Source organism: Oreochromis aureus, linkage group 9 (assembly GCF_013358895.1).
Source record: "Oreochromis aureus strain Israel breed Guangdong linkage group 9, ZZ_aureus, whole genome shotgun sequence".
Classification (NCBI taxonomy): domain Eukaryota; kingdom Metazoa; phylum Chordata; class Actinopteri; order Cichliformes; family Cichlidae; genus Oreochromis; species Oreochromis aureus.
The window spans coordinates 12944596-13231827 of NC_052950.1; the positions used below are offsets into that span (position 1 = coordinate 12944596).

Consider the following 287232-nt stretch of genomic DNA (forward strand, 5'->3'; position numbering starts at 1 on the left):
TCATTGTTTTACTCTCATCCTCAATTTCGAACCCGTAACAACTTCTTTAAGTATTTACAACTTAGAAGTTTTATTCTGGCACACTTAAACAACTCAGTGCATCAACCCCCACTCTCCATCCTAGAAACTCATGTTACAAAAAACTATTTTGGTAAAAGACTGGTGTCCCAGTTTTATAGCATGTTAGTTGAAAACCATAAGGACAACTCTGATAGTAGAAGACGGGGTGGATTAGTGACTTACAAGAAGATATTTCATCTACTGAATGGAGTAAAATATGTTTAAAGCACACACTCAAACCATTAACACTCGTTTGAGAATGATACAATTTAACTGGATAATGCGAACATACATATCCCTGTGCAATTGAATAAATTTGATCCTAATATAATTGATCTATGCTATAAGTGTAATAGTCATCAGGGTACACTATTCCACTGCCTGTGGAAATGTGAAGAGATTCAAAAATTTTGGAGCTCAGTGTTACAATATATCTCTCAGATCACAACTTCCCCTGTACCGCTTTGCCCTAAGTTATGTATTTTAGGCTTGTACCCAGATGACTGTACTCTGTCGTGTGAGGAAAGAAAAATGGTCGATCTTTGTTTGCTACAGGCCAAACACTGTATTGCATTATGTTGGAAGAATGTTGGTTGCCCCTCTTTTAACCACTGGTTAAACAACTTAACATCAAGTTTAGCTCTTGAGAAACTGACCTATGTTGTTAGAAAGAAGGCTTCTGAATTTTACAACATTTGGAAGATATTTCTAGATCTACTGAGGAGTGGGGATTTGGGGGGGGGGCGGTGGGTGAATAAGATAACTAGATAATGATGAATAATGTCTGAATTGCTGTTGGGAATATACTGTGTAACCTACGTTATGATTTTTTTTTTTCCTTTGGGTTTTTTTTTTTTTTTTTTTTTTAAATTGTATTTATTTGCATTGTTTGCCATCTTAAATTATTTAATTATTCACTTATTTTGAATTTTTTTATGATTAACATTTCAATTATTATTACTATTACTATTATTATTATTATTATTATTATTACTACTACTATCATTATTATTATTATTTTAATACCTGCCATATGTTCATTATATTTTTGTGTTGGATACTGTTGAAAACAAAAAAAAACAAATAAACATATGTTTAAAAAAAAAAAAAAAAAAAAAAAAAAACACACAACACACCCTTAAAAACACACATGGGAAATATGTTATTGACAGCTAAAACTAGTAAAAATACAATTTTCTACATTTACTAAAATTCCCTGATGTCATGTCCCACAACCATGGATGTATTATGGGTCCACCAGCGGGCCAGAAATTCCTTTGCATGAGTTGGTTCCATGCCAGCCCTGTCTTAGGCCGACGGGGAGGAGCCTCCTATTCCCCTCTTGTCCTCTCACTGGGCCGCCCACATCCCAGCCCGGCTTCCATTTCACACCGGAATCCTCCGCGCAATGCCACCATGGATCCCCTCGTGTCAGCATCCTGCAAATACACAAATAGGGGCCAGGAAACACGTCCCGGAAGGGACCCTGGCTCATAGCCATGGCAACCCTTTCCCAGCTCAGCTGCACCCAGCATACGACAGTGGGAAAAGTGTTACTCACCTCTGCCCGGCGGTCGATAACAGGCAGCGTCTCCCACTGTCGCCCTTCACACTGTCCAACTGGGACGCTGTGTCCCGCTGGCCATCTAGCATTCCTCTTCCACTCTGGGCCTTCCTCCTTCAGTGCTCAGCTAGCCCTGCTTTTAAAAGGTCTTTACACAGCTGATAGGCCACCTCTGGACACACCCATGCCTCAGCAGGTGGTACCTATCAGCTAATTTGTCCCATGTGTAGCCAGTCCACAGTGGATTAAAACCATGTCATGTAAAACACTAAAAACCATGCAATAGAAACAGAATAAAACCATGCAAATAAAACGACACTCATAAATAAACACTAAAAATCAAAATAAAACAATATACAAGATAAATACAAATTTCCACTGTGTGACAATTTCATGATTGTGTTTGTCTGTGGCATGTTCACCGTGTGAATTGGGGGTTTTTATGCTGTAAATTTTTTTTGTTTGAGTTCTGCTCTGTAACATTTCACAGTCTCTCGTAGACCGGGACGAAACATTGTAGAGTCAGAGACAAGACAAGGTGGTAACTTGGAAAACATAGCATGTGTTTAGGAGCAGGTCAGTTGTATAATGTGTGAATGGATGAGCTAATGAATGAATGAAATCATGCTCTAACTGAAATGGTCAAAGTCTGGGAGCCAGTGTTAGTCAGTGCTTGTGTGGCCCAGATCACTGGGCACAGGTGTAGCTCACTGCAGAATACAGCACAAAAAACACAACAGCAACAACTAGCACCCAGGTGAATGCAGACTGATGGATGAGGATCTCTGGCTTATGTTTATGCTTCTGAAGATTGCTTGTAGATGAGGCCGGACGTCCTTTGTTTTGCTTGATTCAAAGGTTTCTGTGAGATTATCTTGACTTCGTGCACTTTTATTAAGCATATTTAGCATGTTCTTTACAAAACTGACAGTGGTCTACTTTGCTTTGTTTTGCTTAAGTGCTATCTTAATACAAGGAAAGCCCAAGAGCCTGAGCTAAACTGAACCATGAACCAACCACACAGTGGGTTGTTGGATTCAGGCTTCTCACCTAAACTAGACTACGCAAAACAAAGCCACAAATACTGCTGGTAACTCCCATCTCAACCTATACTTAATAAACAAAGCTCTAAAAGCAACATAGAGATAAAGTCAGTGGTGATGGAGTCAAGGTAGGAGGAGAGAGGGAGCAAGAAGCCAGCTGGTGACCATTAATGCTCTGCCATCTCTGGGTTTGTATTCATGCGGCGAGCCTTCATTAATCAATCACTGAGAATATATCTGAGATGTGAGAAAGAGGTTGGGGTGGGATGATGACTGGACCAGTGCATTGAGGTTGCATTTAATAGTGTTAAATAGAATGACACTCCTGCCTTTCTCAGTCCACCAGTCGTGTTTTAGTGTTGATCAGTGGAAGTTCTTTCTGACCTGTAAAATCTCTGTATCTGATATATCCTTGTTTCTCCATGGTGCAGTGGTTAACACATTCACACTAATCGAGCCATTGTACTCCTAGTGCTGTTCCCAAACCTCAATAAATGGGAAGGCTGTGTCAGTAAGAGCATGTGTCAAATTAAATGTGCAGATCCAAGGAAGCAGCCAAAATGGCTTTCGTCACTTCTGGCGGCGATTACAGGCAGTATACGTTAGTTATCCCTGGCCCAGGTCAGCTATGAGTTGACATATTTAATCTGCAGGATCCATTTGCTATATACAAATTTGACCTATTGCCTCTCTCAAGCTATCATCATTACATTACAAACTATAACTATGGACCTTTCCCTACCATAGAGCTGCCAAAATGACAAATGTGTGGATGTCCAGGCTGACATGAAGTATATACAGATACTCTGAACAACTACCAGGGCTCCTTATCTGTAAGCACTGACCATCTGTCTCATCCTGAAGTCAAATACAAAGTGATCGGAAAAATCCAAATATTGATGCAGATGATCAAAATTTCCTTTCTCTCTTCAAAGGCTTTTGTGACTGAAATGTTTCCACAGAGTGCTGTGATAGATTGGCCTTAATTACCAGCTTACTGTTTAAGTAAGAGTTGTTGTTTCCTTTTGTTACTATTTGCAGGATCCAATCTTGTTCTGTCAGCCCAGCTCAAAAAACACTCCATGATTATTCACAAGGAAAACAAAAAGCACTTTTTAGATGCAAATACATGTTAATAAAGAAATCTGATTCACTAAGCCTATTGTTTGGTTTCATCTTAATAAAGACGACTGGGGGAAAAATACACCCAGATTCTAAAGACATACAGAGCAACTTTAAAATGCACACAGGGATACGAGCAGAGTCTCTTAGAACCACCATCCACAGCTTATTTTTCCACAAGAAGTGAAGCAAAGAAAAGGTTATTGCATCTTAGCAAATCTCTTCATTCGACCTCAGATGCTTTGGGTCAGTGGTGGAAATTGTTTTTGTGGCCACAGAGAGACAGAAATAAAAACTGAGCTCAGAAGTTTGTAGAGAAGGTCTCTGCTTTACTATCAGGCACTAGTTGGTTTTGCTGCCTGAGGGGAGGGGCAAAGGGTCAGAGAGCTGGAGCCACGACCAAAGCTAGAGGTGATTGACAGCTCTGCAGCTTGGAGATTCATCTGCAGGATGGGTGTTGTGTCCAGATGGAAGATGAGTGAGAAATGTGTCCTGAATGATGGTACAACGTGCAACCGTTTAACAGTGTGTACAAAACTAATAATGTCCAGTGTGTGTTCTTCGGGAAAAACCAAGGTGATCCCATTCAATGTCTTTTTTGTAAAGAGGTGAAGATTAAGTCTCCACTGCTGTGAGGGGAGTATTATGGAAAACAGATGGAACTTATGACACTTTTAAAAAGATGACAGCCATACCGATAGGCTCACTATATGTTTGATATAGTGTGAATGAGCAGACCGTGAGCTGGCATTTGTCGTAGGAAACCACTAGAAACAAAACATGTCCACCTATCTTTGTGAGAAGCACTTTTAGACCATGAGAGGGATTTACATTTCTTTCACACCCCTTCAAAAGCCAGTTTTAGGTTTAAGACTTGACAGCTAGGTGAGGGCTTGGCATACAAACAGAGATGTGTAATTGTTAGTAGCATGTTGGCCGCAATCGGTGTACACTTCAGCACTGGATACAAAAACATGACCAGATAAACCTCGTCTGCAGTCACTGTTCAGTAAAACCGAGCAGGGCATGAAATGCAAGTTTTACAACCCATGAAATGAGATCAAGGCACTAACCCCAAAACCAGTGTTCAAAATCCCTGTTTCTGTACTCTTGCTTTGTTTGTACGCAGAAACTGAAGGTAAAAATGATGAGTTGTTGCTCACTGTAAAATTTAACAGTCGCAAAAAAAAAAAATGTTTTAAAAAAGAGGCATATTGGCATACTTACCCAAGAAATATCATCGCTTTCTGATAGAAACTGTTGAGGTTTCACAAACAATTGAAAATACATATTGATGTGCTTTCACTCTCTGCACCTTCACAGTTTGTTTCATTTGTATTGACATTATTATTATTATAATGATTTCTGTAGAATCATGTATTTACATTTATGAGCTGGTGCATTAAAAGTGCGAAGAAGCAGAAGTATTCATTTCTTGTAAAAAGACACTTTCTGGTTAAGCCGATAAGATATCTGAGGCTTTACTGACATCTTGTGGGTGATGTCCATGTCTGAAAAGCTTGGCTCCCCCTTCCTGTTATTTGGCTCATATGTCATGCTTTTGGCCCAACATTGCCTATAATGATAACAGAAGTTATACTGACCAAGAACACCACATAAGCACTGTGCTGCACAGGTTTCATAAAGACACATTTTATGAAGTTCCAAAGCCAAAATGCAATCTAAAGTGTATTTAAATTTAACACATCAAAGTGGGAAAGTCAAAGAATCACCCAAATGCTCTGTTATGAATGACGATGATAAAATGAAATGTTTAGAGATGTCATGTGATAGATGGCATTTGTAGATAAGATGGGAGCTGTAATTTCTGAATGCTGTTGTAACAGGCCCCTCACTATCCAAAGATTTTTTTTTAATCCAAATGAAAAATTAATAATAATCAGGCACTGTCTGATCTTAATAAACTTATAGTACAGAATCACCCCATTAGAGAACTTCACAATCAGACTGCGGGCTTACTTGTGTCCATATAAAAGTAGAATGGGAGGAGGAGCCTTCAGCCTACAGGCCTGTCTTCTGTGGAACCAGCTTCCAGTTTGGATTCAGGAGAGAGACACTATCTCTACTTTTAAAATTAGGCTTAGAACTTTGCTTTTTGATCAAGCATATAGTTAGGACTGGATCAGCTGAGCCTGAATCCTCCCTTAGTTACCCTGCAATAAGTCTAGGCTGCTGGGGTCTTCCCATGATGCATTGAGTGTTTCTTCTTCAGTCAGCTTTTTAACTCACTGAGTTTATAGACTTCTCTGCATTTAATTATTAGTTATTATTTATCTCTGACTCTCTTCCATAGCGTGTCTTTATCCTGTCTTCATCCGCTCATCCCCAACTGGTCGTGACAGATGTCCGCCACTCCCTGAGCCTGGTTCTGCTGGAGGGTTCTTCCTGTTAAAAGGGAATTTTTCCTTTCCACTGTCGCCAAAGCACTTGTTCATAGAGGGTCATATAATTGTTGGGGTTTTCTGTTTGTTTGTTTTTTTGTATCATTAGGGTCTTTACCTTACAATATAAAGCGCCTTGAGGTGACCATTGTTGTGATTTGGTGATATAAAAAGGAAATGAATTGAATTGAAAAAGCCAGTGCTGAGGTCCTGCAAACTGCAGCTCCTTAAATACTTCAGGCTCAGTGTAATTGTGATTCAGTTCCCATGAAGCCCCATGTTATCTTTACACATAAAGTCTGCTATAATAATGACATTTGGCATTTAAAGCAACTATTTAAAGCCTTCATTACAACTCTATGAAAGCTGATATTTATATTTATTTTTGTTTAAAAAACAAATGATTGTAATATGGATTATAAACACATTTATATGCCACATTTTCTAATTCAAACAATTAAATTAAGTTCAATTTTATTTGAAACTAGACACAAATGATATGACTAACGGCCTGGAAGAGCCATTTACCTTCCAGTTAGCTGACAACCTGTCATGTTCTGGCCCCAAGATGATAAGAGATCAAGTCAAGTCATGTGCCTTTATTGTCATTTCAACTATGTGCAGTACAGTACACAGTGAAGCGAGACAATGCTCCTCCAAGACCATGGTGCTACATATAACATATGTCAGTAACACAGGACTACATAAAGTGCAAGTGTGCAAAAATTGCAAAAAAAAAAAAAAAACCCAAAACAAAAACAGTGCAACACCAGACAGAGCAAATCAATAGAGACACAAGACAGTGAAGACACAACATTGCAATAGAAAGTGTAACAATGACAGTGGGTTGTGCCAAAAGACTGAGCATTGTGCAAGAAAAAAAAAAGATTAATGATAAACTAGTAGTTCACAAATGACGCATGCAAAAATATTAAATGGTGTGTAGTTATGATGCTGTTTTGATCTGCAGGTTGTAACCACTACATAATTTTGCATGCGCTAAGTGGCCACATGGTGGCGTTGTGGCTGTCAGCATCTAATGTGAAGAATGGACATCAGTGGGAGCCGGTGTGCGATTTGTCCCACGGGTGCTGCAATCACACAATTCATAAAAAGCCATAGAAGTTAAAAAAAGCGAGGAAGGACTGATAACCCTGCTGTGGTCACTAGTGCGGTGGAGGCTTAAAAAAGAAAAAGAAGCAGCAGCTGTTCCTATGATTCTCGTGGTCCCCGTCTCAATGTGTCCCCGTTGACTTCTTCAGCCACAAAATCATCATACACAAAATTTGTCTCGCCTGAGCAGTCCTGCCTGTGGCCTGCGTGCTGCTGACCCCGATGACTTCACTGTTGGTGTGCAAGCACAGGAGATCTGCGCTGATCAGCTGACACGGGTCACAGCAGGATCTCGAGTCTGTCAACAGCAGATTCTTGCAGTGCAGGAACACAAACACAAAGTCAACGATGATGCTATTTATGATGATGTGTGGGGTTTTTTTTTTACAGAAGTGAGTTTATATTGCTAAACTCCCATCAGATTTACAGATTACAGATGGCTGTAAATAATCCAGACTGTATATACACTGTACCGGTTTTTACAGTTTAAGTACTTCCCAAGCGTGTCTGAGGAGATTACTACTTGACTTGACAAAACCTAAAACCCCAATCAGAGATGATTGGTATCATGATGGTCTTGTATATATGGTGTATTCTGGCTTTAGGTAATTAAACACTGTAAATCTGCTCTGTGTACTGTGTATACAAAAGCCCAATTGGGGACCACAGTTGGAAAAAAAAGCAATACTTATAAAACTTATTCTTAATGGCAACTCTGGATTGTCTTTAGGTTTCACTGTTTTTACTTCCTGGTGCTGACATGTGCATTTCCTCCTGTAGAGGAATCGGGCCATTATGGCTAACGTAGACACAGTCACAAAGATCACCATGGCTATCACACCTGCAAAGCAAATAAATGGATAAAGTTATAACACTATGGCAGAGGCAATGTAAGTCTATGTTAAGGACATCAACCGTAGACTTCACATAAACAGTGGATGTAACTTCTCAGTCTGAAAAGCTGATACTGAAGTGCCTTAAAGCAGCCTATAGGAACGTCCCTCAGCTTAGGCCCCAGTTCTGTAGACCTAGAGAATTGTTGGAGACTTCCTGGCAACCACTCAGACTAGGAAAAAATTAGAATTTAGAATTAGAAAAAATAGAATTCTTCTTGTTGCTATGGGAAATTACCTGCAAAGAGACAGTGCAGCACTGAAAACCTCTTTGGCAGTTGCTGTAGTTGCTAGCAGATTGCTGTGGTCTCCAATAATTGATACAGAAGATGCCAACACTTGCCAGCTTCTCTCCAAGCCGTGGTAAAATTGTAAAGAGTGAGACACGGCCAAAAATGGAGACCATTCACCTTCAAAGTTACACCTTTTGAAACATGTTGATTTCAGTGATTAGGGTTAGACATTCACTGTCTTTGTTTGTGTTGGACTTTTTCAAATTTCACTATAGTAGCTGCAAACAAGTTGAAATCTTCTGTGCAAACTGTATACGATAACGGCATCCTTACTTAAAAAAGCAACTATGATATGAGGTGCAATCAAAAAGTTCTGACTCAGCTCATAAAAATAAAAAGTCCCACCTGAACAATGTTAAATGCTCAGAATGGAACAGAGTCAAAATTCAAGGCACATCTTTTTGCCTTTAATAAAAATGAAAACTCTTGTTCATGTTTTCTAGGTATCACACTAGATTAAGCCAACACTGACCTTCATTAGATCAGCATTTTTCCTAAAAGTCAGTGTTCGTAGAGACTGTTTGACTCTATGTTTCTGTTTTTTCTTCATGTCTAAAGCAAAACTTGTGAAATTGTCAAGCCAGCAATTTGTGGATTGGACTGTGAAAATTGAAATTGGCCTTATTTTACATTGTTTTAATTTTACTTATCAGTTTTTTTGTCTTTCACAAGACTTCCATAGAAAGCCACAGCACATATCACCCTGCTCTAAGGATGTCATAATTTTGTTTGCTTTGCGTGATTCATCAGTCTCAGTGCAGTGCTCCTGGAGGTTAGCTCAAACCTTAAAAAGTTAATAGTGTAAAACTGTGAAGCTTTAGGAACCACATGCTGTCAATAAAGAAAAGAGGAGAAAAAGGAGCAGCCTATAATGAAACACCCAGCCATGTGTGTAACACGGAGGTGAGATATTATTTTATAATACATCACTGAAAATATACCTGCAACAGTCTAAAATATTTCAGAACTACATGTAATCAAAAGAAAAAACATTTTATGCATCATAAGTTGTTAACACCTGTCAATTGTTAAAGTTGAAATGAAAAGTTTCTTCCAGTTTGCATCCATCTTTACATTTCTTCTTGCAAAAATAACTGTATAAAAACTGTATAATAACTGTATAATAACTATAATAACTCTCTCAGTCCTTTATGTATTGAAATAAAGCCAGTTAAAGCCTTATGGTGCGTCCCCACAGTCTGGACTACTTTATGCAAATCATAATGCAGGACACACACTACCTCTGGAAACTCCTGAAAAAGGCTGAAACTATTCATTGCTGTTCTAAAATGAAAGCAGATTGAGGAAGCTGGTTACACTTGAGTGCTTTTGTCTTATTTTCAATTGGGATAAATTATCACAGGAGAGCCGAACTGGAAACAAAACATTATGAAATAAAACTATCTAAAGGCGAGTGGTCAGTGGCCCAAAAGACACGGAAAACAAAATTACTTTGCTCCATCATTAGTACTGCAGGGTCCGCATTTTCTCCAGGGTCCCTGGGCAATTTGAGCAAATAGAAGGTATCTACACTGATGTTAGCAATAGCAAAAACTGACAGGAATTGTACTTGGAGTCGAACATAATTTTTATTCTAATTAGCCACATTTTCCTTTTTGTATTCAGTCACAGTCAAGCTGTTTGAGAGGCAGCTGTGGGCTTTCATTTGCACAACATGCAGTTCAGTTTTAATCATCATTTCACTGCCAGATCCTCTGCACTGAGGTGTAGCAAAAGAAAGGTATAAATGAACTCCAATAAAGGAAAAAAAGTTGTGACAGGAGAACAAGTTGGAAACTGTCTATTAACTGACTTGACATCATATTATCCCTGTTGGCTTTATACACAGTTTCTGTCTCATGATTGATGATAATGGCAGGGCCACACTGAAACAGGTTGCTGCCACAGTACCTCTGATGAGAGCTGAGTCACTCCCGATGGCATTCACTAAAGACCGACCTGTTCCCAGTTGTTTTGATCCAGACTGGCCTGCAGAACAGAGACATAGAAGAAAAGGTGAAGGGAAAACGAAAATATGAAAGAGAAACGAGGGAAATTGCAGCAAAAAGATCACAGGGGAACAGAAAAAAAGATGATGAAAGTACAGAGAATAGATAAGAGTAAAAGAAAAATGAGGAAGTAAAAGATGGTCATTAGTGAGGCGAAAAATAGATATTAAGACATGCTCAAAAGAGAGTGCAGAGAGGGGGAAACAGGAATCATCTACGGTGGGACTTTCACTCAGAGTGAATTAGATGAGTGATCACAGGGGAAGGATATGACAACGCAAACTCTCACCCCTGGTTCAAATTAACTGCCTCATTTTCTAGCCATTACTGAAGTGCACAGCAGCATCAGAGTCCCAAAGGTCTCACCAAGTTGTAGAGGTATCACCCACACAGAATTGCCTATGGTATGAATTTCAGTAATATTAATTATTTGAGTCTGACGGGAAACATAATCCCGAGGCTGAGCTATTTGGATGATGTTCTAATTCTGCAAACCACCAGAATAATGTCATTACAATTAATTCCTTTCCCTGACACATGCATTTGCAATTTGTAAAAGAATATCTGCAGAGGCTGACATAAAAAAAACCGATGTTTGACACTGTCCTGGTAGCAGGAATTATGCAGAAAAACCATCATCCAGCAGAAATTGCTCCATGAAATGTCGAGATTGTCTTCACCTAGTCGTTATGCGTGATTCCAGATCTGTATATAACACAGCTGAGGAAGTAACGGCTCATTAAATAGGATGTGCAGCTTTAAAAATTCAGATATCTTGGTCATTGGTAGAGGCACGATATTATATTTTGAAAATGTATTAATAGTCTTTTAAACACATATATTGGTCTAAAGTTAAAGTAAATCATATTTTTTCTGCTTGTGAGACACCAGTCCTTTCTAATTTTCATTCTCATGTAGCAAAACTGCTGCTGTCTCAGAGATATGCACAAGGTGTCCTTTGGCATTGGTCCTGTGGCAGTAGCAGTGGTGTCACTCTTAACTCGTCCCATATGGATGCTTTTAAAGGCTCTTCTGATGCTACATACACATGCACAAACTAAGTGACACTTTGCAACATGCAGGGTTAATGCAAAGGGGCCTGAATCAGATGCCTAAACTGAGGCGTCAGGTGTAAACGAAGAGACCATAAATCACCCACTGATTTCAAAGCAAACCCCTCAGGGTCACTTAAAATAGCACCAGCTCTATTTTTTTTTTATATAAACCCTTTCAAGCTGAACAAATCAGATTAGGAGAGCAGGAAGTCAGATACAGGATGACCCCATGCGGACAACATGCTCTGTTTCTGAAATGCTCTCTGCGTGATCTGAAGCCATGCGAGGGACAGAACAAAACTGTGTTGGGGAAACTCGGGTTTGACCATCATTGCCACCACTTCAATCTCCTAAGTCAAACCTTGTATTTAAAGAGGATCACTATCTCTCAGCACAAGGCCAAAGGATGCCTTCAACCGAGCCGTCTGCCAGCATCATCTGACAGAATGGCGGTATTTGATGGCTCTGGATGAGAATGCACTGGAGATGATGATGACAGTAGCAATACCAATGAAGAAAGAAGGAAATAACCCTCTTACTTGACAGATGGTGTGTAGTTTCTGTTGCACGAGAGAGGTTGGCTGAAGTGAAACCACAAATGGACTGGATCAGCGGACCAGTTATGGTAACGGGACTAGTTTTTGGGTGGAGCAGAGCAGCTTTCAGAGGGCTGATGGAGTTAAAGAGGACAGCAGATAGACAGCCAGTGAAACCCAGAGAAGCGACCCCTCAGAATCTATAGAGAAAAGACAGGCACACAGACTGATGTTTTATAAAATGTACAGTAAGGATGGTGATTACTTTACTTTTTAAAAAAAGGGATTTTGCTTTAGCAGTGCTACTGGAACTCTGCTAAAGAAAAAAAAAGGAAAAATAATACCTTGGTCATAACAAATTAAATTAATGTGCTGCCAGCAGATAACAAGAAAACAAGAGCTGCTGAAAGGATATTGCTTCAAAGTATTATTGACCAAATAATAAGCGTCTGGTTTTCTCTCTTCCAAATAGTCTGAGGTCTATTAACTCCACTGCAATGCACTCACAATTACTAAGAGATGACAATGATGAGGTTACTGATGCAGTGTCACCATGATGTGAAAAACTGGCATCAGTGAACCTTCCATTAAAGATGCTAATGTTGTACATTTAGCTGTTGGGAATGATCAAATGTTTTAATATAAAAACAACAAAAAAAGTACAAATAATGGTGACAAACAGCTGGGAGCAAAAATAAGGTCACTGGAGAATCCAACAAAACAACAACAACAAAAAAGGTCCAAAAATACTGCTTGAAGCATGAAGACACATATGAAGCTTTTCTGTCTCCTCTGCACTTTCTGCCTGTGACGTGACCCTGAAATGAATCTCAGTGCGTTTGATCACTGGTTTTGTTACTTATTGAAAGTAAAGCTTTAGCTGCTTGGCTGGAGTCGGGACAGACAGCTTTAACCCTTTAAAGACTGAACGATTAAATAGTTGCCAGAAAATTCAAATGTTTATGAAATGGAGATTATATTGAACCATCTGATGAATTTGTTTAAAAATTGTATTAATTTGCAATGTATTTTGCTGCATGTGGTATTTTTTTAAATTGTGGTCATAAATATTTTGTACATGTAACCTTGTAAACCAAAATATCGGAAAGTTTTATGTTTGTGCATCTACAGATCAGAATTTGTGTGTGTGTAAAAAAGATTTGTGTCTGCAAAAAATATTTACACGAGTTACACATTTTTTTGTTAAGGTCTGGTTACAGATACAAAGCAAAAAGGCTACGTGTAAAACTCTGCACTCAGGTTTCTTGGCTGCATGTGGATTTCAACTTACAAGTACAAATTTTGACCCGATTTTTCTTCCTTTCAGCTGATTGGTCAATGTCATGTCAATCACAATCACAACAATCCAATCAGAGAACAGATGGGTTCTTTAAAGAACCATTTTTAAAAAGGTTCTTTGAAAAACCATTAAAGGTGCCCCAAAGAACCATTTCTTGATGGTTCTTTGGGGCACCTCTAAAGGTTCTTCAATGAACCACTGAAAGAAATGGTTCTTCAAAGAACCATAGTTTGAAAGGTTCTTTGTGGCACCAAAAAAGGTTCTTCTATGGCACAGGTGTCGAAGTCCAGGCCTCGAGGGCCGGTGTCCTGCAGGTTTTGGATGTGACCTTGATCCAACACAGCTGATTCAAATGGCTAAATTACCTCCTCAACATGTCTTGTAGTTCTCCAGAGGCCTGGTAATGAACTACTCATTTGATTCAGGTGTGTTCACCCAGGGTGTTATCTAAAACCTGCAGGACACCGGCCCTCGAGGCCTGGACTTCGACACCCCTGTTCTATGGCATCAGTCTAAAGAACCACTTTTGGTTCCAGTTGGCACCTTTATTTTTCTGAGTGTAGGTTAGTTATTCTATAATTATTTTTGCTGTTTTGATGTGTTTGAGTAGGTAAAGTAACTATGACCTGTTTAAAAGTCAAATTAACAAAGATGTTAGTCCAGTTAAGGTTTGTGCAGGGCAAGCTGTGTTCTGTAGGATTCAATGACGTTTTTAGTTTCAGTTTAACTTTACACCTCATTATCTCTGACATCCATTCAAAGTACATTTCCATAAATCCTATTCAAAGAAATGAGAGAAAAATGAAGCATCTCAGCTGGACAGCTTCCTGACATGACTTTTTTTGTTTTTTGATGTTCTCCATTTTTAAAGTAATCTAATAAATCTAATAATAGTTAATCTGAGCACAGGTTAAAGTTTAACCCCCAGGGCAGATTTAATGCAAAGGAAACAGGAAGGAAAGGAGAGAAACATCACTGTGTTCCCTGAGTGGAATTTAGAGAAAAATCAAAGACTGATTTGGGACAGCCTTCTTCACCTGGCTGTGACGTAATCAGCCTTCAAATGTGGCCTCTCAAGGATGTGGCCTAGGTTTTGGGACAGACTTATAGTGTTGTATGTCCTCTTTAAAGCATGACCCTACATTGAAAACTGCAAAACACATAGAAATGTGGTGAGGGTACCGTTTGCTGAGGCCAGCACTACAAGCCAGGTTTTATGTCATTTGGGTAATCTTGTTGTTAACCCTGTGATTTCTGTACTACAAAAGCAAATTACCTCTCACCAGGCTATGTTGCCATGGTAACTTGTGCTGCAAATCTAATCTTCTCTGCTGTTGTTCCAGAATAGAGATCAAAAGCTATCAAATCTATATTTTTGAATAATTTTGAAAACTTTACTGAGATCAACAACTGCTAGTTACTATTTTTACAGTACACTTCCTCCCTGAGGTCAAAGGTTAACTCAACCTTTAGGTTTTTTGTTTTGTTTTGTTTTTAGCTCTCTTAGAGGATTCTCAGGATGCGTGTGAATAATGGCACAGTTCAGAAAAAACCCTCCCACTTCTCCTGTTACTGGCTGGTTGAGTCTCATACTGTCTGACCAGTCTGACCAATCAGACAATATATTTTCAAGTGAAGAGATGAAGGGAGTAGCCTAAGCACACAGTTTGTAGACAAACAGTAAAAACCTGTATTTAAATGAAATTAAAGGTTTTTAGTGAAACTCTTCATTTGATTTGTCTTCATTAACAGGAGGTTTTTCTTTTTCTTCAACTGTTTTATTGTGAATATTTAGTAACATGGAGGAAGTGGAAAGAAAGGCTCTTGGCTCTTTTAAAGAGAGAATACCTAGCCACCGGTACAGAAATGTAACGACACCTTTGTCAAAATCAAAACACAAGAAGTGGAATCCTATACTGCTCACATTAACGCTGTGGACAAAAACATCAAGTTCACCAGGGAAGACACGAAGGAAACAGGAAAGAAAGGAGAGAAACGTCACTGTGTTCCCTGAGTGGAATTTAGAGAAAAATCAAAGACTGAAAGGGAGAAAGAATACAAGAGAGAAGATTTACTAGTCTGCTGTACAGAAACTTGAAAGGCGTTATTAAATGAACTAGACTGCTGCTCCTGCTGAGTATTGATGTGTTGGTCGCGAACGAAACAGCTCTTAGAGCCGACTCTTTGAAGTGAACGACGGGTTTTTCTTTCTCTCACCCTCTCTCTCACACTTTTTTTCTGCTTCACTCCGCACGCCTTGTGCTTTGCGCTGGGAAGAGGGGGGAGGGGTGGTAGTTACACTTGCAGTAGCACAGGAACAGAGCCGGAGGGAAAGAGAGAGAAAGAGACCCAGGGACAACAACGTCACATTAGAAAGGTATAGTAATCATCCACAACTATTTTCAGTTGCGAATGATAAAGGATTCAGAAAGTTTATTCATGCAGGCCCATATGACAGAGAATGTGCTGTCATGGTCCTGGGTCTGTGACCCAGCGCTTTAAGTTTATTATTATCCTTTTTCTAGTTTATTCTGATTTTGTATTTGTTCTTAGGGTTTGAGTTGTGTGTTTCTTTCATTCCTACCTGTGCCTCTCCTTTTCGTGTCCCCTGTTGGTTGTGTAAAACAGTCTGTGAGTTTCCTGTTTTACTTTGTAGGTTTGTGTCTCGTTATGTCCATTAGTTCCAGCTGTGTCCCCTCCTGTGTGCCATTTCCTGATTACCTGATGTGTGTATTTATACTGCGTGTCTGCCTGTGCTCCTCGTCGCGTCGTCTGTGTTCATTCCCTATGTTTCTCTCCGTCTCCCTGTTCTGCCGTCCTCATCTGCCATCTCTGAGTTTCTCCTGCTGACCTTATGTCCAGGTTTGTTTGTTAGTTTCACCCAGTTTAGGTTTATGTTCAGTCCTGCCCTCACTTCTGTTATTTTCACTGTAAATAAACCTCCACTCGCATCTCCATCTCCGTCTGCATCTTGGGTCCTCATTTATTCATCACACGACTGCTGCCCCAGTTGTGACAGTACGACGTGACCACAAGATGGACCCAGCAGCAATTAACCCATCTAAGGAGCTACGTGAGACTCTTATCGATGCCACACAAGAACTCATCGATCTGTGGCTGGAAAGCCAGGATGACGAATCCCAGCGCGCTTTAGAGAGGCGGCTACAGCGTCTGGTGACCGGTCTCCCATGGCTTCTGGACTCGCTATGTCTGTGGGAGCAGGAATTTCTCCTTTTAGATTTAGGACTTCATCCCCCGTCTGCATGCACGTTCGAGCAGCCAGATGCGGTGAGTGAACGGGATACTGTGGTTTCCCCGGATTCCGGGACTTTGTTTTCTGGGGCGATTCAGAGTGGGATGAGAGACAGTATGTGTAGATTACCTACCTTTGTGGTAACGGACCCTTCCCAAGTGGGTGTCTATAAACCTTCTGTTAAACCTAAAGCCTGTGTCTCTGCCGCTCCTTCCGAGCCTGGACTTTATTGCCACTCTCCAGCTCAGTTTTGTCTTCAGCCGTTAGCTCCCCAGTCAGTAGCACAGCCATTTGCGTCCCATTCTGGAGCTCAACCGTTAGCCTCCCTAGGTGCACAATTTCCTGTTCTGCCTGCCACTCAGCTACCTTCACCACTAGCATCACTACAACCCACATTTCAGTCCATAACTCAGTCACGAGCTTCACTCGCCCCTCTACAGGAAGCTATGCCCATGCACCCCTTAAAGGACTGTTTTTCCACCGCTGTTTCTGAGCAGGGAGACTTACTGTTTCAAAATGGACCTGTTCCTCTAAAGCTGACAACATTAGAGACTGTTACTCGCTCCAGGGCTTCCCCAGAGGCTGGGTTACAACCCTCAGCTAACTCTGGACCCCTGGAGGCCAAGTTGCCAGCTGTGGACTGCACCCGGCTGTCACTGCCTGAGCAGGGTCAGGGCTCTGTGCAGCTACAGCCCTTCTCACGTGTACCAGAGGCCCACGAGCCTTCTGGTTTTGTTTTGTGTGTGCCAGGGGCTTCCATGCCTACTGGTTTTGAGCCTGTTTTCGCTGGGGGGACCGAGGAGCCCGTCCAGCCTTCACTGTCATCAGCAGCTTCAACTGAGGGGTCTCAGGGACCGCTTCAGCCTGCTGCTTTCGCTGGGGGGACCGAGGAGCCCATCCAGCTACCACCACCGCCTGCAGCTGCATCAGCGGCTGCATCAGCTGCATCACCAGCTGCACAAGCGGCTGCATCAGCTGCATCACCAGCTGCACAAGCGGCTGCATCAGCTCCATCACCGCCTGCACCAGTGGCTGCATCAGCGCCTGCACCAGTGGCTGCATCAGCTCCATCACCACCTGCAGCAGCAGCTCCATCACCACCTGCAGCAGCAGCTCCATCACCGCCTGCACCAGCAGCAGCAGCTGCGGCGGCTCCATCACCGCCTGCACCAGCAGCAGCTGCGGCGGCTCCATCGCCGCCTGCAGCGCCGCCGCCTGCAGCGCCACCATTTCCGGCTTCCACGCCGCCGCCTGCAGCGCCACCATCTGCAGCGCCACCGTTTCCGGCTTCCACGCCTCCGCCTGCAGCGCCACCGTTTCCGGCTTCCACGCCTCCGCCTGCAGCGCCACCGTTTCCGGCTTCCACGCCTCCGCCTGCAGCGCCGCCGCCTGCAGCGCCACCGTCTCCGGCTTCCACGCCGCCGCCTGCAGCGACATTCACGTCTGGTCCAGCGTCGGCATCAGCTTCATCCACTCCTGGTCCAGCGTCGGGATCAGCTTCATCCACTCCTGGTCCAGCGTCGGCATCAGCTTCATCTTCGCCAGCTGCAGCCTCTTCATCTTCGCCAGCTGCAGCCTCTTCATCTTCGCCAGCTGCAGCCTCTTCATCTTCGCCAGCTGCAGCCTCTTCATCTTCGCCAGCTGCAGCCTCTTCATCTTCGCCAGCTGCAGCCTCTTCATCTTCGCCAGCTGCAGCCTCTTCATCCTTGCCAGCTGCAGTTTTTGCTTCTGCCTCCGTGCCTTCGCCTGGGCCAGCTTCAGAGCCTTCAGCATCACCTGCTTCAGCTTCAGCCTCACCTGCATCCTCGTCTGGCCCAGCCTCCGTGTCTGCATCCTCGTCTGGCCCAGCCTCCTCATCGGCTTCAGCCTCCTCGTCTGCAGCAGCAGCTGCATCATTCTCATCATCGCCTGCTGCTTCTGCTTCAACTTTGCCTGGCCTGGCCTCTGCCTCGCCTGGTACTGCTGCTGGCACGCCGCCATCCGGTCCGCGTTGGGCGCCTCAACATCGCTGGCCATTTTCTAGGCCGCTGGCTGATTATCATCGCCATCGAGGACGCCCTCCTGAACAGGGTTGTCGCCGCCACTGGCTTCCGCGTGGCCGGCCTCCGGGCTTCTGTTGCCGCCACTGCCTTCTTCAAGGCCTTCCACCTGATCTCTGTTTTGGACTCTGCTCCCCTATGAATGTTTGTGAACCTTTTGTTTGGGACTCTGGGGGCCTCCGTTTTGTTCCTGGTCAGGACCCTCCGTCCTGGGCCTCCCACCGCCCGCCTGGGCTTGGTGGTTCCTTTTTGTTTTGGGGCTGTCGGGAGCCAGCCCTTGAGGGGGGGGGTACTGTCATGGTCCTGGGTCTGTGACCCAGCGCTTTAAGTTTATTATTATCCTTTTTCTAGTTTATTCTGATTTTGTATTTGTTCTTAGGGTTTGAGTTGTGTTTCTTTCATTCCTACCTGTGCCTCTCCTTTTCGTGTCCCCTGTTGGTTGTGTAAAACAGTCTGTGAGTTTCCTGTTTTACTTTGTAGGTTTGTGTCTCGTTATGTCCATTAGTTCCAGCTGTGTCCCCTCCTGTGTGCCATTTCCTGATTACCTGATGTGTGTATTTATACTGCGTGTCTGCCTGTGCTCCTCATCGCGTCGTCTGTGTTCATTCCCTATGTTTCTCTCCGTCTCCCTGTTCTGCCGTCCTCATCTGCCATCTCTGAGTTTCTCCTGCTGACCTTATGTCCAGGTTTGTTTGTTAGTTTCACCCAGTTTAGGTTTATGTTCAGTCCTGCCCTCACTTCTGTTATTTTCACTGTAAATAAACCTCCACTCGCATCTCCATCTTGGGTCCTCATTTATTCATCACACGACTGCTGCCCCAGTTGTGACATGTGCGTCTTCTTTTTGTTTTCATATTTTTTCATATTTATATTTAATTGTGTTTTGGTTTGTGTTGTTTCACTTTAAATTTGTTTAAAAGAAAAAAGGTGAAAATTTAAATGGTTAAAAGTTGAAATGTAAATAGTCGTTTTTTGTATTATATGATTTATTTATTACATTTTATGTGGAGTGAATAAATAAAAGTATATTTACAGTGACCGCTAGAGACGAAGCACGTACAAACTCCGAAGCACGTACAAACTCCGAAGCACGTACAAACTCCGAAGCACGTACAAACTCCGAAGCACGTACAAACTCCGAAGCACGTACAAACTCCGAAGCACGTACAAACTCCGAGCACGTACAAACTCCGGAAGCGCGTACAAACTCCGAAGCACGTACAAACTCCGAAGCACGTACAAACTCCGAAGCACGTACAAACTCCGAACGCGTACAAACTCCGAAGCACGTACAAACTCCGAAGCACGTACAAACTCCGAAGCACGTACAAACTCCGAAGCACGTACAAACTCCGAAGCACGTACAAACTCCGAAGCACGTACAAACTCCGAAGCACGTACAAACTCCGAAGCACGTACAAACTCCGAAGCACGTACAAACTCCGAAGCACGTACAAACTCCGAAGCACGTACAAACCACAGTAGAAGTGCTCCAGGACGCTAGGGGCAGTGTTGAGCTTTTGTTACCTAGTGGCTACACAAGCCAGGAAGTACCAACGACCGGATTCGGTTTGTGGTAGTAACAGGTAAATGAACATTTTTTTTTTTTTTTTAAATTATTTGAATATATATGAGTGCTTGTGTATAAATACACAAACAATACACATGTTTTCAATTGTGTAATTTAATTGATCTAGGTAGCTCTGTTTTTGAAGTTCAGTTAACGCTAGAAATGTGTTTTGGAGTTTGTACGTGCTTTGGAGTTTGTACGTGCTTTGTCTCTAGGGGCCACCGTATATATTTATATATAAACATATATAAATAAAACCACTTTTTTTACATTAGTAATTCCTTTTGTGCATAATTTTATATTGTTGTTAATAATAAATTAATTCAAGCAACAAAACAACCTGAAGAGTCGGTTGGGAGCCGAGAGAACCGACTCTTTTTAGTGAGACGAGCCGAAAGAGCCGGTTCTCTAAAAAGAGTCGGAAATCCCATGACTTCTGCTGAGCCCCTCCCACCTGGTTCACTTCAGGTGAAGCGCTGCCTCCTTCGAAGAAGCAGCTGAATTGTTTGTTCGTGTTTAGTGGCGAGTGGGACTTTTACTGTTTTGGCTCTGCTTCAAGAAACTGTAAGTTTGCTTTGTTTCCCCATTTAACCTCCTGAAACCCAGCCTGTTCTTTATGTTCTCTTTAGTGGACAAAAATAGTTAAACTGAGAGATATCTCTTCCCCCCCTCTGTTTTCAGGAGGTCTGTCTTTAGGACCTTTTACTTTTTATTTTTGTTCTGTTATGCGTTCTTTGTTTGAAGACAATATAGCATGAGTGGGATATAGATTAGTATGAGCTGTGTGCAGCTAAGTTCCAGCAAAAACTCTAAGTCAAGTTAAGAAGTCACAGCCTATGAAAGACGAACGATGTCCGCTATCTTCTGGATAAAATAGATGTAGAGTAGAACAGAGCAACCAAGCTAGTTGATGTTCGGTGTCTCGGATTAATTGGTGTTGAGCAAACAGATGTGTCGTAGATTTCCTCTTCAGGAGACGCAACCCACAAACCAGGAAATGAACGCGGTCAGTGCGCGATTTAACCTGCAGCCTCGAAACATATTCAACATGTAATCTCTGTTTTTAAAAAAACAAACAAAGAAACAAACACACACAAAAACTAGGTAACCTATGGTTGGCCCTTCTCCAACCGAAAGTAATGTTGACTGACAGAGGCGCAACTTAGACACAAGATTAAATTACACCGACCAAAAGTTATAGTAATCGTGCATCTTCATTATAATTACCCAAACCATTTGAAGAGGAATACCTATCAGTCACAGTTTTTATCTCATCACAACAGGAGTTTCTCTTTCACTCCATCTCTCCTGCTGAGCTTGAAGCAGCTGTCCCTCACTTCCTCATTCATAAAGTTGATGATAAATATCGTATCTCAGTGTATTAATCTACTTAAGTTTTTGTGAAATCCCAGTTAATTCACTCCTCAAAGACCGTTTTAGGATGAGCTCCATTCTGTTAAGACTAAAAAAAACAAAAAAACAATCTGTATCCGTGCAACTACCAAACATGAGAGAACTACTTACTGCTTAAGAGACACTGTGAAAGTGGACAGTGTTTGTTTTCTTTTCTTTTTGTTTTTTTTTCTAACATAAAACCCATTGTTGCAGCTAGGGGCAACATAAAAGTGACCCCTTAGACTGCTGTTTAGTTTTGGCGTCCTTGTTTTCCACTGAGTTATCGGTTCTGTCTCTAGGTAGCAAACATAAACTAATGTAAGTCTGTTAGCAGCAACTAACCAACACAGTGATGACATTCTAGCACAAGGGCCCTTTAAATTAAATTTTAAATTTAACTGGTATTACTTAAATCCAGCTACACAGACAATGCTAAATTAGACTGTTTTTAGAGCAGGGCTCTGTGATGTTAATTATTCTTTATACATATAAGGTCTGTCCCAAAACCTAGGCCACATCCTTCGGAGGACCTGGCCTTCGTGGTCGTCGTCTGCTCCTCGTTTGCTAATATATAACAGGACATCGGAGTAAATTCTTGACCATCTCACACTTCTGTTTAATCAGTTTTCTATTTGACGCTTATTTTGCTGTGTGAAAACTATAACTTTAATTTCAGCCAAACCAATTTACCCAGGAACAAGTAAAACACTGAAAAAAGAGAAACGATAACATTTTTACGTTATCTAAGTGACTTATATATCATTTTTAGCCAGAGTAGTGAAAGACCACAGGGATCTGAAAGCGATGTGCTCGGAGTCCGGTGTTCTCGCCAGCTCTAGTGGGCCTCAACCTCCCGGTCACCCTCGAGCTGGTGGGTAACAGACGTCTCCGAAAACGTCAGAGCACTTTTGCATATATGTGATGTCCTGATAAATTGAACAGATATTTGACACAGATTACATTCTCACCTAAAAATATGTTAAAAGTTTATTTTGTGACCAAGAAAGAGTAATAAGAGTAACATTAAAACTAAGTAGCTGCCTCCATTGTTGGAAACTGGAATTGGCTGGGCCGCGCTATGAATCTTGGGATAGGTTGGGCCATGAAGGATACACCCGACCCATCCTTCAAATTCGGAGAAATGAAGGACGCATTTGTTGGCCGCATTTGGAGCAGCCTTCGAATTGGTACAGCCTTCGTCGCCTGGCTGTGACGTAATCGGCCTTCAAATGTGGCCTCGGTTTTGGGACAGACTTATAGTGTTGTATGTCCTCTTTAAAGCATGACCCTACATTGAAAACTGCAAAACACATAGAAATGTGGTGAGGGTACCATTTGCTGAGGCCAGTACTACAAGCCAGGTTTTATGTCATTTGGGTAATTTTGTTGTTAACCCTGTGATTTCTGTACTACAAAAGCAAATTACCTCTCACCAGGCTATGTTGCCATGGTAACTTGTGCTGCAAATCTAATCTTCTCTGCTGTTGTTCCAGAATAGAGATCAAGAGCTATCGAATCTATATTTTTGAATAATTTTGAAAACTTTACTGAGATCAACAACTGCTAGTTACTATTTTTACAGTACACTTCCTCCCTGAGGTCAGAAAAAAACCCTCCCACTTCTCCTGTTACTGGCTGGTTGAGTCACTGTACTTTGTTTAATTATAGTCTCATACTGTCTGACCAGTCAGACAATATATTTTCAAGTGAAGAGATGAAGGGAGTGGCCTAAGCACACAGTTTGTACACAAACAGTTAAAACCTGTATTTAAATGAAATTAATGGTTTTTAGTGGAACTCTTCATTTGATTTGTCTTCATTAACAGGAGGTTTTTCTTTTTCTTGTGAATATTTAACTTTTTTTAAATCATGAGGGTGAGTGAATAAACATGTAGATTAACTGTTTCTAGTTTTTCTGTTTGTGTTTGAGCAGCAAAAGAAACTCTGAATTGTCTGAAAGTCAGACTAGTGCAAATGTCCTGATAATGTATATTCAGAAAACCTGAGTGCTGTAGGATTCATGTACATTCAGCAGAATGTCAGAAACCATCACTCAGATTCACGTTTAATCTAGACACTGAATCTGTGTTGTTTTTTGTTTCCCAGAAGAAAACTGTAGTCTCACCATTAAAGTCGAACACAACAGCGTGCTGCTGATTCTGTCATAAAATAAAATGGTTTGTTATAATTTCTGAGTTTATTCATCAAAGATTTAATCCATGTCCATTCTTCTTAAACTATACATGAAGTTATTGCTATTGTGCAGTGTTTAGTTAACATGATCAATGGTGTCAGTGTTTATGCGACGTCTGTGTGTTATCCATGCTGATATACATTGGAGGTAAATATGTATGAATGATACTGGAACACTTATCAGATGATTAATCAATAGTAAATTCTAACATTTTGAATAACTGATGATTTATTTTTAAGCAAATATCTGCTCTAAGGTTTCATATTTCTTTAAGAAACTATTAATGTAATATCATGAACAGTCTGAAACTCTATTTGGCTCCTAACTTCTGATATTTCATGAGAAGAGCTGAGTGAATTAAAAACACATTTAGAATTTTAATTGATAATGTAAAAATGCTTAGTAACACCCATGTTTGGCTGTCTACTTTAATCTTAGAAATTAGAAATGGAACACTACTAGATAGAAGCAACAGCAAATCAATCAGTACAAATTAATACAATTCTCTACACAGTAAGCAGTAAAAGGTATTGTGAAGCTTTCAACTCTGCTGATCGTCTTTGAATCATGGATCAGCTGAAATGTTTAAACATTGTGTCAGACATGTTAAATTGACTGAATATTAATGGACTGAAGCTTCCAGTCACAGTGAATCAGTGTGTATCAGTGAATGCATCGTGTGTGCTTCATGGCTCCATCTAGTGGACCGATAGTAGAAGTGGAGCAGCTGATGGGAGCTTCACACTGCTGTCTGTCTGCATTCAGCTGACACTGAGATGAAGCAGGAAAGATGCAGCTGATATTTGGACAGCACACATGATGGAAAGGAGGATTTCAGTTGATGTGCACATGAAGATTTGTGTTTCCTCTGCAGGTGAAGGTAGAAAGTGTGTGTGGGCTGATGTGGATGTGAGTTCAGCAGCATGGATCAGTGTGAGGACAGAAAGGAGGGAGTCCCTCCCTCTAAAAGCACTCTGTATGGGGAACATGAGAGCCAGACCAAAGCTCAGAGGTGAGATGACCATCTCTAACTGTCCATGACTCTTCTCCATGTGACAGCTCAGCACTCAGTATTATATTTCCCAGTTTAGGTTAAAATGCAAGCAGCCACATTTGGTACCATCTGTGAACCTCTTGTAAAGCTTTTCTTTGTTAACCCAGAAAAGAGATTATTTCAATACTCAATGCATGAAGCCACAAATTTATGGACAAAAACCCAATTTCAAGTGACAAAACTGATTTTAGCTATGTTCCTTAGGTGATAAAAGGTAGTCTTTGTTCTCTCTGTTACATGAGACTTGGAGAAAACTGTGTCAAACCACACGCCCAAGTTCTTGACCTTCTCCCTACAACTTGTGACATAGTCATCAATTTTCAAGGTGAAGTTTTGGGACAAGTAATGAAATTTGAGGTCCAGTGACCATCAAATCTGTCTCATCAGCAATAGGAAGCGGAAAATTATCAGGGAACCAGCCCCTAATTACAAATAGACAAGCTTTTCACACTAATGCGTTAAGATTAATAACTAATGATTATATGCAGAGTGATTTATAACCAGATACAGGGGGGAAAGAGGTCAGTAAAAAAGAAACACTTGAGCATCATGGGAAGCAACCAGCAGCCTAGGTCTATTTCTACATATCTAAGGAAGGATTCTAGTTCACCTGATCCAGACCCAACTCTAAGCTTTATCAAAAAGGAAAGTTTTAAGCCTAATCTTAAAGCAAAAAGGATGTCTGTCTCCTTTATCTAAACTGAGAACTGGTTCCACAGAAGTGGGGTCTAAAAGCTGAAGGTTCTGCCTCCCATTCTACTTTTAAGTCCTCTAGGAACCACAAGTAATCCCTCAGTCTGAGAAGAAGTAATTACTGAAGTTGACTGAGAATGAAGAATCAGAAAAAATAATAAATGTTAATATTTATTATTTATATCAATATTTAAAACATAGCTGTACATAATGATACTATTCGATGTTTTCAAATAATTTTCTTCTCTAATGGTTACAATTTTCTTTGAAGAAATTCATGAAGTCATTACTAGTTAGTAGATTAAAGGAATACTTGGCTCAACAGACCTCTTTTTTTGTCATCCTTGCTACAGGATTAAGAGAAACCTAGGGTTTTCTCATTTTCTTCAGTCACTGACTGAATAGTGAGATGTTCAAGGATTTATGGAGGGCTTTTTACAGAGCAACAAACTATTTTTCCACGCTAATTAAATATCTACTAAATTAGTCAATTTTAGACAATTTGGGAGACCCTACCAGGGGGCAAAAAGCCCCTAGACAACATAGCCCCTGGGATCCCTGGGACACACAAACCCCTCCACCACAATAAGGTAGCGATTCACAGAGGGGGTTGATTAACCTCATTAAAATCATTACTGATTTAATTTAATTAAAATATGCTATACAATAATATTGCCTGATTTGAGTTGTTTAGTTCATCATTTGTGCCATTTCTAAATTTTCATCCTTGCTTTATGAAAGTGTTGCATTTAGAAAATCAACATTTGTTTTCTTTTAGGATCCAGCAGAGACCTGAATCTTCTGGATTACCAACTAGCTGTGTGTCCTTAATGAGTGACCATTCAATGCAGATTATTACCGAGTTTAAAGAAGGATGGCCTTCTGCGGCAAATAGGTAATCTGTATCTAATCTACATAGATCATTCCTTTTTTCTGGATAAATTGTTCAACAATGCTTAATGTCAGCTCGGCTCTTTTCACGCACAAGGTGTGTGTGTGTGTGTGTGTGTGTGTTGGAGTTTATTTAAAAACACAAAGTGTAAAGAATGGATGTTGTTTAAGGCGTTTCTGTAGTGAAAAGACCGTCTGTCTGTGGGACTCCAGTTGTTTCAGCAGGTGTCTTCTTTGTACTTTTGTTCAAGCACAATGTATGTAGGGACTTCAATTTAAGATGCTACATAAGTAGCCCCTGTCAAAGACATCATAGAAAAATGTTGTGGAGTGGTGGAGGCATTGCATATCGAATGAAAGGAAGTAGCAGAAGTATTTGAGTTTATTTACTAGCAACTGTTTCACTGTTTTGAATCTGAGTAGACTGACTGACTTTGACTTTAGAATTCCTTTATGCTGTGGTGAGGTGTGAGTTTGAGACTGAGGGGGAGTAAAGGAAATGGACCAGCTAAAATGCTGTACATGCAAGAAGCAAGTACAGCAAGAAAGGGTGGGGAAAGAGCATTTCACAGTAGTGTGAGAAAATGTTTGCCCGCTTTGTAATTTTTTGTGTGTGTGTGTTTTGTCAGAAGAGTGTGAGAATCCCCGGCATGTTCGTCACAAATGGAAATAAGGGAAGTTGTTGTGTCTGTTAAAGCGTAGAATCAAATAAAAAGAGTTATGTATGCATTGCATTGCTAAAAGATTAATAATAAATCATAATGGGTGTGCATGAATTAAACGGTCCTTAAGACATTTAAAAAAAGGAGGAGTAATTTCTGTTTGTATGAAACTTAAGAGTTTTTAGGGAAGTTGAGCTGCAGCATTGTTGGGTGGAGTGGAAGAAAAGAAATGCACTAAAACTGCAAGTCATGCCAGTGCGTCAAAGAGCAAAGGGTGGACCTAAGGAGGAACGTGACATGTCCATAGATGGTGTTTCCGACCGGAAGATGTCTAGGCATGTCTAGATAGGTCTGTAAAGGTGTATAAAAATGAGAGGCAGAAGCAGAAAGGGGCTTTTTCCTCTAGTCCCGAGCCAGTGAGTAGGATGCCAGAAGACTGAAGATCTGCGGTGAAAAGACTTAGAGCGAGGGACGACAGAGGAGAAGTCATAGCCCTTCACTGTGTAATTCAGCCGCATTGGGCCAGCTTTTCAAGGTCATGTCACAGCATCTCAGTCAAAATCAGGTCAGAACTTTGACTAGGCCACTCCACAGGCTTCATTTGTTTTTCTTAAGCCATTCAGTGGTGGACTTGCTGATTTGTTTTGGATCATTGTCCTACTCCAGAAGAAGTGCACTTCAGCTTGAAGTCATGAACAGATGGCCTGACATTCTCTTTGAGGATGTTTTAGTAGGCAGAATTCATGCTTCTATTTACCACAGTAAGTCTTCCAGGTCCTGAGGCACCAAAACGGCTCCAGACCACCACACTACAACCCCCATATTTTATCGTTGGTATGATGTTCCTTTTCTGAAATGCTGTATTACTTTCACACCAGTTGTAATGGGAGCAGTCATACACTGTGCTGCTTCACACAGGGCCATGTAGGTTTGGCTTTTTTTGCCTTCAATAATAAACACCTTCATTTAGAAACTGAATTTGTTGTTTAACCATGTTATCTTTGTCTAATATTTAAATTTGTTTGATGATTTGAAACATTTATGTGGGCAACCATTTTTTCACACCACTGTATATGCAGTGCAGGCAGCTGGAAAGGGCAATGTCCATAGGGCAGAAGCAGGTGGAAGGGCAAATATGTAAATGTAATGCAAGGGGTTGAAAAGGAATTATTGAAGGAAAAAAGTAGTAGTCGAAACCCAGAAATTTAACACCCGACCCTCATCTCTCGTGGCCCAGTACCAAACGACTCATGAACCGGTACCGGTCCGTGGCCTGGGGGTTGGGGACCGCTGCTCTAGTCCAGTTTCATTGTGTTTTAAACCACTGCATCTTACAAATTCTCTGTGCAAATTCTGTGCTCTATGCACCTTAGCATCTGCGGATCTAGCTGTGTGATTTGCTGAGTTGCTGTGATTCCCAATTGATTCCACTTTGTTATAATACCACTAAGAGCTGACTGAGGAATAGTAGTGAGGAAATTTCACAACTGCACTTGGCATCCTATCCCTGTGCCATGCTGGAATTCACTGAGCTACCCAGCAAACACAATCTTGTATGCTCTCTCTCTCACTCCCTCTTGCTTTTTAATCAATAATATCAATTGCATTCAGCTTTTGATCAGCAGTGAACTGCAATCCACAGGCAGGTGGTGGTGGGGAATTAACACATTTATTTAAGCTTGTGATATAAATTCACATCAACTTTTTCAAGCAGACTACCACAAACCCAAAACAGATTTATACTCGCTAAATCCCCAAAAGTTGATTCTGTTCATTTGAACGTAGCATTTTCATTGGGAGAAACGTTTCGGCACTAATCCAAGTGACTTTTCGATGAGTGACGAAACATTTCTCCCACTAAAAACGCTACATCCAAATGAACGGAATCCAACTTTTTGGGATTTCCTTACCTGAATGTTTGAGCATGCATCGAGATATACTCTTGTAAAAAGTAACATAAAGACAAGCATAATGTCTACGGGTATGTAACAAAAGAGAGAGGCCCGTTAACCAAGTCCTCAGAAATGACTGGATGAGGTTGTATAACAAGCACACTTACAGAATTTTAGAATAGACCAGTGTGATACAAAGCACCCAGCACACACAGCCTTGCAATGTACGCGAGTTTATTTACAAGTGCTTTTAACTTTTAGATCATGCATTTTTCCACCCCTGCCTCTTCCAGCTTTACAAACCACAGCATCCTACTCAAATAGGGGAACTATGATTAGATGATGGAGATCAGCCGTTTTGGTCACCCTCCCTTGACACCGCAGTCTGAACCCACTGCTACACTCCTACCCTGCAGCTGAACCACAAGCCACAACTTCCACAAAGTGTCAAGATATTCATTTTACTCAAATTTGTATTTGGTATACTTTTACAGTGTCCTTCGATGTTTTGCCCCAAATCCCAATCTCACAATGAAAATTTTCCTAGGTAAGTCAGGGAAGTCGCGTATGGGGTGCAACGAATGAACATTTCCTCATTTTCTGGATTAGCTTCTCCTTTTAGAATGCAAATCTAATATGTAAAAGGGATTCTGTGTTTAGAAAGGCACATTTTTCTGTGCTTTTAAGAGCCTTTTAAGAAGCATTTGTGATTGGATAAGGAAAATTTGCCTTGGTAGTCACACACTTAAAGTGTCCTCCATAGATATAGAAAGAATGTGAAGGGATAGAGCAAAATAGACTAGAGATGATATTATTGATAAATATGTACATGTGTACGTGTAAGTGCACACATTCATTTGGGACTGAATATAGATGATCATCAGGGACCATCTGTGTATTTTTGTTTTTCTTTCATGATGCATACTTAATTACATAGTATGCAAGTTTTAGGTTAATATACAGCTGTTGTAAATTGTAGGAATCTAAGGTCTCCATTGCAGTGGAAGGTTATGGATCCAAATCCAGGGAAATCTTTATATCTAAAGCTGAGGGTTAATCAATACAATTGAGTCAGTGAGCTGAGATAGGACTGGGCGATATATCGAGTTTTTAAAAAATATCGATATATTTTTATACGAGATATAAGATGTGACAATATCGTTTATATCAATATAGTATATGTTACGTTATAATTATACTTGTGGAGCCGCAAGTTTGCTTCTCTTTCGTCCACTTTTGTCTCTATGCAACGTTACTCGGCCTCGCCTCTCCTTCACTGAACACAACTCCCTCTCCCCCATAGCGTCACCTGCAGGCAACGACAAGATAGACACGGCAAATCTCGGTTAACGAATTACCGCGGATTGCCCCGTGCGTGGGGCTGGACGGTGTCAACATGTTAGCGAGCTAACCACACTAACGAGCTAACCGTGCTAACGATATGCAGCCCACAGGGGCTGCACAGCCTAAAATCCTTTCATTTTCTCAAAAATCGACAGTGCGCCTTATGTATGAATTCTGGTTGTGCTTGATGACCGCGAACCGATTTTATGTGATACACAGCGCTCAGCAATCTGTCAAAAACTGTTTTAGTACGACTTTGGTAAGCTACGGAGCTGCACCGCTTGATGGATTGTCAGAGCATTACGGCTACCGTAGTCTGGAGCCTCGCAGAGTAATACGTACTGTGCTTCAACGTAATATCACCGTATTGTGTGTGTATAAGGACCATAAATGGCACCTGTTAAGTGACATGGTTACGAAGCGGATTTCAAACTCAAGGCTGTCAGTCACGCAGTAGAAGTTGGGAACAGAGCAGCTGTGAAATCTGTCTTTGTTATTATGCTCAGCGTCTTTTAGTTTACATTTTGACTGCACAATTGTGAGCTTTTTGTTATGCACAAAAACAACATTGTTTTCTTTTATTTATGGAGTATTATTATTTAATAAATGCTGATAATTTATTTTTGAGTAATTTCTTCATGTACATCTACGCTGTATGTTAATAAAAGTGCCTGTGTGACATCTGGGACACAGCTTTGACTAAGAACTCTTTTTGTTCTTACTTTATGGCTTAAAAAAAAAAATATCGAGATATATATCGTATATCGCCATCCAGCTAAAAAATATAGAGAGATGAATTTTGGGTCATATCGCCCAGTCCTAACCTGAGAAATGCAATTTGAGGATTTTGTTTAATTCAATTCAGTTCAATTCAATTTTATTTATATAGCGCCAAATCACAACAAAAGTCGCTTCAAGGCGCTTTATATTGTACAGTAGATCGCACAATGATAAATACAGAGAAAACCCAACAATCATATGACCCCTATGAGCAAGCACTTTGGCGACAGTGGGAAGGAAAAACTCCCTTTAACAGGAAGAAACCTCCGGCAGAACCAGGCTCAGGAGGCGGCCATCTGCTGCGACGGTTGGGGTGAGAGAAGGAAAACAGGATGAAAGACATGCTGTGGAAGAGAGACAGAGACTAATGACAGATATGATTCGATGCAGAGAGGTCTATTAACACATAGTGAGTGAGAAAGGTGACTGGAAAGGAAAAACTGAATGCATCATGGGAATCCCCGGCAGCCTACGTCTATTGCAGCATAACTAAGGGAGGATTCAGGGTCACCTGGTCCAGCCCTAACTATATGCTTTAGCAAAAAGGAAAGTTTTAAGCCTAATCTTGAAAGTAGAGATAGTGTCTCTCTCCTGAATCCAAACTGGAAGCTGGTTCCACAGAAGAGGGGCCTGAAAACTGAAGGCTCTCCCTCCCATTCTACTTTTAAATACTCTAGGAACAACAAGTAGGCCTGCAGAGCGAGAGCGAAGTGCTCTAATTGGGTGATATGGTACTACAAGGTCATTAAGATAAGATGGGGCCTGATTATTTAAGACTTTGTATGTGAGGAGCAGGATTTTGAATTCAATTCTGGATTTAACAGGAAGCCAATGAAGGGAAGCCAAAACAGGAGAAATATGCTCTCTCTTTCTAGTCCCTGTCAGTATTCTTGCTGCAGCATTTTGGATCAGCTGAAGGCTTTTCAGCAAGTTTTTAGGACATCCTGATAATAAAGAATTACAGTAGTCCAGCCTGGAAGTAAAAAATGCATGAACTAGTTTTTCAGCGTCACTCTGAGACAGGATATTTCTAATTTTAGAGATGTTGCGCAAATGGAAGAAAGCAGTCTTAAATAGTTGTTTAATATGTGCATTAAAGGACATGTCCTGGTCAAAAATGACTCCAAGGTTCCTCCAGTAAGGTAATGCCATCCAGAGTAAGAATCTGGTTAGATACCATATTTCTAAGATTTTCAGGGCCGAGTACAATAACCTCAATTTTATCTGAATTAAGAAGCAGAAAGTTAGCGGCCATTAAGACATTCCTGCAGTTTAACTAATTGGTGTGTGTTATCTGGCTTCATGGATAGATAGAGCTGCGTGTCATCTGCATAGCAGTGAAAATTTATGCTATGGCTTCTAATGATGCTGCCTAGGGGAAGCATGTATAATGCAAATAGAATTGGTCCTAGCACTGAACCCTGTGGAACACCATAATTGACCTTAGTGTGTGAAGAGGACTCTCCATTTACTTGAACAAATTGGAGTCTGTTAGATAGATATGATACAAACCACTGCAGCACAGTACCTGTGATGCCTACAGCGTGCTCTAATCCCTCTAATAGGATATTATGATCAACAGTATCGAACGCTGCACTAAGGTCTAGCAGGACAAGCACAGAGATGAGTCCACTGTCAGAGGCCATAAGAAGATCATTTGTAACCTTCACTAAAGCTGTTTCTGTGCTGTGATGAGCTCTGAAACCTGACTGAAACTCTTCAAATAAGCCATTCCTCTGCAGATGATCTGTTAGCTGTTTGACAACTACTCTTTCAAGGATTTTTGATATGAAAGGAAGGTTGGAGATTGGCCTATAATTAGCTAAGACTGCTGGGTCTAGAGATGGCTTTTTAAGTAAAGGTTTAACTACAGCCAGCTTGAAGGCCTGTGGTACATAGCCGATTATTAGAGATTGAAGAATTAATTAATGGCAGGACTTCTTTGAGCAGTTTTGTAGGAATGGGGTCTAAAAGACACGTTGATGGTTTGGAGGAATTAATTATTGAAGTTAACTCAGAAAGATCAATTGGAGAAAAAGAGTCTAACTTAACTCAATGGTACTAAAAGTAGCTCTAGATGATATTACATCTGTGGGATGATTATTGGTAATTTTTTCTCTAATGATAAAAATTTTATTTGTGAAGAAGTTCATGAAGTCATTACTAGTTAACGTTAAAGGGATTGTTGGCTCAGTAGAGCTCTGACTTTTTGTCAGCCTGGCTACAGTGCTGAAGAGAAACCTGGGGTTGTTCTTATTTTATTCAATCAGTGACGAATAGTAAGATGTTCTGGCTTTGTGGAGGGCTTTCTTATAAAGCAGCAAACTATTTCTCCAGGCTAAATGATCCTCTAAATTTGTGACACGCCATTTCCTCTCCAGCTTACGAGTTATCTGCTTTAGGCTACGTGTTTGAGAATTATACCACGGAGTCAGGTACTTCTGATTTGAGGCCTTAGTTTTCACAGGAGCTACAGTATCCAGAGTCGTCATGCGTGGTGAGGAGGTAAAATTATTAACAAGATAATCGACCTCTGTTGGAGTAGCGTTCAGATAGCTGCTCTGCTCTATGTTGGTACAGGGCATTGAAGATGATAACAGTGGGTGGATTATATTCTTAAACTTAGTTACAGCACTTTCAGAAAGACCTCTACTTTGATAAAGTCTACTCTCCACTGCTGTGTAATCAATTATTGTAAATGTGAATGTTATCAGGAAATGATCAGACAGCAGAGGGTTTTCAGGAAACACTGTTAAATGTTCAGTTTCTATGCCATATGTTAAAACAAGATCTAGAGTGTGATTAAAGTGGTGGGTGGGTTCTTTTACATTTTGAGAGAAGCCAATTGAGTCTAATAACAGATTAAATGCGATGTTGAGGCTGTCACTTTTAGCATCTACATGGATGTTAAAATCACCCACAATAATTATTTTATCTGAGCTGAGCACTAAATCAGATAAAAAGTCTGAGAAATCAGAGAGAAACTCTGTGTAAGGCCCAGGTGGACGATAGATGATAACAAGTAAGACTGGTTTCTGAGTTTTACAGCTGGGTTGGACAAGGCTAAGCATCAGGCTTTCAAATGAATTAAAAGTCTGTCTTGGTCTTTCGTTAATTAACAGGCTGGTGTGAAAAACTGCTGCCACACCGCCCCCTCGGCCTGTGCTTCCAGATTTCTGGTAGTTAGAATGACTCGGGGGTGTTGATTCATTTAAACTAACATACTCATCCTGCTGCAACCAGGTTTCTGTAAGGCAGAGTAAATCGATTTGTTGATCAATTATTAAGTCATGTACTAACAGAGACTTGGAGGAGAGAGACTAATATTTAATAATCCACATTTCACTGTTTTACTCTTTGGTTCAGATGTGGATACTGTATTGTTCTTTCTTTGTGATTTTTTATGTTTAAGTTGTTTATTGCTGGTTTTTGGTTTGTTTTTTGTCATTTTGGGAGCTGACACAGTCTCAATGGAGATGGGTTTTTGGGGGGGGTAGCAGGAGGAGAGAAGCTACAGAGAGGCGTGTAAGACTGCAACTCTGCTTCCTGGTCCCAACTCTGGATAGTCATATTTTGGGGGGTTTAATAAATTGGTCCATATTTCTAGAAATGAGAGCTGCTCCATCCAAAGTGGGATGGATGCCGTCTCTCCTAACAAGACCAGGTTTCCTCCAGAAGGTTTGCCAATTATCTATGAAGCCCACATCGTTTCTGGGACACCACTCAGACAGCCAGCAATTTAAGGAGAACATGCGGCTAAACATGTCACTCCTGGTCTGATTGGGGAGGGGACCAGAGAAAACTACAGACTCCGACATTGTTTTGGCAAAGTTGCACACTGATTCAATATTGATTTTAGTGACCTCCGATTGGCGTAACCGGGTGTCATTACTGCCGACGTGAATTATGATCTTACTGTATTTACGTTTACCCTTAGCCAGCAGTTTTAAATTTCCTTCAATGTCGCCTGCTCTGGCCCCTGGAAGACAATTGACTATGGTTGCCGGTGTCTCTAGCTTCACATGTCTGAGAACAGAATCACCAATTACCAGAGTTTGACCCCCGGCTGGTGTGTCGCCGAGTGGGGAAAAACGGTTAGACACATGAACAGGTTGGTGGTGTACCTGGGGCTTCTGTTTAAGACTAAGCTTCCTCCTCACCGTCACCCAGCCGCCCTCTTTCCCCAGCTGCTTGGGGTCTGCCGGGGAACAGCTAGCAGGGCCTATGCTATCTTCGGCTGCACCAGCTACAGGGGCCTGGCTAGCTACGGGTGAATGAAGGGTGCAAAGCAGAGTCTCCAATTCAGTAATCCTGGCCTCCAGAGCTGCAAATATGCTACATTTGTTACAGGTATCATTACTGCTAAAGGAGGCCGAGGAGTAACTAAACATCTGACACAATGAGCAGGAAAGTGCAGGAGGGACAGGTGAAGTAGCCATGGTGCTAACGAGTCGGCTACGAGCTAAGCTAAGCTAGCGAAACAGTAAAGAGACAGTGAGTAAATACTTTGGCTATAAATTAGGGTGAGTCTATGAATGCCTCCCCTGATCTTGGTCAATTTGAAGAAGGTTTTAAGTTTGTCTTATCGCTATTTGTTGACAGTTAAAGAGTCACCATGGACCAGTTCACCGCCAGGTGTGCTTTATTTTTCCCCCCGGCAGTTTATTGTCCCAATATAGCACTGCAGTTTGCACATGTAAGACTGAAGGCAGAGCCTCAGCTATCAGGTTCCGCTCCCGTGGAACCAACTTGGAGATTGGATTCAGGAGCCAGAGATCCTCTCTACCTTTAAGAATTTCAAACTTTCTATTTCAAAAAGCTTGTAGTTAAGGCTGGAACAACTGACCAATGTTCAACCTTTAGTTACTGTTTTAGGCTCAGGCTGCTGGGGGAGTTCCCATAATGATCACATCTGAGATCTGAACAACAGAACAACTATTCCAACCATTATAGATGAATACAAAGGACACACAGGGTCAGAAGTTATCAAAGAAAAAAACTGGAAGCACAATATAAGTAGATATAAATGACGGCAACAGTTATTATAAAATATCAGTCTTGATAAAGGTTACTTGGTGCTCAGTGTTGATGTCTTGGTAAGTATTGGTTCAATTTTGGTTCTTGTTTTTATTGAATAGATCTTCATTCTTGTGTTTTCATCCTGTGTTTCCCTTGATATTTTTTTTTTATCTTTTTTTCTCCTTTTTTTTTAACAACTGACAAGTGTCATCTATTTGATTCGAATTCCTTATGATTCCAACTCAGATTGGACCAGGGGAGCTCAGAGGTTTCCAGTGGTCAGTCTACCCAGCAGAATCAGACACACCTGGACTCCATATTTATGGTCTGTTTAGGGTGGAGGACTGCACTGACTTTCAAATGTATTTCCAAATATTTACTGCAGATAAAGATTTGCATTTCAGTTATAAGCTGTGATCATAAGGTGATTTTTGGTTCCAAAATTGTGTGACTCGTATAGTATTTTTCTTCAGGTACTGGAGGACAACATCATCACTTTTGTGAAGAATGAGCTGAAGATGATGAAGGTTACTCTGAACCGTGATTACCCAGAATGCTTGGTTAAACGGAGAGAGGATGAGGGAGTGTTGGAACGTGGGGATGAAGAGCAAGAGAGCTGCAGCAGGGAGGCAATTGTGAAGATCTCAGTCCACTTCTTGAGAAGAATGAAGCAGGAGAGACTGGCTGATTATCTGCAGAGCAGTAAGAAGTTTTCTTTAAAGATTTAAACTTCTGGACAAACAGGACATTTATATTTAATTTATAAGATTAACTTGATAACCTGGATTCAGTTACCTTTTCAATAAAAGGAAGAGGTTACATTTATAGTGAAGAATTTATGCATTGATCTTATTTAGAGTGTTGTTTCAGGAACAACTGCTGGAGCTTGTTGTGAATTTAAATCTCAGCTGAAGAAGAAGTTCCAGTGTGTGTTTGAGGGGATTGCTAAAGCAGGAAACCCAACTCCTCTGAATCAGATCTACACAGAGCTCTACATCACAGAGGGAGAGTCTGCAGAGGTCAATGATGAACATGAGGTCAGACAGATTGAAACAGCATCCAGGAAACCACACAGACCAGAAACAACAATCAGACAAGAAGACATCTTTAAAGGCTTGCCTGGAAGAGATGAACCAATCCGAACAGTGCTAACAAAAGGAGTGGCTGGCATTGGGAAGACAGTGTTGACACAGAAGTTCACTCTGGACTGGGCAGAAGGCAAAGCCAATCAGGTCATCCAGTTCATTTTTCCATTCACTTTCAGAGAGCTGAATGTGCTGAAAGAGGAAAAGCTCAGCTTGGTGGAACTTGTTCATCACTTCTTTACTGAAACCAAAGAAGCAAGAATCTGCACGTTTGAAGACTTCCAGGTTGTATTCATCTTTGATGGTCTGGATGAGTGTCGACTTCCTCTAAACTTCCGCAAAACTCCAATCCTAACTGACCCTAGAAAGTCCACTTCAGTGGATGTGCTGCTGACAAACCTCATCAGAGGGAACCTGCTTCCCTCTGCTCGCCTCTGGATAACCACACGACCTGCAGCAGCCAATCAGATCCCTCCTCAGTGTGTAGACATGGTGACAGAGGTCAGAGGGTTCACTGATCCACAGAAGGAGGAGTACTTCAGGAAGAGATCAAAAGATGAGAAAAAGGCCAATCGGATCATCTCCCACATCAAGACGTCACGGAGCCTCCACATCATGTGCCACATCCCAGTCTTCTGCTGGATCACTGCTACAGTTCTGGAGGATGTGCTGAAAGCCAGCATGAGGGAAGGGCTGCCCAAGACCCTGACTGAGTTGTACATCCACTTCCTGGTTGTTCAGGTCAAAGTGAAGAAGGTCAAGTATGATGGAGGAGCTGAGACAGATTCACCCTGGAGTCCAGAGAGCAGGACCATAATTGACTCTCTGGGAAAACTGGCTTTTGAGCAGCTGCAGAAAGGAAACCTGATCTTCTATGAATCTGACCTCAAAGAGTGTGGTATTGATATCAGAGCAGCCTCAGTGTACTCAGGAGTGTTCACACAGGTCTTTAAAGAAGAGAGGGGACTGTACCAGGACAAGGTGTTCTGTTTTGTCCATCTGAGTGTTCAAGAGTTTCTGGCTGCTCTTCATGTCCATCTGACATTTATCAACTCTGGAAACAATCTGCTAGAAGAACAACAAAAAACATCCAAGAAATTTGATACAAAAGAATCTGCAGAGAAACACTTCCACCAGAGTGCAGTGGAAAAGGCCTTAGAGAGTCTGAATGGACATCTGGACTTGTTCCTTCGCTTCCTTCTGGGTCTTTCACTGCAAACTAATCAGAATCTCCTACAAGGTCTGCTGACACAAACAGAAAGTAGTTCACAGTCCAATCTTGAAACCGTTAAGTACATCAAGTGGAAGCTCAGTCAGAATCTGGCTGCAGAGAAAACCATAAACCTGTTCCACTGTCTGAATGAACTGAATGATTGTTCTCTAGTGGAGGAGATCCAACACTCCCTTAGTTCAGGAAGTCTCTCTGCAGATAAACTGTCTCCTGCTCAGTGGTCAGCTCTGGTCTTCATCTTACTGTCATCAGAAAAAGATGTGGATGTGTTTGACCTGAAGAAATACTCTGCTTCAGAGGAGGCTCTTCTGAGGCTCCTGCCAGTGGTGAAAATCTCCAACAAAGCTCTGTAAGTATATAAAGATGTTTACTTTCATCATGTAAATAAATTGCTAACTTCTCAAGAGTAAATAAATGAATTGCCCTCATAATATTTGCTCTTTAGACTGAGTTCCTGTAACCTATCAGAAAGAAGCTGTGAAGCTCTGTCCTCCGTTCTAAACTCCCATTCAAGTCTGAGAGAGCTGGACCTGAGTAATAATGACCTGATGGACGCTGGAGTGAATGCACTGTCTGCTGGGTTGGAAAGTCCACACTGTAAACTTGAAACACTCAGGTAAGGATTCTTAAAATGTTCTCAGGTTAGGATGAATTAAACTCTTGATCTAAAATGTGGTTTATAGAAATGACAAACAGTATCCCTCATTTTGGAAGTTGACCTGGAAAATGTTTGTGATATTGGTAGTATCAAAAAGGGTAGAGGACAGTGTTGTAAACATTTGGATGTGACTTTTCTATAGGCTAGGGCTGTCACATCCAGTTTTGTGTAGCTGTGTTTTGTCCACCCACAGCCTTCATCCTTAGCTCAGTCAATGCAGCTGGCTTTGTAGGTGGTAGGGCACCATCTAATTTTGTAATGTTGCTTTCTGACATTAGTCAGGGCAACAAACAAAACCATTCAATTACTTACTGATATGTGCTATTGTAAAACTTGAGCCATATCTTACCCCCACCCACCCCCACCCCACCCTATTTTGTAATGTCACACTCGTTACAAAATGTCACACTCCCTCACAAACAGAAAGCTGAAGGTTGGATCTGCACAAGAGTATACACACACCTACCCACACACACGCAGAAAGAGGGCGTGTCTGGGATGAAGTTTTAAGTATTAGAATTATTTCATCGCAGTAATTGCATTCTTCAACTTTATTGAGCCTTGATTAGACGTTCTGATTACAGCAGGAATAACAATCAGCAAAAGCACATAAATAAAAATCTGTCACTCTGTGTAACATTATACGAGAGCCGCCACTATTGAATATATTTGAGTAATCTATTGATTAATCATCCGATAAGAAATACTTGCTCATCGTAATTATATGAAATAATAAATATTCAAAAGAGAAAAAATTTGCATGTTAGCAATTGGAATGTTATAAAATTTAGTTGCATACAACATCTGTCAAAAACATGTCTTTGTGTCTGCACGTTTAACAAAAGCAAATACATCAGCATTCTCAAGTTTATCCTGTGCTTTGATGCAAAGTTTTGTGCTGTTGAAAACAAAATGTTATGATGATGATGTAGGAGTTAATTAATATTAATAATTATTCATTGTCCAACCTAACAGCCCTCAGGTCAGTGACTCAGTTTTACTGTGAAAAAGCTTTAATTTTTATATTGCCACATCTTGTTAGATGCTGGGTAGTATGTTCCTTCACATACTCTCATAACCATCAGCTGACACTGGCATTCTGCTGAAATAGATCTCCCCACTGGTTTGACTGTGGATTTCAACTCCATGCACAGAGAAGGGTTACTGCCAGAAAAGCTGGGTATTCCTTATGGCATTCCTTATGGTATACCTTGTGTCAAGTTAATGGAGAAATGAACTTCATTCCTTTAATTTTGCAAACAGCATAAGCGAACAATCCATCTAGACCACTTAGTCTAGAGAGGTGGTTTGAGTATGCTTCTGAGCGTGTCTCTGGGAAATTGCTGCCAACCATGAAGAGGTAACATCTAGGTGGGGAGGTGTGCCCTTTTTTGGGAATGGCTGTGCCACATGCCATCAACCATCCAACCAGGACAGTTTGGCTTATCTCATAGAACAAGAGCAATACTGGAAACGTGGCCCAAGCCAACCCCCAGAGTTATGGCTCCATTTCTGCGCTAACTTCCTCTTTCGTCATGCAGGCTGTCAGGCTGTCAAATCACAGAACAAGGCTGTAAGGCTCTGGTGTCTGCTCTGAACTTAAAACCCTCTCATCTGAGAGAGCTGGACCTGAGCTACAATCATCCAGGGGATGCAGTTGTGAAGCTGCTTGCTGTGGGACAGGACCACCTAAACTGGAGGCTGGACATGCTCAGGTATGGAGACAGCTGCTGCAGCCTCAGACAATCTGGGATAGTGGCGAACGAGCAAGAAAAACATTTTCTTTTTCCTCCACTAAGCCTCTGGATGAGTATTTTCTGGCAGATATGAGTGTTATGTAAACAGTTACAAATCTAGGAACCTTTTTATTTTGCTAATTTAATACTGGTTCAACACGATCAGGAGATATTTGTGTTCAGGGTCTAGCAAGTGGCAACTTAGTCTCCCCCAGTCATGTGAAAAGAAAAAAATACATCATTTAGCTCATTCATTTCAATTCAGTTTTATTAATACAGTGCCAAATCACAACAACAGTCACCTCAAGGCACTTGATATTTTAGGGTAAAGACTATATTACCCTAAAATATAGATAATATTAGATGGAAAACCCCAACAATCAGAAAGCACTTGGTGACAGTGGGAAGGAAAAAGCCCCTTTTAACAGGAAGAAACCTCTGGCAGAACCAGGCTCAGGGAGGGGCTAAATGCTGCAACCGGTTCAAGGTGAGGAGAGGGAGATGGAAGAAAGACACGCTGCAGAAGAGAATGCAGGGCGGTGTATAATATACATAGTGAGTGAAGAAGAACTGCTGCATCATTGGAGGCCCCCAGCAGTTTAAACCTATTGTAGCATAACTAAGGGAGGATTGAGGGTCACCTAAACCAGCCCTAGTAGAGAAGGTGTCTGTCTCCCAAATCCAAACTGGGAGCTGGTTCCACAAAAGAGGGGCTTGAAAGCTGAAGGCTTTGCCTCCCATTCTACTTTTAAGTACCCTAGGAACCACAAGTAAGCCCACAGTCTGAGAATGAAGAACCCCTTTGGGAAATAATGGTAATATGAGGTCTTAATGATATGACATGACCTAATTATTCAAGACCTTGTATACTAATGATATAATGTATCATTAGTAAAGTTCAATAGTTAATACAAATGCATCTGCTGGAATGTGTCAGTCAAATGACATAAGTTGAGAGACATTCAAGTGTGTCCAAATGTTAGACTGGTCCTTTGTCAGTGTCTAAAAATGTGTGTAAAAGTTTGCATGCTGAGACTGTGATGGTCTAACCCCCCCGCCTTTCAGGGTGGAGCCTGCTGGAGTCCAGTGGTTGAGACCAGGTCTGAAGAAGTGTAAGTGTGTTTTTAATGTGATTTATAGAAACAAATCAGCACGCATTAAATCATCAAACTGTCACATCACTCAATCACATCTGTGATGTTAGGAGTCATCATCAAAGTGTCAATCCAATGAAAAGATGATGGATCAATAACTGCAGCTGGGTTGTGTTTCTTCTCTCCATCAGATTCCTGTCAACTCACAATCGACACAAACACAGTAAACGGAAAACTCAGACTGTCTGACAACAATAGGAAGGTGACACATGTGGAGGAGGATCAGTCATATCCTGATCACCCAGACAGATTTGATGACCTCTGTCCTCAGCTACTGTGCAGAAATGGTCTGACTGGTCGCTGTTACTGGGAGGTCGAGTTTAGTGGCCAGGCACTTCTGTCATTGAATTACCAAAGAATTACAAGGAAAGGAAACACTAGTGACTCTTTGTTTGGATGGAGTGATCACTCCTGGAGTGTGAGGTGCACTGAAAATGGTGTTGATTATATCCTTCACAATAAAACTGAAACATCCATCCCCTCCTCTTTTTCCTATTCCTCCTCCATTTCCACCGGAGTCTGTAACAGAATAGCAGTCTATTTGGACTGGCCTGGTGGCACTCTGTCCTTCTACAGAGTGTCCCCTGACACTCTGATCCACCTCCACACCTTCAGCACCACATTCACGGAACCTCTTTATCCTGGATTTGGGTTTGGGTTATCATCCTGGAACAGTCCTGGTTCCTGGTTATCTCTCTGTTAAGTTTAGTACCGGAGGCCTGCCCATGTTAAAGAAACTGTTTCATACTTGAGTGTCTCTGTCATTCAGATTTCAATTACATGTTGATTTTCATTTGTAGACTTATCTAAGCTAAATGTTTGTTTTACTCTTTTGAAGTTGTGCTTAAACTGATTTCTTATGTAGTTTACCAAGTTAATCAAAGTTATGAAAGACTAACTGTGACAGGGCTTGCAAAATTTCAAAATCCCTGGTAGCCCTTCGGGCAGGCACTCTTCAGTTTTTGGTAGCCCAAAATAAATTTAAGTAGCCCGAATAAAAAAGAGAGCAATTTTTTGATTTATGTTTTGTTTCCTGTTTTGTTTCCGTTACAATATTACACATTAAAGTATAATATTGTAACGGAAACAAAACATTAATCAAAAAATTGTTGAAACACAAATCATAACATTGTATAAAAATTACAATCATCAACTCAAATACTTGGTTCTAATTGAACAGAAATTTCTATGAACTTGTAAGAACTGTGTAGAACATGAATCAGTCTGTGTCAGATCCTGAATTTGAAATTTCCACTGAAGTCACGGGTAAGAGGTGAGTGGAACCAAGATCGAGGCCATTTGCTTTTTGAAGTTTGCAAAGACTGCTAAATTTTGCCAATGGTAGTTCACTCTTTGCAACATAGTACGCTGTTCTAAACAGATTTTTCAGGTTTATTTTTGGTATGTTCTTTGCAATTGGTGTTTGTTCTGGGAAAGATATTGCAAACTGAGCAATAATGCATTTCTTGCATTTCTCATGGGTTCTAATGGGGGTCTTTCTTAAAATTACTGGTCCCAGTAACAAAGGCGCTTGTCGACTCAGAAATCGAGGGAAAACCAACAACACACCCGGCAGAACATTGTTATTTACAGTGGTCCACATAAGTGGTTCGCAGGTGCGCATTCGCTGTCAAAATAAAAGACGCGCACCAGATAAGAAGTCGTGTTTGCGTACATATAAAAGGCACTGTTTTTGTCCGCTAGAGTGGGATTTTCACGGCATATTCTGCACCACATCTCTGTGCGTTCATCACTTATTTGAAGCCAGTTCACCTCCTGCAACCACTTTTCTGAGAATACGTGCTTCTTTTGCAGTTCGGACTCTGACATTTCTTTGGAGGTGGAGGAACACAAAAGTAATTGCTTAAAGGAGCTTGCTTCTTCGACATCTTTAAGAGTTCCAAACAAATGTCTGTCCTCCTCCAGAAAATCTTATGTACGCAAACGCGCGTTGCAACTTCTTATCTGGTGCGTGTCTTTTATTTTGACAGCGAATGCGCACCTGCGGACCACTTATGCGCACCCCTGGGTATTTAGCTTGTCATATTCCAGCCACAGAAATTCTTTTGTCCATGAAACCATAAAGCTGCACTTTCTTTTTGTCTCATAGTCTGATTTGTCATAACTTTTCCGTTTTGTGGTAAGCTTTTCTTTGGCTGTCACTTCTTCACCCTGACCTGTCTTATTTGGCTCAGCAGAACTAAAATATATATCCTGCTGCTTTTACACACGCACTCACATAACGGTCAGCGATTCTCTGTGCAATCAACCTCTCACATGTTTAAGCTTGCTGTGGGAGATTTCACTTGTCAGGTTTGAATAGTAAGCTAATGAATGATAAGACAATGTCAGAGGAATTGGTGCGCAATTAATCGTCACTCACCAATCAGTGCTGCCGCTCTCTATACACAGTTCGTGCGATCGCAAAGTGAAAGCAAAAAACAAGCGCAAATTCAAACGCGATTTCAATATGTCACATATTGATAGTGGCTCACCGATGCCAATGACATAATTACTCAGCTACTTTTCCGAAAGAATGCAAAAGCACTGACATATATTTTTTCTTCCTCTGATAGCCCAACGGGCAGGGCTGAGATAGATTTTGGTAGCCCGACTGGAAAAATCGCTAGCCCCGGGACGTCGGGCTAGCGATTTTGCGAGCCCTGTGTGAGAACACCTCTCTCAGGAGGTTGACAGCTTTGTCGAACCATGTGGATTTAATTGTTGTTTTGTTTTTAACTTTTACTTTCTTTTTACAGGTGACTAAAAATGGGTCATTCTATCACAAATCAACTTCTTTATGACTGTCTTCGAGTTGCACAAAATTTTTATCATACCAAGTTTGAACATATATAATGATTGTTTGGAAACTGTCAAAAGCTCAGAAAGCTCTTTGGTGCTTAACAGGTTTTAATCAAGTAGATAGGATTCACTTTGATTTAAAGTTATTGAATTTATTTTCACAGCTCCTTTATTATGCCATGGAACAGTTACCTTTAGAGTATAAATGAATCCAGTTTAATTAAATACATATCCATTTCATCCATTTTCATTGTCATTTAAAACATTTAATAAATTATTTACAATTTTAATTAATTACCGACATATTTAATTATTTAATGATGTATTTAATTCATTTTGGCATTCCCAGCCCCGTAGCTGTGTTCATGAATTAATTTTATCTGTCAGCCTCACCTGTCAAAGTCTAGGGGTGTGGTTAACATGGCCACTGCAGCTACTCTAACATCCGATTGGTTACCGATAATCGATTGCTATGAACTGGTGGTAGTGTGGACCTGTGACAGCCAGGTATCCCAGAAAGCAGTAGCGGTTTTTGATACGGGCGGTTGCCCGGGGTGGCGGCATCACGGGCATCGGCAAAAAAAAAAAAAATTGCTCGTACTCATGCTGCCCCGACGTCAGGCCAACGCAAATTGGGAATGGCATAGGCACCGATCGGTTTTCTATCGCCCATTTGCTGGGAGTAAGGCCGCCCTCAGTTTGCGAGGTGTGCCTGCTGCTTGCGGCACAGGGAGAAGAGGGCGGGGCGGCGGGGGATTCTCTGGCTGGCTGGAGCCGCATCTAATAACCAACTTGCAAAACAAAATAAAAACAAACCAACAAACACGAAAACACCAGACATAATGATACAGACTTATAATTTGCACCGATGGTTTTTCGAAATTCTATATGCGAAAAGTGAGCGCGAGAGCCCTCGGTGCACCTGCTTGTTGCTGAAGTCAAAGTAAACTTGATTGTCATCTCCGCTACATACAGTCCAGTATATAGAGAGACGAGACGACGAGGCTCCAGTTACAGCAGAGCAAGAAAAACAATAAATATAAGAAGAGTAAGAAAAGCCAGAGGGCGTGTTCGCCCGGGGCACCAAACAGGCTAGGACCGCCACTGTCCACACCACTGAATTTGCAGCATTTTTACAAACCAATTCTGGTTCATCCGTTTCATTTAACGATCCACTTTCGCTCTTCTCATTCTGCGTCGCCGCCATGTGCGTATGTAAACATAGGCACTGCGCATGCGCGTTTTACCCATATTCTATCGCGATATTTTCCTATCGTTGCCCAAAATTACACCTGTATTACCGTGAACGGTATGATATAGCCCAGCCCTACACTCAGCCATCAGACAGTCTGGACATCTGATGGTCGGGAATCAGTTTCAAATACAAAAATATCTTTCTGGAGCTGGTCAGGATTTCGTATCTTGATCAGTAAATTTGGATGCGAGTCGTCAGACTGACAGATCAGCTCGTTTCCAGTGTTTTGGGCTCAATACAGAAATTTCATGTCACCATTTTTGATCCCTGGCATTTCTGACAGTTCAGACAAAGCTGCAGTGTGATTTTACTGAGAGTTGCTCAGGTGCATCGCTTCTATTTAAAATAACCACACTACGGAGAGACAAGCGGCTGTTTACGCCTTGTCGTTAGCAACAACGACAGAAAACCCAGCGTGAATAAACCTTTCACCACATAAACCTTTCACAATAAAACGTCTTGATGCATTCTCAATCATCCAGGAAAGTAAATCTCCAAAAATTGAATCTGTTCATCTGGACGTAGCGTTTTGTGGGAGAAACGTTTCGTCTCTCATCCAAGTGACTTCTTCAGTCTCAGCTGACTGCAGGTTTCCCCAAACCTTATAAACAGTACATTTGCATAATGACTGAAACCAGCCCACTGAAGGAACAATGGGCTGTGAGGTCAGTTCCTTAATCATAATTATGCAAATTCCCATGACCATTGATCAACAATCACTGACCAAAACCCACTGATCAAAGAACACTGATCAATGGCCATGAGTACCATTCACAGAGAGTTGGGGAAGGGCTGCAATCACAGCATTGTAAGATGGCGAAAGATGTACCCTTAGGCCCCCTCCTCGATTCAGAGATGGTCTTTCCCTTTTCACGTAAATGGCCTCCTTGACTCTGCGCTCAAACCAGCGTTCTTCCCTGTCCAGGATGTGTACATCCTCATCGTTGAAAGAGTGTCCACTGGCCTGTAGGTGTAAATAAACTGCAGAGTCCTGGCCTGATGAGGTTGCTCTTCTGTGTTGTGCCATCCGCTTCGCTAGAGGTTGTTTGGTTTCCCCGATGTATAAATCCTGGCAATCCTCCTGGCACTTAACAGCGTACACTATGTTACTCCGTTTGTGTCGGGGGACCCGATCCTTGGGGTGGACCAGTTTTTGGCGCAGCGTATTTTGGGGTTTAAAAGCCACAGAGACCCGGTGTTTAGAAAAAATGCGTCTCAACTGTTCCGATACTCCTGACACATATGGGATCACTACAGGTTTTCGCCTGGGCAGCGGTTGTCCTTCTCTCCTGGATCGGCTGGAGCTTTCTTTAGGTGTCTTCCCAGCTTTGACAAAAGTCCAGCTGGGATAACGACATTTACTCAGGGCCTTCTTGATGTGCTGTTCTTCTGCCTCCCTGGCCGCTGTGTCAGTGGGGGTGGTGTTCGCTCTGTGTTGACTGCTGTCTGTGATCTGTGTTGATTTCGACTGTGTAATTATTGTTGGGGATTTTAACATCCATGTGGACAACCCTCAGGACAAAGGGACTAAAGACCTGAGTAACACTCTGGGCAACTTTGGGCTGACTCAGCATGTAACAGAGGCCACACATAATAGAGGACACACTCTTGACCTACTGATCTCCAAGGGCCTGAGCATTTCAAATGTTACTGTGTCTGATGTGGGCCTGTCTGATCATTACTGTGTTTTCTTTGAAAGTAAAATCTCAGCCCACACAAATACGTCAACAGCAGTGATCACAAAACGGTGTATAACTGAACACAGTAGTGAGATCTTTAACCAGGTCTTCCCATTAACACCTGACCTGTCCAGAGGTTCAGTCAATGAGCTCGTCAATAGCTTCAATGCTAAAATGTTAAATGTAATGGACACTATTGCTCCCATTAAGGTGAAGGTTATCTCTGGAAGGAAAAAGTCTCCATGGAGAAACTCCACACTGGTGAAAAATGAAAAAAAAAAAAAGAGTGTAGGAAAGCTGAGCGCAGATGGAGAAAAACAAACCTCCAGGTTCATTATGACATCTATAAAGAGAAACTTCACAATTATAACTTACAACTGAGGAGTGCAAGGAAGTCCTACTTCTCTGACATCATCACCAAAAACAGTCATAACGCTCGGGTCTTATTTTCTACAGTTGACAGGCTAACAAACCCTCCTGTGTCAGTGGCAACTGAACTTCATTCGACCATGGCCTGCAATGACTTTGCCAAATTCTTCACAGAAAAAATCCAAAAGATTAGACAAGCAATTAATACATCAACAGCTGATCCAGGAAATGTACGGTGTCCACCGAAAAACCGTTTAAACATCATCAAACAGTTTCACCCTATTAACAGCAAAGACCTGGAGGACATCTTAGGTCAACTGAACTCCTCCTCTTGCTGTTTAGATGTCCTGCCAACAGGTTTTTTCAAAAAGGTCTCAAAGACTTTGGAGTCAGACCTGTTACAGATCGTAAACTTTTCTTTAATATCAGGTGTGTTTCCAGAATCACTAAAAACTGCTGTAATTAAACCTATACTGAAAAAAGACAATCTTGACAAGACACAAATGAATAACTACAGGCCGATCTCAAATCTCCCATTTTTAAGTAAGATTATTGAAAAAGCAGTTTCTCAACAGCTCAATTACTTCCTAAAACAGAATAACTGCTATGCCTTCCAGTCAGGTTTTAGACAGAACCACAGCACTGAAACCGCTCTGACCAAAGTGTTTAATGACATATGTCTGAACACAGACAGTGGAAGAATGTCAGTCTTAGTTTTACTGGATCTCAGTGCAGCATTTGATACAGTTGACCACAACATATTACTCAAACGACTGGAGAACTGGGCAGGTCTTTCAGGAACTGTACTAAACTGGTTCAAAACATACTTAGAAAACAGGAAATACTTTGTATCAATAGGTAACTTCACATCTGAGCAGACAAGTATCACATGTGGAGTTCCCCAAGATTCCATCTTGGGACCCCTTCTGTTTAACATTTACATGCTCCCACTGGCACAGATTATAAAGAACAACAAAATAAACTATCATAGCTACGCAGATGACACACAAATATATATCACAATGTCACCAGGAGACCGAGGCCCTGTACAGGCTCTTGGTAAATGCATTGAGGAAATTAATGACTGGTTGTGCCACAATTTTCTCCAGCTAAACAAAAATAAAACTGAGGTAATAGTCTTTGGTGCAAAAGAAAAAAAGCGATTACAGGTCACCAGAGAACTTCAATCTATACACCTAAAACCACAAACCAGGCGAGAAATTTGGGTGTAGTGATGGATGCAGACCTAAACTTAGAAAACACATTAAGACAATAACAACATCAGCTTACTATCACCTCAAGAATATTTCAAGGATAAAAGATCTGATGTCTCAACAGGACCTGGAAAAACTAGTCCATGCATTCATCTTTAGTAGGCTTGATTACTGTAACAGCATCTTTACAGGTCTACCTAAAAAATCAGACAACTACAGCTCATTCAGAACTCTGCTGCTCGAGTCCTCACTAAGACCAAAAAAGTGGACCACATCAGTCCAGCTCTGAGGTCTTTACACTGGCTGCCTGTCCGTCAGAGGATAGACTTTAAAGTTCTGATGCTGGTCTATAAAGCTCTAAATGGTTTAGGACCGAAATACATCAGTGACCTCCTGACCCAGTATGAACCTTCCAGATCCCTCAGGTCATCTGGATCCAGTCTGTTATCAGTCCCCAGAGTCAGAACCAGACACGGAGAAGCTGCATTCAGCTTTTATGCTCCTTATATCTGGAACAAACTCCCAGAAAGCCTCAGATCAGCTGAAACACTCAGTTTATTTAAATCCAGGTTGAAGACTCACCTATTCTCAGCTGCATTTGAATAAAGCACCAAATCCACACTTAAGTTTAAATTTCAAAACCTACTTTTTAACTACTGATTTTATCTACTGTTTTGATATTTGATTTTATATACTGGTTTGTTTGTCTGTTTGTTTGTTTGTTTGTTTGCTTGTCTTAATCAAATTTAAATCATGCTTTTTATTTGTTTTTGTTTTTAATGTCTCTGTAAAGCACTTTGAATCACCTTGTTGTTGAATTGTGCTATATAAATAAACTTGCCTTGCCTTGCCTTGCCTTGGTTCAGATATGTGGATGACACCTGGGTGAAAATCAAATCTCAGGACGTACTACATTTCACAGATCACATTAACTCGGTGGACCAACACATCAAATTCACTAGGGAGGATATGAAAAGTGGCAGGTTAGCCTTCTTAGACTGTGAGATTTCCATCAGTAATGGGGGACATCTAAAAGCTGACGTGTACCGTAAACCTACGCATACGGATCAGTATCTAAGGTTTGACTCTCATCATCCACTGGAGCACAAACTGGGTGTCATCAGGACGCTACAACACAGAGCGAACACCACCCCCACTGACACAGCGGCCAGGGAGGCAGAAGAACAGCACATCAAGAAGGCCCTGAGTAAATGTGGTTATCCCAGCTGGACTTTTGTCAAAGCTGGAAAGACACCTAAAGAAAGCTCCAGCCAATCCAGGAGAGAAGGGCAACCGCTGCCCAGGCGAAAACCTGTAGTGATCCCATATGTGTCAGGAGTATCGGAACAGTTGAGACGCATTTTTTCTAAACACCGGGTCTCTGTGGCTTTTAAACCCCAAAATACGCTGCGCCAAAAACTGGTCCACCCCAAGGATCGGGTCCCCCGACACAAACGGAGTAACATAGTGTACGCTGTTAAGTGCCAGGAGGATTGCCAGGATTTATACATCGGGGAAACCAAACAACCTCTAGCGAAGCGGATGGCACAACACAGAAGAGCAACCTCATCAGGCCAGGACTCTGCAGTTTATTTACACCTACAGGCCAGTGGACACTCTTTCAACGATGAGGATGTACACATCCTGGACAGGGAAGAACGCTGGTTTGAGCACGGAGTCAAGGAGGCCATTTACGTGAAAAGGAAAGACCATCTCTGAATCGAGGAGGGGCCTAAGGGTACATCTTTCGCCATCTTACAATGCTGTGATTGCAGCCATTCCCCAACTCTCTGTGAATGGTACTCATGGCCATTGATCAGTGTTCTTTGATCAGTGGGTTTTGGTCAGTGATTGTTGATCAATGGTCATGGGAATTTGCATAATTATGATTAAGGAACTGACCTCACAGCCCATTGTTCCTTCAGTGGGCTGGTTTCAGTCATTATGCAAATGTACTGTTTATAAGGTTTGGGGAAACCTGCAGTCAGCTGAGACTGAAGAAGTCACTTGGATGAGTGACGAAACGTTTCTCCCACAAAACGCTACGTCCAGATGAACAGATTCAATTTTTGGAGCTTTCACAATAAAGCTGAAGATCCTGTTTAGGTCTTTCAAAATAAACTGAAATGACGACAAAAAACATTCGATTTCAGAATATGCATCAAACAAATTACCCCAAATAAGTCTGACACGGGCCAGAAAACTGTACTATGAAAATTAGGCAGGAGAAAAAAAAAACCCTAAGGAGTGCTGAATCATTCAATAACACAGACTATCCGGTTGTTCAGTCTGACGTCACTGGCCGTGTCTGGGCCTAAACTCCGCTGCAGGTCCATATATCAAACGATCACTGTGGCATTACTGAGAGTTGAAAAACTGTCTAAAGTCTTTCATCTTTAATAAAATGATCAGTGTTCTGCTCTACCAGGTGTAACAATTGAGTTTAACATCCAGGCATCCATGAAAATGGAATTTATGACATTTAACGGCATTAGAAGTTAGCAGGAAGTTAGCTCGCCAGCTTCTATCTAAATACAATATAGCATGTCCTGACTGCGGGGTTTTGGAAAAAAATTCAAACGTACAGCTCTGCTATAACTTCCAACATAAATGAAGACAGAAAACTAAACAGCAGTGACGTTTGTAGGGTTACTGAAGTTTGGCTAGCTGGTATATAATGATGTGCTACGTGACCGCTAGCGACACAGCTATGTTAGCATAACATAAACAAGCTAACTTTTTTTCCACTCGATAAAAGTTAACGTGAGTGTTCTCGGTGGTCAGGAACAAATGTAATCGCATGGCAGGATGCTGTAAAAGGACTAAACTTTAGCCAGGAGAACAAGTAAGATAATCCATCCACAATACGAGGTTAGTCATTCATATACTGCTGCATGGGCTGTGCTGTAGTTACATCGTAAGGTTTTAAAAACTGAGCTTAAATAAATGATTAGCGGTAATAAAAGCCGAGGGAGGTCAACAGTGATCACTGACTGTTTTAGGAGCTTTTTGAGATTAAATAGAAGAAAATACAAAACATTAAACATGTTAACAACACAAAAGCCATATTAAACGCAGACTACTTTAGGCCCGGAAGTAGGATTCGTCACGTCATCACTGAACAACCGGATTAGAGTAACAGGTGTGTAGCATTGCTAACTAGCTAGCAACAAGCCTCCAACACAGTGCGTATGCTAGCGGCTAATCTAGTTAACGAATTAACAACAGAGCGATTTTAGAACTATAGGATGATAAGCTGTGTGTCTTTTTTATAACAGTGACATGTTTGTATTTACCTTAATTAAACGAGTGGTCAGTCGCGGTAAACCAGCAAAAAACTCGAGCAGCCGGGCTACGTAAAAAGTGTAGGGGGGCGTGTTTGCGGTCACGTCCAGCGGGTTTGTGGGCAGGAGCATTACACAGTCGCTCCACCTCAAATCACTACTGACCAGACTCTGGCTCCAAAAATGCAAGATGGCAGCCTCGACAAGCGGGATATTTTGGCTTCATTTTTGCACAATGGGAGGAGGCGCTGTGGCGTCGTCCATGTTTTGTTTTCTACAGTCATTGCTCCGAACGGATTCAGCCAGAGGGGCGTGCACCGGTTGCTAAGCAACCCTCTCGTTTTACTCGAAGTGGGCGGAGCTAAGTTCAAAGACATCAAGTACGTCACAGACTTAAAAGGATTTCAGTTAAACACCGAGGGCTTAAATACCCCCCTGTAACAGCAGATTTTCGAAAGCCAGCTTTAACAAAGGGAGAACAAATTATCAGCAAACAAATACACATTAAACGTTCTACAATGAGCAGGAAACCATCTAAGGATAAACCAAAAGAACAAAACTGCACTAGCAAAAAAACAGAGGCCCCAGAGAAAAAGGAGGCAGCTCATGACCTTGAATGTTGGTCGCAGACTTCCAACAGAGTTGTCATGGAAGAAGTAAAGTGTGGGCCTAATTTTTTTTCACAGAAACAAACATTTTACAATAACTCTCAATGTCACATAACAATGAACAACGTGGGTAATTTAACACTCACTATCAGTAATGGTATGATTAATGTCAGGAATAATCAGTTTGACTTGAATAACAGGCAATTCCCTTTCATACGAAATCCGAGAGCAATAACTGACAAGCCCAGAACTGCAATAGACAATAAAGACTGTGACTCCACGCAAAGCACCTCTGAAAACTCAGAGGATAAGGAAAAACACGAGAAAGACTGTGACTGCACGCAAAGCACCTCTGAAAACTCAGAGAATGCGGAAGAATACAAGAAAGACTGTGACTGCACGCAAAGCACCTCTGAAAACTCAGAGGATAAGGAAAAACACGAGAAAGACTGTGACTGCACGCAAAGCACCTCTGAAAACTCAGAGGATAAGGAAAAACACGAGAAAGATTGTGACTGCACGCAAAGCACCTCTGAAAACTCAGAGGATAAGGAAAAACACGAGAAAGACTGTGACTGCACGCAAAGCACCTCTGAAAACTCAGAGGATAAGGAAAAACACGAGAAAGACTGTGACTGCATGCAAAGCACCTCTGAAAACTCAGAGAATGCGGAAGAATACGAGAAAGACTGTGACTGCACGCAAAGCACCTCTGAAAACTCAGAGGATAAGGAAAAATACAGATTTTCACTGGAAATCTGTTTGGAAAAGCTGGTGGAGCAGATTGTAAAAAAATTAGGCATAGTCATCAGTCCGGAAAGGGTTTTAGCCATTTACAACAGGCTTACCAACAAAATTTGGGCTGAAATACGGGATGACATTGATAAAATCCCCTTAAAGAAGTTTAACAACTTCCACAAGGTCATGTACAAAGCCCTGTGTAAAAAGTGGAAAGATCCAGAATTAATTCTGCAAATCATGGAATTAAATTACCCAACATTCGACGATAAAATTGTTAACATTTTCATGGAGGAGGCAGCCAAACTATCGAAGAAACCAGGTTGCATACGTCGTTTTTTCTCATTTATAGGCCGACTTTTTTGTTGCACCAGGAGACAAAATAAGGCTGATGTAATGTAGAAGAAACATCATGATATCGACTGAAAATGTTTCCAGAAAACAAATTGTAGACTTTAAATTGGCTAGTTTTAAAATTATAATGGCTCTTTTTAATTGATGGACTTACTTTTGGGAACCCATTCACCAGTCGCAGCAGATGGCTGTCCCCTCACTGAGCCTGGTTCTGCCGGAAGTTTCTCCCTCTTAAAAGGGAGTTTTTCTTCCCCACTGTCGCCTAGTGCTTGCTCAGAGGGGTTTGTCTGTTTGGGTTTCCTTTTTAATAACTTTTAAAAAAAAAAAGTTATCAATAAAAGTCTTAAAATTTTACACTCTGATTTCTGTTTGTTTTCATTGTAAGTTGAATAAATACATGTGTTATTTGTTATTTAGTTCAAACCGTGGGTAGAAAATGCAGAGACAATGCTGTGCCGTCATGTGACCACAACATAAAGATATACAGGGAGTGCAGAATTATTAGGCAAGTTGTATTTTTGAGGAATAATTTTATTATTGAACAACAACCATGTTCTCAATGAACCCAAAAACTCATTAATATCAAAGCTGAATGTTTTTGGAAGTAGTTTTTAGTTTGTTTTAGTTTTAGCTATTTTAGGGGATATCTGTGTGTGCAGGTGACTATTACTGTGCATAATTATTAGGCAACTTAACAAAAACAAATATATACCCATTTCAATTATTTATTTTTACCAGTGAAACCAATATAACATCTCCACATTCACAAATATACATTTCTGACATTCAAAAACAAAACAAAAACAAATCAGCGACCAATATAGCCACCTTTCTTTGCAAGGACACTCAAAAGCCTGCCATCCATGGATTCTGTCAGTGTTTTGATCTGTTCACCATCAACATTGCGTGCAGCAGCAACCACAGCCTCCCAGACACTGTTCAGAGAGGTGTACTGTTTTCCTCCCTTGTAAATCTCACATTTGATGATGGACCACAGGTTCTCAATGGGGTTCAGATCAGGTGAACAAGGAGGCCATGTCATTAGTTTTTCTTCTTTTATACCCTTTCTTGCCAGCCACGCTGTGGAGTACTTGGACGCCAGCGTGTGATGGAGCATTGTCCTGCATGAAAATCATGTTTTTCTTGAAGGATGCAGACTTCTTCCTGTACCACTGCTTGAAGAAGGTGTCTTCCAGAAACTGGGAGTAGGACTGGGAGTTGAGCTTGACTCCATCCTCAACCCGAAAAGGCCCCACAAGCTCACCTTTGATGATACCAGCCCAAACCAGTACTCCACCTCCACCTTGCTGGCGTCTGAGTCGGACTGGAGCTCTCTGCCCTTTACCAATCCAGCCACGGGCCCATCCATCTGGCCCATCAAGACTCACTCTCATTTCATCAGTCCATAAAACCTTAGAAAAATCAGTCTTGAGATATTTCTTGGCCCAGTCTTGACGTTTCAGCTTGTGTGTCTTGTTCAGTGGTGGTCGTCTTTCAGCCTTTCTTACCTTGGCCATGTCTCTGAGTATTGCACACCTTGTGCTTTTGGGCACTCAGTGATGTTGCAGCTCTGAAATATGGCCAAACTGGTGGCAAGTGGCATCTTGGCAGCTGCACGCTTGACTTTTCTCAGTTCATGGGCAGTTATTTTGCGCCTTGGTTTTTCCACACGCTTCTTGCGACCCTGTTGACTATTTTGAATGAAACGCTTGATTGTTCGATGATCACGCTTCAGAAGCTTTGCAATTTTAAGGCTGCTGCATCCCTCTGCAAGATATCTCACTATTTTTGACTTTTCTGAGCCTGTCAAGTCCTTCTTTTGACCCATTTTGCCAAAGGAAAGGAAGTTGCCTAATAATTATGCACACCTGATATAGGGTGTTGATGTCATTAGACCACACCCCTTCTCATTACAGAGATGCACATCACCTAATATGCTTAATTGGTAGTAGGCTTTCGAGCCTATACAGCTTGGAGTAAGACAACATGCATGAAGAGGATGATGTGGACAAAATACTCATTTGCCTAATAATTCTGCACTCCCTGTACTGTAATGGCATTACAAAGGTTGGAACTTTAAAGATACTATATAGGCTATAAAATTATTATTATTAAAACTACTGCATTCTGTCTGTCTCTTTCTGTATCCAGTGCACAGTGATACCAAGGAAACCCCTCTTCTTTCAGTCCAACCAAATGTCCACAGTGACTGAAACATGATCAGCCTCCCTCAACTGAGTTTTTAACAGGTTCTCTGTTTTTGATGTAATTGTTCTGAGACATACTGGGCTGTATTTGCTCTTGTTTTCCACAATAGACAGGAGCAGGTTGCAACCAATAATCAAGTCACTTAATAATGCATTTGTGATGGCTTTCTGCTGTGGACAATTCATGCTGTGCTGCCCGGCACAAGTGTCCAGAAACTGTGAAATGGAAGGCTGTTGGTATCTTCTGAATTAGTTAAATGTCACAATAAGGAGAGAGAGCACTGTCTATTTTTGAACACTTTCATCATATAGTATATATACACTAAGTTTATTCCATCTTTAATTAATAAGAAAACTCCAGATGATTCCATTCTGAGCTTAAGAAGCTTCTGATAGGTTAGTAGAGTCCATTTGAGTAAATTGGTGGCACACCTGTGGATGCATTTAAGGCACCCCCAAAATAACCTTAAAACGTATGAAAAAGCTTCTAGAAAACAAATTGTAGACTTTAAATTGGCTAGCTTTAAAATTAAAGAGACAGAGAGGATACAGCTGAAATTCAAACTGCTGGCCTTTGACCACTTCAAAGGATTACACACTGGTTACAGAATCTGTGAGAAAGCTGAAGCTATATGTGACGAATACAACATCAAAGATAAACTGGACTATATTATTAGCAACACTTCTGCCAATATGTGGAAAGCATTCAATGTCTGCTTCCCAACTGAGCAATGTGAGGAACATAAATGTTTTCTGTTATTTGCATTCCCATCAGCGTAAGAGACTCAGCAGCAGATTAGAATCAAGTATAATAGCATTTAGATATTTAATAATTCAAATTAAACAAAAGGTCCGTGTCAGATTTTTCAAAACGAAACCATGTCCATGCTACAAATGTAGCACCTCGTTTAGGTGGAGATTAATGAATAAATTATTAACTGAGTGAATGTGGATTGATATTGTACATTCAGCTATTAGGTGATGATAATATACCAGAGGTGGCCAACCCAATCTAACACTATATCTGAAACTATGACAGGCAGGAAGTCATTCATGCCTGCTTAAATCCTTTGAGTTTATCATCTAAATGTTACAGCAAAACTGTATGTTCAACTACAGTGCTGTCAAACTCTAAAGAAATCTGCTTGTAGCATGATGAGTTAGGACTGAATGTTTTGGGCTGCAGAACTATTTTCTCACGAAAGACTTCAAAGGATGAAGGTAAGGTTATTCTTTGAGTTTTTTCTAGGATTACCGTTGAGGGCTATTTGAAAAGGTCAGGTCCTTTAGATCAACCATTTCATACTATGACGACGACGCGGATCGCCCCCGGCGTTAACGCGTTGACGCCGTGCAGCCCCATGCACGGGGGTGATCTGCGTTAACTCGCTAACGGAGATTTGCTGCGTTAATGCAGTTATGGCGTTAACGTCATTTTAACGAGATTAACGCTGACAGCACTAGAAAAGTAAATAAATTAAACAAAACACATTTACATGACTTCAGTGTGATAGGTACCAATTACAAAGTTATTTTATTTTCTTAAAGTTTCTCTTAATATTATATCCAAAATGTGTGATGTGTTTTCATTTCCAAGCATGAGTTCTTAATAGAATCTAATTTACAGTATCTCCAGATTTGAATAAATTCTAATATTTCTAAAATCCACAGGTTTTAAGATTAAAGGCCTAAAATGGCTGCTGTTTGGTGGCATGGACCAGCCAAACATCTGGGGGGAGTTGGGGAATGTCAAATGTGATTTATGCAAATAGAGGGTCTGATTGTACATTTTCATAAAGTTTGTCTCCGCGTGCTATTTGTAGTGAGCTGGGGCTGTCCCTCTGCCTGAAACTTCATCACAGAAAGGTGGACTGTCAGTAAAACCACAATACAGAGTTCTTGTTTTAAATTATAGGCACTACATTTCATCAAATACAATCAACTGCCCAGATCAGATCAATTCTGTTTAATAATGGGAGATACTTGGACGTGGGACGCCCCTAATCACATGCTATGGATGCTGTCTCTTTTGAAAACAATCCTTTATCTAAATATGGGAGAAACTGGACAAAATTCAGTGAGTACAATGGACCCAAAACTGAACATGAATTTAATTTATGTTCTAGTAACCTTCCAAAACACTCACCTGTTTGTAGGTCAGTCCCATCATTCCTAAAAAAAGTCGTTTAAGACAAAAGTTTTCAGAATTTCAAGAATTTTCTGTGCTTTCATGAGCACAAGTCTATTTGGTCCACATTGGTCAGCATGGTTACTGATATGTGTTGGCATGAGTGAGGACAGAACAGAAAATGAAGGTAAACTGCTGAGCTTTAAAGGTTTTATTCTGGTGGCATTTTTTTCAGTTTGCCACCAGGTGTCGCCACAAGCAAACCAAGAAACAGTGGCGGGACATTTGGAAACGCCTTCCGAACAAGAATGGACCTGAGGTGGAGCTGACTCTATTCTCCAGCCTGGAGGTACAACTCTGGGCTTTTTATGTCGGGTCGAAAATGTAAGTACTGAAACATGGCCTTAAAACACACAGAGAAAGGGCATTTTTGAACCAGGAAAGAGGTTAGCTAACTTTGCCAATATTATCTTAAATGAAATACAACATGCATACATACCTGTTGAGTCACTCCCAGCCCGCTTGGCCTGCTTTTCCTCTGGGTCGATTCATCAGTGAGACGACTCCTGTGTGCTGTTTTGTTAATCTCGATCACTGAAAACAGCTTCTCACACAGATATGTGCTACCAAACATACAATAGGTTCGAGCCGTAGACGGAGCTGGGACGTTGCTTCAGGAGTGGAACGAATAAACTGTGCGGGCCATTCAGTGTCGAATTTTGCCTTGAGTGTCCCATTACACTGCAGCCAACACCTGAATCTGCACAGGTGCAGTTTCCACATCACCTGTAAATGGGTTGCGAAGCACCTCGAAATTCTATTTTTGAGCTTCAAAGTCACCAAAGCACCGTGCAAACTCAGTGCGCAGTGCGCTCAGTTTAACACCAAAGTGCGCATTTGGGAACAATGTTGCGCCGACTTGGTTCAACATTACTTGGCAACAGGGAAAGTGAGGCAAGTTGCATTGGTGCATTTGTGACTCCCATTCACTCGAAATGCCTTCACCGCATCATACATGCCATGTCCATGAACTGACAGATTTCCTTGCTGAGCTCAAAAACTTTGAGGACTTTTTCCCAACTCGGCCAACGGATCTCTGTATGATAAGGAATGTGGCAAACTCTAAATCCATTTCCCCATAAAACACCGAAATTGACGGTGATTTAAACCTTTAGCTCGGATAAAATTTACGGTTTGCGTTACGGTACTCATTACATGCTCCTTTTTTTAGGATTTTACCACACAGCGTTTCCTGGTGTATGATGCAGTGATATGCTGTTAACTCATCGGTACAGTTCTCCTCCTGCATCTTTACTCGCATCCTGCCGACTAGTCCACTTTTTTCACCACACATTGCCGACGCTCCATCTGTTTAAGTCCAACAAGTTTGTCCCAGGGCAGTTTCATGTCAGTTACACTTTGACATACGTTTAAAAAAAAAAGTCTTTTCCTGTCGTCTAAGGAGCTTGGAAAGAAAAGTGTCTGGATTTCTTTAAGTTGCTTGAAGACGTTTCACCTCTCATCTGAGAAGCTTCTTCAGTTCTACCCATATGGAAAAGATATATATAAATCTTATAAAGTTCGTATCTGTCTTGTGTGAAACTTGTATGAAAAGCATACAAGAGTGAAAACAGATATAAGATCCCTAGAAAAATTATATAAATGAAACTTGTATCTTTTGGATACTTACTAAAACAATATATGAAAGTGGCCACTTTCATGAGTAAATCACATAAGCCTTATATGATTTACTATATGAAGTAGGCCACATCTGATGCAAGCCTTTTATAAGTTTTTTCTATTTCTTTTCCATATGGGTAGGGTCAAATGGTGGAGAATCCCAGATTTAAGCTCTGTGGGAGTGTCCCCCTGTGAGGGACAAAGGACCCCCTAATGATCCTCTACCTAATCACATGAGCCAAGGTGTGAAAATGGGTGTAGTTCACAATCAGCCAAGGTTTTGGGTGAGCTCATTGTGATTTCCTGAGGTCAGATGGCCCAGGATGTGAATGGGCGTTAAGGCGTTTGGGAAGGAATCTCAAAACTGGATTATAGATGGCAGACAGTTGTTGTCGTAAACCACCGCCTCTGTTCAAAGATGGTCGCTCACAGTGGACATAAATGTCTTCTTTTACTCATCTTTCAAACCATCTGTCCTCTCTGTCCAAAATGTGAACATAGCATCCTCGAAAGAGTGACCTTTGTCCTTTAGATGCAGATGGATGCTGAGTCTTGTCCTGTGGAGGTGGCTCTTCTATGTTGTGCCATACGTTTATGAAGTGGCTGTTTGGTCTCTCCAATGTAGAGGTCTGGGCATTCCTCGCTGTACTGTACAGCATACACCACATTGTTAAGTTTGTGTTTAGGAGTTTTGTCTTTGGGATGAACCAGTTTCTGTCTGAGTGTGTCGCTGGGTCTGAAGTATACTGGGATGTTGTGGTTGGAGAAGACTCTCCTGAGTTTTTCTGATATACCAGCTACATAGGGGATGACAATGTTGTTGCGTTTGCCTTTCGTATCCTCCCTAGTTGGTGTCTGATCTTCTTTTCTGTACATCTTTGCTGACTTGATGAAAGCCCAATTAGGATTTTATGTTTTAAGTGCTTCCTTTACATGTGTGTGTTCCTTCTTTTTCCCTTCAGGCTTAGAGGGAACATGATCTGCCCAGTGGTGTAGGGTCCTAATTACTCCAAGTTTGTGTTCCAGAGGGTGATGGGAGTCAAAGAGGAGGTACTGGTCTGTGTGTGTGGGCTTCCGGTAAACTTCAGTGTTGAGGTTTCCATTCTCTTCAATGTGCACAGTGCAGTCCAGGAAAGGCAAACAGTTATCCTTTGTGTCTTCCCTGGTGAACTTGATCTTTTTATCCACAGCGTTAATGTGAGCAGTGAAGGATTCCACTTATTGTGTTTTGATTTTGACCCAGGTGTCGTCTACATATCTGTACCAGTGGCTGGGTACTCTCCCTTTAAAAGAGCCAAGAGCCTTTCTTTCCACTTCCTCCATGTAAAGGTTGGCTACAATAGGTGACACGGGGGAGCCCATGGCGCAGCCATGTTTTTGCCTGTAGAAATCCTCGTTGTATTTGAAATATGTGGTGTTAAGGCAGAGGTCTAACAGTGTGCAAATCTGATCGGGGGTGAAGTTTGTTCTGTCTTCCAAAGAGCTGTCTTCTTGTAGGCGTCTCCACTGCCTCTGTGGTAGGTATGCAAGTGAATAGAGAGACTACATTGAAGGACACCACGGTTTCATCTGGATCCAGGGTAAGTTTCTGGACCTTGTCGGTGAAGTCGGTGAAGTTCTTGATGTGATGTGGGGTGTTCCCCACAAGAGGTGCTAGGATGGTAGCAAGGTGTTTCGAGATGTTGTAAGTGGCTGAGTTTATGCTTCTAACAATGGGTCTGAGTGGGACACCTTCTTTGTGGATCTTAGGAAGTCTGTAAATGCAAGGTATGGCATCCCCTGGGTATAGGCGATGATATCTAGGGCGGTCAATGATTTTGTCCTTTTCAAGTGAGGCAAGCGATAACTTTCTTTTTGTAGCTGCTTGTGGGGTCTCGCTTTAAGGCTTCATAGGTATTGTTGTCACTGAGAAGAGTAGTAATCCGTTGTGTTTAGAACCACGTCTTCAAGCAACCTAAAGAAGTCCAGACGCTTTTCTTTCCAAGCTCCTTAGACTACGATGACCTGGATGACTGAGAACCTTCACAGACACGTCTTTTCCTGTCCTTGTCCTGTGCATCGATTTAATGTCCAATATTTCCTCTGTAACACACAAATTGGACTCCACACCACAGATAAAAATGGCCACCTGTGCAATGTCCATCATGTCTGTACTTTCATACACAGCAAGAGTATGCAATAAAGTCTTTGCTTCTTTCACACAACTGTGTTCTTAAATCAGTGCCCATCTCACAAACCCGATCAACAATCGTATTTCTGCTCAGGGTCACATTTGCCAAAATGTTTTGTCTGGACACAAGACATCCCACACCTTCAACATTCAGCTCTTCAGAAGCTCTCCATCGGTAAATATCCAGTGGGTCAGTGTCAGAAATATCAATAAAAAAGTCTTCAACTCATCTGGTCAAATTAGGGCGAGGATGCATTTTCAAAAATGCTCCCATGACATAACGTTCGAGTCATTCACAGGCCTATATACAGACTGTGCAGCTTCAAGATATAACTTTTTTTTTAATATAGGAAATGTGGGAAAAGCCAGTGCCCTCTGTCACACCCAATTTGGGATTAATCAGTGATGTACCATTTCCAATTCAGCTTGGCATTATTTTGCTATTTTTTTGTTTGTTTGATTTATTTCGTTGTTTTTACCCTTGCTTAAATAAAAACATTTCCTATATATATCTGATGCAGAAAAGACAAAACCACCTGAATCCAGGAACTGACAGAGTGCTTTGAAACACTGGATTTTCTGTTCCCAGAAAACAGAAAGTCATTTCATGCGTGGTGTCGAATTTAATGTAGTTGGGTTTTTCTTCCCCTATTCTTTTTCATCGAACTGCTAACAGGCCAGAAATTCCTGTTCAGTTTCTCAGATATAAGGATTTGAACGTGTTGCATTGGGCCTCCTAACCACCTGAAGGCGCTGTTTGTTTCAGTAAGACTGAAAAATCCTGAAATCTGCTGGTCCCTTTAACGCAACTCACATGGAACTCCTGGCCGGTTCTGCCTCGCGTGCTGGCATTTGGAGCGTTCGTGGACCGGACCGAGCTTAGATACTCGCATCTATCAGTCTTCATTTTTCGTTTCGCACTATTTAAAATCAAATTTGACCGAAAGGAAAATCTGTAGCTAACTTTTAGAACTACCAAGTGATATATTTGGCAGGTGTCGCATTGGGAAGAAGGCACACAACTCGTTTTATTTACGAGTCTGTCAACGTCAACTAACGGTAACGATCACAAAACGGTTATCTGAAAGCTGGTGGCGCTGAGGGGTGACAAAGATGACAGAAGAGCTCGAGCAGATTCTTTCGCAGCTCACACAGCCTGATAATGCAATTATTCAGCAGGTAACGTCACAAATAATTTTATTAAAGTTAACGTTAGCATTACTTTGCCCGGCTATAAGGGAACTTTTTGAAGTGGCTGCTGGAGATAAGCTAGCTAATGTTTGTTAAGGTTCGGTAAGCTAACTGTTAAACCACTGGTACTGATATTTAGAACCACTGGGTTCTTATATTAGCAGTTTACTGCCTGAATAGTTGGTACCTTAAATAAAAACCAGGCTTAGGTTGTGAGTCAGTTGGTGAGCTGTTATTTCTTTGTGGCACCCACCACAGACAATCTCTTTTGTCCTCTTTTAGGCCACAGCCCAGCTGAAACAGGCGTTCAAAGACCCAGCTATTATTCCAGGCTTGTGTGCGGTCATGAGTGGCTCCCAAAACCCTCAGGTACTATATACCTTTTATTATTTTATCCTCTGGTGTGTGTGTGAAAAGAATGCCAATCTTTGTAAACATTTGGCATCCAACATGCAGATCCGTCAGTCAGCTGCAGTGATGCTGAGGCTGAGGGTGAAGAAACACTGGAAGAAGATCAGCCCTAATGACAGAGAGAGGTTTGAGTTTTACTTGTCTTTCACACTACCAGCTTTTATAGTTTAAACACTGCTGTGATGTTTGCTTTTTATTCACACAGTCTGAAGGCAGTGGTGCTGCAGGCTTTCATGCAGGAAACAGAGTAAGAAAATGCTGCACTTACTGTTTTGCATTCTCTAGATACAGACCTACACGTTTGAGCTGTCATGAGCTGTTGCCTCTCTGTTTATTTTCTTTGCAGGCACACGGTGCAGCATTCACTCTCCCAGCTGTGCGCTGTAATGGTTAAACATGAGACACCAGACCATTGGCCTGCCCTGCTCCAGCTTCTCACTCAGTCCACCAAGAGCGGCAACCCTCATGACAGACAGGTAGCCTGATCAAGCACCAGCTACGAGTTCAGATTAGTTTAATGTATTTACAAGTGTAGATGATGATAGATGCACATGTCTGGACTAGTTCATAACCTGTGTTAGCTATAGCTTAAAGCAAGTATGTCAAACACATTTTGCATGGTGGGCCACATAAACCTGACTTTGATTTTAAGTGATACACACCAGTGAAAGTTTAACTACACAGTTAATCTGTAATATAGCTTAACATAAGAAAAAGAAGTGCAGATTTAACTGTTTGTCTCAGTTTTTCTACATGATAATAACAAATGCTGCTTTAGTTAATGAAAGACAATTGCCAGTATAGCTCATTGGGCTTAATTTGTAAGAAGTAAATGTGTAAAACATGGTAGCTCATTGCCCAGACTGTTCAGTAAGTTTTTGTTAATTCACAGAAAATATACTGTTTGTTTTTTGTTTTTCCCTGGTCTTTACCCTGTCTTTAAACAAACAAAAAACAGATTTCCAAACAGGTCAATTTCTGTCTTTTTTTTTCTTTGGTTTAGTATAAATGGGTGAAGTCTGTATCAGTTGTAAAGGTTAGAAAACTTACAAACATACAGCTAAAAGTGCAAAATATATACCCCCGTTTACATTTTTTCCATCTGATAGACTGAATTAGAGTCTTTGCTGGCCAATTCTGGTCCTCAGGCCTTATGTTTGAAACATTTGGATTAAAGTCTCATATTATATTGTAATTTGTGCATGGTTTAATCACTAGAAATATCATAATGTTTTTTTTGCCAGGTTGGTCTCCTGCTGCTGAACAAGGTGATCGAATCCAACCCTGAGCCTTTCAAGCCCCATTACTGCCAGCTGCTGCAGCTGCTTCGTAGTGTGCTGGAAGACCACAACAACCCTACAGCCCTGTACTATTGCATCCTCACCCTCACAGCCATAACAGCATTCACTGGCACAGAAGAGATGGTGAGGCAAAACAACATTTCAGGCAATGTGCAGACATTGAAACTATTCCAGAAGAGATTTGTTTATAATTGCACTGAATGTGATGCGTTACAACTTAAGTTGAAATAAGACCTGAATTATATTCTAAATCTTGTCATTTCTAAAAATCTAGAAGTATTTTGTCACAACTCAGTAACATCTTGCTGTCTTATAGCACCTGATGCGTTCCATCCTCCCAAATCTGATTGTTGCCCTGAAATGCCTCATCAAGGCAGATGAGGTAAATTCTGACATTTAGCAAATGCTTTTGTACCTAATGTGTTTATGAAACATACCTACTAAATTGTTACTTCTGTCTCTCCCTTCACAGAACCAAGCCAGTGAGGCCATGGAGGTGTTTAATGAGCTCATGGAGAGTGAGGTCTCCATTATCGTCCCACATGTTGCTGACATTGTCCGCTTCTTCTTGGAGGTACGACCTGAATGTGTGATTTCTGTTTGATATTCTAAATTTTATTCATTTTTCTGAGCTGACAAGTGATGTTTGCTACCTGAATGCTCAGAGGGTTTTTCAAGTGAATTTTAACAACATGTGCTTTATGCTTGTGTTAGGTCGGCAGCGACACCAATCTGAGTGACTCTCTGCGAGTGAAAGCACTCTCTTGCGTCACCTTCCTCATCAAGTTGAAGAGTAAGGTGAGTCATCCACCAGCTCTTTAAATATCTGCTTATGTGTGTCTATGTGGGGTTGTAGAGCATATGAGAGTCTTGTGGGTCTGTTATTGTTCAAAAGACATGACCGCTTGTCTTGTCTTTTCTTGACACCAAAATATCACTCTTGAACTTGGAGTATCCTCCAGAGCTGACCCTTTCAGCAACAGAACAAACAAACACAAATGTAGCTCTATAGAGTGCAGTCATCAAGTTGAAAAACCTTCAGTGTCCAGAATTCACTTAGTCTAGACGCAATTTTATTGGAGATTCTCCTAGCAGCATGTACTCCAAAACCACAATTTACATTGGAAACAGACAAACAGCTTGAATCCAGTGGATGTAAAAATGTTATATTTACCAGCGATAGCCATCCTAAAAAAACAGAGAAAACATTCAAAATTCACAAGTTAAAGTTAACACTTTTCTCACACATTTTATTATATGCAGTTCAGTCATTATAGTCTATAGAATTTAGAGGATGATTAAAAAGTAAAAATACTAAGCTGTGACTTGACAAAATTCTCTATGTCATAAGTATAGGTCATCTGCTTTTGGACTTTCTAGGAAGAGACAGTGTGTCTACAAGATTTCTTTTTTTTTTTTTTTTTTTTTTTTCTATTAGATTGAAATGAATAAATTAGTGTTTTCTGGGAATGTTTTTGGTGACTAACTATGCAAAATGAATTAAACTAACTGTAAAAACACAAAAGTGCAATCTCTTGTGACACTCGACTGAATGAAAGTGGATTTACATAATGGATACTCATTGTACTCCCAGCGGCTGGGAACTGGTTTGGTTTTCATTGGAGGAGTATCACATAGCTTAAAACTGTACAGAATATAAAAGTTTCATTTGAAACTTGAAATAATATATTTTTCTAATCTTTATAGACGGTGCTGAAGCAGAAGCTCCTGAACCCAATCCTGCAGGCCATTTTCCCTGTACTGACTGCAGCTCCAGCTCCTGGTGAGCAGGACCCAGAAGATGAAGAGGACAACAGCGGAGATGGAACAGATAATGAAAGTCCCAAACACTGTGCTGCTCAGGTGTTTAACTATTTTGATATAAAGTGTGCTTTTTTTGTTGTTTTTTTTATCAAAGAAGTTCACTTTGCAGAAACTTAAAGTAATTTTTGAATAAGGTTTGACTTGTTCTGTTGTCTGTTTTCAGATTATTGACACTATGGCTCTTCATATGCCTCCAGAGAAACTGTTCCAACAACTGGTAGGTCATATAGATTTGAAATAACTCTGATCCCTGGCTGTTGTATCTGCTTTCTGATAGTGTGTTAAATTGTTTTGTTGTTTGTAATAGATGCCCCTTACTCAGACCTGCCTTGCCAGTGAAAATCCATATCAGAGGAAGGGAGGACTCATGTGTCTTGCTGTGCTGGCTGAAGGGTGTGCAGACCACATACGCACTAAGTACGCCCCCTTGACTTGAAATAAGTGTATATATGTTGTTTTTAAATCTATACATGCAGTTTGATTTCGACAATGTGTAAAAATTCTTCGTGTATTTGTGTGGTAGGATGTTAAAATCAGTGCTGCAAACAGTATGCCAGAGTCTTTCAGACAGCAGTGAGGTGGTGCGCAGTGCGGGCCTTTTTGCCCTTGGACAATTCTCTGAACATTTACAGGTGAGTTAGGACACACCTCAGTGGGAAAAGCTGTTTTTCTGTTTGTTTTTCAAGCCTTTAATGTGTGGTTCTTAGGGATTTATACTTGGAATGAAGTGCTTGCAATTTTTATTCTATTTGTGACACAGTATGCTCATTTTAGACCTTATTTACAACGGGAACTGTGTGTGAAGGAATGGACTGAAGTTATTATAAGATGTTGCATGCTATTGGATTTACTTAAAGTGCCACTTATCTCAAACCTGATCTATATGCATGTGTATAGTTTTTTTCCACGATAAAACAAAGAACTATTCTCAGTTTCTTGTTATAAATTTTATTTTTCCTTCTTTGCTTTCCAGCCTGAAGTGAGCACGTACTGTTCAGAATTGATGCCTTTGTTGCTGGGATACCTTTCATCGTTGAACCAGGCCAAGATTGGCCACGTCACGAAAGCGTTTTACGCCCTGGAGAACTTCATGGAGAACCTAGGTAAACTGGAAAAGATCTCCCCAGAGACAAGCACAGTAAAACTCACACAACTTCCCTGCAAGGGGAGAAATTACCAAAATTTTCTGCAAACCAAAAACTCTATTGTTAAACAAAACAAAGTCACTTTCTTTTCATCATCTCTCATTTTGGTTTTACAAACAGGAGCTGATATTGAGCCCTACCTGCCCACTCTGATGGAGACGATGCTTTCTGCTCTGAACAACACAGATAACCTCAAGATAAAAGAACTGGCAGTGTCTGCTATCGGTGCCATAGGTAACAGGCTGTCAGGGTTTTATACATTAACCAGTAAAAAAAAAAAGAAAAGAGTTGTAGTTTTCTGGCTGACTGTGTAAGATACTAGTTCAATAAACATCCTTAATTATTTGTTCTTCCAGTGTCAAATTTCGAAAAATAGAAAGACAAGCTGGTATGACATTAAATCTTATCGCTTAAATGAAAACTAATCTCTCAACTACTTCAAATGACTTTAACAGCCAATGCTGCCAAGGAGCTGCTGGTTCCCTACTTCACCCCAGTTATTGAAAGTTTGAAGGGCTTCCTGACCACCACCACAGAGGAAATGAGGTCTCTACAAACTCAGTCTTTAGGTTGGTAAACTTCAAAATTGTCTCTAAACTAAAACGTTTTTTTTGAGACCAGGACACATTTTAACCACACGTCCCCTGGTGGTTTCTGTAGGCTTTATCTCACTGTTTTATTGTTGCTGTCAGATACTCTCTCTGTTCTCGCCCGCACCATTGGCAAAGATGTCTTCAGTCCTCTTGCTGCTGAGTGTGTTCAACTGGGCCTCAACCTCACCGACACCATTGATGACCCTGACCTAAGACGCTGCACGTATGTTACAATTCTTTATTGAACAAAGCAAACATTCAAGAATTCAACGTTGTGATTCAAAACACATTTTTAACTAGTCCTCATTTCATTCCCTGCTAAAAGATCTCTCCCTGCTGTCAGAGCTTTATTATTGTGTTGTTGTGATCTTCAGAAATAGTAGTACAGAAAGCTCCAGCTTACCTGTTGGTTGTCCTTCACCTCTCTGTCCCTCCCTCTTTCAGGTACAGCCTCTATTCTGCTGTATCCATAGTCAGCCCTGACTGCCTGACTCCTCACCTCACTGCCATAACAACTGTCATGCTGTATGCCCTGAAGTCCAGTGAAGGCGTCACGGTAGAAATTATCATTGTAGCACTTGTGTTTGAAATACTCCCAATTAAAACGAATATTTCAGTTTCCCACGTCCTATTTTATTGTTTTCAGGCACACCTTGAGGAGGACAAGACGTTTGTTCTGCTGGACGATGATGACGACGACAATGAGGAAAAAGATACAGAGGATTTTTTGGAAGATGACAAAGAGACAGATATCCAAGATGTGGCTGGGTAAGGCTCACATAAACACACACACACGTAGTTCATGTTCATCCAAATACTCACACCGAAACCCCAATGTGTCCGTCTCTTAGCTTCAGTGTGGAGAACGCCTACATTGACGAAAAGGAGGATGCCTGCGAGGCACTAGGAGAGATTGCCTTCAATGCTGGGTAAAACTTTGTAACTTCTTTTTGTTTTTTAAACCTCCAGTGATGGGAATTTTACAGAGATTAACATACATGGATAAATGTAGTTAATAAGAATAAAAAATTAGGAAGTGTTCTAAAACTTGTGTCCCATGTAAGACATTTTAGATGTGAACATGTGTGTAATTTTTGCTCTTGTTGCTGTGGTTTCCCCTGACAGTGTTGCCTTCCAGCCCTTCCTGGAGTCCAGCTTCCAGCAGGTTTATGAGATGAGAGATGTAAGTGGCTCCGGTTGGCTGGTTGACCAAATATCCCTCTCCGTTTAATGTGCTGTGAAGGGCACTTTGTGGTCTGTAATTGTGCATCTAGTTATAATTGACCGTCTGTAGGTTAATTGATAATGTTGATTTGAATCCTGCCTATTGTTTCCTTTGGTCAGTTTTAAAAGCTATTTTCACAGCTATAACATTTTTTACTATTTCCCTTCATAAGCTTTAACAAAGGTGAGGCAGCTAAAACAAGCTTCCAAGAGTATATAGACTACTGCTAAATACATCGTAAGAGACTGTAAGTTGTGGCTAATGAACATTAAAGACCCTTTCTTTAAAAACAAAACAAAACACATTTATGGCAAGGTGATCAAATGTTTTCCTGCTATGTGTTGTGCCTATATCATTTTATTAATACCTCACTTTTTCAGAAGATATGTCGGTACTGCTGTGGCAAAAATATCTTAGTTTAAAACACTTGTTCTTTTGTGATATGGAAGTGATATGGTAGTTCATTGGTCATAACAAGAAGTTTGTGACCTTAACCCCCACTAGAGGCCTTTTTTTGGTGTTTCCTCTAACCTCAGATGACCTGCTACTGACCAAGGCAATAATGGATAGCAGGAATAATTTACTAATTGGCCTGAAGGACTGGCATTACAGTATCCCGTTTTTTTTAGGGGTCAATCCTTGTTGGTTCTGCCATAATGCCAGGGTCCCTCATACTTTATCTTCCTTTAACTTCAGGAGGGTAATACTTGCAATGAACCTGTCACGTCTGTCTGGCAGCCCCACCCAGTAAGCTGTAGTATTCTCTCTTACTTTTCTCCCCAGTTTCCCCATGAGGATGTTCGCAGGGCAGCTTTTGGAGCCATGGGGCAGTTTTGTCGAGCTCAGCACAAAGTGTGGAAGGAGAATCCCACTGAGGCCAACCACCAGGGTAATACGGGATACCAGCATGCTGAATTAGGCAGTAGTATTGTCTGCTCTAGATTCAGTAACAAAACCAAGGCGGATCAGACAAGTTTTAAACAGAGATAGAAAGTTGCATATAGATTTTATATCTTTTATATTTATATCAACTCAGAAATGTGCCTTTTGTGTATAACAGGATTCAGCGCTATTGCTTTTCATACATTTTTAACTTTCTTCTTCGATGTTTCTGCACATCTTTTGTCCCACACTCAGCCCTGTTGAAGTTGTTGGATATAGTGGTTCCCTGCTTTTTGGAAACGGTGCGAACAGAGCCCGAGCGTCATGTTGTGATGGGTGTCTTGGAAAGCATGAATAGTGTCATCAAGTCCTGCAAAGAGGAGGTTTTCAAAAACCCTTCACGCCTGAAGGAGATCAGCCATGCCATCCGCGATGTGCTCAAGAAAAAGGTGAGGGTGTGGGTGATGGATGGGTTTATTTGCTAAAACTCATTTCTCACAGATTGTTTTGCTTAGAATGAATTGTGCTTTATAAGCCTTCCACATTTTCTCCCTTTGTTTTCTCTGCCTGCTCAGACCCCGTGTCAGGACAGTGGTGGTGATGAAGTTGATGATGAAGACCAACAGGTGCTGCAAATCAGACAGTAAACTGGATCAACAAAATGTTAAATTTTTACTGTGAAAATATCTGTCCTGATCCAAGAGCTTTAGTGTTTTCTGTGGCCCACTTTTAAATACAATGCAGTCAAAAGTAACAACACAAGTCTGTGAAGTTTTATCCTTTTTTTTCCCTCTCATTTTGTGTCCAATGTTTGCTTTCCGTATTGATTATTCCTGTTGATGTGCTGTGTGTTTCAGGCAGAGTATGATGCCATGCTCCAGGAGTTTGCAGGGGAGGGAATCCCCTTGGTGGCTGCCTCTGTTCCTGCAGACAACTTTTTCCCTTTCCTCAATGACCTGTTGCCTTTCATCATGAACAAAGCCGTGAGTCTGAATGCACTGACACATTTAGGCGTTTGACAGGAGCACTTTATACTCCAGCACCCTTTTCTTTTTTTCAGATAGCAGTTTATTACAAAGCAAGTAACAGAACTAGTACAATGGGTTATCCTCTGCCATCCGTAGATGTTACAGATCCCAACTTATAAATAAATAAGAAAAAATATTTAAAGAGAACATAAATAAAGTCACACTGTCATTTAATGAAGACTTCCAAAGATTCAATTTTATAGGTTTAACATATTTGACCTATCCCACGGTTTAAGATCAATAGAGAAAGAAATCCTTTCCATAGTGTAAATATCACTTAATATATCTGTTACTCTTGAACTGATTGATTTTTGCTAAGCACAGAGAAATATTTTTAATCTGGTTCGAAATCCTCTGGTAACAGTCACCCTAATAAATCATATTTATTTATTGAATTTCATAGAAATCCTCATGCACGGTGGCAGACCGGTCCTTCTCTGTGGGCACCATTGCAGAAATCCTCCATGCTCTCATGAGTGTGTCTGGGGGGCGGGGAGTGGCAGGCCGCCTGTCCAATCGCTTGCTTCCTGTACTGGTAGCTGGAGCGAAGGACAGTGACCCCGAGGTTCGGAACAACAGCGTGTTTGGACTGGGATGCCTGGCTCAGGCAGCTGGACCCATCGTTGTATCGTATCCTTCTTAACTGTGTGTGCTTCTGTTTGGAATAATTGTTGTGTTTGGCAGTACACATTTTATTTTGTTTTTTCAGACTATATTAAATGCACCGCAGTCCTTAGCAAAGTCTGTCTCAGAGACTATCCCATGATGCTGTCTGTGTTTTCCAACCTGCTGTCCAAGGAATCTGACCTCAGGGTAATTGATAACCTGTGTGCTGCCCTCTGCAGGATGATCATGAGCAATGTGGATGCTGTCCCTCTGGAACAGGTTTGTTATATTAAATATTTCAGCTGATTGTTCTTGCCTCTTCAGTTAAACTTAACTACAAAATATTTTCACAATCAGGAAGCTGACTGCAACAGTGCTGCAAAAATGTTTTCAGCATTTCAAGCAAATGACTCTGTGCTCACTGACAGGTGTTGCCAGCTTTGGTGGCTCGTCTCCCACTCAAAGAGGACCAAGATGAAAACAACACAGTGTTCAGCTGCCTGGCTATGCTTTACACTCACAGCCCTGCTCTGGTACAGTCAAAACCACATTTACATCTGTTTATATTTGAGGATGAGTTTAGATCACTGTGGTCCAAGCTCGTCGTCAATTGTAGAAACTGGATGTTGCACAGTAAAGTGTGTTTTCTTACATTTATGTTGTGTTGAAAGAAGTCTTTGATTTACATTGATTATTAAAGAGCAGCTGTTCACATGTTTAGAAAGATGCTTTGAAAGGAAAAACTTCCAACCAATCATTTCTTTTATTAAATGTTAAATCATTTATTCTTACAATCCAACACATGCAGAAAGTTTGACATGCTCTGATGTAAATCTTGAACTTCTTCAGACACATTGTGCATTTTGTCCCTAAATGTTAAAAAAATATTTGAATTAGACTTTTTTTTTCCTCAAGTTTATTTATTTATTTTTTTTTTATCTCTTTCAGATCGTCACTTTAATGAAACCAATAGTTGCTACTTCCAGTCATGTCCTAGGCAACAAGGAAGTTGATAAAGGTGAAGATTTCTATGGCGACATGGAGAATAGCGTATCAGATTGCATGTTAAAATTCCCTTGAATGAACCCTCATGACTCAGAGCCTCAAATCTGATGTCTCTTAGCGTCCTCTGTCCCTGCACAGCACTCTCATCAGTATTTGGTTCTTTTGTAGTGATCTGTCTCCAGTGTTGACCTCTAACTCTGTTTGTTTCTCCTCCACAGAAAGCCAGAACATTTCAGCAGCACTAATGCAAAAGTTTGCCCAGAACCATAGTGCTGACTTCCAAGCAGCTGTGACCGCACTTCCAGCAGAGCAGAGGGACAGTCTCAGCGCAGCCATCACTGCCTCATAGCCCACATACACACAGACATCCTTCCACTCAACAACCATAAAAATAATACTGTAGGTGGAAAATGGGACAGTTGTGTGTGATGTTTCCGATGAATGATCAAAGTGCAGCACTTCAGCCATTCTAGGAAAGTTATTATTACGTTCAGCAGCTCTTCTTTTTAATTTATTTGTTAAAGTGCATCCGTGCATGCAGTGATTCCTCACTGTTTGTACACATGCTGAGTTTTGAAAACAGTTACTTTACCTTTAGTACTCTGCTGATGTTCAGAAATGCAACCTGTGACGTTAGACAGCCCAAAAACCTATCCCAAAACACAAATTAACAAGGACAGAAGCTTTTTACAAATGCTTCAGCTGTGTAATTCTAACAAGTTATGCAATGTCAGTTCAGAAGTATGAAGTGATATAACACTTTGACATCACTAAATAAAAGCAGTCTTGTCATAATAAACTTTGCTGTGGACAGTTGGAGCATTCATGTTAAATTTTTCATACAAAAAAAAAGGTAATCAGATGTGGAGTTTGTTTGTTCATTTTTAGTTGTACTCATTGTGTTGCTCCTCAGATCTCCCGTTGTCCCTGAGCCTGAGTAAAGCCCGGCAGCTTGTTTTCAGTGTCCAGCGCCATAGTCATCTGCACGGGTGTCAGTCCATTTTCCCCTGATGCAAACACACAAAAACACACAGAAGAATCTTTTTGAGCCCATGTGGGATTTTAACTGGAAAACTCATGTCTTAGACACAAATTCCACATATCGTCAGAGGCTCTGAGGGCATTTAATTCTGCTCCTACAAGAGTAAATGAATAATTGTCATTTTGAAAAGTGGACCTGATTCCTGACAGCGCTGAGGAGTGAGGTTTTATTTGGACCCTGACGTAATGTTTGGTACAATTTTTATGTCATTGCCTCAGGCTGTGGCACACCACTGTGATCCACATGAGTCTGACAAGTCACCCGTTATCTGAGAGGTCGCTGTGCACTGCAGGGGGAGTGGCTTTTTTGGGGGGCATGGCAATGCAGATATGAGCTAACAGTGACACAGCAAAGAAAAATCAGAATCAAGAAATCCTGAGCCAACTTGAACGGCAGCAGAAGTGACATTAAGAGCCTCACAGATCAAAAGTGTGAGATTTAAACTGCTTCTAGACCTCCGCACGTCTGTTTCCAGGGCAGGATATCCATTCCAGTGCGGCAGAAGGAGCGGTCAGTGTGGGCCTCGGTGCTGTACAGGACCTCCTGGAGCTGTTTGTCTCCTGGTTTCTGGGCTTTCACTCGTACCTGAAGGACAAAACAGGAAAATCAAGTTGCTCTCACTGTCACCTGATTTCCACAGACTGCCATCACACCACACCCCTGCAGTTGGATCTCACAGCCGTACCTCTAGGATAGTGATCTCTTTCTCCTTCAGCTTCCCTGCTTTGTTCTTCACCTGGGTCTTCTTGGTGTCAACCCAAACAACCCTCTCCTTCACCTCTGACCTGAATATACACACACATTAATAAATATTCCTTAGATTACTTCTTTAAAAAAAAAAAAATAAATAAAAAAACTTCCTCACACAGAACGAGACTCACTCTTTGATGCCCAGATCAGCAAGTGTGGTGTCCAGGAAAGGGAAGGGTTGGTTTGCCGGGTCGGGCTGCACCTCGATGGGCAGTGTCACCGACATGGGGATATCCCGCTCCACTATGACGCGCAACATCTTGTTGTGGGACCCCGGGAGCTTCCTCTCTGCCGGTCCGTCAGCCTGCTCCACAGTCGCCGCCTCCTCCAGAGAGCGTTTTGTGTCGTCTGCTGCCAGCTTGACTTGCTGATCTGTATTTCAGGAGGCAGTGGGTTTTTTACCCTTTCCTACTTTGATCCTGTACGTTATCTTTTAAAACTCGCTATCTGCACCTTTTGGTTCCAGCACGTCTTTATTGTTAGAGATGTTGCTTGCTGTGTTGTTCTGCGGGGTGCTGATGATTCAGTGCTCTGCTTCTTCTGATGGTAAACGCCTCTGGAAAGCCTGAATATGTGAGCGCGTCTAATTCACACAGAGATCTGCTCTGCCCTCCAGGCTGATATATGCAGCCAGTGTGAATGTGTGTTATGTGTCACTCAGATGTTAGGTTCATTAGACTGTCACAAGGGTGATGGACGAATGGTGGTGTTGTTAGGGCCAGGTGTGAGCAGGCCAGCTTGTTTTTAAATCAGGTAGACTGTGACCTCATCCATGCACAGCATGTTATATATTTAATCTTTTTAACTGATTGGTGATTTCAGGCTAAATTAGTGAACTCGGTGGCAAGAAAGGAAGTGAAAAAGCTACAAGGTTACTTCAGGTTCAGTGTCAACAACACATTCATGACTGCTTAATGAGATAATCCATCCACCATATCTAGTCCTCCACTTATCATCGTCAGTCTTCCCCGTGTGCCCTCTGTCTCATTTCTCTGACAGCTGAGGTGAGCAGCAGTCTTTCACATCACAGCGTCACATTTTCAGCTGTAAAGAAGAAAATGCATTCCAACTGCAAGTTTCAATCCTGCTGCTGTAGGACACAAACACAGGACGTGTAGCATCACACCGGGCACACTGTGTGCGCTGTCCTGTACACTTACCTTCAGCTTTTCACATTCCTTTGGCCACACAGATTACAGCTTTTTATTGTGTACATATAAACTTTCGTCCTTGCAGTACCTTTGATGCTGCAGTAGTGGAGACTGTTGTTAGACAGGGAATCTCCAATGTTAATGGCCAGAGTGACTAACTATCAAAAACTACTGTTGAGTAAACTATTGAACCATAAATGTTTTTTACACAGTGGAAAACGGAGCAGTCATCCAGCTATTTTTGTACCAAAACATTATGTAGAACGGACACTTCTTAGCACGATGTCACCACCTGAATGCATATCAACAAAATTCCCATTCCAGTGTGCTGATGTGAATGAGGATTTCTGCCCTGACCTCAGCTTGGGCTTCTTGGCCACATCGAGGTATTTGACAAGCAAGCGCTCATATCGCTATTGAGCCATGAGGTCACAGAGGAGTTTTTCTGCCAGCGAGGCACCATCTGGTCCCGTCACAGGCAGGAGATAAAGCCTCTGTAACATTTCACATTTCATTAATTTCTATATGCAGCATGCTTCCACAGGATATGCAGAATCTGAAAGAGAGAGACTGATCTGTGGGCTGCTTTTTCTCAGAGACTCATTCATCATATGACAAGGAAGAGAAGTCCAGTCCTTTGAGATGCAAAGAACATTTTATTAAAGATTTTAGTGTTTAAAGAGCTAAAATTTAACACGGCAAATACAAACTGTATAAAAGTGGAGTTAAAAATATTAAAATGGATGAAATGTAACAGAGAAAATAAAAAATACAAAACAAAACAAAACAAAAAAAGCTATAATAATACACCACTCATTCCAAACTGCAACACTCTGTCTAAACACCTGAAAATATAACCATATAAGCAATAAATCTGAACCACATGAGCAGGATAACATTTTTAAAAATATCCTTAAAAATACTAAATTTCCAAGCATAAAAACATGAAAAGCTGATGTTTTTTTTAAAAAAAGACTCATGTTAATTAAAAGTCACTCATATAATAATATTCATATGTTATTGATTAAAAACTGGATTTAACAATGTGTTCAGATGAGCTGAATTTCTACTGGGTTTTAGCTGGCTGCCGCAGGTGTATTCAGGCAGCCATCATCAGCTTAGCAGAGCTTATGGTGATGCTAGTATAGGGCTCAGTCTGATGTACGTTCACCTGTCCAGCAGACAGGAGCTCTGTTGAAAGGAAGGATCACAGAATAGAACCATTAAACATGTTAAAGGTATCACGCTCTGCGGCAGCCTTTGTTACTGTACGATGCAGGGAAGTTTGTGAAAGGTCAGCTGTAATGACACATCAATCCACTACATTCTTCAAAGCTCTAAAAATCAATAAAATCTATTTCTGTCTTTCCCATACCCAGCAGTTTGTAGAATGTGTCAGTTGCAGTGGAGCGACTGGCCTCTGGGGGCAGCAGAGAGTCAAAGGTGACTTCACCAAACCTCTGCAGGCTGAAGGTGATCCAGCTGGAAAAGAAAAGCTTTTTTTATATCTCGAGGAACTAGTTTTTTTAAATGATGATTTCATTTATTAAGAAAAACCAAGTTACCCAAACCTCCCCTGTCCTGTGTGAAAAAGTGAGAAATCCCTTAAACCAACGTGTCTAACAAGGTAAAGTAGGCTAAAAGCACATCATTCCACAATCTAAAAAGAGAGCTAATAAACAAAGCCACTTGCATCAGTCAGTCTGGAAAAGGTTATAAAGTCAGTTCTAAAGTCTGGGGACTCCAGTGAACCACAGTGAGAGCCATTATCCACACATGGAGAACCTGTACCAATAGGGAACCATCCCAGGAGTGGCCAGTCTACAAAAATTACTTCAAGAGCGCAGCAATGATTCATCCAGGAGGTCACAAAAGAACCCAGAACATCTAATGAACTGCAGGCCTCACTTGTCTCTGTTAAGGTCAGAGTTAGTGATTCAATGATAAGAAAGAGACCGGGCAATAATGGCACCCATGGGAGAGTCCAAGGAGAAAACCACTGCTGAGCAAACAGAACACAAAGGCTCAACTCACATCTGTTAAAAAACATCTTGATGTTCCCCGAGACTTTTGGGAAAACACTCCAATAAAACAATTCTGAAAAGAAGAGTGGGCCAAAATTCCTCCACAGTGATGTGAATAATTCACTACCAGTTATCAATCATGTCTGATTGTAGTTCTTGCTGCCAAGGGTGGTGCAGCCAGTTGTTAAGCTTAGGCGGTTATTTCATTTTTACACAAGGCCCATGTAGTTTTGGATAGTTATTTTCATTTAATAAATGAAATCATTATTTCAACAAACTGGATTTTGTATTTACTTGCGTTGTATTTGTCTGATATTAAAATCTGAAATGTGAAAATTTACAAAAAACTATGAAATCATGAAGGGAGCAAATACTTTTTCACAGTATTTGACATTTAAACAAAATCAGTCAGGGTTACGTGTCAGACTCATCCCTCAGGTCTGCTGCTTCTTTTCTGTTTAGAATTACAAAGCAAATGTCCAACAACTTAGAAAGCAGGTCAACCTGTTATGCTGGAGGCAAAAAGTGTATATGCAACTATACATGTTACCGGACATGAATATAATTATAAATGCACTGTGATCAACAGTTTCACTGTCTGACGCATGACCTGAATTAAAAATAGAGTTTTGCAAGATATAAACCGGATCAAACCCACAGGGAGACTCCCGGTATGTAGATGACAGCTCAGTGCAACATCCCTGAAAACACTGAAGACAAGGGTGCATCAAAAGACGAGTGACCCCAACACTGTCACATAAGCAAGGATGTGAAAATGTCTCAGATGCTGTTTGTTGGCACACATTCGATAAAGATTGTGAGTGTTGTTAAGCGTTGTTTTGGCCTGCATTAGAAAAGGAAAGTCACTGTGTTTCTCTTTGTGCAATTCAACCAACAGAGCTGAAACTCTGAATAAAGAGACTAGTTGTCCTAGTTTTCAAACTGTAGCCATTAATGGTTCACCTTTAACAGTCTCCCACAGCCTACCTTCAAATACAAAGAGCAGTGTAGCATGCCGTGCCACAAAAACTAATCACCTTGGGGCGATTCTGGGAACAGAGCAGAGTCTGGACTCTTCAGATCTCAACACGAGTGGATATTAGAGCACTAACGCGCATGTGGAGGCTGGGCAGCATTAACAAAGAGCCTGCACTCAGGAGCCAGAAAGGATTAAAAAGTAAAGAAAGATCCTTCAGCATCCTGTATTATCACAGTGACTCTTACATGTTTACCTATGTTGCGACACGTGTCAAACTCCTTCAGCCGGGGCTGTGTAGGCACACCTCCATGACACCTTAAAGCTGACGAGCTAAAGGTGCCACTACACCCTCTGCAGTGGTCGCTTCTCTCGTCTTTATTCCCACTGTTAAGGTGCAAGAAGCCACTGCAACATCCCTCTGTGTGTTTGTGTCTCTGAGCTACTGTTCAGGACTATTAGTAAAATAATCGTAAAAACAGGCACGATCGTACACTCGTGTCTCACACGAGTGGCAGATGAGTCACAAAGTTCATGTCTCGCGACACAGGATGTAATGTAAAAATCATCCCATGGCACCCGCCACACAAGCGTCACGGCGAGCATAAAAACGGCCCGACACAGAGTGGGACAAAGCAAGCAGAGGTGGACAATTTCAAAAGATGTTCGCTGTTTTACAAAGAGTACAGAGACGCCTGCGCATTTAATCAGCAAGAGACGATCTGTTTTCAGGGAATATCATTTCTATTGATATACTGAATATACGAGGAAGAAACCCTCTGAGCTGATAAGAGCCAACCAGTGTCAGGTAGACCACTTAGATGAGGACAGATAAACTGCAAACTTAATTTACAATTCAAAACCTTTCCTTGTGCGCCCACTTTCATATGAGCTGCCTGGCTTGTGTTATATATGTAAACCACCTGATCAGAGGGGTTTTTTCCCTAATATTTCCCACACAGCCACTGACATGTTAAGACTTACAAATAAGCACTTTGATACTTGCTTTTACATAAGGACTGATTTTGCTTAATCAAATTCGTGCTACAAGCAACTGTCACACTCAGGCTGATGAGCAGGTTATTAGGAGCTGGCGGTGTGGGCGCCATAATGAGAACGTATAGTTCAGGATTCATGTGGACCAGATTGTAAAGACAGGCACGTCAAAAACATCTATAGGTCTGGTCCACAATGTAACTCTCATTTCAAACAGTGGGCATCAGTCAAACTGAGTTTGACACAGCTTCAAATGTCTTTCATGCATTTCTTAGAGTTACAAAGTGTGTCAGTGTGTGTGTTTGTGCATGTTTGCTAGCTTATGTTTAGAGTGTTTCTTGCAGCACAAAGCACCTCAGCATGTCCCTGCTGTCTGCGTCAGTCTGAGCCTCGGGCATCTCAATCCTTTCTTCTGCTATGGGCTCCATTGGTTGTTGGACTTCCTCCTGCAGAGACCTACACACACACACACACACACACACACACACACACACACACACACACACACACACACACACAGTGATCTGTTTCTTATGCACTGAGCTGTCCATCTTTCTATCCATCTGAGACTTACCATCTGCTGATGGGAGTAACGGCATCGCTTACTGATCGATCTTCTTTGGACATGTCCAGCATCATATCTGACACAGCTGCTTACACACACAAACACGCAGTGAGTGGCTTTGTGCTCCTAAAAAATCTAATCTGAAAAGTAATCTGTGTCTGAAGACGAGAGTTCTTCTTACATGAGCCCTCTGTGCTTTGCAGTCTTGACACACTGGGTATCTGAGAAAGAGAGAGAGGGAGTCAAGAAATAGAAATGAGGTTTATAATCTGATTTATTTCACCAATGAGCTGAACAGACTGAGCTGGCAGACTACCACTGCAGGCTAGCTGGATACCAGATAAGCCTTATTATTACAACTCTGGCTCCACAAACACCCTCTCAGAATTCAGGATGGCATTAAAGTGGAGTTTGGTAAGATTACCACTACTTTACATCAAAATCCTCCTCGTCGATGGTTAAATGTACGCAGACCCACCTCCTTCATGGACGAGTGCCTTCTCTTCCTCTCTGCCCTCATTATCTCTCTCTCTTGCTCTGACCCCAATCTCTCCTCCTCTTCTTCTTCCTCCTCCCCTTTCTCTTTTTCTTGTCTGGGCAGGACAGCAAGTGAGGCCTGCCGTTTCCATAGCGTCTGGAGGTCAGTGTGAAGGAGCGCTGTAGATGGGGCAAAAGGCAGACAGGGTGCCATGCAGACAGGTTATGGTACTGCTTTTTTTCTTCATTATAGCTGATGACTGCGTTGGAGATTAGCCCCACTTATTAACATGCTGCTATGAAGCGATGCATTCAGTACTAGCAAACACTGGCCCAGTGAGACTGAAGCTGATTAGAAACATGCACAACATTTATGTGGCGTACTGAGAAGTTGCAGCATTTCTCTCTCTTTATTTATTAGGCTTCCTTACATGATGCACAGGGGAACTAAGGGATTTTATACTGCTCAATCCGTCTGTGCTTTAATTACTTGAGAATAAAAGGCTTAGAAATAATGGTTCGTATTCAGTCAACAGTAACTGTGTAGCTCCTGGTACTTACATCCACAGGGGGTGCTGAAGAGCTGAGCAGGAGTGGCATGCGTGGTCACAGACAGGAAGTCCAGCAACACGTCTGACTGAGAGAAAAAACAAGATTTTAGAGTAAGGGTTCTGGTGCAGTGAGGGAGGGAGGGAGGGAGGGAGGGAGGGGGGGGCAGTCACAGCATATCAGAGGAATTTAAACATGGCAGGAAGGCAGGAGAGGAGCAACAAAGAAAGAAGGCAATGAAATCAATAAGCACTATTCCAGTGGGCTTAGAGAGAAGGAAGAGAAGTGGAGAGCAGGAGTTTAATTAACAGACACCCTGGTGAATAGCCACTTTGATGGCAAGACTTTGATTACAGAACAGCAGAGAGTGAAAATCGGTCAGTCAACCACTGATCCCCGTCAACTGAACCAGGAACATCCAGTGAAGATGGATTTTAGTATGGAGTCTTTGTGTCTATTGCCTCTTTTCCATTAGTACCTACTCTGCTCAACTCAACTCCAATTTGGTTGTTTTCCACTACAGTCGAGTACCACTTTGCTACATGTGGGTCGTTATAGTAACGCGGACAAAAGTCCTGTGATGTCATTTGCATGTGACACAAACACAATAACAGCGGACGACGATTATCTACCTGCTGCTCAGTGTATGTCTTTTTGTCAGACTCAGGGACCGCGCTGTTTTTTGTGTAGCTCTCATGACACCAATGACTGGCCAACTGTTGGCATGCAGTCTGTTGACGACACATTTTCGGATGGCCTCGGATCACCTGAAATCCAACAGGAGGTAACAAAAAGTCTAATGGAAAACCCTAAAACCCAAACTGAGTCAAGTCGAGTAGACACTCGTGGAAAAGGTCTATATGTGTCTGAGAAGAAAAGAAGCTGTTAAATGTATAAGAGTACTCCAGTAGTTATCTGAATTCATTCAGATAAATCTTTAAAAGTTCAGTGAATCTTATTCTAACTACCAGTCTGAGCGTCTCGGCCCTCGGGTTCCCGATCTGCTCCTCCATCACTCTTTCAGATATCTGGACCTGAGGGTCTGCAAAGACCAGCTGACGCCTGCGTCTTCCACCGCGCTTCCTTAGAGGAGGAGCAGCCACCTGGTGGCACAGCAACAATCATACGTTTACAGTGCAATGACTTAACACTCCGGGGCACGCATACTGGAAAATATGCAGCTCTGTGTTGACACACCCACACATGCTTTCTATTATTTGTTTCTAAAACAAAACAAGCTGCTCGTGAGTCACTGGGCTATACCGCTGTCATAAAAACAAGCTGTCATCACAGTGTTTCCTACACAATCATCGTTCAACAGCCTAAAAATAAAACATAGCTTTAATAGCTCTTTTTCCATCAACAAAAACCAGAGCCTTTCAGATACATCCTACACAGACACACCGGAAATCTTTCACTTTTTCATAAAACAGTAAAAGTGCGCAGTCCTCCTTATCCCACCTCATCACACGGCCTTTCTGTCGTTCTGTCCCCGTCTTTCCCAGATGCCCCAGAGGGTGGAGATGGCATGGCAACTTGTACAGGGGTCATCTCTAGGGCAATGGTTGCCAAAGGAACCGCCATAGGCTGACCTGTCTCCTCGTCCAGCAGCCACACACTGTCCCGGTCTGTCCCCAACACCGCCTCCTCCAGCCTGGAAACACACGTAGCACGACACTGAAAATGTTCATGAGACGAAAACTGTTATCACACCTTTGAGACACACATAAACATTCCTGTAAGTCTGGAGTCTATTTTCTGTGCACAGGCCGTAACAGCCAGTAGAAACACAAACCATGTTTGTCACTTTTGTTTCAAACTAGGACTCACTGATCAGCAGAAGACATGGCTCCTTTCCAGCTGCTCTCCTCTGTCTGCTCCTCTGCATCTGTTTAACACACATGTTGTACACGACGCTCAGATAAACCAGACACATACAAACTAATAGTTTCCACCAAATGACACAAACTCTAATAAGCTTACTAATGAATCAAATGGCTTAAATCTATTCTAATAAGACCCTAAAAAAATCCTCTTTTTACTGTCTCACTCGTGTTTTAACATAGAAAATTGGAACTAAATACAAGTTACTCACAAGTTGTCCTGTCTTTTATCATTTTTGTCAGAGCAGAAGAGGCAATCTAAAGTTTCTGCCTCTCTGCTCTCCAATGAAGCCAACCAGTTTTCAGAAAATAAATGTTTTCTTTCTGGTAGCAAAAGCACTCACATGGGGTCAGAGCGGCTCTGTTTCCAATTATAGCCGTGGCACAAAGAATTTGACCCGGCTGATGGGGGCAGTCACATTACAACAGGCTTTCTCCTGACTCAGAATGGGCTCTTGTTGTAGGTGACCACATGCTTACAGTAAAGTAAATAAGTTCCGGTTTTGACAGAAATCGATGCCTTTTCCTGTTATTTCTCAGGATTTCATAAACAAAAACGTCTTTAAGCCATAGAATTAATGAAGCTAGCCTCAAATGTGGGTGACCTGTCTTTGACACTCCTAAAATCTCTTAGAAGAGAGTGCCAGAAATTTCCTCTAAGCAGAGAAAATACCCTGTGCAAGAGAGGGACGTGTTGCAGAGCTGATAAGAATTACTGCAAAGCTAAAACATGATGTCAGGCTGAACACATAAAACCCTGTTATATGTGCACAGTGTTTATCACAGAGGACAATCAGTGAGTCTGACAGAAACACCTTTATGGAACTGGTCAGCTTGGTCCATCAATAAGTCGATCTCTCTGGCTGTGGCTTCAGGAAGATCAGCTCCCTCGAAATCCTGACACAAAAAATGTAAGACGAGTGAATAAAAGAACAAACAGAAATAAAAATACAGCAGCAACAGAGCAGAGTACAGATATCACCATGTTTCTGCCTGCATAGCAAAACTAAACTCATGGGACTGACAGTGCAACAGGGATGTGAGCAGCATGTCTCTGTGAGCAAACTGTGCACGCAGGCTGATGTAATTAAGTCCGATCTTATCGAGCCAAAATGAATATCATCAGCTGATGCAGTTCATGAGGGCCATTGGCAGTCCCTAAGTGACAGAGTGAGGAGGCTAATACTGTGTGATGGTTCTGCTTGACTTACAGTCGAGCCCTGTGGATATTCAGAAGTGATTTCAGGTCTGTCATTTTGATCCACATTCCCTCACACCACTCACTTCACTTTATACACATTGGATTGGTTTGAGCACTTCAAAATAGGAGTTCTTATAAATATCTGGCCTTGTTTAAGCAGTAAACATCTTTCTCACAAGAACATGTGACAGCATACTACATCTCCTGCCTTTGATGCTGCTCCCTCGTCACAAAGCATGAGGCACACGGGAAGCAGGCTTGTGACAAAGATGTTAACTGGAGATGTTGTGGGCACACGGTCCACATCCTGGCTCAGTGATTCACCAGGACGCCTGCTGTAGCTAAAAATGATGAGTGGGGTGTTTCTTGTCCCCGCACTATGACAGAGAGTTTACCTCAGCAGCGGTGATGATGAAGTGCTCCTTCTCAGTTAGAGTGATGGCAGCTGGAGGTGACCTGAAACCTGGTTTAACATTGCAGGAGGAATTAGGAGCACAAGAAGGATGGGAGAGTAGCTGAGATTCAAATGGGAAGCAGCTACAGCTTTTTAAAATGCCAGGATTTTCATCTCACCTCGTGTGGTGTGGGGACTGGGCACCAGGGAGTGCTGTGAACCAACATCTTCTATCACAAACCCTGTCTGGAAGCACACATCACAAACACGTAACAAACACTTATGATGCAGTGCAGCGATCCTTTAAATCCATATAACGTTGACTCATTCTACTCATTACAGATTATGAGAACAAAGTTCAAGCCCAGGTCTGCCAGATTTACAGCACCCACACTCAGCAAGGAGTTATTCACTGTGATTTAACTGACTCAACACTATGAAGTATTGTAAGCAGGGAGAAATATAGTGCACAACCTCATTGCCACACGACTCGGGGTGTAAATAAAACCAAAATGCAATGACTTGCAAATCTCACAAACCCATATTTTATTCACAGTAGCAGTAATATAGTAATATACCAAATATTTAAACTGAGAGAATGCAACAATTCAGGAAAAAAAATCATTTAATGCCAGCAACATGTTTCAAAAAAGTTGTTACAGGGCCACATTTACCACTGTGTCATCCCCTCATCTTTTAACAACAGTCTCTAAACATCTGGAAGCTGAGGAGAGCAGCTGCTGGACTTATGGAGAGGAATACAGTCCCGACAGTCCGGGGTCTTCTCTGTCGTATTTCTCGTGATGTGCCAAATGTTTCCATTTGCTCTAAAACCTGTTTACACCCTTCAACACTGATGGTGCCTTTATAGGTGTGCAAGCTGCCACTACCATAGGCACTAATGCCATCAGAGATGGCTTTTGAACCGAGCGTTGATAACAACCTGGATAATTCCTCTTCTCTTTAATCTGAATGATAAGGCATCTATAACAGAATAATTTCATTTTAAATGAGCTTTGGTCGAGAGAAGGGCAGGATCATGTTCATGTGGGGCTTCTTCTTGTCACGATAAGAACTTTAACCTGCATTTGTAAGGGGGGGGGGGTGAATTGTGCTCACAGACATGCCTGTTTTAATGCAGCCAGACCTGAGGCTCTGAAGATCATCTCATGGGCATCCCATACTAATTTTTGGCCTTGACCCTTGCACAAACAGATTTCTCCAGGTTCTCTTAATCTTTTGAGTATTATGATTATGTACTGTAGATGATGAAATATATGGTGAAAAGGTTTTTTTTTTTCTGAAGTTGTTCTTCAATTTGTATTTTTTTGCATTTTTTTCTGAGAAACCTCTTTAAGATGCTTATTATACCCAGTCACATTGCGCACTAGGTAACTTCTTAATTGCAAAATGTTCCTCCAGCTGTTTCTTTATTGTACCACTTACTTACTCAGTGCTTTTCCAGCCTTTTGTTGCCTCATGCCAACTTTTCTGAGACATGTCGCTGCCGTAAAAATTCAAAATGAGGTGTTATCCTTCACGAAATAGTAAAATCTCTTAGTTTAAACATTTGATATGTTTTCTTTGATCTATTGTGAATAAAATATGGTTTTATGAGATTTGTAAATCACTGCATTTTCCCCCCATTTTATTTCAAACCCAACTTCTTTGAAATTAGGTTTGTAAACCCCAAAAGGTTGATTCGGTTCACCTGGACGTAGCGTTTTTTAGTGCGAGAAACGTTTCGTCACTCATCCAAGTGACTTCTTCAGTCTCAGCTGACTGGAGGTTTCCCCAACCTTATAAACAGTACATTTGCACAATAACTGAAACCAGCCCACTGAATGAACCATGGGCTGTGAGGTCAGCTCCTTGATCATTAATATGCTAATTGTCATGACCATTGATCAACAAACACTGATCAAAGTCCATTTGTAAACATTACTAGAAAACAATAATCCAAGCAAATGGTGCATGTGTAATTTGTGGTAACAAACAAACAAAACTGTACAAAATAACAGTAAGTTCTGCATTTCTCTGACCAGTCACAATTTCAGGACATCAGATGTTTGTCTGTGTGTTAGGATAAGGACCAAATGTCACAAATAATCTTGCATATGAAGCTCAACACTGAACTGATCTTTACAAGTCAGAAGATTTTTTTGGAAACAGGAGTTTGCCTGCATGTGTGAAATCCTGCAAGCTTCTATTATTATGATTCATGGTAAATCTAATCATTATTGTAGCAGTAGCAGCTACTGCTGCCTCTCACCTGCATGCTTACGGAGCAATCACTTGCTATGACAAGCACGGTCCTTGGCGATGGTGACTGCAGTCCCTCTGTAGCTTACCTGACATATTACAGAGGCATGCATGTATAATATTGGTGTATAATGGTGGCTGTATGTACCTGGGGTAATTTGTATGGGCTGGGTAGGTGTTGAGATTCCATGATACCAAAGAAGGGATCCTGCGCTCCTTCTGCCTCCTCCATCATGTACAGGATGTCAGGCATATCCAAAGCATTCCTACAGTATGATACACCAATGTTATTACTCAACATATTAAAACACTGCACACATTTTTGAATTTGCTGTTTCTAATAATATAAAATATCGCTGGAATAAGACTAGAGCTCCTTCATATTGCACAAAATGGATTAATAGCAAAATGCATAACATTACTGCTGTTCCATAATGTGGCTTATGAAACATTGATGAAGCTATTTAAAGGAAAGGGGAACCATTTGTCCACTCATTTAAACACCATATTCTCCATTTTACTGTTTATTACTCCAAACAATCTGTTTGTCATCTCATAAATATTCAACAAGCCTGTGAGCTCACACTTCCCCAAACAGCTAAAACTTCCTGACAGTTCTGCTAATTTTTTTTTCAGATGCCCCAAGAGACAAAATTTTCTTCCCCTGTGGATTAGCACACTGTGCGTGCATACACAGACCTGCCAGATTCAGCCATGTCTATAGGTACACATCTTTTACAGCGCAGCAGGCGGTCTATGGTTTGTTGAACCTCCTCTGGAAAACAGAAAAATTATGCACACGACTCTTACAAAAAAAAGAGATGCAAGAAGAGATGCAAGAAGAGACACATGTAAGTTAACAGTGACAAATGTACTAAAGGTCACTTCAAGCTAACATGTGAATTCGACATCCTCATTGATAAAAAGTCGTAAGAGTATTTAGGTTGCCTGTACTGGCAACCTGTCCAGGATGTACCCGACCTCTCCCCCAAAGCCAGGATCGCCTCCAGCCCCACAGGACCTTCAACTGAATAAGCATATTACAAAAAATGGATGTCTGGACACATAAAAATGAGCATGGAGGATGTTTGTGTCCCATTTTACAATGACCATACCAAACTCCACTAAGCCCTGCTTAATAATACCATATAAACATCATACCCACACACTTGGAGGTTTTATTGTACTGGTGGGTGAAATTAAATGCCACTGCAGACAATGGCTGCTTTCTTGGCTTCTCCTCCAGCTGATCATCCTGCATTATGTTTCACCGTTTTCATCAACCATGACAGCAGCATGATTGCGAATCTGTCGGATGCAATATCATCGTCAGGCTGCAATTTGAGACCTGATGAATCGAGACTGTTGTTCTGTGTTTGATGATGTTGCTTTCATCAGTTCCATATTGGCTTCTAAATCACACTTATCAGTGGGAGCCGGGATGATAGCATTGTTTTGGTTTTTGCACCAAAACAGTTTTCATGATACGGAGAGAAGGTGACAAACACAATCTGTCTGATGTGTTTTGCATAAAGTAAACAAGCTGGGCTTTTTTTCCGAGTTAACATCAATCATGAAAAATAATGAAGCTGCTCTGTTTTTGCTTTTGGTTTATTTGAGTTAGTGTTTTTTTTGTTGGGTTTTTTTGGTTCAATTGAAAATCATTTTGCCAACCAACTCCCTTTTTTTGCTAATCCTATATAAGCAAGCTACCATGAAATGATTCCCATTTATTTTTTAATCCATGTTAGTCATCTCCTCAGTGTTTTGTATACACTTTCAAATTTGACAACTACTGCAGTGACTCAACTTGCAGGGCAACGTGTAGGCAAAGCAGAGGAATGTCATGGCTGATCACATGATTTCAGTTTCTCTTGTTTCTGCTGTCTTTCTGTTTGTTCCTCACCAAGCAAGAAGCCACACTGCCTGTGGTAGACTACAACCACTCCATACTGCAGCTGAGAGGACAGGTACAGAGAGAACCGAGGCTTGGGCAGGCTGGGTTGTGGTGGAGGAACCTGTGCAGTCACATAGTCCAAAATCTCCCCGCTGTAAACATTCAAAATGAGACAGAGAAATCTTGATTAAATGTGCACAGTAAAAATTAGCTGCACAGTTTACTGGTTAATGGAGATGTAGTTAAGTGCTAAGTTTGAACTAAGTAACCTAAACTAGTCTAAACCTTTGCTAATCTACTTTTAGCAATTTTATCAGCCTTGCTATACAAAAACGTGCACATTCATACCAGGTCCGCTTGACATTGACTCTCAGAAGCTCTCTGCGGGTCACCCTGATGCCTTTAGTGGCTGCTAACCTGAATAACAAAAGGCATTTATAAAATTTAGACATAACAGTTAGCTAGTCGGGAGGTAATGTCCATCAGGACTTCTTGCTAATGGCTTTGAAGCAACATGTAGACTCACCAAATTGTGGAAAAACATCCAGAATGTCGCTGGAGCACATTGGGGTAGTAAAACATTTTGTCTTACCTGTCAATAAAAATGGAAGAAGTTAAAGAAAAGAGGACCAAGTTTAGGAACTAGATTAAAACACCAATCTTTGCCGAAATTTGAGTCTCGGTTTCCCGCCTCAAATCATGCTCCACCAATCCGGTTTCAGATTCAGGACATTGATAGTAAACACCCATGATGCGTTCAAGTACTAAAAATAAATCCATTGCTGCATAAATAAATTTAAGATGAGTAGTTTTGTTAGATTTTACCCGTATAAAGAAAAACTAACATAGAGCCTTAATATTTTATACAGTTAAAAAGGGCATCAAATTACTCTAAAACTGATGATTAAGACTGATAGCAGTACTCAAGTACTATATGGCTTTAGGTTTTACTTGTTCCCATTTAATGTAATATTATATAACTCTGCTCCCTTTGTGAGCATATGGATTTTTTTGTTTTTATTTTTGGTTTATTTATTTCACAGCCATACTAGTTACAAACACTAAAACTTTAAATGCAAAGTATTTAAACTGACTATATTTATGGATTTTTATAATCATAGTATAACTGCCTGTAGCATACCTATGTTTGTATGTTCAACAGTTCAACCAAGCACAGATGAAGTGTCATAATGCAAAATAGCACTGTAGCACATGCATGTATATTTGTATGTTCCCTATCTCTATACTTGCTAGTATCTCAAAGATATTTAAAAAAATTTATATAAAGTTTTCATAGTTACTAAACAGTATATAAAATATAGCACCTAGACTGTAATGGCATAGCATAGGAAAGTATAGAAAGCTCAGTTTTCTTGAGTTATCATGCCATTATTTTGATAAAGATTAAAAATATAGCTTTAGAGCAAAATTATCCTCCTTCAGAGAATGGTACTTTAATTATGCTTTTGCTGCTAACATTTCAATAATTTATTAAGTAATAAGTAATGCAATATATAATCATGTAATGTTGAAAAGTTATTCCTATTCTTAGTCCTAATATGAAGACAGGCGCTCTGTGCACATTAAAATCAATATAATTGAACTGTGAGTCAGTTTTCAAATGCTTTTGTTTGACTTTTATTTCTCAGAGAATGTTGCTGATTTTCCAGGAACTTCTCTGGACTGGTTCTTGGATCCTCCCAGTTTCACCCTATTTAAAAAAAAAAATCCTGGAAATACTGAGTGAATTTTACACTCAGTATTAAAATAATAAAAAAATAATAATTTGACAAACTGTTGTTAGACGTGATTTTACCAACACGTACAGCTACTTAAAAATTTAAGGTTTCTATTTTCACTTTAGCTGAAAATGAGAGGAAATTGTGATGTCACCCCCCTTTATGGGTAGTGTTGAATGATTGGCCACGCCTCTTTGCGCGAGGGAGGAAGGCGGTAACGTGAACGTCAGGGTGGTGGAGTCTGATTGAAGCTACTGAGAGCAGAAACTACAGCAGGAGGAGGAAACACGGGCTATACTTGTGCAAACCTGACAGAGAGCTCCGTGTAAAAATGGCGTACCACAGTCCGTACAGAGCCCCCCCACACATCAACGCTCCTCCGGACCAGGGTTTCCTGTGGAATATCTTCCAGAGGTAAGTGCAGGAAAGCTGGGTTGTTTCGCTGCTGTGTCTGTCTCTCACTCTGCTTCGAGGTGAAAACTGCTGTCGTGTAATAGCGCGGGAGGAAGAGGGTGAGACTGGGTGGGGGTGACACTAAATATTTCATTGAGAGCTCGCTGTTTTTGTTTGTCGTTGCTCTCATCTATTCATAACTCTTTTTCGGGACAGACTTCCCGGAGTGAAATGAGTGATTTTCAGTGTTACAGTTGAGTCTCAGTTGTGGAAGTACTACTACACAGTGCGCAGTACACAGCCTGTAGCTGCTTTATGTCACTCAGCTGGTACTACCTTACATTACTACGCGTCTGCAGTGCCGCATAGTTGTATTGATGATGTTACATTGTGCCGAAATGAAGTCAAAGTCAGTCAGCTTGCTCAGTGAGAGTTTTCAAACGTGGCTTCAAGGACCTCCGGGAGTCCTTGAAGGGTTTCCCCTCCGCGGTTTATCCTAGCAACGGAATCACAGCTCCATTCAAAATGTTTTATTTATGTCTCCAGTGAAAACCATCTTCCACCAACACTTGAGTCTGAAGAAGTCAGAAAGAAATGATATAATATTCTAAAAAAGCTGGATATGACACACTGGATCTATTTAAAACACACTGGAGAGCTTATTTCCAATAAAAAATCATCTTATGTTGGATTTTTGGATGTTTCCTCCCCCTCCCATATTTGGACGTTAAAGTGTCAGCCACTGATAGTCATCAATTTCAGCACAGCCGGAGTCAAAAGTGTGTCAGCAGCCAAGAAGGTCATAGAGTAGTAGGCAGAGAGGGAAATGTTCATATGCCTTGGCCCCTGGCAATAGTAAGCTATAGAGTTATGTAATACTGCAGAGGATTTTTTTTCTCACATTAGGATGCTGCTGGCATTTCAAGGCTCGAAACACCCTTTAACTAATTATTTATGTATGATGGAAAAGCTTTAAGGTATCACATGTACACATTTTGCCTCTTTCTGAGGAGCAGCACCTTCTCGTGGCTGCATGCATCATTGTCATGTCAGGCGTTATTGTGACTATCATAAAAACATACAGTCATCTGTCACATGAGCATTGCGCTGCCTCATCTGCTGCCCCTCGGTGAATATCTGGCAGAGATATGCTGGAATTCCCTCGGTCATGTGGTCAGAGTCAGTGGAGCATAGTTGACGCAGAAGGCTTTTCATTCCCTGTTACACACACACACACACACACCTACTAACCCATGACTCACCATCCCATTGTTGGACTGCTATTATATACATGTTTGCTATGATATGACTACATCTGAGTGGATGCGCCACGACAAGACAAGAAAAGTAGGGTATTTGACGTCTGTTTATGGAATATATTCATCTGCGTGGCTAGATGCTGAATGAGTCACTCTTTTCCTTTTGTGTGCATGCTCATGGATGGCTATGGTATGACAAAAATGTTTGAATTCCGCATTTCAAGACTCAGACTTGACTGAGTAGCTCCTACTCAATTCTCAGCTTTTAATCAAATTACACGTTGATTTAATCAAATAACTACTTGGAAGAAACAAATGTACCTGACAAAAGTTGTTACACACGCAGAGCTAACCTTAATTCTTTCTGCAACTTGCTTTATCCTTAGACTAAAAAGGTTTAAAGTAGGAAGAGTAGCAATGGAATTTTCAAGCTTGGGAGCTACAGCACCAGTGCCTTACTTTTGGACCAGTTATGTGGAAAGTAGGACGGACTTTTGTTCCGCAAGCTATATTTCAGCCCGATTGCCTAATAGGAAACAGTGAAACATGGGAAAATCTGAGCAGAATAACTGACTCAGTCATGGTGTTTTGTCCTCTTTTTTTCTTCTTTTAATATTGTCCTGCTGCTGCTTTTACATAGAAGTTCTGTATTTGACAGTGTGAATATGGAAACACCAGATGGTTAACTGCCTGCCTCTGCAGGCAAGAAGCAGTTTTAATGATGCTTTCACTTTTCACTTCTTTTTTTTTTTTTCTTTTTTACTGTTGAGGTAACTTTGCCTGAGGCTGGGCGTGTGAGCTTGTAGGAAGAAGACAGGCGGAGCGGGGAGAAAAGAGAGCTTATACTGTACACACACATATACTTCTTTGAGATAATATCTCAGTGTTTGGTAAAGGCTGGGTACCCCCTCTGCCTCCACCAACCCAACCTATCACCACCTTCACAGTGACAAGGCTCTCATTTATGGCAGCATGCTGAGAGCGGTTCCTTCCCCAGCAAGAAGACCAGGCTAGACTGCGTGTTTGTTTTTCTTCATTTAACAGGGGAAATGCACACCGACATATAGCTGATCACCGTGCCTCGATGGCTGCAGTCATAGAGTTGCGGCCGCAGAAAAACGAGTCGCAGCCGGGAGCAGAAACCCAGCACACTTTTTGTTTTTGTTGTTTTGTTTTGTTTCGTTTCGTTTGTTTGGGGGGGGGGGTGTCCTCCCTCTTCTTCTCTGCTGGTATTCAAACTGTGTTTGTTGAGTGAGCTCTGCGTCAACAGGTTGGGCCTGGCAGGTTGCTAAGGAACAACTGAGTCACTGGATTTTTGACTAAGCTACATTTCAAAAGTGTAAGGCCTGATATTTGTGCCAGAGTCCAACCTTATAAAGTCTCTGCATCTCAAAGAGAGACTTATGATGTGTTTTTGTCCTTTATAGTTATCTATACTAACTAAATGTTCAGCTAAAGATTTGCTCTCAGCTCTGTATGACGTCACTAAGAGCTGAGTTCCTAATTGATCCTAACATGGTGAGACTTATGACTTGATGCCTGTTTGTTTGGGTCTCTAGCTTTGTAGAGTGAAGAACTATGGTTATCGCACACATTGAATGGTGATTGGCTGAGAGCATCAGCAGAAGCTGAGATCAAAAAAGCTTCAGTGGTCTATCACCAGCTGTTTAACATGTAGACTGCAGGAGTTGTTATAGCAACAAGAACTAATCATTCAAATGGTAATGGGTCACTGCATTGATCAACTTCTCCATTTTGATCCCAAAGTCTACTTATTATCTGACTCTCTTGGGATATTTTCAAGATGTGATATGATTGGCTAGAGGTAGCGCTGGTGAATTTGAAATCTGCTTTGATTGGCTGATGTTTGCAACTTCTGGGAATTGAAAAGCTGAACATTGATAAATGTTTCAGCTCCAAAGTAGTGGGGGGGAAAGTGAAGCTGCATCACCCAATTCCCAAGGAGTGAGGGGCATTTGAAGGCTGAAGTGTGCACATATGAGGGCTTCTTGAGCACAGAAGCCCCACCCACCTGGTGTTTAAACCTTCTGTTTATGAGGGGCAGCCAATCAGAACAAAGTCTTCTAAGAGGGCCAGAGGAAGGGAGCATAATTATGAGATAAATTTGGATCTGTGCATCAGGAAAGCTACTCTGGCAGAACCCGTAAAGACATGGAAATGACAAAAAGTGCTCTCCTTAAGGTACTGTAAGTGTACATAAATAATTCTTTGTTTAAAGTCTGTCAGTGAGTCACCACATCAGTAGCACTTTCCTTCAGTTCTATCTTTAAATACTTACACAGAATAGAAGAGAACTTAAAGAAGAAGCACTAGCTTTGAATGCTTTACTAGCTTTGGTAGGATGAGGGCTCCATTAGGGCCGAAACACCTGAATAGTTGGTGAACTGTGACAGTAAATTCAATGACCCTGGTCTATGAAGCTCTTACCCCATTTGCTAATGTTTTAAAGTAAAACTGATCCATAATAATTACAGCAATCCTAAGTTAAAGTCCTTTGATTTATTGTCTTTTTTTTATTGATCACTTCACCTGTAAAACATATTTAAATAATGAAAACTAAGTTCCCCAGGATCCAAAGTGACCTGAGAAAACCAAATAACGCTGGCTTAAACAAAGAGCCGTGCTTTTTGCTTGCTAGTTTCCAGTCAGTTGATTTACTGACTGTATGAGCTGTAACTTCAGGATCTGGGACAAAAAGAGACTAATTTAATTTTCATGAGTAATTCTGCTTTGTTTTGTGAAGACTTTTCTCTCTCTCTGATATAATCTAATTAAACTGTCAGTCTAATTGGCAGGAGGCAGCCTGATACAGTTTTTTATGTATTGCCAGGTTGTCAAAATAGCATTGCTGTGCACATATGTCAAATATGAGAAATTTTTAGTTTTGGTTTCACTATCACTTAAAAGAATCTTCCAAGCAGACACTATGCTGTGGGCACTAAAAGTTGTGAAGCAACAACCTGTTTTAGGTTGCATTCTCAGGACCAACACACACAAACACACACATATCTTTAGACCTTGTCCGGCTGGTTTCTCTGATCTCTGAGTGTACAAACTGCCTTGTGCGCCCTGATCACAGACTTCCATTCATTCTCTGTGCACTGTTGAAACACTAACACATGCTCAGCAGGATGAGGTTTCAGTTGGCGAGCGCCGGTGCATGCTGCTTTTGTGTGTTGGGATTGTGTGCTGGTGTGAAGTGGTTAAAGCAGGCGGTATCTAATCTGTGTTTTCCTCTCAAGGGTCGACAAGGACCGGAGTGGAGTGATATCAGACACGGAGCTTCAGCAAGCCTTATCGAATGGTATGGATCAGTGTCTTGGAATTTCTGCCACTACCGTTATTGTCTTTCTTTCCCGTTCTATAAATATCTATATATCTCACCTCCTCTTCTATGTCAATCTATCATTTTTTCCCTTTCTTCTTAATTCCCTCTATCTTCTTTTTTGCTCCCCTGTGTGTCTCTCTTTGTCTCCCATCTCCTTGTTACACACCATTGGTCACTGGCTCACTCTTTGATTTAAGCAACGGCATGTTAAAGCAGAAAAATGGATGGGGATTTTATTTTTATCCCATCGATAGCAGGTGAACCGGATAAAAATGAATGGAGTTTTATTTTTGTCCCAGAACAGAGGAGTAGGTGAAGAGTTTAACGGCGTAGCTTGAGAGAAAATACTTTGATATTCTTCTGTGTCCCAGCAATGACAGCCGGCGCCACACTGTACAGGATGCTAACTGAAACTGTGGGTGTGGATTTTGTCACACTCTTCGAAAGTTCAAACAAGATGAATGCTCTCACATCATCGTAATAGGAGTAAGCACAGACTGCTTATAAAAGATGGAAGCTGGCTTTTGTTTTGTTGAAGCCAGTAATAATGACCATATTTATACAAAAGCGTGTGAAGTTAACAAATCCATAAACTATAGAAAGCAAAACTGGCACAGGAGGTCACATGATAGGTCAAATAATTCCAATAAAATGCTCCAAAATGCACCAAACCACAAATAGTTTCTAAAGGTCTTTCTAAAGGCAAAAAAACATGCCATTTATATGAGCTAACACATGCTTTTATACATGGAGATGATCTCTGATGCTGTGCTAAAATACTTGTGTGGACAGAGATTAAAACATGCTAATGCTGACATAGCCTAATAAAGCATTTCTATTTACCTAAGTCACCCTGAAAGCCATTTTATTGTGCCTTCTCTTCTGTCTTGCTCTTGTATTTTTAAAAGTGAAGAACAGAGTTTTAAAGGGAGGAACAATAATGCATAAATCTGCCTCTGTTTAGATATTTAAGCATGTATGCAGTGCAGTTAAACAGTGGTATGACAGAATTAAATCATAGTTTCTATCCACTGGTAAACTTTGGATGAATCCTGTGTTGTTCATCAGCAGCTGATGATGTTGACATTTACTCAGCACTTATAGTCTTTTAGCGCGATAATGTGAATTTGCAATGTATTGTAGGTGACTGTTAAGTAAAACCCTTTAGCAGGGTTTTAAAGGCGAGTCAGCTGGAAGCAATTAAATGTCAACCATGGATAACAATCCTAATCATGCCTGGGCCACATAGGCTAATGGTGGCTTAATTAACTAGTTAGCTACAGCTCATAAACTGCTTCAACTTTTAAACTCTTGCTTTTGTCTGAAGAGTTTCATAAAGTTGTTTGTGAGGCTGGGTGATTATATAATGTGCTTTCTCTCCTGCAGAATGTATTAATCTGATTGAAAACCCAGGGATGTTTCATGAGGCTTACAGCTGCTAGTAATGGAGGCACAGTCCCTCTTAGTCTTGTAGCTCTGCAGGAGGAGCAGCATTCAGACGGGGACGAGGCTTCATTTCCTTTACAAATTAAAAGAAAAGAAATGGGGTGCTTGTTATTCCTCCCCAGCGGTTTCGGGAGAAGCACTGAATAAATGATACGGGTCATCTTCTCTGCTCACATCCTGGAAAATGAAGTCACTTTTTATTTGTTTATTTATTTTTTTTTATGCTTGTATTGTTGAGGAGAGCTGCCACAGCAGAGCAGGCATCTGTTTTCCTGCCACACTCATCGCAGCGTCGCTTCTTGACCTTGCTCGAAGTGAGACGGCAAAGTTAAAATGGGTTAACGATTAATGTGACACCGTTAGACCAGAAACTGTGGCACAGGGTTGATGTTTGTATATTCATTATAATATAATGTGTTCCCCCATCAAGCTTTTGTTTGATTTGCTCCAGCAGCTTTTCAAAGACTTTTCAGCAGATTACGCTGCCCAGAAACCCATTTTTCTGGGCACTTCAAAAGAGAGAAAGAGGCAAAAAAAGAAGTGTGAGAGCCAGCAGCAGCACTGAAAGAAGCTGTTATCAGGCTGCGCAGTGACTCTGGCACAGCATACTGATTAGTGTGTAGTGTGTGTTTGTGCGAGGCAAGCGTGTGTGCGTTGCTCATTTCATCAGATTTTTGTTTTTTTTTGCCAAGGGTCAGTGAGTCTCTTCTTGTTTTTTGGACTCGGTGTTGTGTTTGTGTGCTCCTCGCTGCGTGTGCATGCGGCGAACGGCAGGTTTCCCGGTCCAGTCTCTCCTAGTTCATTAGAGTCATTGGGAAATGAAACAGAGCCAGTGAAGCCGAACACGGCGCACTGCATCCTGTCCTGCAGCTTCCTACAGACAACCCGCCGTTCGACTGTCTGTTGCAGCTCTACTGTCTCTGCATTCTGCTTTTTGTTTTGTTTTTTATCAGTTTCCTGCCATCAACTATGCTTTGTCTACCTATTCTTCTTTACCCTCGTCTCTGAGGAGAGCAGAGAGCATCAAGGTTCAGGAGGGAGGCTGGGCCAGTTAAACTCTTTCATCCTCTGCTGCTGTTTCTGCATCACATACTCTGGTTTTCTTATCGTCCATCAGCGCTCTGCCTACCTGTCTTTCTGCACATAGAAAATGAGCCGGGCTTCACTTCACATGTTTCTTTTTTCCTTTTACTTTGTGCAGAAATCTTTTAATCTCATGCTATTTTTTTACATCTATTTTCTTTCTCCAGGTAGGAAAAAGAAATCAGTCGGCCAGAAAAAGGCATTTTAAACATAGGATTATACAACATCCTCTCTCCTCTCCTCTCCTCTCCTCTCCTTACATTTCTCTTGAGGATACGGCACCGGCTCTTTTCCTGCCATGCCCTCTGTCTCCTTGTCCTCTCTTACTCTGACTTTGTCTCTTTGTCTCTCACCCTTACTTAGTTTCACTTTCCATCTCTCTGTGTCTGTCTATCTTCCCTCCTCTCTCTCTCAGTCCTGGGTGTTACCGTGATGAAACAGTGATGGCTCTGTGCCGTTGGAAGTGCACGTGCCTGTCTGTTTTGTGCGTATGCCTTTTAGCCGGGCCATTTGCTATAAATATGGATTTTTTTCTGGCCTCGTCTCTTTGCTCAGCCGTAAGCAGATACCCTACCAACTTGCCTCCATGCTCCCTCACTCTCCTGCTTGAGTTATTTGTGTAAGAGCTCCACTAAAACTGCTGACATGCAGAGCGGGCTTGAGGAACTCAATCAGCAGCCCTTTCCGTTACACTTGTACATATGTACACTTTTGTAAAACCTGAGCTGAGTCAGATGGCATGGATATTACCCAGACAGTGTTAAGCTTTTCAGCATTTCCGCCTTCTGGTGAAGGAGCTGCGTCATGCACTGAATATGTTAGATCCAGTCATTTTCTAATGGCGTGAGGCACCGGTGCCATTTTGACTGGATGCCTTCTTGTGTGTTTCCCTTATATCTGACCACAAAACACACAGAGCTGACTGTACCAGTCGCTTTAGTTATAATTCTCTTTACTCTGAACAATGACTTGCTTGGATTCTCCTGTTGATAAGCTCTCAGCGTACTACATAACTGTACTCTTTGCATGATTTCAAATTGCAAGGTTTGAGCGACTCCCAGAGAAAAGCTAAATTGCAATCACTGAGATTTATATTAATTCAACGATAATCAAGCAGCTCTGTCCCCTTGCTGCTCTCAAGGTCAAACCTTTACCTGAGTCATACAGGATGTGTGTTTTGGGAGGGTTCAAGTCTGTGTAGCTACTTTGTGAGCTTAACATTTAAAGTGTGTTTGGAAAAGTTCAAATCCGTGTTTGCTTATGTCAGGCGTGTAGGGGACAATCGACTCACTGAACTCCATCACGACCGTTACACTTATGCGTATACACTGCGGTCAGCGCTCTCCGTTTTTCCACCCTGCCCGCCTCCCTCCTCACCTCCTATATTCTCTCACTTCTGTCCACCTCGCCACTGGCAGTTCACCAGTGAGAGAGTCCAGTGTGTGGACGGGACAGAGGGAGTATTGTCCCAGACTGTCATCAGACGCTCACAAACATCTCAGCCATACTGACCGCCTCACACTGGGCAGCCGCAGTGTGTCTGGCATACATTGGTGACCTCACAGCTAGCTACTGGTGTGAGGTGTGTGTGCGTGTGCATGCATGTGTGTAGAAGAGCCCGTGCGTCTGGAAAGGTCACAGCTTGTTCTGTGCTCTGCCTTTGGGCATTTTACTGCTGGCTCTAATGTTTGAGTAGCATTCACAGCATTTTAGCTGAATCCATATTTGAACATGTAAGTTTTGCTCATGCCAACAGCTACATAACACTGTAATATAGAAATATCAAAGATGCATTTAAAGGAAAATTAGAAACACTGTTTTTGGACTAGTAACAAACTCTTTTAAATATAGTTAGAACTTATAATAACAGCTGAATTTTTTGGCTCCCTAAAATTCCAGTATCCGTCGGTATTTGTTACAGTCAACTTATTACATTTAATAAGATAATTGTTGACATTTTACTCTGGATTAACTTTCAAGTGGCATTTTTCATGATTCCAGTCGTATATCCATATTGGATCCTGACTGGTGTATCGGCACACTGGTTTATCTATACAGGTAACAGCCAGATGCTCTATTAAAGCAGAAGTTGTTGCTGTTTGCTAGTTTGGAGCGTGTGTGTGTGTGTGTGTGTGTGTGTTAACACAATGCCACAGTCTTCCTGGGAGGCGTGATGATTTAATAATAATAATAATAATGCATTGGATTTATATAGCGCTTTTCAAGGCACCCAAAGCGCTTTACAATGACATTATTCATTCACGCTCACATTCACACACTGGTGGAGGCAAGCTACGGTTGTAGCCACAGCTGCCCTGGGGCAGACTGACAGAAGCGAGGCTGCCATATCGCGCCATCGGCCAGAGGGGCCGATGGCGCGAGCGTGGCCCCCAGGGGACGCACAGTCAGCAGGCTGTTTATTCTTTTTGTTTTTCTTTGTTTTTAGTAGGCGGTAGGGTAAAGTGTCTTGCCCAAGGACACAACGACCAGGACAGAGAGGCCGGGGATCGAACCGGCGACCTTCCGGTTACAGGTGCCCTTCCCAACCCCCTGAGCCACGGTCGCCCCATGATTTGGCCATGTTTTATAGCCACAGGACACCTTACAGTCACTGAGTTGAACATGAACTCTGTATACCAAAGTAATCTAGAATCAAATATGAGCTTTAGCTGTTGGCCATCTGTCCAACAGCTAAAGCTCACTGTGAATCTGAAACAGAATGACTGAAAAAGAAAATCAGCAAGCAGTGACCCAGTCAAAGTCCAGACCTCAGCCTGATTGAAATGCTGTTGCAGGGCCTTAAGAGAGTTGTGCATAAATGAAGTGAATGATTTGAGTCTTTCTGCAGATTTTTTTTTAAATTGCCCATTAAAATAGTTTTAGTACTAGTAATACAAACATAAAAACATGAATTATGTTTTTGACAATGAATTGTTGGTGATCAAAGTATTAGGGAGTCCCCAGTTTATCTAAATTGTTGTGTTTAAATGTACTGCAACACATAATTCACTACTATTATTGAAACAAAGAAGTAACAGACAATCATTTTGTAATGAAATGTGTTTTTTATACAGCTACTTTTTTCTGTGTAACAAAAAAACTGATAATTGATCATTCTAGAATATTTTAAAGCAACTGTTGCACATTAAGAAAGCAATATAGAGATAATAAACAGAAATGTAGCCCAATTAAAGAAGTATTCCTTTAACATGGTCATAAATGGAACCACTCCATTCATTTTAGTCAATGAGATATGGGGTTTGATGAAGCAGTAGTCGTGAGCAATGGCAGCATGCAGTAAGCTGACCCATTTCTACAAAGTGCCCTCATATCTATATGCTAATAATACATTATGATTGTTGCTTTAGTTCATCATTTAGTTCATTTTGGATGAAAGTGGAATATAGATTCTGGCCCAAATCCCAGTGTCAGTAAGAGCCTAAGGCCTGGTCCCAAAACAGCTCTATCCACAGTCCTAGACAGCCTCACCCATCAATAAAACAAACCGAGCAAGAGGGAGGAAATGACTAGTGTCCTCTGAAGCACACACAGTACTTAGTGTACCAAAATCTTAAAGTTTTGAGGTCCTGAAATTGTTTCAGCTTCTGCATTATTTATTTAGACACTTTAATGGACTTTCCCAAGTAAAATCGAGGTGTGAATAAATCAACAATAAAGCAATTTCTGTGTTATGTTTGATTTGAAACCTTTTTATTCAAATTAGATCCTCTTATCTAAGCTCTTGAGGCTCACGCTGCAAACCTGCTTACTGCTGTGCTGGCATAGCTGTGGAGGAAAATCAAAAACAAGCAGCACGGTGTGATAAACGCTCCAGAGTTTTGGCAAGCTGTTGAAATTTTGCAGAGGCTGTTTTAGTATCTGCAGAAAGAGTTTCAGGAAACAACCTTAGGTCAGCAAATGTAGGCAAGAGAGCTCAAGGTACTGCAATGAGAACCAAACTGCAAATGTTTTGTTCACCTCATCTCCTCGGGTCGCTTCTCTTTTGTTGGTTATCTCTGCACCTTTTGTGCGTTTCCTTGCCTCCCCTCGCTTCTCTGCATCTTCTCAGACACGCTTCTCTTTATTCCTGGTCCTGAACTGCTGGCCTGCCTGTAATAAAGTGAGGTGGTGAGTCAGCAGCTGTTTAGATGGCCTGATAAATCTCACTGTCTTGAGATTGTGAAGCAGGCTATAAAAGTATAAACACTCACCTGAAGTAAAGACCCATCGCTCTTTTTCGCGCCCACCTATATGACAGGTAGATTCACTTGTAATTGAAGTTTGTCCTCTAGATGAAAAATAATGATCCGTAGCTGGAAAAAAAAGACATAAATTGTCATAAAACTCACCCCCGCTTTTTTAAAAAACTGCAAAAGTCTTGAGCCACCCCTCATTTCTTTATATTTTGCTGGGAAAATGGGCCAATGGGTGCAATAAGAGATATGTAGGGAGAGAGTATTCTAACAAATCTAAAAGTCAGTATTTGATATGATCACCTTTAATCTTCCACACAGCTTGAACTCTCTTAGTCAAGCATTCCTGTCACTTCTTCAGGAACAGTTCTCCAGGCTTCTTAGAGCTCTTCTGCATCAATGCATCAAAGCACACGGCGAACTTCAGAATGCTGATATGCTCGCTCTTCTTCATTGCAGCCACCACATTCTCCTTTAAAGCATTACAGACATAACTCACTGTTTGCTTGACTTCTTCATACTTAAACACACAGACACGCACACATGCACAAAAACTCATAAACATGAAGACACAACATATCTACCTCATCCAGGAGATAAAACTCTGCCCAAGAGTACTTGAGAGTATTTATATATTTTTGCATTTAGTAAAATGTTTACTTTAAAAAAATGTAATTTATTATGGCACGTAAATACAATGAAAGATTTATACAGTTACTCGATTATCAAAATAATTGGCAGTATGTTTGGGGTCATTGTCATGCTTTCTAGATGGTGTTGCGTGATAGGGTGGCTGTGGCTCAGGAGGTAGAGCAGGTCACTTACTGATCGGAAGGTTGGTGGTTCGATCCAGTCAGTCTCCCAAGTTGCTCTCAGTTTAGAGACACTGCTTGTGAGAATGGCTGTGATTGGGTGAATGTGGCACATTGTATAGAGAGCTTTGAGTCCGGGAGAGTAGAAAAGCGCTATATAAGAATCAGTCCATTTACCATAGATCAAAATGTAATGGTTCTTTTCTGCATTGATAATTCCAACAATTCTGACAATATTAAAAAAACCCTGCCGACTTAAATAAAGCCCCAAACCTCCACCATGTTTTCCAGATGGCTGTAGACACTCACTGTTGTACCTCTGTCCTGGACTCCTCCAGATAATCATTATAATTTAAACCAAAATTTCCCATTCGTCAGTCAGAGTTGTTTGTTCTGTGTAGACACAACACTGTTTCATCCCTTGATTTAGATCAATTTTTTTTAATGATGTTCATGTTAGTGTTAAATAAAAAAATTAAAAAAAAACCTTCAAAAGCCTGGAGAACTGTTACTGGAGACCACTTAATAAAAATTCCAGGAAAGCGTGACTCCTTGGGAGCAAAATATAAAGAAATCAGGGGTGGCCTCATAGACACAGGCTGTCTTCACAGCATAAACTTTTGATTTGTCATTGCTGGAGTGGAATTAATCACAGTATTAATGGCTCTGTTCTAATCAAGTGTCCTTTGAGGATGACAGTGTGAAAGTGAGTCAGCAGGCACAATAAATCATGGTAATGGCAGACGGTTTGACGTGCCATTAAAGGACAATCACAGTTGGTTAGTAACATTTGTGATATGTGATATCAGGGATTGCTGCTTTCCACTTTCCACGTTGGTCTGCAGGTTTCAGGTCCCTGCCACGGCAACTCAACAGCTGCTGTGAAAAAAAGTGTGTCTGCAAAATCATTCCCTCTTCACTCATTCACATCTCTCATAATAACGCACATGAGACTACACTAATGATCATCATTTTTCATTATCACCTGCTTGATGGGTTACTATGGTAATTTTCTGATTTATGAAACGTAAAGCGCCGCAGTGTGGGCTTGTTCGCATAGAAAGTCATCTGCCTTACATGGACACTACCAATGTATTTCATGCACACTGCGCATATAATCATAATAACAGTGGCAGGAAGTACATTTTGTAGATGGTACTGTCAAATATGTCTACAGTACTGTTATGTTTGGTAAAATTAAGCCGGGCATTGCATTTCGGTTCTTGTCTCGAGATAATGAACTCATTAAAAAGCAGTAAAATCAGATTCTTTCTTGGGTATGTCGTGATCTTAGGAAACAAATACAAACCCCACTAAAATGCTAATCTTGTGAAAATGTTTAATTAAGCTCCAATAGCAAGAAGAGTGTTTATTTTCTGTTTATTGCGATGATGCCAATTTGAACTGCAGTCCCATTTAATTGGTGTTAAAAAACAAAAAATCCCACAGCTACTGTGGCTCTTACAAAACTCTACTGCACTCCTAAAGCTTTTATTATATCATTACTGCTACCTCAGCTCTGTTATCATTATATCAGTTTCTTTGGGGCATTTAGCAGCTGGATGTTGCTGCAGGTCTTGGTGTATTTTTAACCAGCGGTCCTCTGTTTCACAGGCACGTGGACTCCTTTCAACCCAGTGACCGTCCGCTCCATTATATGTAAGTGACTGGTGACGGTGAGACAACCAACTTCCACACACTGCCTCTTGTTCTGAAAATATTCAGGTTGTTTATCAGACTCAATGCCATGACAACCAGATTAGTTCATTAAACAGCGAGCAATCTGAAGACACAAACAAGCCTCTGCTGTTCTCCTGCTCTAGTGGAAACCTGCAGCCATCAATAAAACCGGGAAGAGGGGAATATCTGCAAGGAAATTGAAAAGCTGGTCCCAAAGGGCAGCTGAGAGTTTCCTCAGACTTCAAATATTGATCTGTTGACTCTTTTATAATATACAGCTGAGGTTAAAAACTGGAAACTTTGCAGTGTAGTTGAGCTTTTAAACACATTGACTCTGAATCACACTGTACTAAACGATACTTTTGTACTTTCTGTACACGAATAGCTGTGGCTTATGTATTTTTAAACTCCAAGACCAAAAGTATGTTAAAAAAATGTCTTTCCCTGCGTCTCGGATGTACTTTGCACTCTCCGTTTGTTGTGCGACTTCCAAAGTAAATCCCTATAATTCCATCGCCTCTCCTTTCCACTGCACCATGCGCAGTAAATCCATTGTTTAGTACTCCCGCAGCAAGAAGCATATCCTGTGATAACACTCCCTTTGTTGGGAGGTAATTGGATTGAAGCGCAGGGGGGTGAGGAGTGGAGTACTGGTGGGGGGATCAAGCTGTTTTCTTTCGCTGTCTTATGAGGCAGGAGTTAGTCAAGTGTGAGTCTTCCTGTCCCACACTGTTAATTCTGCTGTTCCCTGACAGCCCCGCAAAGATGTATGCGGTGCCGTACTCACTCTCGTGTCCTTAAAACTGTCCCAACCACATTTAATGTCCAGAATGTCTACCAGTGTGTGTGTATGCATATATGTTGACAAGTACCAGTGCATTTAATATACGTTATATTCTACTTCAGCCATGTTCGACAGAGAAAATAAAGGCGGGGTGAACTTCAACGAGTTTGCCGGTGTGTGGAAGTACATCACGGACTGGCAGAACATCTTCAGGAACTACGACAGGGACAACTCCGGCTTCATCGATAAACAAGAGCTTAAGCAGGCACTGACTGGATTCGGTGAGCACCAAAGTATGCTTGTGTACTAAAATCTAGGGTGCTGGTGGAGGGCTCGATGGCTATGTCTCTAGGCTGTTTCTGCGTCACACGGTCAGTGTTTTTGTCTTTTCAGTGTTCTGTGTTTGTGTGTTTTAGATACAGCAGCTAGACAACAAATGAGTATATTTTAATCCTACTTTTTTACTGACCACCACATATACAAATGCTTTCAATTCGTATATTTTGACAAGTGTTAATTTGCGACTTTAAATTGGCTTGTAAAAAACCAGAAAACGTTGGGGTGTTTTGCAAACTAAATTCAACAGGAAGTGCTACAGACAACACATAAAGTGTTGAACATTTGAGATTTGGCTATTTGTTAGCAGGCAGGCCAGTTTATCACCTTGACATAGTGTTGAAGTAAGTACAAAATGTTGTTTGGCCTTTCTTGATAAGACGTCATCTGGACGACAGCATCTGACTCCAAAACCAGTGTTAATGGTGATTTCACTGCCTCCAGCTGTGCAGAAAACATGCCAAATAGTTCCAGTTCTCCGTGATCTGACGAAGGGAGAACACCAAACATAATCATTAGTCAAACTACAGCAAGACAGTTTTATGTTTTGAGTCCATTTTAAATGAGTTTAGAGCCACAGAAGGGAGTGGTAGCATCTTGTGGTGGACTTTCTCTGCTTGCAGTGGTAGAGTTTAAGTTGCATTGATTTTAATGCATTGCTGCCAGAGGGCCTGAAGATCATTGCCATTCACTGCTGGTTTTCAGCCTTGTCTGCTGTGTGCATATATTAAAGGATTTGGTGCACAGGAGATGGTATTAGACCCCAAATTCTTTGTACTTATACTATAAGAAATACGGCTATTAGTGTTTGCCTATGCTGTCTTTACTCTGGTAAGACTGTCATGTTGCTCATTAACCTGATGAGTTGCTCATTGGTGCTGTTTAAGCATTATGCAACTTTTTCCTGTTTCATTTTGCCCCAACTTTTATGAAACAATTTTCTTTCACCAAATTGAGCAGATGTGTTTTGTCAGTATTAAATTCAATATTCAATTTAAATAATTTACTAATCAGCAGTAAAGTGACCAAATTAATAAATATATGAAGGAAACTGAATGAAATGAGAGTGAAATCTGCCTGTGAGCTACATTTGTGGTCAATGAAAAAGAAAGACTTCTTCTAAAAAGCTGTTTGACTTTGCATGTTTTTGGTGTTTCTTTGTGTTTCTGTATTTTCTAAATGTGCTTCAGCGAGACTCCTGAAGTTCAGAAGACACAGAGGCTCATATTCACTGTATTGTTTTCACTGACAGTGGCAGTAGCGTCTCAGTAAAGCAGATGTACAGTATCGCACTGATGGCGGCTGTCCCGTAAATGCCTTAATCTGACCGTATCATAGCATGTCTCGAGTACTGCCACAACTTGTTCTTCTGCCCAAGCCAGTCTGCGTTCATTCCACCCAGCCTGGAGCTCTGCCACAGTCAATTTGCATATGTCATGGTTCACTTAAAAGTCATTACCTGGCCAGGAGCCTCGTGTATGTAGAGGCTGTCATGCCCTCAGTGGCTCCAGGAGCTTCTCACAGTCTCAAGGTCCAGGATACAAATTAAGGGGTGGGGAAAGAAATCGACACAGCATAGCATCCTGATAGTTTGTGTGGCAATTTTGTATCGATACAGGGACATCAAATATCAATATTTTATTATTCAGTGACAGTGTTGCTGTGCTAAACTGTCTCATTTTGTAGCACAAAAGTAACTGAAATGAGATAGCTGTATCTTATTGGATTAAACAGATACTGAGAAAGCTGTACTTTGAGGACAGCTTGCAATTAAAAAAAGTAATAAATCGCAGTAAACATTTTTGTAATAGCATTTTGCAAAAGTTAAAGAATCACAATCATATGATGCCGTAGGGTGCGTGGTGATTCCCACCTCTACGGGGACCCAGAGGTGAACGTCTGGGCTGAAACCCTTGCTGGGTCCAGCATCTGCCATAGCAGAGACTAGACCTGAAATGATTTCAAATGGATCCTCCTTTATCGGGAAACAAACTGAGTGAGTGTGTGTGTAGGACGGCTTTGAAATGACGGCTGTGTTACTGTTGTGTGCAGGCTATCGTCTATCGGACCAGTTCTACGGCACACTGATAGAGAAGTTCGACCGCCAGAGGAAGGGACAGGTGGCCTTCGATGACTTCATCCAGTGCTGTATTGTACTGCAGGTAACAGAGTCGCACTGAATCAAAACAAACTGTAAATCCTGATTCCCTACAGTGTTCATGATTGTAGCACTACAATGCATGTAGTGTGCATGTAAAAGACTTGAAGTGGACTTTCAATCATGTATTTTTATGAGCCAATTTCTTCCTTCTCAGTAATTTCATGCAACTATAGAAGAGGCTGCTAAGTGTGACCAAAAGCCTAAAGAAGTAAATGGTATTAATAATAATGAGATAATGCTGCTGGCTAATCTGCAGTAAATCCTTTTTCTGTGCTTTCTGCAGAGGTTGACTGATGTTTTCAGGCGGTACGATACGGATCAGGACGGCTGGATCCAGGTTTCATATGAACAGTATCTTTCCATGGTCTTCAATATAGTATAACACACACGGCTCACCACAGAAGAGCACAACTGGACACAACTGTGCCAAAGCTACCGGCACCTCCCGGACGTCTGCCATGATGGGCACTGCAAGATTTTTGTATTTTTTATTTTTAAAGCCTTGTTTTTTTGTTTTTTCTTTTTGCCCTAGTTGTTGGGCTGTTTCACATTTATTTATAAAGTTAACAAAATTTTTTCTTTTTATTTTCCAGGTCATTTATCTGGAAGTATAACTCAAATGCTTGATATATTGAAAAAAAATCTTGTAGTGTTTTTGTTTGTTGACCAGTCTGAACAACGTCTGCGTTGGCGACTCTGTGTAGGGGAACATTATGGACACATATGTCTTTCTGTCTGTTAATGTTGGCATTAAATGTCTTAACTTTAATTGATTACATTAAAAAAAAAAGAAAAAAAGATCAGTCGAGAGTGAAATAATGCATTGTAAATACGATTTCAAATGCATTGCATGCTTTTCAGGGAAATTTCACCCCACAGTTGAAGCATGCTTTCCCTTTCTCTTGACTTTTTCCTCAGCCCTATTTTGCTCAAAGCCATGTTTACAAAACTGTGAGAGCAGGAGACGCCCTGCTTTGAGATTCACTGACATGCCAGCTTACATGCCATATTTGTACAAAGTTATTTTTAACAGCCAATCTTCAAATGTTAGAACATACAGTTGTTTTTTTGTTTTGTTTTGTTTTTTTTGGGTAGAGGGTAAGCATAATGCCTTTAGTAAAGCTTATTTTTTGTGCATGATGCCTTAAAATGTGTACAAATGAAAAGAAAAAAAACACAAAAGAGAAATCTTTTATTAAAAACAGAAATAAGAGAATCTGATGTGGAGTTTGCTCTCATTATTTCCAGCTTCACAGAGCCTGGCATGCCTGGCTTTGCAATGTAAACTGTGGATTTAAGGCTCAGTGTCTCCCTCTGCTGTGTGTTTCCGGTTTTTACCACTGCAATGCACCAAGCTTGTGTGCGTCCCAGAACCCTTTGCATTTGTTTTTGTTTCAGTCGGGAAGTTAAAAAGAGTTGCTCCTTGATAGCAGAGTTCAATCGAAGTAAGCCAGCTTCGTCAAATACAGCTTAAGTTATATTTTTGCTTTGAGATATTTTTCACTGAACTTTGCCGTTTTTTGTTTTTAGTAGTTTTTATTTAGACCTCGTTTTTTCGTGCGAGTGTTAGCAATGGCGCTAAAACATTTGAGGACACTGACACCACTTTTAAGGTTTAATTGTCAGAGTAAAACATTTGGAAGAGACTCTATAAAGACGATTTTAGTTCCAGTAAAATCCTACAGCGCTCAGCATGGAGGCGAAGACACGGGAAGAGGTGAGAGGAAAGTGCAATAACATGATATGAACGCTAGGGGGCAGCAGAGGCTGCTAGTAAGGTGAAACAAGCTAATGAACGTTTGAACAGCTGTGATTTAATTTTGGGGTATTTTTCAGTATTTATTTTATAGTCCTTGTTCACAGCAGATGTTATTTATTTTTTAGGTCCTAAGAGGAAAAACTAATAATAATAAATTTGAGCTTTTTTAAAAAATTTATATTTTCCTTCCATGAAGCCAGACTTTGTCATTTTAAATTGCTCTTGAGCAATCGGCCTTCAGACTTCATGAAGTTATTTCAGATAGCTGTGATTGCTTAAAGACATAAGTCTATGAGAAAACAGCTTCAGATAACAATTGGTGACATCACAACGGTTACAGCCATTTTTAAAACTGGCTGTGAAGCATTCAAGCATAAAAATGGCACCTTACTGTAATTTCTTTACTGTAATCTATGACAAATGCCAAATACAACACAGTTTAATGTGCACAAAATAGCATTTTTGCACGAGCAAGGTGATTCCAGAAGTGTTATTAATAAACTTGTCATATTTCAGCATAATGCAATCAAATTTTGTTGTCCTTAACATCTGAAAAAACTTAACAAGTGGAGGATAAAAGAATAAGTAGCAGGCTGAACAAATCAGCAAATGAACAGTATCTGAAAGTCATGCTCTTAAGAAATGAGGAATAAAATCTAGCAAAGACCCGACACAGGGCCCGGACTTTTAGTTGTTCCATCTACTGTTCACCAAAACCTCATCAGAAATGGTCTCAGTTGGAGAGTGGCTGTCAAGAAGGCACTCTTAAGGAAGGGAAACAGCGAGGAAGTATTGAAGTATTCCACATTACACAAGTACTGGACTGAAAATCAGTGAGAACAGGTCTGATGGAGTGTGAATCCAAATTTAAACTTGGAGGCTCTGTTGACTCTGTCATGGTTTGTGGCAATCCACCATACCATTCGGAAAACATTTGATTGGCAACAATTTCACGTTTGATCTGTTTCAGTTTCAGTTTTTCAGGGACAATGAGCAAAATACAATAATCCCATTAAAGGAAAATGACTTTCAAACTGACTGTTTTTGCCTTATATACTGTATTTCCACTCATTTGGATGTATTTCAATAAATTGCTCCACGTAGTTCTTATCTTCCTTAAAAAAAAAGGAAGAAGAAGAAAAATGAGGGCTCAAGACTTTTGCACAGTACTGTAAATATTAGAGGTTAGTTTTGTTTTTGCAAACCCACAAGTTAAAAACCAATCCCAAACAGTTACAGTGCAAAGTTGAATCGTTTTCCCTGCTGGCTTCCCGAGCGCACACAACACCGCACCGCTTAAAAAGCTTCTTTTCCCTTGAAATCACTCTGGTAGTGTGTGAGTGTAAAATGCGGTGTGAGACAAATTGTCTTTGTGCCTCACTTCACCGGGCTTTGTCATCCTCAGAATAGCCTGTGAGGTGAACACATCCAGTAGCTTCTCTCCTGGATGTAGTTTCCTCTGGGTGTGGTTGACGCTCGGTTTCCCGGGATGAACCTAAACAATGTCAGGTTGACTGCCTGCTGCAAGCTAAGGCCACAATCACTGGCACACACACACTGACCCAAAGTGCTCACCTCAGCCCAGATGATATCTTTCAGAGCCTCGTTCACTGTCATTATTTTATCAACTCTGTCCACATAAGACAATTTACGTCCCATCTCCATCCCGCCTAGTGTGAAGTTAAAGCTTAACGTCTCTGGGTAAGCCTCTTTCTAAGTGTTGTGGCCCGCACTGGTTTCTCCCTGTGCATCTTTCTCGTTCTCTGTCATTAGCTGCAGGTCAGACTGTGGTCTCGGAGAGAAGGGGATCCGTGGTTACTGTGGCAATAAACCGGCCCGAGGTGCGTAATGCGGTGAACCAGGAGACAGCGAGGCGTCTGCTGGAGGAGCTGAAGGCCTTTGACAGTGACCCAGGTTTGAACGTGGCTATCCTGCATGGGAAAGGTAAGATGGCTCTAAGGGATAGTCGTGCGGGGAAGGTTGGGGCTTAAATTGAGGCAGATATTTGCAGAAGCGTTACAGAGTCTTCTTAAGAGATTTTGTTAGTAGTAATCCTCCTAAGTGTCGCCCAGATTCTCATCCTCTTATTTATCTGTAATTAATACTTAAGCATGTAAGGCTTAGAGCTGATCGTGAATATTAAGGTATGTCTCTGTGAGCATTACGCCTTAAAATGGGCTGATTTTCAAGCCAGGCAATAATTTTGGTTGAAGGGAAAAAGGCTGTGGCACCAGTGTCTGAGTGAGTAACCAACAAACTTTTAACTGGAAAAAGAGAGGAAAAAAAAGTCTTAACATCTTAACACGATACAAATATGAGCATCACTTCATTCTCTGTGTTTTATTTATACCTTGTCTCATGTATTAGTTAAAAATGGAAACTTGGCTTCCTGCTCACAGAGAGCACGATTGTTTCATTCTTCATTCATTCACTCTAACAGAAATATGCTGCATATAAAGTGTGCTTAAGAACATATTTATAATTCTACAGTACTTTAATGTACCTTAGAGTGTAATTATTCAAGAATGAGTCGTAACATGTTTTTTTAATAAAAAAAATAGTACCCTCAGGTTTAAAGGCCACCATTAAAGAAACACTGCCTGGAAAGAAATGCACATCTTTGTTAACTTTGCTGAGAATCAGATAATGAGACTGACACTACACTCAGTGTCTGTACAGGTAATTCTCCTCAATCGCCGGGATTGTGAGTGCTTGATTTGACATGTGCACCAAAGCAATGGAGAAAAACTGCAAAGTTACAGCCATCAGTCTGTTAGCTTAGCATTAAGAGTGCAAAGAGTAAAACTGGCTCGTGTCAGCAGATGCTGAGGTTCATAGTGCACAGCGGTGTTTCTGCACAGTCAATCACTACAAATCTCCAAACTTCATGTGGCCATCACCGTCTAACATTCACACTCCAATGAATGTGTCGGGAGCAACCTTGCAAATCAGAGAGGGAGTCCATATCCGGCCACAGTCTAATGCAGTTATAGGATATAATAGGATACTCACTAAAAATGGATGTAACTTCTTTTCATCCCTCCTTAGCCCTTAATTTATTCCTTACTTCCATCCTCAGCATACATCCCACCTTCCCTCACATCCGCTTTTCCCAGCTTTTGCTACTTTGGCTGCTTAGATCTCAACCAAACGGTGAGATGACTAGGCAAGAGTGCACTCAGTAACAACACACACACACACGCCCACACTTGTAAGGTAGCCTGCACTATGTCAGCCGCAGATCCAAAATCATGCCACAGCTCCTAATGCTTCTAAAAATAATCATATCCCACACACTCCTTCCTTTGGTGGAAATAATTTCTTCAGTCTGGATCAACCTGTCTGCTCCGGCCTCAGAACGTACACTCCAGAGGCCGGAGCATCTCCAGATGACGGCTGCTGATGGCGCTGTGAAATCAAAACAGTGTGTGTAACAGAGTAATTAGCTATTATTAAACTGGTTAGCAATTAGCAGCACAGTAGGTAAAAGGTAAAAGTAGCTTTTACATCTGTAATCTGATTTTAATCATCGAGCCACGGTTTCCTGTCAGCGGGCTGTCCCGTATTCCTGCTCCAGTATAACTTGACGACTGACCTTCAGTGATGATTAGCAGTGCGTCTGTGCTGCGAAATGACAAGCGGGGAGTTTCTAGTTTCAACGTAGTGGTTCTGCAAGCATAAGGAATCCATTTTGTTCAAATTAGCGCCGACACAGCTCTCATTCTTCAGTGTCCGAATGTGTGTTTTTAAACTTATGAAATTAAGAGTAATTGCTTTCAGCGGGTTTTGAATATGCTCGGACATATTTGGAGTGTTTGAGATTCGGATTTCTGTGGGCGTTTGTGGTTCAGGTACAATGTAGATGTCAGCCCAGCTGTGTCACTGTAAGAGCTGAACAGATGGAAAGACACTCTTAATGTTTTTTAATTTTGCAGTAGCTCCAGAGAGTCAGACAGAGGAAGGAGGCAAGGCTGGTTATTATGGGTTGGTCACAGTATTAACTAGTTGCTCATTCAAATGCTGCATGAAACTTTGTGCATGACGCATCAGCACCACAGCAGGTGAAGTACAGGTGTTTGCACATCAGCAGGTCTTATCACCTGACTGTCAGTAAGCCGTTCACAATATTTTCTACAGCTGTCCTTTCTCACATGTTGTAAGGAAACGGTTTGATTCAGACATTTTAACACTACTGGAAGTTCTCCATGTGTTTTAGGTGAGAGAGCTGCCTGAACATGGGCAGATTGAGGTGTGGTTAATGCACCATTAGCTTTTTTTAGTAAACAGTTTGCTGTTAAAGATCGGCTGATTTGCACCCTCACATGGGCTTCTTTCGGGTGCGTTCTAGAGAAACAGTCAGCGGACCAGGATGTGCAACACCAGCAACACAAAGCTCAGCGAGCTCGGTGAAATTCAGCCATCGATAATCGTTTTATTTTTATTTCTGCTGCGATATGTCAAAATGCCATGTTGAAACCGAAAAAATAGCTTCATAAAAATGTAAGCGCACAATTATATAGTGATTTCTAACATATTTGGCTTGGAGTCACTAAAAAAGAGTTAGCGTGCCAGATTATGGAGCCAACATAATGGAGTAAGGCTCTTGTGTTTAGAGGGTGGTGGTTTTTTTTAGGTTGGTATTTTTCATTTTTGTGCCATTTATAGTTGTTTGTTTTTTTAAAGTGAGGTGGCTGCTGCATTTCTTTAGCCCAGTTTTATTTGTCAGGATGGAAAGTTTGGCTGTGATGGCCTGAAGAGAAGAGTTGAAATTAAGGAGAAATGCTCGTGTGCTCTCGGGCTGAGATGTTAGTGTATAATACGATATCAGCTGTGACATCCTCAGGGATTTCATTTGTTTGCCTTGATCAGGTTAGCCATTGATGAGTTTTTGTGTGTTTTGTTTTAGTTAAATTCTTAATAAATAAATAAGTAAATAGGGAAAAAAAGCTGATGAACCCTTGTCCACGTACTTTTGGATCCTACACTTTCTACTTCTTATTATCTCTGTGAAACGTAATCTTTTTGTAACTCCTGTGGAAACAAATGAAAAACTGTTACAATTCTTGTAACGTTGCTGAACATCTGCAGATTCCTTTCTTCAGTAACAAACCTGAAGGTTTCCTTGTGCTCCGTCTGTCGCTTCTGCTCATTTCCTCTTACAAGGACAAAGGAGATAAGGGTGCTCCTTCACAAAGCTGCTCCCATAAACAGGGTGACACACTGTGTTTCCGTAATTGCCTTGTGCTGACCCACAGCTGCAATCAAAAGCTCCCAGTCGATGGGTGTTGCTTCCGCATGCATTCATTAAAATCGTTTTCATTACTGTTACATTACAGAGGGAGGAGGATTTTATGAGTCCCTGCCCGAAACTGTGACACAGTGTTTGTAGGCCTCTCGGGCAATGTTGTAATTACCACATGAATCCAACAGGAAGGGGCTGTGGTTGCAATATGTTACTCTTCTGTTAATGAGAATATGATGTGTGTGCATTTGCATGTGTGCGAGAACACGCGCGATCTGTGCCTATGCATCGGATCCTGCTTCTTTAGGGGGGAAGAGAAGCATTTGTGTGCCAGCCAGCCCAAAGCAAGCTGTGCTGTCCAAATTGTAGCCCTCAGACTCCAGCTCAACTTGTTGTTTTTTTCATCCTCGTCATTTTCCCTTCCTCTCTGACTTTCCAGCTGCCATACTTTGTAATTTTGCGGTCTCTTCCAGGAGGGAATTTCTGCGCTGGTTATGATCTGAAAGAGCTGGCCAATCACGCAGGCCCCTCCAAATTGGAGCAAGATGTCACTAAGGGTCCTGGTCCAATGGTGAGTGGTGAGGGTTAGATGTATATTTCCTTATGATGTTAAAGGGTTTGAATAGAATGTATATAAAAATAGATTTAGGGGCTCATGTTGAATCATGGAAATACCTCGGTAACTACAGATGCATAAGCAGAAAGCCCTGGCTTCTCGTACAGTCGTGCCACTCGACGAAAGGACGAATCATAACACAAATGATGTACTGTAAGCCAGGAAAAGTGCAGGTCTGTAAGGTCTGTGAGGATCGCATGCAAAGGCTTTGGGATTGAGTGGACCTCCTGTGCAGAAAATTACAGCTTTATATCTCGTGCACAATACAAAGTGCTTCATTTGTTCAGCTACGGCCAGAACTTGGATCATATTTCAGCCCTTTGTTTGACAGTTTGAGAAATGAATTGGCAAATGAAATCTGGAACGTTTTCAGTAGATAAACCCAAAAAAGCATGAAGTGGATAGTGAAAACATACATACATAAATATACACAGACAACAATTTACACAATTAGTTCTGGGAATATTTGTTCCTTGTTGAGTGTGTGTTGATTGTAGTCATTTGGCTTTGCGTACGGTGTAAGTGTGCGTGTATGTTTGCATTCACTAATCCAGCTGTTTCCTCCAGGGCCCGTCCCGTTTACAGCTGTCAAAGCCGCTGATAGCAGCAGTGAGTGGTTTCGCCGTGGCTGGAGGGTTGGAGCTGGCTCTGCTGGCAGATCTGAGAGTGGTGGAGGAGAGCGCCGTCATGGGAGTGTTCTGCCGCAGGTTTGGTACGTCTAACACCCCACGCTGCTATTATCTCTTCTACTGCTTCAGTTACTACTGTGCTGTGCTCTATGGTCTGTCAACAAACTGTTGACTCTCACCACTGCTGCTTTGTCTAGACAAAAATAACTAGATACTAAAATGTTCACCCTTTTAGCAGAGCCCTGCTCACAATCTACACATTGAGATACCACGATGGCAGGTACTGCACCTAATAATAGAAATGGGGGAAGATTTTTGGTGCCAGAATCTTTCCGGTCCTGTTTCGAGTGGTTCTGACCAATTATAGCTGAGCAGGCTTTGATTGCATGCAGGTAGATAGTCAATTTGTTGAAAATGGATTCTTGAAACCATTATCTATGGTCTGAAGAAGAACGGGCCCACAAATCCAGAGGTCTGGATGTTTGTTGGTTATGCCACACCTAGAGCTGGGCGATAAAACGATAACAATATGTATTGCGAAATAACTTTTTCTCGATAGAAAAATTAAACTATTGCGATAGGCCTCATCTCTCTTGTCCTCTTAAAAAAAAAAAAAAAGAACAGCCAATCAAAATTAAGTAGCGCAGAGCCGAACCAATCACAGCCACAGCGTCACGTCACGTGACTTGTTACGTGCAGCACAAGCGCCAAGGCGCACATGTGTATTTGGTTTTGCAGCTGTGCAGCCGGGTAATGACTAGAGAAAATCAACCGAGGCGTGGCGAAGGTTACGAAAAAAAACAGATGATGGTTCCAATGCCGGAGAGCTTGTCGAACGGAAGGGCCACAGAAGTCCCGTGGTGTGAAGGTATTTCGGCTATTTCAAGTCTGACAAAAAACAGAGTAGCGTGCACTGTAAATTGTGCCGAAAGCAAGTCTGAAAATACAATAAAGCGGTGCATGCTCAATCTCTGACTGAAAGCGCTAATTTGTCATTCGGCTTTTGTCAGACTAAAGTAACTGTTAAAACTGTTTGAAAAGCTAAGCTATACAACAAGGAGAGATTGAGAATTTCCTTTTAGTTCTCAGTTTATTTGATATTGACAAAAGTTAGTCAATTTTGTCTGTTCTTCTGTAAAACGACCTAAGATTTATTTTTAGAATTAATATTTTGTTTCTAAGTGGAATTGACAATTTAGTGGTCTGTTTTGTTCTGTTTTGAAACTTAAACGCTTTAGCGGCTGCCTTTTGTGTAGTTTGCAATATTTGCCTTTATTTATCTGAAACTGAAGTCTCATGTTCCTTAAGTACATCTACCCTGTTGAACTTATTATGGGAAATAAATATTTTAATTAAAACAAGCTGCTGATTATTTCACATTTTACTTGTGAGCAACGGCACATTTAAATCTTACAAATATAGTTATTTGGCTTATATCGTGATATATATCGTTATCGCCTGAAATGAAAAAAACATATCGTGATATGAAAAAATCTTATATCGCCCAGCTCTAGCCACACCCCCAAAATACTTGCCAATGTCCTAGAAGTCGGAAAATGTGGAGTGCCCACTCCAGGTCAGGGACTAATTGCTGCCCCATTTGGAGGAGTTAAAGTATCTCGGGATCTTGTTCACAAGTGAGGGAAGAGGGGAGCAGGAAATTGACAGCTAGAACTAAGTGTAAATGCAAAGCTATCGATTTACCACTCGATCTATGTCCCTAACCTCACCTATGGTCACAAGCTCTGGGTAGTGACCAAAAGAATGAGTTTGTGGATACAAGTGGCAGAAATAAGTGCTCTCTGAAGGTTGGCTGGCCTCAACCTTTGAGATAAGGGGAAGAGTTCAGTCATTTGAGGGGGACTCGGAGTAGAGCTGCTACTCCTCCTGACTGTGATGATCATGCCTTTGGGTAGACCCAGGACATACTGGAGGAATGAAATTTTTTGGATGGCCTGGGAATGCCTCACTAAGCCCCAGATAGATAAGATGGAAGAGGTGGCTGGGGAGAGGGAGGTCTGGGTTTCTCTTCTTAGGATGCTGCTCCTCTAACACAGTCCTGGGTAAGGGGAAGAGGATGGATGGATGGATGGATGGATGGATGGATGGATGGATGGATGGATGGATGGATGGATGGATGGATGGATGTCCCCAGAGTCATTAGACAATAGCCAAAGCGTTTCAGGTTATCCAGTGAGCACTTATTGCTACTCTGCTAGTAGTGCTACTTCTGTTTGTGTGCTTTTTGTACACAACAAGCCTAATATTAGACATATTACTGACTTTAATATTACTAGTATTCATACTAAAATATATAATGATCAAAAGAAGCGCTGCAGCTGGCTGTACTTAATGTGCTGCCACTCATAGTAGCAGTGCTATCTCTATTAAACCCTTTTCCAAAGTCATAGTTGTAATGACATTAGCAGCCATGCTTTTTCTCAGTTAATCCTGCTGCTGTTAATAATACCAATCCAAGGCTGTCAGTAGTAACACAAGAACCAGGGGGACCTATTTTTTGGCAGGCCATCTCTTTTTCCCCCCGTCTTTTCTGTTTTTTGTTCTACCTTCTGTGTGCGTGCGTGCGTGCGTGTGTGTGTGTGTGTGTGTGTGTTTGCTCAGCTAATTATATCTGCCCGTGAAAGTGTCCTTGTGTTTTTCTTTGCATCCAAACATACATCACTCGTGTCCTAATGCCAGGAAGTCGACACTGTTTCTATTTTTCAACTGTGTTACTCTGTCCTCTGTTATCACCGAGCCTCCTCTTGTTTGTGTGCGAGGACGGAGGCAGCGCGATAACACCAGTGACCGTGACCTTTTGGCATCACGGCCAGAGTCTGCTGGGCAGTCTTGATAAGTCGAAGAGGAAGCAGCCAACTGCCAGGTTTCCACTGCAGGGCCAAAACAGGGCTTACATATTATTTATGTCACACAATTTCCTCATAAACAACATTTTCCCTTTTTGGCGTCTAGTAGCTTACAGGCAACGTTTGCATGCTGAGTCAACTCTACTTTTAAAAGACCAAGCAGTACTTTAGAGCATCTGTTGTAAACACTTTAGGCTAATCCTGATCCCATTGCTGGCTTCACTCGGTAAAATGGCTCGTGTTGGAGCATCGCAGCTTCTCTCATAGAGCTGTCACTCCTCTGACCGTGCTGCCGGACGGCTTAAAATCCAACCATAGTGTTTATAAATACAGCTGTTGTACTATAATTTACTGGGAGTACTAGATTTAGAGTGTAAACATGCATGGTTTATTATCTAAGCCTGTAATTTAACAGGGGAGCATCCTGGCAGTGCCCTCATCTGCTGACCGACTGTGCAGTTCATCGTCACAGAGAGTAGTGCCATGTCCTCAGTGTAGGGAACACTCGGCTCTACTTGCTGTGTGTTTTTTATATGTATTTTTTGGTTTTAGAGCCATTTTACTGTCATTATTGTTTCATTTCTGTGTCAAATGACTCTTGGATTTGTTTAAAATAGTTTTTTATACCCATTGAAATAAGTCATGTTGTGACAAAATAATTTTTTTCTTTACATGATAATCAAATAAAAAAATATAAATATGTAGTCTTCCATGTTAGTAGATATGGGAGGGACAAGTGGTGTCCGGTGACACCGACCAGTTTGTTTAATAGCAGCGTTACCTAGTAAACTAAAAAGAAATCGCCAATAGCTGCCAGCAGAACAAAGGCACTGTCCTCTTCGTGTTTTGGTTGCCCAGTCAGACCTTCAGCGTGGTAAATGTTCTACCCAGCTGCAGACAGAAGGCAACAGTCAAAGCAAGGCTCATGGCGAGCCTGCACTACCGTAGACTGTCATTATTCTGCGGCCTTCTACACTCCTTCTAGTTAATGTCTTCTCACGTTACTCAATGTTGGAGTCTGTGCAGCTGCTTGTGCTTAACATTTTGTCAAGATTTGTTGTCATGCAAACTATTTATTAGTGTTACACCGGGCTAAATGATGAGCAGAGCAACAGTACAAGTGTCCCGGTGATGTGTTTAACCCACATATCGAAGGCCGCTGCATCCATCTAGAGTTCTAAATGCTGGAAGAAGCAAAATGGCAGAAAAACACTTAATGAAAAATTTGCTCCTTCACTAGCAGGAGATGTTAGCTGACCCGGTGCATGGGGAGGTTCTCCCACCCAGCGTATATACTCGTACTGAATGGAGTCAGCTGGACTGACCCCACGGGAGACAGGTTTGCACCTGAGCAATACCACACAGCATCCATCCAACCATCCATCGGATCCATAGTTTAGCTGTTAAACTATGGATCCAATGGTTGCAAGATATCCCAGGTTCATTTGCAGGAGGGTACACAAATAATTTTGGGATTGCATCAGGAAGGGTATCTGGCATAAAAAAAAAATGGAGCGACCCTCTTTGGTGACCCCTGTGAGTAAGGCAGCAGTTGAAAGTAGCTAATTTCATTTTCTAATTTTTGAAAAGAAAAACATTGGAAAGATGCAAAAGTTGTCATTTCAACAGTGGGTTCAGTTTGTCTCTGAAAACAAACTTTCTTAAACGTTTTAAACGCTTCTCGGCCTCCATCTGCAAACTATGTTTGGGAGGCAGAAATGAGCATTACTGCGGTGTCGACACATTAAGTTACACATTTCCTCCCAGTAATTAATTCTGAGCCTCATATTTGATTGCCACATATTTTGTTTGTCAACACATTAGCGTCGTTTCCTCCAGCTTAGCCGAAACCGCTGTGGTTTTTCATTCAGATGTTCGTTTAGCAGAAGAGTGGTTTTACTGTGGCTTCATCAGTTTTGTACTCACTTTCTGCATAGCTTAGGCCTCGCTACCAACATTTCCTCTTCCTTAAACCTGTAGGTGGTGTTTTGTCTTTTTTTTCTTAAATGAACCTGTGGGTGAAGGAACATTAGATCCAATGAGGCTTGACGAAAAGCCGCTTTTTAGGAGTTCAATTTTTAACAAAAAAAATAGAGGCTTAACATTAAAGTTTAAAAACCTTCTAATGCTAACGCTAAACAATTAAAAACCAAACTTCCCAAGCCTTTCACATCAAAAGTACTGCTGTTCTGCTGGGCGCACTGTTTATTTAAAGGTCCTGCGTTTCTTAGTGATTATTTCCTTTTAATGGTCGAATTCTGTAACCGTTTTTTGGGCCAGGCACAGATGGCAGCAGCCGGAGGGAATCCCTGGTGGCTTTGGAGATGAAAAACCCTCAGAGGCTCGCTGCACTGCTCTGATGTGGGCCAGCGGTTACCGCAAGGATCTGACAGTTTTCTGGCATGTGATTGGCTGCCAAAACCTGTGGCTTCCTGTCTGGGGCACCTCTGCCCCGCCAAGGAGGAAATGAGAAGGAGGGGATGGTTGCGTCACAGGAATCTGGTGTTGGTGTCTGCTGCTCTTTGAATTTTCAGCCCTGAATGAAAAACCATGCCACTTACCTAATTCCCTCATGTTATTTTGGTTCCTTAAACCAAAGGAACCTAACAAAGGGGAAAAAAAGAAAGAGTTGGAGTAGGAAATGGAAAATAAAAATACTTTGTCTTAGTCTTTGTGTCTAGCTAACTTGGGACCCCTCCTACACATACACCAATTTATTTTAAGCCCTGTGTGTTCCTGGATGGGTAAGGCGTATTCTAATTAAGAAATCAAGAAGCCAATAATTGAGGGACACAGTGCAAGATTTATTTTTTAAAGTGAAGCTCTAGATTTAATGAGGCTTGACAAAATGCATTATCACAATAGTTAATAGTTTAACTCTATACCCCCTGAAAGCCTCCTAGGAGTAATCACTGAAGCTCTTATCTTATATATTTCAGGCCTGCTTATAGAACAAAATGACTGAGTTTGCATCAGAAGATGGTGAGGGTGGAAAAACCTGGAAACTATTCTAATAGTCAGCCAATAAAATCTTTATTGATATAAACTGAGGTGCCAGTGGAGGTCGTCAAATGTCTTCTTTATGGGTGGAGAGAGTTAAAGGTTAAGGGGAAGCTTGTTCCCTGTTAGAGCTTATTGTGCACAGTACTTACATGTGATTTCGCCCTTTTCTGAGTTGCTACACCTTCTGCCATTTTCATGGCTCGAGGCCCCATTTACAGCCTTGGTGGTCTTGTGTAATAGCCCTCTGCAAACTAAACAATACGCAGCCCTGGTATTAAATCAGTGGGCTAAACACATGAAATCAAGTTAGCTGTGTGGTGCTCATTTCTGACCCTGCCCAACTCAGTTATTTTCCTCGATTCCCAGTCAGTATTTCAAAGCGAGCTTCCGATTGAAGGTCTTGTCCATTTAGTCTGGAGTTCTCCGGAAATCGTTAATCCACATCAAACTTAATCGCATTACCCTCATGGGAGGCCATTGTAGTGGGTTTTGCTTTGATGTGGTGAGGATGCCAGCAGCACCAGGAGCAAACCAGAATGCCCCAGTGTGTCACGTTTCACACTGTTTTGGGGTTATTAGCAGCTAAAGAATGGTGGGTGTGTTGCCTTATTTCCTTTTCGTGGGACTTGGTACCTAACTCATGCTAACGATGATGAGTTGATGCCTCAAGCTTTAAGAGTGATGGGCCGCCTCTTATTTCTGTATAGTTTGTTTGGAAAATGGGAAATAGGTGCAGAAATGTATTGAAACGTGGAAGGACACATGGATTCATAGTATTTAAGAAAAAAACCAGCTTGAAAGTCGATGTTTATTTGACCAACTTTATTCTTCAACGCAGCCTGAACTCTTTTAGTCAAGCTTTCGTCTCATTTCTTTAAGTAGTGTTAAGGAATCTTTATCCCGGCTTCTTGAAGGACATTCAAAGCTCTTCTTTGGATGTTGGCTGCCTTTTGTTCTGTTCTCTGTCAAGATGATCCCACACTGCTTCAGTAATCTTGAAGTCTGTGCTCTGGGGATGTCAGTCCATGACTGATGTGTTTTACTGTCCAGGTATGCTTTTACTGCATTGGCAGTGTGTTTGGGATCACTGTCATGCTGAAAAATGACCTCCGTATATACTGACCCACGATTTGAACCAAAAATTTCAGATTTGGATTCATCGCTCCATGAGACCTGTTGCCACTAATTTTCAGTCCAGTTCTTGTGTAATTTGAAGACTACAACCTTTTTCCCCCTTTTTCCTTTCCTTAAAAATGGCTTTTTGATAGCCACACCTCCTCCAATGTAATAGCTTGATAGTGCGTAAACAATATTATTGCTGTCAATCTGTGTTGTCTTTGGAATTTCTGTAGATTCAATTAAATAAATGGTAACACATTATGTGCTTTTACAACAGAGGGTTTGTAACAAAGTGCCTGAAAATACAATTTAAAATTGTATTTAATACAATTTAAAATTGTATTTTACATTTTTCGTTTAAAATTGGTCCTTTGAGTCTGAGATGTGTAGGCGCAACACTGTTTTCTTATGCTTGATTGAATTTTAGGTCACTATTAACTGAACGAAAAAATTAAAAAAACATTTCTCTGATGATCAGGTACGAAATCCAGACTTTAATACTTTAGTACTGTTAATATAAAACATCGAATAACCTTTAGAAATCCCAGAAACCTATTGCTCAAGATCACTTTAAAAAATGGCATCAAAGTCTGGCCCCTTGGAAACAAAATACAAAGAAACGAAGGGTGGCTGAAGATTGTTAAACAGTGCTTTATATTTGTCCTTTTAATGCTTTGAACCAGAGTTATATCTTTTATGAGACGAGAAAAGATATAAAGAGATCGTTAAAGCCGGTGTGCATTTCTGCTAACTGTCATTTTAAGTAATTCATGGTCAATATACAGAAACATCATGAGTTACAAGCGGAAAGATATTTTTATCGCTCTCTAAATGTTGCCTCATGTCATTAGAACACATTCAGTGATTACTCAGAATTGCTTTTTCTAAGTAATGTTATGACATTTTTATACAAAACTATGATGACTGGAATGTTCTGTCACATTTCAAAGTCTGCAGTAAGAAGATAAAAGAGCAGATATCATCTGTCCTCTAGACTTTTACATATCAGTCAGATAAGCAGGAAGAGAACTCACTCTTCTGTCTGGTTATTAAACAATAGGCTCTGCTGATTCATTCTTAGCCCTGCTTTGAACAAAAAAGGGAGCTGACTGCTTTTCAAATATCTGGCTCATTATTAAGGACCAAAGATGACAAATCCACATCGTATTTTTTATCTTCAGCATCAGGATCGTTGCTCAAACGTCCCCCCTTCACCACCTTAAAAGAGGATCTCCACCACAGCCAGGCTCTTTCAAGCCAAACATACCTTTTTAGTTAAAAACTGCTTCTGAGCTCCTATTCATGTGGGACAAAGCGCAGGTCTGTCAAACAGGACACATCAGAGACGGGACTATCAGAGAAAGAGGGGTGGAGTGGGGCTGCCAAGGGTGGAGGTGCTGGAGACGGCTGCTGTGGATAAGAAGGGAGATCCTTCCGGTAGCTGATAGCAGCGGTGCCAACAGCAGCACCAAAAGACAGAGACTAGGGGGTCAACCTGCTCTTTATCTGCTCTTCTTTGAGTCGGGCTCTGTCTTCTTCTGGCCTTAAGCTCAGCATGCTTCTCGACATTTTTCAAACAGTTGTGTGTCTGTGTCACTCTACTGACTTCCTGTTTCTTTTCCTGCGATCAGAGATGATAACGGTGGGCTTAACAAGCAGCACAATCTTCTAGTTATTTCTCTGTCACTGAGGACTGTAGCAGTGACTCCCAGCGACGGGGTTATTTAACCCAGGGGTTAAATGCAAAGACTGTTAAGGATCTCATTTAGTTGAAAAGAAATGTATCCAAGTAGACAAAGTAGATATCAACACGCCTTCTCAGTAAAGGACTGTGACTTTTAGATCAAAACAAACTAGGTTTAGGCTGCCACAGTACAACCTGCATTACTCAGAACCTGCATTTCACACACACTCATGCAATGAGGGAAGACTGAAAAAAACTGAGTGAAATCTCATCTTTGCGGACAGTGTAGAAACCCCCTCCCTCACTCGTCTAATTACAGTCTTCAGCATGTGAGAGCACCATATGTGCCGACTGTCTCAACCTGGATCAGGCCTCTGGATTGGTCGCACATGTATTAGCGCTGGTATTCCGTGTATTCCAGTTTAATTTATTTGAACGACACGGAGAGACAGAGTAGCTCACTGAGTATGAATAGAATCGCATTATTTCCATGACTCTCCGCAGAATGAAAGAGGGGGAGGAAGAAAAAAATTGAAAGCTCGCATGATGATTTGGGGTTATGAAAACATGTTCTACACATGTGCTCTCAATAAGAGGCGGTCAAACAGAATCAGTGACTTGGAGGAATTAGGGAGTTGGGATTGTGGTGTGGAGCTTGGGAGAACTGAATGGTAGAAAGTGTGCCAGTTGCAGCTGGTGCTCTTTAGAAATTAGGACTGATGCCAGAAGTTTACGGTACCTTGCAGTGTTCCCTCTTATTTTCACCCGATTTCTCTCTGCTGGACGCCGTAATAATGCAAATGTGTCCATTGAGACTAAGAGTAAAGAGGAGTTTTCTTGCACTGATGTAAAGAAAGTCAGTTGTGTTTCATCAGCTGTTTCCACACAACTTGAGCGACTTTTAATGAACATGTTACACACGGCACAGCAGCCTGCATTCACTTTAATCTCGTACAGTTAATTAATATTTATTTAAAGATCTTTTTTTTTTCAGGAACTTCAGGCTTTATTCCAGACTGCTCATCATTCAAGTATTGTTTGCAAAAGCATGAAGCATTCTTTTTGCAAAAGAATGAAAGGAATAATTTTAAAAATTATCAGATCTCAGTGGGAGAAAATCATGCTGGATATCTACACTAATATGGACTGGGTTATATGTTAGGAATGAAAGGATGACCCATTGTTTTAGGCAAATGAAAATGATGAACCTACAGAGGGCTGAACTCAAAGACATCCATGAAATCAAGGTGAAAAAGTGATGCAGCAGGCTAGTCCATTTTGCCGAAATATTAATTGCAGGAACGGCATCAGATGGGCAGAAACATAAAGAGGGGCCACTCAGTGGTATTAATCGCTTTCTCCTCCAGGAACTGCCTGCATAATCTCGCCATACGAGGCTGGACATTGTCGTGCACCAGGACCCACTGCACCAGCGTAGAGTCTGAATGGGTCCAAAGATGTCGTTTCGATACTAAAGGCAGTCGGGTGGCATTTCCTACCCTGTAGATGTCTGTGCGTCCCTCAATGGATTTGACTTGCCAGACGATCACTGACCCACCACCAAACCAGTTGTGCTCAACGATGTTACAGGCAGTATTAACGTTATACACAGCTTCTCCAGACCCTTTCACATCTGTCACATGTGCTCAGGGTGAACCTTCTCACATCTAAGCACAGGGCGCCAGTGATGGACTCTGGTATTCTATGGCAAATGGTAATTGTGCTAGAGGACGTCGGGACGTCAGGCTACCCTCATGAAGCTTGTTTTTGATTGTTTGGTCAGAGATATTGAAACCAGTGGTTTGCTGTCATCTTGTAGCTCTCTGGCAATGCTCATCATGTTCCTTAAAGCACAAAGGAGCAGTAGTGGTCCTGCTGATAGGTTAAGGGCTCTGTTGAGCTTTTCTGACTGTTTTTTCACTAGTTTTGCATTTAGCTAGAGTCAATGTCATTACTGGTGGCACGAGGTGGATATCTGGATCCTACAGAGTTTGCACAGCTAGTCCAGCTCCTCCAGTCCAACTCCCCTAAAAGAGTAGATGCTGATGGGATGGCCCTGCTGATCGGTTAGGACCTGCTACGGCCCTGTCCAGCTCTCCTAGAGTAACTGCCCATCTCCTGGAATCTCCTTCATGCTCTTGAGACTCTGCTGAGGGACAAACCAGAACAAACCTTATGGCAATGGCATGTTGGACTGCCTGTGGAACCTCTGTAGGATCCAGGTATCACCTCATGGTATCAGTAGTGACAGTAGCTTAGCCAAAAGCAAAACTAGTTAATAAAAACAGTCACAAAAGAGGGAGGGAGAAAATGTTGATGGCCTCCACCTGTAAGACCCTTCCTGTTTTAGAGGTCCCTTTGTTGTCCCTCTAGTGCACCTGTTGTTAATTTCATTCACACCAAACCAGCTCAAACTGATTAACAAGCTACTTAACTGACCAATATCCCCGAAGTTTAAATGATTGATGCATACTCGGATTAAAAGGTGTTACTGTGATTTTTTGAGTGGTGTAAGTTATTGGTTAGATTTTGTTTATTTGGTCTAACCTCAGAGAAAATGAAAAGAAACTGTATTTAATGCACTATTTAAAATGTCACAGTAGGAAATGTTTCTTTGATGACACATAAATGATTTATCAGTTTTCTTCAGACTTATTCAGGAGTAATCAGATGAGTATAACAAGGTGTTATGTACTGTCAAAGTAAAAGGAAGCACAGCAGTAGAACTAATGTCTTTCATGCACAGTAGGCTCAGATATATATTTTATATTTAAAATCTTTTTCTAGGTGTTCCCCTGATTGATGGAGGCACAGTGCGCCTCCCACGTCTAATTGGTTTATCAAGAGCACTCGACCTGATTCTGACTGGACGGCCAGTTGGAGCACAAGAGGCTCTCGCATATGGACTGGCCAATAGAGTCGTTCCTGATGGCCAAGGTATGTAAATTGAGTGTTTTAACAACGTCATTTTGTGAGTTAGCATGAGATATTAGACCTCAGCATCCCAGCACTGAGTATTTAAAATTATCAAGCACCAAAATGTTGCTAAAAATACTTGAAGTGATTGTTTTTTAACTTTTATTATTTAATCATAAATTTATAAAACAATTCAATTTTGTACAATGCCAAATCACATTAGTCACATCAGTCACCTTGAGGTGCTTTATTGTAAAGGCCTTATAATAATACAGAGAAAACACCAACAATCAAATAACCCCCTATGTGCAAACACTTGGTGACAGTGGGAAGGAAAAACCCCCGTTTAACAGGAAGAAACATCCAGCAGAACCAGGCTCAGGGAAGAGGAAACACTGGGGACTCTGGGAAAAGTTCTTGTTTTAAAAGTGATAACAGATACTCAATATTAGATTTTTTTAACTTGAATTAAAGCTGTAACTAAAGCTTTAATTACATCTTGATTGACTGATTTAAATCTGACTGTGTTGTTGTACAGAAGCAAAAAGCGACCTTGTCCAAAAACTTATGGTTCTGTCTTTAACGTACTACATGGATGGAGCTGGGTTAGGTTAAGCAGGCGCTGTGGCTTCAACGCCACACTGGAGCTATAAATCCCCATTAGTGCTGTCTCCTTCCCTTCAAACGGCCGTTTCAGGATTAAGCTACACACACATTTCAATGTGGCATTTCCTGTGTTATATTAATGCATAAAGTCTCTTCTGTGCTTAAATCCAAAAAAAGCGTCTCCATGTGGTCTTCATGATTCCCCCTCCTCCATCCTTAGATGGTAGAAGAAGATTAGCTTAATTCTTTTAGGAAACACTTCTTCCCACAATTGCCTCTCCGAAGGACGATCACTTAGCTGAAGTTTAACATCAGAGGAAAGCGAAGAAGTAGCACCTCATCATGCAGAGAGGCAGATCAGAGTGTGCCATCATGAGGTGTAGTTTTTTTTCCAAATGACTGATCTGGATGTGTTCCAGTGCTTTTATGTGGGTGAGGAGGCAAAGTGACGTGAAGGCCCGGTGGCAGCATTAAAACACATTGAAATGCGGTACGTTAGGGGTGTTTGTGTATTCTCTGTGTTGGGAATGAACACGTTTCCTAACATATGGATACTGCACATCCTCTATTTGTTTTCACTTTGTTGACTGAGTTCATATTGCAACCACAGCTTTACAGGCGGCGCTGGATCTAGCAGAGCAGATCAGCTCCTTCCCTCAGCAGTGTCTGCGAGCCGACCGTGCTTCAGCCATGTACGGCTGCTACGATGCTCCATCTTTCACACAGGTAGGCAGATCCACAGGTCCAAATCCATATTTACACATTTTGATGGGGTAATAGCTTAAAATGAGTTCACGGTTGTTAATGGTTGAAGGGTTGTAGTATAAAGGATTAAAATGTCCTTATGTAAATACATGTACATTTTCTTTGTTGTCTTGTCCAGGCCATGCAGTATGAAATCGACCATGGGATTCCTGTCATCCAAGAAGAAGCTGTTGCCGGGGCACTCAAATTTACTTCTGGAGTAGGAAGAGGAGGAAAGTTCTCCTAGGATTTAGCTTGCACTAACCTTATGAAGTGTGACTTCAGGTGATCCAACACATCCTGCTGCACACTTTCAAACTTTTGTCCACAAGTTGAAAGTAGTTTTTTTTATGCCTGTACTCACTTCCTATCTGCTTTAAAAGCAATTACATTTACAGTGAAATCCAATAATTAAGCTCAATTTAAAAGAAATCAACTAATGATAATATCTTTCTACCACTAATATCGCCTTTTGGTTTAAAATTTAGTATGATGTGAGTTGCACTTGTGAGCAGCTCAGTACAGCGGTGGCTGTCAACAAGTTTTTGAAAATTACTGCACTGTCTCCAGACATAATTTTAGAGTTGGTGTTAGTAATTTGAAATACACAAAGTGCACATGCTGCACGGCCCACTTTCTCCCTCAGTGATGTTTTCAGATGTTTATGAGGGGACTTTGACTTTCATTTCTCAATGTAAAACACACCTTTCCCCTAAACTAAATTCAAAGATGTCATATGAAAAGCAACATATAATGTTTACTTTTAATAAAATGAGAGCTTCCCTGATTTTCTCAGTTGTCTCCGACACCCTGTGGACTGATTTCTACGTAAAGGACAAATTCGCAACCATCTGGCAACCAAAATATGAATATATGACCCTGACTCTTTGGCAAATGGTTGCTGGAGATTGATGGCGGTCGCTGGGAATTCAGTTGTCCCAATCACACAGGCGTAGAGACCAGTCAGTGAGCCTCTGAGAACCACTCATCGCTGGGAAAAAACATGTTAGCTGAAGCGCAGAGGGACAACTTTTGCTTTGAAGGCAAATGTTCTCTGTTTCAAGTGTGTATCGCACTTTTTCTACTACTTGGCGAGATCTTAGCTAGTGTACTTGGCTATTTATAGACAAGTTTGCATCTTCTATGCACTCTATAGGCGACTGTGGAAAATTTGCTAGTAACTAAAGCAATCATGAGGTTTTTTTACACAGCACCTTCTTTGTGACCAATTACATCTAGAAACCTCCAGGAACCACTGGACAACCACATTTTTGTGGCGAATATGCATTTTCCCCACACATTGAATGTTTTTTCTCAGTATGTATTATTGTAGGGTCTACCTTACAATATAAAGCGCCTTGAGGGGACTGTTGTTGTGATTTGGTGCTATATAAATAAAATTGAATTGAATTGAATGTGGCAGATGACTCTTGAGAAATTAGGAACATGACTTTTAGCATGCAGATCATCTTTACTGTTTGTGCCACTGCTGGAGAGTCATGTGACCACAAAATGACTCCAACTCAAAAAACTAACAAGATGTCGAAAGCAGCAAACCTGCAGGAGCTCGCAGTTGCTCCTTCGACTGAAGAAACACTTGATAACTGGGTTAAGGTGTCTGCTTGCATGTGTGTGGGTGCGTGTGTGGTTTAGCAACTGTAGCAATACAATTACTGCAGAAAATTTAGCACTTATTATCAGGTCTGTGCCAGGTGGAAGCATTCCTGTGGCTTTGGCGCATACTTCCCCTTAATTTAGCATGTTGGAGATTCTTGAGAAAAAACCCCCAACTTGGTTCTCTCTGCATGAATCTTTGTGTGAACTCCTCAGTGACCTCTTAAATAAAAATGTCTCATGGGAAGATTTAAAGGAGTATATAGATGTGTATGTGCGTGTGTGTGTGTGCGAGAGTAAAATAGAGACAGACAGACAAAGACCTCATTAGGTCTAGGAGGTGTCCTGTCTAGACAGTGTGATGACAGGACACAGAACTTCTGTTTAATGTTTCCTCCTCCCTCTGCTTCCAATTCACCCAGCATGCACACATATCACCTGCGCTGCCTCGGGGAATGCACACACACACCCTCACACACACACACAACAGGCTATGTCGAGGGATATCTTTTCATATTATTTTAAAGCAAATGTGTGCCTGTGCGGCTTGTTATGCTGGTTGCTATGAAAGCTCTACGAAAGACAAGAAGAGCTCTGAATTGTTTTTGGTGAGCAGGATAGTGTTTGTTTATTGAGACACACCATGAAGACTTTAAATCATGGACTTCATGGTGTTGCCATCGGCTGATTCATACTCAAAAATGAACCCTTTCCTTTTATGCTTTTATCCCGACTCTTTCCCTGTTTCTCTGTTTAGCGCTCGAGCCAAAAAAGCATCTTTAAAAAAAACTGAAAGGAAAAAAGTCACCATTCACAAAATCCTTCCCAGTGAAAGGGTTACTTTTATGTGTGTCTGTGTGCTCAAACTTGGCTTAACCCACAGCCTGTGTTATAAATCAGGACTTAGCTCCAGCTCAAATAAATGGGATCTTGGATTCCAAGAAAAACTGAAAAAAGCTGATAAATGACGTCCGCGGGACAGCTGGTTCTCCGTCAGCGCAGCACAGCATCTTTAGCCCTGCTTCTGTTATTTCAGAGATGGATCAGTTTGCATTTCAAAACACATAATTTTATGTGTGACAAGTCTTTCTGGATTATTTTCATGTTGAGTAGGCGGGATGAATGATTTCAACTATTTCAAATCAGGAGAACTGTGTAGAATGAATAAAGCGAACAGACAATGACATTTGAAAAACACACGCCCTTCCCCAATATTAGGTTTTCTTTCAGCTGTATGGGATTGATGGTGCGGTATTTAGTCTGGAAGCTCCCCAGCAGTAGATGTGTGAGTGTATGTGTCTGTTTGTGTGGTGGTGGTGGTATGTGTAGCTTTGATGCTGGATCTCACTCTTCACATACAGATTAGATAAGCTCTGGCAGCAGCAGTAGCAGAGACTCAGAACGATATGGACACCTTTGGACCTTATCACCCGGTCCATCACAGACTGAAGGGACCAGGAAGACATAACACAGGTTAGGGGGAATGGAGAGAGGGCAGGAAAAGACAGAAGAGGGGGGAATAAGAATTTTAGAGAATTCCTTTTCTGTTTCTGGAGCACGTTTAGCCGAGTTCTGTTAGGCCGGATCTGAAATACCACAGCAACATATTATTTAGTACACTAAAATAGCATGTGAGATTTTTTTTTTTTAGTACATCCAAATGCATGAGGTCCATGCTATTTTCAATGGAATATTAGAGACTATAAAAGCACTAAACACTACAGCAGCACATTGCAGTGCATTTGTGACACATATAGGAGACATAGGTGGCTGAGGTATAATGTTAAGCACTATATTTTATAGGGTTTAAATGTATGGCTTCGTTTCACAAAGTTTTAAAATTGCTTTATCGATTCATCTGAAGTGAGGAAGTGAAATAATGTGCCAGAAAAGAAGCATACCTACTATTATTTACAAAAAACCTAAATAATAGAGAACAGGTGAGTGTATTTGTGTATAGTATGGCACTTAAAAAAACTTTTAAGTAATTAGTGACCAATATCGTTCAAATCACAACAAATACTCTGTCTTTGAACACTTTTGATTTGAATTTTGACTTGAATTTCAGGGGGGTTAAATTGCAAAGGTTCACCTCTAAGAACAAACTCTTAGCTGTGACTGTGGGCAGCTGTTGTTTCATCATCATTTCATTTACAAAAGAGCCTACAGAGCTGAGTGAGAGCTATCATTAAGTTACTGTCCTATGAGGAGCAGGGAGCTGACCATGCATGCTTAGTAAATACAGAAATGTAGGTCAAAAAGTGGAAAGTTAAAGTTTATTAGACTGATTTAAAAAAAAAAAAAAAAAGAGGAACAGCTGATGACCCAAAGCATAACCTTAGGATGTCTCGGGTTATAAGGAATGATTTAACAAATACATGCAGGTGAAAAGGTGCAACACTCATCATGGTGGAGTCAGGTGAGTCTGTTACCTGCAAGTTGAGGGCTGAATAGGAAGACTTGGGTGGCTGTAGCCCCAAGTTGCTCTCTGGAGCATGTTTGAATGCCTGTGAATGTTAGATAGAAAGCCCCTTGAAAGAAAGAGCATAGATTGGGAATGGATGGGTGTGAATGGGTGAATGAGGTAAGTATGAGCGAGGAGAAGAGTGCTCAGAGTAGAAAAGCGCGATATAAGAACCAGTACATTTAGATCCAGCTGCGGGGAAGTGTGTGGGTTTGCACAGCCAGTGTTAAATATTCAGATGTTCATTAAATCTGTGTTTATTCATGCAACTATTTCTGAACCCTTTAATTCTGGACTCTGTGCTGTTTAAAAATCCCGTGTCTGCCACGCAGATCCTTCTATTTTGCTGTAAACCCACTCGAAGCTGAGACTGGGAACTAAATATTTACTTTATTGTTTTAGTTCGAAATGAATGTACGACCGCAGACTGTACAAAGAAGCAAAAGAAAAAAAGTTAAAATTCTTACGTCAGGACTTTGTTTTCCAAGGGTCATCTCGGCCAAATTACCCATTGCGCAATTTGTTCGTGTTATTTCCAGCGGCGGTAACAGGAAGGTGCGGGCTCTTCTCGCTTGTAGCTGCTGTGAGCGCTTTACTTGCTGTTTCAGACTCCATCGTCAGGGGTCGTGCCTCAACAGGACAACGTGTAAATGTGTGACCCCCTGCTTTAGCACATTTACTGATTCAAGCTTCCGCAGCGCAACTCTTCAAACCTCGTTAAAAACAGATCATTTTAGAATATCGGGTGCTCCGATCAGAAGTGTGAGATCGACCCCAGCAGTCTTATTTATTACACGTAGAAGTATAACGCAGAAGCAGAGTTTCCGTCAAATCCTGACACGGAAAGTGTAAAATAACGAGCGCATCTCGTGCTTCACAAACCTGGCAGCTTTATTAAAACAAACACCCTGTAAATAAAATCTGGAAATACAATGTTAGGTCGTGTTTGCAGCCTAAAAAGAGCTCCACCTCTGGCTGAGAGCGCACAGAGTGGGCGGTTAAAGCGCTGAACACGTCCGTGCGCACGCATATTATGGACTGCAACCTGCTGATTCCTGTTAGACTCTGACACTCCGCCTGTGGGAGTAGGTGACTGTCGCTGAGAGCGCTTCGAACAGTTTAAGGACCCAGTGCGCAGCTTTGGGAAAGCCATAAATCCAGGCGAGTAGATAAATCCGCTGTAAGTAACATGGCTTCTGTCAGAGGAGTTCTTCTTCTTCTTCTGGTAAATGTGACATCAGACGGTGTCTGTTGACCGACTTACCGGAGCGCTCAGAATTAAGTTTCACATGGTGCACTTTATCCTGAAGGAGCCAAGCGCGCTACGGCGATCAGAAATGAAAGCTGGGCCGATACTATTATGCGCATTTTGCTTTGGCGAGTCTTTTAAATGGCTTGATACACGATTCTTTTTTTCTTTTTGATCTTTGGTTGCCACAGATCACAACGCGCTCGGACGGACTTTGGTTACCATTACGCGCATTTTTACTTTCGGATAGGCGACTGAAGCTCCAAGCCAGCCACTCTTGGGACTCCGGAGAGCCACCGCGGGACAACACGATGACCATCCGCTGGCTTGCCTTGGTCGGATTGTGGTGGAGCGCTTATTACTGCATGTTCACAGTCGCGGGGAGTAATTATTCACTGGATGGAAATAACGAGGTTCAAGCAGGTTTCACCCACCGGCGGCTGAGGACGCACGAGAAGAGGGAGATGCAGAAGGAGATCCTGTCCATCCTGGGGCTGCCGCACAGACCGAGACCGCATTTGTCAAACGGAAAGTACAACTCCGCTCCGCTTTTCATGCTGGACTTATACAACACTATATCCAGCGAGGAGAAGAGCCAAGTGGAAAGCAGGCTGGAGCGATATCAGGCCATGCGGACGACCCAGAGCCCTCCCCTGGCCACATATCAAGAAACTGCCTTTCTAAATGATGCAGACATGGTGATGAGCTTCGTTAATTTAGGTAAGTTATTAAAACAGAACAAAACTTTTTGATCTGTGTTTTTTTTTCTCTGTGCGTAATTACGATTGTGTAAGGTCTATTTTATATGAGACCGAACAGGTGTTTTATACAAGCAAGTGAAACGAGAGTGCCTGGGCAGACCGGAGGATAATTAGACAAAATGACAAAACTTAGCGAATAGGAATTTCATTCTAAAAAAGTAAAATATAAAATAAAGGGTCATAACTTGGCTCTTTTTAGCTCATCTACTTTAAACTTTGGGGTTACAGCTCTCGACACAGCGCGACACACAAAGCAGACACACAATTACGCACTTTTAGCGCCGGATAATGAACGAACCCATTGTGCAAACCACAGGGAGAGCAAATAACAAACTCATCTACTGTGCGGTTTGAGGAAAAACTGACGAGGTTCGTATTGTTTCTGAGTAATTTATTGTTACACGTCCTCTCCCTCCGCGTAAATTCGCCCTCCTCAGCTCATTTATAGGACCGAAATTCTGTGGTCAAGTCTTGCTGTGCAATCTACGCCATGATTTATGTCTTCTCGGGAAAAATAAACCTCGTATTCTCAGCAAACCATCAACCACCACCGCTGGTATACACACACATATATATATATATGTATATAAGGCTATTCTTGCCGTTGACCTCCGTTACAGCGAGTTGCGGTTTCTGCGCGTAAATCGCGTCGCGTTGTTTGTGTTTCCCAAGCAGCTTTGTCTTTAATTAGCTCGAGTGATGATAAAGAGGAACACTTTAATCATAACGAGTTTGGGACATAAAAGCTCAAAGCCCTTCCTTCCATTAGGAGCTGTAGTGTTTACTGGAAGACTCTAAACAGAGCGCCTCAAGATAAACAGACGCGCTGCCAGAGTCAGGCGCTGGTGGAGAAGGAGGCTTAAATCCAGATTGATTGTCTTTTTGGGGGGGGGACTCGGTGCATTGTCATGATCTGGCTAGGAGAGCAGTGGGACCATATCACTGCTGAGGAATGTAGTCTTATGGCTACACCTCCCCCTCCTCACTCAAACTTTTTTTTTTTAAATAAATATTCCTGTAAATATTTTTTACCCCTCACCTTTCCAAACCATTTAACAGTCACTCAATACCGCAAACGAAGAAGTGAATTAGGTTGGAGTGACTGAAGTAGAGCACTATTCTCTACTTATTGTACCTCTGAGGATTGGTGTTGCAATTTTGTAGTGATGAAAACCAGATATTCAGACAGGAGGAGGCCGTCGTTTTGGTTTCATATATCGGAGCCCCTCTTGTTGGCTTCTGTGGGGGGAATGTGATGGCGCGGTGTTTGTGCGTCTGTGGCTTTGGTGTTCCTTTGCTGTGCGAGTGTTCGGTTTATACACCCGTGTTGTTGCACATCTGGCTCTCCACTTTGATTAATCATGTCCTGTCCATCCTTTGACGATTCCCTCAGATTTCTGCGGTGACCAGGGGATTAGGTTGCCATCTCCTCCAGCCGTACACAGAGTCCTAACCGCCCTGGAGGAGGGATGGCTTCCTCCCTGAATGTGATTGTAATTAATGTTGGACAGGCCAAGGCTTTCCATCTGCTTTGCAAATAAGGCCTTGCACGACTACCGTGTGTCGTCGCCATCCGATTAGTTTTTAATGTGTCTTTTTTTGGGGGGTTTTGGTCGATTGGAGCCATTTGTGTGGTGGATTCTCTTTTAGAAAACTATAGTAGAAAGAAACACTTCTGGGTGGTCCTTTTGTGTGTGTATTTCAAAAGTAGCCCCAGAAATCTGGATATCATGTGTGGCCTGAGTAAAACTACAAATTGGAATCAAGGTTAATGAGAGAAAGAAAAGCAGAGAAGTCAAACAATCCGTCTGAAAGGATTTGAAAATGACAGATTAACAGACGCGGGTTCAGCCGAGCTCCTTCATCTGACAAATATTGGTAAGTGAAACACACTGTAGCAAGATCGTCGGTCAAATTAAAGAAGATGACATGTGGTTTACACGGGTCACGTAGTTTTCAAAGTGGATTCACCTGTTTTGAAACCAGCCATGTGTGCAGATGTAGGAATCACAGAGGTGAAAGCGACCCGTAGCAAACAAAACAATGACAGTGATTTAAACTTGGGTGTGAGCTGATGTCTTTCACAGCCAACCGTGGCAGCAGCACAGATAGATGTCTCATTCTCAGAGTGTATTCTCCCGGGGACACGGATAGATTTAAGAGCCCCAGCGTTACATTCGTTCTCAAATGCGCTCTCTGCAAACCATATGCGTCCTCACACCCCCACCTCTGCGTGATTCATGTACACTTTGTGTTTGGTCGTCCATTCTCCCATGCCTTCATCACTTGTTCAGAATGACCCACTGAAAAAAAAAAGAAGAAAAAAAGATGTGGAAAACTTTAAATTGGGGGGGAAGGAGGAAGCAGAAGCACATTTTCCAGCTGCTTTTTCATCTTCATTCCTAGAGGAGCGCGTTCATCACTGTTTGCCTTGTGGACGTTCTGCTTTTCCACTGGGGTGGAGTGAAGCGACACTGTGTGCTGTGTGACTCACCCTGTGCGACACTCTGCAGCTCTGGACACGTCCTGATGCACAGCGAGGTCCACAGGTGACGGTCGCTCTGAACAACAGGGGTCGAGGGTTGTTAGAAGCACTTGTTTCACGTGTTAAAGCAAGCACTTCTAATCCTTTACTGGCAAAAACTATAAAGAAGTTCATCCTTTAGTGTACAAAGCCATGTTTTCCACATTCACATTTGCAGTGACCTATTTGAACTATTAATATTTAGTGGGAGGAAAAAGATGACCTGCTGGACTCCTCTGTAAATCTCTCACAAGGTAGTATATTGTGGAGTAAGTGACCAGTATTGGTAAAGCTGCATTCCAGTGGAAAACAAATACAAGAGGTCATTGCTCACTCAATTAATGAGCGGTGACATATTGCTGAGCAAATACCCAAAGCCGCAGTGACGGTTATAATAGTCAGCAGGGGAAAATTTGCTATTCCTATCAGGTTTGATTTTTAGCGGTCAGGCTGTTTCCTGGTGGTTATGGCGAGTGAGAGATGCATAGAAATGCCTTTGGTTTCATGGGTCGCCGAGCAGGAACGACAAATGTTGTTCCTGTGTCATCTGCATTTAACTGTGATGTGTTTGTGGCCGACAGACAGGCAGGCAGGCAGGCAGGTGCGGAGGTCTCTCTAAAGCTTGGCATAGCTCTGCAGGGCTTCTGTTTGTCTGCTGGGAGGCACCGAGGGGAAGGTCCCATAATAATCCTGGAAAACCCCGCCAGGGATTTTAAACATTGTTTGACTTTTTCTAGAGTTCTAAATACCCTCTGATGCTTTGGAGGTGAGATGAAACCTGTCCTCGTAGCTACTTTTTCTTCTAAGGCCCAATTTGCTCTTGTTTTCTCAGGATGCAGTGCATCCAGATAAGATTCATTTACATTTAGTCACGGGCTGCTTCATCAAGCAGATCCCAAATCTGATTTTTGTGGTTAGATTTGGAAGCACAGAGGATTATGTGTGCGTCTCGGGGGAAGATTTTTCACCGTCTGGCTAATGTGCAGTTGAAACCACCTCTTAAAAATCTGCCCTTAATACTTCTTGTTTGTATCTACACTTACCTTTGACACATTTATGCTCACCGATCCATTCTATACAAGATGTGAGAGAGAATAGGCAGGCTTAATAGTGCCGTCTGTTCATTCTAGTTGAAACAACAGCTTATCTAGAAAACCCACAATCAAAGATGAGAGCTGGCCATAACCTTGAAGGAGGGATGGGATTTAATCTTAAAATCTGAGTAATAAATTGTCCAACTTATATTTTTATCAGGGTTCAGATAGATTTTTTTATATGTAATGTGGAGAGCAGCTATTTCGATACACAGACTGCTCATCGGTATAGCAGAACTTAGAAAAAAGTACACATCAGATCTTCATCTTGGAATAAACACATGCAGCTTTTGGTAGACTGCCTCTCTAACACTCTCTGGAGGAGGTCTGAAAACAAACAAACAAACATGACATCTTGATTTAATCTTGGTTGCATTTAAACTTGGCATTTTTCCCGGTGTCCAGAAAGCAAAACTGCACGTCTTTCCCTCAAAGCTCAAATGTAATGAAATTGTTTTATGCTTTCTCCCACCTGTCTGTCATCGCTTCTACCCTCATTTTCTCTTTTTCCCTGTCCTTTCAGTCTCTGCACACCTCATTGCATGGCTATACCTGAGCTGTCACTAAGCAAACAGCCAAGCGTTCAACCTACCTACCTCCCACACTTTAAAGGCAAACAAGGCAGAAAGCTTTAAGAAGTGGGTTTTTGGGAGATTAGCCGGGTTCAGACAGCCCTGGGCTTATACTCAAATGAAGTGCCCTTATTAAATGCCTGTTTTCCTTGTCTTATGATGCCTGGCTGCGTTTCTCCGTGCCTAAGCCCAGGTAAGCCACTTCCTCTGCAGCAGTACGTGTCCCAGAGCTCCAGCATGATCAAATAATTAGCTGGCTTCGATCAAAGAGTCGATTGTTTAAGGCAAGGACTGTAGCTTTGGAAAATTTTCACTAAATTGTCTTGAAACACTTCCTGCAAAGCCAAAGGGACCAGAACAGAGGACCACCCATCACTTTTCTTCAACTTTGAGAACCTCGTAAACAGTATTAGCCAGAAGTTAAACGAGGAATTCAAGATATGCTCGAGTGGAATAAAAGCTCTTTTCTGAAACATAAACTTGGCAGTGAAGGCCTTCCTTCAACGGTGAGAAAAATTACATAGTACAAACCTCTGTGTTTGTTTTCATCTGTTTACAGTATCAGATATTTCACTGCCGCAACAAATTCACTTGAACTTGCCATGATGTTCAAGAATGGCCCAAGATATACAAATAATTCTGCTTATTGAGTTTCAGGGTTTCAGCGTGCTTCCTTTTTCTCATGTTTGGATTGAGTTGGTTGTTGAGCGCTCTGGCAAAACATACAGCTGCCTCAAGAAACAAACAGGGTTGATGGGGGAAACATGTCTGGTTAACGAGATTATGTCTTTTCCAGTCAGGCTTCATAAAAAAAATAAGGCTGTCATAAAAAGATGGAGTGTTACAGGACAACTCTGTTGAACGTCCTAGGAGAACATTTGTGCACATTACAGTGCTGATGAGTGCGTCTCCTGACTGTATTGTGCTCGGTAAGAGGACGTACACACACAATCTCACACACACTCCTCCACCCCTCGATAATATCGCTCCCTCTCACGGCATAACTCTCAGGCTTGAAGAGATGGCAGCTGAGATTTGGGGCTCCCTTACACCTCTTCCCATGTTCCTGCTTTCCCCTCTGCCTCCCATCCATTTTCACGTCTTCATTGGGCATTCCACTTCGGAGCGATAGAGGCGTGGGATGACGGAGTGTGACGAGATAAGGAGGTGAGGTGCAGCGCACTCCCTGCTGGTAACGATCTATCGAAATGAGCCGATAACCCTGGCGGAACATCTGATTAGGACTCGCTGCTCCCATTTATCACCTCTGCGTGCAGGCATGGAGGAATTTGTTCTGTTTGCTCTGCTGTGCTTAAAAGAAAGTGACGCCAAGCTCCACTCGCATCTCTCACATCTGCGATTCCTCTCCATCTGTCTTTGCGTGTCACTTTTCAACTGTTTCGTGGTATCTCACAGGGTTTGCAATGCGAGGAGAACTCTGTATTTAAAACCCCGGAGAGAAAACACATTCACTTTCGTTGCCTCCTGCCTTTTTTTTGTGCACATTTTTTAACTCCTGCATCGCTCTCCCGAGGGGGGCTTTAAAACTGTCAGGCTTTGTGTCATGTTTAAGTGTCTACGAGGAGGAGATCATTAACCAGGTATCAGGGTTTTGTGCTTGTGTAAGGCTGAGTTTGTATGTGTGAAGAGTGCAAACATGAAAGAGACGGACAAAAGAAAGAGGTGAAGATGCAAGAACACGTTTCACTTTGTTTTGATTCATGCATTTCCCCAATTTTCCCAAGTTTGTAGCTACAAATAAAATAAAAGGAGAAGGGGAAGAAATGGCATCCAAAGACAAAGACCAAAGCTGTGCCTTCAGCTCAAAAATAATGTAAAACATTTAATTCTATTGAATTAGTCAATCTTCCCTCCTTAAATCAGTCCCTCACCAATATAGTTCACATCTACACATGCACTTCTGTGTAGTAAGAACTGGCTGGTTGGTTTTTTCCTGCTGAAATCCCAACTCAGCATGTCCTTTTGTGCCCAGTAATCTCCATCATTATCATAATGACGCCATCATTTACCCCGTCAGAGAGACTCATTCTTGGCTGACGGGAATGGCGTAAATGGTGACGGTAAACGTTCCTGGTGTCACATTCTTCTGTGAATCCACCGGGAAGCAAGGATGTATCTCCGATCAATTTAAGAAACTGGAACAAGGAAAGGAACAAAAAGAAGAAAGGGACACCCAGAGGCTGCTTGCATGCTAGGGCCATTATAAGGAGTGCATAAATGCATTTATTATTGCTCATTTATTCCACAATAAATTGCTTTTCACTGATATTTTAAAAATGAGGACAAAAGAGATGTCAGTGCAAGTGAAGGACGGCATCATTAGGTTGGGAAAAAAAATAACGTATCAGAGAGGAGGCAAAAACTTTATAAGTGTGTCCAGATCAGCATCAGACCTTATTCATTCTTAAAAAGATGCAATACACTTTACCAGCTCCACATCCTGATGTTGTACAGACACTACAGAAATTGCATCAAATTATGGACCTATCATGTCTTAGTCTTTGCACGTGTGCATTTTTGATTGATTTGATCATTTTAAGTTTTTAAGACACACTGACATCATTTCCAGCCCAAACCAGTTTAGCCCAATCAAGCATATGTCAAAAGCCACTGAATGGACTTTATTTGGACATTCATGAATGCAAAAAATAGACTATGAATAAATAAAACAAAATAAATAATAATTATAATTATTTTCTTCTTTTATCACGTCCTGATACGTCCTTCTTTTATTTTCTTGATATTGATTTGTTCAGACATTTAAAAAAAATAGCACCAATCTATGAGGCTACCTCCACCGTGCCTAGCAGGTTTTGCTGTTGGTGTGCAGGAAGCTGTGGTTTCTTCATGATGGTTTTCCATTAACACCAGTCTCTTTAGATCTTGTTCTTACAATGGACACATTAACAAGAAGTTTAGCACCTTTTAAGATATTTTTTTTTGTTTTGCTGATGCTCACGGTCTCTTCTTTTGTTTGTTTGTTTTAGAATAGAGTGCAGTGCTTTAGCAGTCCTCTTTAAGTCCAGTAAAGTCCTCTGTAATTGACAAACTGTTCCTACAAGCCTTTATGAGTTTCTATTTATAGTGAGGAGCACCTACATCCCTGTTAAAAACATTAGAAAATAAGTTTATTTTCTGGTGTATGTGCATATGTTTGTGTGTGAACATTTAGAAACGTAAGGTCGCTCAACAACAATGATGAGTGTGTCGGGGTGGAGTCCGTTCTTCAGGGTTAGGGTCAGGGGTCGCGACATGAATGTAGCCACGCAAGTCTTTACAAGTACACAAATACAGACTTACGCTTTCACCGTGAGTGTCTGCTCTGGTAAACAGAGTATTTGAATGTACCCTTTAGACAACTTGGAACTCGAACTTCATCACACAAGATGTCTTCATCACACACTGCTGCCCGTTGCCTGTTCCCAGGCTGGGTGTCTCTCTAAAGAGGACGTGCCTGAAACAACAACCGCGAGTCCGCAGTGAGAAAAAGGCCCCATATGACCACCAGTGCTCTTGACCCTTCTGAGCAAGTAGCCTCCCCTTTCTGCAGCACCGCTGCTGACAAATTTACGAGCCCTAGGCTGACCCACGGGCTGACTTTCTAAACACGATACTGACAGGAAAACAGTCAGAGACAGGAGAGATGAATTGAGGCGGGGAGGAAGAGTGAGATGAGAAAAAAAGAGTGCAAAGGAGGAAGGTAAGCAATAAGTGCTCTCGATATGCTGTGCACAACATTTTTGAGTAAAATCTAAAATTTCTAAATCGAGGCATCTCTGGAGAACGAGAATGACAAAGGTCGGTCAGGTGAGGAAGAAGAAACAACAAAGAAAGATGGGTTTAATCTTTTTCTACAATCAGTTACAAAAACATTTTAGAAAAGAAAAAAGTAAAATGATGTGTTTAAATCCTAAACGCTCCAAATTTATAAGGCATTACATATGTGCAACCAAATAGATTAGGCCAGAGGTTTAAATCCTAAGTGAGGCCACTCATAGAAAAAATGTATCCATTCCTCTTGCCACCAGGCAGTTTGGATTAAAGGTTCTTATCACTAAGGATGTGCAAGGGAAACTCTGCCCAGTGCTTCCCCCTGTTCTGACACTTTCCACATATCTGAGCAGCCGGTCTCCTGGAGACCTTATCTCAATGTTTAAATGTCCAGTATGAATCCTTTTGGAAGAGGAAGTCTCCCATTTGTTTTGTTTTTCTTGTTGTTTGCTTATTTGTTTTTTGGTTTTTTGCGGATAATATGCTCAGATCTCCCTTCATCCAGGTTACGTGACGTGTGTCCAGCCCATGTCTTTGATGACGCATTCCTCTCTCCCTGTTATCTGTATTTCACATCCAAATAAAAGAAAAACCAGCTGCACAGAGGCAGAACGTCTCAGCCCAGTGTTGTGCTACAGATATCTCTAGGAACATGAAAGATATGAACCTTTAGATAATTCCCGTAACTGCAGTAAATGTTGCATTCGTGCACCACTGTGAAATTATGAGATAATTTAAAGTGGCCAGTGGGAAGCTGGGGAAAGTGTTGACAGTCATTCAGATAGTCAGACTTCATCACTTGCTGTCTTATTTCACAAATTCTAAACACTGTAGCATATGTGGCGTTTCTGCTGCAGCCCGTACAAGTCGAGAGTGCAGAATTTCCCTCAATCTGGATACTTTTATTAAAACTGGCACCATGTTTCCTCCAAACTTCAGGCAATAGATATGTGTTAGGGCGACAATCATACTACAAAACTGCGCTGTATAATAATATTAATAATACTTTTTATTTGGGTTTTCAAAACACTCAAAACCACCTTAAGAATGAAGGCAAAAGCTTGTTAAAAAATGTAATAAATATTTAAGTAACTATTTTTTTTAAATGTTGCTAACATGTAATTGATTTCCTGTTTGAAGCAATAAGCTTTCTCCCTTATGGATGTCACCGAGCCCTGAAAACACCAAAACATTAGAAGCAACTTTTCGGCAGACTAAGCAGTCAGTGACAGCGCGAGCTATTACACCGCACTGCACTTTAATCAGATTTCTGAGGCTAACAGCATGTGGTTTCCTTTTTGAGGTATTGCACGTCCACCCAGTGCTTTAATGACTCGTTTAGGCCACGAAACATCCTTCCATGTGGACTCATTTTGGGTGGTTTTCTACTCTCTGTGTGCGTGAACACCCTGCTAATGATTTTGCTTCTAAAATCATTTATTCCAACAGCGAGATGAAAACACGTGATTAGTATGTAATCTGTAATTAAAATGGAAAAAAAAGAGCATAATCGAGTATGCTAATTTCCTTCTTTAATCACTGCGGTGTTGATTATTCCTGTAACATTTCCCTCTCTTCAGTTTTCACTTATGCATTTTTTTTCTACAGCTGTTTGCGGTGACAGAAGCATTGATCACTCTCGTGTTTGTAGCAGTGTATTGCACATTTACCCATGTGTGTTAAAGGAAGTTCCTGGCGAGCTTTACTGAAATTATAAAAGACTGTTTCGATGTGAGTTTCTAAATGCTCTGTGCGAGCTCAGATGAAGTGGAGAAGCCCGATGCGTTCTACACTTTCATTCTGCAACGCTCTGCTGACACCGTGGACAGACGTATTATTAGAAACCTTGATTATTTTTCTACCGATTTTCCTCAAGGCCCACCTGCTTTTTGAATATCCAGGTATCCGGTTACCGTCGCTGTTTTTGGAGCAGTGCCTGTGTGTAAAACAAGCAGTAGGTCTTACATGTAAGTCGGCCCAGGGGGGGGGAGTATTGAAGCTGGCCCAGACTGATTTATCAGTGGATCATGTGCTCTGCCTCTAAGCCGCTGAAATGCATTGTGGTCACCGTGGACCTTCCAAAGGGAATCACACTGCGGTCCGACTGTCTTTATGACAGACAGAGTGGAGGGAAGAGAGTGAGAGAGGTGAGGAGGGAGCGACATAATAGAAGAGAAGATGTGTGGAGAGGAAGAAAAAAAGGGAGGTGTTCACGTGGAGAGCGAAAATAGAGTCCCAAACATCATCGCGGGGCGAGCTGGCCTTCTACCTTGTGGCTGTGGAATGCAAAGGCACCGATATTTTGCCTTCTCCTTTGGAAACAGCTGTGTTTCCCTTTTTCAAAGATATTTTTTCCTTATTTATCGGATCCCTGAGGAGGGATCCATCTCTCAGCTCTGACACCGGCTTCCTCCTCTAAATCTGGGACCAGACACACACACACACTTATATGCGCACACACTCACACGCATGCACACCTGCTGCCCAAAAGCAGATTTTAACGGCAGATCACTAAAGCAGGCTTTTTCGCTGCCTGTGCTGCTGCACGTCTACAAAGGTACACACACAGACAAATACAGGCAGACACGTCTGAGCAGGAACACACAGCAACCTGAAGATGACGGCTGTGCAGACTACACACAGTCTGTGCAATCAGACCTCAGAAAGCCAATAAAAGGGGTGTCTTATAGACACAATCTAAATAAAATGGGGCCTGGTAATAATTCAAAGCCACTGAAATGGTTTGTTTTGCTGAAAATGGGCCCATCAAAAACCGCAGGAGTTCGTCTCTGTTTATGGAATATTCACTTAGCACCGAGTGGTGGCCAATTTAATAAAGCAGCAGAGGGAGCAATTTCTGAGAGGGTCTGTGGTCACAACCCAAGAGGAAGACCATAGGTAGCTATCATCATTCATATAAACCAAAGAGGAAGAGCCAAAACCAAAGAGGAGCCGAGCATCAAGGACAAAGAGCATTGCAGAAAAAAGGAACAAGATCAGAGGTTTCTTTCCAACTTTTTTCCTTTTTCTATTTGTTTTTAAACGATCATACCCTCCGTTTGCTTGGGGTCGCTGATTTTCCCAATAAATATTGACTTTAATGGTGTCTTTGAAAACTATTACTGGTCCACCTGTCGTTCTCCGTTTGGGGATTTCATTTTGCGACCAGGCAACGGCCAGAGACATTTTTATTTTCGAAATTCGCTGATAGATTTGCAGCAGTCTCGTATTTTTTCAGGACGCAGTCACGGACTCAGAAAAACGCCCTCTCTCCTGGCCAGTGAAATGTTTTCTCCTGTATCTAATGACAACCAAAGGATAGCAAGTCCTTAAAATCAGACCAGCTTTAAATGGAGCATCTTTTTGGGTGCCATGTACTGCAGGATAAATCATCCCAGTGTAGGATTGTTGCAAAGTCAACCAACGATGTTTGGTTGAGTTTGTCCTCATGTTCGTGTCGAAATGAAATGACTTTATTAATCTGAAATAAAAGGAGAGAATCCTTGTTTTTGTCTGCAGGGGAAAGGCCTGCCTTGCATGCATTACGGCTTACAGTCATAAACCTCACATTAAATGTGGATGAACTGGTGGATGTCAAAGTTAAGGCGACTTCAGTTTGTGTGTCCTGCTTCCTCCAGCGAGGCATCCGGCTCCTCCAGCCACAGGACCAAACCTTGTGTGAAGACCGCTGATCACAGTTGAACTGAAGCGTAGGCCACCATTAGCCTGACCAGAGGCTGTTGTGACAGCTGCTTTACTATAGAATTACATTTTTTATTAACATCCCATAAAGTGGGGGGGAAATCGGCGGGGTTTATTTTCCAGCTCATTTCTGTTCTGATTTCATGGAATTTCCTTATAAATGTGAAAAAGATGTTACACTGTCTTTTGCTGACAGCTCATTGGCCCGAATTGGTGTCCAGTGAGAAGAACACTTGTTTTTACAGACTTTAGGGGAAATCGTAACTGGCCATTAATTTTAGCAATTGTTTGTAGCCATTTCAAGTATTCAAATTGACACCAATGCTGTTTCAAGATTATAGATGTGGTTGTAAGGGGTGAATGTGTGTGCATGAACTCCCAAGGCTTCTTTGTTACACACACACACACACATATTTGTCTTGTAAATCCTGTGAGGTCCCTTTTCCTTAGCTTTGAAAACGCCATATTTTCAGTCCAAGTTTTCTTTATATGCAAGAGCTTTAGCAAATTGCAGTTTTCCCTGGAATTTGCAAGCAGTCTTTTTTGAAATGTGGCGTATCTGATTATCTCTAAGCAATGCTTGCAAACCACCTCGTTCTCATAAATTCAATCATGATTCCAATCCGTAATGGTCAGCGTAAGCTGAAATAATATCCCGATTTTTAAAAAGTGATTCTTAAAGGTTTTGACTGCAAAACTGTGATGTGACACTTTCCAGATGTATAAATATGTAAGACTATTGCACTCTGTCCTCAATCTGCTCATCCAATTCAGGGTCCCATAGAGCGAGCACATAGAGACAGACAACCATTCACACCTATTATTAGAACCACCAATCAACCTAACCCCACTTATCAAGAATGCAGAGAGAACATGCAAACTCCACACAGAAAAGCCCCGGGCACATGGTGGATTTGAAACCAGGACCTTCCTGCTGGGTTGCAACAGTGCTAAACACCACTACACCATGTAGCGTTTCTGTTATTATATGTTCTATTTGATTTTATGAACTGGGATTATTCAGAAACACGAGAGATTCACTGTTTAATGTCTTTTTGCCTGGTTGTTATTTATCCACCACATACTTTTTTGCTAACTTGCTAACAAGTGTGCTCATTCATGGTATTTGTAGTGTAGATGTAGTTGTAGTACTAAGTTCCAGTGGGTGTCAGGGTGACTTAAGCACGATTTAGCTGCATCAGCATCTTACTACACTGAGCAGATGGCAATAGAAGTACAAGACAGACCTTTTCAAGAATGAGAGCAGTTTAAGGTACACAACCCTTTTAGGTAGGGGATGTGTGTAATGTTTCATTCATAATGCTGAAGAAGTGAGCTATGGTAAGTGAACAGGCTACCGTGCTTAAACTGCATTGGGTTTTGTTAAATTGGTGGTTGTATTTCAATAATTGCTTAGACAATATGAGATATTACGACCTATATGTAATTAAGGGAATGTATGTTACGCACTTTTGTAAACTTAAACATATAAGACAAAAAAACAAAACGTATAACCTTTAACTCTGTGTGGGAGCTCACATGTCTGAAATAGAGTACTGTTAGTAAGCTGTTAGGTCCTGATTGGTCTGGTCTCAACTTTAGGGGGAATTTATTGTAAGTAATTTAGTTATAATGGTTTTGTGTCACTGTGACAGGCTGGTGACCTGTTCATGGTGGTGAACTATGGGAGCTGGCATAGGCTCCAGGATTCCTGTGACCCTGAATTGGATAAGTGGAAGAGGATGGATGGATGGATGGATTGTTTTGTGTCTCATGCGTAAATACTCCTTTGATTTGGAAATATCAATGGAAGGATTGTGCAGGTGTGTAATAAAGCCTGGAGAAAGACTTCTGGAAACAGCTGGACGCAATAAATTGACTTAAGCTAACATTTTGTGAAACCTCTGATTACAATCATTAGTTCCCTTAATCTGCCACAGACCCTGTCTTCATCGCATAATGTTGTATTTATATATTGTTTATTTGTGATAGATATGAAATTATGGAAGAAAATGAACTGGGGAAAAGAAAAGCATTTGGTGATTTTGGAGATGCTACCGTGCACCTCCAGAGACTACACCGACACAAACAATATGTTTTGAACCCGGTGATGTTGCATTGTTGATGGAGTTTTTCAGACTTTGTCCTGTATGCAGAAAAACATCTGGTTAGGATTTTTTTTCCATAAAGAACCGGCTTCAAGACTTTCGTCAGATTAGTCTGAGTTCAAATGAAAGCCAGTCTGTCATGCTGAGCTGTTAAAAGAGATCCGTAAATGTTAGAGTGACCAACCAAGTAAGTCTTTTACAGAACAGTGCTTATTGTGCACATTTATACATGAAACCAGCCGTGTTAACATGCCATAAACATAACCTGTAAAATTATATTGCTTTATGCTAGGCTGCATTGCAATCTACGTTGCCTCATATTGGTTTTTCTAACTTGTCTTTTGGCTAGCTATTACCTTACCTTCTTTTCCCTAATCTATATTACTTTACCTTGATAGTAGACTATACTTTCCTTTAAATTAACATACATTAACTTGTGGAACCGTAAAGTGCTGTTGAAAAAAAGTACAGAGAGAAACACAGATAATCACATAACCTTGTGGTTTTAATGAACCCTACATCCGTGCTAGTGGGATCGCATCTTAATCCTGACAAATTGTGCTTGAAGGGATGGAAGAAAATCTCCTACTGACACACAGGTATGACATATCCAGCTCCTGGAGGCCATCTGGAGTCTCCACAGAGAGCTGAGTTTTGAGACTGCTACCACTCAGCTGTCAGTACATTGATGGAAAATACTGATACTGCTCAGTCCAACAGCCATACCTCGGATATCTATCTGTTAGCAAAGCCCCAGCAGAGGAGCAATTACAGCAAATTATCCTTCTACCCTCAGGGTTAGGCACACACACACACCCACACACACATGCAAACCCACACGTATTGCATCTGAAAATCTCAAAACGACAAAAGATAGATGTGTATCCAGTCTTCATTTTATCATCTTGTATGGAATGCAGCACAGTGGTGATGGAGCTTTGGGATAGTGGGAACAGAAATCAGATACTCGGTGGATAAGTGTGAGTTTGTGTGTGTGTATGTGTTTGTGCGTGTCCTGGGACGGTATGCCTGACATTACGTGTCATGGTTTTGGATGGGTCTTTAGAAAAACCCAAATGGTTTTTCAGGGATTATGTGGAAGATGATGGCTGTAGAAAAATGTGATTATATGGTTCAAATGGGGCCTTTGTTCCTGGGGATGTCTGTCCAGTGAGATCATTATGTACTGTAACCTGTGGGAGGTAATGGAAGGGGAGAAGGCTCGATATCAAGGCCACTGATGAATGTGCGCCTGTGTATATCCAATAGCTAGCTCTCTCTGGAAGTGCTGTATTATTTCCACAGCGTGTGCTTTGCCATTCTAAATCAGTGGATGCGTCCTATCATCGTTTATAGCGGTAAATGTTTTCACTCTTACCACCATCTGAGAACTAGTCTGTTAGTGACAAGTAGTGACTGTGCAGATCATACGCAATGTAAAATATGTCTGTATCTATTGTGATGTCACCCACTGGTTTGCAAAGTCCTTTGTTGAAGCATCGGGATGAGTATTTCCATCATCTCCATGTTTGATCTCACTGTGAACCTGCATATTCATTGGCTAACCTCTTGTCAGTCTCAAGGCTTTAGCTAATGACGATATCCTGAAATGACCATAATTTACAAAAATATACTCAGTATTTTACTCAGTTCGACCCAAAATGAGTGACTGAGCCCATAAACTCATTGGAAAGTGTTTGCAGAGATCACATCAGAGTGTTGTTTTCCCCTAGACTTCCATAGGGCCGCATGTCTTTTTGCAACTGCAAGTATCGCCCACTGGTGGCTATTAAAAACAACACGCGTTTAAGGCACTTTTCAGACCTGGAAGCTTCATCTTTCGATTCCTGTATGATCTTTACTTTACGATAAAAAGTGCCTTGAGGTGACTCGTGCTGTGATTTGGTACTATATAAGTAAAATTACATTAAATCTATCTTTTGTGCTGTGTATGGTGCAGACCAGAAATCAGGAATAGTTTAACTATAGCTGTACATAGACTGTATATTTAATATTTATTTCATCAAAAGACTTAAGCACAGACTTCTTTGTCTGTTAAAATAGTCGCCCAAACAACAAACAATTTTATTTGTCAGATTATACATTAAAAATTATCCAAAAGGTACCAACTCCACAAACACAATCAAGAAGTCCACTTCAGTGATTTAAATTTGCTGACAGTGAAGCCCACCTACCTAACTTTTCAAACTTTTAGCCCCAACTTTTACTCTTTACCCACTAAAAGTCTACTAGGAGTAAGCCTCAGGCTCTTTTCTGAGCTGAGCAGTTTCTGTGATATTTCAGGGCTGCTTATAGAACAAAAGGACTTGGTTTGCATTAGAGGTTTGTAAGGGTTGGCCTTTGTCTATGCAGCTACCCTTGCTGCTACCATTAATATTCTGGTTGGTTATCAAATCACATCTTTATTGATGTATACTGAGGTGTCAAAACTCACTATTGAGGGTACAGGGGAGGTCGGCAGATATCGTCTTTAACAGGGAAAGAGTTAAATTTCATATTCTCCAAAAGTTGATTCTGTTCATCTGGACGTAGCGTTTTCAGTGGGAGAAACGTTTCGTCACTCATCCAAGTGACTTCTTCAGTCTCAGCTGACTGCAGGTTTCCCCAATCTTATCAGCTCAATTCAATTCAATTTTATTTTTACAGAACCAAATCACAACAACAGTCACCTCAAGGTGCTTTATATTCTGAGGTAGACCCTACAATAATATATACACAGAGAAACCCCAACAATTATATGACTCCCTATGAGCAAGCACTTTGGCGACAGTGTGAAGAAAAAACTCCCTTTTAACAGGAAGAAACCTCCAGCAGAGCCGGACTCAGGGAGGGGCGGGGCCATCTGCTGCGACTGGTTGGGGTGAGAGAAGAAAGACAGGACAAAAGCCATGCTGTGGAAGAGAGACAGAGATTAATAACAAGTATGATTTAATGCAGAGAGGTCTATTAACACATAGTAAGTGAGAAAGGTGACTAAAGAAGAATACTTAGTCTTAAAGGCAGCCAAGACAATAGATAGTCAATTATTGTAAAGCTTTGATACGCTAAGCAGCACAATTCTTGTGCACCATGAGTTCTGTTTGGTATTTTGTTCTTTCAAGAATCACACCTCAAAGATATCTTTACTTAAAAAAATCCCTTAAGAAGTGTAGATTCTTACTCAAACCTATTCTCAATAGCTTCATATGTGCCTGGGCCACTCCAGCACTAAATGCATGCCTTGGCTGTCTTCAACCATCTGTCAGCAGCACTTAACAGTAATCAGTAAAGACTAATGTGCGAAAATCACTTTACTGATTTCTGTTGGACACACAGGGTAGAGCTGTTGGCTGCTGTTCTCTGTTTGTTAATGGGGCTTGACTGTCTGCAAATGGGCTGGACTCACTGCCTCATACCCTCGCTATGGATGAATGCTGCTGCCTGGCCCTGAATTCGCGCACTGTTGACTTCGGCCACTGCGTGGGTGGGGGGGTGTATCTGATATTACATGTTAGTGTTGTTACTGCGACACATTAATGCTGCTTCAAGGCTGTTGTTCCAACTGACCAGTGGTGTTTTTGTGATGTCATAGGATTGCTGTTTGGTGCAGACGACTGGAAAAATACTAAAGTGAGAAGTGCTCGCAGCAGGGTCCAAGTGTTGGTGAGCCTGTGGTGAATGAACGGTCGAAACACAGGGCTTTTAAGAGTGGGCTTCTTGTCCCTTGTCAAACCAAAAGCAAATGTCGAGTTCTTATTTTCAGACTTGGTGGACTTATTGTTATTTTTTGAATTTTTATTTTTTGTTTGGTTTCAACCACAGGTTTGGTCAGGTTTTTGGAAAAGGTCGAGGTTTGGGTTAAAATAGACCCTTTCACAGCTTTGACCACCTGTTAGAAAAGCCTTCTGGCAGAAAGCACTAAAGGCAGTTTCGTCCAAGTGCGGTCTCTCTCCCCAAGTGGGAAAGCCATTGATGTCACAACAGCATAATTGACCAGATCCAATTAAATTAAAAGACCTTTTATCATAATTTTTTTCATGCATCCATGGATCTGTGTATGTGTCAGTGCCTATGCACATATAACTACCTTGCCTGGATGTGTGTGAGCCATTTTTAAAGGTCTAGGTGTTGTGCTTACATGCATTAGATATAAACTGGCGCTCTTGCCAGTGGCCCTTGGCTGGTCCTGTGGCGCTCAGCGTGTCGGCTTTGATGCAGGGTCAGAGGGGAAGATCAGAACACAGGATGAGTCTCCAAAGACATATACACATGCCCTTGCTCAAAGCTGATGATGACTCCCAGCGGACCCCTCGATCCATACCTCAACCCCAAGAGCTGTGCTGCCAGCTGCCCGACTACAAAGAGCCAAACCACTCAGCAGAATGCAAAAACAGCTCCTGGTGGCAGCCAAGCATAATGGTAACACCTCAGGCCACTCATGCTGCTTCAGTGTGTGTAAATGTCCTGAAAGCTGCCAGTATTCTTCTGCTTTACCAAAGTCAACAGATGTCTCAATGTTTTATCTTTCCACACTGCACCGGTGCCAAAGGTTAAAGAGTTTGAGGCATAAAATCTGGCTTCAGCCTCTTCAAAAAGACTGGTGTTTACAGCATAAAGATTTCCACTTAATGAGATGTTTTCTTTCTGAATGAAATAGTGGCAATCGCCGAAGAGAAACGTTTCCCGAAAAAGTCAATCTGACAGGCCAAAGCTTTAATTAGATGAGATCTGGGAGAAATTAATGATAAATAGAAGGCATGGACATATCTGATGTGTCCTCAGAAACCATCAAGTCTGAGAGAAAAACCAGACAGATTATGGGCTGTAATTACATAAACACAGATGGATTCTTCTCATGCCTTGCACATCCAGATCATTTTTTATTGGTTTAGCCGTCCGCAGTCTTTAACAATGTTGACAGGTTGTTGGTGTGCAAAAATTTAAAGGGTCATTTTGAAGGGTGTTTGTGAAAATGTCCACACTTTTTAATCCTTCTTATTCACTCTATCTCTGCTTCGGTCTCTATTTCACTCAGATACTTTGTAGCTAATAGAAAATAGTAGATTAAAAAAGCTTCTTTTGTTTGTTTTTATGTGGATTTACTCTAGTTTTGTCATGTTTTATACACCCTTCTGGATGTTTGTGCCCAGCTTAGTTTAACAAGGTTTAACAAGGGGTTTCTCTTCCATGAGAGGAAAAAGGCAAGCATCGTCTGGTACCTGAAACAGGACAACCAAATGACAGCATTGGTTATTTCCTGATGGGATGAAGACTCAAAGTAACTGTTTTTTTTTACACAGTTGCGTTATGGAACATTCTTTTCATGAAAAGTTAAATATATAGATGGATGCAAGCAGTAGAAAAGAAACAGTTAAAGGTCTGCTATATGCAGCAGCTGATGTTAGCTAAACTGGGAAATGAAGGAAAATTGGACGTGTTATTAGTCTGTGTAAGGCCCTGTGTGGCTGCTGCTCAGAAAAAATTAAGCAGTCTTGCATGAATGGAGCTGTGACAGAAAACATCATAGGACTGAGGTAAAATCGCTCGCACAAAGGGTCTCAAATGTTTGAAACTGTGAGGATAAGAAAAAAAATGTTTAAATTGGCACAACGAACCAAATTTCTCTGCCTGTCATCAACATGGTAAAATCTCAGTGAGAGACTTAATAAAGGATCCCTAAAGACTAGATTATCTGGGTCACAGGTGCTCTGCTCTCAGTAATATTGTAGGATGGGTTAAAGCATGCAAAGCTACAACATGGAAAAACTGAAGATGCAGTTTTGATTCAGGATGTCTTCCTTAAATATTGTGAATAAAAACTCCTTACATGCTCGATAACTTTGAGGATAATAGCAGTCAGTTGAGAGAGAAGGTGATGGCTGTCTTGCTTGGTGGTTGGAGGACGTGTAGAAGGATGTTGGAGGGATGTGATGGAGGTGGCCGTCAACCAGCTGTCCTTCAGAGGGATTTGCTAGGTGGCATTTAGAGTGTGACCGCTGACCACAAACTGGACAGTCCCTATTTTTGTTTCCTTATGTTGAAGAACAGTGCAGTTCTTCAGTCAGTGTTTATACTGTAAGTTAGGCATGTATTGTTATCGCATTATCGGTTTTGCATCTGCCGATATCGATCCTTTTTGACCGATATCGGCATATAAGATGGTAATTACCGTTGATGCTGGCTGATATTTATCTGATGTGTCACATCCATTTTGCCCGAGGTAAATGTTCAAAAAATTAGCCGAAGGGCTAAAAAACAGATCCGTGGTTTAACAGTTTGTGCGTCCGTGGTATGAGTCCCATTTCTTTTAGTTCTTAGTTTGCCGTCGTCCCTCTGCTCATACAGTAGATTTCCTCCTCCCTGTTTATACTTTCTTCTCCTGCTGCTCTCCCTCACTCCTCCAAATGTGGTGCAACTCCGCAAACGATCACTTTCTTGGCAGATGAATCTTTTTGTTTTTTTTTAATCTTTGTGATCATCAGTCATTGTCAGATTCAGATTTTCTCGTCATTTATTCGCCTGTTTGCCCACTCGTGCACCCCGGCTGTCTCCCTGCACAATCAGCATCTGGCTCAAACTTTCTCTTGCTAGAATTTCTTTCGACACCTTTTCCTCTTTTTCCTCCTTTGCTTCTTAAAGGGATGCACGCCTTGGTTTGTAAAAAGTTGGTCTGTCGGGATAAGGAGTCTGTTTTTTCAAGGGATGAACTTTTGCTTTCCAAATTTGACTTGGAAGCCTCATTCAACAGCTGTTAATCTGAGTTTTTATGCAATTTGGAGCAAAATTATGTAATGAAAGGTATCTTATGTAAGAAAGCATTTCTGATGTAACTTGATTTATTAGCCATTTCAGACCAGTCATAGTCACAAAGCCATTACATAACAATTTATTAGATATATGCTAATAATAGTTTTCAAGTGTAGACTGTGTTTATGGACCACACGGCTGCGTGTGGAAGTAAGAGATACCCAGAATAGTGAAGTTGTGGTGCTGTGTGTGTTTATGTGTGTGGGTTGCTGTAATACATACAGCAGTAGGAGCTGGAGAGCAGCGCCAGATGTTGCGCAGGTGGAAATGAGAGAACAGCTCCCGCCAGAGTGTCCAAGTGAATCTGCAAATCGTCCATCTCACTCTCCTTCTGTCACCGACTGTCTCTCTCGCTTCTTTTCTCATATCACCCCGGACCGTCTCTTTCCTCTTCCGTGTCTTATCTTTGTCCCTTTGGTCTCTACATATTCCTCTCTCCGACAGCCGAGTCTATCTTTCCCCATCCTCACATAATCTTATCGACATCTCTCTCCCTGTCATCGTGTCCTTGTGTCATTTTAGATCACTTTTTTTTGTTCACCGTATCCAATTTAATGTGTCGTTCACAAACGTTTCTTCCTAAAATCATCCTAAATCCACTCGCCTCGCTTTTACAGCCTCTTCCTGTTTCTTTTCCTTGTTTTCTCAGTTTCTCAGCCTTCTTTCGTTTCCTCTCAAACATTAATTGTTTCAATCTTTTTCTGTCTAACGGTCATCATTTGTTCCTCTCTTCTCCCCTTGCTCACTCTTACTGCTTTGCCCTTCTTGTAACAGATGAAATTCCCTGCAGTGTTTTGGTGAATCATCGGAGAAATTCCCCGGGATTGTCAGGCTTTCTGGTCAACCTTAATTTCCTCTGTGTAAGAATGAAAGAGAAAAGGCATTAACTTAGTCACTTTATGTTTGTGTTGATTTTCTCAAGAACTGGTGATAAGCGATGGAATGAAAACACAGCGAGGTCACACACCCATGCCTCACTATGAATATTGTAATTATAACTCTTTTCCCATCTTTAGAACCGCTTTGAATAAATTCCTCTGTGAATCACCCAAATCCAAATCCCTTTTCCTTTCTGTGTGTTCCTGTCTTAAAGCCTCGTCATGGTGGATTAGCGCAAAGGTTATGCTGCTTGTGTGAAGGCTTCCCTTTGATTTTAGATGCGAAAGCTCAGTGGATTTCAATCGAATTTCAAGCTGAGAAGGTGGAGAAGCAGCTGGAATGCTACTTAGCTGCTAACACTGTGGCTCCCAGGCTGCTTTGCAAAGGGCTGTGCTGAGACGTGAGGCTGAGGCTGTCTCCATATTTCATGCCTTTAATTGCTTGTCTTCATATAGACGCTGTTTAAAGTGGGTCCCCTCTCTGAAATTAGCAATATGATTGATTTGAGCAGGCTCATTATGAGGCCGAGCGAGCTGAGGAGCGCCTCGAGATTTTGTTTGGAAGTGATGAAAATAAATGTGAAAACTGTGAATTTCATCAGAGCCTTCTGAAAATGGTGCATAAGGTTTTTTTTCCACCTTAGCAAAAACAGTTTTTTTCTTTGCCTGGAATGATCGAGACTTCTCCTGTGTGATCGTAGTAAATTTTGTTGGAGTTTCCAGGAAACACAAAGAAGTTTACAGTTGAACTCCAGGACACTGCTTAGTATTGCCATAGACTGTATGTAAAAGATGGAAGTAGCCATCTGATCTGAAAAGTAGCTGTGCTGGATTCCAAATGAAGGTGATTTTTTGTAAGTAAGGCTATGAGAAAATGACTCTACTGCTAACTTCATTTATTACCTCAGTCAAACACCTCTGGAGAGTGCGACCTCACTGTGGTTCGTATCTATGGAGAATTATGTTCAGTTTCTCACATCTGTCCATAGTCAGCAGCAAACCTGCGTTAACATGGGCACAAGGCAGTCTTTGCTGCTGTTGCCTGAATAATTTAAATGTCAGCTGATTTAACCAGTTGCCTTAAGCTGTCCTTTTACATGTTATAAATAAATACCAAATATGCAAATGTAGGCTCACTATTATGATTACACCGTTAAGGGCTGTAGTCCAGCTGTCCATGAGATAATTTGGCTTTGAGCACAGTTAGACTAGGGCTGTCTTCCACATGCTTTTAATCCTTCCTTTGAGCTCCCGCTGTTTTATTTTATACATTTAACATTTATTTCAGGAAATATAATAAACGGTCACCACAATAAACTCCTCCTGACCTTCTCACCAACCTACAGTCTATCAGAGAGCTTTCAAGTAAAAAACAGTTAAACGGGGAATATCACATTTCAAGCGATTTGTATTCAAGCTCAGGGGTGTTGAAGTGAGCGTTGTAAAGTCATTTAGGGTGCATGACCTCTGTTTAAGGCGTCCACACACAGACACAAACGCTTTTCTGATCACCCTTGAACACAAGAGCAGACCTGTTATCACACATAACACGTGTGTGTGTGTGTGTGTGTGTGTGTGTGTGTGTGTGTGTGTGTGTGTGTGTGTGTGTGTGGGCAGCTTCTGGAATAAAATGATGAAATGGTCACTGTCACATCTGATAAAAGTCGCAGTGATGCTGATGTGAATAACAGCTTGTTCTCCATAGGTGGTTTCCTTTGCTCCAGTGGAAAGTGTTTGAAGTACAGAGCGGCAGACCTCGCACAGACGTAAACTGAGATGCTTCGTTTTATTATAATCTTTTGATTTAAGTCACATCAACTTGTTTTTTGTTTTTTTCTCAAGAATGTAGTGAAGCCAGAAAGATACATCTTCCTTCTTGGCCCTCTTTTTGCTCACTCATTCAACATTCATGTAAAAGTTGAAAATGTCCAGAGATGAGGGGAGCTTTGACCTTGCAGGGTGTAGGTACAAGGTGGAGCTGGCATGTCTGGGAGAGTCTGATTAGTTCCAGTGTTCTCACATCAACACAGTTTCTCTTCTGCTATGACTCGAGGAACAAAATGTGTCATCGGTCCATTTCTGGGTGGGTCCCCACATCATAAAAATTACCAGAAGGTTTTAATAAGTCTGGCTCAGGTACAAAACTGTAACTTTCTTACCTAAGATTTGGACTGTAAAAGTATGCAAAATTAATCTTTGACTTTGTTTAAATAAAATATAACTGACTGATTCATGCTGGGACCTGTGACCATATATTTCAATAATGGAGGCATACTTTGTCCTTTAGTCCCTCCCATGTCATCTTTGGTCAGTTATCCTGCTGTCACTGTGTAGTTCAGCATATTAACTTGTTTGCTGGTGATCATAAAGAAATATTTAGATCCACATCTTCAAGGACACGAAGACCAAACAAAATAAATCAGAATCAGGTTTATGATGAAGTCCTTGGAAAATGTTGTCCTCTGTAACAGCGGTCCCCCAACTCCCGGGCCACCGGGGCCCCCGAGATTTGAAGCTCGGATGTGAAATTGATGGTTTTCAGGGTTTTTATTGTTTTTATCATTAACTCAGTTTCCCTGGGTCTTTTCCCGTGTGTTATGAATAAATCTTTCTTTGGTTTTATTTGTTGTATTTATCCGCGACACCTTAAAGGTCGGTCCGTAAAAATAGTGTCGGACATAAACCGGTCCGTGGTGCAAAAAAGGTTGGGGACCGCTGGTCTATAAGGGGTCTCTGAAGCCAAAACTTGGGAAAAGCCCTGGTTTAAAGGGCAAACATTTGATCAGATTAAATCAAAGTCTTTGGAAAACATGTTTCTATGTTATAATTAATAAAATGAACTTTTATTCAGCACTCCAATAAATATTTATGCCTAAAATGCTGACTTTAAGTAATTTTCCATGTAATTTTATTGAATTTTAAAATGTTTAATTGTTAAATACTTAGTTTATACCAAGCGTATTATCCTTTACCTTACCTTTGATTTTGTATATTTCAGTTACATTTTCCTCATAGAGCTGTTAGTCAGTGTGTGCTGACTTCTGTGTTGCTCCTTTGGTGTCCCCCCTGTTTTGTACAGTCTAAATAACTAAATTTAATTGCACAAAGTATAAGTTCAACTTTGGTACTTTAGCTTTGGTATGATCCAGTTACAAAGACAGTTTTCACAGGATTCTATGCAGTCCTGCTTCCACTGGAATTAAAAGAGTAAGTAGCAGCCAGGTGCTGCGAATCGATGCACTCAAATGCATTAACTGATCATCAAGTGTGAGAACCTCCATAAAAGCTTTTGCAGTTTTTGCAGTTTGCTGGTTTGGAGCGTCACGTTTGTGTTTCTAAACTTCTGATTTGTCTGAACAATGAACAAATCGTTTGTCCTTCCAAAGAGTCTTTCAGGCAGGCAATGACAAAAGTGCACATCCTGAAATTTTGCAGGAATGAAGCTATTTACATCAAACACCCACACACAACTGAATACAGCCATTGCTCAGCAAAAAGCCATAATTACCCTTTTTATCTCCCCCCTCTCATCCTCATTGTCATGTTTATAAATTTTCTGCCTTCAGCTGCACATGAATGTATAAATGAGAGCATAAAGGCTCATTGCAGCCCCCTCCATGTTTACTGTATTCCAACAGCGGATTAGATGTGGTGGCTGTGTTTCTCTGGAGGCGTTTGCTGCACATGTGGGTCGGTTTGGGAGCGAGACCAGTTCAAACTGGAGCGTGAGACTGGCCACGGATCAAGGCGGAAGATGGATCTGAGTTGTGTGAAAACGTGGCCTGTGTTCGATCTCACAGTGGGTGAAAAACTGAGGTGGTAGTGTACGTCTGACTGTGGTACCAAGTTGGTCTGCGCTCAGTCGGTGGGGGTGAAAAGTCTGAACCTCGCTGCACTGAGCTGTAACTGCAGATGATGATAGAGCGTGTGTGTGTGAGCATGCCTGTGGGGTGTACGAGAGTCTATTTAAAGTGTGATGGGGTAAGAATAGCGCATTGATGAGTATAACATCTACTGTTAGTGTTGGCCTGGGTATTTCTATACACAGCCTTCTAATTGTACACAACACGCTCCTCTTTATTCCTGTCCCCGTCTTGCTCCCTGTGTCTGTCGACTCTCCGGGTCCTTCCCTGTGGGAGAGAAACCTCCAGCAGAGACGGAAACGATTCCCCGGAGAGCACATTATCATTATGGTGCATATTGCACTTAAAACATAGGAGGGAGAGCATTTTGTTGGTTTTCGTCATTTCACGCTGTCAGAAGTGGTCGCAGAGTGACTCTAAGTTTGCTGCTTTTGGCCATTTGCTGTGAACTGATGATAACAGGGATTTATTTATAGCAAGTGGAAGCCAAGAAACCTATTAGAGTTTATGTATAAATCACATGTTTGACATACTTTAAAGGCGTGTCTGAAAAGGATATCCGCTCATCATTCACTACTGCGTATTTACACTGAAACCCTGTTTGCGGATCTATAATTTGATCCTATTTGTGGAAAATGGATCATGAGCTTGAATCAAGCTGCTGAAAAGAGAGCATACGGGCCAAAAGAGATGAATAACATTTGATCTGTAGAAGCACAAATCAACCCCCTGTTTTCTGATGAACATTAGCTTCATTTAGCTTTACGTTAATAGCTTTTTTCCTCACCCTGGTTTATATCTCGCCCTGTGTGAGCTATGGTCCTAAAAGCATGCGTATGTGTTTCTAACCCACAGTGGAGTACGACAGGGAGCTTTCACCGCACAGGCGTCACCACAAGGAGTTCAAATTCAACCTCTCGCAGATCCCAGAGGGCGAGGCCATCACTGCCGCCGAGTTTCGCCTCTACAAGGAGTGCGTGAGTCGTGCCTTCCGCAACGACACCTTCCTGCTCAAAGTCTACCAGGTGGTCAAGGAGCACCCTGACAGGTAGCATATAAACTTTTACAGAGTTTCCAACGTCTATGCTGAAGCCTGATTCGCTGTTAGATTTTCTCTTGATTGTCTCATCTGTGTTTGTGCAAAACTATGAGTGTATTTTTGTGCTAACTTGGGAAAAACACAAACAAGTAATACGTTTTGTGGTTTTACGCGTCTCATTAACGTCGCATGGTTTCCAGTAAAACTGACAAAATGTTAGCACATCATGTCCAACTGAATTAGCACTGATCATCTTTTTAGATAAACAATAAATCTCAGAATTGTCTATACCACACTATATGTTAAATATAGGAGTTTTGGTTTTCTTGCATACTCTTTTATTCACATTTCTTAAAATATACTTGAATAAATAATAATCGTTTACTGGTTTTCAGTTGTATGATTTGCACAATCGTTTTTTTATCTGTGCTAAATGTGCACGATCTTGGCTTGAGCACTTAACATCCGTCTCACTTACAGTGAGATCACAGCAGAGCAGATATGTGTAACTTATGTATGGGTTTGATTTGGGGGTCATAAAATTACTCACCCCGCACCTCTCTGGCTGAAGCTGAGAATATTTGATTATTACCAAAGCTCTGGAGCACAAATAGTAGTTGAATTTATGAAAAATACCAAAGATAACACAGTGTGACAGATATAAAATACTGTTTTTGCACAAACAAGGTGATTTCCAAAGAGCCATTAGCTAAAAACCTGGCATATCTCAGCGTGGTGTGCAGTGTGTCCTTAGAAACATTTGTGGAAATTTACAGCAGATGAACAGTATCTGAACCTCATGTCCTAAAGAAACAGGAAAAAAATCCAGAAAAGACATGATACAGAATCTGAAGCCTTATCAGAAATGGTCTGTTGTTAAGAAGCTATTCTTAAAGAAGGGAAACAGAAAGAAAATGGTGTCGTATGCCAAAGTACACAAGAACTGGACTGAAAGTCAGTGACAACATGTCTGATGGAGTGATGAAGCCAAATTATCAGTATGTGAGAAGCCCAGGAGAGAGGTACAAAAGTGAGTGTCTACAACCGTCTGAAAAACAGGGTGGAGGCTGTGTCATGGTTTGGAGCTGCAACTTAGCCAGTGGTGTTGGAGATCTTGTCAAAATTGATGTAATTACGAACACAGAAAAATACCATCAGACTTTAACCCACCACGCAATGCTATTGGAAAGCATCTGACATCTCGGCAGAGAACAGAACAAAAGACAGCCAACAACCAAAGAAGAGTTTGAATGTCCTTTGAGATGCCTGGAGAACTATTCCTGAAGCCTACTTAAAGCAATGATGAGGAAGCTGCCTTGGAGAATTCAGGCTGCTGAAGAATAAAGAAGTTCATACCAAATTCTGACTTTTGAGATCGAATTGTACAAACTCTGTTGTTGTACAAGCTAACTGGATACTGTATTCCCATGTTTGTTTGGATGTTTCAATAACTCGATGCACTGCAAAATATAAAGAAATGAGGTTCAGCTCAAGGCTTTTGCGGAGTACTGTATTGGGACTGAGCTACTAAATTTTCCTCTAATTCACCCTGAGATTAATTTTATGAAACTCCAAGGCGATGAGTGGAATCGGACTTTGGGTTTCAGCAGCTCTTAGCTGTGAAACACGTGTGCGTCGTTGGCCCTGCAGGTAGGTTCCTGGAGGCTCCAAAAGTATTCACGTTCACATTTTCTGGATATCGAGGTGCAAAAACGACGACTTCTTTCCGTCTCCCCGTGTGTTGCACATACTTTTGGCAGCTGCTGTGTTTATAATGTAAAATCAAGCATTACAGAATTAGCACAGCTTCAAAATCCTCACCAGAAAAAGCATCCTAAACATTTACTGTACATTAAGACTGCAGGGCTAGATAAACAGAGTTTCTGAATGACATTTGTGTTTTATCAAGCCCGCCCACCGTCGACCAGCACAAACATGGAGAGAATGTCTGATATCTGTTTTTAGCCTTACGTAGCTCGGTATATTTAGTCACACGCCAAAGGAACTCTCTCCTTAAAAAGCCATTGATGAATGACGAACTGTTACACTTGATTAATTGTTTTGTGTTAAATAAAAACAATTCAGTCTGTCAGAGGATTCACACACAGTAGATGTTGAGAGCTATTTATTTTCTCCTTTGTCCCTATAGCGGCTGGTTTGTGCTCTCACTTTCTCTCCAGTAAAAACATTTTCATTTCTGGAGATATTTTCAGGTTAAAGAGATAAAATATGTCCATTTATATGCCTTTAAGAAAAGGCCTGCTTGTTATCGGATGGAGAAATAAACTGCATTTATAAATACCCGCTAGTAACTGCAGTTTTACATTATTCGATCTCTTCAGTGCAGATATCATCTGAGGTATTGTCACATACATGAGAAAAAACACAAGCAAAGCTTTTATGTCATTACTGTTTTTTTTCTCCGTTTTGGAAAACCGTCCCTTCATAATCAGCGGGAAGCCCGTTAACTTTCTCGTGCTCCTCCTTCCTATAAAACCCGACTCGTGCTCTGACTCCGAGCTGTAATGATAGAGCGCTTAATTAGCCTGACGCCCGGCTGAGGAATGTGACAGATTACAATGCAAAAAAAAAAGAAAAGGTGGCCGGCCTGACTTTGTGTTGAGAAAAGACAAAGACTGTACCAACTCAGGAGAGTTAGTTCTTACAATCTCTGTCTTTTCCTCCAGATGTCTGACTTACATATCGTTTTTACGGTCTTACAAATATGCCATTGCACCAGTTTCAAAGACGAAAGCATGTGAAATAACCAGGCCAGCTGCGAGTCACACTTTCCTACCTTGGATAACAATTTTAACAAGTCACTGACAAGACTCATAAAGGGGATTTATGGCACAAAGAAACACGACTTTGACTCTTGACCTTATTATTCCAGTTCATTTAAAGCAGCCAGTCAATAACACATTCGTACAGTAGACCGTCACCCTGCAGGTGTCTCTCTCATGGACTCCCTGCTGTTCTCTGTCACGCGAGCGTTACACGACAATGAGGCAGAAACACAAGTGCACCTGGGACAAATGTGCGAACTCAGCAGTAGGGTGGAGTACCATATGCGTGTAGGAAAACAGGGTGTAGGTGCTCATACGGAAGCCGTCAGAAACACTCATTAATGAGCAATAAAGAGGGGCTGCTGAAGCATGACTGCAGGGGCATTCTCTGAACACCTGGATGATTGCGAGGCTTTGATGTGTCTCGTGGAGGAGTGTCCGACAGGACCGCCGCAGTGTTATTACTGCTGTAATGGGACGGTGGGAGGACAGTGGCCTCTTATCATTCACACTCTGTCTTTTCCTTACATCTCCTCTGCTGTCACTATTTTTACCCCCCTCCTCTTTTGACACATTTGAAGCCTGATTCGATTCGACTCACTTTTGTTTTTTTTGTAAATGATATTAACATGCATGTAGCCTGATATCATACTTTTAATTCCTTCCTTTTCGTAGTCCCTCAGAGATGTAGACTTTAAGGTCAGATCTACGCTAGAGTAGAATACAGTATCCCAGCATTTTTTGTTAAGTGCCGCTATCCGTCTTCCTGTCATTTTGTTATGATACTCTTACCTCGATACAAACCAAGAGCTTCTGCGTCTTTGGTTTCTTAAAGCGGTAGATCTGCCCTTTCTAGTGTTGCATGATCTCAGTGATGCTCTTTGCTGCCCCTGTATTTTATACATAAGGCTGAATGCAGTAAACCAAACGGGTATAAATTGTCATTTCTGTTGAGGACGCTAAAGAGGCAGAGCCACACAGCAGCAAGTTTTACTGAGTCAGAATTTATTAATCATGAATCGAAAAGGCAAAAATTTAAAGCTACATGGACCCAAAATGATCTGCTGCCGGTGAAAAGCAGCACAGTGGACTCCTTAAGCGTAATTCAGACTTCTGCGGGAAATCTCCGTCGTGACTTACGACGTAACTGGAAACTCCCTCTTAACCCCACATTATAACTTTCCACATTCATGCGTCAAACAGATGTGTAGTTACATTTCTTGGGAGGTGGACGTCAAGTTACCTGGAAGCATAGTTCAGGCATTAGGTCAATCATAGCACTTTTGGCAGTACAATATCTAATAGCAGCTTGTATTTAATTGACTTAATGCAGAAGACAAAATTATTAGTGTAATTTATTTCTATTTGAACAATGACAGAATTATTTCAGCAATAGCAGAAATTACCAGGCTCAGTATCATTGCCCCCCTGAAAACTGGTGTTCTTGTTGACTTTTATAAAGGACAAACCTCTGCTGTGCAATGATGTGCTTTAACTTTATAATGGTCAAAGATTGGAAAACCTTATCTTCCGATTTACACACAGTATAAAAACTTCAGCAACAGTGTGAGCTGTCACCTGAGAAAGCATCTTACCACCACAAACAAAAGATGTGAGTTTAGTATTAAGTTATGAAATGTGAAGAACTGGAATGAGAAAAATCATCAAGAGATTCAAAGAGACCCAAACAGTGCAGAACAAGCCTGACAGAGGTAGGAAGGGAAATATTTCAAAGACTCTGGGAAGAAAACTAGTGAGAATTACATCTAAAGAGCCCAGAATAACTGCCAAGACACGAGTGGAGAAAGATTATGCAAACTGGAAGCACGTCCTTTGGTCAGATGAGATGACTACAACCATTTTTAATACCGTTCCAGTACATCCATGTACAAATGCCAGTATTGGCACAAGTATTACTAATGTTTCGTCTAATAAGTTTCTTCTTGTGTTTGTTTGCCATTATGTCACAGAGAGGCAGATCTGTTCCTGCTGGAGTCTCGCGGGTTGTGGGCGGCTGAGGAGGGCTGGCTGGAGTTTGACATCACTGCCACTAGTAACCTGTGGGTGATGAGTCCTGCACACAACCTGGGTCTGCAGATCAGCGTGGAGACCAGCAGCGGTGAGGGATTCAATTGCACGTCTCTTTTCTAATACAAAGCCATAGTTGGAGCAGTTAAAATGCATCACTTTCTCTCAGCAAAGTAAAGGTCAGCAGTCATAGCTGGAAGTTTTTGATCTTCTGTGGTTCGTACTTACTGTGATCTTTTTTTTAAACAGGACAGAGCGTCAGCTCCAAGGAGGCGGGGCTCGTAGGACGTGACGGTGCACTGGATAAGCAGCCTTTCATGGTGGCGTTCTTTAAAGTCAGTGAAGTGCACATCCGCACCGTCCGCTCCGCTAGTGGGAGACGGCGCCAGCCGCACCGCAATCGATCCGCACAACCGCCAGATGGATCTAGAGGGCCGGGCCCAGCAGGTCAGTCTACAGGAACGCTGAACCTTAACTGACCTCATTACGCAGTGCAGTCGTGAATGCAATCAGACTCAAAAGTAACATAATAGCAAAAATGATCTACATCCACTGATGTCACTGACGTCCAGCCTGTTGAGAACAGCGGATGGGTAGCATGTGTTTGAAATCTGGTTTTACTATCCCTCTTTGAAATGCTTGATAGATTAGACCCGACATTTGCCGGATCTCTTTAATCAGCGCCGATCAGATGAGAATTGTAGCCCATTTTTTGTTTTCTTTGTATGGTTAAGGTATTACAGTTTTTCCCAAAACATGCCTATTGAGCAGGGAATATAGTTATTTGTTATATTTGTTATACACCGTTTCTGCTCTGAGGAGTGACTTAAATGCACGGTGGCAGGGAGAGAGTGCATGAGGAAGGACCTTGGCCTTAAACATTAAAGAACACAGGCTATGTGAATGATGATAAGATGATTTTAAACTGACACACCTCTGGTGCATCTGTAAACTGTGTAGTAAGTCTTGCTAGAGATTTACAATGTGGCACGATCTCACAGAATTGTGAGCTACTGAATATTCAGTGATTTAAGGCGCAGGCGGTGAATCCATCTTGACAGGTGACCTCATCCTCCGGACCTCCTCATTAGCCCTGCTCGCTTCTCGTCCTACTCAACAGATGATGTAATGTGCAGGTATAATCCTGATGTTATGAGCCTCACAAGCTTTTCAAATTAAATCGACCCATAATCCGCCTGCCTTCCACCTGCTGTGTAATTCGGGAGACAGACCTTTGTAGTGCTTAAAGCTAAGCTGCTCCTGTGAGGCTTCATTGTGTGACTGCTGCAGTATGTAAAGGTAGTCCTCAGTCAGCCTGCTGTTGATACTGGTCTGATCCTCGCCAAGTTAGGCGCACAAACCTTTAGATGTACGTGAATCCAGTGCATCTGCTTTCTGCACTCATTGTTGGACTTTAAATGATGAGCCATAGTAAGCCTAAGCGTGCTTCCAGGGGCTGCGAGTATCTAAGCACACAGTGATGCCAACTAAAGCTAATCAGACCAAAGAGGTTAGAGAATGTGCCACAGTAACCCAAATCTTGGCTATAACTGGCTTATCTTTGGTCCTCTTGTCTGATCACAGCTCTTGTCTGCACTCACATAGAGCTGCAAATCCTCCCATCCTGACGGGCTACTTAGGTAGCGATTTACCTTTGCTTTGCTTTCTTTTGCTCCTTGCTTAATGGCTCTAACATCTGTACGGTATGCAGAAGCATTTCCAGGACAGGTTTGCTCTCATCGCTACTCCCTGCAAAACCCTCTGCTGAGATTTGTTGGCTTGATCTTCTGTTTGTTCAGAGCATCTGCAGCGACTTTCTCAGTAGGTTACGCGGCACTGCTGTTAACACCAGAGGTTGTATGTTAAATTCCTGCGGGGCTTTTTCTCAGTAATTGCATTAGATGAAAGCTTTGGCTGACACGACACAGAACAAAGACTCATCATTTGTTATGCTACGGGACAGTTAGATCTCACCACATGTTCAGTTTTGGCTCCAGACCTGTATTCTCCACCGCCCAGCTGTCACCTTTGGCTCGAGACGTCCGAAGACTTTAAGGCAGGATGTCGTAAAGACAAAGTTATTCTGGGGTGCACAGCGTGGATTTCAAACCCTGCTCCCTTTCAGTATAAAGCTTTTTGTGTCCCCTTCTGCATCGGGAGGATGAAAAACTTTCCACGGAGCGAGTCTGCTGAAAAAAGTGCTCTAACAACGACAATCTGTTAAATATGCGTCCTGGAGGATTGGACTTTACATAACCCAAAACATCAAGACCTCTCCGCCTCGCCACTCGGGACGACTGGGAGTGTAAATATTTAGATCCTACACAGGAAGCAGGGAGGCCCCCCTCGCGACAGCCGTGTGTCGGTGGCCAGCAAGAGGACTGCAGGGATTGGACGGGATGGGAGGATCCGCGAGGAATTCAGGAGGGCATATGGTTTCAATACCGCATCACTCACTTCAGAGACGGGGAGGAGGCCACGATGGATGGGGAGAGCATCCGTCTTGTGGAGCGCTCATGGGGAGAAACAAAATGTGGATGCTGTCCCCCAGTTTCTGTTTGGCCGGGAATTCACCCTCACGGATATTTTTCCAAAGAAGCGGGAGATCTAAGAGCGAGCGGCAGCAACGTGTTTGTTTCGAAAGTGTGCAGTAGCGTCCACATAGAGGCTTTTTAAACTAATTCAGCCCGTGTGGTTTCTAAAAATAGCCTCCCAAAGTGTAGCCCCTGATGTGTGAGGTCAACCTGATTCCACTGCCTCATGTTTTTAATCCCAAAGTAATCCCTGACATCATCAGACCCATTTTTTATTTAATACATTTTTGTCAATTTTCATTTGGTCTTTATGAATTTGGCCTTGCTGCGCCTCGATTCGCCACAAATGACTCTCGTGCCTTGCTCGGTCTGCTAGGGCTATAAAGCAACCTTTAAACCAGGACAACTTTATTTTCCCAGCTCTAATCCCTGTGAGGTTTTGGACCTTGTTATTTTCTCATTTGCACCATTTTAGCGAGCGGGGTTTAAATCGACATCTGATATTAAATATCTTCCAGATGACAAAAGAGGCCAGAATCGGCCAAAAAAATTTCTGCAGCAATAGTTTTGAGATTATGGTGTAATTCTAAGTGTAACAAATCATCTTTGTTTTCCACATTTTGCTCCTGAAAGCACACACACACACACATGAACACACACACACACACACACACACACAGCTTTCAAACCAGCCACTTTTATCCCAATGTTTTTGTTTTTCCCGTTTTTCCTGTTTTTCCTGTTTAGTGGGGTAAATCTTTTTTTTAAAGTTTCGCCTTAGATTCTGAGGCGTGAGGGGAAGACCGGGAATATCTTTTACAACGGCCGTGATATTTCCACCCACTCTGGGTGTGTCTGATGTGTGCACAGTGGAAAACGCTGCTGTGTATGTTGCCAAAAGAACAATACAACACCTTTAAAGGTAATTTGGGGTTTTGTGGGCGAGGAAGGGCTGAGGAGGTAATGGGAGTCGGGCTGGGCCTTGGCTGTGGGGGAAGTTAACAACCATCCGGGGAAGGAATATCACGTCCCGGCACAGCACCGGCGGCCTGTAATTAGGCCTAGCTAGTCATTAGTTGCACAGCTAAAAGACTGACCAAGCTAACAGTATTGCTTAAAGAATTATAATAACACGGCGCTCAGCCAGCTGTGTTTTTTCATCTGTTGCTCTTCTCCTCCCTCCTCCTCCTCGTTCTCCTCACTCCTTCACCACCCGACCTCCTTTTGTTTACCGTTGGCGTAATTAGACATGGCGGAGCTCCCTCGCAGGGTTTAATAACCTCTGTGATGAAAGACAGGAAGAAAGATAAACTTCAGTAGTAGTGGCTGCAGGGAGGGGGAGGAACGTCAGAGGCAACAGTGACATTCTCCTTTCATGTCTTCACAACTTTTGGGACACGCTCCTTCCTCTTCAGGGTGAAGGATTTTATTTTGAACACTGGGACTGAGTTTTCCATCACCACCACCACCACCACTGCCGCCACCTCTATGGGAATTTATGTAATTGCTACTGTAAAACCTGATATTTTTTTTCTCGCTTTGGAATTAAGAAATAGCTGGAGTAAACCATAGGCTGTAGGTGGAGCGGCTTGAAAAGCTTTGGCCCGCTTGGGTTTCTGTGACTCTTTTTATGTCACTGACACGCTGAACCTGAGCTGTGCAGTTATAACATCTGAACTGGCACCATAAGATCCTCGTGTTTTCGGAACAACCGGAGATAAATATAATTTACAGGCTTTTCCTGAGTTTGAGGTTCAAAGAGTGGCGGGAAGGGTTAAAGTGAAGTCATACAGTACATTAAAAGTCTCAGTGTTAAAGAGCCACAGTGCTTATGTTCAGTAAGGAGCAGTGTTTCCCCTGCTATTCAATAGACAGGGTGGGAACCGGCAGTAGGAGCCCCACCCCGATGAATTCAATGTGAATCGGTTTTAGTGCAGAGTTTTACTATCACGCGGTCAAATGGATGTTTGTCTACTCGCAGAGAAACATTTCCAGGTTAAACACTGTTAGGTAAGCTGCCGTAACACAGCGGCGGACCTCTGTGCTACAGTGTCCGTTTGCATTGCCATCTCAGAAGAGGAAATCCTGCTTTTTTTCTCCCTCCCATCAGTGTTATTTTCAAATATTTGGTCCTGAATGTAGTTCAAGAAGAAGGTGAAAGTGGAGTTCATGGTTTGGGTCTTAAAATCCTCTGAAGTCATGTTGAAAGGACAAAGATATTTGCTTTGAATAGCAAGCGATATCAGAGGTGGTTTTTCCGTAATTAACCACCATGTCTTCATCTCCCCCTCACTAAAAATCAGTCATTTATGAATTATGTTTTACTACTGAATGCAAGACATATTCTTATAGTGTACTAATTATTTATTAATGCAATTTACATGATCTCAGTCTTACTTTTTACTCTTGTTTAGCTTGTCTCATTTGTTTTCTTTTTTAGTTTCTTTGTTTTTTTTATCACCGTTGTATATGTGAATTTTTGCAATATCTCAGAGTCCAAGGCCAACTCTATGTGCATGTGGCACTTTTACTGGGTCTATGTTGTTTATTTATTGCATACTGCACTTTTATTCTTATCCTGCTGCTCAGACTCAATAATTTGTCTTGTGGGGTCAATAAGGTTTCTATCCACCTATCTGTCTATCTAGTCCAGGGATTTCACGGCTGTTTTTACTGTGCCACTAGAATTCAAAATATTCATATTACAGCCCTATGTAACTAAAATTTGCTATGTCAGACAGTTGCTGTGGCTTGTGCTATGACATAGTTCTGATTGTAGTTATTATTATGTTTCAAAGATCACGGTTATCATCGAAACGCTTTGCCACCTCCAACTTAATTTGCGAAAAACAGCTGTGACATGTACATGTGCAACGCAGGCTGTAAGTGCACTGCGTCTTAGATTTTAGGTACGTCATTTTGTCAAAGGGCCAAGAGAAGTAACAAACACCAAAATACCTCTTTTCAAAGTTGCAGTCATGGTATTGAGCACACTCATTAGCTTTTCTTGCAGAGATCTTTATATTAGCCTGTTTAGCATAAAAGCTAACCTTACTATTTAGCCTAGCACCACCTTTAGGTAAACAGACTCCACCTTACACATCAAACTTTTAGCCTTTTGAAAGAGCCAGGCTAGCTTTTTCCCCCTGTTTCTAGTGTTCATGCTAAGCTAAGTTAACCAGTGTAGCTTAGCATCTCCATATTATGTGGAGGAAAGCCTCTAAATGATTGTATTTTTACAGTATTTTAGCTAAACCGACTACTTTAATGTCAAACTCTACAGTAGCACTCGCACACACTCTAAGGCTTAATTAATACAGCAAGTATAACACGTTGAGTCAGTTTTTGTCTCTTCTCACCTCTGCTCTCTGTCAAGGAAAGGAAAAAGAAATGAATGGAAGCCTCATGGGAGCCGGAGCTCAGTGGTAGCTGTGTGGCATTAAATTTTTACAGGCAGGAAGGGGAGATGTGGTTTATGGGCACCACAAATCTGGGCCTTTACACTCAATGAAAGCCCGCAGTAAATATCAGCTTTATTCCTCTTAAAGAGCCCCACACACTATAAATGCTTGATGGCTTTGAAGACCGAGGGGGAAAAGGAGTTGTGTGGAGATGTGTGAGAAAGAGGGAAAAAGAAGCATGCTGCTAAATATGATACTCTGAACTGCACAGCAAAGCCACACTTATTTACTTATGATTTACTGAACCTTTGACCTGCCTGTCCGACTGCATAGGATGTTTATCTAGCTAATTAGTGGCACATTAGATTCTAGCAAACAAAAAGTGTATAAACCTCAATCTTTTTACCCCTCAAGGTCATATTTAAAATACAGTCACCTTAGAGAGCAGTGACTAAAATGAGATTATCAAACTTTAGACATCACTTGACTGGTTGATTGAGCGAAGGCCTCTCATGCTGTGTGGAAGGGGCAGTCGGGCTACATTCACCCTCCACCCTGAGCTGTGATTTGACCCAAAGCTGAATGTCACGCATCATAAACTCGACCTGGATGAGGAAGTAGAGGGGTCTCTATGAGAGGTTGTGTAATAACAAGGGTGTGTGTGTACTTAGAAACAATGCGTATTTCACTATTTAAAGTATTGCATATGCTATACTATTTGATTGATTGATTGATAATACTTTATTCATCCCGAGGGAAATGCAGAAATGCCTCAAGTAGTACACAAATATATTCCAGTATGCACCGGTATGTTTCTGTACATTAACCCTGAGACCTCTACCATCCTGCAATACTGCAGGGTAGCAGTTCAGCTCGGAGGTGTGTCGTTTTCTCTTTCTATAAACATCACCTCAGGTTTGTATCAGGTCAGCCAAGTTTCATAGCCAATCAGATTTGTTCTTTCAGTGGTACTCTTCCCTTATCCTTGGCTGTTTCCTGTATATAAACACTGTACACTGTACTGTGACCGATTCTCAGTTAAAAAGGTATTGTCCATGTACAGTTCTAACTAGTTCAGTTTGAGGGCTCTCTGCTCTTGAGGACAGGGAGACAGGATGGACGCGTGCGATCGTGGACACACAGATTCACAAGGAGCCAAACGTGCATGCCTGAATGCTAAGAAAAACACTTGCACATACGCAGAGGTGCACAGAGACACACACGCACATGGAGATGTGCCATTGACTGCACAGACATGTAAACTTATAACTTATTTCCACATTAGCAGACATGCCGCGAGCTGCCCTTCCTACTGAAAAGGAAGGAAGCCTAAACAAGGGAAACACCTGACCGCATCCTGACTGGCCGTTACACATGACCCTTTGACCTCACTATGCCGCTGACTGTCATGGCCAGTCGTACCTTTTGTTTCCGTCTTCTCACAGAATGAACTCGTCTAGTCAGATGAAATATTCATGTTCTGTGTTCAGGGCAAATTTCCAGCCTTGTTTCCAAAAAAGTTGCAAAGCTGTGAAAAGATTGATGAAAACCATTTTATACCTTTGTGCAGTACAAATACTTCTAAGGCTTTGAATCTTGTATGCTAACTTTGATTTTGATGCCAGTAACATGTTTTTAAAAAAAGTTGGAAAGGAGGCACACAGAGACTGGAAAAGTTGTGCAATTCTAAAAAAAAAACTCCACCTGGTGGAACACGTTTCAGGACTGATTAGGCTGATTAGTAACATGATTGGGCTTAAAACGAGCATTCCAGTGAGGCTGATAAATTATGGAGGAAAGATGAGGAGAGATTCACCAGTCTGTGAGAGACTGTGTGGATAAATAGTTGAACAGTTTCCAACATCAAACTGTGGTACATTCAGTCATTAAAAAAGATTCAGAGGAACCACAGAAAACTCTGTCCTAGATCCCACTGGTGGTGCTGTGGTGAACCAGCTTTGACTTTTTATGGGTCCAGGTTCATCTAAGATGAGGAGAATCATAGACACCGTTTCCTCTGAGCTGAAGAGGAGAGGGGAGGCAGATGGTTTGGAGATGCGTCTTGTGCCGGCTCCATTAGCACTGATCTGGAGCAACATATGTTGCCAACCAGACGTGCTGTTACAGAAAGTCTGATGACAAAAGAGTGAGAGCAAACAACAGTTTTCCTTTCATTCCCCAAACATTTACATAGTGTTGATAAGAAGAAGAAAATCACCCCAATAGAGCACTTTGCTCTCACACTGCTGGCTTCTTCATTCATGCTGCCATAGGCCTAGGCTGCTGTGTCTTCCTGTTAAAAGGGAGTTTTTCCTTCCCACTGTCACCAAGTGCTAGATCATAGAGGGCCACCTGATTGTTAGGCTTTATCTCTGTTATTGTAGGTCTTTACCTTACAGCTTCATGCACCTAGAGGTGACTGTTGTTGTGATTTGGCGTTATAAAAATAAAACTGAATTAAATTGAAGAGGTGACGGAGCACAGTCCAGATGTTTTTTCAAACGTGGAGCTTGTGTTTTTCAAGATCATCTCTTCCTACCTTTGCGTCATCTGCATCCTATTTCAGTTAAATATAAGGAAGCAATTTTGTCTTGAGACAGTGTCTCAAAAATAGTGGCTTGGATTACTCTTGATTTGCCTTTTACTTCTTAGAAATACCCATCATAGGTATGTATTTCTTGTTATTGCAGTTATTTTGGTGCCGTTTGGTAGATGTCCTTATATAAAGTCCAACTGCACATTTATGGTACAGTTGGTAGAAACATGAAGACTAAACACAGGCAGTGCCAGGCCTCATATGTGTCTCTCTCTGTCACCTCATCTTTTTGGTCTGCGATGAATCCAAGCAGGAAACCCAGCTTTGCTCTTCCTCTCCCTGTCTGTGTCTCTTTTTGTATTTGAGACGAGGCCAGCTAAAACACACGGGTCTGGGCAGTGCAGTCAGCGAGTCTGTTCAGAATTAAATTTAATTTGATGACGAAATGGTAATGCAACCAACTCTGGTGAATTTAAATTACAACTCTCCGCTTTAATGAGTAGCTAAGTGGGTTTGGCTGTTAAACAGATAAACATCGGGTCATCTGTGAGCGCCTATGTGTACGTACTGCAAGTGGAAGCGCCGCTTGTAATGAATGATAGACGTATGGATGTAAGGAACCAAAATCAATTAGCATTACATAACCGAAATATGTTTGTATATATGTCTGTGTGCGTCTCCCTCCAACTCCAGCTGACTAAACAAGGCTGCTGTCGGTGACTTGGTGAGGTGAGTGGCTGGGTGGTGGCTGTGACTGAGTGACAAATCCCCGACTGCCTTGTGACTCACACTCAAACAGACAGACAAACAGACACACACACACACGCAAACTTTTCTGGCAAAAGAAAATCTATTAAATGCCAGTTTCTTGGATGGAGAGTTGATTTATTCTATTGTTTATTTTATTTTATGACACCTATTTATATATGCCTGTAGGTGATAAATAACTATGTGTGCATGAGTTGACAGGTTAAGAGTCAGACTGGAAAAAGTCAACACTGCGTTTTGGATGAGAGGGCCAGTCGCATTTAGATTCAAACTTGTGAATGTTTTTATTGTTTTATTGTAATCCCAATATTATTCTAGCCACAGACTGTATATAGAAGATGGCAACAATAACGTCATCTATTGACTTGTGATTCCCTGTTTTTTCTTTGGTATTATTTAATACCAGACTGTAAATGCTTTTGGAGTTGCCTCAAGTGGCTATTAGAGGAACTACATGTCTTGGCATTGCGCCTTGGCTTTATTTCTCAGCCCTGGAGATTGCTGCTCGATTGTAAGGCTGGTCCTGGGCAACTGCCAAAACAGTTGGTTAACTGTTTTATAATTATGATTGTGCAGACCAACAACTAACTGCAATTAAAATCAGTTTTGGGCTCAAAGAAGCTACTCGTGTGTGTGTGTGTGTGTGTGTGTGTGTGTGTGTGTGTGTGTGTGTGTGTGTGTGTGTGTGTGTGTGTGTGTGTGTGTGTGTGTGTGGTTGTACAGTCATAATTGCCTCAAATAGAGCCTCATATAGAACCATCGGGAACATGGGACCAGTACCACTGCGTAGCACTTTGCCTGTTTCTCAGACAGGTCAGTTGTGAAAATGTAATCAAAGCCATGAAAGGACAGAGTAAATAAGCAAAAGGGAGACCTTGAAACTTAAGTGGAAAATCTGTGTCACCGTCTTGACTTCAGTGCAGTGACCAATGCCAGCAATGACCTCTTCAAGTTTGAAAACCAAACCTATACCTGAGACTGTCTGAGCCGTTGCTGTACGGCCGCAGAGGGGAACACAGATGATTAAGGACAAGCTGATGGCCGGAGAGTCCACAAACACACTTGTCACTATTTCACTGCATGTGCCAAATAATATGTAACTGCCAATGAATTCAATTAGGCACGCGCTCAAGTGCATTAGACAGCAGATGAATGTGAAGCACGTACAGCGCAGCGACCGCTGTAATGAGCACTTGTGCCGGCGCTCCGGTCTACGCCCTCACATGTTTCTCCACCCAGTGCATTACGCGAGGCGTGTTGTGTTATTCTTCTGCTCTCGGATTCAGTATGTAATGTGTCACTGGACTTCACTGGACATATTTACATCATTTACCCAAGGAAAAGGGCTTTCACTTTGTTTTATCATCATGACGCTGTGACATACTTTCCACACGCTGAGGGTCACAAACGATGTGGAAAACGACGCCAGATGCTAATCATGATTCTAAGTGGAGCGGCCCCGTGTCTGGAGAGGATCGTGGTAATATGTGAACCCTGATGGTTTCTGTTCTTTGTCTTTCAGACTACAACAGCAGCGATCAGAAGACAGCATGCAGAAGACACGAGCTGTACGTCAGCTTCAGAGAGCTGGGCTGGCAGGTATTTTCTCCTTAAGCTCGACCTAAAAGTTTCCTAATACATCAGTCGTCTAGTCAGGACTAGTTTTTAATTCTAATCAGTGTTCCTACTATGCATACTACAGTATAGTATTATATATATGCTATGATTGTTGGAATAATTGTGGATTTTTTTGGTGTGTTTTTTAAACTCTTACCAAAAGCAGTTGGCCACCATCAGGTGTATTAAGTAGCCGTCTCTTGTCAGACAGGTTTCCTCCTACATATTGTCATACACTGAGAGAAAGGGAACTCCCCTTTCTCTCAGTGTAAAGTATAACTACACATTTATTCCATGAGATGCTTTAACATAAGAAAAAAACGTGTAATTTCAACAGCACGTCTCAGTTTTTCTACATGATAAAGTAGTAAATGAAAGAAACCTGTCAGCATGACTCTGTAAAGTACACTACTCAGTACACATTAGAAACGAGAGGATGCGACATAGAAAAGGTTAAAGGGAGATCACAGTGTGTGTGTGTGTTTACTTAGATACAGAGGAAGAAATAAAGAGAAGGGCAGAGGTGCATACAACAAGCTGTTAACACAGCACTGACATCTAGAGGGAGACTGCCAGCAATCATTCACACACACACACAGAGGAAGCGAGCTGGAAATAATGAAAGGGATTGTCAGAAGAGTGAAAAGGTGAAGACAGACGGTTGATTGACACTGACAGGAAGATGAACTAGATCAAAACACAAATTAGAGTGGGGGGATAACCTGTCGACAGCTCGTCAGAGTCAAACAGTAAGACAGAAAGAGTGGAAGGAAGGAAGGAGGAGAGGGATTAGCTCTGAGTGATTTCACAGACAGCGCTGTGTGAGCAGGGATTTGTCCTCAGAGAGAACGTTAACTCTGAATTTACCAACAGCAGTCAGGTGGGTTACATGAAAAGTGAAGCTGTACTGAACCAATGATAACACAAGTGTTCATTTTTGTTCATCTGTTCATCCCAAAACTAACTGATTTCACGTGTTTCTCTAAGGACTGGATTATTGCTCCTGACGGCTATGCAGCCAACTACTGTGATGGAGAATGCTCCTTCCCCCTTAATGCCCACATGAATGCCACCAACCACGCCATTGTGCAGACGCTGGTAAGACCATCCCACTACGGTTTACCGCACTAAGTATGTGTGTATTCTTAACACAATGAAGAAGAAGTCATTTTAGGCCTGTCTCCTATGTCTGCCAGAATTTTGTGGTAGTGCTCATACAGTTTTTCCTGTGGATTTAGGATTGTTGTAGCAACACTGCAACAAGATATAATAGTGGTCTGTTGTGGACATCGCGTCTAAATGACCTTTAAAAATAAGCACAGGAGCATATGAGAGTGTTTCGACGGTGTATTTTTAATCTAGTCGTCGTGGCCTTCTTAGGGGTATAAATATCGGTGAATATATAGTGTTACAGTTCTGTGAAGCTCAGTTAACTCCATTAAATTTACTTGTCATGGACAGTCAAGACATATAAGAGGAAAATGAGGTGCATCCACATATGGAGTAACTGCTCTTCTTCTAGTGGCCACTTGAGGCAGGCTTCAAATGGAATCAAACCCCATAGACTTCCATGTTAAAATGCTCAAGTTTACAGTATTAAAAAAATATATTTTTACAGCCTTATCCAAAAAAAGTTGGTCTCTGTGTAGAGTTTCCCTGTTCTAAACAACTGTACAGATGGTAGCTTGTGTTTTCATAACTCCCACCTGGATGCAGGATTTAGGAGCGTGGCAGCTTTGATTGACAGCACAGAGAATATTGCCAAGCAGCTTCTACTGATACTAATTGGAGTTGCTGAATCTCTGGACCACTCTGACATGTTTGTTGGTGCTTGGGAGGATTTTTAATGGGGTTATCAAACAACATAATAAGGTAGTCTGTGCGGGACAGACCATCCAATAAGTTTGTGCTTCAGTTTTCTTGAGTACATTTCTAGCATTTTAGTAGTCTCTAACTTAACTTAGTTCAATTCAGTTTTATTTATATAGCACCAAATCGCATTTGATGGGATGGGACAAAACACACACTGTGGAACAGGTTGCCAATAACAGGTAAACAAAGATTAGCAGGTATGTGTACGTGTACAGTTTGTACGGTTTATAACTGTCTAATCAAGCTTGATAACGTCAGCCATATTTAGACGAGAGGGTGGAGTTCTATGTTATCAGCTAATGATAGCCAGCTTGGTTAGCAAGTTGCTATCTATCTATATCTATAAGCTGTACAGGTGCAGTGGATAGAAAAAGAGACATGTTTGTTATTGCTTAGTAATGATTGATAAAAATATTAGCTTTTCACTCACTAAAACTAAAGCACAAACTTATTGGAAGGGCTGTGAGTACGCTTCGAGCCGAGGTGTGGGCTAGCAGACAGCTAGTGGCTATACCTCCATTTATTTGTGTCTACCTGTCACTTAAACCAACTTTAATACATTTTAAGTGACTGAATGATGTAAGAAGGGCATCCCTACACAGTCAGTTTAATTTAGATGTTACTGACAGAGTCCAAACCATTTTTATATCTGCTGTAAAGTTGGGCCGCGTGGGGTTGGGGATTTTATAACCAGTCTCCAGTGGCCGTTAAAGGAATGTCAAATAATCCTACATTTGGCATGATTTAAAAATATAAAAATCAATTTTTAAATCTGTCCTTTGCGAGTTTATCATCCATTTCTAATTGCTACTTTTTCTGATAATAGAAAGAGGGTATGGGGGATTTCTGACACATAAAGAGGCTGAAGGTCTTTCTCATTATTTCCAGGTGCACCTGATGAACCCCGAGAACGTACCGAAGCCGTGCTGCGCCCCCACCAAGCTGCACGCCATTTCAGTGCTCTATTTCGACGACAACTCCAACGTCATACTGAAGAAATACAAGAACATGGTGGTGCGGGCCTGCGGCTGCCACTGACACGAGCGAAGAGTGGTGGTGCTTCAGTCAAAGTTGGGTGTACGTTGACCTCAGGTAGACACCGGATTCCCGCCCAAATCTTCAACATGCAAAGGAACGTCCAGCCTGAAAGATCATATCCGTGTTCCATTTCCATAATTGTTAAACCTGCTAACATATCAAGTAGCAAGTGACCATTCCCCACCACATGGGGATCATCCATAGGCAACTTCACCTTGTTCCAGTCTTGAGCCACCAAGTTGTCTACCACCCTTCCTGTTAGCTGTGGACTGGGGTCTTCTCTTCATGGGTCTGCAACTGAGTGAATGACTGTGTGTATGTGTGTGTGGGGGGGAGGCATTTAAGCATTTAAGTTTGTATATTATGTGTTTACTGAAGTGTGTGTATGAATGCCTGAGAGGCTACTGCACCTTCTCCCTCCCTGAGAGGGTGAAACTGAACTGTCGTGGGACCAGTCAGAGTGCTGCTTTCTTTCCCGTCTTCTCTCCAACATAGAAAAAAAAAGCAAGGTGCATCGGTTCTCGCAGGAGGCTCTAATAATGAACAGCTTCCCTACAGCACATGACACTGCAGGGCTAACACCCCCGTCATATTTCCAAGTGGTGTGAATCAGCCCGACTTTCTTTTTTCTGTGCAAAATGTTGTTAACCAAAACAATCTAATACAAACTGAATGATACTTTGGAGTCAGCACACTCATATTTCCTTCCTCCCCTCTGCTGTTTTTTTTTCTCTTCTTGAGCCATATTTGCCTTCCCAAAAATATAATATGGACTGAACCAAAGTGACCGCAGGCTATTTTAGTAGTGGACCGCTCCAAATATCCCCCCTGACACCACCACCACCACCACCTCCCCTCCTCCATGTCAATATTTGCCAGGCTGGGGCTGAGCTGCGATTCACCAGGCTGGTTCAACATGATGCATGTTGTGGCTAAACTGATGTTTTTCTCCAAAGAACCGAAGAATACAGCCTTATCCCTCGGACATACCACAAATGGCCATTTCCATGTTGCTGCTCTCGCAAAGTTAACAAACGCTTCCACTCCTGACAGCCCATCATGAAATAGTGGAAAAAAAACATTTAGCTTTCAAGAAAAAAAAAAAAAGCCCGCAGAACGGTTTGTGTCAGCGTTCTGAAATTAGCCGGTTGCTTTTTCAACCCTGAGGGTGAAACTGTTCGGATACGGACAGGTGACAAATTAATGGAAAAACCTGAATGCTCAAACCCTGCAGAGTGGGGGTATCTCGTACTTTTTTTTAAGCATTCATTGGCGGGATCAGTTTGTTCTGTGTGTTAAATCTTGAAGGGAATGGCCGCTTCTAGGATAACAGCTCTGCCCTTTTCATAGAGCCTGTGGCCCTCAAGTCACCAGATCTCAATCCAGTTTGGTCGAAAATTTACCAATCTATAACCTCTAAGTTTTAGAGAGCTGAAGAATTAAAAATAAACGTGCATTCAAGCAGTTTTGCTGAAAAGCAGTGCCCGGTTTTTCCTTTAATTTGTCACCCGTCACGTTGCAACGTCTTCCCAACTGAGTATGTAACTGTGAGCTTTAAATGACATGAGAACTTTTAGAGCATATTTTAATGAAAAACTAATACCAGTAAGAATCAGAATACCTTACGTGCCTAACCAATCATACATTACAAAATATACCTCTGGTAAGCTGCTGTTTACATTTGTGATCATGTTTAGTTTTTTGTAAATACTTGTACATTCTCAGCTTATTTATTGCACCTTTTATTAAAAAGAGAAAAAAAAAATCACATACATTATTAACAGAGATGCAAGAGCAAAATGAAAATGCAAAGTTATTTTTGAGAAAAATTTATTACGAAATCTCATGTTACATTTTGCCATTATTCACTCTTTTTTGTACAAAATCTGTGGGTAGTGCACAAACTATAACCCATGAAAAGGAAAAAAAAAAAAAAAAAAAACATGACTGTGTCACTGGAGTTGCTTAGACCATGTGCTATCCATAAAAACTTTTACTGAGAAAAAACTGCTGTGTCTCAGACTGTTTGAGTACCTGGGTTTAACAATAAATGGTGCCCTGCATTCACACAACACATGCTTTCCACATAACCCGGGTCAAAGAGCATTTGCCTAACAGGTGGGTGCAGTTTACAACACGGCAGTTAATTGCAGAAAAGTGCACTGAAACACTGCAAATGCTTTTTCACTAAGGTCTGACCTTCGAATCCCCCCGAAAATTATTTCTGTGTTGAATTTTAATGCTGCCAGTTCCAACCCACTTCAATCAGAAGCTCATCGTCTATTTTATTCAGGCTGATGGCTCTGGTGTCCAAAGGTCTAAATCATCCCGATACACTGTTCTCAACTTCGGCTGTCGCTTCAGTAAGAATAAATGGAAATCACAGTGAGAACGTGGATACGATGGGAGTTGAGCTCACCCTGAGCAGCAGTTCGACCTTTCAGTGCTGACGATGAGCGACCCTGCTGTTCCCAAATCCTTCTAACATAGGTAGGATAAGCCTGGCCTGAAGAATACAAACATTCACATGTTTTTACATCGACACGGAAGAATGTTAAGGAGACTTCACATCAACGATGGCTTGTCCAAACAGAAGCAGTAACACAAAAGATCAGTAACAGAGCGATGGGGGCAGCATGGTCCAGGCCTAACACTCCCAATGCTAGGAGCAGAAAGGGATGGTCGATCACTGAGACTAAAATAATCGGTCACAATCTGGTAATCATGATTAACAGAAAAAAAAAGTTGTCAGATTCAGTAAAATCACAGACTCCTCCATCACATCTCCTCCCAGTCTGTGTGGTTTCTTCCCTGAGAGTTAAGTCAGACAGGCCATCACTGGCATGACTATGAAGCACCCTCAACTTAACACTCTGCTTCACATTGGAGAGTCACAACTTTTACAGCGTCATGAGTGACAGTAATAGAAAACTAATGGCTTACGATTTCAAAAAGAAGATTTCATGTACACAAATTAGCATTGGGGGAAAAAAAGAAGTCAAATGGCAGAGACGTCAGAAACAGTTGATTTAAAAGAAAAAAACAAACAGGTAGAAACTTTAGTGCCACTGTTTTAACATTTCTTGTATTCTTGTGAAGAGTTCTGGTTCTGAGCAGAGCTTGCAAAGTGGTTGTCGCACATATTACTTCATCTTCAGGCCCAACCAGTCTCAACATGGTTTACAGTTGAGCAAGAGCAATGAGAAGTACGATCACCTTCCAAACACTCTTACCGAATGATTCTGCACTTGAATACCAAAAAAAAAGCTGACTGCGCCAGCCTGTCATTGGATGACTGACTGAGTGGGGGGAGAGACAGAGGGGGGTCTGGCTTTTGTAGGAGAGAGAGTGGTGTCCTATTGGCCAGATATGCAGTGTGAGCGAGTAGAGTTGTGGAGAGAGAGAGCGCCGACTAGCCCGTATCTACAGCTCGTCTCTGGCCTGCTTCATCACAAAGTCGTGCAGGCTCTCCAAATCCCGCCCGCCGTGATGCTCATCACCCTGCTCCCCTGCTCTGAAGATGATCAAGGTGGGGTAACCGCGCACCTGGATAACATGAAAAAAGAATGTCACCAACACTGTCATCACTGGATAACCATGGCTTCACTCAAAGCTGAAAATGTGTGCGCACCAACCACCAAGAGTGTTAAATCTGCTTTAGGGTTTTATTTCATAGTATCTAATTAAAATATGTAGCAGTTGTATAATTTTATGTCTTTGATATAATCCACCACTTTAGTTTTATTCCATACACTGTAACACGCTTAATCCTGCAGAAAAATAAAGCTCACAGAAGGGTACGTGCGCCAGAAACAGTCTCCGAGTGCAAAGCATTCAGCGCGTGGACACAAGGGGAGAATTTCACTTACAGAGTACTTGTTGCAGAGTGTGCGCTCAACAGTGCAGTCCACTTTAGCAATCTTGACATCAGTGAAACCAGGAAATTCCTTCTTGGAAAGATCTTCCCATGTTGGAGCGAGATTCTTACAGTGACCACACCTAGACAGCAGGATAACACAAGAGTGACATCACTCTCACTGACTGACAAATTGTGTTTCAAACACTGGCTGTCAACATTTTAAATCAGGAGTTTAAGCACTTTAGTCACTAGAACAATAATTACTTCAAGCATCTGCAGGTACTTAACATATTTGTTTAAAAATGATACGCTCCAACTCGTCTTACTCTTAGTAGTTTTAAGTCCTCTCTTGCAGACACAGGCTAAGCATTATTTAATACTTGAATTTCTGAGGCATCATCATGATTCATTTGACATTAACAACACACAATAAAGAAAGGTGTTAAAGAATAATCTCACCATGGAGCGTAGAATTTGACAAAGGTGAATCCTTTGGCTACAGTCTCCTCAAAGTTGTCCTCATTCAGGACCAAAACACTGGACTACAGACAGAAAGAGGACAGGAATACAAGTTGGAATTATATGGATCCGTGTTTTTCCTCACCATGAGGACATTATTGCATTATTATATTTATTATACTGCTACTGGAGTGAGAGCTTATGAACTATGTGCACAGATTATGTTCCCCAGTAATGCCCACATCATCTCATTAATAAAATGATATGCAAAATTCTGGCATAATTTAGCTGCCAGTCTCTCACCTAATTAGAATCTGAATGGGTGCCAGGTTTAAAGACCTACAGTGTAACTACTGCATGTACATGTGTTGAGTAGTTTCACTGCAACAGGAAATAACTGCTGCTCATGTGCTGCAGATTCTCAGTAATGGTATCCCGAAGTAGCGCACTACGTGTGTACTGTAATGTAAAAATACACAATTCAAGTCCTCTAAGAATCACAATAACTTTACAGCTACAGTGCCAGGACCCCACTGAATGCATCAACGATCACTGCAATGTGCAGCTGCTGTGTATCTAAGGTCTCTGAGCACCAGCTCAACGGAGCACACAAACGCCCCCACTTAAAAATACAAAACAGGAAATACAAAAGAGGACACCAAAATATTATCAGAGCACAACACCTCTCTGTTGTGAACACCCACCTTTGCTTCCTCTTCAGCTGGCTCTTCAGCAGGGATCTCATTTGCTTTTGGTTCGTCCTTCTGCTCCTCCTGCTTTTCCTCCTCGGTGAGTGCAGCCTTCAGCTGGTTGTCCAAAAAGTCTTTGAAAGAGTCCAGGTCTCTTTTTCCTTTGTACTGTTCTGTCTACGAAAAGAGGACGAGAAACAAGAGTTATTGTAACCAGTGGAACAATATTTTGAATATTTCTTGGATGTACGCATCAAATCTGTTATTTTTCTTCCTATGACCTCTGAACCGAATGAGTTACCCTCAACAGAACACTGTTATTAAGAAAAGCAGGAAGTTTTTTAAGCCACCTATCAAAGGCATATATACTGTGAGTTTCCGAGACCATTTTGATGGACTGATTATACTCCGACTTGGAATTTTAATGCCACAAATGAAACACATTAACCGTTTTCACTGTGATAACATTGGTGGGTTTTTACTTGCCTTCAGATTTGTCTCTGTAACTATTTAAGCAGCTTAGCATGAATCATCATCATCACACCGAAATGATTTTAGCATATGTATGTTTGCATGTTCCACGTCTCCTAAACGAGTGGAATGAATGAAGCTTAAACAATGCCTATGACACCGACTCCCAACATCTGTCTCGCGTGTACAACTATTTTATACAAATTCCACAATCGTACATTTTTGTACATTTGACAGTTCAACTGAGCAGCGAACGGCGACCTTACGGCTGCACAGACTTTTTAAACCTCACTGTGCTCTTGAGTGGTCGCTGATTATTGATCAAGTTATTGAAATAAGTGCAGAACATAGCAGAGCAGACGACAACAACGTGGGGATAAAAGATGAAGTGTGGAAACCATCATTTCATGACACACTTCATGAAGCCACCCTATGCTGTTGCATGCTGGGGCAGCAGGTTGAGGGCACCAACAATAAGACCGGTAACTTTGTGGGGATGTAGCTAGAAGGTGATGTCGGAGAGCCGGATGTTGTCCAAGATAAGGACGATGCTGGACAATACCTCCCACCCATTCCAAGACGTGCTGGCCAGTCACAGGAGCACGTTCAGTGACAGACTGAGATTACCCAAATGCACCACTGAACTACACTGGAAATCATTCCTGCCTGTGGATACTGCCCTGTACAATCCCTCCATCTAATGCACAGTATTATAAGGGCACCTCGAGTTCAATTTTATCTATATTCAATTTTGTGCAATACACTGAGATATTTATATGTTAGAGCTATTTTGTCATATTTTGTATTACTGAATTTAGTTTAGTCAGTTACTGCTCTTACTGACTTGGAGCAAGTGTGACTACATCATTTCATCTGGAATTAACAAAATATTCTGGTGCCCATGACGCATCCTGGTCAGATACCCAAACTACCTCAAATGGGTCCTTTCGATGTGGATCAGCAGCTCTACTCTGAGCCCCTCTTCAATGACTGAACTCCTCAGCCGGTCTCTAAGGCACCATCCATTTGAACCTTTTATATTTTCATTTTCCTGACAGTTCTGTTTATTGACCTAACACCTAAGCAAACACCTGTGTGTAGCGCTGGGATCTACAGGCTGTGCACATGCATACACGCAGAGCTAGTCCCAAACGTTTTGCATACCTTTTCTCCATTGTAGAAGAAGAGCAGTGTGGGATATCCCCTCACACCATTCTCAGAACACACCTCGTAGTGCTGAGTACAGTCCACCTAGTTCACAAATACACAAACTTGTGTTATTAAACAGGAATGTTGCAACACTGCAAACACTGGCTCTGTGAGCTGTTTTTATAACACAGTATGCAAATAGTTAGCTCCTCATATGATCAACATCCTGGTCTGTCACACAGGATCCTGACAGGAATCATTTAAGAGTAAATAATGTTTGCCACAAGGAGAGCTGGGACTAATTCAAGAAGGTTAACTTTCATTGTAGTGAGTGTCCATCTGTTCTGTTGTTTTAACATCTGAACCCACCTTTCCTATCTTCACATCGTCAGAGTGCTCAAAGGTGGTGGCCAGCTGTTCCCACGTTGGGGCCATGGCTTTGCAGTGACCACACCAAGGTGCAAAGAACTTGATAAAGTGGGCGCCTGAGGCAGGAAGAAAAGAAAGAAAGGGAGAACATGAAAAGCCTTGCAGCATTTGCACACCAGCTTTTAGTGAATTTATACATTTGCACAAAACTAACAAAGCGAGGCTGAAGTTTATTGGTCCAGAAAATGAAGGTAAGAAAGCTGATTTCACTGCAAACTCAACACAACCTGCTGTAAATGGATATACACCTCTTACAGCTCACATGAACCAATTAAGCAACGTTTATTGCAGCCCTGTTGCCAAGATGTGAAGGTGGGGACCTATAAACATCGTTTTAAAAATACCTATGTCATATCCTGCCGATTTTCATCTCCAAACAAGAAATCATTTATTTTTTTTCCTTCAAAACCAAAACATTCAACTTCAGTGGAGCTCAAGAGCCGTAATTTCAGCGAGACAATTATCGTGAGCGGCGTTTATTTTTGCAGTTGTTGCCTCAAAGTCCAGAAACGTGAGGCGACGGGAGACGAGGGTTTTTACAGTCGGCTGGCTTTGACTGACGCTCGGGTACTCGGGTGGTGAAATGTCAGTTATGTAAATCTAGTTAATGAGGTGTTTCCATTCTCCAATGTGAGATCCAGAAACTCGGTGTGGCTGAAAACTGAAAGCAGATTCAAAAATGACAGCAACACAGAAACTGCTTATCTGTTACAGCAGGATGCAGCTGCGTAAATACGCAAAGTCGCTTGGCTAATTACGTTGCCTAACTGAAGCTTTACACAGCATCTCTTTTAATGCATCTTTACCTTTGACTATGTGGGTCTTGAAGTTGAGGGCGGTGAGCTCATACATTCCCTGTTTGGGCTCTGGGGCTTTAGGAGGCTCCAGTTCACTCTCTGGTTCCTGCAAAACATTCAGCAACAAAAAGCATGAGCATCAGTCTTGCACTGGTTTGAGGATGTGAGGTTATGACTGAACGAACACCAAACCACTAACCGAAGGCTCCTCTTGGAGCGTCTTCAGCATCCAGGTCTCCAGAGACTGCAGATCTCTGGGGCCCTGGTACTTCACTGCTTCCTGGTCAGGCTTAAACAACTTAAGCCTGCACATAAGACAATATATTCAACTCCATGAGACGTGGCATGGCAGATTTATAATTTCAAATCTACAGCTGGATGAGAGAGTTAAAGTCAATCTTAGCTATAACTTTAACCATAAAAACAGGAATTCTGTCAATGATTATGGAGTAAACTGCTGCATTTGCAGTTACGGTATGCATGGTGCAACATCCAAGTTTCAGCCATTAAGATAATGGCAGAATATTCGACCAAATGCATGTCAATGTGTCACTCCTCTGTCAATCAGTGATGAAAAAGACTGTTTACTTCCATGATCTAAGAGGAGTTTAAGCCTAAATGCTTCAGCTGCTGCGTTATGCTCTGTTGTGCTTCTGGAAAACTGACAAATATATATATATATATATATATACACGGAGCAATCGGACATCAATAAGTGAAGCTGATGAGGTGTGAGTGTAGTACTTACGTAGGGTAGCCTCTAACGCCGTGGTCATTGGAGCAAAATTTAGTGTCCTGGACACAGTCTACTTTTACCACATACACCGGGGGGTCATCCATGCTGTTGTATTTCTCTGCCAGCTCGTTCCACGTTGGCTGTAGCCTCTGGCAATGGCCGCACCTTGACATGAGAGAGGCAAACATGGGGGATTTAATGCATTATGGAAAGCTGAGAGTTTATATTTTCATAACAGTGTATGTGAACACTGTATTCTGGATGCAGACACAGGCACACTGCTTCAATATTTTCTGCTTCCTGTTATTTGACAATAAAACCAACACATACCCTCTCCATTAATGAAAAGGTTAAACAATCACGTGTAAAAAAAAACCAAAAACAAAAGAACCCCTCACATAATCTCATAATCTCTGTCTTTAGCGTCAGCTCCCTGTTTACATTATGCGGTGCATGGTGACCAAATTAAACTGCATAACAATAATGGCATTATGAATTCTTGTTACCCGCAAAGGACCTCTAGGGGGACCGTGAACCTCAGTTTTGCAACAACTGTTATAACATCAGTCAATCAGTGCGTGCCACGTAAGCGCAGCCCTGTAAGAACAACTTTGAACTGTGGCTGAATAACTCCTGCTCTGTAAATAAAAGCTGTTTAACTGTTTGAGTACAGCCTTCAACTGCAAACCTTCATATTGAATGTTGGCAGCTAGCGAAGTGTTAGCATAAACAACAGCGAGGACCGCGTAAAAGAAGAAAATGCGTTTCATTTCGCTCAGCTGCACTTGGCTATTTTGGCTTTGCTAGTTAGCAGCTAAGCTAACATCACTCAATGAGCGAAAGGAATGAGCTAGTGCTAACTAGCCTGCGTGCTAACTAGCTTGCTTGCTAATTTGCCGGTTTGCTCCAATCCAGTATCAGAAACGCTTTTGTGTTTTCAGTAGTAATTAGAATATTAAACACATAGACAAGGTACTTTGGGGAAAACTGCTGAAGTCCGTGTGAAAAAAAAGAAAAACTTAGCGAGCGTTTACTTACCATGGAGCGTAAAACATGACAAAGTGGGGTGCAGTGGGCACCGCCTCGTTAAACATATCCACCGTGTACGTGTGCTTGGCATGCTCATCTTCTTCTGCTTCAAGGTCGCATAACACACCAGCAAGCAGTAACGACAAGTGAATAAAACGCAACAAAACGGGTGTGCGGTGCAGCGATGAAGCCATGGTGAATCTCGGCAGCTGAACGGTGTCCCTGCTGGTGTGAAAGGACCGACTTTCTGCGAGCACGCCCCTCTGGCAGCCTCTGACTCAAAGAATGCCAGACCTGGATGGGATGCTCCAAGATGGAGCTTACCACAGCTGCATATGGGCATCTAATCACGGTGTTGTGTAGATCTGTGGCGGCCCGCTAGCGCTTTGCAACTCTATCAGATGTGGCAGGTTCAAACAAGTGCCACTTTACAAAGAAGTGTGAAAGCCTGTGAGGTATTACTGACTCCAGGGGGATGATATGTATATTATAATAAAAGGTGTGCAAATATAATAATATATATAACAATAAATATAATAAGAGTTCACTATTGCCATAGAAATATATATTGAGCAGCAGTTCTCTGGGTAAAAATGCCTTGTTCATGCCAGAGATATCAGCTTTGAGCAACAGTAACTCAAATAACTGCTCAACCAAAGAATGCAGAAGAGCATTTCAAAGGAATGACATGTTGAACCTTGAAGCAGATGAGGTACAGCAGCAGAAGACCACACTGGGTGTCTCTCCTGTCAGCTAAGAACAGGAAACAGATTACAGTTCACACAGGCTCACCAAAGCTGGACAATAGAAGACTGGAAAATGCTGCCTGGTCTGATCACTCTCGATTTCTGCTGTAACATTTGGATGATGGGGTCAGAATTTGGTGTAAACAACATAGATCCTCTTACCTTGTATCAACGATTGGGGCTATTTTTGGTTTGGATCCATGGATCAAAGCATCTGAGGAATGTTTTCAGCGCTTGGATGAATCTGTACCATGAACAACTAAGGCAAAAGAGGCTCCAGTACTAGCAGGGTATACCTAATAAGAGTATCCAGAGAGTGTAGCTTCATTAAATTCCCATATTTTTTTTTTTTAAATTTTGGATCAACATATGCAGCATTTTATGGACTTCACTAACACTTTGACAGTAAATTTAAGATGATGAATGTGAAGTTAAATTTTTAAATGTTAAAGGAAAGTTGAAGTCATGTAGAAAAATCAAATTAGAGAGATTCAGGAGAGTTTGTTCCGCCTCTGCTGGTGTAAGGAAAAGCCAAATTGGTCTATTACAAATGGTCCAGTAAGTTCGGGTTGACTGCTCCACCTTGGCCGGCAGCAGAAATTTCCTTCACACCTGAGGCTCTCTTTCTTGAAAAGACAGGCTGCTCTGTTAATGCCCAGGGGTGTAAATCTAGAAGTCATCCATGAAAAAATGAAATATTGTGAAAACAGACCACATTTAAAGTTAATATTTTTGCTTTTGCTGTTAAAAAAAATGCATCTCCGGTGTCAAATCGCTGCTGGTTCAGATGGCAGACAGACTGTTGGTGTTCTGCACCGATGGTCAGATATGAGTCAGAGTTGCCTCCTCCTCATCACTGGAAATGATGTTTTAAAGTGAGAACATTTTAAGCAAACATAATTAATCCAATTTTTTACACTGGTTAAATAGCTCGTCCCGTGGGGGCTACAGCCTTGCGTAATGGCCACAGTGGATATAAATCATGCATATATTCCCACGGTGGAGGCTGCTTGCTGTCTGTTCCCAGAGTAGAAAGTACCTGCTGGCTCTGTGAACTGACAGCTCTTTGGAAAGTCCTCCCATCTTTTATTATAGTCATGATTTCATGAAACCAAATGGAGACAACCTTCATATTAACAGTATTTCTCTTTAATCACCCCCACCCCACCCCACCACACCCCCAACCTTTCATCTGGACAACAGTTAAAATGGAAAAAGGAACAAAGAGGTTACAGCATGGAAACAGACAGAGATGTCGCCTGCGTGACAGAGCTCTTTCAGATGGTCTACTATGGTGAAAATGATCCCGCCATGCACAGCTGAACTTAGATATAAGTTCAGGCTGAGGTGTTTATGAAGTGCTCTGTATGAGTGTGTAAAATCAGCCAGTGGCAGGAGATTTTCCTGTAATTTCCCAAGACAATGATTGAACTTCCAGCTTTTAAACACCCATAACACGCCAACACACACACACACACACACACACACACACACACACACACACACACACACACACACACACACACACACACACACAGGATTATTCTGTCCACAGGGAGTACATCCACTGAAAGGAGAAGCCACATACTTGTAGCCGACTTTGTTGCCCAGGAGGATTTGTACGCTGATCTCAAGACAGACATGAGGTGATCTTTCACCTCTGGCCGTAAAAAATATACTAGGCTATCTCTTTGAAGACGTGCAGGAGATATCTTACCTTAGAAAGAGAAAACAGATAAATTCAAAGAGTCAGCAGTCTGCCGACAGCTGCATCCTTTTTGGGAGGAGACCACTGCAGGTTTGCTCTTACATGACCTGAAAGCTCCGGGGCTCAAAAACAAAGATAACTGCAGTTCCTCTGTTGGCCACTTGGGCTGGTTCCAAAAGCAAGTCTCTGTAGACTCCCACATTAAAATGCACAACAGCAGCAGAACTAACCTATATCTATATAACAAATGTTTCCCTGGAATAAAAACAGTTTTGATTTTTCCTGTTGCCTTCTATCACACCCTGTATATATTGGCAGTGATTGAAATGCAGCAGGAGTACTGGGAGCAGTGTTTTACCTCCCAAGGACACAACCTTGAAGGGGATAGGAAATGCATGTTGTTATCTTTTTATAGGAAAAACTTTTTGATTGCAGCTTTTTAGTTGGCAGCAATATAGGCGAGATGCAGGTTCATAAAATGCATCAAGGTCGCAGTTTGTTTCCTCTTCTGGGGGCTTTACGTGCTTTTCACTTGCTATAACTCGCTGTGTAGTTAGGCTTAGGTAGCAAAAACTGCTGGGTTAGCAAAATATTGTGGGTTGGGTTTAAATCTATCCCTTCACAGTAAAAGTATCCCCTGCATTTACTTGTCATGGCAAGGGATGTCTTTCCATAGACATGAGTATCAATCTTCTCTCTGAACTTCTGGCATAAGAGCAAATAGGCAAATTACACTAAATGTCAAACTGTTTATTAAAAGAAAGACGCTCTGCAGCCTCGTGTGCTACTGATTGGGCGCGCACAGCGAGCTGCCATCCTAAACTCTTTCATGTCACATCAGTGGTTTCCTGTTAGTCTCTTATGATTGCTCCGATCATATTCCTTCTGTGAGTTAGTCTGCTGTACTAACACCAAGGTGTTGGCAGAATGAGAACTCCCACCCACTAAAGTTTATTTGAGCTGTTTTATCAAAATATGGCCTTGACCCACAGCTCTCGCTTGCTCTTGCTTACGTCCCAGCTGTTGCTCACTCAGTGAAACGCAAAGGCCTCTACGGTTAATTTAAAGTAAAAAATGATATATGAGGTTATTTTCCTTGACATGTACACATGATAAATAACCTCTATGTGCAGGTTGGACTCTCCCAAAGGGGCTTCTATTGTTACCAAGGCAAGCCAGCAACCACACATCACTATTTAATCTCAACATGTCATATAGCCGTGGTAAATATGACCAAATTAGCGCCGACATATTTTACATTTATCCCGCTGTAGTGGAGGCCACATACTTGCGGGTGTCTGCTGGTTACCCATTGTTGATTGCTAGGCACCTTGCCAGGCCAGCCATAGCGTGGTGTAATGGGAAAAAGAAAGATGAATAGACTCAGGGGACCCAAGGACACTCTGTTTATTCTCTTAATTTGCCTGAAGTTGGTGGCTGAGAGTGAAAGAGTCAGCAGGTGGTGAACGGGGTGAAAAGTGACCGAAAGAAGCTGCATGTGTGAACTTAAAATTGTTTATGCCACAGTTACGTTTTGTCCCAGCCCCAAAGTTCAACGAGTGAGAAAGAACTCAAGGCAGGGGACTTGAGACTTTTCTACACCAAAGGAAAATCAGTTTTTAAGTACAGGCTGGTCAGGCACAGGCCTTAGAGAGGACACCAGATTCTTTTCCTGTCATAATCGCAGTCTTTGTCTCAGGCTTGCTTGTACATAAAAGTCAGTATGGGGAAATGATGATCAATATATCCTATAAACTGCAAACACACTACTGGTCCTGATTTCTAACCACCTTTTACCTTCAGAACTGCCTTAATTCTTTGCACAGATTCAAAATAGTGCTGAAAACATCCCAAAATTAATCTGTTGGATTGAGATTGAATGACTCCATTTGAGTAGAGTGAACTCACTGTGATGTTCAAGAAACCAGTTTGAGATGATTTGAGCTTGGCCCTTCAGTAAATGAGTACACTGTGGTCACAAAGGGATGGACATGGTCAGCGACAATACTCATGCAGGCTGTGGTGTTTAAATGAAGCTCAGTTGGTACCAAGAGGCCCAAAGTGGGCCAAGAAAAAAATCCCTCACACTGTTACACCACTAGCAGCCTGAACTGCTGATACAAGGCATGATGGATCCATGCCTTCATGTGGTTTATACTAAATTTTGACTCTACCGTCCAAATGTTACAGCAGAAATGGAGATTTATCAGACCAGACAACATTTTCCATACCTGTTCTTAGCTGACAGGAGGGGCATCAAGTGTAGTCTTCTGCTGCTGTAGCCCATCTACTTTAATGTTTAATGTGTCGTGCATTCAGAGACGCTCTTCTGCATACCTTGTTGTTGGAGTTTCTTTTTCCTGCCTATTGGTATGAGGCCGTCTCGCCATTCTCCTCTGACATCAACAAGGCATTGTCATCCAGAGGACTGCTGGTCACTGGATATTTTCTCTTTTTTTCAGGCCATTCTCTGTAAACTCTAGAGGTGACTGTGCAGGAACATCCCAGTAGATCAGCAGTTTCTGAAACGCTCAGAGCACCCGTCTGGCACCAACAACCATGCCACATTCAAAGTCACTTAAATCACCTTTCTTCCTCATAATGCCCAGTGTGAACTTCACAGGTATTCTTGACCATGTTTACGTGCCTCGATGCAGTGGGGTACTGCCATGTGATTGGCCAACTGGACATTTGTGTTAACGAGCAGTTGAATCCAGTGATGTGGTCGGCGAGTGTCTACTGTCTTTCTGTTCCAAACTGGGGTCTGCTTTTCACCAGTGCCAAGGGAAACACTGAGAAACCCTTTAAGAAGACCTTCTGGAACATTTCAGAGTCTATTTCTGACCAAATCTAATTCTGTCATATAAACATATGGGAATTACCTCTCTGGACACTCACTCTTTCTGTAAAAATGCTTAAAGCATTGTCTTCCCACTACTGAACCTGATGCAATCCAAAGCCAGAAGTGTTTCCATTAGGAAGACCGAGACTCATGGCCGTATTATATCCGGGAAACAGGATGTTACCAACAGAGGGGAACCAATGTCATTTGCAGACAGCTTATGCTTAAACCCATGCCGCACGCACCTGTGCTGGAAAAGAAAACAGTTGGGAAAGGGCTTTCCCACATGATTGGAGGACTTCCAGTAAAAAACAAAAAAAGATTAAAGTGTGGAAATCAGAAAGCACCTTGACTTTTCATCTGGGAGGCTGAAAAGGGGGCGAGGAGGACATAAGAGAAGGTCAGAGGTGAACAAAAGAAAGAGAGCAAAGACAATGGAAATAAAGAAATCGGATAAAAGGATAGAGGAGGCTGAGAGGCTGTGGTGGTTGTGGATTGCTATGACAACGCCCTCTCCATCCAAAGTGTTTTTATGTTCTGCTGCTCTCTGCTGGATCCAGGCAGATGACTAAAGGCGTGCCAGGCCTCATGAGGAATCTACAGCCTGGAAATACTATCATGTGCCTGTGACCTTACAGGGCTAGCTGTTTTCTCTCTTTTGGAAACTCCACACAGAAGCTGTGCACAGGTTGGATACTGACTGCAAATCACTGCTGCTTTCCAGAAAAAGAAACAATCACAGGGCAAAACTAACCAAAATCAAGAAGAGCCAAAAATGTCACTGCTAAAATGTCTTTGCTAAGATTTTGTTTTGTTTTGTTTTGACCGACAAAAGGATTTTTCAAGCAAATCTCATTAAAATGAATCTACATAAAAATGGCCACATAAGGTTTGAATTAAGATAAGTAATAGCAATAAAACAATACACAGGAGCTCATTTCACCTTAACAATAGCATGACGTGGAGCTGCACAGCTATCACAAAATGATATGATGACAGGTCTCTCTAAAAATGAGATTTTTAATCTCAATGAGATTTTTACCTGGATAAATAAAGGACTAATATAGAATCAAACCAACAAATTCATTCATTGAGAAAGCTCAAGAACACAGAGTGGACTACTGTAAGCATTGTCTTATGACCTGTTTTATCCAAAGCTTCAGACTGATTCAGACGGATTTTTAGCTCAATGGCAATGCTGCTCTGTTAGTGAACCGACCCACCACTTTCAGGTGAAATGGCACCTTTCCAATCAGTAATCACACAGACATTCATGGGGTTCATTATTAAAGGATACTTTGGCATGTGGACTGCAGAGGTCCAGAACTGTGTTTTTTTGTTTTTGACTGGTAGATGATCCAGTATATCACCTGAGCCACAGCAGTTTCTAATGTCTGGACGATTGGATGGGTTACTGTGAAATCTAAATGAATTCTAACAACTATGTTGATCCTTTAAAACTTTTATTTCTCTGAAGTTCTGGGTTACTGCACCAAAACAAATGTAATGCTTTCCAGCCTCAGCTACTTCATTTAGCAATTGTTAGGAAGACAACATGCTATGCTATTGTGGTGAGCCATACACAGCTAACCCTAACTGTTAACTATGACATCATAAGTAGTCTGATTAATCATATTTATTACGGCTCAGAATAGAGACACTGCATGTCTTTGTCCTCTCTTCCTCCCCTCACACCCAACCAGTTGAAGCAGATGGCCGCCCCTCCTTGAGAGTCTAGTTCTGCTAGAGGTTTTTCCAGTTAAAAGAGAGTTTTTCGTTCCCACTGTCACCAAAGCGCTTGCTCATAGGGGGTCATATGATTGTTGGGGTTTTCTTTGTATTAATGTAAGGTCTTTACCTTAAAATATTAAGCGCCTTGAATCAACTGTTGTTGTGTTGTTGGCAATATATAAATAAAACTGAATTGAATTGAATTGAATTGAATTGACTCTTTCCTCAAGTACATCCATTGAAAATTTGTCAGGACTTGTCCTTTTGTAGTCTTCTAAATATGAATTCTATATTAGAGAAACGATGGAGATCTAACTCTGGATACCTTATTGTAAAATCTGAATCTCTGCATGTGTGCACTGCACAGACACATGACCAGCATTCTTACTTTTTGTCAGATTTTGTCATTAAAATGCTTCAAAATCACCAGCACCGTAAACATGATCAGTCCCTACGCAGTTATGAAGGGAGGAGTTAGACGGAGTAAACCTAGACTAAACCTAACAAAAACTCGGCGTTTCCAATTCCATGTAAACCCTGCTAATTTTGCCCACACCGATCGCAATACAGTTGTAGCTTGGACTGTCGTTTTTTCCTAGCTTGGATTAATTTGAAAAAGTGTCTGAACTGATGAAAGAACCTACACAGCTCTGCACTTTGATGAATATTTATACCTGTCACATGAGGTGAGACATCGCAGGTGATGACGGGACCAAGCCCGACTAGGAGGCTGCCTTTTACAGACACTTCTTGGTTCACAGCCTTTCTGTAAAGGCCCCACTTCCTTCTGGTAAAGCCATCAGGATATACTGACCAGGGAGTGAGGGAGTTGAAGTGCAGCAGAGAAAAAAAGTAACAGAAGAGAGGAAGGAATATGAGAGAAGAGGAGAAAAGAGAATTGGGATTTATGGACATCCTAGACATCTTAGCGGTTCAGTTAGTCAGTCAGTGTGACCAACGATGCTTCCGGAAACCCGTTTTTGCGTGTTTTATGTCCAGTTAATCAATAATTCTCATTATCAAAATAATATTTTAGCATAAACAAAAACATACACATACATCCAAAGTGTCCTTGAGCAAGATACTGAATTACTACCAGCTCCATATGTGCTTTGTGGCTGGACCAAGTGTTTGAAGCAGAAAATGGAGCTTCCTTTGAAGGATCAGAAGAAAGCGACATATGATTTGATTCCAAGAGAAGAAAAGTGGTTGTTGTTACATGTGTGGTGTACGTAGGTATCAATGACAACTTACAAATCAAGAAGCTGCCAGGAAGGCTTAAAGTTACAGGGAAAGTAGACTGATACTTCAGCAGACAGTATTTCATATGAGACGAGCCATAAATGTCATCAATAACCAGAGAGGCTACAGTTTGCCTCAGCAAAAGCCGTATATAAAGACTGTCTGTGGTTTTATTCTCTTTGGACATGCTGCAAGACACTTTAAGAGCTCCCCTCCTTCATTGCATCAAGGTTTGTTTTTATTTTTCCCCACTTTAAAAAAAAATTACAGATGCTGTCACCCACTTACTTGTACTACTGCTTGCTCTCATGGAAAATGTAAAAGGGGCCCAGCCTTTGAGGTCAGGCTGTCATTGCCAGTGAGAGGTGGCCAAGTCACAAAACAGATGTTTACTGTTTTTCTAGAGATGATTTGTTCTCTGCTCAGTGTTGACTCAGGTCCAGCTATAACCTCGGTCACCTTAATAGAGTGCTGAGTTAGAGTGGGAAGACGGGGTCACAGTGGCTGAACCAGGTGATGATGTTACACTGTAAACGTGGGGCTGTATGCCCATAAACTCCATGGGAACTTTATGGAAGTTATGATTCTGACAGGTGAGCGGATTTGTCCATAATTCAAGTAAATGTGCAATAAAAATGATTGGATGAATCGCACGTAGGAAAGTTGTGTCTGCGCGCTCTTGGATGTGTCACCCTGCATAAGCAGTGAGTATGAATGACTTTTAGGAAGCCTTGGTGTATTTCTGCGTGTGTGTCAGCGCAGCATGTGCCTTGATGCGTCTGCAGAGGCAGTCATGGACCGGGTAAAGGTCCCTCCACAGAAGCCATTAAGCAGTGCGTCTGCTGGAATAATGTGTTTGACTTGGCTGTAGCAAAGCAGCAGGTGCTGGGAGGACCGGCTTGGAGCTCCTGCTCCCCTTCCTGCTTTGATCTACAGGCCAGGGACCAGTCTTCCCTTCTTGGTGACTTTCCCTTCCATCTTTTCTTTGTCTTCCTGTTTCTTCCCCTTTGTTCCTCCCTCTTCTGTGCCATTCTCGTTATCTCTGCCCTTGTTTGCTTTGTCTCTGTTGTAGGGATTAAATGTTACTCTTTAACCTTTATGTTTCCTTTCTCTAAGCCAGGTTTCTAGTTGCTAACAATTACATTTTTCAGATTTAGTAGGCAGAGCTCTCAACAGATGGTTGGTGCAACTGTCTCACCTTTAAAAGAAGTCGAGTTACATTAAAAAAAAGGCTTTTTTTTGTTCTTGATCAGAGTGACATGAGAAGTGTGATCTTGTGTCTCTTGTTTTATCTCTACATTCTAAAAATTAAGCTATGGCCAGCAGGCAGTAGCCCATGTTTAGTTTAATGTTACCAGCAACTCTAAACAACCACATATATGCAAGTGACTTCCTGGCGACTTTTATAAGTGCCAGGACACTTTGCATTGTAACTTTATGGTTGCTAAGGAAACCTAGATGTGCTACTTTTAGACCATAGATTGTAAAAGATGGACGTAGCTACTATGATGCCACACATTTGTTTTGGAGCCTTGAGTTTGGCATTCTGGTAAACATATGTGGAGTGTAAATTGCTATTAGCAGAATTATTATTGACAATTATTAATTAGCTTTGTTAGCATATAGTTAACGAGTGGATCCTGTCAAATCCTTAATTTTTGTCCACATATAATGTGATTTGCTCCTTTCACATCTCTTTTTATCTGACAACTGGTCACTAGTGGACATTCCACGTCTCAGTGATGTAGGTAACCCTTTAAGTATTTACTACTCTATTATATATCAGCCAGAAGGAGTGGTGTCCCATCACAAGGACAAGCAAGGCAAGCAGTGCCTCCCCAGCTACATCTAAACATAGACATGAACGTGGTCTCTCTTCTTTCACCTCAAACACTGTTTTGTTGTAAAGTTTCTTGCTTGTTTCACATCTAGCCTTTACATTAATGCTATCAGAAGATGTTTTGTGTGTCTGTGGCCTATTAGACTATATGGGTACATCACAGCTACCTGCTAATACATGCTAAGTGACATACAAATAAAAGCTGTGGCCTACCAGGCTGTTATGGGTGAAATGTGGAAAATAAGCTAGAGACAAAAAAAAACAGTTTTGGGTTTATTTGTTTTTTCGGTTTTTGTAATCTGGTTTCTTTTTTCAGCCATAAATATGAAGCTAACAACTTGCAAATTTTAGCTTCAAATTTAATGTGAAGATGAAAAATAACTATCTGCAAGGAAGCATTTTTTTTTAATTATTTTTTATCACACTTAATGTCCAACTACCCCTTTAAGGTAATGCCTACACTTCACCAAGAATGCTTGTGTTATAAAGCCAAACTTTCTTCCACTTGTGTATTTCTTCCTGGTTACTCTCTTACTGCGAGTCAAATAGTGCTAAATCCAGACTTTTTCTTATAATATATGACTAAACGTGTGTATTTGAATAAAAGACAGCACCACACTGAGCCATAACAAGGTGTCATGACACTTAAAGTTTAACACGGGCATGCAGGAGATGAGTCATAATTTCAGCTCTAGAGCTTCTTCCCCGTTTCTCTGTCTTTCTGTCCCAGCCTCAAGGTAAAGCCATTATGCTTGAAACGAAGAAGCACCAAAAGGTAGCCCACTTTGGAGGAACAGGGGAGGGAAACCATGAAAAGCAAAGCCCAGGGCTGTCTGGGGGCCTCGAGAAAGAGAGAGTTGCCTTTATTGAAGAAGCCCACTCCCATGCATTCTTCTGCCAAGAGCCCTGGCCTCCCTGGAGAAAGCCAGGATGAGAGGCTGAACTCATATACAGATGGGGGTTTGTGGGCTGGAGCTGCTCCAAACACACACTGACGCACAAAAAATAATGCACCTTGTTCCTCTGTCTCCTGCCTCACTCATTGTTCTGTCAGTCAGGATGGTTTTAATGCTGTGATCCACAGCGAGGAATCTCTATTTCCTGAATGGGCAACACACATGCAGGGTTTGTAAAGCAAAACTGATTGATTTATTGGTTTCGGAGGGCTGAGGTAGGTGGAATATTAGATCCTCCTTGGAGATCTCATTGTGGGTTAGTGAGAGCAAAAGCCCTGGTTTAAAAAACAACAACACAGGAGAGAATTTCCACTTTCTTGAGTCCAGTTTCACCAAACTCACAATGGGAGAAACGTTGCTGTTGTGAAATGTTTTCAGCTCGGGGAGCTTTGAAGGGGTTGAGAGTCTTGTGTATATTGGAAGAAAGGAGTAGTGCTCTGACATTCACAGATAATTTCAGTTTTCAAGTTGGGGTGTCTGTCATAACACTTTAAGGATATACTGGCACTGGAAAAAGCATCTAACAGCTTTAGTTCGTCCATTTCTCTCAGCGGTTTGACGCTACGCTGGCAATCCAGTTTGGCTGATCCGTAAAACTTGCGGTTGCAATCTGGAGACCACATGTTGTGTCTTTTCACTGAGAAAGGTTTCTGATTTCATGTACTATTTAAACTTTTACAGCTATATCAGGTTTTTTTTACTGTACGTCTATTAGTGATGAAAATGAAAACTCAGGCAAGCCTGGGGATATGGCTTAAGTTCACACAAAGACAGGAATGCAGTACACTGAGCACCGATACAGACTAACAACACATTATTTTCATTGTTTTTGTTTTACTGGTATATTTTTAGTGTTTCTGTTAGGCCAATCACTGCAGAGAACTCCACCCACTGCACCGGGGCCTTGAATCTTCTTTTATATTTCCCTTTCTGTTCCATAACTTATTTCCTTAAATCAATACCCAGACAATGAGTTATAAATTACCAATCAAGGACTGGGAGAAAAGGAGAAAACTGCGTTCTCATGCTCAGTGGGTTCGATTTAAATCATAACCTTTATTTCACAACGTCAAAACAGGAACATTTACGGGAGGAAAGATGTAAGTCTAGACTTGAATGAGCTGGCAATAGGTCAGCAATGGAGACAGGTGAACAGACGGAAACAGAATTACTTCAGATAGGGCCCACTAAATCTTCATTGTATTTTTAAAAGTGGGTATAGAAAGTGTTTTGATATTAATATTAAAGCATCTGACCACATATGTGAAAGCGATGAACCAGAAATGAATGAACTACTACAACGCTTTGCATGATTATTTTTATAGGATTTCTTTGGAACCATAGACTGTATATAAAAGATGGAAATGTTTGAAAAGCAAAGCCATTGTGGAACTATGGGAAAACAGCTTTCTGACTTTACCTCTCTAAATGTTTTCATGCAGAGTTTATGGGTTCAGTCATGGTTTGTGTCACGCTGGATAAAATATTAGGTTAACTCTTAACCCAAATTTAACATACACCATCCAAGTCCAGGTCTAGAAAGCTCCAGAGTGTGTCTGTTTGTGTAGTCCAAGAGAGATAAGATCAGGAAAATACCTGCTTGGTACAGAAAACAGGGAAAAGTCAAAGCCACTCAGGAGGTATGTTGTTGGCATTGAAGCCAGACATTCCTCAAAGGTTCAAGAATCCAGACGACAACAACCTTTGTTGCTGCTGGTAGCCACTGGTCGATGACAGCCCTCTCCCCGTCATCCCTGCCTATTGTTTGGCCAGTGATTGACTGAGGAAGGTGTTTGTTGTTGCTGGAGCCTTATCTGTGTTTCTTGGAGTTGGCAGGAACGCGAGGCTGCTGCGTTAGCACGGCTGTCTGATGAAACTGAACAGATGCAAAACATCATGTACAGTTCAGCTAATTAGATTCTCAAAAAATGGCCACGGTGAAAGTTTCTTTCAAAAAGAGAGAAAGCAGGCACGAGGCCGACTGTAAGAATGTGCATAGAAAACTGATTTCGCTCACTTTACAGAATGAAAACCAGCATATTGCAGTCTCTGCCTTCTCTGGAGAGCATGTCAGTGCTCGCTAATAAGGAGCACTGGCATTTTTATGGAAAGGTGAGGCATTTAATTTTCAAACCCTTTCTTTCCATTATTGCTTTTTTTTATGTCACCCAGTGCTCATTTTCTAGAGCTGCCAGGGCCTGAGACTATCCAGCATGCTTTGCAAAGTCCCCTCAGAGAAATATCAATTTCATAGAGCAGCTTTGAGAGCTCTCTCGCTCTTATTTAGCGATCCGCTGGGTGAACGTCTGCTACTGCCAAAGAATTCATATTATCACCTAAATTACCATTCACCCAAGACCCATCACCGACTCCCTGGAGTGTTGTTATGTTAGGATATTAACTTGGAAGCGCAGCGCTTTTGTTCATTGGCATTTTCATTTCGCACCCCTTAGTGACTGAATAACGGAGGCCCGTCATGTCGCACAAAAGAAAGAAAGTGAGCCCGCAGAGTCTGAAAATTCTCATAAGCTGTCATGAAAGCGAGGGCAACTTCCCTCGTCACTTTCTATTGTCCCAGCACAAAATATTGAAATTGTGCTCATGTCAGACCTGTTTTTTCCCTCAAATAAAATGAAAGCTGAAAGAAAGAAATTGCTTATTTGTACCAAGCGCTAAGCTTAGCTGAAGTTTACATTACATTCATTTTGTTCCAGAAAGAACAGTACATGAGAAAATGGGCATATAAGCTTCTAACCTGATTTTCTCTCACTGAAAAATCTATATGTGTTACAAATCAATTTGCAGAGCTTTAGTGAAAATCCACATATGCATTGTTAGCAGAAGCTCAAACACCGCTTACATATCCATCTAATCATGCTGTTTTTTAAAAATATATCTGCACATTTAGAGGTGAGTGTTCTTTTTTCTTTTTAGTGTTATTTAAAAGAAAAGAATATTGTACTCTACACTGATTAGTGTGTAATTACATCTTCCAACTAACCAATTCGTTCTCATCTTAATCCCCTAAGAAAAGGAGCAGGCATCGGTTTGTGGAAGCCACCATGTTGCCCGCCATCTTGAATACAGACGGTACGTTCCACCTAATCATGTTTTATGAATGTGGCTAGAGCAGGGGTGGGCAACTCCAGGCCTCGAGGGCCGGTGTCCCTGCAGGTTTTAGATGTGTCCTTGAACCCACACAGCTGATTTAAATGGCTAAATGACCTCCTCAACATGTCCTGAAGATTCTCCAGAGGCCTGGTAATCAACACACCTGAATCACATGATTAGTTCATTACCAGGCCTCTGGAGAACTTCAAGACATGTTGAGAAGGTAATTTATCCATTTAAATCAGCTGTGATGGATCAAGGACACATCTAAAACCTGCAGGGACACCGGCCCTCGTGGACTGGGATTGGGGACCCCTGGACTAGAGGCTAGAGGAGGCAAGTTTTAATTTGTGCCTGTACCTTCAGACTCAAAATATGAAGGAAGAATTTCCTTTCGCCTTAAAGTTTTGTTGTGTAGACTGATGGTGAGTTTGCAAAACAACTAAAGATTTGCTCCCTACATGCAACAGCACCACATCAGATTAGTCTAGACTCCTTGGATGTGACAGAGTTTGCCCTTCCCTGACATTGTGAGCTTTCTGTAGTGGCTGATTTACAAACACAGCAAGATCCTGAAAACTGATTCTTAGAGACATTTGCTTTTATTTGAGCCCATTTCTTAGTGAATCTCACTCCGTGTTATCTGAGCACGTCATCCCTGTGAAATATTCCGTTCTGTTCCAGCGGATGTTGGAAAGCTCTTTTTCAGACGCTGTATCAGATTGCATTCACCAGCACACCCTCTTCTCCGTCCCTTGCCCAAAGGAGCCCCATCTGGGTGCTGCTGTTTCCTTTACCATTTATGTTGGCACGGACAGCAGCACCACCATATCCAGAGAGCACTTCTCTGCCTGCAAAACAGGAAGAACGCACTGCTTTCAGATAGACACTGGAGACAGAAAACAAGCCAGCAACGATCCAGAGGCAGACAGAGGAGGATGGTAACGGGAGATTTTGAGCTGGTGCACAGCCAGTTTCTGCACTTGGCATCGTCTTACTGGATCACATGCCCTCGTCTGTGGACAATCTCTCCGTCCCAGCAACCTATGAGGTTGGGATACTTAATAGGCCAATGTTGTTTGTCGCATATCTTCTCCATGTAAAAAAACATCGAAGAATTCTGTTTGCCTTAGCCCTGAGCGTGAAATATAAGCTACTTATAGACACTGATCGATGGCAGTGACAAAGCAGTTACTTGGACAGGTGCTGAGGTTTCTGGCTGTACTTTGACTTAAAATCAAAAATTCCCATGAATGTCAAAGTCCGGTGTTATTGCAATCCTTTATTCGCAAACAGCTGCTGATCTAATTCCCAGACTGCTTCAAGTCCATTTCTTTTGGCAATGAGCATGTTTTTATTGACAGCAACAGCCTTTTAGCGCAATCAGGAAGGGACAGCGGAAAGTTACTGTACATTCACCTTTCAGCTTTCCCACACTGTCTCAGCCTTGTTAGCGGGCTGATATGTTCTGGGTGTGTGGGTTTGAACCAGCAAAGAGCAAATCCTGCAATGGACAACTGAGTGGTCAAACGTCTGACCTTAAATCTACACGAGCATCTTTGCAATCTGGGTTTAAATCCAGGCAGAACTGCTCTTTTTAACTAGTGGTATGATTATTGGCTGGAGTGTGAAGTTCAAATCCCAGATCCCATATATGGTATGACCAGACTCATGCGGTGCAGGACTTCAATTTTCACCATTGCATTTATCCTGAGTGAAAAAAGCATAGCCAGAAGAGTATGATGAGCTCCACCAGCACAAAGTGGTAACTGTCTGGTGTTACTACAGGCCTGGGTTCAAACACTGTCACTGCAAGGCCAACAGGACTTTTATAGGGCTGCAACCTATTTTTACATTCAAGTCAGTTTAAGAGACTACGTAGTTTTGTTGAATTAAGTTTATTTTTTAACCTGGCATTACACAACAATGATTAAAACTCATTACAGCAGGTGTAAATACCGAGGCTGTAAGTTCATGATCATAAACACCTCAGTGAAAAGGTAGCTCGCTGGCAGAGGTCGGCCATGTTCCCGTACTGTCACTCCTTGTCAGCTGATGATGGCTTGTCTCCACGTTGGACAGCTGCAGTACTGGGGCAGAGGGAAAGCATATGTTGGCATGCAGACATGCACAGAACAGAGCAGCGCTGGCCTTTTGCTCAAACATCTGGGACGTCTGTGCCCTCTGCGATCTATCGTGACGTGCCAACCACAGTGCCCTGCTCTGACTTGCACAGACTTGGGCAGAAAGCACAGAGAGGGTCCTTGCACAAGAGCAGTGGGGAAGGCTCTCTGCCAGCCCAATGCCAGAATGTCACTAGTCTGAGGAAGGTCTCGGCTTTTAAAAGTTCCTACAAAAACGCTGCGTTGCTGCAGTCGATGAGTGACCTGTTGTCCAAGCGCGCTTCCTCGTGGGATCATTAGACACGGCTATTCAGACGTCCGGTGTGTGTGCAGTTTGAAGGGAGTGCAGGCGTTTGAGGGGAGGTTCTGTTAAATATTTCTCCTGCTACGTTCTTTGAGATGAACTCTGTTCTCAGCCAAGCCAAGAATGTGCCACCCACCCATCCATTCACCTGTCCCAAAGTGTGCCACCGTGTGAGAAAACAAAACACTTCATTAAAAGCAGAGCATGTTGGTCACGGTCAAGACCAACAAAGTATTTTAGTTCTTTTCCAGTTAATATCACTACATTTACATGCTATTGTGCTCATAGGCTCAAATTTACACTTGTTAGGAACACTACACACAAAGCCTGACGACCATACAGGGCTACAGGGAGATTAAAGCCAGAAAATCCAGATTTGATTTAGAATTTCTTTGTTTTCACATAAGAATATTCGATTTGAGGTGGCAGGAGAAAGAAAAAGAAACAACATAAGCTGCTGCTGCATATCGGTTTCAGCAAAAAACTTTTATCGTGACAGTTTGTTGACTTGTAGCTAAAGTGAGAGGTCACATGTTCCAAACACAGCAGAGGTGGTGAGAGACGGTTTCTTCTTCACGCACACCTGCCCACAAGGGCTTCTCGAGCGTTTAACGACCTCGCTTTAAGTGCTCGGAACATCTCCCCGTGGTGCCAAACTCAAGGCTGCTTTCAACACGATGTTAATTTACCATCAGGACCCTTCAGGCAGACATCCATTAAAAACCTTAAAATGTTGAAAATTTCACAGCCAACGAACAATCAAATGACTGCTTGTTTAAAAACGACATATTCCAGGCTTTTTCTTTTCTTTTTTTACATGCTGTACATATTCCATGTGCTTGAGTTTGAGGGCCTGTGAAAACAACAAGTTGTTAATCACACTTTCATATTTCACGATTTGGAACTTGCTGAATTTAATGCTCTTTTGCTTCCAGCCATCAAGTACACAGAGCAAAGTCAGTAGTTTTGTTTAGTATGTGTAACACAGGCGTGCAGGACCGACTGTATTCACTGAATAAGAGAGGGCACATTGTGCACTCGCATCCTCACGCGAACATCAGCAGATCAGAGGGTAAACTTGGCCAGCTCCTTCTTCTTTTCGTTGTATTTAGTGCTGAGTTGTCCTACAGCCCGTGCGTGCTCTTCATCCACCTCCTCCTTTAATCTCTGCTGCTCCTTCAGGAACTCGGCCCAGTCTTCTTTCAGCTGCTCCATGTTCGCCTTCAGCTGGGTGCCCTGGCATGACACGAAGAAATCAAAAGAACTCAAGAAAATGATTTATTTAAATGTTAAAGTGAATCGAGCACTGTGCTGTATAAGGAGGGCAAATTCAAACTATCATAATTGCCTTTAAAGCAACTCTTTTAGAAGTTGCCTTGGTGTGTTTTTACCTGTTGGGCCTCTAGCTCCCTCTGCTGGACTCTCTCTGCCATGTGATTAGCAGCGTCCACTGTGGGACAAAACAAAACAAAACGAAGGTGCGAAAATATTATTTCCACACATGAGTCGGACTCTCCAAGATGCCTAGAAACTCAAGATCTTAGCAGCAATAAGTTCACAGTAAGCTACAGAACATCATGGATGGAATCAACTCAGATACAGCATCTGTCTGTACAATGGTGATAACAACTGAATGCTGGTTATGATGTTTGTTACAATGTTACTTCCTCCTCTGAGTGGTCATGGCAACAGCCAGAGGAGACATCATACAAACAAGCTTTTGCTGCTACACCTCGACTAGATTTTCTTATTTGTTGGATTTCCAAACATCTAATTTTTCATATTTTCCTCTATACACCTGGTTTTGTATTCATTCATCCACACATGTTGAAGCTGTAGAGTTTGTCTCCATGGATACGAATGAAGAGGTAACATAGAAACTAATGTGCTGCAGAAAAGTACAGAAAAAAATGAAAATACTTAACACATTAACACAAACGACTAAATTAAGTGAATGATTCATGAACTATGAAATAAGATTTAAGCAAAAACCAAAAAAAGTTTCATGTGTGGCTGTGGGTGGAGTAACTTACACCGTTTATTGATGTCAGACAGCTGATGTTTCATGTCCTCGAAATTTGCTGGCGGCATTTGCTCGTTCGTTTCCAGCACACTTTTATTGATGTTCTCCAGCAGACGGCTCTCCCTGTACCCCCGCTTTTCCTGAATGACAGCGCAACAAGTCAGCCTGTGCTCTAAACAGCAGGTTTTTTGCCACTAACTAAAATGAATGAATAAATAAATAAGGTCGCTGAGTGCAAATGTGACAGTTAAATGTGAATTCCTGTCTGCGACAGGACAGCGACAGATATGTGATTTTTGACCATTTATGACAATTATTTGCTGTAATATTGGAAACAAGTTGCAGGTAACTGCCAACTTAATCCCATTCAGTCACGGGCTGATAGCAGACTGACTGTCTTATGGCAACATTTACAGCAGGTGCTAGTGACAGAGTCGGTGTTTTTAACAATCTCAGCTAAGCTAATAAATAAGAATACATGTTAATGCAATACTGTATTTCTTTTGAATTTTTTTGGTTACTTGCAACTTGGTGCTGGTTCTCTGTCACAATGGTGTGAAAGGATAAAGCTGATATAAGTTATAATTGGGACTAGAACAAACCAGGCTACATTTTTAGGTTTTCAAGGGGTCGTTCAGAGAAGTTTGTGGCTGAGGGACTTTATGTCGCACACTTGTGAGTGACTCTATGCAGAGCAAACTCTGTCATGCTTTCACAGTGTACCTCAAACTCTCTCATAAAGTAGCGGATCTCTGCATTGATGACCGGTCTGTGGTCCAGCAGTCGTGACTGGATATCACCCACATCTGCAGGATGAGCACAGATTGGAATAAACACACTTCACACTAAACAGACACATTTAACAACCTGTGTTTTAAAAGGTATCTTCAGTCCCAGCACACTGACAGATCAGCCCCTCTGTCTGTGCTTTATGAGCTCAGCGGTGGTTTTAAATAAGTGCTTTAAAAAGCAGGGAGTGAAGCTGATTTTCTGATATGAGTTTAACTCACCTTTAGCTATCTTGTCCATTATTTTGAGCTCTCCTGTCAGAGTCCCTTTACCTTTTATCCCCTCCCCTTTGGGGCTGCTAGTTAGCTTAACCAACTGCTCTCCAAATGCTAAGCTAATTAACAGCAGAGGACGTAGTTAATATAGCAAAACTATTAGCTATTAAACCTTAAACCAACAACGATGCAAAATCCTAACACATATCACATGATTCAAAATACAAATGCTACTTCCGGGAATGCTTTGGACTGAACCAAAGAGGTGGGGAGGGGTGTTCATGATTTTTAAACGTGCATTTTATTTACATTCTGTGTGGGTTTGTTATAGTTTTGTTACTGTCACTTCCTACAACATATTTTTGACATTTATGTAGGTGTATGCACGAACCTAAGTTGGAGGACAATGACGTGCTGGTTGCTGTTTTCTCCGCAGGCTTGCATGAGTGGCTCTGGCTTGTATATGAGGCAGTGTCGTGTGTAGTGCCTGGTTGTGGACAGCAGATGTCAGTGTTACTCTGCGGTGGAGCAAAGCGGCTGTAAGTATCGCTGTTTGACTCTCAGTTCCTTATCAGTAGAGAAGCCAGGCTGTTACAAGGATTATTTATAAATATATTCATTATGTCAAAATCTATGCAGCAACTACAAAATAAAATAAAAATAAAAATTCAGTCAGTCAAGATATTGATTTTAAGTAGGACTGTACTTATATACTTTTACTCGGTGATAAAATACCGGGTTGCTAGGTTGTGGAAAAATCTCTTTAGCTCGTTTGTACATTTGGATTTAATATTCTTAAACTGTGTTTCGTTTTTTGGGTAGACACTGCCAAATTTACCTTCTGTGATCTGTCTCCTGGAAATCCTGCAGAGTATCTAAACCCAGTTAAATTTATTAACAGCATAATCATATTTTTAGAAATATACCTTAGAGAGTGGAAAACACTGAGTAACATTTCTTTGTAACTGTGTTCTAACTAAGAGAAAGAATACCCAGCAGCTAGAGGAATTGTTCAAGACCAACCCAAAAGTTTCTCCTATTAATGTTTGTAATAAAAAAAAAAAATAAATCAACTTATCTTCATTGAATTTGTTTGTGCTAAATTTGTCTAGTAATTGGAGAGCCATAGTTCTTTTTGATAAAATATTATTTAGATTATCCTGATATATATTCTTTATATATTCTTTGGGGAATGCTCACAACTCCTGTAATAAAACATATGCACAAAGAAAATGTGCAGAAAAAGCAGAAAGTAGAAAAATCATTGAAAACATCATTCCCATTTTGCTGACCTTCATAAGATTAAAATCCAGGGCTGGCAAAAACACCAGTGCCTGAATTATCTTGTCTAAGCAAATGCTTTTTTTTCACACTTCACAAAATGCAAATATATGAGCATAAATGTATTAATAAACTCAGCACTTGTGGCAAGAGCAAAGTATTTCCATCAGAAGTGAGGAGAGGTGATGTTTGAGGGCAAATAAGTTTGCTCGTGAGCCCCAAATTCACTTAGACTGTCATGCTCAGTTAAGAGAAAACAAACATTAAGACACCACTTAAGTCCCAGCGCTGTCCACATTGTTTAGTTAAACACTCATTACATGCACCATTAGTTTTGAGTTGGGCCTATTAAAGAGATTAAATGATTGATCAACAGCTGAGGGATAAAAAAACAAGGCCTTCGCTGACGCCTCGGGTTTGTGGGAAAAAGCTGAGAGGATCTGTGACAACAAAACATGTCAGAACCAGCAAAGGCCTCTCTGACAGGAATGTGCATCCTGTTGTTTACTTATTCATGACTCTGCAGGGTGAAATTAAAAACATTAAGATCAGCTTGGCGAATGGTGGAGAGGCTATATTTTCAGATTTTATAAATATATATTTTTTGTTTAGATTAAAATATCACCTGTCAAGAACCAGAAAAACATAAACAGAGCCTTCAATTATATTTATTAATATAATGATTTTGGATTTTCAGAGTCAGTAAAAAAAACAAAACAAAACATTTTTTAATAATTTAACTTTATTTGTAGTTTAATGTAGATTTCACATGTTGGAGTTTGGAGGTCATTTCTGTAGATAGCACAGAAAAAAAAGTTCCATCATACCCAGTAAACAAAAACGTATCCAAAGCTACGACAATAAAGAATTTGGAGAGCCCAGCCAGCATCAACATAACAAGGAAATATGTCCTTCTGCATTTATTTGACACTCCAGCATGCAGCGCAGCAGATCAGGTTTCCCTGTGTTTCTGTCTTTCTATTAAGGGCTTTTTATTTGACACTCCAGCCAAATTGGGACACTCTCCAAAATTGTCACTTAAAAAAGAAAAAGAAAAAAAAGAAGAGGCAAAGTTGCAGTCTTGTAAAACTTTAAATAATATGTCAGGACTTGAGGTTATTCGACACAGGTTGAAAGTAACCAGCTGTTATTATTTATTGCATTTTTACATTATTGAGCCGTTTCACATAAATCTTTTGAGCAGTAAATGACAAATACAGTTAATTCTATTGTAGGGAGATCAGTAGATCAAACATTATTATACATGTACTCTTTATATCAGGTATTTATGTATTGTTGTGTTTCTTCAATATAATCATTTATTTGAAAACAATAACACTAAATTCAAGAATTAATATAAATGTTATCAGGACTTGTCGTGGGCCTTAATGCATTTTTTACACTTCAATATTATATTATATATTCTAATATGATGCTGAAGTATTCCATATTATTGTGTGGAGTAAGCAGGGCTGAAGCAGCAGCAGTGTTTCTCCTCCTGTGAGTGCACGCTTGCCAGTATCCAGATGATCTCCTGCAGCACTTCCACTAACGGTGCTTCAGCGGTGCAGTGGGACGTCTGTGAGTGTGGTTTACCAAACATGCCTACTGGCCCTGCGAGCTCTCGCCCCGGTGACGCTCTTGCCTCTGTGTGTCTCTCTCTCTTTCCCGGACCAACCACGCTGGCCCTGTAACAACGGTGCTCGCATTACCCACTGGGTATAATTATCCTGCATTTAGCTGCTCTCCGTTCTCTCTCCTTCTCATGTTTTCTCCCTCTCTGTCTCTCTCTCTCTCTCAGCTTGGTTGGGTCTTGACACCGAGGTCCAGGCGGAGGGCCGCGGGGCCGCTGCTTTGTGTTCACAACACGCTCTATGCCACTGACTGCAACACAGTTCTGAACAGGTGGGGCTGCGGTTGATGGGAAAGGGAGAAGGGAAGGGAAGGAGGGGGGGTGTTACTCACTGGATGCTAAGGCCTCTGGGCTGGAATGAAGACGGAGGTGGTGGAGGGTTATAGGAGAGGACCTGCTGCCCAGCAGCCCACCTATGTGCTTTCCCCTTTCTCTCTCTCCATAACCAGTCCCTGTTTCCACTGAATGCTGCTCTCTCTCTCTCAGTTCATGGGCAGAAAGCAGGTCATTCGTCCAGGCGCCACCACTCTCTTGTCGCACTGCTTGCTCGGAGGTGGAATGCTTCAGAGCTGTCCACCGTGGAGAAGACGTGCGACAGTCAGTGCAGTGCAAGACTGGAGTAGAGCAGGAAGGTAAAGAACCAAATAAAAACACTTAGGAGATGTATGCAGTGGCACTTACAAGTCACAAGCCAGTGTGCAGTATGACACTGCCCCACTGTCACGCTGTCCCGTGGCCTGATGGGAAGGCACAGTGGCGGTACATGGCTTACAGGCTGAAAATCAACATATGTAGTCATCATTCTGCGCTTTTCAGGGAAGGAGAAGATTTTTTTTCCTCTTTTGCAGTAAAATCAAACTGAACATTGTCAGACGCATCTTGCAGTGCCTGCCTCTTTTCCTTCCAGCTGGAGATTGGCACTCAAGCATTCAGGGACTGGAAGTGTGTGTGTAGATAGGGGGCGACCAGTGTGTCGGCCGCGATTAGCATTTGCAGCAGGCTCCTGCTGCCATTTCGGGACTCGTCCCAGAGATTAACGGCAACTGCACTGTCATTTCTCCCATGGGGGGCTGTCCCCCTGTCCTCTCCCGTCCTAGCACGGGTAGGGATCGCCTCTATTTCCAAGAGGCAGTGAAGGGGTCGAGTAAGGGCAACAGGCTGGCGGAGGCTCCAAACCTGTTGAGGCAGAGCATCCTGTAAAGTGTCCACAATCAAAGTGACAGATGTAGCGTGGAGGGAGAACTGGACAAAGATATCTCTCCATTTGTCGAGGACCAAATCACTTCTCCAGTCGGAGGCATTTCGAATACACACACACACACACACACACACACACACACACACACACACACACACACACACACACACACACACACACACACACACACACACACACACAGATTTAAATAACACACATGCATACACACACTACAACTTGAGCAGAGGAGGAGTTTAGACTGTGAGGTTTAGGGGAAGAATCGACTCAGCTCCACTTGATGGTTTTTGAAGTTTTTCTTCAGTTGCGTGTGTGTGTGTGTGTGCTGGGTGATATTGGACGTGGGACTCAGGAGAAAGGCAAAGAGTAGAAAAATGGGGGTTTGCCCTGGGGTCACGCACACATGCACTCAAACTCAAACATGCACTCATACTCGCATACACACACATGCACACACTTCTCAGGCTGCTGTGGCATGTTTGGAGCAGTGCCTCGTCAGATTAGGGCCATCCTAGCTGTGTTTGATGGCCAACCTGGACAGACAAGGCCTGCCAGGCACAAACTGCTCAGGCACATGATGTCAGGGCAGAAACACATGCACACACACACACACTTACACACAAAAATTATCCCGCGCCAGACCAAAGAGACAGATGACACCCAGCATGAAGCTAAAGCCAAATCTGTAAGCATCCGCTGCGATCCAGCTGGCTAGCCCTAGGGTACCTGTCTCTGCGAAGTGGAATCAGCGTCACCCCCGTGAGCTGTCAAATTAGCTCACAGGGCTGGAAATGCTGAAGAGATTTGGCCCCTCGTCGTGGAAGAGCAAAAAGAGGGGAGGGGAGGGAGGGTAGTATTAAAAAAATGTTTAGAATTCATCCTCCTGTTGGGAAAAATGGTTCAACTTCCAACAACGTATGAGTCAAGGTGGACTTACTAGTGCGAACCTGTGGACCGGGGGAAGCACTGTGGTGAAGAAGCACTCGCACACTCTTCCAGCACCAACAAACACGCATGCACGCACATGCATGCTGATACTAGCAGATGCACATGCTCTAACATTGCAAAAAGAGCGCCACTGCAAGCTCACATGCCTCATGATTTGCACGCGCACACTCTCGCGCACGTTGCCAGGGGCGACTTTTCAATTACTGCCAGTGCTAAGCAGTCACCTGAGAGAGATGTACCATGTTTGAGTGGAAAGGCATTTCAACCAAGATTTTTTTTTAAAATCTGTTCCTGTCCCAGTTGTTAGACAGCTGTCAGGTACACAATCAGAAATGACATTGAACAAAGCAGCAAATGTTTCCACAGTGAAACTTCAAGGGGAACGATGGAAGAAAACTTGTTTTTTTTAAAAAAAAGCTAAATTTGCAGCAACTGTTGAATGTGTGGGGGGGTTGATCAAAAAGACTTAAGGGTCAGATTAGCCAGATTAGATCACGGAGGTACTGTGGAGTGCAGCGACTTGAATTCAGGGGAACTGCACACACTAAAAACACATGAAACACAAAGAATAGACTCGACAGATACTGAGACTTCTCCGGCTGAGAGATGCAGACCAACAACTTTTCCAGCTAAGAGATGCTGTGGTCATGTCACACAGAGGAAATTTTTAATTAAGTAATTAATTCATACAAAGAATGAGAAATTTAAGATGATTTAACCCAATTAAAACTTGCAGTTGTGCAGCAATTTTCATTATGAAATACATGAAATGTTTATGAGACATTTTGAGATGATTCGGGCTTTGCGAGTGTGTTAACCTGCTGCAGCAGCCATGCCACGTTCAGTCACTTAAATCACCTTCTTCCACATTCTGATGCTCGGTCTGAACGTCAACAGGTCGTCTTCACTTTATCTGCATGTCTTAGTGCATTGGGTTGCTGCCACGCGATTTGCTGACTGTAGATTTGCATTAATGAGAGGTCATTCATCATGCGTCTGCTTTATCTACACACTGCTTGACATGCAGTATGTGAAAAAATACACGCTCCTCTATTAAAGTAGACATTGATAAATATGCAGCTTAGAGTTGAATGGAGCTTTTCTTTCATAGGAATTTCCCCTTTTTCCTGATTTCTGGGCAAACTCTAGTCATAGAAAGTAAATCTTGTTCTTTTTACGACTGCTCCAGAATTAACTTGTTTTTATGAGATTATGAAGTCCTTTTTTTTTTAAATCAATTTTTGCAACTCAGAATCACTGTAGACCTTTTATTTGATCTCTTCAGGGCACTGCCTGGAAACTAAGCAGAAGGAGAGCGGACCCATTCTTAACAAATAAATAAAAAGCTCATGTGAAGTTTCAGCCAGGGCCGAATTCTTCGAGGCCCAAAGCGTCCGTGCCATACTGACCCACTAATAGCTGCAGCGGCTTCTCTGTATGTGAGGTGACATAACGGCAGCAGTAAAGAAATGTGGACTGCCGACAACGGCGTCACTCCCCGGTGTGTGTGACAACATTTTAACCCCTATGGAGAGCCTGTCCTGCCTCGAGACAGCACAGCGAGGGCATGTGTTAAAGAACCTGACAGGAGTTTAGCGCTGATGGCCACCACGGCGTGAGATGGCAGCACCCCTGCTTGAGGGAGACGCTGTCACTCTCTTATGTTTATTTGAGGGTGGGTGTGAGGTGGCTAAACTTCTTCGGGTTTGAAAAGTTAAACAAACACCTTTCGGCATAAGATCGTGTTTAAGTCCAAGAAAAACCAACATAGCAAATATTTCTGCTCACTCAAGAAATGTAAAGTGGATGTTTTAGTGGGGATGATGAAAATGTAATGAAAAGTCCACTGCTGAAGACTATGAGGTGCAGTGGAAAGCACTGGAAACAAAATGCGTACAGCGTGGTTGAGGCGTTGGGCCAACACTAATAACAACTACTAAATGATATTAGCATTCATGGTGGCGATAAATCTGAATCCTAACAACGTCCCCAGAGAGCTGCTAACCTGGCCGCAGACTTTGTGCCTTGTTTTGTCTCAAATTAGGTCAAGCATGAACTTTTACGCTCAGAAATCTGAGGCTCTGAGCTTCGCTTTAGCGCAGTGTGTTGAGCATACGGCTGAGAGCGGCCGGCCCAGGTTCGAGTCTGGCTCTTTGCCCCATATCTTGCCCTCTCTTCACTGTGTCATCTGGGCCATCTGACCTCAGGAAATCACATGATAGGGTGGGGTTAGGTTTCACAATGAGCTCACCTGAAGCCTTGGCTGATTGTGACCTACACCCGTTTTTACACCTTGGCTCGTGTGATTAGGTAGAGGATCATTAGGGGGTCCTTTTGTCCCTCTCGGGGGTACACTCCCACAGGGCCTAAATCTGGGACTCTCCACCATTTGACCCTAGAACTGAAGAAGCTTCTTGGATGAGAGGTGAAACATCTTCAAGCAACTCAAATAAGTCCAGACGCTTTTCTTTCCAAGCTCCTTAGACTGTGTCTATTGAATAAAGTTACCCCTTAATAAATCTGAGGCTCATGACGTGCCAACCCCATCACTTCTCAGCGAATCTTCAACAGGGTAACAGAATACAGTCCGCAGATATAACTACACAAAGGAGACCAGGACAAGACGGCGGCATAAAATGTTATGGACAAACAATATAAAAGCAACTCCAACCAAAAAGGGGCAGAAATGATCTTCTGTCTATACAACTGTCTTAACTTCTCCCTGTCAGTGCAGAAACTTGTAGAGGTCACTTGAATGGTGGTTAGTGTCCGTGCTGCCCTATGGGGATTATTTCATTAAATAAACATTTGCACGTATATGGCTTAGTTATATTTTATTTTTTTACTGCGTACAAGCAGCATGTAAAAGGAGCTTCATGAATGCTGGGTACTCAGTCATCGTTGAGCATGCTGAAAGTTATGGATTGCCGCTCTGAGGTGGTTCTGCATTGCATTCCTCTCCTCTGCTCTCCTCTCTGCTGACGTTTGTCCCTGGAGGTGCTCTCTTAATGTCTTTGACTAAACTTCAGCCAGTCTTGACAGTGACAGTGCCCCATAGGAACAAAGTTGAGAGGATACCAATATGATTGTAATGGAGGGTTTGCGGGCAGGGTCTATCACACTGTGTCACTTATAAAAAGCACAAAAGCCAACTGTCGGGGTGCATATCTGCACTTCTGGCTACGGTGATGAAAAAAAAAACCCCGGAATAAACTACTCGACTGTTCTATAGAGACGCCGTGGAGAGAGGGGACGTTTTCATTTTTGTGTTCCTCCTCTGTCACTGAAGGACCGAAGACTGTGGTGTCACATTAGCCGTAAAGGGGCGTTTTTAAAATAAAAGCCTCGTGACGTGATCTGATATGACTAGTTTCAAACGCTTGCAAGCCTCATTTGCAATCTGCCTTTATTTACCCCGACTGAAACATTTCAGACATAAAGAAGAAGTTTTTAATCAGATCAGTCTGATTTGATTTGTGCCGAAAGGTCTCCCACCTTTATTATGTTGATAATAACTTGTTATAACGTAACCCCATATCATCAATATCAATAAATCAGCCGTAGCGTGAAGCACCTATTTGGTAACAGCCCGTGTCATTAGTATTGCAATGGCAGAGCAGAGTGTGAAATTACATTAGGACAAATAACACAACACATTAAGACCGTATCAGCACTTGGCAAGGGCCTCGGCTCTTCACTTGCGCCTATGCATTTGTGTACGTTAACTGTGTCGGCGTTTATGTGTGTGAGGCACCGTCACATGCTCCTGTCCTTAGGTTAGTGGATGAATGAAGGCTGTAAAAAGGAGCATGACAACTGTGAAAGTCACAAGGGGAGTCTGCAAGGGCCATAAAAATGGCTAAGTTTCCCTCCCTCGGGGTATGACCTGTGTGTGTGTGTGCAGTCATAGTGTATGCATATGCAAGTTTGCAAAAAACAAAAAACAGAACAGATAAGATATATGGATGCATTTGTGTGTTTGCATGTGTGTGTGTGTGTGTGTGTGTGGCATCCCGAAGCAACACACTGGAGTCTATTGTTGAGACTATCAGCACTCTATCACTGCCCCACATCTTCTATCCTCTCACCAGTCCCTCCGCCTCATCAACAGCATCTTTCATTGCTGGCTCATCCTCCCACCTACACCCCTGAGGCAAAGGCAGAGTGTGTGTGTGTGAGAAACTGTGTGTTAATATCGTCAGTATTTCACTTCAAAGACTGGTGGTTTTGGCTGTGTCAAAGTTGTGAAATGTTGCGGCATCTCAGAGATGGATAGATAGTCCGCTGAGTGTGTGTGTTTTAACCTCAGACGCACAATGTTAGAGGATCAGGAGATACAGAGATGACTTTGTGTTTTCCTGTCCAAATGTCGATTTCATGCAACCCTTGTTTGCGGGTTCTTTTCAAAGAGGCCAGTGATCAGCTGTGTGTCATGTGCTGTTAAATTTAGCCTGAACAAGGAGGGTTTTTGGGGTTTCTGAGATCAAATGCTTTAACACTATACTTAAACTGCAAAAACACACACAAATCAGCAACTGTCCCTCTGGGTCACACAGCCCTGCAGATTAAGCGTTTTTAAGGACATGAATTGTTTCTGTGACGTTTGAAATTAATCAAAAATGTGTATCAATTCAGCTGATTAGCTTAGTGAACGAGCTATGAGCTTACTGCCTTGTATTGAGATGCGACTGGTGCTTGGATTTGAGGGTGTGAATTGAGGCCTCTGGGCCCCCTCACATTGACAACAAGGCCCACTGGCTATTGTACTGTACAGCAGGGCTGTAATTCATTTCATGGGACGCAGCGGGAGAAAATAAAAGCATCCCTCAACAGCAGAGTCTACAAAATGGTAAATTAGTTTGCCTTTAACCTTTCAGCAATATGTTTGTCTTCTGCTTATCCATGCCTGTCACTGTTAAACACACACGCCTGCATGCCTAGAAGTCTCAGTCTACCCAGAAACTGAAGGTTTTTGACATGCGTTTGAATCCAGTGCTGAGAACTGCCATTATTTGTGAGATGCAGTAATAAAAGCAAATTATTTCACTCCAGACACGGTGATACAAGGATGAGAGAACTGCAGCAAATACTCAGTCAAAAAGAAAATAGAGATCCTTCACAAAGCTTTCTTCTCACTGATTGCAAATCTTATGTCTCCACAAAGTCTAAGACTTATCAAAATCAAAATCATTCAGGTTCACTGGGGGGCAAGTATTCTATCCTCGTCGTCCTTTCCCACCTTGCACGTCTCAGTCGTTCTCTGATCTCTGTCTCTAAACGACTGTAATGACACCGCCTCGCTTTTCTGTTCTGTATCATGTGCACGTATCTCTGAACTGTGTTGTTGTTCATGAGAGCGAGGCACGGAGAAGGCAGTCATCTGAGTAGACTGAGTGAGTCAGTGTTGGCTGGGGACGTGCTCTGCCAGATTGCAGCTTCATGCCCTTAGTCCAGTATAAAACCAGTCAGCGGTGAAGCCACAAACTCACAAACGCACACGCAGGAGTTAGCTGGGCTGTGTGTCTCTGGTCTGTAATTATGATAAATTAATTAAAGCACTGTTGGCTGTCTGATCTGTCATTCTGCTCATAATGATGTGTATCACTATACTGTGTTTGTGCGCTAAAAAGGAAATCATTCTGAGCTACGATTTCACTAATTCATCTACACAACACATCATTATGGGGGATAGACGACAACTTTTCACTTAAGTCTGTATTTTTTTTCTTAATTTGGCCCAAATACTTCCTCGTAGCATTGCGACAGATGCCACCTTGTGTGTACTTTGGAGCTGCAAGTGAGAAGAGGGTACAGTGCTAAGTTGCTAGCTAACGCTTGCTAACAAAACTTTAGCTCTTCTGCACGCTAACACAAAACTAGCCAAGAACCCAGAATGATGTTAAAACTGAGTGAATGCTGACCCCAGCCCAGCAGCAGACCCCGAACTTCAGCAGGGAACAAAAAAAGAGTTGAGCAGTCACGCTGCAGCCTCCATTTCTATCCGTTTCTACTGTGGTGGTGAACACGTTGGAGTCTCTTTATGCTAGTTTTCAACTTTGCTTTGTGTTGTCGGTATTTTTGTTCATACCTAAAAACTAAAAGGTAGGTTGTACGATTTGTGTTGGTGTGTGGAACTGTAGTGTCAGGTTTATACTGATAGGTTGTAATTATGAGACAGTAGGTTTCAGGTCATTTTGTGGAGTAAGGTGAATGTAGTCTGAGAAATTAGCTTCTCTGTGTAGGCGCGATTATGCAAACACACACAGAAAAAACACGCATTACACTGTATTGCAAGTGAGGGATTGTGCTACCTTGCTACCTTCCTTTTCCAGCTTTTACACTTTCGAGCTAAAAGCAATGCAGCAACTAAAACACAAGAACTTCACCCACACAAAACCTTTAAAACTTCTGCACAAAATCATACTACAATACAGTTCTCATGAAGAATGGACAGTGTTTTTTTCAAGGCCGTAAAAGTCTTGGGTAAATGAACGCTCATATCTTCATAGCTACTTATCCACTTCAGGTGTTGGACCTGCAGGGGTGGGGGAGGGGAGCTGTTGTGGGCATATTATAAATTATATAAGGATTAACTCAAGTGCTCATTTTAAGGAAGTGTAGAGTTTCCTACTTCTACTTTGACTCAATTATCAGCCACAGAGGTTTTATCTCGTGTGTGCCAAACAAATATTGCTTAAGGCTGCTGGCATTTAACATTTTCAGTATACTTAATCATCTGCCCATCTGGATTTTTATTTTTCTATCAAGGCAGGTGTCCCCATTTGTTCTGTTCTCATTTTGTTTGTTTTTTTCCAATGAAAATAAAAAAAGGAAAACCTACTTTTTTTTGCTTTCCGCATTAATATAGAATTATAGTTAAATAACACGGGTGAATCTTGTTTATGAAAACGATGCAAAGAGCAGAGATGAAGAAGCGGAGGCGCAAAGCTGGGGAAGAAGTTTGGCAAATAATGGTGATTAGATTAATCTCTAAAATGGAAACAGAGGAGCTCACAGCGTGTTTAAGAGAAAATCTTTTTCTTCTCGAATTAATCCCTGCCCACGGGGAAACCGGTGATTCTGGATGGAGAGTTTACATTGAAATTACTGGAACTTTGGTGCAGTTTTAAATTGTCTGCAGATGGAACCGTCCTCGCTGTTTGGTCTAAAATCTTTTCTTATAATTGTGAAAGTATGCGCCGGTTTGCTTCTCGCAGCGCTCCTCCGTGTCAGCCGTAACCACCAGGCACCACAGCCGCGTCCTCATTAAAAATAACTAGCTGGTTTTCACACAAGAACAATAAACTGAGGGGGTCATTAAGGTAGCCGCCCATATTCAAAGATAATGATATGGAACCTTGTTTATGCTCAATGAATTGTTTTTTGTGTTAATTATTAGGCAAATGAGATGCATTACAAAGAGAATGTACTCTGCATTAATTCTAGGTTTTAAATAAATTAGTCATTTCAAATTAAAACCAAACGGCTGTAATAAAAAAAGACGGTGATGTATGCAGATGAGTTGAAGAAATATGCAAATGAGGAAACTGTTGCTGTTTTTTCCCCCCCATGGAGGTCAAATTACAGGAATTGGCTGAGGGCAGTGGTCTCTGTCCCGACTCTCCCCTCTCTGCCATCCCCTGTGCTCATTTCATTTGCCACCCTCTCTGTGCTGCACTCTCAATTTTTTCCCCCCTTTTTTCAAAGCACACTCCCCTGTCACAGGGTTTCAGCTGCAATTACTTTTAGTATCATTTCTCAGTGAGAAGTCAACTTCCCTGGAGGCTTCCTATCAGAACTTATTACAGCAGGGGGGCTGGCTGAAGTTAAGTGGCATGACCTGTGGGTTGGCTGGATCGGGAGGAGGGGATAAATGTATGGCTAATTTGTGGAACATTTGAATGAAGGGAAGAGTAGCGCGACAAGGCCGCACAATGTGATGGCATGGCAAAAGAGGAGTCCTTCCATCGACCGTAACCATGGGACCCTATAAGTGAGAGGGTGAATCTTTTTTATATATTTTTACATGTTTCACAACATTAGCCAAATGGGTCGACTCTCTACTTTGCTTGTTTTTTAACCCCCAAGCAAGAACTATAACCCTAGGACCGGGTGCATGACCACACACACACACACACACACACACACACACACACACACACACACACACACACACGCATGCATGTACCTAGGATGGAAAAAAATACAAAGACTCTGCAGCTGAGGCAGATCAGCAGAAAGGGTGAGGAACGATCGAGGCGGTTAATTCAAGAAGAGTCATCTGTGTGTGTGCGAAAGAGAAAGACTCAAGGTGCAGTCTTGTGCAATCTCCTTGCCCCGGGGTCACGCACATGTAGTTTAGCACCTACGTGCCGAATCAACCACCCATTTCTCTGATTGATGAGCTGAGTGGTTGCATCTCGTAAAACTCTGGTCTATCTGCACACCTGGGATCCTTATGTAATCCAAGGTTAGGCTCTGACTTACCAGAAATAGAAAAAAGAGAGAACACAAAGAGTTTAAACTGGGATGAATATTATTTTGTGATAGACACATCTGGTGGTAAAATATCACCAATTCCTCAGATGGTAATAACATAAGAGATCAACATAGGCATGTGTCTATAGGACCAGCGAAAGAATAGAAGTCACCTGATCAAAGTATTTCTAATCTACAGCAATATGCATTGAGCTGAACAGCAAACCTGGCAACAAGCTGCCAGTTAATTTGCAGTATACATTCATTTAACTCCATTCTTCTATGCGACTTAAATAGGAAACCAAAAGTTTACATTCAGTATATTTAGTATCCAGCTGAATATGAAATAGAGTCACAAACACTCCAGCAACATATAAAGCAACCTCCAGAGAGGGAAAACCAACCCAATGCAGACGTGGTAAACACTGCAGTTCTTGAAGGTGCTGCTTCAGACTTGCTCCACAGACTCACATGTTTAAATTGCATTGAAAATCATATTTGCAGCCTGCTACAAATATGATTTTGGGCCCTATGGGTAGTTTCTCCCTTCTTAACTCTGAGCATATATTTTTTAATAACTCATTCACGAGGATGCTGGAGTTAGGGGTGTGGCCACACTGACTGACAGGTGTCCCAACACAGGCAGCAGGTGTCCATTAGTGTCAGCTACACCTCATCCACTACTTTAAGTCAAAATATGTTGTTGGTGCTTATTTAGCAAATATAATGGCTTGCTGTGTTGTACAAATCATCCAAAAATGTTAATGGTTTGCTTTTGATAAGTGAAACTTAGTTGTTTTTATTATTACATAACTGATGTAAGTGCGTCTTTGCCTTTTAACTGCACAGCTTGTTAACCGATGTTGATTAACCTTTTTATCCATTGAAGATAACTTCTGGCTCCAAACAAACAACATGGCAGCTCATGTTAAAGCTTCAAAATGCACAGTCCAAAGCCTGTGGGTGGCAGCATGGTGTTTACATCCATCTTTCATCTGTTTCTAAGTTATGCATTGAACAATAGCCAGATAATAATGTTAGTGTAGTTACTAAATGAATTTCTCAGCCATGGTTAAAAACATGGTTTCAGAGGTGGATCATAATCAGGATAAGTGAACATTTGTGCCAGATGTCATTAAATTCAGTTGGTGAGTGATGGATATAAGATCAGAAAAAGAAGAAATTGTTCGACCATTAAAACATAATCAGTTTATCCCTGAGTCTACATGAATAGCTGTGCCAAGTTTGAAGAAATTCTTTCAAGAGATCACGGACATTTTTGGACTGCCTCCAAAATAAAAGCACAAAAATAAAAGTGCTTTGGATCATATAAAATCAAACAAGTCATGAGAACATAGATAGATACATGGATGATTAAATATAAGCATATTTACATGTGTCTCTCTGTACTGCAGATGGTAAGTAGTGACTGGTGGGTTTTCTCGACAGCGGCATGTATGTGAATACCCGGCGTGAGCACACACATCCCCACACCTTCAAAGGCAAAGACACATTTCTCTCCTTCATGTCTAAGTTCATTGAAGAGCATGCTGTGAAAAACACATGCCCCCCTTCCCGTGCCTTTGTGTCCTTCATACTTGCATCCTTGCTCCTGCACTCATGTAATTGCAGTAGACAATCAGATGCCATCTTTATAGGCGCATGGTACAACTGTCACAGCGTGTAAGAGCACGATGAAGCGTGGTCGATAAATCCTGTCAAAAGAGCTTACGACGCGCTAACGCTCCCCTCACCACCACACAGTGTTGATTGTTCCAGTGAATCAGTCAGCGAGAGATGGCGGGGCCCTGTTCTTAGCAGATGTCGTGGCCGATCCCGTTCCCTCACTATGATTTTGTTAATAAGAATTAATGAAGGGTGGCTGTTTGCTGTTGTGTAGGTGGACTGTGTGCGGTGTGAGTGTGTGTGTGTGGAGGGGGGGTGTCCATCTAATATGGTTAGTGAAGTTGAGCTGACAAAGGTGTTGGGGAGATGAGGCAGGAGGTGACACAGGTAAAACCTAAACGCTTGACTCTCTCCCCTCATCACAAAGTCAATACAGTGAATGATGTAATTCTGCAGCTTCTGGAGGCTGGAGAGGATGGACGGTCATCAGCTTGGTAACTCAAATGCAGTCAAGCTTATTTCAAAGTTTTCAATAGAAGAATACTGAAAATATTGGGCGGGCAACAGATGATGATCACATGCAGTTGAGAGTCTTAGGCCTTCTGAGATAGCTGCACAAAGCCATCTTGCAAGCTTTTAGTGAAATTTTAGTTGCATCCATGCCATGAGCTTATGATGCCAGATGCAGGGAACACAACAGAACCACAGCAAGGCCAAAAAAGGTTTGTGTTTCATTTCCTTGCACATTGTGACTTTTGTGGTTGCTTCTTCAGGACCACTGCAGAAATAACTTTCTTAGATAAAAACAAACAAACTGAACTTGATGTGAGGTGTTTTCTTGACCTCCTCTTTTACTCCGGTATTAATTTTTGACATGCTCAGATCTCATGTCCAGCAATAATTCTGGAACACTGGCATTATGGCTAAGGTTTGGGTTGCTCGATGTGTAGATATGATACATGGACCTGTGGCAGCCTGATTTCATTGTTTACTGTTGAGCATGTTAATCGTGTTTCCTAGCAACCCAATCAAAATATTATATTCTCTAAGTTTTTCTTTTTACTTTTTTAAAGCTGTCTTTTTTTGCTTGACTTTAGAAAGAAAGAGTGGTAACAGGCGGATTCCCCATCACAGCTCATAAATCATCTCTATATTCTGATGAGCACCTTACATTATTGACCTGTGACTAGTCCCTCACAAGGAAGCAAATTATATTTCACTATTATTAAGCTGAGGGAGAGGCGGGGGACAGTTGGTATAGTAGAAAGCTGTTGAGTGTGTCAATCTGGGGCCACAGTGGAGGGCCACCCCTGCAGAGAGTTGCTTCCCTTGCATTCAGAAGTCATCATGAAGGTCGTCCCTAATTGGTGCCTCTGTCCTGTGTACCTGCTGTGGCCCCCTCACTCTGCCTGCACTCAGGTTTGATCAGCGAGGAGCCTAACTGTGAGGCCTTACCACAACAGCGTTTTGAGATTCGGCTGACAGCTTGAGCAAAGAGCGAGGACGAGAGAGACAGTTTAAAAATGACTGACTCGTCAGCATCGTGCTTTAAAAAATATCTTGGGATAGATTAAGAAAAACCACCCCGCCCCCCCCCAGGAAACGAAAAACCATCCCATGCTGATTTTAAACGATAGATAGTCACCTTATTGTCACAGAACTCAGGGGTGTCAAACATAAGGCCGGGGGGCCAGAATCAGCACTGCCAGATTTCAATCTGACCCACTGGACGTTTTTGGAAAATAGGTAGGAGACAAATATTGGAATTTTAACTGTAATTTTATAAATTTTAAAACTTGTCCTACTGATAACGACTTCCTCCCATGGCCATTCATACTAAACCAAAGTAATTAAATAGGAGATAAACAGATTAAAGACAGAAATGTTTGTTTTTCACAACCTATAAGAGAAATCATTTTTATAAATAAATAACTAAAATAAGACATTGTTTGTGAATTATATAAAACATTTTCGGCTCTATAATTACAGGACAGTCTTGACGATAAGTGGACTGAATTTTTTCAGTAAATTTAGGTTTTTTATTTTTGACAGTGCTAAAATGCAGCAGCATCTCTGTATCATGTAGAAAAACTGAGACGTACTATTGTTGGTGTTGAGAAATCTCATGGATTAAATGTACAGTTAAACTACTTTAGAATGACAGGAAGGAAAGTCTCACTGCTCTGACCCACTTAAGATCAAACTGGGTTGTATGTGATTCACAATGCAAAATGAGTTCGACTTCCCTGAACTAACTGGATATCAACCTCACAGCATTAACACATAAGATGAAAACACTTTTTATTTTATAACGCGAGTTATTTTAATTTTCAGCTGTGATGTTTGATCATCTCATTCATTTGCAGAAACATTTTCTTGTCACTTTTATTGGTTTATTTTCTGCCTTTTTTGGGGTCAATTTGATTCATATATTACTAAGTAAACAAAGCTGTTTATTCACCTTATTAGCTGCAGTGGGTTGTTTGCCAGCTGTCAGTTTCTGTTTCAAACTAAACTACAAACTGCTTCTCTTATGATTTGGGTTTTTGCACCTGTAAGCTCCACAGCGGCGTTCACTCATCACTCTCCGATTTCTGCATTTAAATAAATAACAATTTCAAATGCGAACTCTGTGACTGAAAGGTTTTTATTTTTATAATAAAAGTATTTTACTGTTGCAACGTTTGTAACTATGGAAACATCACACACATCATTTTAGATTTGCCCAGCTGCAACTTAAGAGGGCATAACGTTTTTTTTAACACCTCAGAAGTTAGCAGGCCTGTCAGATGCTACGCGTTCAAAACTGCATTCCGATCTAATGTTAACATAACCAGGAGGACAAGGGCTTCTTTAATGGTAGAGAACATAAAAAATGCTCCAGCTAGTCACAAGGCTCACTCAGATGACTGCAAGCTGTTTATATCCTTCACATCTACTTTTATAACACTTGCCACAAACACACAGCGTGCAGTCTTACAGAACCCTGCTGAACAATAGCTCTGTATTCTGGATGTGCAAAACAAATTCATGAGGAATATGCACACTCTGTAAGAAATCAGGGGTCATGAGCTGCGGATCCCTTTGATTTATTGGCACAGGATGAGCGTCGTGGTTACACCGGAAAACAAACCGCTGAGGTTTAAGCAACGGACGATATGCAAGACATGCTGGCGGGAAGGGATTTAAAACAACAACAAAACAAAAAAACATGGCTGAAATGTCAACGTTTAAATACATAATGATAAAGATATTAAGAGTATTACATAAAGCTGTCAGTCCCACCATGTAAGAGCTGTAAGGTTTAAGTAAAGGATGATTTTATGAGTTACTCCTCTAACCCTACCTCATTCTGCTTTTATCGTAGCTTCATGATGCTAATACACAGGTTAGACCAACACTGCCATGATTTGGCCTGTTAATGGAGCTAATAGCAAACAGCCAGTCAGCAGCAGTGATGCTTTCGGAGGCACTGATTATTGTTCACATGTCACAAAAAGATCCCTCTGCCTCTGGGTGCTCTCTTCTCTGCGTGGCCCTCTCTCCCTTCCTCCCTCGCTCACTCTCTGCCTCCATTCGTCCTTCTCTCTTCAGTAGCCCCATGGGAGCGTGAGGGTTGAAATGACACACAGTGGCTGACTGTCGCCCAGGGGCCTGGGTTCTGGCCTTGGCTGGCTGGATCTGTGTGGCAGCTGGTGAGCCCGCTGCCCTCTCTCTGGCCTGCAGCATCAACAGTGGTGGTAGTGGGACTGATTGGAGCCTCACTCTGATCTCTGACTCTGGGGCTGACGCTCAACTGCTCACTGCTGCCCACACAGCTGGTGGTGAGGAAGTGGAACACGGAGCGGGGATGTAATCAGGAAAAGAACAAAAACACGCACACAAGCACACACGCAGAAACTAAACCGTCCACTAAATGCACACGGAAAAACTAAATCCTAACAAAACAGCATCAGATACAAGTAGACGATGGCAATACCCACAAGTCTGTGGGGGTTACGATATGGAACCTGGAACATCATAGAAATAGGACAGACTGTGAGGCTGCACGGAGGAAGCAGCGTCTCCCCAAGGACATAACGTGCTTCCAGTTAAGTAACATCTTAAACCTTCTTTGAAACTGTAATACTTATCACATGTTTGAGTTCAAGGCTCAGATTAAAGAAATAATCATTCATAAATAGAAACACCTTTCAGCCAAGCTAGCAGCATTTTACTGCAACCCACAAAGCCACACAAGACTTTCCAAAGTCAAAAACAAAACAAACAGCCTCAAATCGTCGCTCCCTTCATCACTGAGTAAGCATTAAGGTGCCAGACTTCTCATAGTGTTAGCCTTACTGAGTCACCAAAGGGTTACAGAGACAGACACCCTTCTTTCCTTCACTTCCTTCCTTCCTAATGCGTCATTAAAACAAAAAGCCTACTCTATCAGGCAATATATTTATTAAAAACAGTGACCTTGTGTGAAAGAATGATTGAATTGAATTACATGTGTAGTAGCAGTTATTCCCTTTATAGTACCTAACATAGAAAAACTTTTTAGTTTGTGTTCTTCGCCTATCCACCTACATAACCAAAGATAAGAGAACAGGTTTGCGACTAAAACAAAAACATCTAGGCAAGAATAAGAATCTGAAACGCAGAATATCAGTGTGACAGTATGGAAGTTATGATTGTGATGTGACGCAGTCTTGGTAAGAACACGAGTTGTCCAGATCTGCGGCAGGATAGTGATGAGTGAGACTGGATAGGCGGAGGGTGGTGGTCAGGTCTCAGTGGTGTCTGCTGGTGTAAATTCTGTTCCTGAGCACAGCTACTGGAGGGAGGTGGTGCCGCACACCAGGGTAGCGCTGGATGTGGTCGAACCAGCGGGTAACATTCACATACTGCTCCCTGTCCTGGATGGCCAAGTCCACCTGGGAAAGAGAAGATCACTGGAGGTAAAGCGTTTAACCGCATCGTGAAGGCGAGTTAAACTGACATCAGAAAATCTATTTAACACAGTTAAGGTCGGCAGAAAAACACAAAGATGTTTTTGCTGTCAAAGATGGTTTAACATTCATGAGTTTCCTACAAAAACAATCAAATATGAACCATTAAAAGTATAAAGCAGTGCTTTTCCCTCTTCCCTCAGTTTTATCCTGTTATCAAAAACATGTTAATGCTGCCTATCTGGGTCTCAAGTACACTCGCAAAATAGATTCTTAAACACGAGTTTGACTTCCTGGTTAAATAAGGATGAATAAAATCAGTAGAATTTACTCTCATTTTGGTGAAACATGGATATTTTCTTCTAGACTCTTTAGAAATCCCATTAAATGAAGAAGGAAAAAAAGAATCCAGTTTTAGTGAAACTCTTATATAGAAAACACAAAGCTAACGAGAGGCTACATGTAAGCAATGCTTACATTCATGAGATCACATGCGAGAAGTGTTGATGCACTGGTTTAGGTTGGTTTAAATGTTCTTATCTAAAAATAATTACACTTAAAGAACAGCTTCATGACGACTGCCTTTTTTATGCACTTTTGATGATGCGCTCTTATTAATACGGAACTCATGTGATATAAAACATGTATTTGTCTCTGTTGTCACAACTGAACAGATATCAAAACCTGAAATAAATGAATTACAAACTTCAGCAGATTTCACATGATGGAAATCACATGGTAAACAATGTTTTCTTTTAGTTGCAGCACAACGCAGGTGGACAAATGGAAATGTTTGAAGCACTGAAATGTCCTTGAAAAACATTATTAAGCGTTTTTTTTAATCACATAATTAAGCGGAATATGGAAATTCCCCAAAACGGACAACGATCCAGCCTACAACCATTCCAGCATCAGTCAGGTTTAATGTTTGTGTAAAGTAGTTTCCCATGAATTGAACATCAGCACAGGCTGTGGTTAAGGGTCGCACTAGCTGACCTTCTGTCCCTGAGGTTAAAAACCACACTGACTGCAAACCAAAGTGACGCCCCTCTGCCTGGTGGCGTGGAGTGGGAGGAGGTGGGGGCCTTCCATCTTTGCCACAAAAACTGACATCTCTGAACATGTGATCTCCCCCCGCCTCCGTCTCATTCTGCCATTCCCATTTCTGAACTCGCTTGTTTTTTATCCTGTAAGGCGTAGCAAACTTACTTGTCCCTGGTCTGAGGGTAAAGACATCACTTTATGCCACATCGCTTTATCTGACTGAGGAGAAGTGAGAATCTGTTTATAATCCGTGTGTTTATTGCCAGCTTGTCCTCGGTGCCCTTTGGCCATGTGACTGGTCTAATTGTACGTTATGCGAGATGACAAATTGCTTATTAAAGTTGAGGTTTGACCAAAGTGAGCGTTGATAAGGAGAGAAAAGCATGAAAGATGGGGTGGATAGACGAATCCTTGGTAAATGACTGTAAGAATGTAATTAGACAAATAACTTTGAAAAACCTAAAGACAAGTTTCTAAAAGGTTTGGTTGTTACAAAGTGTTTCCTAGAAGCACATTTTAAAGATTCAAAGTTAATGTGAACACCCCAGAATACATTAAGTTGATAAATGAGTAGAAACATTGAGGCTTACGAGTAAAGTCGGCACATAAGGGAGCTTCAAACAGGTAACTTACTATGACTGGATGGATTCCATAGTACACAAAAACATCAGCTAAGGTGAACTGGTTCCCAGCCAGATAGACCTTGTCTTGCAGGTAGAGATTGAGGTCCTGAAAGAGGAAATTTCAAAAGCATAAAACACGCTATGCAAATCAGGTCATTTCTTATGATAATTTATGCATTATGGTAAGTATTTCAATGCAAACACAAATGTCTTAATGTGACAGATGGACACATTATATGAATCACTAATGAAGCATCCCTAAAAAAAGTGATGCTGGGACTACGAAATGTTGCTGTCTTGATGGACGTTATAGACTTAAAGGGGGCACATCAGCAGGTTCATTAACCTATATATCTGTGGGTGCGTGAGGTACACGAGTCTGGTTCATGGCTTGCGTGCGTGTCTGTGCGCTGCTATGTGGATAGGAATAATATGTAACCTGAGGGTGAATGTCATCTCTCCCCATGACTGGCGACTTAGCACAGATGCCGTACAAAACGGGCTATTTGTTTACTCCTCTACCAAATGACTACAACTCTCGCTTGCAAATCTAATGAAGCCGTCTTAAACTTGGGCAGCACGTTGTGCGCTCCTCAGTCTGTGTCTGCGCAAGCAAAGTCGTGCATGGAAGTGCTGGTCCCTGGGGAAGGGACCATCTTTAGCACTTGTACATTGTGCGAAGGCGAGGGAAAACTCCAAACACACACAGAGCATCTTGGGGGCAAATGGAGTTATTGTGCGGGAAGTGTGGGTGATGCCAAACAAGGCATGAAGACTGCAGACTTCCTCCCCTTCCACAGGCAGATCCTTGCTTTTCTTTAGCCTACAGCCATCAGGCTGAAGCCTAGTCGAGCATCAGAGGAGAGGCAGCTCTCCTGCTGCCCTGCACCCAGCACATGGAGCTCAAACCTGGGTTCTTTGCTACCTGCCCCCACCTAACTGTGCATCAGTGCTGTTGTTGCATTCAGATAAAAATCCTACAGAAGAGTCAACTCGAGCCTATGAATAACTAAATAAAGGAGATACAGGTGCACTAATGAATCACACCTTTTCTTTATTATTTCTGTACAAACTTGATGCTCCAGAGACTATTTTTTATTGTCGCTGCCATTCTTAGACTCAGACACAGTGATCTCTCGAGTTTATACAACTTTCATTTGGCCTTCAGGCAACCATAGCCGTCAATACACTGCTCAGTACTCCATCCATCCATTTTCTTATCTGCCTATTCAGCTTCGGATATAGAGGGAGGTTGAAGCCTGTCCTGGCTGACACTGTGTGACAGGCTTTTTACTTTCAATTGTAACACCTGAAAACATTACACAGGAGTCAAAAAAAACAGAAGTGAAAACGATTTCTTCGTTTACACTGAGAGTTTACAGTTTTGTCAAAAACTGAATGATCGTGCTCTCCACTCACTGAAGACAAAGTACTTAGCAGATGCAATCATTTGTATACTACAGCATTTGCATGCTGAAACAAAAGATAATAGTCAAATTGAGTGGCAGCAGGAAGTTTTCAATACTGGCCTGATTTGTTTAAAGTGGAGTGACAGACTTTCACCAACACTCAGCTTGTCTCTGGGTTCAGGGCCAACCCAAACTGGCTTGTTTATCAACATATTACATGAGTGACAAGATGTTTACTTCGGAAACAAGTCTCAGCTTGCGAAGCAACAAATGTCTTATTTGCATCCTGGGGTGAAAAGTTTAAAAACTCCTCCAGATGACACTTTTATCTGAGCATAATTTAATGGGAGATGACTGGTGTGCTTAAAAGGAGAGCGTTAAGGACGCGGCTCAAGCAGCAGGACAGGACAGGGGGCCACCGGGCACCAGTGCTGAGCTGCTCAGGGCGACTTCCGTCTGTAAGTGGCACCATTAAAATATTTAAGAGGCCTGTCCAGATAACATGCTGCCGCACAGCATGACTTCTCAGCCATGCCACAACAGCGTGTCACGCTGAGAAGTGCGCACATACACACACACAAATGCACAGACACTTCACGCTGACAGGACGGTGCCAAGAGGCGCGCGGCATCCAGCCGACCAGCGGCTGACGATCCGTTTCACGCTGACTGGCGTCAGGCACATTAAAGTATTTTGCTCTGTCGCGTGGGGCCATGTCACTGAAGGGCCATACATCAGCCCGTATTCCTGTCGCTCGCGCCTTAATAAGGCAAACAGACACACACATTGACCTAACTGGTGGTCACAGGAGGTCAATGTGGAAGAAACTGACAAAGAAACTATCAAAGAAAAAGAACGATTTTAACACTGATTTTAGCACAAAGAAAAAAATAAGACTTCTAAGCATGTTTGGAAACATCAGGATTAAAATCTGGGATCATTTTAAGTACGTATGCATTTAAGTCTAGAAATGCTGTTTCAATGAAAAGGAAAGGATTTCAAAGATTTCCTTGAAAATCAGCTCTTTTACCTTTAGGACGGTCTTGATGTCTTCCTTTGTGCAACTGTCGAGTTTGGTCACTCTGTACTCGAGCCACTGCTGCACCACCGCTCTGCTCTCTGCGGTGTCACCCAGCAGCTCTGGGCGCTTGGCCTCTTTCGCCAGGTGACAGGCGATGGTCACCAACCCCACCAGCGGAGGACCATTATTATTCTGTAGCACAGGTACCTGGAGGGCGAGGAGTGACAGTGAGGGGTAGTTACAATCATTTCAATGCATCAGAAGCCAGCACTGTCTTTCTAAATAACACGCTTCATTTCCAGTGAAGGCAAAACATCCCTAATAAATGCATTTATTGTATTTGACTGTCTGGATCTCATATGCACGCCGATTATCAATGTGTAATTTGGAAAATACTGATTAGGGAAATTACGATGGACAGTTAGGTTGATATCCAGAAGAAAGAGTTTAATATGGGTGGGAAAAAATACTTTCACAACTTTTCCTTATTAATCTTTCACTACAGCATCCTTTAAAAAAATCTGGTCATCCATTCTCTCTGGGATGAAGCTCAACATGAAGAAACTCCTCAGCCACATTTTGAAAGGTTTTATATGTATATATACATATATATGCACACACACACACACACACACATTTATATATGTATACTGACGAAGGTGGTTAAGCCGATGCAGTCATCTGCACAGGGAGCAGATTGCTACCCCCACTTCTACAAAACCATCATTTACTGTTGTTTTGGACATACAGACAGATGAATTCAAATATCCAGTAGATGCATTTAAAAACAAACATACGTCCGGTCTTAAATATGACTAAAAAGATAAAGTAATTAATGTTAAAAAAAAAAAGGACTGTTTAAAAATACAACAAAAACGGTTTAAGGTCTTTAGGAGGACGCAAAATGTGTATGAATGAGTGATGATGATGATTTGATGATAACTCCAATAATATGAAATGACAATTTTAAGGGCTTCATTTTGGAAACTTTAATTTGTTCAAACTTTATAAGACATTATTATCAATCGCTGTCATTTTTCTTTACTCTCCCGTTTCCCAAATATGTTTATTTTCCCCTGAATGAAAATAAATTACATAAAATAAATAACAATAATTTACTATTATTAGTACTTCACATGAAATTTATATTATTTTAAATATAGTTCCATATACATTACTAGAGTTCACTTGCTCTGTCCATCCCATGGTACTGACGGCTAACTCCTCCCCTCGCTTAGTTTCAATGGACGGCCATAGACAAAGCATGGGGCTACGTCTATTATAGCTTTATGCTATCCACTATGCTGACTTTTCCCAACAAGACCGCTGGCAAACACATCTCTCTGCGTGGAAATGCTGGGGAAATGGAGAAGCTTAGCTGACAACAGACGAACAGCCCGATATAGACACACTATAAGCACAGCTTTATTTCCAACACACATGCATGGCGTGTTAGCACTCCCCTGCTATAGCTAGGTGTCCCGGTTACAACAGCTCAGGAGGCTCCTTTCAGTTAAAATGGCAACTGTATCACCTACAGTAAATGACACAATAATGAACCGTTATATCACCTTTTTATCCCCCTGCGTACTGTACTTATTCGCCTTTTTTTGTCCAAGGTATTTCTCCAGCGAAGATAGCTCCCGCAACGCCATGTTTGTGACTGTCGGACAGGCAGGGTAGTGTGCGAATGATGTGATTGGCTTAAAGTCGGAATTCCCGCCCACACACGCTTGACTGACTGAAGATTTAACCAAAGAAAACTTGGCATACGAATCCTTTCATTGTATTGCATCAGAGCTTCTCCCAACTTAACCGATGAAACCAGTCTGTGAAAAAACTAAAATAAATTAAAATACAGATACCTTTATGTTTTATTTAGTAAGGGCTATTATATAAAATTGCTATAAAATTACTTTGTAAGGAACTATGATAATAATAATAATAATAATAATAATAATTATAATTATAATAATGATCTCCAAATAGATTACATAATTTTTTATTTCAGGTAACAATGAAACTCATTCTTACATATATATAAATTTGATCATAGATTTATTGCAGATGTTTTTTAGATGGGGTTTAAAAAAATAAACCAAAGCAACCAACCAAACAAAAAACAATCAACCTGTGGATGCAGGTTACAATGCAAGGTTTCGCATGAAATTCACTGGGTTCAGGTATTTTGTTTTTATGACTTTCACATGTTTACACCCAAATAAATGTTGCTGCCATGGGTGGAGGAGAGTGCATCTTCCAGACTGCAAAAATTGCTAAAAATCAGTTCAGTGAACCTGGCACTGGCCTGGCGTCTGAGCTCCCCAGATTCTAGTCCAATCAAGCGTTCATGGGATGGGATGAAACAAGCCTGATTTGCAGAGGCCCACCCTGCAACCCACAGGATCTAAAGGAATGCCAGCATTTTACTGCCAAGCACAGTAGTACACACCCAGAGGTCTTGTGTCTTAGCCCCAGCAGACCACAGCTATTATGGCATCACAAGGCAACCCGCAGTATTGTGCAAAAGTCTTGAATATATCGATAGATGCATGTCCAGCATTGGGTGTAACATTGTAACGTGTTACAAAGTAATGCGCTACTGTAATCACATCACATATTTCAGTAACAAAGTAATGTAACTTGCTACTGTACTAAATTTAGTAATTTGATACAGTTACAATTATGTTGTTACTTTCCTTACAAAGGGTTCTTCAGTTATCTGTGTGCAGTGCAGTTAGAAAGAAACATTTTTTCTTCCTTTAATTAAGTAACATACTGCATTACTTTTAAGAAAAGTAACAAGTGAAGTGTAATACATGACTTACCCCAACACTGACCATGACATGGCCTCCACCATGTTTTACAGATGGCTGCAGACACTCACTGTTGTCCCTCTGTCCTGGCCTCCTCCACGAGGCCCGCTTCTGATGAGGTTTCAGTGAACAGTAGATGTATCAGCTGATGGTCCAGATGCTCAGACCCTATGTCTGGATTTTTCCCTGTTTCTTAAGGACACGACTGTCAGATACTGTTTATCTGCTGTAGAGAGTTTTAAGGCCTGACAGTTTTTCTTTTATCCAGTTTCCCCAAACTATTTAAGGACACAGTGCACACCATGTTGAGAAAGATGTTTTCAGCTAACAGTTCTGATAAAGTAGTTTTATGTCTGTCAAACTGTGTTATCTTTGGTAGTTATCATAGATTCAACTAAAGAAACTGAAACAAACAATGTGTTTTTGTGACAGGCTGCTGCCAATGAAGATACAATGTAAAATTGGTTCTTTGATAGGTTGTCTGTTATGTGTAGACACAACACTGGTTCATCTTTAGGGTTAGGTGTCTTTTTTATGTTTGAATGACTCATAAGTCTGTGCTAGGTGAAAAATGTTTTAGTGTATCTGAAAATTTATATAACTGATATCGACTCTAAGACTTCTTGCTTTCTGAGCCAGTCTATTGATAATACAGATTAAAAACAGCTAATCCAAACTATTAGTCTGATGATCAGTAACCACTCAGACTACGAACAGAGTACATGCTGAAGCCAGAAAGCTGGTACCTTACTATAGATTCTGAATATTTATAAACGGATTTCTTTGTAAAGAGATGAGTGTGTGGCTGTTCAGTGTAATTTGAGATCAGTAAAAGCACAATATTTGTGTATCCCAGCATTCCCCTGGTGTACTCTCCCAGCTCCCATCATTGTAGGCTGGACTAATCAAAAATGATTCTTCTGTCCGTTCTTAGCTGCGTGCATCTTATCACTAAAGCTTTTCTTGTGAGACTTTGTGGTCAAATAGAATCAGAATGACAGAGGGAGGTCTGGAGTTTCAGTCTGAAGTCCTGCAGCAAAGTTTTCCTGTCCTGTCCGTCTGCCTCTGCAGTGGGTCCTGGATGTGACATCGTGTGTGGCGTGTCTTTTTGGATATATACTGCGCGCATATGATTTACCCATAATGAAATGTCACCTGTCAGTCAAAACTAGGCTTACTAACTATGTACTGTGCAGGTATATGTGTGTGTGTGTGTCTGAGTACGTACTTGTGTGTTTAGTGAGAGTGACAGCCGTGCTGAGGTGCCACACTGCAAACTTTTCTTTCCGAGCACATCCTCGCTGCAACAACTCACCTCGATGACAAGACGTAAGGTTGCATCAGCGACTAGCAATACAAATCAAAATCATCTTTTTTTTGTTCTTCTGGATTTGATCCACTTTAATGATACTGCAGTAAAGGCTGCCACTTTGAACTGAAGCCAGTGCTGTCCGCTTTTGTCTGGGACTGCATTTAGTGGCAGTGACTGATCAGAGTATCCATATGCTTTACTTCCTATTAATTGAATGCAATAATTAAAAGATATGCAGGCAAGAAAAAATATAAAAATCATCAATAAATGATACGTCAAAGTGGGGATACAGTCCACCTGTGGTTTTCTGTGCAATAATAAAAGAGAGCCACAGGGAGGACAGGGCGAAAGAATCAACTTCTTAATCAAAGGAGACAGTGAACGCAGCGCCCAAATTCACGAAGCTGAACTTTCTTTTAAGCAAAAGCACATAAAGGAATCAAATTCATAGAGAGAGCAGGAGTGGATGTCAAGCTCGTACTGAGAGAAGTTCACACCGTAGTCTAACATACCAATTTCAATATTTTAATATCAACGGCCTTTTTGATTCTCATGCAGCAGCAGCCGTGCTTCACGTGAACTACTTTCACTGATGTTTATTGCCTCGCACATCCAGCGCATCCACACTGTTCCTTTTCGCTGCGTACGCTTAATATAGAAGAACAGATGATATTTTTAAACCCAATTTGCTGAGAAAAAGCTGTCCCAGAAAACAAATTAATTATAAGAATGAGTACGCAGACTATCACAAATGATTAGATGCCGTGAAACGAGGTAAGCCTAATTCTCTAACCTTTCAGTTTTGTTTTGGGTTTTTTTGTGTGGGTTTTTTTTTTTCCTGTTTGTTTATAGGCTCCAGCACGTCATGCGCTTTCACCCTAGTAGGGCTTCCATAAATGCATGCCTGCAGCATTAAAGTGCATCTCCTTTAACTGAATGCCTCGAAGCTGCCACATTCTGTCTGTACTCAGGCGGGCTGAGGACAGCGATCCCTAGTGCTTAGGACTAACTGTAGCCTGTGGGAGTTTTCTCCTGCCGATTGTGCTACACAATCTGGGGTCACAATAGTAAGGAAACCTACAGTGGGGGGGGGGGCAGAGATAGTGCCGTGGGGCTTCTTGAGCCTGGCATAGCCATAAACGCAGCCTCAGTCCTAGTACATGTATCCCGCCCCCCATCTGCGTAGTCTTTAGTTTACAATATGCTATTATGCTGATTTGTCTAGCTGGATGCGGGGCCTACAGGCCCCCGCCTGTCTCCTCTGTTACCTTTCATGACCTGTGAAAGCTCTTTGACTGTATTTTAACCACACAGATGCTTGCGGAAGAAGAAGAAGAAGAAGAAGAAGAAGGTGGGGGTGTGGGCCGGGGAATTGGTTGCGAATAGTGGACGTGAATGCTGTCAGCACAGATTGGTGAAATTGCATATTGGTGCTAGGTCGGATCCCCACCGTAGAGTGAACATGGGGACAGACGCCAGGCGGCTGGGTGACAGTTTGGGAGAAGGTTGAGGAGCTGTGAGATGAAGACAGACAGATGCATGGGAGTCAGCATGCTGCCTGTATCCACGGCTCCTGTCAGCTTTTATTTATGATTCTTTTTCTTGTCCAAAGGGAAAAAATAAAAGTGGCAGAATTTTGTGAAAAATAGTTAGAATTGTTTTGTTTTCTTTAAAATCAAGATCCTCTCTTCCAAAGAGGAAAATGGTAGTATATATCTTTTTTCATCATTATTATTATTTATAGTAAAGCTAATATAAGTGAATACCTAAAAAGTTTTTGTAAATGTTCTTTAAATTTCTTGTTTTCTCCCGTTAAAAGAAGAAACCTCAAAGAATCTGTGTGTTTTTAATACCACATATGTGTTCAGATCAGACGGGTAATAAAAATAACTGAATAAACCGATTAAAAGGGGTTTGAAAATATTCGGCTTTAAAACCTAAATATCGTCTCAAAGACATACATTCTTTTATTCACTTCCAAGCCAGACCCACTATACAGTAAGTCGCTGTCAGTCGGTGTATGACTTGCGGTATTCTGCACAGTGTGCCGCTTGGCTCAGGAGCTGCTGGCTCTGGTAGTGAAGGAGAGTCAGAGGATGCCAGAAATGTCGCACCTCCAGGCGCGGCCTTTGGTCCTTCATGACGACAACGGTGATGGGATTATAGGAACCACCCTGCTGCTCCACGCAGAGCGGGCACCCAAAGGCTACAAACAACAAGCTGGTCCCACACTCCATCACACACAGACACACGCGCACATGCAAATGAGTGCGTGTTCGAATATGTTTACAAGGGTGGAGGGGAAGGGCTGGATGAACCAGTGACGGGGGTAGAGTGATGACATTTTTGTGGCATTTCGTGTCTTTTTCTTAACATTTGTGACACGAGATTAGCATTGGAAAGCTGCGCGGTGTGTCTCTCTGGGTGTGTGTGTGTGTGTGTGTGGATGGAGGGCGTTTGAGACCAGATCAGAAAAGGGCCCTGCAGACAAGCAAACGAGTAATAAAGGCACTTTCTCCATTTCCTCCTCCTCTGTGTACATGCCAACCCACAAAGCTGTGGGACATGCTGGGAGTCACAGTACCAGCTCACAGTAACAACAAACCCCGTCCCTGCCTTCCATCCAGCAGCAGTCACTTAGGAGTATTAATTACCGCTCTGAATTTCCTCCTCCATAGCCGACCGTGTCCCCCTCAGACAAACAACCTCGGTGGGAGGATCTTGATTATTATAGCTTCTGAAAAGTCAGATAGTCTTTTTATTGAAGTTGCCCACTGGCCATGCAGGTTTCTCTCCATCTCTCTCTCTATCTTTCTGTGTCTCCTCTGTCTCATGATTACTTTAAGCGTCTCTCATCCATGATTCAGACCAAATCTTGGAGGGAAAACTGGTGCCCTTGTTGTGGCCAGGAGGTTGATGAGGGAGACTCCCATGTTGTTGGAGGTTTTAAAGTCATGCAGCTCACGTGAGGTTAAAGCAGCAGGCGCGCACATGCTGAAGTTTGGCTGCTGTTCTGTCCTTCACCAGCAGGGAGCACTGTGGGTCTTTGAAAAATCCCAAAGTCCACGTCTGCTCACAGTCCAGTTTCATCTGAACTGCCTGTAAACATTAACTTTTTTTTTTTTTTTATCAGGAATGGAAAAAGTAACTACAAAAGGGAGCTATGATAATAGGTAACTGATAAGACTGAAGAAATCACTGTAACTTTAAGGAAGTTTATTGAAACCACACTAAAAACTGCCATATTGTACTTATTATAATTTTGCATAAAACAACTTTATCGTTTCATTTTAAAATGTAAAGAAAGCGTGCCTTTTCAACCACAATTCGTCACGATCTTCCTGAGTACCAGAGGAGGAACAAGCTCTGTGGTTTTTGTAAAAAAATAAAATAAAATGCTTGACTCAGGCACATTAATGATTCTTCCCTTTGCCATTTTCAGAAAGGTTAAAAGGAAACTCCGTCTTTTTCATTGGAAAGTTCGAAATGTTTAAGAATCGCAGGCGTGCGAGAACGCATTTGGGAAACCTCGGCCCGGCTCCTAATCCTCCCCGCTCATCCGTCTTCATGTCTTTAACCCATTAGTTTGATTCACTGCCTCTGGAGCGGGAAAGTGAAAGCTCAGGCCGGCACTTGTCTCTCCTATGACTGTGTCCACTATATCCCTTTCGTGTGGCACTTTATGGCCTGCTGGAGAGGGGTGGAAGGGACATGTATGTGTATGTGTGTGGCTGAAAAAGAAGAGTAGAAGAGGGGGGTCGGGTGGGGGAGATAGATATAGGGAGATTCAGAGGGTTATTTGTCCCTCTTCCCCTCTCTGAGAGCTAGGAATCATGGGCTGCATGACAGGTCGCCTGCACCCGTTGGGGGTGATCTATATGAGGCCCTCTTTATTGGCAATTTCAACCCAGGGACAGATGAGACTCCAGCCAGCCAGCTGGACAGCCAGACTATGATGAAAGCAACCAGGACTCACCTGTGACTCTCGCACTGAAGGCTAGAGAAATAATGCATCAGAGGTTATATGTGGAGCTATGTGCAATGTGTGTGTGTGTGTGTGTGCTCTGTAGATGTATGAGCCCTGAATGTGTGTGGTAGAAATAATGTATGGCTGCTGTCATGCCCAGAGGTCTCTGTTTAGTATGGAGGGAATCACTGAGCTGTGTTGCAGGCAGATTTCGATTGAGATGCTTTGGATACTTTACATATTGTTGAAATGTAGGGTAAATAATTCAACTCAGAGCAACAGTCAGGAACCTGTCCGTGACTTATTGCTTTTGGCCTGCGTGGAGTAACACTGCTGTGAACATGCGTATTTCATAACAAAGCGAATATGTGCACAATATAAAACTCAGTCTGAGCCATATGAGCTGCATATTGTTCCGAGCGAGCGCAGAGGAATGTTAAAAAGTGTCCTGCATGTTGGGATGATTGCAATAAAACATTAAAGCCACCATAAGTGCTAAAACATTACTTTCTGATTCTGACTGAACTGAAACACGACTCTATTCTCCCACAGACTCTTCTTAACATCCTGCACCGAGTAACACCGATATCACATTCAGCCCCCTTTTTTCTCCCAAGTCTGCGAAACACATTTTCCCATTTTTCAAAGTCCTGAATCGCACCAGGCAAATCACTGGGAACTAGCATGACAACATTCAAGCTCTGAGCAGACAATATATCCCGAGGCCATTCCTCCATCCAACGCACTGCTGAATGAAAGACAGAAGCTTGCAAAGTGACGAACACCATGAAATAGCCCTGTAATGAACAATTGCTCTCATATGGGGAAGGCCTGTTCAAGTCAGGAACAGCCATTAGACCCGTCTCCCTCTGTTCACTCCTAATCGATTAGTACAGTCCGGAAAACATTGATCAGCAGTTCGCTTTCAAGTGTCGAGACGGTGGAAAGGTTTGGAAAATGCAGATTTTAAGGGCGCCGAACAGGTTTAGAGAGAAGAAGGCTGAAATCTTCATTTGTGGAATGCAGCAAAGAAGAGGAGATACATTTGGAGTCACGATGGTGAGGATACTTCCTTCATTTCTTTTATCACTCACCATGTGTTTATACATGCATTTAATCATTAGTTATTATTAATATCTGGTTGTCTTTCCCAGTTTGTCTTTTATCCTCATGCCCCTCCCTGAGCCTGGTTCTGCTGAAGGTTTCTTCCTGTTAAAAGGGAGTTTTTTCCTTCCCACTTTCGCCAAGTGCTTGTCTTATTGTTAGGGTTTTCTCTGTATTACTGTAGTAAGGTGCCGTGAGGTGACTGTTGTTGTGATTTGGTGCTATGTAAATAAAACTGAATTAAATTTTAGTCTAAGTTGTAACATCTGTGTCCAAGGGGATAGCATGGCAGCATTTAATACTGAAGATGGCAAGCACACGATTATCAGTTTATAACTGATTCTGATTTACTAGCGCATGTATAGTGGGAACAGTGCGTGTTTCATAAATCATACTGTGTGCACAAAATGAATGAGGCCCATTGAATGCATGCGTAACATCGCAAAATATGGAAGCCATTCTGTCACTTTAATCAACTGTTAAAATCCACTGAAGGGTTACCATAACACACATTTCTGGAGCTGAATGAGGTCAATAAGACTAAAGAAAAAAAAATGGATTGATTGTTTTTGCAACTGCTGGACACTAAACATTAAGGAATGTAAAGCCGGTGTTAACAAAATACCAGGCTTCACAATGTCTCTCGGAGGTGCTGTGCCACTTTTTTTTTTTTAAACCTTTAAATGCATCAATTAATCATTTGATCTGCTAATTGAAACAACTGTGCTCCAGCTGTTTAAACACTGGAGATTGCGGCTTAAATGTTCTTACATGTAAAATGTATTCTTCAGTTGTAACTCAGCTGACATACTGCACATGTATTGATTATACTGGTCGGTAGATGTAAGCCAAAATGTTGCACATTACATCTCACTTACAGTGCACAGGCTCACACACTTATAATGCTTCCTTCTGCTCTGCTGCAATAACCTAACTGGTCTCTGCTGATGTTTTTGACAATCTGCTTTATTTCACAAATACGGCATATAATGACTGAATTCATGCGCATGTATACGCCGCTACCTGCGTGCATACCATATGTCTGAACTGGTTTAAACTTACCTCCTGTGCGTTGTGTCGTATTCTTGCCAGTGGCTGTCACTGCTTCTCGGTGTTTGTCATTCTGCCCGTCTGTGTTTTTCCTCCCTGCCTCCACGTACACTCAGCCCCTAATTAACTTAATAAAGTGTAGCAATTTTGACATTTAAGGGCCTAATTTGCTCCACAGTAGCAGACCGGCTGACCGGCGTTGCAGATAACACGGACTGACAGGATCAGAGAAAAGTCTGTTTATCTGAGGAATTAAAGGGTAAAAAGAGGCCTGGCTTAATGATAGGTGCTCTCCTGTTTGACGTGTGTGTTTGTGAAAGAGAAAAGGGGCAACTTTTATGACTGCATGTGCGTGAACTGCATTTGTTTGCATGTAAGTGAGAGACAGGCCTAGTTATTAGTTAAATGGCTTATCATATAGGCTGAGCCCACTTATTTAGATCTGTCAGTGCTGTCCATTTGCAGTGTTCAGCTTGGCGACCTTTGCCTCAGGTTTCCTCCTGGCTTGCTGGTGGCACTTTACATGAGCTGTGTTCTGTCTTTGCAAATCTCCCTCTTAATGAAGCTATCAGATTTACCAATAGAGAGAAAGACAGAGGCACACACACACAGACACAGCAGTTCTCTGTTTGGCGATATAGCCAAAGACAATCTTCCCATCTACCTGGGGGGACCTGCTAGTGCCAGCCCTCGCGGCTATACACATCCTCCATCAAAACATCACTGACAGAGAAGTCAAGTCTCGCTCTCTCACACTCTCTCTCTTTCCCCTCCTGCCGCCTCCGACCCGTAACCCATTTATCTTGAGATAACTTTGTCAGATTGTCAACCAAACTCTCCGGTGGGAGCCGAGCCCAAAGCCTATTACGGGAGAATCAGCGCAGGCCGAGGCTGGTCACCGCTAAACGGATACTCCCTCCGAGCTCTCTCTGCCTCTACTGCATTATTGGGGCTGCTGTTCCCCCACAGCCGCTCGAGTCAGCCAGTTAGACAGCTGGTAATCAGGTTGCTGAAGTCCCACACTGTTCCAAACTGTGCTGCTTTATTGATTACATAAACAAAGACTGCTTATCACTGAGCAGATGTAATCCTTGTAAAATGTAAGTATAGCTGCAGTGAGTGTTGCTGACCTCTGGTGTCACTCACGCCTTCCTTCTTTCCCTCTGGCTTATAGGAATGAAATGTACGTACACTTACTGAATAATCAAAACACTTAATTTAAGCAGGAGCTGTGTTGGGTGGCAGCAGTGCTATCAGAGAGATGGGTTTGATTTTGAGGATGTGTGTGTGTGTGTGTGTGTTCTCTCTAAGCCCTGTGCTTTGTGACATGTCACCCAGGACACTGTGCTATTCCCGGCCAGGAGACCTTGGCTTCATGAATAATTTGCCACCGTTAATCTTGAGTAGTCTTGATTTATTCCGGGATGCCTTTAAAGCACCAACATGCTGTGGGCTTTCACAGGGACAGCTACCAAACTAAGTAGACTAACAGCAGCAATAAAGGAAACTGAAAGTTGCCGCTCTGTTTCCAGAGATCTTATTTATTTATTTTTTCAAAAGATACGACTCCAAGGCTTTTCACACTGAATGGGAGTTATTTATTACTTAATAGCCAAGAGTGAAATGTTTTTATTTCCCTGACTTTGCAATAAGGTGAATTTAGTACGACTTATTGATTCAGGATCTGACTGAGGTCCTCTCGGCTGACTCGACTTGAACATCGGCACAAACAAACCAGCAAATTAAGAGTGAAAATATGCTGTTGTTGATAGCGTGGACAGTTTGGTCAGTGCACTTTGCTACAGTGATGAGCAGGCAGGCTATGACACGGCCTAGTAATGTCAAAAAAAAAAAAAAGTTTGAACAGACTCAGCAACAAGACTGTTAATGGGATTAAAACAAATTTCACGGCTTTTATTTAAATAAAAAGGCCAACTTTTTTGATAGAAGGCACAGAAATATTCATACATTTCCATTTACATATACAAAACCTAAATATTTGCTTTGTGAACGTTCTATGAGAGTCGGCTTTCTGTGAGAAAATGGGCCTTTATTCCCTAATAGAAAATGTTAAATAAAAAAACATTCCTATTTTGTCCACATGCAAAGCTACGGTCGGATTAATAAGACATACACCCCGCTGCGCGTGTCAGTGAATCACTCTAAATGCCTGCAATTAGTAATCAGCATGCTGTCATGCTAGCATTTCTCTACATACAAACAAACAAATCAAAAGCTTGAGACATGGACTGCAGTGCAAGAGGGAGGAAAAGAGAGAAAGAAAAGGTTTTGGATGACAGTTGATGTCACTGAATAAACACAGAAGAAGAAAAAAGAAAAGGAGAGGTGAAAGCACAAGGACCTTCTGATGTGTCAGCCCGAGATGATACACTCAAATATCTGGAAGTAGGACAGCATCAAGAAAGGAGGGGGAAACTTTCAGTAAGGCTATAAAGACATGGATTTGTTTAACAGAATAGTTTTGAATGTGTTTTCTGGGTGTGTTTTTACATTTTCTACATCAGCCTTCGTCAATGCTCGTAGTCCGAGGTAGTTCTAAGTTTGACCACTGAAAGCAAAGGAAAACGTGACGAATTCTGCGTTTGTGAGGTTTAAATGCAGACTTGTGCGCATGTGTTGTTCCTCACTGTGAGTCTGTGTCATTTAACTGTCACACCTCATTTCTAGCAGGAACAGTTATAGGCCTTTCATTACAGGTAGCCGTTCCAGCCACCAGAGCTGCAACAGCACTGGCGAAAGACGAGATTCATCTGTGGCTCGTACTGTATGTCAGCTGAGAGAAGGTGACTCATAAAACAGAAACTCGGAAAGACAAAGGAGCCTCGGGTTACCGAGTTTCATTTGTGCACCAGCACCATCCAGCTCAGACTTTTACGTCATCGTCATTATTTTTATTGCTATTTTCTGATTTTGGGTAGCTGCTGTTGTTTTTATATTTGTTTTTCTCAGTAGATGGCGGGAGCTCTGATATATCGATTGAGACCCATGAGATGCTTGGGTGAGTGTAGAAATGTGTACACATAAATAGATAGATGGACAGACATGGGTGAAGAGTGAGAGTGAAGGGCATGTCCACCCATGTCATCTTTCCTATAGCCATCTGTGTGACACCCCAGTTTAGCAGTGTAATGACCCGGCACTAACAACTTTCATTTGGCTCTATTGAGGTCAGTGTCAGCTCCAGCGTTTTGAACTATTAGCCTCAAATGCTAAAAAGCTTTATTAGGACTAACAGAATAGATTACCAATGATCAAACAGTTCAAGGTTTATACGGTTTTTATATCTTTTTTGTGTCTCTACTGGACTTTCTTTGCACGTCAAAGTTATCCCACCCCACATGTTTCTAAGGCTGCTGAGTAGGTTATTTAGAGTAAGATGTAATCAAGATAATGTCAACTGTCCTAGACATTTATTCAAACAAGGGTCTGCCTGACTGATAAAGAAAAACAAAGCTGCATAGCTGGTCTAATTGCTGGACATCTCGTGGAAAGATGCTTGTGGCTACTTTCTACATTGGAACCAGGCTTCTTAGAAAACGATGACAAACAACCGATTTGACAAATAAAGTGACCTGCTTCTGAAACACAGCCTTTGCGTGCCTGCTTGTTTTCTTGTTGTTGACCCTGGTTTGCATGGTGCGTTTGTGTGTAGACGTAATCAGCTGTTAGGGTCCCAGGTGCTCTGCTCTTTGTTTTGGGACCGAGGCCCTGAAGGACATGACGAAGATTGCCTGTTTGGGCTGGAGGGCTGAGCGCGGAGATTTATTCTAAGGTGGAATCACCACACTCGTCACTCTCAATAGGATCCAGTGGTGTTTACTGAAGAAACCCGGGGGAAAACTCGGTAAACTGTTTGCTGAACCAGATTTAAACACCAAAGTTGTTCGCATTCATGGGCTTCAGACATTTCTTTGCAAGAGAACTTTCCTTTCTCAGAAACTTTCCTTTTTGACTGGACTCTGCAGAGATGCCTCTTTTCATCATGATTCCCAGTTCAGCGGTCCTACTTTGCTACTGTCATATCCAGCAGATCAATATTAACTTGAATAAAGAAAATCAGTTATTATCTCAAAAAAATGTGTGTTCCAGTAAAGATTAAAGATGTTTTTTGGATCAAACCAAACCCACTCAAGAGGTAACGTTCAAACCTGCACCCTAGTTTGTACGACTGGGTCATGTTCTGGCTTTGAGCTGAACACTTTGGCTCAAGACAAGGAATCAGTTTCACCAAATGAACTTCAACACCTTTTGGAAGCATTGCAGGAGCAACTCTTTAGTCTATGTCACTAAAAATACCAGCAGAGGCTATTTTTGATAGCAGCGTAGGAGGTCCCACACAGGAATGGCGTACAGAATCTGGACAGAATAAATAAAGAAGAACAGATAGAAACTATCACCAGTTAATAATGTTAGTTAGAGATTTTGGGAACTTCTTGTACCCTTTTAGAGCCATGAGAACATTAATGGGCTCCCTCTTCTACGTCTGTGTACGCCAAACTGAAACAAGCTAGCAGTCGATTAGCTTACTGACGGGAAAGCTATCAAGCTATCGAGCTATCAAAATAAAATATATAAATATAATAAAGACAATTTAACAGAAATGTTATAAATCTAAAAATACACCCACCAGTGCCTTGTATTTCTACACTACAACACATTAATTATCAAGCTTTGGACGTGTTGGTGACCCAAGCAACTACTTTCGGTCTTCATGCTAATGTATGCTAATGGCCTCCTGGCTGTATAGGCTTCTATGTAAAGGAAAAGGCAGAGTGGTCTTTTTTCAGTTCATGCTTGGCAGGAAAGAAATTGTTTTCAACAAGTAACATTTTTTCATTTTATTTAAACATCTGCAGTAGCTTCTTTGTGCAAAGGAAAATGAACTCTGTGGACCTTTCACTGGTGCTGCAAGCAGCACCGTATTCTTTTCATAGAGCGGTGAGGAAACAGCATAAATCCAAGCCAAACCGATATGATGGGACTTCTCTACTTTAACTTCTTAAGGTATTTCTTTCTTGATTTTACTGATAGTGTACTACACAGCCTCACTACGGTGCTGCATTTAGATCATGCTATGCAAGTTATGCTGTGACTCGTACTGTACATAGTAGGAATAACTTGAGGACTGTTTGTGGGCAACCCTGAGGGGTCCAGACAGCTTAAAAACATAAACACATATGCATTCAGGGCCTCTGTCTCTTCTAATTTCCTATCCGCATTATCCACTTATAGCCAAAGAGTCTCGATGTTTATCTCTGCGGATATATATTCACTTCCTACAGACACTTAATAACCAGGATGTCCTGTTTATTGGTCAGCGTCAAATAGAGTTAAAGCTGTCTTTTATTACACTTACTATTTGCAGGTAATACGGTTTAGCCTTTGACTGATTATGGACAGGAAGAAGTGTGCATTCAACTCTTGACCATGTTTGTTTTTCATTCAAAAAAGAAAGGGTCTAATGTCTCATTTACCGATGTAATTATAGTACAATAAAAACACCAACTGGATATAGATAAGATTATTATTTAGATCACAGCTGTCTATCCTTGACAATACAGTCTCCTTTAAGCTACCCTGCTTTTGGTTGTTAACCAGATTGGCAGTCTTGTTAGCATCAGCCTAATAACACCACCACCGCTCTGCGACTCAAATATCATCCTGTGTTGAAGTGAGATGGGTAAGAGAGTAACTAGCAATAATAAGAGTAACCTTCATGTGTTTTAGAAGCAATAAAGCAATACTGGACCAGAAAAATCCACCACGACCTGTCTGAAGACAACCAGACGATGTGTGCAGTGGCCGTGACTAAGTGCACACAAATCATCTGAGAAAAGGACTGCAATGGCGATGCATTATATCGATTTCGTTTTTGGGGCTCTTCTGTTTTGAAGGGGAATGCTAAATGACCGAGACAGCACCCATCATTACCCCGAAAGACGGAGCAGGGAGGCTCCACCTCACCTTCCCAGTCAATTCGAGCTTAGGATGGAGTGAGGGGGCGATCGGGTAGATAAAGGAGTCGTCGCAGGACGGGTAGCCTGCCTGTCATCTCTGTCTCATCACTTGCTCGCCAATCTAACTAACTATACTCTCCTGTGGCCCAGTCTCTCTCTCTCTCTTTCTCTCTTGCTTCCTCACTGGCTGGATTTTCTACCAGTGCTGACAACCCACATATAATTAAGGGCCATGAATGCAGTGCTACCTATGAGTGGAGCTGACAGCGAGAGACCTACCTATAGCTACTTTCCTCCTCCTTTTTGCTCTTCCAGCTCCTCCGCAGCCGTTTAAGCAGCAGCTCAACGGAGCGGCGGGCGGGCTAGGGGACGAAACCCACTGCCCCTAATTGATGGTCTCTTTTTCTGAGGAGGGTGGGTCTGGGTGGGTGTGCATGGAGGTGTGGGGGTGGCAGTCCTTGGATTAGGGGGTGGTTAGATATCTAGACAGCCCCCTTTTCCCTGTGACAGTCAGCCCACCCTCTTTTGGTCCATCTAGCGTTATCGGCTGTCGTCCTGCTTCTCTGGCACATTTACCGCTCTCTTTCTCTCTGTCTCATTGCTTCTCTCTCTGTTCTCGCCTCTGAAATGGCTGAAGGAGAGAGAGAGAGCGGGTAAAGGTGCTGAATCTCAACACAGAGCCACAGACAGAGGCTGCTGTAGTGCTGTGCAAGCTTTGCGGGATCTAGAGTAGATTATCTTAGCCATGGAGGAAAACGTGGTAGGGATTCACCTTAAGATGAAGCTTTCAACTGGCGTCATGACTGAAAAAGATGATGGACAGAGAAGGAAAAATAGAGTGACAGGGGAACCCTTCTTTGCACCCTCCTCCAAGAGATCATGCTAACTAGAGACGTTTGTGTATAAGTGTCAACACAGAAAGGCAGCAAAGTTATCCGCTCACACCCTGGTGATGCTGCTGCGCCGACCAGCAAGCAAACAGGGGGAGTGAGGAAGATTAGGGTATAGAAGAGGGGGTTCCGGTCGGGAGCCGTCAAGTGATTAGAGCAATTACACGTCAAGGATCTGTCACAGCCAATCAAATCTGCCCCTTTCGTTTCTGCGGAGCCGGGCGAGGGAGTGACCCAGACCTGCCTGTGTCAGCTCAGCTGCATCCTTCACTCAGTGTGTGTGTGTTGCTAGTGATGTTAGTGCAGAGGCCTTTCAAAGAGACTCCAGGTTATGTTCTCTTACTAAAAAGGGAGCAGTATTATGCTTATGTTTTTTTTTCTCTGTCTATGAGAGGCTTGCTATGAAACAAAATATTGTTAGCCGTTAAAAAAAAGTATCACTCACATTAATTTAGTCTGATAAACTGTGATAAAGTGTGCAACCTTTTCCTCACTTTCCTGAAATGTCTCCCATTAACACTTTGCTCTCTGTGCTGTTATTCCTGACTTTTTGACTCCTTTTATTGATGAGCTGCAGCCAAATTTTGACTCCAGATCCCTCCTTATCTCTTCTGCACAGGACAATCGCACTAATACTTGAGTTTTCCAGGAGCCAAAATCAGCCCGGGCGATTGGAAGATAGATACTTATCTTTGTGTTAAAAAAAGCTTCTTCATAGTGTTTTATTTTGTTACTTTTTTCAAAGTAATTTTGAACACACTGAGTCTTTTGGTAACCGATGCAGAATATTATTTGTTTTATTTAAAGAAGCAATATAACGCGTGCTCCGGTCCTGCTCCTGAAAACCATTAGTTACATGTAATGTGTGTCGTTACACAACACCAAGACTTTTCATTTCTTGGCGTTTTAGTTAAAGATATATGGTAAAAGAGCCTGTCTTGCTTTGGAAATTTTAATTAAAAATAAGAATTATAATCATAACTATTTTATTTATCCCATATTTTGGAAACTCAGTAATATTTAAACATCTTATTACCTTATTCCCTATCAGGCTAAAGCTATTCTGTACCTGCTCTCATTCCCTCTTTACTTCTCTTCATCCCTCTGTATCCTCTCCTTTCTCTCCTGCTTGTTTCACATTGCTATATTCAGAGCTGTGACACTAAACGAAGACTTTTGGCAGCGTAGCGTTGTTACAGAGGACTGAACGGACCCCGCAGATCCCCCGCCACGAGAACCCTGGCAGCGCAGCTCTGGGATCGCTGTTGACGACCCGTGCTGTTTCTGAACCTCCTGCGCTTGTATGTTTACACGTGTTCTTCTGTGTTGTTGTTCCTGTGTGCATCTCAGCCCTTCCTGACCTTCCCTGTGCGCAATTGCTGCTAGTGTAAAAACATGTTATTTCAGTGTTGGGTTAGAAAGTGTCTCTGAGGTCGCGCAGATTCCACTTTTTATATTCTTTTACAGCTACCTAGATACAGAGTCACATGTAGACACTGTACAAGAACAGTAGTAATAATTATGCAGAATATAGAAAAATTACCTGGTACTACTACACAGGACCTTTGCCCTGCATGCACATGACAGATAGGCTATACGCAGGGTGTGAATGACTCTCAGCGCATATTATTTAACATGAAGACACCAGTAGGGGCTGTATCTTGCATTCAAAGACTACACAGTTAAGGACACATCAGGTAGATCAGTTTTTGTTTGCAGATACATTTTTAATAATTTTACATGCATTTATCCCCACAGTCGCACGCATGTATGACCTCCACCTTTGAGATGTAAATGCCCCGCTCTGATCATACACCATCGTGAAATATCCGGTTAAGTGATTGTAAATTTCTGGGTGTGACAGTCTTACAATGAGCTTACATGCAGAGTGCGGGTGTCGAGCTTTCTGATGCACGAGCGTGAACAATTCCAAGGATAAATATATATACATGTAAACACATACCACGCCCCATGTTTCTCACAAATAAGAGTGATTATGAGCGATTATCCTAAAAACCCTGCATGTTGTACATGTATGTCATATCTGTTTGATTACATATGTGCATAAAATACGAGGATTACTTGCGTTCTATAGCAGGCCTTTGCAATTTAAAGTATACAGGCAGCCTGCCACCCCCCCAACTCTGAACTTTCTCTTGTTTTATGATCAAAACAAGCGCGACGACAGAATAGAGACTGACAATAGTTGGTTGATGCGTTTAGCGACATATTTATTTATGAATGTTGTTGGGTATAAGGTCTGCGCTTTTAATTGATGCTTTAAATGTAGTCATTTGCTCTACTGCAGACGCGTCTGTTTGTTAAGTGGGCTAATCTTCCTTAGCCTTTTAGAAAAGCGACCACTAAGAATAGCAAACAGTGACAATCTGCCAGAAACTGTGACTGGCTGGGGCTGGGAATGTATGCTCCGGGCATTTTCCAGCCCTATCTCGAAACCTTACATCATCTATTATTCTCCCGCTCATATTGATATGTGATTTTTTTTCTTTTATCTGCGTACAAATTCGAGATGACAGACGCAGAAGAGCAAAGAGGAACAAAAGAACTCAATATGTAATTTCCTCTCCATCCCTCCTTGACTCCAAACAGACACACGCATAATTCTTGCAAGTGTTGTTTTTTTTTATCGTTCTCTATCTTTGGCATGATTGTTTTTGAAGTTGAAGTCAGATATATTGTTTGTGATGTCTCCATGCAGTCCGGCTGTCACCAGCCCCCAGTGTCTACGTTCTAGATATTATTTCTGGCTGTCCGTACTCCATCTTAGGGGCACAATGGAGCCTCTTTCATTTTCTGTGTCATAATGCGATAGCACAAATTTCCCTGCGAGGCATCACACTATTGGAAAAGCGAATAACATATGTTGTGTCTCAAACTCACCCTTCTTCCCCTTATCCCACTGGTGCAGATGACCAGTGAGTCTGCCAGTGCCAAGGGCTGAGGATGAAGAGGGAAGGCAGGAGGAAGAAGAGAGTGTTCCGGAAACATGTCACATAGACTATCATTCATCTCCACGGTCAGGTAGCAAAATAATACAAATTCGTCCCATCAGAACCCAGAAGAGGAGCCACAATGCATTAAATTCAGAGTACCTACACCACTAAAACACGGCTCTGTAATGTGTTCCCCGTATGTTTTATTGATATTGGAGGAGAATAGTCTTTGCGCTGCCCTGAGGAACCTTCACAAAGCAGATTATCTTTTCTTTGGCATGTACTCTGACTTGGTGCTGCTTTCCAGGAGGGTATGTGTTTGCATCTCTCTATGCTTCTTTTTTGTTGTTGTTGTTGTCGTGTATCATGTTTCACTTGGTGGCTTGGCCCTGCTAATCTTTCAATCAACACCGAGCTCGCGGGGCATTGCTGGCAGCTTTGTTATGGAGGAAAAAACAAAACCAAAAAAACCTGAAGGAGGATAAATAGGCGCAAAGCTAGAAGAACTACATACCCCGAGCAGCATATCGTCACTGCAGGCCATGCTCTGGTGTGAGCGCCGTTTCCATATGCCTCTTTGAAATGGATGGGGACGGCTTTGACAGCCAGGTAGCTTCAGATGGCTTATCTATCCCTTGATTGGAAGATGAAGCTCGGTTATTAAAGGGAGATAAAGAGAAAGTGAAATGGGGAGCAAGCGAGTGAGCTGGTGAGTGGGAAAAGACGGAGAGTTGGTGAAAGTGAGAGTGGGTTCAGACGAGGCGAGGGAGATGATGAAAAGAGTAGCCACTCGGTCCTTTGAGACTCCTTTTCTTCCCTCGCTGCCAAATTAGCCCAATTAGTCAAAGTGGCCTCTGCTCGGGCTGCTGTCAAACCCCAACACCGCTACAGCAGCGCCAGCGGTCATTCCCTCTCATTTAAGTCAAGCTTTTGACTCTCTCCTTTGCCTCTTCTCCTGAGCCACCTGCACACGTCTCCGCTGAATGATTACTCGTAAGAGTGTGTGCGTGTAGATTCCCTGTGCGTGCTCGCATGTGTTTGTGGAGAAAGCTTGAAAGGGAGACGTTCCCTTTAAATCAATCCCGACCTCGCCAGCATGGTGCCCGCGTGTCCTTCTTATAGCTGCAGCTTCCAAAGCTGAGGTGTGAGAACTCTTTTTTTTTGTTCCTCAGGTAAAATCCACCGAGTGTCTTTAAAGCTCACGATCTCTGCAACCCTTTTATCTTTAAACATCTGAAGGAGCAAACTTTCACACAGTGCAAAGGAAAAGATTTGAGAAAGACAGTGCAGAGGATGAGTAAAGTCTACAAAAAGAAAAAGCACGGCGCATGTGTGTGCTGGTTTGAAACACAATACCAGACCTCTGCAGTTTACTGTAATTGTTTATTCCCCCAATTGTTTGTTCACCCTACAGCTTTCCTCACGGCATCATGGTGTCACTCATGACACAAAAGCCACAATCCTTAAAAATCAGCAACCCCTTGTTCCCAAGATTAAGGAACCACTTATAACTCCTCGGCAGCCGCAGTCATCTTTCATTGGGAATCTCTGAAACTGGAGGAAAGCTGGTCTCTGATAATCACCTGAGAATGACCGCCTTGGGAGAACAGAGAAAGAAGAAGAAGAAGAAATGAGAGCGAGATGGAAGCAGATCGAGCGACGGATGAGAGGCGGAGGTTTAATTGGACGACCTTGTTGCATGAACAAACACACCTTAAGCCACATGAAGGGTAGCGGTTAGACGGGGAGAGCGCCACTAAGTGAGCCAAAGTGCAGGCATTCATCTCTTTAATTTACCTCGCCAGTGTTGTATTTCACCCTGGGCTCTGTCACGGGGAAGCCAAACACGGCTCTGACCGGCTCAGACGAAGGAGGAAGTCTGTTTACCTGTGTGAGAGTGTGTGTGTGTGTGTGTGTAAGTGTGTATCTGAAAATTTGTCATGGCTCAGAGGCTGTCTAATGTATGACAAATACACACGGTGCCACAGAGATGCTCCAACCCAGGGATGCATAACTCGCCTAAGGACACTAGATCTGCTTTGTCTGCAGTACAATAAAGATGTGAATGAGTTAGAGCTGAAAGAGGCTAACGGCATCTTTGTGCGTCTTCAGTGAAAACGATTACGGTGTGTTTTGAATGTTATTTTTGAATCCTTTTAAGCTGACATATTTATCTTTCTTTAATTTACAGTGCCATCTACAACGACTTGGATTTCGCCAAATTTTAATATTTGAGATATTGATGTACTTCAATGCACTTTGCACATACTCTGTCTATATGCTGCAAAATAAGCTAACACGGTTTTAGTAGTTTTATTACTGTGATCACTTCACATTAGGTTTGCTGACATGGACTGTCAAAATCCTGTCTGTACACTTCAAAATTGTTTGGAGCTAATGATGATCCTGTTGGATTTGTGTCACAAGGTGTTCAGAAAGATGACTTGAAAAGCACCGATAGGAGCGGACACAACTCTGCACTTAATCTGCCACAAAAAACAAAAACGCACACACAGACTTGGAAAGAGAAGCAAACGAGCTCCGTCCATCATGGATGGGAGGCTCTGCAACACCCTCTCATTTTTTGTGAAGGGCTAAAGTGATCATTTCCAGTAACTGATAAATACACTCCTAAACATGACCCCAAAGTCTGTGTGGCACTTCACTGACATAATTCAGTCAGGTCTATGTCTATGTCCCCTGCCTCCCGTGCTCTTCTCTTTTTCTTTTCTTTCTTTTCTTCTCTTGCTCCACCTATTCTGTTTTATTCCCTTCCCCTTTTGTTCACCAGCTTCATACATCTCTCCTGTCATCACCTTGTTGGTTTCACATAATTTACGGCATGCTCATTTTTTTTTAAATTTTCATTTTTTTGCATTTTAAGCTTAAAAATCTGTTTTGATGCCTATTGAAGCAACTTTTGTGTTCCCCTAGTATAACAATCAAAGACATTTTGCTGATTTTGCCAAGGGGGACGTCATATTTATTGATGTTTATGATGTTTTCTATATATTTTATTTATTTTCAATCACACAAAACCTAACACCTAATGAAGGTCCTCCTCATTACTAGTTTAAATCCATCATATATGTTTGCATTATGCTAACGTGTAGAGACAGACACTGGTTATAAATCTATAAAATTGGAGGTTAGATCTAATTAACAATCTACATTTTTATGTGTACCAATGATGAGTAAACGCAGATATAGTTAGCGTAATTTGGTTTAAATAAAATGTTACATTTAAACAGTTCTATAACCTTTGGTGGACTCCAGTTTACAAAAATTAAGTCAAAATGCAGAAACTGTGTGTGTAAGTAGCAGCCAGGTGCTTCTAACTGCCCGACTAACTGAGAATCAACAAGTGTGAGCGCCTCTATAGAGCAGAGGTTGTGGCAATTGTCCCATCTGGAGCATTCAGGTGTGCATTAACACAAGGAGGAAAGATATCAGTGATGATCTTAGAGAAACAGTTGTTGCACCAAATAGTTATACAGCCCTTTTATTCAAAAGTGGCCAACACTCAAGACAGCTGCCAATCAACCCTGGAGTGTAAGTCCCAACAAATTCATCCTAACATCATGCAATGCTCACAGAAACTGCAGCAAAAACCCATGCAATGCATCTCAGGGCCTACAGGCCTCAGTTAGCATGTTAAAAGTTCATGACAGTAAAATTAGAAAAAGGTTGAACAAGTATGGCTTGTTGGGAATGGTTGCCAGGAGAAAGCCTCTTTTCTCTAAGAAGAACACAGCAATACCATCGGATCTGAACCAACCACAGGACATTTGGGACAATGTCCTTTGGACAGGCGAGATCAAAATGGTCATTATTCACAATGACATGTTTGGCAAAAACCAAACACTGCACATCAACACAAACACCTTAAGCCAGCAATTAAGCACAGTGGTGGGGGCGTGATGATTTGGGCTTGTTTTGCAGCCACAGGACCTGAGGACCTTGTAGCCATTGAGTCAACCATGAACTCCTTTGTATGTGATATGCTGTGTTGGGATCTTGAGAGAGCTGTGCATAAATAAATGCCCATGAACTTCAATGAACTGAAGCAACACTGTAAAGAAGAGTGGACCAAAATCACTCCACAACAACGTTAGAGGCTGATAACGTCATACACAAAAGATACTTCCATGTAGCATTACTGCTAAAGGTGGTTTTAGAAACTACTGAATCATGAGCTGTAATTAGTTTTTTCTTTTTCAAACACTGCTCCTGGATTTTGGTTTGACAGAAACTGTTTTTATTTTTTATAATAACTGTTTGTTGTTTAGGACTTTTCACCACTGAGCTACATGAAACAAAGACTGCCTTTGGCTTATAATGAAAAAGCACTTTTCCTTTAAATGTCATAAATGCAAGTATTCAAGATAACATGAAACTTTATGCATACATAGAGTATACATGGAAAGAATGAATTTAATATGTTGTGGGTTCAAAGCGGCAATCGACACTGCCCCCAATTCCTCCTGCGCTCCTTGCAAAGATGGGATTGCTTTCCGAGACCTGATTGTATTATACTAGACATTAGCAGGCATTGGTTGGACTGTGTCTGAAACACAGTCTTGTTTCATTTTTCATTACCAAGCCTTTGCACCTTCTTTGCCTCCTCCAACATAGGTCTCTTTGTTTTCTGCAAAGCTACTGGTAGCTATCTGGAATATAAAAAGGCTATAGTCATCTTCTGTTGGGTGCCTTCCTATTTTCAGAGATTTCATAAACAGTAGGTTATATAGTGAAAGCAAGTCTAATAGTCCTAATAGTGAATAGTCCTATTACTCTATACCCATCACGTTGCACAGTTAGTAATTACTTCATCATAATACGTTAAAGCAAAACACTTGCCTATTGGCAGTTTATCTAGTATTCTAGTGCAGTATTCTTCAAAAAAATCAATTGTTCTTCCACTTTTCCACCACACATCCTCAACATTTGACAAAACCTTTCCAATATGCTATTTTGGCTCCAGGGCAGTGAACCATCGTGCTAAGGACACTGTTTGTTCCCACTTAGAGCAAAAAAAGACACAAAAATCTAAATGTCTGAAAAAGCAGAAGTGGAAAAACTGATTCTTTCCACACCTCTGTCTTTCATTCTTAACATAATGAAGGAATGAGGAATATTCATGCTTTCCATATCAATCTGCTCTACTCCCATTTAGCTTTGCTGAAGGGGATAGAGCGAACCACCTCTTAGGCCCCGCTGGCCACCTCTTAACCCCAGCTCTGGCGTATGTCAGGCTGCTCCAGGACCCGCCAGGCACTTCCAAAAGCCCACCGACTAATTAGGCCCACCGCATGGGTCTGATAAGAAGAGATCGCAAGTGATGGAGAATCATCACAGTCCTACTGAGCGGCCAAATGAGCCGGGCACGGAGACGGATGAACAGACAGATGGCTGCTGGCTGACTGGTGGGAAGGGCCCGTGCAGGGCTGTTTCGGAGATCCGAGGGCCACGGGGGCTGGGTAAAAGGAGTCGAGGCAACTGAGATCGGGTGGCATCCGAACAATATGAAAGAGATTGAGATGCAAATATGAAGGAAGTTATAGAAGGCTAGATGGATGCATACATGGAGCCACACGACATCATCTGGGGATGTTTCATAGGGTAGAGGGAGTAAATGTTGGCATGAAAACTGGTGGTCATAGGTTCTTCTCATTAACCCTTTGTTTACTCATCACATGATGTTTACTAGATTTACCTGAGGCATTTCTGAGTACACAAACCTCTGACTTTGGAAGTCTTTCATTTCATGTTACATTTTGACATGGGTAATTAGTATTTTTCACTAGGGGATTACATTGCCATATAATTTAATGAAGCATGCTGCTTGCTTCTCTTTGTAATAGTATGGGAACAAAATTACTGTTACTCCTATCACATTTTTGTGAAATAGACACTTAAAAAAATAGCAAAAGAGAAATTAGTCTTAAGCAAACCCTTCTCATATGCACTGCTCACACAAACACACTCATATACGCGAGCTGCATGACTTCTCTTTGCTTTTGAGGACAGTTTCTTTGCCTCAGCAGATTCTCTCCAAGCTACACAGATCCCAGTGACAACAAAGATTCAGACCTTCTTCTGTTTTCTTGTAAAGGTCTTTGTTTGTCATGCAGCCCGCAGATAGAAACAGAAAAGGCATTAGCCAGGCGTCCATTTCTGTGTGTCTGCATTTGTGTGTGACAGCCAGCGTCCACCCTGGTGACACGCTAGCAGCAAGCCCCCTGGTATTTCTTTGATATGCCTTCAACTCTGGGAATAATGAAAAGTACAGAGGTGTTTTTGTGCATGTGTATGGGTGCCTATGTGTTATTTCATGTGTCAGAAGGGCGATACTAAGCACTTTCAAGGTGGCTGAAAGCCTCAGCAGCCCTGCAGCAACCCCAGAACCATAGATGACAAACCAGGTCTCCCCTGCTGGCATGCCCTAGAAAAAGAAGAAAGGAATAGGTGAATAAATATGTTTGTATGCACGTGTATGTGTTTTAAGTGATATTTTTTTTAAAAAAAAGATGCACTAAGGTCTTTTTTTAGCTTATTTACCTGTTCACGGTCATTTGAATGTAAGGGCAGTCTCAGTTTGTTTTACAAGCTGTAGCGGACGAAAGCTAAAACAAAACTAGTATTTTAAGAAATTTGCTCATCCAAAATAATGTTCATTATCACCATCTCCTCTACATTAAATCAATAATGTAGATAAAAATATCATTTTCCCCACTTCCATTTGTTAAACTTGTCCATTATTGCATGTTTTTGGCCACTCGCAAAGCAGGAAATATACCTGACATATTATGAGCTTTTTTAAGCTAACATGTTGAACTTGTAAGCTAATACTTAACCATTAACACCCTCAGCAAATGTTGAACATGTAGATAGAGTTTTGTTCATGGTCACTAAACGTGGTGGATGTAAATTCATTATTAACTATCCTTTAAGCTCTGGTTTTGGTCTCCGCTCGTCCTCAGAAATTTGACTTAATAGCTAAAGGCTCCACTATGCTAGCTGCTAGCCATGTTTATCTGGTGCTTCCTTTTTTTTTGCTAAACTAAAATAAATAATACACAAATAACACGCATATTTACTTGTGGCTGAAAATGAGGATGCAGTTTTAACTAAAACAGTTAAGATCTTCAAAAACAGAGAAACACGGCACAGAGATTAAAGGAACTGCAGAGCCGATAAGTCTCACTGTGGGTGACCCCTCTCCTGTTTCACAAGTTCATTTAATTCACTGTTATTATGAAAGGAGGAGAGGAGATAATTGACCTCACATATCATAAAAAATCTACAGGAGAATCTCCTCTACAGCTGAGGAATTTCTTTGTGTCATTTGGGCGGAAAGTTTACATTTCTGGTAAGAAAGCAGCTCTGCAGCTTTCTTTTATTTACTGAATTATTTTTCAGTGTTTGGCTGCTAGGCCACGAGGCAGTGTGTGTTTGAAATGCACTTAAACCTCCCCATTAGAGGCTCTCAGTGCTACACCCACCCAGACAACCCGCAGTTCAGATTGTCAGAAATAGAATGGGTTCCAGCTCTCTCATATTTGACTTAAGGAGCAGATATACGTGCCCTTTTTTTGGATGCTTTCATCCACAGTCCCTACAACGCTGTTGGTATGGGTGGGCCCAGAGGGAATCAAAGCATCGCTTTTTTTCTCTCCCTTTCTCTTTATCTTTCGTTCTGAGGTAAGTGACTTGAGATCTGAATCGGCTTATGAATGATCAGAGTTCAGAAACTCAGCAGTCTAACGTACAACTGAAGAAGATTTTCAGGGGAAGCTATTTCAGGTGCTGTAGTTTGACTCTAACATATGCTCACACTTTAACCTCAACATAATTGATGGGAATTTCCAAAGTTGTGGAAGTTTGTGTTTATGTGTCCTGGTGGCCTATAGAGGTGTATGTACATAGCTGTAAATGTCACGTATGTGCGCTGCGTGTGCGTGGTCTCGGTTGGTGTTGTGCGCATACACTCCATTCCATCTGTCCCAGGAGACCTGCTCATACTGGCAGTTTCAATTGCAGCTGCTGAAAGGCCCTTGGCAGAGATGTCACCAACTTTGAGCCTTTTCCAGGCTTATCAGATCATGTTCCACTTTTGGGACGCTTGTTGTGTCCCAAGCTTTCCCCCTTCCTTCCATCCGACAGGCTTTACCTGCCTCAGCGCCGAAGCAGTGGCCAGGTATCCATCTCACAATCATTTCAAGTCAAGCCAACATTCATTCTCCGCCTGGCCTGCTGTCTCTTGCAATTTGTGTCTCTCAAAGGCAGCTTGATTTCTCTGAAATTAACCTACACGAGGTCTCTGGTTCCGACTAATCATTAGCCCCTGTGTATAAAGGGTCTTTGTGGCCACCTGAGTGTACAAACTGACTTTAAAAAACCCCCCAAACACACTGTAATGGATCTTGACTAAACTTTAAATTCCAAGAAAGTGGATTTAGACCCAAACCGCAATCCGCTGCACTGGAATGCATGACGAAACATAAGTTAGTTGTTGAAAGTAATATGGAGGAATGGAAAAATAATAAAGGAGATGTTGCTGCTCCAATTTAAGGCAGAGCCCCAAATGAATACAGTTCCTTGGTGGAAAATCTAAAGTGTGACAGCTGCGTAGCCTGAATATATTAAGACTCATTAAAAAAAGCTTCACATTTTAATTTCTTTTTTCCTTTTCTCATATTTGGAACATGGTTACAAACTGTGAGAAGTTTGACCTGTGGTGACTACTGCATAAAAACATCAATCTAAACCTAGTCCATTTCTGACAATGGGTAAGTGCTGCGCATTTCATATAAATAAATAGATACAGATGCCAGTAAGTGCCCATAAAGATGTAAAAATGCAAAAAACATTGCACATTAAGTACACAGTTGTTTGGAATTTTACCCTTGCCGCATATGAAAAATGAGCCTCGTGCATGAATTTACAATTCAGATGGGTTTCCTTAGGGATGCCCATTTAAGATGCATTGGTATAATATATTTGTTGTCTTTACTGCTCACCACCGCCATTGAACATCATTAGGTAATGCGCACTCACTGGTGGAAGGGAAGCTTATGTTTATCATCATTTACTTGGCAAGGAGTCGTTAGCCGGGGCCTTGGGTCGACTCTGTTGTGAACCGCGCGTCGTGTATCGCCACCACGAGTGTGCTTCAGCCTGCTCGGTGTCTCCTGCGATCATCTATCATATCAGTTTTACATACTAAAGACCGAGGAGGATGAATACTATTAGCAACATGTTTAAGGGGAGGGCGGGGGGGCTGCGTGGCGGACAAAACATCTGCATGCGTGTTACGTGGGGTGGTGTGTGCGCGCTAACAGAAGTGTGGTAAACACGAAAGCTTTGATCTCATTTGCAAGTCTGTTGAAAACTGGTAAATAAACAGAGAAAAGTCTGGGCAGCCATATTGGTTCAAGGAGCGACAAGTCCACACTGAGTGGATCCTTCCTGCCTGCTGTGAAGGATTATGAGAGTCATTTTCCAGGGTCTTGAGAAGAGGTCTATATGGAACTCAACAATCCAAGGTTTTAACTCCATTATACATTTCCCTGTGGGGTGCAAAGAAAAACCATCCATCATGTTTTGGGGGAAAAAGGGAAAGAAGAAAGGGCCATAACAATATCCTTGATCATTTTTCCTATCTTCAGGCACCTTTGGGCTTATTTATATGTTTTGTTTCATTCCTAAAATTAGACTTTGACTATTTTTTAGTTTATTATAATGTAAATGAGGAGCAGAATTATCTGATCACCGGCGAGGGAGAGCGGAGTGGCAGATGAGAACAAATACACATGGATGGATTCATAAGGGAAATAGTGTTGACTAATATCTTTGCATTTGTATAGAGAAACTGTTTATTTGCTTATGTTGTATTATGATTATTGAGGTTAGTAAGCTACATCTAAGGCAAACTCTCGAGCCTAACACTGCCCTCGAGCAAGCAACACACACACAAAAGAGGCTCTTTTTTACCATTTTGTTTTTGCACAGGAGCACGCTGGAAATACTTCCTGACTCTGGATAATGGAGACACTCATTTGACATGGCACTGCATGTTCAATAAGATTTCATTCCCCCCTCTACACTCTTTTTTACACCACTTGTGTGGATAATTGAATTAGACGTTTAAGACTATTATGATACTGCAATTAGAGATTATTTAATTCCCTTTTATCAAAGGGCACTTTAATTTAAGCAGCCGACTGTCATTGTGATCCAAACACAGAGGGAATGCCATTAGTGGGGCCTGCATCTCTTAATCCATATTATTTTTAGTATCCACTAATTGCACTATAAATTGCATTTATGTCCCCTTTATATCTTGCGCGCTTCCATGTTTGATTGTAATGATGAAAAAGAGGCACCTTTAAAAAAAAGCTGATACATGAAATAATTCTTGCCAGTTGATTGTAAAGCAGCAAGCCTTAAAGGAATAGTTTGTAGCTAAAGAATAAAATTGATGTTCCTCTCGTGGCTCTATAGAAGCAGAGGAATAGACCACTAAGGTTTATTTGTAATTTTTAGTTTGGTTTTCATTTAAATTTATATTTTGGAACATGATGGGCGATTTTATTTTTCCAACATTCACATTTCCCTATCTCTCATTTCTAGCTTTTCCTTAACTATCTTTCTTAAAAAAACAACAACAAAAAAAGCATTTGGTTGGTCGTACCAGGGCTTTTTCCTGCACAATTTGGCTACTTTGAAAGTTTGATTGTTGGCTGAGTAGACTCACTTTGAAATAACAATAATGTCTATAGATAAAAATTCATATTTTCACCCTGTAACGCCAAGTGTGTCATATTTGATGCATGAGTTTTTGAGACTTCTACGTCATCATGGTGATTATTCCCGGAATAAATTGGACAATAGATCTTTAAGCATAAATTGCACGAAAATGCCAGATATAGTAAAAATGATAGCAAATAAAAAAACTCATTTTTCTGGCGATTATTCCACAGTTCAGGCTTTGCAGGGTTAAATGAAAAAATAAATCTATACCCATCATACGACTCCAACTTCAGCTCATAATACATGAGCAAAACTTGCTACAATACCTGCCTTGTGTTCCCAACTCTGGGTGTTGGACCACTTGGCAGGTTTTTATCATACACATCTGACAACCTTTGTGCACGCTACCCTGTGTTCCCAGGACAGGCCTGATCCACAGGCAGTGCTGTATCCGTGGCCTGGTCAGAGCCATGTTGGTTGCATGAAGAGACGCTACACACCTGGAACTTGTTTCTCTTGTTAGAAGTAATTTTAAAAAATCTTTCACAGACCTTATATCTTCACACACAGTTTCTTTTTATTTTCTTCCTCCATTGTCTTCCTGCTCTTCTTTGCTTCTCACCCTCCTTCTCTCTCCCATTCCCGGCCCAACACACAGCTTCTCCCACAGTGGGTAATGTGAATGGACTGAGTCTCCTGGGTGTCGCGGCCCCCTCTCTAGCCTCGCAGGCAAATCTGCGGCAGCCGCTCAGACGGGAGCAGCACACACGAAGTCTACAGCAGTCTGTAGGGGCAAAGAACAGAACGATGTGAAAGGATGATGATGGGTTTCGTCTTGGACTTGGAGGATTGTATCGCCCGCTGCATGCCGAGCACAGCAGAGCAGGGAGCTGGCTGCCCGGCCAAGGCAGAGCGTTCTTGACAGTGCTTTGTTTTGAATCCACAAGGACTTGACATATGCCTCAAATCGTTTGCTCTCACCATGCTGCAGATCCACGCTCTGCTGTGATCGGAGACAGGACCCTGCTGTCTACTGCTGAGTGTGGGATGTGTGTGTCACTGCAAGTGTGTGCGAGCGCCATATCAAATTGTGTGTCCCCCTGTGTTTGCAGTGCGCATCTGTGGTTCTTGCGTGCGTGACGGGGAGCATAAACAGCCACATCCGACAGTACTGCTGCCTGCTTCACTGCCTATCTCTCTTTGTTCACTTTCCCTTCATGGGGCAGACTCCGCTCTCTAAAGTATAACACGATAAACAAATACTTGACAAATAGAAACATGCAAATCAATAAACCCTGACCTTTTTTAGTCTGTTCCCCTTTGTAGCATTTGAAGTCCTATCCAATTAATTTTCTCACAGCTTCTTAGAAATGAATCTGACAGTTTATCCCCTGAGTTGATTTTGTGGGTCTGATCCAGTCATGTAGCAATGCTAAAACTATATTGTGCATCGATAATTGATTTTCAGCTCATTTCCTGTGTTAGCATGAACTTTTTGATACGATGTTAACATCTGAATCGATGCTTAACTGTAAAGAAGTTAGGCACTGACCCTATTTATAGAGTATGGGAGGGACTATAACTATATAGGCGTGTGGCCACTTTAGTTAACAGTTTTAAAGACAGAGGAAGCAGCTGAAGCAACTCTGCAAAGCTAAGCTGTGCTGTCGTGTTCTTTTAAAGGGGAAGAGGCTTTCTCCTAGTCTTCCTTTTAAACAAAACATACTTCTTCATTGTTTTTCTAACTTCGCTGCCATGAACATTAACATTTATCATGCTAACTGAGGCCTGTAGACTCTGAGAAGTACGTCTTGGGTTTTTTTTGCTAGTTTTCTAAGCACTGAAGTCTGACCTGGGGTCAGTTTATGCATAGATCCACTCCTGATCCTGACTGTGGCCTTCGGTTAACATACATCTGAATGCTTCAGATCAGGAAAAGTTTGTAAAGGTGCTCACACTTACTGATGATGATTAATTAAGTGGATTTGATTAGCAGCACCTGGCTGCTGCTTACTCCTTTAATTTCTGTGAAGGCATGTGTATATGTAGATCGCAGCCATACAGTTTATGGATGCAGCTTGCTAATCAAACTTCAGGATAGCGCTGTGCCCTCACAAACAAATGCTGTCTGACTCAAATAAAGCTTCAGCACTGATTCAAAGTGACAGTACATTTTTGAATGTTTGATCTATGTCTTCTTCTGTGAAGCTTTATTCTTTGAGTATAAGTGACTGTTTTAGTGTCTATATGCATAATAAATTTTAGGAAATGAAGAGATAAAAGTTTACTGTTTCACAAACTACCAAAAATATATTATAATTCAAACTACACATAACCCTTCCCATGTGTATATGTGCATATGTGTGTATTACAGCACAAACTACTAGACTTTGGACAGCTGATTTAAAAATAGTGCAGTCCTCACAGTTCCTGATTGCCGGTGCATGGCTGCAGCATTTCATGCTACATTAGCCTGGTTTTAAGACTTAATCTACCTATATGAATGTTTTATGCCTAATTTCATGGAGGCGAGTAATAGCTGATGCTGCTTGGGCACTAAAACTATTACCTGGCCGCAGCTGGTGGTATTGAGTGGCATGGGTGAATGCACAGTGCGATTGTGTAGAGACATAACCCTGAAACGAGTAATATAGGAGGTTCACAGTTACAATAAGAGAACAGTGCTGCTGTAGAAAAGATGCGGTGCTTCAATGTAAAAGAGTGACTACTCAAAAATAGACAAGAAAAAGATGTGAAATTATTCTTTGGCAAAAAAAACATGTTTTTCAGAGACAAATGCAAAGAAAAAGTTGAAGTCAGTCAGGAATTCAAAGCTGAAAAAACCCAAGTCACTTTGCTTTTCATATAGCCTGAAACTGTTGCATGACCTAGACATTTCAGGTTATATTTTGTCTTGCTTCTTGTTCTGGCATCATTGTGACAGCTTCACTACATTAAAAAAAAAACTTAGGAAGAAGAACAGAAACAGCTACATTACAAGATGACCAAACAAATCCTAAAATTACAGTCGGAGAAGGAAAAAAAAGTCCTCAGCTTAAGCTTTCCGAAGGTAATGTAATCAGTTAAATAAGAAACACCTAACCTGCATACTGTGGACTCTAAGCTCCTCCTGTTACGGAGTACCAAGGTGGCGTGGTGTAGTACTGCATAATAATGACTTTCACTGCCCTGGAGCAAAGTGCTAATCAAGGCTGTCCCCTAACTCCAATCTAATTGTCCACATCCAGCTGATCAAGCATAGTGGACCTTTCCTTTTTTCAACCCAGTGCTCACTGAGATCATTGATTTGAGAAATGATCCAGTGGACTGTACTAACTCAGCTATGATTGGATGGGCATTTAATAGCATTCAAGGGATGGTTTTGTTGATGTCTGCTGCAGCGCTAATTGCAGCTAATATACTGTGAAGCTTCTACTTCCAAGTTATAGTCACTGAGAGCGTACACGTAATAGTTTTTATGCCTGCTAGTTTTTCCTTTATTTTATATCAGTGTAAGTAGGAGATCAGAGGGATCTCTCCCAGCTTCCCACTGCCTTTATATGTGAGAAATCCAACAAATATGCAGTTTCTGTGAGGCAAAGAAAAGGACTGCTAACTTTTTTTTTCTTTTTTTCAATTATAAAAGGAGTTATTTAAAATCTGGCGTGAGGTCAGAATCCAATTTGAACTGTATATTCCTGGATTTCACACTACGCCCATAATTTGTGTTTTCTTCTTCTCGTTTTTTAAATATTTCTACGTCTCGTGATGGAGCCCATGCCACACACGGTGCAGTCATCCAGGAGGTGATATTCACTTGTATGTTTACTCAAGCATTCAGCATAATGCATGCAAACCTTATACAAACATCCTCGCGAATGGCCTTCTTGTTGCCTACTTATTAATCTTCCCTCTGCCCATGCCATCAGCTTTAAGGCTGTCTAATGACTCGTAACGAAGGCATGCTCTGTTCTTAATGTGGGCCTACTGGGATCACCCCCATACTCGAACGCCAGGCTGTCCACTCATCAGTTCCAAAGGACAACCTTTCCTTCGTCTTTCAAAACACGCTAGTTATGCTACGATTATTATTCTTTGTCTGCTTCACCTCTCCGCCATTTGTCTGCGATCCCGCCACTGCAAAACCTGAAAAACTCTTCATCGATTTCTGTGGTTTGCTACAGCCAAGCCAGCATTCTCATCTGCTCTGTGCCATTGTATCATATTCTAACTTTATCTAAAACACCTCTTTGTTTTTTCTCACTTCCATCCATCAATCCATCCATCCAAAAAAGAAGAAGCCTTATTATTGCCTGAGTCACTCTCCGGGCGAACCTGTCACCTCTATGTTACCTCTGGGTTTGCCCCTACTTCAGGCCCCAGCTCTTTTTCCAGGCCGCATTATTCCATTTAAACTTCAATCCTATTTACAGCCTATCCTTTCCCCTTACCCGCCCGGGGCTATCAAACTATTCATCCAGCGAACTTCATGTCACCCAGCCCTGTCATAAAAGCCTCTGTTGGGATATGTGTGCCGGAGACGTGCATGTTTGCTCGCTCGGTGCACGTAAGGAGTGTTTATGTGCGTGTTGGTGGTAGGGATGTGTGAGTGTGCGTGTTTGTAGTGGTGCGCTTCCATTGTGTGCTGCATTGTGTAGTGAAAAGAAAGAGATTGTATGTCTATATCTTTATGTTTGTGTTAGTAGCAATGAAGGAATTTATGCGTGTCTGTAACTTTGCAAACTGGAAAGTGAGCGCAGCCGCTCCCTCCTTGACGTTAAAGGACGTGGCCGTTTTGACAGTCATAAACAAGGCAAACGTTGCACTCTGGCATAGTGGAACATACCTCAGTGACAATATTTGGATACCAATCTCATAACGGCATGTGTGTCAGATGGAAAAAAAAAACTTTATCCATAATGGGGCAACCCCAATTATCATCTTCTCTTAAGGAAATGTACTCTGCTGTCAGCTGACTTGTGTTAGAGATCAGTAAAAGGCACTCGTGTGAACTGAAGACGTGTTTCGGGGAAGATGCCTTAGAGGGATTTAAAGGAGGAACAAATGCAGAAGATGGAGGTATAGTCTGAGTCCAAAGGTTAGGGGAAAGCGCGAGAGTACAGAAGAGATTGATGCACTCCTTTGACAGAAAGAGAGATGACGCGAAAGCAACAGAGAGTGAGAGTTTCAACACGAGCTGTCAACTTATTGCTTAACAGATCCCCCCCCCTCATCTTTGACTTCTTCTCTCATCCCCGGTTTGTGCCCTTGTGGAACCTCCTGCATCAGCAGAAAGGAGAGGCTGGGGAAGAAGAAGGATTAAAGATCTGCCCATCATCACCGTCCTCTTCTCCCCTTGTTTTTGTTGTTGTTGCCTGTTGTTGTTTTCCCCCCCGCCTTTTTAAGTGGCGTCTCCCACCAATTAATCTGGAGGATGCTCCTAATGGGCCGCTGCAGCGACGTTTCAGGCGAGGCTCTTTGGTGTGCTGAAGTCAAGGGGTGCGGGTGATGCAGTGAGACAGGCGAGATGAGGGATAATGTGAGATAGATTGACAAGCACAAGAAGGCATTAGGCAAATGGCATCATTAAAAAGTGCAGTTACCTGAGCCAGGGCTTCATGTGGCGTCAGATGAGAGGGAAAGGGAGAGAGGGAGAAAGAGGGGAACACATTGGGGCTTTGCGCCTCCAGCTTTGCTGCTCTGGTAATTTTGATCTTCTTGCTCTTCTTCTCCCGTTTTAATATCCCCCACCACTTGACTTCGGGCTCGCTCATGAGTACAGAGACCAAAGCAGAGGTGCTGCTTCTCGGGCATCCCTCTTTGATGCCACGTGCTCGTTTGTGCCTGCGTGCGCACGTGTGCGATAGCCGTGACTTTTAACAGATGATTTATGACCATGGTGAGTGTTTTTTAAATAAAACTGACCGATGACCGCAGTGTAATTCCTGTTGTTTACCCCGTGAAAGCATCGACTCATTGCCACAACGACTCTTATAATACAATCAGTGAGGGTATGTGTGTGCCTACCTGTGAGCATCCCCAGCCTCATGACAATGCTTCGTGCACAAACGGGCTGTGTGTGTGCGTGTGTGTGTGTGTGTAATCTCGACATGTATGACCGTCCTCTGTTGGTGCTCTTTGTAAATGGCAGCACAGGCAGCCAAGGAGAAAAGGGAATGTGAAATCATTTGACTGCAGAGATTCCTGCTGGTGTGCCTCTGGCAGCTATTCACACTCACACACACACACACACACACTGTATTTTATGTTCAGACCACTGTGTTATTGAAATATTATCTCTCTAACCCAGTTTTCTTTACTAGTCCATAATATACACTACAGTAGCAGCTGCTGTTGAAACTTCATATCTTGCATAAAAAGGCCTACTGCAACAGGAGTGACGGCACCTTATCGTTTCTTCTCAATTGCCGTTCACTCCAAAGGGCACACTGAAACATGTAAGGAGTGTAGTTCAACCTGCTGTTAGACCCCCTCCTTCTGTCCTCTGACTGATTAAAAAAAGCTTTAGATGCAAAAATGCTGCTCTGAAGTTTTAAGCAGCGACGAGCCATTTGAGTCCTTTTTGATTTTAAACAGGTGCTGAATGTAAGCAGCGAATGGCTGATAGTTACAATCTAAATGTTTGCCTGTACTGAAAACAAGAAAATTTTTGTAATTTGTCAACTGGTAACACATGATTTAATTTTCCATAAAATTACATGTTTAAGTAAAACTCCTTTTAACATTGTAGTAACGTCACAAGATTATATGGAAAATTTACATGTAATCATGCCGGGGGGCGACATCTAGCAGCCAGTGACTGGTTATAGCACATTTTCAAGCAGATTTAGTCAGTCAAACATTTATCCCACTCTCAGTCTGATTTGTTAGAACGTCTCATTTATAAGTCAAGATGGCTTTAAAGACAGTTTGATTAGGGCTAATTAGCAGTTATTAGCATTCAAACAAGAAACGAAGACTGTATTCATAGTAAAAAAGAAGATTTTCCCAACACGGGCGTATTCACCATTGTGAGCATGAAAGCAGAACTACCTAACAACTGTTTCACAGCAGCATAATGACATAATAACAGGTGATAACAGCACCATTACAGATAGATCAAGCTAATCCTCAGAATGGAAAACGGGGGAGGGAACTACTGCGATGTAACATCAGCAGTTATTTGGTGATTTTTGCACGTGAAAGAAAAAAAAAAAGCTAATTTGATCGCTCAAACAGCTCATGTGTCACAAATAACCAATATTGTGTCCACGATGCCGTGCGCGTGGATGTGCTTTTGCGGGTGCCTGCGTGTATCGCTTCCAGAGGCCTACACCTGCAGATGAAACGGTTTTCTCATTCCCAGCGTAAATTGGATTCCGGCGCCGAGCGTAGTCCAGGACAGGAGAAATGTTCCTCCCGTGATTGTCACAGACCGACAGCTTGCTTGTCTTTGGGTGCAACAGACCAGTGAATAATGAAATAAATAAAATCAATGCCTCACACATGTTTCAAATCCATAAACCTATCTAATCGGCACGACGGAGAAATGGAAAAGCAGTTGAGGCCTCACTTTCCCAGCGTTCCGCCATTATGTAAATTGAAGCCAATCAAACTGCCGCCATGGAGTAGCTTTGTAATAGAGTGTTGATTAGCTAGGCGGCTTTGAATCAGCCATAAAAAGAGTCATATAAATGGGTAAATTCAGCCTGGCATAATTTAGCCCAGTGAACTTAATTCCACTCTGAAGTCACACTGTGTTATACATAAGCATTATGGTAACCATCAGTGGGAATTCATCTTTTTATCTTTGATGTTATTAGTGGATCTGATGCTAATTCAGCTTTACTTCTCACTGCCGTATCATCTATGGCTGATGATGGCTGGACTTAAAACTATTAATAAACACTATCGCTTACATGCTGAAGCCTTTTGCACAACCCTAAGCGTCCACTGAGTCCCTTCTTCTATCAGATAACTCTGTTTCAGCTTGTTTTTATCTTACGTACCACATGAGTGACACACAATGAAACACAAACTGAGACATGTAAAAAGAACAAACACTGTTTCCTTGCTTTCACCTCCTTCGCTCCTTGTGTACCAAACTCTGTTGTACTCCGTCTCTTCTCTCTGCCCTTGTTTGTTTTAATCGTCCCTTCCAGAGTCAAAGATAGGTCTGGCCTGTTTGTGTGTCCTTGTGTGTCCCTCCGTCTCTGCCAAAGACATGTCCATGGTTAGAAATAGGTGAGCGAGCATTTCCTCTAGTTGTGTCCCCTCTGACTTAATGTTGTCCTATTTAGTGTTGTTAGCCAACAATATCACTCTGGCGTTTCCCCTTGGTGACAGTAAACTGCTCTTTCTGCCGACCTTGTTGCACACACCGAGCCGGGCTGCAGTTTATAGTTTGGTCTACTGTGGACGTGCCCCTTTGTGTGTCTGTGTAGAGGAGGCATTGAGGTTACTGTATATTTGTGCAGTGACACAGTAAAGTAAATGGTAATGGTGATGCAGCAAAGCTCAAACCCAATTTCTGTCTTGGAAAAAAAACAAAAAACAAAACAGTGTGTGTTCTTTTACTTAATTAAGCAGCTGCACTCATATTGAACAATTAGACACCACAGAGTTTATACTCAGTGCGGGAAGTACTGTGACAGTAGGGTGGAATACCTCTGAATTTAGCAGGGCTGCAGTTTTATTGCTGGCTGGTTATCTGCTTGGTTTACAGTCCCCGAGATGGACGTTGCTGTTCTGCCTAGTCATGTTTTATAGATGTGGCCTCATCTCCTGAACTATAGTGAGGGTCTAACACATAAAAACAATATTGCTGCAGTTAATTGTTAATTGTTAGCAGATTAGACATGGGCTTCTCCCGTCTCTGAAGAACTGACAACAAGACAGCTGAAGACGTCTTCAAGCAACTCAAAGAAGTCCAGACGCTTTTCTTTCCAAGCTCCTTAGACCACACTTTCCCTGATTACTTGATTACATTCTCACATGGTGTGAGAGTTTATTTACTAAGTGTGTGAGTCTGACAATGTTACAGACACTTCAAAGAATGTTTAAAGGCTAATGCTGACTAACAGAGGCTAACAACAGCTACCAGAGGCTAACAGCAGCAAAAACAGCAGCGCTTACCGACAGAGAAGTTCAGGATATCCTCAACAACTCTCCTCAGTTTCGCTGTCTTCAGTTAAAAATGAGCTTCATTGATTCTTCGACTCGTATTACAGCCTCCTCCAGAGTAAATAGAAGCAAACACCAGCTGAAGTAAACAGCGGACTGATAACCTACATTCGCTACAGATGAACAGTGGCTAAAGGTTGTCCTAGAGCGGCCACCATAGCTAGGATTATGCATATGAATTAAAAGGTAAAAGAACAGAACTAAACTTACTGCATTCTGCAATCTCCTGAAATCTAGTGGTGAGACTTTACACACTCTACATTTAAATATTTGATCTAACAGGTTTAACAGCTGATGAAGTTCTGTTTTCAGAATTAGTCGGAAAAGGCAAGCTCACTGAGAAAGTCTGAGTTCTGAAAATATCATGTCAGCATATGTATTTATAACTCACAAGTCAAGCCTTACAAGCGTGACTTAACTAGTTACTCTAAAGATAAGGTGCACAGACTTCATAGACCGCTAAACACAAACCATTGTCAGTACATAAAAAAGCTGATATGAAACATAAGCCACAAGTTTTTGTTCACGCATGGTGAATGAGCGACAACTAACACATCCTCAGAGCAGGACTAAGAGCACACTTGTCTTGCTGTCTTACTGAATGACATGGTACTGGAATAAAGTTACTGTGCAGGTTTCATACCTAGGAAAATAAAGCAAAAAATAAATCATGAATTAATATATTAAATCTTTCTTTTACTATAAAAATACCAGGTTTATTCACCTGGGCTCTCTAAAACATTCATCGTGCTGTTTTCCATCGGCAAATTTGTTTGGGAAAATGTTTTAGTGAAGGGTGGAATAAGCGGGTCAGAGTTTCATTTTGATGAATGTATTCTTTTATAAATAATGCAACAATTAGCACAATATTATTTAACCCTTAACTGTGACATTTCAATTCTCTGTAACTCAGGTTGCTGCTCATAGACCGTAGATATAGAAACAGCCACTGTGACATTCACAGTCCAAACCATTGCCAGTATAAAACATGGACATAGCTTTTGGGTCAGAAAAATTAGGCTAATGCAGAACCTGCGTTCTGTCTGAAGGCCACCAGATGGCGATAGCTGTAGTTGCTGACTCTATAGAGGTCTTTCTGAGCTGACCTTTGTGAACCAATGACTGGCTTTACTGGCCTTAGGGGGCATACTAAATATAAAATAAGTAAATAGTATCTAAATCTTAGTCCTGTGTCAAAACACAAACACAATAAATGTTTGTGTTTTGGTTGCTGCCATTCTTTTCTTTTCTGCACAGCTCCATTAGACGAGCTACAAAAACACAAACAGCACAAACACAGCAGACGACACGTAGCAGGCAGAGATTGGCTATAGCACCCTGCAGACCTGCCAATCAGAGCAGCCACACCACTAATTTTAAGCTTTAAAAGTACCCAAAAGGATAAGCTATAAACAATATTCAGCCACCTTATAGTTGTTATATAGAAAGACACTACCCATAGAGCCCAGAAATGCTTTTGTGTCAGGCTGTAAATATGTTTTCCTGATGCAGTTTGGTAAGGCATTTTGAAATCTACAGGGACTGCCAGCCTCAAGGGGCCATTAGAGGAACTGCAGCTTTTGCCACTTTAAAATTCCACCTGCTGCTTAGAATTGCAGTGAGAGCAAATATCTATTTCAGAGAGTCATTTCCTTTTTCCCCCCTTTCACCCTGCATCTGTAGAGCTTTCCTTTTCTCATTGCCTATATATAAAGCCACTTTGTATGGATCGTGCATATCTACAGGCGGCACACCTTGCTGTACACATATCATTTGGTGTGGTGGCATCAGAGCCAGAAGACAGAAATCACACTCTCAAAAAGACACACACACATTCACAGAGATACATATTTGCCTCCTGAGGTCTTCTCCCCGTTCTTTCATCTTTTATTCAAAAGTGCTGAGCAGGAATAAAAAGAATTGGACAATCCAGTCAGAATGAAGTGACGGAGAGGAAGGTGGTCTCTGCGTGTGTGTCTGTAGGTGGTGATGGTGCTGAAGACGCATTTGCAAACTCATCGTTTTTTTCTCTCCGCTTTGCCTGCTGTCGGCGGGGGGGCCTCTAATCACGTTTTTAGTAGTATTTACTAATGTTTCATTCATTAAGCTTCAGCAGCCACAGGAGAGACATCATCCATCCGCCAAAGTGGAGGTTATTATCGCCTTAAATCATCTCACAGCGTACCTGTTTGGTCGGCTGTCACAGGCCAACAGAGGCCAGACCCTGTAAACCCCCGAGGGAGAGAACTGTCACTCTGCCTCCCTCGGTTTCCCTCACATTACTCTCCCCCTTTTCTTTCTTTCTTTCTTTCTTTCTTTCTTTCTTTCTTTCTTTCTTTCTTTCTTTCTTTCTTTCTTTCTTTCTTTCTTTCTTTCTTCCTAATACACAATACTCATTTTTAAATATCCATCATCAAATGAGGACCTTCTTCTCGAGTATTTTCTGTCCAGACATCAGGACCAACAACTGTCCTTGTAGCACCAAATATGCTTTGTCTATGAATCTGCCCTCTAGCGAGAGGGCACAGTTTGCCCCTTTCTCTCCATCTTCACTCTGTTCTCTCATCCTCCCTCCATCCTCTATTCATCTCTGCCTCCCTCTCCCTCTTTCTCTCCCTGCAATCCTTCACTTTTGGCTGTTCAGCACAGCAATTATCGCCCCACCTCGCTTTGCGGTGACCTCTGAGATGATTAAGTGAGATTACCTGTACAGTACTGGTGTGAGAAGCATGCTGTGAGACAGTTTGTCTAATGTATGTGTGTGTGTGTGTGTGCATGGGATACAGTAGCTACAGTCATCTTTAGCCACAGGGCAGGTGAGCCCCTACAGTTTCTGTATGGCTGGCTGCTTACAGTACAGTGCGTTACAGTGATTTGTAGCCTGCCACAGAGGTGCTTATAATCTGAGGCCTAAATGAACTGATTAAAGTGGAAGATGTTTCTTATGTGCACACACGTACCCACAAACACCTCGCAGCGTGATGCAGATACACCGGGACACCTTTAAATGTGGTCCAATTGCTGCAAGAGATGAAGATGGCGTTTCATACCTGCTCTATGAGAGCTTCCTCACAATAATATAAAAATATACAGCCTAGAATAGAATCTGAAGTCCTTCCACAAACCCCAATTTAAAGGCCCATGTCTTCACTTGGGCAATTGTTGGTTCCCCGCTTTCATTACAATATGCCTCTCATTAGGTGTCCGTTGCTCAGCACCACCTCCGGGTGGAACTTATACTAATGAGGACACTACATCTAACGAACATCCTCCTCCCTCTGTCCTTAATTACAGCGCTATGCCTCTCCCCGAGCCAACACAGCACCCAGTATCGCAGCAAACCCCCGCTGAAACACAAGCACCACAAACCTCTTTGTCCCCGAGAGCCGAAACCGAAGACACACGTCTGTGTCCGTCGCGCCATGTTTGGAGGGTGTAGCAGCGAGGCTGCGTATGCCCGTCTTTGTGTAGGGAAGCGAGTGTTTGTTCATTACACGGTGAGCTGTGCCATTATTTGATATAAGCTGAAACAAGCTGTAGGCTCCTGGGTAGATTGGTGATTAAACATGCAGTTACAAGTCCATGTATGACAGCGGATAATAGCTTAATAAGGAATATAATGAGTGATATACTCGCTGTTTACATACTGATGGGAATGACTTGGTTTATACTGTGCAGACCATAAAGTTTTCTTATCATTTCACCTTTAAAGTTGAAGTTGTGCTCATAGTTTGGCCTTCAGAAAGTGATAAGAGGGTGGGGGTAACCACCTAGTGTTAAAAAAAGAAGTTAAAATTACTTTTTGGTTAATAACAATAGAATATAAAAAGTAGCATGTCTCATCTTTGGATGGATGAGACATATTTGCGCCGAATGGCACAACTTCAGACAGAACCTCATCATCCCTGCTTCCTGTTTCATTTGAGAATCAACACACTATAAAACAAATGCAAACTGACACTTATATGACAGTGAAGGAGGTCGACTCAGAACAATATACCACGATGCTTAATAATACCTCTAGTAGAGGAATGACGTTTCTGTCAGTTTTTTCACTTTAACTCGATTTCCAGACATGAGCTTTGTTTTATTAAAATCAAAGTGTAAGACATGCATGTTGACCTATATATTACACAAAAGTGCCTTCGCAGCTACACTTTTCAGGACCGCTTGTTGTTTTGCTTTGCTTTTCTTTACAAACTAGCGCGGTGATTTCCACCCGTGCCTTGTAATTTAATGAATCATTTAATTGTTCCATGGCTGTGAAGGCCTTGAAAGGATGAGATGCAGATAATCCTCGGTAATAGGCATGAATTATGAACAGAGGATGTCCGACAGCAGCGTTCTCAGTGGCCAAAATGAGACAGCCTAATTGGTCATTTTGAGCATCTGAAGACTTCTAGTACCATCCCTTGTGGACGTGCTTTGGGGCCTGTATTTCCCATAAGCACCTAGAGTTATTATGTGCGGATTCATAACAATTTCTAAAAGGCTGACCCATGGTCACGGCCATTGGCTTCCCCTCCCTCGTAGGCTAAGCGAGGATGTGAGGCCACTAATTAGGGCAAAGAGGAGATCCAAGTATGCCTCAAACTTTTGGGCCCATTTTCATTTTCCTCTTTCGCTTCTTCATCTCCGGGGACATTCTCTCATGGCTGAATAAAACTGAGCTGAGTTCAGCCGGCCGTGTACAGCTAAATCCTTTCTGTGTCTTCATACCCCCTTCCATTTATTGGTTTGTGGGCATTTAAACCAGCCTAGGTTATTAAACATCCTTTTATTCCTTCTCCCATCCCTCCATCCTTGACTTCATTCTCTCCTCACTATCCATTTTCTCTTCCTCTTATGCCTTTATTCCCTTTTCCTCACTTGGTCTCTGGTACCAAGGGCGCCCACAGATTATAATAAAAGGCATAGGATTTTAAATTAGAAATTAATTTGGATAATTTGTCTCCAACGAGCACCCTCCTCCTGCCGCTCCTGCCAGAAATATGTTAATATATCATATTAAGTAATTTCTGGGCTGAGATACACATGCTTATGGAGAGAGAGAGAGAAAGAGAGAGGAGAGCAAGGGAGAGAGAGCACTCATCAAGGTTGGATCTCTAATTAGTTAGGCTGGCTCTCTGGGCATGCTCGGTGCAAATCTTGCTAAAACCCTCCTGTCACCTTAGCACTGCTGCCACTTAGAACACCTTGGAATCAGAGGTGACAAGCTTAATATAGGAGAGGGAGGAGGAGGAGGAGGAGTGGGAGGTGAGGACACCACAGAATGAACTGGAGACATAAAAAAAGAAAAGGGATTCATTGGAGGGAGATTAAGAAATTATGTAAAATGTAGCAGACATGTTTCCATCTAAAGTGGCTCGTAAATTCCTGAAATTTGGTCCTACTTTCTTCAAGATTTTATGTCTCTGCCTGTAGCTGTGGTGCCAGTGCAAAAAACATAGCATAACTAAAACAGGTTGCAACCTTTAGTCTGTACTGCAACAACAAGTGTACACAAACTACATAAAATGATGGGCGTAGACAACATGACATCAGCTATTGCAGTACCCCGTTTTTGAAACTTCGACTTTAGCGTTTTATCTGCCTAACAAATGCACTGCATGCTCATTACATTAACATTAACATTCGGAAGATGCTATACTGGTTCATCAGAGCCAATATTTATTTGCTCACATGGGTAGAGTGCTAAATTATGAGCTAACACTAGCAAGCTTGGCTAGCAAGCTGCTTTTATAAACTTTATGGGTGCAATCCGCATACACAAAATACTTGAACTTTACTCACCAAAATTGAAGAGCAGACTTCTTGGATCCCCTGTAAGTACAATTAATCACACAGGAAGCCACCATATTTGGAAGCTCCAAAAGGCTCCAGAAGTACAAACCGTTGAACCATTTTAAATTACGTAACACAAAAACATAAAAACAGAGCTCCAGTCACAGGAATGTTGTGAATATGTTACATTTACATTCAAAAAATGTTACGGTTTTAGAATGATTCAAGATTCTTTATTTGTCACATGCATAGTTATACAAGTACAACAATACAGTGAAATGTATCCTGTAAATGTTATTTAATATAATATCGTTATCTCCATGTAGTTCATGTAAATTCATAGTTACATCCCCTGAAATGCATTGTTTTATTTCTATAACATTACTGCATTTTGCCACCGCAGAGTTGTCACGTCACCAGTTGGTAATCTTGCAAATTTACTAAATAACAACATCTGTTTAAAGTAGAGATCTACTGGCCAGGGACAGGAACTGGATGATTAATCAGACACTGACTTCACCCTCACCCAGCTGAATGTGGACATTTTAAGGAAGCTAACAAAAGGAAAGCGACAAAAGCCAAAGCAATTCACAGCTCAGAGTCACGGGCCACAGGCCAGCAGCCTCGGTATGAGCAATAGAGCAAAACAGTTATGAGGAAACTAATGGATAAGAGTAAAAAGAGAACAAAAATCATCCTGTGAAGTTATAAACATATTGAAAAATGATGTAATGCGCATATGTTTTGTTGCATATATCTGTTGTACCTGTTTTAGTTTGGTAAGGTTAAAGTCGATGCAACTGGTTCTCTGTTAATTACTTGTATCTCCTTCCAGTAAAAGAGCACTTTATAGTTGTTTCAGTCAAAGGCAGAGAAGGTCCTGTAAAATACTGCAGTTTAATTGTTAAGTTTGTTCATTTCTTTTATTATGAAAATAATATTTTGCATCGAAGTTATCGTTTTTAGAAACTAAAATCAGCAAAAATTTGTTGTGGCAGGTGACACAGTCAGGAATTGCAGTCTGTGCATCTCCAATTTAAAGCTTAATAAGGTTTAAAAAGGTGAGTAATGTGCCTGATCTATACCCCGTGTTAGCTCGGCTGTTTGTCAAAAAAAAAGCAGAGAAAAGTATATGATTGTATTTCTGTGCTCTGGTGAACTGAATCATTCCTTCACTATGCAAAGAGCGAGAGAGAAAAAAGATGGACGTAATACACTTTGGTACGGCTGCACACGCTGGCAATTGAATGGGGAGAAAAATGTCATGGCAGCAATGGGGGTTGAGTGTGCTGGGTGGAACTGATGTGTGTGTGTGTGTGCATGTTTAAGCGACTACAACCTGAGATCAACTTCACATTAAGAATTGCCCTGTGGGTAGTTTAACAATGAGAGTGCAGGCTGGCTGGAAAGAAATATGCATTGCAGTGAGACAGAGAGAGCACCAAGGTGATAGACGCACATATCATGCTGTGTGCGTTTTGACCAAACACTGTTTAATCTGTTATGGATTTTCTTGCCCTCTCTCTTTCTCTCGCTATCTCTCGCCCTGCATGCTCGATACTCTTTATGCGACTATCCTCAGCCCCGGCGACTCGCCATGCCTCGTGGCTCGTGATTAAACAGTGCGGCATGATTCAAAGTCAAATCTACCTTCGCTGTGCAGCAGGAAGCTGTCATCTTGCATGTTTTAGGAATCAAATTAGTTTGCAGAGGCCTCGCCCCTCCCCGCCCTTTCCCACCAAATCTTTGCGCTTAGCGAAATGTTTTCCAAAAGGCACCCAGAGAGCTACGGCTTTCCCGATTACAAATTTCCTCTTAATCTCGAGTTGTGGAAAGACAAACTGCAGCTAAATGGGACTCCAAAGCGTCTTTTGCATTATTAACGTCCGTGATGTAACAGCAAAACAACTTTTGAGAGGAAGGTGGGGGCGGACAATTAGGCAAACGTGGCTCATCATTAAAAAAAACCTCAAACAAAACAGTGCAGATAATGCATTTCACAAATGTTTAATTAGACTGTATTAATTAGAGGCTTTCCTCTCGCCTTTCTCTTTCTCTTCCATCTTTTCCTCTCCCCTTTCTTTCCCTCTTCCCTTCCCTCCTTCTTTTTGTGATAGATCTGCAGCGTGACCCCCAGTTAATTGAAACCCAGGAGACTCTTCTTGCATAAAATCAGATTTATCTATCCATAAAAGGATTTCGTTAAAAATAGTCCAAATCCAGTGGCTCACAACTATGAGCCTGCAGCTACCGAGGCGAGCCTGGCTCCAACCCCTTTCGCCCTCTCTCAGTCGCCACAGTAAAACAAGTGCTGCCTACTGCTAACTAGCTGGGGACCCATTAATTAATTGCAGGAAAACATAGACACTATGTCTGTGGGGCACATTTTTTTTCTCCCCAAAAGAAAGAAATGACTCTGTGTGTGTGTGTGTGTTGTCCCTCATCCACAGCTCTTCTGAACTGTCTCCAGTGTCCCCAGACTATAATAAGAGGAAAGTAATGATGGGCCATAGTGATAATGAAAAACCATGCATCAAACAAAACACATTGATTCTAGGAGACAGGTCAAATGAATAGCAAGCGCAGTGACAGAAAGATGGTCCGGTCAGTGCTGCTGGATGAGAAATATGTGGGTTACCTGCAAACTTAATTTGTTTCCTGGGAAATATTTAAAACTTTTAGCAGAGATCGTTTCCACAATAAAAGGCCCGAGAAGGAAGAGACAAAAGAAAACTGTAGGAAGTTCTTTGGATTTGTTTTTTCCAGCTATGCCCCCTGCGTGCGTATTGCCACCACAGTGGTAGTTTGGGACAAGTGCTGGCCCCTGTCCAAATACCTCTGGATTTATAGCATCGTGGTCCCCCCCCCTTCTCGTGTCAGAGGTGTTGCTGTTTGGATCAGAGCCAGACAGCGATATTGGTGCAGTTATTTGAGAAACAGAGGGGGGGGGGGGAATCAGAATCTGGGTGCCTAATTAAAGCAGACAGGGATTTTCAACAAATGCATACAAGAAGCGGGGACGTCTAACCCTGGGGGAGCCATTATTGATGCGACACCCTAAAGACAGGAGTCACATATGGGCATCTCTATCTGTAGGCTTTCCCTTTTAATTCACTGTGGGCCATATAGTGCCATCTCGCTTCCACGCAGCCGCCGACATTGTGAGGGAAAACAACGGCGTGATTACAATCATGATGCCCATGTGTTTGCTTGTATGAGTGCGTACGAGCAGGCATTTGTTTGCACGTGCACGTGTTATTTGGCTCTGAAGTGATACATGATGGGGCTGCGTTGTCCCCCCAATCAGTGGTTACACTCACTTCCCCCCCTCTCTCCTTCGACAGGAAATTAATAGGCAGCTGCCACTGATGCGTTAAATTGCTTTGCGTTGGGCACTGCAGACAACTGGATTATTTATTCTTTATACTCACCATATTAGAACAACTGCCTTGTGCTTTGCTATTGTTTTTAAATGAGATCTCGTTTCTTAGCGTAGCGTTAGCAGCTACTGTACGTAACTGTTTCAAAAGGTAAAATGGTTGAAGGTGTTTTAGCGGAAATTACTCTTTGCCTTTGGCTTAAATTCTACTTGTTACTTGTTATTCTACTTTTTAAACTTTCATTAAAAGTGTGTCTGATATGGGTTTACTGGCTGTATGTTTATTTTATTAAAATTGATATGAAAATTGGTGTATTGCAGAGTACCCTGACTATTCCTTCACTGATTTCCCTCAAATCTTAGCTACACCAAGTTAAATCCATGTGAATTTATTTGAGATTATTTTCATAATTTTCATACTATAAAGTAACTACACAGGACCCACTCTTTCAAAGCCCTATATTTTTGCAAATTAATGTCTATTATCAGTAGTGTCAGAGGGCTCGACGCTCTGCTTTATGTTGGCACCATCTTGGTGAAAAGGAAGTGAGCAATTCCAAACCTTTTTTTAGTGGGAGGGGTTGGGAGTTCAACGTGTGGTTGAAAAGTGGGGAATGGGAGCTGACTGCTGTTTCCTTCAAATAATCTTTATCAAGCGTCTTAGGATAACTTTTGTATTTTTCATGCTTTGTTTTGATAGGACTAGCTAAAGCTTTATAATGAAGAGACAGGGGCGGTACTGCAAGGTTGAAGTGCTGGCTAGTTGTCCAGTAACAATGGGCCTAGCCTTGGGTTTTGTCTCAGCTGACTGTTGAGTTGACTTATGTTTGTTTTAAACAGTTTTTAATTTTTTTTTAACTTGTCTTTTTCTTTTGTTTCCCATAAAACACCATCCTGATCTGTCTTGTCACCTGTGGACACTGTAAATAAATTACACATCAGTTGAAGAGTATTCGTGTATTTGAGTATTCCTACAAGACCCTTATAGCACTGATTAGCCTTGCAGATTGAAGATCCCTGTGTTGGTGTTGTTCTGACATCATAACAATGTTAGTCCAGGATCAGCATCGCAACTGACCAGTCACATCGTCCGAGAATTCAGTTAGCATTAGCCATTAAGTTAGCTAATGCTACTAGCAACCCAAAATGAGTAACTTGCTGATAAATTTATTATCTTGCATAAATTAATAAAGAAAACACTTCCAGAAAAGAATTTTAAATAAACAAAAGCATTTCTTTCTTTTGCAGCCACATTCCAACACTAGGACGTCACAACTACGTGATTGGACAGTTACAATGTTGATCCAGAAACACCACCAACATGGGGATATCAGATTGAGCGACTGAGGCATAAAGTAACAGTGACAATTTTCCTTTTTTTCTAGTTCAAGCCTCTGGACCATCTGAGGATTTGTTTAAATTCATGTAATAGTTATATATATATATATATATTATATATATATACATATATATTATTATTATTATATAATAATTATATTGTCTTTAGCTTTAGAGCTAACAGTAGGGCCTAGCAAGGATGGCACGGGAATTTCTGAGACTCTGGTGTGATAGATCAAATGATTAAGCTAACCAACTGTGAAAACAATTAAAACATTAACAGAAAATAAATAATGAAAAATAAGCATTTGTTGCAGTTTTCCATCTCTTGTAATGGACTCATGAGGTCTGTTTCTATTGTTAGAGCTGATGATTAATATTCTCGACATTAAGTATTTTGTATATATATATATCTTTTTTCAACAGTGAAGCGGCTATATATTAGAGGTATGTATTTATAGGGAACTATTAAATCAGCCTTTCTTTCTCATTCTTAATTCCTATGTGGCTTTGCGTTTTCCTTTGTAGTGGGGATCCCCATCCCCCTCTACTGGACCACTGTCAGTGGGAATCTCCTTCAAACCCCCGCTGCTGCCTGGCCCGGCATCGCCTCATGCTGCCTCCGCACATATGCATGTCATGCGGTGTCAGTGCCGAGGTGTGCTCTGATGTTATGGGGCCTGATGGCAGCATATTCCCTGCTGATAGCGAAGATTGCTACACTCAGGTATAGCTCTGAGTCTGTGTGTGTGTGTCTTGTGAGCCTGCCCTTCACGTTATGGGTCTATACCCCAGCTGACTGGTGAGCCCCCTGCACCTAAGCGAGTCTTCAGTGACAATTCAGCATGGCAGCCGGAGGTTTATGGGGCAGGCGAGTCTTCTCCACTGTTCTCTATGCTCTGTTTCACCGGGCACTTGCCCCCATTTCGTCCTCTTCTCACACTAACCCTCCTGTTTTTCCATGTGGCTGAGCTTGGACCAGGAGGAGGTGACTCACGCTGTGGCTGATGTACTGAGGATCATCACTATGCTGCTCTGTTTTGCATCCCCTCAGTTAAATTTAAGCGAATACCTGACGGTACGGGATGCAAAATGGTATCGATCCTCACTGGGCAATTCAGCTGCAAATGCTACACTGCGGCTCAGTTTCCGCTACTGCTCCCAAACCTCAGGGAGCATCAGTGACTTGCTTGTCTAATCCTTAATTTTTTTTTTTTATTTTAGCAAAAATAAAATAACTAACTCAATAAGATATGAGATAAAATATAAAGATCATAAGAACAGATGGAAGAAATTTCACAAAACTTATTCACGTAAGGCCTTGGAGGAGTTTTTCCACCTGTATTAAAAACAGCGCTGAGTAATATTCAAGTTAGCTGTGATTTAATATGACATTTAGTAGATTTCGCTGTAGCACACAACACAGACCAGCAGCAGGCAGCACCCATGGGAATCTCCTCTCCTGGCACACAGTTAACATTCTGCATTTGTCCGGCACTCTGTAATTTATTGGATCTCATCTGTCCAGGCTTTGATTTATATATTGATTTGAAAAATAAATAAAAGTGATAGGAACCTGCATTGGGGTGTAATGATGGACTGTGTCGACATGCAGGAGTAGGGATATGAAACATTGGGAGGAAATTAGATATTATGCCCCCAAGACAACTGCAGCCAGCAGCACATTCATTATTGGCTGGATATTTATTATTAAGAATTTCTCTTCATGAGTGACTGCTGTGGAATATTTCGACCGTGCTTGAGCAACCAAAATGGTGTGTGCGCGAGTGTGTGCGTGTGCGCGCCGTACAGTACGGTTTTGTAAGCGTGTGCGCAAATGTTTGCTGCCATGTTTCAGCAGATGAAGACAAGAAGAAGGCTTGGTTTG

General features: G+C 41.7%; 10 protein-coding genes and 4 long non-coding RNA genes across 22 annotated transcripts; 6 read left to right on the plus strand and 8 right to left on the minus strand.

Annotated features, from left to right (window-relative positions):
* Window positions 1–6794: 6794 nt before the first annotated feature.
* LOC120441792 lies at window positions 6795–16359 on the minus strand. Its single transcript, XR_005614288.1, has 4 exons — window positions 15975–16359; window positions 12094–12290; window positions 10402–10479; window positions 6795–8145 (listed from the first exon to the last, which is right to left on the minus strand). It is a non-coding gene; the product is annotated as an uncharacterized LOC120441792 (long non-coding RNA).
* A 4347-nt stretch (window positions 16360–20706) lies between these two features.
* On the plus strand, window positions 20707–43062 carry LOC116318817 (NLR family CARD domain-containing protein 3-like). 3 transcript variants are annotated; one of them, XM_039617675.1, is made up of 10 exons: window positions 20707–20816; window positions 24716–24853; window positions 26367–26483; window positions 36423–36501; window positions 36650–36878; window positions 37047–38841; window positions 38938–39108; window positions 40692–40865; window positions 41952–41998; window positions 42172–43062. In XM_039617675.1, the coding sequence occupies exons 2-10, from the start codon at window positions 24765–24767 to the stop codon at window positions 42741–42743; spliced, it is 3273 nt and encodes a 1090-aa protein (XP_039473609.1). In that variant the 5' UTR covers window positions 20707–20816; window positions 24716–24764; the 3' UTR covers window positions 42744–43062. The 3 variants fall into 3 exon arrangements, with proteins under 3 accessions (XP_039473609.1, XP_039473611.1, XP_039473610.1); XM_039617677.1 differs by lacking the exons at window positions 20707–20816; window positions 24716–24853 and having other exon boundaries at window positions 26414–26483; window positions 36423–36538; XM_039617676.1 differs by lacking the exons at window positions 20707–20816; window positions 24716–24853; window positions 26367–26483 and having other exon boundaries at window positions 35561–36538.
* Window positions 43063–58966: 15904 nt separating this feature from the next.
* ipo4 (importin 4) lies at window positions 58967–74555 on the plus strand. Of its 2 annotated transcripts, none has more exons than XM_031755530.2 (30): window positions 58967–59062; window positions 64002–64088; window positions 64176–64255; window positions 64336–64377; window positions 64477–64606; window positions 65375–65554; window positions 65748–65813; window positions 65904–66005; window positions 66146–66229; window positions 67139–67294; window positions 67419–67472; window positions 67563–67672; window positions 67779–67887; window positions 68229–68358; window positions 68521–68634; window positions 68856–68969; window positions 69093–69216; window positions 69438–69549; window positions 69640–69761; window positions 69845–69922; window positions 70119–70176; window positions 71002–71107; window positions 71356–71549; window positions 71676–71726; window positions 71958–72083; window positions 72532–72758; window positions 72881–73013; window positions 73163–73267; window positions 73683–73752; window positions 73958–74555. In XM_031755530.2, the coding sequence occupies exons 2-30, from the start codon at window positions 64065–64067 to the stop codon at window positions 74086–74088; spliced, it is 3132 nt and encodes a 1043-aa protein (XP_031611390.2). In that variant the 5' UTR covers window positions 58967–59062; window positions 64002–64064; the 3' UTR covers window positions 74089–74555. The 2 variants fall into 2 exon arrangements, with proteins under 2 accessions (XP_031611390.2, XP_031611389.2); XM_031755529.2 differs by lacking the exon at window positions 58967–59062 and adding an exon at window positions 63329–63707.
* A 60-nt stretch (window positions 74556–74615) lies between these two features.
* On the minus strand, window positions 74616–75790 carry si:ch211-196f5.2 (uncharacterized protein LOC556372 homolog). The gene is made up of 4 exons (XM_039617270.1): window positions 75663–75790; window positions 75467–75575; window positions 75237–75366; window positions 74616–74746 (listed from the first exon to the last, which is right to left on the minus strand). Exons 1-4 carry the CDS (start codon window positions 75788–75790, stop codon window positions 74649–74651), a joined length of 465 nt encoding a protein of 154 aa, XP_039473204.1. The 3' UTR covers window positions 74616–74648.
* Window positions 75791–77324: 1534 nt separating this feature from the next.
* On the minus strand, window positions 77325–90603 carry rec8b (REC8 meiotic recombination protein b). 2 transcript variants are annotated; one of them, XM_031755542.2, is made up of 18 exons: window positions 90433–90603; window positions 90255–90323; window positions 89916–90058; window positions 88709–88784; window positions 88158–88275; window positions 85927–85993; window positions 85749–85816; window positions 84968–85049; window positions 84100–84157; window positions 83731–83923; window positions 83238–83372; window positions 82282–82357; window positions 81722–81900; window positions 81425–81464; window positions 81253–81328; window positions 81033–81134; window positions 78058–78164; window positions 77325–77873 (listed from the first exon to the last, which is right to left on the minus strand). In XM_031755542.2, exons 1-18 carry the CDS (start codon window positions 90486–90488, stop codon window positions 77782–77784), a joined length of 1737 nt encoding a protein of 578 aa, XP_031611402.1. In that variant the 5' UTR covers window positions 90489–90603; the 3' UTR covers window positions 77325–77781. The 2 variants fall into 2 exon arrangements, with proteins under 2 accessions (XP_031611402.1, XP_039472998.1); XM_039617064.1 differs by lacking the exon at window positions 83238–83372.
* A 1221-nt stretch (window positions 90604–91824) lies between these two features.
* pdcd6 (programmed cell death 6) lies at window positions 91825–110362 on the plus strand. Of its 2 annotated transcripts, none has more exons than XM_031755544.2 (6): window positions 91825–92059; window positions 96561–96622; window positions 105795–105839; window positions 106767–106937; window positions 109033–109142; window positions 109425–110362. In XM_031755544.2, exons 1-6 carry the CDS (start codon window positions 91977–91979, stop codon window positions 109521–109523), a joined length of 570 nt encoding a protein of 189 aa, XP_031611404.1. In that variant the 5' UTR covers window positions 91825–91976; the 3' UTR covers window positions 109524–110362. The 2 variants fall into 2 exon arrangements, with proteins under 2 accessions (XP_031611404.1, XP_031611405.1); XM_031755545.2 differs by having other exon boundaries at window positions 91829–92059; window positions 106767–106925.
* A 177-nt stretch (window positions 110363–110539) lies between these two features.
* zgc:101569 (uncharacterized protein LOC449822 homolog) lies at window positions 110540–162714 on the plus strand. 3 transcript variants are annotated; one of them, XM_031755528.2, is made up of 8 exons: window positions 110540–110858; window positions 112674–112844; window positions 116616–116713; window positions 117326–117470; window positions 128848–128997; window positions 130193–130308; window positions 130466–130611; window positions 162610–162714. In XM_031755528.2, the coding sequence occupies exons 1-7, from the start codon at window positions 110714–110716 to the stop codon at window positions 130571–130573; spliced, it is 933 nt and encodes a 310-aa protein (XP_031611388.1). In that variant the 5' UTR covers window positions 110540–110713; the 3' UTR covers window positions 130574–130611; window positions 162610–162714. The 3 variants fall into 3 exon arrangements, with proteins under 3 accessions (XP_031611388.1, XP_039473665.1, XP_031611387.1); XM_039617731.1 differs by lacking the exon at window positions 162610–162714 and adding an exon at window positions 133302–133403; XM_031755527.2 differs by lacking the exon at window positions 162610–162714 and having other exon boundaries at window positions 130466–132101.
* Window positions 135450–183380, plus strand: bmp6 (bone morphogenetic protein 6). The gene is made up of 8 exons (XM_039617730.1): window positions 135450–135584; window positions 135845–136373; window positions 162610–162802; window positions 167550–167698; window positions 167857–168054; window positions 178369–178445; window positions 179451–179561; window positions 181224–183380. The coding sequence occupies exons 2-8, from the start codon at window positions 135965–135967 to the stop codon at window positions 181371–181373; spliced, it is 1287 nt and encodes a 428-aa protein (XP_039473664.1). The 5' UTR covers window positions 135450–135584; window positions 135845–135964; the 3' UTR covers window positions 181374–183380.
* Window positions 167590–173889, minus strand: LOC120442023. The gene is made up of 4 exons (XR_005614469.1): window positions 173501–173889; window positions 171374–171423; window positions 167836–168033; window positions 167590–167726 (listed from the first exon to the last, which is right to left on the minus strand). It is a non-coding gene; the product is annotated as an uncharacterized LOC120442023 (long non-coding RNA).
* On the minus strand, window positions 183187–192854 carry txndc5 (thioredoxin domain containing 5). Its single transcript, XM_031755526.2, has 10 exons — window positions 191001–192854; window positions 189975–190127; window positions 189426–189531; window positions 189236–189332; window positions 188370–188485; window positions 188016–188102; window positions 186396–186557; window positions 185692–185774; window positions 185243–185372; window positions 183187–184919 (listed from the first exon to the last, which is right to left on the minus strand). Exons 1-10 carry the CDS (start codon window positions 191183–191185, stop codon window positions 184797–184799), a joined length of 1242 nt encoding a protein of 413 aa, XP_031611386.1. The 5' UTR covers window positions 191186–192854; the 3' UTR covers window positions 183187–184796.
* Window positions 192855–207049: 14195 nt separating this feature from the next.
* Window positions 207050–210855, minus strand: bloc1s5 (biogenesis of lysosomal organelles complex-1, subunit 5, muted). Its single transcript, XM_031755546.2, has 5 exons — window positions 210628–210855; window positions 210341–210423; window positions 209628–209757; window positions 208986–209044; window positions 207050–208830 (listed from the first exon to the last, which is right to left on the minus strand). Exons 1-5 carry the CDS (start codon window positions 210644–210646, stop codon window positions 208660–208662), a joined length of 462 nt encoding a protein of 153 aa, XP_031611406.1. The 5' UTR covers window positions 210647–210855; the 3' UTR covers window positions 207050–208659.
* Window positions 210856–228432: 17577 nt separating this feature from the next.
* On the minus strand, window positions 228433–236543 carry eef1e1 (eukaryotic translation elongation factor 1 epsilon 1). Its single transcript, XM_031755541.2, has 4 exons — window positions 236406–236543; window positions 234844–235041; window positions 232415–232510; window positions 228433–230722 (listed from the first exon to the last, which is right to left on the minus strand). The coding sequence occupies exons 1-4, from the start codon at window positions 236487–236489 to the stop codon at window positions 230579–230581; spliced, it is 522 nt and encodes a 173-aa protein (XP_031611401.1). The 5' UTR covers window positions 236490–236543; the 3' UTR covers window positions 228433–230578.
* A 13369-nt stretch (window positions 236544–249912) lies between these two features.
* On the plus strand, window positions 249913–255067 carry LOC120441997. The gene is made up of 3 exons (XR_005614443.1): window positions 249913–250108; window positions 253104–253252; window positions 254881–255067. It is a non-coding gene; the product is annotated as an uncharacterized LOC120441997 (long non-coding RNA).
* Window positions 255068–260204: 5137 nt separating this feature from the next.
* LOC120441996 lies at window positions 260205–267192 on the minus strand. 2 transcript variants are annotated; one of them, XR_005614442.1, is made up of 3 exons: window positions 266961–267192; window positions 266212–266444; window positions 260205–261350 (listed from the first exon to the last, which is right to left on the minus strand). It is a non-coding gene; the product is annotated as an uncharacterized LOC120441996 (long non-coding RNA). The 2 variants fall into 2 exon arrangements; XR_005614441.1 differs by lacking the exon at window positions 266961–267192 and adding an exon at window positions 266642–266951.
* Between the last annotated feature and the right edge of the window lie 20040 nt (window positions 267193–287232).

Excerpts from the sequence above, each read along its gene's own strand:
- zgc:101569 (XM_031755528.2), top strand. The coding sequence starts at position 110,714 with ATGGCGCTAAAACATTTGAGGACACTGACACCACTTTTAAGGTTTAAT. Across the intron at positions 112,845-116,615 it reads GGCTATCCTGCATGGGAAAG|GAGGGAATTTCTGCGCTGGT; the intron begins GTAAGATGGCTC and ends GGTCTCTTCCAG. Across the intron at positions 117,471-128,847 it reads AGTGTTCTGCCGCAGGTTTG|GTGTTCCCCTGATTGATGGA; the intron begins GTACGTCTAACA and ends ATCTTTTTCTAG.
- LOC116318817 (XM_039617675.1), top strand. The coding sequence starts at position 24,765 with ATGGATCAGTGTGAGGACAGAAAGGAGGGAGTCCCTCCCTCTAAAAGC. Across the intron at positions 26,484-36,422 it reads TGGCCTTCTGCGGCAAATAG|ATTGGACCAGGGGAGCTCAG; the intron begins GTAATCTGTATC and ends ATTCCAACTCAG. Across the intron at positions 36,879-37,046 it reads GGCTGATTATCTGCAGAGCA|GAACAACTGCTGGAGCTTGT; the intron begins GTAAGAAGTTTT and ends GTGTTGTTTCAG.
- bloc1s5 (XM_031755546.2), bottom strand. Across the intron at positions 209,045-209,627 it reads GTCTGACATCAATAAACGGT|TGGACGCTGCTAATCACATG; the intron begins GTAAGTTACTCC and ends TTTGTCCCACAG. Across the intron at positions 208,831-208,985 it reads GGGAGCTAGAGGCCCAACAG|GGCACCCAGCTGAAGGCGAA; the intron begins GTAAAAACACAC and ends GTGTCATGCCAG.
- bmp6 (XM_039617730.1), top strand. The coding sequence starts at position 135,965 with ATGACCATCCGCTGGCTTGCCTTGGTCGGATTGTGGTGGAGCGCTTAT. Across the intron at positions 168,055-178,368 it reads TAGAGGGCCGGGCCCAGCAG|ACTACAACAGCAGCGATCAG; the intron begins GTCAGTCTACAG and ends TTTGTCTTTCAG. Across the intron at positions 179,562-181,223 it reads ACGCCATTGTGCAGACGCTG|GTGCACCTGATGAACCCCGA; the intron begins GTAAGACCATCC and ends CATTATTTCCAG.
- ipo4 (XM_031755529.2), top strand. The coding sequence starts at position 63,642 with ATGACAGAAGAGCTCGAGCAGATTCTTTCGCAGCTCACACAGCCTGAT. Across the intron at positions 67,888-68,228 it reads AATTCTCTGAACATTTACAG|CCTGAAGTGAGCACGTACTG; the intron begins GTGAGTTAGGAC and ends TTTGCTTTCCAG. Across the intron at positions 69,217-69,437 it reads CCTGACCTAAGACGCTGCAC|GTACAGCCTCTATTCTGCTG; the intron begins GTATGTTACAAT and ends TCCCTCTTTCAG.
- si:ch211-196f5.2 (XM_039617270.1), bottom strand. The coding sequence starts at position 75,790 with ATGTTGCGCGTCATAGTGGAGCGGGATATCCCCATGTCGGTGACACTG. Across the intron at positions 75,576-75,662 it reads GCTGATCTGGGCATCAAAGA|TATATTCAGGTCAGAGGTGA; the intron begins GTGAGTCTCGTT and ends TTAATGTGTGTG. Across the intron at positions 74,747-75,236 it reads CTGGAAACAGACGTGCGGAG|GGGAAAATGGACTGACACCC; the intron begins GTCTAGAAGCAG and ends TGTTTGCATCAG.
- rec8b (XM_031755542.2), bottom strand. The coding sequence starts at position 90,488 with ATGTTTTACTACCCCAATGTGCTCCAGCGACATTCTGGATGTTTTTCC. Across the intron at positions 82,358-83,237 it reads GGGCCGAGACGCTCAGACTG|TCAGACGTGTTGCTGGACTT; the intron begins GTAGTTAGAATA and ends TTTTTCTCTCAG. Across the intron at positions 81,901-82,281 it reads CTTCAGCACCCCCTGTGGAT|CGCTCCTTCACACTGACCTC; the intron begins GTAAGTACCAGG and ends CCCCATCTACAG.
- txndc5 (XM_031755526.2), bottom strand. The coding sequence starts at position 191,185 with ATGGCTTCATCGCTGCACCGCACACCCGTTTTGTTGCGTTTTATTCAC. Across the intron at positions 190,128-191,000 it reads GTCATGTTTTACGCTCCATG|GTGCGGCCATTGCCAGAGGC; the intron begins GTAAGTAAACGC and ends TCTCATGTCAAG. Across the intron at positions 189,532-189,974 it reads GGCGTTAGAGGCTACCCTAC|GCTTAAGTTGTTTAAGCCTG; the intron begins GTAAGTACTACA and ends TCTTATGTGCAG.
- pdcd6 (XM_031755544.2), top strand. The coding sequence starts at position 91,977 with ATGGCGTACCACAGTCCGTACAGAGCCCCCCCACACATCAACGCTCCT. Across the intron at positions 106,938-109,032 it reads TGGATTCGGTGAGCACCAAA|GCTATCGTCTATCGGACCAG; the intron begins GTATGCTTGTGT and ends TGTTGTGTGCAG. Across the intron at positions 109,143-109,424 it reads AGTGCTGTATTGTACTGCAG|AGGTTGACTGATGTTTTCAG; the intron begins GTAACAGAGTCG and ends TGCTTTCTGCAG.
- eef1e1 (XM_031755541.2), bottom strand. The coding sequence starts at position 236,489 with ATGGCGTTGCGGGAGCTATCTTCGCTGGAGAAATACCTTGGACAAAAA. Across the intron at positions 235,042-236,405 it reads GTACGCAGGGGGATAAAAAG|GTACCTGTGCTACAGAATAA; the intron begins GTGATATAACGG and ends CTCGCCCTCCAG. Across the intron at positions 230,723-232,414 it reads ATGGAATCCATCCAGTCATA|GTGGACTTGGCCATCCAGGA; the intron begins GTAAGTTACCTG and ends TCTCTTTCCCAG.